Below are 218,000 nucleotides of genomic sequence, written 5' to 3'. Positions count from 1 at the left end.
CAAACCGAGCGGCCACAAGCACCGACCCTGAGGAACCCATACCAGTCAACCCAAGCTACTCAGACATATTGAATTACTATAAGGGGGTCCGAATCAAATACCCTCCACCCCACAACAGCCTAAATCAGCACGAAGCAACCTCTTGGACGAGGCTGCAAACAGGAACATATCCAAGCCTAAACACACTAAGCAAGATGTTTCCCACCCACTATAGAGACATTTGCCCCTGGTGCGGCGCCAATACCACCTTATATCAAATTACATGGGAATGCGTTCAGAATCAACAATTCCTTCAAATAAAAGACCCGAGTGCGGAGCAGTCGGAGAGGGTGCTCTCCAGCAGCGACCCGAAAGTCCACCACGGACTAGTAAGGCACGCTCGCCGAGTAGCCACCTTCAGGGGTGCCCTGGAATAGGGGCGTCGACCCTGCGCAGATGGGGAAGAAGACCGTGAAGATGGTCGACCACATCTGCCACCGCTAATTTCAACCCCATTAGAGCAAATAAAGTTTTCCTCCTCCTCCTCCTCAAGTCGCAGCTGGTGATAGAAATCTTCGAGCATTTGTCTATAAAAACGCTCGCGTAGATTTCGCGGTATGCTCATGCGCTTTCAGTGCAACGCACTGCGTGACACCTGCCTGTCAGGCCGAGCAGGAGAGCGCCAAGGGACGAAACACCAAATTGTTCATTTGGCACTGTAAATACGTATGTCTCTATTACAGTGTGCATGTATATACACTTCGACGACGGCAATGATGCCACCGCTTGCAACAGTCGGCCAATTTAAAGAACGTGTCACAACGTTCGCTTTCCATGTGTACAATCTAACACGGCGAGTCTCTTTTTTCATGCGGGAGCAGGCTTCTGGATCTAAAAACAGTGATATCGCGAGCGCAACAGAACAAACGGGCGGTAGTGCGCATGAGGTTAAAATCGTTGTCCGCAAGATATGGGCTATAAATAACGGCTAAAACACTTTACAGATGGGTGTCAATTTAAGGCGTGCAGTGCATTTAAAGCGTACTTTCAGCGAGAACTTCAGGCAGCGTGAAAAATGATACCTAAGCATGCATAAATTACACAAAACAATTATGTACGTCCCCAGATGAGTAGAAAGTGGTCGCGAACCGCTACCTTACCTGTCTATGTGAATGACAGGTGCAGCCTCTGAGCTTCTATACAATCCCTATTCGGTATTGTAATGGGTACAAGACAGAGTTATTACGCGGAAATATAAGGAACAGCTGGGGATAACCAAAAAAGCTGAGATGTACCATTGAAGCTCTCATGCTACGCACACATCCAATTAACAGGAAGCCGCCATTGCACATTTCGACTACCGGAAATAGGTGGCGCTTAGAGCCTTAGAATTACAGTTGAATTAAAGAATGTTGAAACAGTTTTTCGTTTAAAACATTCTACGTGATGCTTATTTTCATTGCCAGTTTTCGTTTTCGTCCCTTGTCAAGAGAATTGCCAACAAAAAGCACAATTTACAAACTGTTTATTATCACGAATAGCGGCGAGAACCGAAACCGAAACCAGGCCGGCGACGCGCTCGTTGCGGGTAAAATTTTATTAACCTTGATTAATGCCTCGATGATAGTGCGCCGAAGCCAGCACATGCGTACAAAGGCGATGGATGCTACATTCATGAGAACAATATCTCGACCTCGGTCAATGCTGCATAACATAAGCTTGCAGCAGTAGTTTTCACACATTTTTTACACATGGTACGCTCTGCGACGCATTTCAAACTGTGCCACTACGCACATATGCCAACATTTCGTCACAATTTCTTCAAAGCGGCATTTAGTTCATCGAGTACACCGACAAAGCATGCGTGGAAACGCTTTCGAGCACCTGTCTCAGCAAGCGCCGCCGCCCTCCGCCCCCCCCCCCTTTTTTTTCTATACCGCCGCTAAATAATGCACGTATGAGTTAACCTCTACATACAAATCACTCGTGGCGTGTCCCTTATTCACTACGAATTAAATGTCGGTGCTGTAAACTTACGTACGTACAGTGCTATACATCGCGGCTAGTCGCGTCGCAATCCCGTGTTTCTTTAGGTTTAACGCCCGTTCAATACCTATGTAGAATCCAAGAATCGGTTTGCTCTGGCGCAGTCGTGCTCTTTGCACACCACAAACGCGCCGCGCACACACACACACAACTAGATTGCGCAAAACGCGCTGTTCCACCTTGCATCGCTTCGTTCGTGGTCGTGCTGTCTGCGCACGCCAAAACGCGATGTTCCACCTTCGTTCGTGGTCGTGCTATTTGCGCATACACATTCGTCACACGCGCAACTAAATTGCTCTTTGCACACACCAAGCGCGTCACACACACACAACTTTAATTGCCGTAAAACGTGCTGTTCCACCTTGTATCGCTTCGTTCGTGGTCGTGCTGCTAGCGTGCAGGCACAATGAACCGCCTACTCTGCTACTCCGGCGAGTTGGCACAAACAATACTACCACGCACTATCTGCGCTATGGTATATTTCTATGGGCCCCGCGCGCGCGCATGGGCACTAGGGCGTTTCAGGAGCTAGGTGCGTTTTTTACAAGACACCTAGGGACCTACGCCCCCCTAGGGCGAAAAGTTACCTAGATGTATAGTTCCCGTTGGTGCCGAGGGGGCGGCACTGCAGTCGTCCGGCTGCCCAGGCGAGCGAATGTAAATGTGCGGCCCGCCAAGAGGAGGCATCGTCTGCAAGGAGCCCTCTCCCCTTTATGCCGGGACTGCGGCGCGACCGAAACGTTAGAACACTTGTGCGAGTGCCCGACATTATCGAACGCGCGTGCGGCCCTCGCAAAAGTCTACCGTGCACACAACCTTCCCTGTGCAACGGTAGACAATCTGCTGCACCCCATGGGCTGCATTTCAAGCCAGAAGCCCCTCTTCCGAGCGATTCTGGTGTTCGCCGAGGACATCACCCTAGCCGATCGCCTCTGAGCCCCCTCCCCACACCTACGGTGGTTCGACCGCTGCTGCTGCTTCCCTGTCTCTTCCACCACTCTTTTCCACCCCTTCCCCCTGTGCAGCGCGGTTGAGGTGTCCTCATCTGAGAGACAGTTACTGCGCTGCACTTTACCTCAGTTTCTTCCTTCCCAAACAAGAATCTCTCTCCAGTGAATCCCTCTCCATTTGGGCGGTCTCCACGCCTCTTGTCAGCCAATTAGATACGACAAGCCGCTCAGTGTAGGTAATGTTATTCGTTTTTCAAGCAAACAAATGTGACCTCATATGAGCGAGGAGAGCGCTTGATTGGTCTGTTCATACAACCCTTCGGGTCACCGCCCGGTGTTTGCGTGGGTGATTACGCAAATTTACCGTCAGAAAATTGGAATAGAAACATATCGGAATAGTTTTACGTTATAGGGCCCATGTTTTCCGAAGTGTTAAAGTATTTCTGTGACAATAGCTACGTGTTTTCGTGGTTTCCTGTCCAACTGCTTTTGTATAAATCAAGTGCAATTTTAACAAATAATTATGTTCTATCTACTTAGTAACAGCCAACTTACGTACAGTAATCTCATTGACTACATCCGATTACCAAGATTTCATCGCCAGGCCTCGCCACTTACAGGTTTTTGAGACTTTCTTCGCAAATTAAAATTATAATTGAACTTATATCGCGAACAGCGTGCTGTATTCTGTCACTATATATCACAATAATTTCATTTGCATCAACGGCTCACAGCACATCTTGGCCATTTAAGTCAATGATTGAAGACATATTATCACAACAAATGCAGCCGCATGAGTGGAAGACGAAGTAAGTGCGAGTGAAGAGTACGGAGGAAGAGAAAAAGGACATTCTTGGCCTCATCTGAGGCTCGCCTTGAAGCCTATTAACTTAACCCAATTTCGTCCACATTGCAACAGTGTCTAACTTTCCATGGGGATTTACTGAACAAATAATGCCTGCCTAGTAGGATGATCCAACCTGGAAGAGTAGAATAGTGGTATCTGTAACGAGCAATACTTAAAGGGACCCTGAAACAATTTTGACGATTTTCTACAAACGTACTGAGTCGTTAGAGTAGGTCCTTCTGGTGATTAATTGACACATCTAAGTGCTTCGCGTAAAGCGTGTAAGTTATTATAAGGATTTAAAAATGCACATCGCTGCCGATCACAGCGCACTGCTCGGCGGCATTTTAAGCCGCCCCTACCCATATGACGGAAATCATCCATATGACGTCAGTGGGGCGAGCTATCCGATTGGCTGACCAGGGCACGTGATCGATAATTTTTCCAACTTTATGAATATTAACTTTTTTTTATAAAAAGAAAGCAACATAAAGATAATGCACACGAACAATTTTCAGTACACTTGAGCACTTCCGGCACACAGCAAGTGTCGTCTGCTTTTGTTAAAACGTACTTCATTTCGACGAGAGCTCCGCGGTCAGAGTCGGTCTGTCTTTTCGCGAGCACTATGATTGGACTTTGTTGCCTTGTGGACTGCAAACGTAGCGACTGCCAATATGTCAAGCTGCGACATCTTGTCCCTCTGCAAAGCAGTATACGAGTGAACTGGCTACTGCGCATCGGATTGCCGCTATCCGATCGGCGCCAGGATTTGCGCGTTTGTGGCCGTCACTTTACACCGGAAGATTACTAACGCAATAGCGTTTCGCGATTCCGGTATTAGGGCAAACGCCAGCGCAAGGGGACAGGGTCTGGCCGCTTGACTGTGCCGCAACAGGATGAGCCATGGAATGAGCAGAAGCGCAAATGTGAGGAGGAGGAGGAAAAGTTTTATTTGCTCTAATTGGTTAGCAATTAGCGGTGGCAGATGTGGTCAGCCGTCTTCACGGTCTTCTCCAGTGGTCTGCACGGTGCAGACACCTGGTGGCACAGAGCTCAAACATACACAGTAGCAGTAACGAAGTGTATTCTCCTTTGCTGCTGATGTGTATTTTTCGCAGGAGTGTAATCATTAACACGTTGTTTTTATAAATGTTTCAAAGGTTTTACGCTTGGTCAGAGCAATATTAGTGCTTTGTTTGGCTGGTTAAGCGCTGCGCCAACAAGTGGCTGGACATTGCAGACCGATCAGGCCGTTCACGTACGTCTACGCTAAAGTTCCTTCATCAGCTTGAGTTTATGCCTCCAGTCATTTGCCGAAATGACCGGTTTGCCTTCGGTTACCGGAATACCAGAGACGTTCGGCGCTGTGACAGAATGCTAGCAACGCACGCTGCTTCGATAGCTTTCGCTTGGGGTCGACGGCCAAGCGGCTAGCAGAGAAGTTTCACGCGGGCGGGGGCGGGCTCCAAAACAACCGGAAGTGGACGATGTGACGTGGCATCGTGACGCAGAGCCAGTGAAGACAGAGAGAGATTCTTGTTTGGGAAGGAAGAAACATGTGGTAAAGTGCAGCGCAGTAACTGTCTCTCAGATGAGGACACCTCAACCGCGCTGCACAGGGGGGATGGGCTAGAAAAGAGTGGTGGAAGAGACAGGGAAGCAGCAGCAGCGGTCGAAACACCGTAGGTGTGGGGAGGGGGCTCAGAGGCGATCGGCTAGGGCGATGTCCTCGGAGAACACCAGAATCGCTCGGAAGAGGCGCTTCTGGCTTGAAATGCAGCCCGTGGGGTGCAGCAGATTGTCTACCGTTGCACTGGTAAGGTTGTGTGTACGGCAGACTTTTGCGAGGGCCGCGCGCGCGTTCGATAAAGTCGGGCACTCGCACAGGTGTCCTAATGTTTCGGTCGCGCCGCAGTCCCGGCAGAAAGGGGAGAGGGCTCCTTGCAGACGATGCCTCCTCTCGGCGGGCCATACAGAACCGGTCCGCAAGGCGAGGAGGAAGGCGCGCTCGCGCCTAGTGAAGCCGGCCTCCGGGAGATGGCGTGGCGGGCGTCCGCGCGCTAAAACCCCTGAAACTTCGTAAAGTAGTGCCACTCTCTTCCTCCGCCTTCACTCCTCCTCGTTTCTCCTCTCTTTCACGCTCCCTCCTCGACCATGGCACCGCCTACTTTCTCGAGCGCAGCAGACGACCTTTCGCAGAGTGAATGCACGCTTAGCAAGGTAGTGCTCTTTAGGCGTTCACGTTGGCTTTCCAGCTCCGCGTAACTTCGTGTACAGCATAGAATCTTTAGTCGGATGCTTATACAAATTCGGTAACGGCAGCTTTTGTTTCATTTTTGATAACTATTTCTTAAAAAAAGTATCTGAAGGAGTGTTAACGCTGTGCGTTGACGACTGCGAATGTATCGCGTGCCCTACAGTTAGGTACGCAACATTTGTCAAGGGCGTGTCGCAAGATATTGTTGCGAATGGTTGTAAATAACACGTTTACCATCGAATGAGAACCTCTTGGCTTCCAGCAAGCCCTCAGCCTAAAGAATCCGCGCCGCCCTTACCATGTGAATTCGCGGCGCGTATCAGCTATGACGTACAAAGGCTGCCGGAGATCACTGCTCTGGAGGCTCGAAAGTGTATTACAAGTACAGTGCCGCCAACGTGCGTGCTTGCCAATCTAAGCGCGCGCAAAGCCTCAGAGGTGGGCGCTGGTGCTATTATGTTTCTTGTGTCTCAACGCCGACAGAAATACCGCGGCCGATCATCGAGTCGGGACTGTGCGTACACAAGAAAATAAAATGAGTTTTTAGCATTCGTGCGCGAAGCGCGAGCGCGATAACAATGCTTGACCCATTCTCAAACAAGACTACTGTGGCCTTCAGTAATTTTTTGAGGTTAATGACTTATCACGAATAACACTTCATCGAGCGTTGGTTCGTCCGTTTACTAAGTGACGTACTTGTCGCGAACCGAGTTGCACTGAGGTGCATGCATTGAGGACGGTTGAACTCCCTTCGAAGTAACATTTGCGAGATATGACTTTATTAGTGAAGTCATGATCGCGCAAAGAATCCCCTCGCCATGACGCCGCCGAAATTGCCGCAAGTGAAATGGTTTTATCCATAGGTTAAAATGATATGAAACGGCATTCGAGTTGCAAGTTAACAGTTTATTTTCACATAGATGCATTACAGATTTGCCTTTGCAGTCACAAGTCCGTGTGTACCATTTATTGTCTCATTGCGTAAATAAACGCACCAGCCTAAGAGTCCTACAGCAAGCGCGTCTCAATAAGGCATAGTGACTGTAGAAACTAATAGTAGAATAGACGAGCAAGCGAACGACTATATGAGCACGCGAACTAACGAGCGAGCAAACGACTGAACGAGCGTGCGAACGAACGAGCAAACAACTAAGCACGAACGACGACTAAATCAGCCAGGGAACGGGCGGGCGACCGCACGTTTTCTTTGCGAGTGCTGCACCGCCGCATCTTCAGCTTCGCACACTTTAAAGCTCACGCGAATTAGCACATACGTCTCAATTACCTATGATGCGGTCGCTCGACGACGAACGCACCGCGTAACACTGTTTCGGGAAAGCACGCACGCTTTTCATCGGTGCCTCTGTATCGCAAATCCACCGGGCGACCGCCAACGAGGAACACGAACAAATGTGGCAAACAAAGCTAGTCTGTCTAAAGAAGGCTAGTAAGTAACCACAAAAGGCAGAGAGTTGCTCTCCTGAGGCGCTTTCATGATCGAGACTGAAATTTTATCAAAAGGACTGCGCTGAATCTTACAAATTTCGTAATCACGTTATCGCACGCAACCTCGCGTGCCCGCTAACTCAAGCCGGTTGGCGTTCAAAACGATCAAGCGCACCAAATATGACTAACACGACCACGTAGTGCGCATATAAGCAAAGCAGACGTTGCGTAAAAATCATGTTAAAGCGTGCGTACAAATGACAATATGCACAGTGAACTGTGCAATATCTACTACGTTATTGCCCGCAGCACAATACGCAAGCCTGGCACATACAATACTCTGAGAGAGTCACAACTTATATCACATAGTCGCGCGGAGGAAGTTGGTCGGAAGTTCTCCCTCCCGATTCGGTGAAGCCATGTCTTTCTTCTTAACCCGTTGCGCTTACCGGACGGTATCGCGAAAATATTCTTGCCTTTGCTAAAACTATATTGGCATCCAAACGCGCAGCAGGTCATGGTAACAGAAAATGACGTGAAGCGACGTCGCAGTTGCCACAAAACATCCTTCAAGGCGCTCACAAGATCAAAACAACACAGAATAGGAACGGAAAGAATGCCGCCGACAAGCGCCGCTTCTCGAGCAAAGATGGTACTGAAGCGCGACTGTAAACAAACAAAGCCGGCGCAAGGGGCCACGTGATGCTATTAGGCCAATAGCGACGCGGTGTCGGCTTCGGCCAGAGCGCTGGAGGAGGAGGCGGCATTCTTCAAAGCGTGGCACTACTTTACGAAGTTTAAGGGGCTTTACCGCGCGCAACTCGGCCGTCTGGGTGGCGCTGCGCGAGCTCGCGGCGGATTCTCACCAGCGTGGTGTCGAACGCGCTTATCCGTTTCGTGACTTGGGTGATCGGGTCGTGTGCGCGTCGTGCGAGTTTGTCGACGGCCTCATTCCCGGCGACGCCGACATGCGAAGGCACCCACTGTAGGCGAAGATCGAGTCCCCGCTGCTGCAAAGCGTGGAGCCTGCACGCGACACGCTGGGCGAGCAACGGGGCACGTTCCTCAAGGAGCAGCTGCTGTAGGGCGGGCGTCGAGTCGGTGAGTATCGCCGCACGAGAGATGTGAGGCGATTGCTCGAGCACGTCCGGGGCCAGATGAATGCCTACGAGCTCAGCGATGGTGGAGGATGCTCGGCAAGGCAGGCGGCACTGGTTCTCAATGCCGAGACTCGGGGCGATGCAGGCAGCAGCCGCGGAGCCATCCTCGAGGACCGAGCCGTCCGTGTAAAAGTGCGCTCTCCCCGCCAGGTCCTCTTGTATCCTCGCTGCAGCCTCCTGCACGATGGCGCAGAGAGGCGTGCGGTGCTTGGAGCGGGCGCCTGGCAGTTCGGGACACACGTCCAGGGGCATTGCGAGACTCGGAGGCGGCCAGGCTGGTGGTGGAGCCGACGGATCAGCCACGATGTGAAGACAGAGCTTAGCCGCGATCGCTCGGCGAACGAGTTGAGGAGGAAAAGCATGGCTAGGGAGGAGGGTAACTTCTAATCGCTTGTAGCTCCATTAATACGTAACGCTTCACTTAAATTGGAGTGCGAATGTTCTCCTTAAAGGGACACTAAAGTGAAAAGTGATTTCTTCTGCATCAGTAAATCACCGTTCTACAACACCAAAAACACCACCCTTACAACGATAAGACGTTTGGTAAGCCAGAAAAAGCGAAAGAACGAAATAAAGGTGGCGACGCCTACTTAAGTTCCCGCACCTGGGGGCTGTGACGTCATGGATTTTGATGGCATCTTCTAGGGCCTACTAATTATATGTAGCGGTACAGATTGACTACATTGTGTTCTAGAGGAACCAAATATTAAACATGCCAAGCTTCGGGAACCTTTATTCAGCCAAAGCGGCCCAAATGCGAAAACAAACTTTGGAATCCCTGACGTCACGCTGACGTACCGGCGTTGGCGTTTCGGCGCGAAATTCAGATACTGATACTTGGACCTTCATTTTCTCATCTAATATTCAAACTATTTTCTTGAAATGACTGCCTGCAGGGTTCTCAAACAACGCTTTATTAGTCTACACTGATTTATTGTTTCCCTTTAGTGTCCCTTTAAGCTGTACCATACGCGTCTACAAAATTTGTCCGAACCGTTTCAGGGGCCCTTTAAAGAATTCCAGAACCAGTAGTTTACATAGTCCAGCAAACTTACACATATAAGTAGCAACTGACTGTTGAAAAGTACAAGTCATGCACAATCGAAGACCAGCTCAATGACTAGGAGAAAAAATGTAAGCAGTAGGGAACAAGCCTGATAGTCATACATCAATTCAATATGATTAATCCTGTCATGATTTTAAAACGTATACAAATCTGACAGACAAAAACAGTACGTATAACAAAATATTAAAAGTAAGAACACAATATAAATTTGTCATGAGAGTGTGAAATATTACAGTGACAGCAAAATTATGAAACAGCAAAATTAGGTGACCGAGACTGCAGCAACATTTTTTTGTGTGCAGTTGATTATTCCTAGCATTGCACAGAACACTAAATTTCCCATACACAACTCAAATCATAATTTTACGCTGCTGTTTACAAGGTATCTAATTCACTTAAAATTGCAGCAAGTAATCCTGGCCACAGAAACCTATTTCTTTCAACACTACGTGCAGTGGCTACATTAGGGTAATGTGAAATATGCATTCAAAGCAGAATAATTTTGTAGAGAACTTGAACAACCATAAATACAAAAGGGCAGCCAGATAAATGTATAAAAGTAGGGAGCTCGTGAGTATATTCTTACGTGTGGAAAGACACAGACGAAAGGGGCTATTTACAGCCTATTTACACTGGAGACAGAGAGCCAGGCCGATACTCGCTCGTGGCAAGGGCACAGACCCACTTCGTCATCGTTCTCGCGGCAGCTTGCCTTACGAGCATTTCACGGATAATATCGTAATACTACCACCCCGGCGGCAAAAGCGCCGTCATGGTGCTGTTAAATATCCAAGGCGCGTGGAAAGGTGTAGGGCTTGAGTCGGGCGACGTGGACAATGTGACTGGTTGTCACCGCGGAGGACGTAGTGGGCGTGGCTAGAACAATTTCATAGGTGACATCGGTCACTTGGTGGAGCACACGATACGGGCCTGTGTAACAGGAAAGCAGTTTTTCACAAAGTCCAACTTTACGCGATGGTGACCAAAGCAACACGAGGGTGCCGAGCGCAAAATGGACATCACGGTGACGGAGGTCGTAGCGTTGCTTCTGTTTGTCTTGAGAGACTTGTAGACGAGCGCGCGCAACTTGGCGAGCCTGGTCAGCATGGGCGATTGCATCACGGGCATAAGCGCTAGTTGAAAATGTGGTGGAAGGAAGCACAGTGTCCAGTGGTAGCGTCGGTTCTCGGCCATGCAATAGGTAAAACGGGGGAAAAGCCAGCACTTCCGAGACGGGAAGAGTTGTACGCAAAGATAATGTAAGGCAGAGCCATGTCCCAGTCACGGTGGTCGTCTGAAACGTATTTGGATGGCATGTCTGTAAGGGTGCGGTTCAAACGCTCAGTGAGGCCGTTCGTTTGAGTGTGGTAGGAGGTGGTAAATTTATGCTGTATTGAGCACGCACGCATGGTGTCGTCAATGACTTTGGCCATAAACGTACGGCCATGGTCTGTTAGCAATTGACACGGAGCACCATGCATCAAAATGATATCATGCAGGAGGAAATCCGCAACATCAGTTGCGCAGCTGGTCGCAAGAGCGCGGGTTACGGCGTAGCGAGTCGCGTAGTCCACCGCGACTGCAACCCACTAGTTTCTTGATGAAGATTCCGAAAATGAGCCGAGAAGGTCCAAGCCGACACGATGGAAGGGCTCGGCAGGGATGGCAAGCAGCTGCGGGTAACCAGCGGGGAGCTGGGAAGGCTTCTTGCGTCGTTGGCAAAGTTCACAAGCGGCGACGCAACGTTGTACGGAACGGCCAAGGCCCGGCCAGAAAAAACGGCGACGTCCACGGTCATAGGTTCGAGATATGCCGAGGTGGTCTGCCGTTGGTGCGTCGTGAAGCCCTTCTAGAACGGTGGAGCGGAGGTGTTTAAGTATTACTAGTAGGAACTAAGAGCCGTCCGGATGAAGGTTAAGACTGTACAGAGTACCGTCGCGGAGGACGAAGAGGCGTAGAGTAGCATCGGCCGGAGAGTGTTCAAAAGGGTCGATGAGTGCTCTGATGTAGGCGTCACGACGTTAATCGTCAGCGAAATGAAGCAGCTGTGATACAGAGAATATACTCAAGCAGCACTGGTTATATATGAGGAGTCAGAGTCATCAACAGGGTAACCCGACAAGCTGTCAGCGTCTTGGTCCAGGCGGCCAGACTTGTAAACCGCGGAACATGAAAATTCTTGCAGCCTCAAAGCCCATCGACAAAGGCGGCCTGTAGGATCTTTTAGCGATGAGACCCAGCAGAGAGCATGATGGTCAGTGACTGCGGAAAAAGGGCGACCGTAAAGGTAAGGACGGAACTTCGCAACCACTCATACAACAGCAAGGCATTCTCGTTCCGTAATGGAATAGTTGCACTCCGAAGGTGTTAGGAGGCGGCTCGCATAAGCAATAACGCGATCTTGGCCGCGCTGACGCTGGGCTAAGACGGCACCTACGCCATGACTGTTGGCATCTGTACGCAATTCTGTAGGGGTATCAGGGTCAAAGTGGGGGAGAATGGGTGGTGACGAGAGAAGAGTTACGAGCAGACAGAAGGCGGCGGCTTCCGAAGTACCCCACGAGAATTTTACGCCTTTCTTCGAAAGATAAGTGAGGGGTTTAGCAATTGCCGGAAAAATCTTGAACAAAACGACAGAAGTACGAGCATAGCCCTAAAAAACTTCGAATGTCTGCGGCTGTCTTCGGAACCGAAAAGTCTCGGACAGCGCGAGTTTTCTTGGGATCAGGCTGTACTCCGCAAGGGTCAACAAGATGGTCCAGAAGAGTAATTTGGCGGTGGCCAAAGCGACAATCGGAAGAGGCTAGTCGCAGCTTCGCATTTCGAAATACATCAAGTATAGTAGTTAGACGCTCAACGTGAGTGTCGAACGTTGGCGAGAAGATGACGACGTTGTCGACGTAGTAGAGGCACGTGGAACATTTGAAATCTTAGAGCAAGGAGTCCATCATACGCACGAAGGTGGCAGGGGCGTTGCATAATCTGAACGGCATTACTTTAATTTGGTATAGGCCACCAGGTGAGATAAACGTGGTTTTTTCTCTGTCCATATTGTCACCAGCAATCTGCCAGTATCCAGAACGAAGATCAATAGAAGAGAAATAGCTGGAGCACTGCAGGCAGTCAAGGGCGTCGTCTATACGTGAGAAAGGGTAGATGTCTTTCTTAGTAATGTTGTTCAGATGACGGCAGTCTACACAGAAGTGCGACGTGCGGTCCTTCTTCTTAACCAACACCACAGGTTATGCGCAGCGGCTCAAAGAAAGCTCAATGATGTTTTATCTAGCATATTGTTCACCTCACTTTGAATTATTCGGCGTTCCGACGCAGAAACTCGATACGGTCGTCGGTGAATAGATGTAGCATCGCCAGTAAGAATCCGATGCTTGACCGTGAGCGTCTGGCATAAAGGGCGATCGTCTAAGTCAAAAACATCTGGGTAGGACATAATACTTGGCAAAGGTCTTCAGTCTACGCAGGGGACAGGTCCGTCGCAACCATTTTCTTAATGTTGGGATCGGCGCCCGACGCTAGGGCGGGGGGCCTGCTGAGCTCGCAAGAGCCATCGGTCGATAACGCTGCCACGTGATGGTCGCCGAGACAATCAACGTTGGCTAGGCAAAACCTTGCGGTAGAATTTGCTTTGCCAATCTAAAGTTAAAGACATGCATGCGAGTGCGGTTCGCAGTAATAGTAAGTATACTGTGAGGCACGGTGACGTCAAACTCTAGTGGAATGTTGGGCAGAGGAGCGTCGAGGTACTCGCCATTAGGAACTGGTGGGGAAGACAACAGTTCAATATAGGTTCTTGACTTTGGCGGCAGGCGAACAAAGCCGGTGGGGCATAAGCGACACTGGGGTGCGTAAGAAGGTTCTGCGAGAATCGGTAACTCAAGGCGAAGGGTACTGGCAAAGCAGTCAATAAGAGCAGAATGCGTGGTGAGAAAATCGAGGCCGAGAATTAGGTGGGGGGGGGGGGCAATGAGCAATCGCGGTGAAGAGCACAGGAGTGTAACGGCCGGCGGTGCTGACACGTGGCGTACACATGATAGGCACATTACCACCATCCAGCTTGCTCAGTCATCGTCGGAAGGCAGCACTCATAACAGAAAGATGTGCTCCTGTATCGATGAGTGCCGTGACCGGATAGCCGTCAACGTCAACGTCAAGAAGGTTTTGGTTCGTTGTAGGTGACGTGAGCAGAGGATTTGAAGGCAGGGTCGACAACGTAGCTTCACCTCCAGAAGCTGCAGTGCCTAGTTTTCCGGCTGGATCCGGGAGGCGATAGGCGGCAAAGAGAAGCGATGGGGTTGGGGCGAACGAGTCTGATGGCGTCTGCGTGAGGGCGAGCGGCTGTGCGAAGGTTCAGAGCAGGAGCATCAGCGGCAGTGGGTTCATGGCGGGTAGTATAGAAAACAGAAGGTCCAAAGGTGTGGGAATAAGCGCGGCGTATGTCCGAGGAGGTTGTGGCCATCGGTTGCGGCAGTGACGAGCGTCGTGGCCGATGCGACCGCAGTGGAAGCAGATCGCCCTGCCATCAGGGGTACGCCATTCGGACGGGTTGCGGCGAGATTTGGCAGGAAAAGACTGCCGGGGACGGTGAGGGCCGCTAGAGAACTGGGGAACGCTGGGTTGAGAAGTTGAACACACGGAGTTACGACCCGTGTTCTCAAATTCCAGTCTGATGACGGCTTGAATCATCGCAATTGGGGTTGCTGGTGGATCGGGAGGCGTCGATGAGAAAGCTGGCGAACAGGCGGCTTCGAGTTCCCGGCGAACAATAAGGGTTATGTCATCACAGGTGCTAGTCTGACGCGGTCGGCCCTCACATGTCGACGTAGCAGCAATGTTGGGTAGCCGCGTGATGTGCATGGTGTGGGATACGGCGGCTCTTCGCTTGATCAAGGCGACGACATTCTTTTATGATGGCGTTGATAGTCGAGACGTTGCCGAAAACAAGCAAATTGAAAGCATCGTCGGCGATGCCTTTTAGCACATGCGCCACTTTATCTGCTTCAGACATATAGCATCGTCAGCTTTGCGGCATAGAGCCAAGACGTCGAGTATAAGTGAAATATATGGCTCTGTAGGTGTCTAAACACGAGACGCAAGAGCCTTTCTCGCGGCACCCATGCCCCAAATGAGGTCGTCGAACAGCTCTCGTAGCTTTTCTTTGAACCTGTTCTGATTATCTCGTCGTCATGCGTTTGGTGCCACACGCGTGGGGTGCCGCCGAGGTAAAAGATAACACTGGCGAGAATAATGGTTGGGTCCCACCTGTTATTAGCGCTGGCATATTCATAAAGCTTGATCCATTCGTCAACATCCTGTCCCTTCAGGCCAGAGAACACACCAGCGTCACGATGTTGGGCAACCATGACGACTGGAGCAGTCGGACAAGCTGTAGCCGTTGCAGAGGCGGTCTCGTTACCGGGAGACATGGTGACAAGCTCGATGTACCGACCACTTCGGAGTTCCGTGGTGAGGACGAGCACCGCTAACCTCCACCAGAATGTTACGTGTGGAAAGACACAGACGAAAGAGGCTAATTACAGGCTATTTACATAGGAGCCAGAGAGCCAGGCCGACACTAGCTCGCGCGAAGGGCACAGACCCACTCTATCATTCTTGCCACGGCTCGTCTTATGAGCATCTCGCGGATAATATATATCGTAATAATATTGAAAACCACTGCTCAGATGTTTATTACTATTCATGAGCATGTTAGACTAGCATGCAGTGTTGAATGAGGCTTTGTGTTTCATCTGCATCACGATACCAAGACTCTTCAAGGTTTCAAAAGTGAGATTTACCAAGGGTCATCAAAATATGCCTCCATATTGTGCATATTTTGTGCACACAACAAAAAGGACGTTACCTGCGGCACTTTGCTTATACTGGGAGCAGTGAATAGCAGCAGCCTATATCGTGTATATTGCTTTATCGTGTTTGCTATTCTGTACGTGCATTTTTGTATGTGTTTGATATTTTGCAGTGTGTTTTGACGCATGTTGCGCTCATGATGTGTGCTGCGCGTGCTGTCTGGTGTCAAAGGTCTAGTCAGGTGGCTTTTAGTGCCGCCTTTTGCCTTGGCACCAAGACAAACCGCTCTTGAGCATTCTTTTGTCAGTAAACAAATAAACAAACAATATATAGACCGTTTTATTGAGGGCGCCACCACTTTGCGATTGCAGTGCCGTTTATCATGCGGCGCCATGCTGGTACGCGGGATCGCGCTGGAGGGTACACGGCGAACGTGCTGTTGACAATGAGTGGCAAGTTTTCACGCTTTCCTAAGAGTTGTCAACAAGCTTCTTGGATTGGAAAACTTCTTAGCATGTTGTCACTAATCTTTTAGCTTCGCTATAGCCGCAATATCGAACGGCGACGGGCCTAGAGGTGCTCCCGCAGCTCTCCCTGCGATCGAAAGAGGAGGCGTCAAGTCTGAACACTGTGGATGCGTAACATATACATGTTACGTGCTATCGTTGTATGCCTAGCCTTGAACTCTATTAAGGTATCACTCAGGCGACAACAATCAGAAAATGACAGACGCCGCAGCCGGTCTGTGAACGCCGCGGCCGGTTTGTGTGCGTGAAGGGGTTTCCTTGGTTTTTCGCGTAACAGAATGATGTTTCCTCGTATAGTGAAATTCCAGTCCGAGTGCTATCAAGTCTGTAGGCTGTGTGCAAGTCGTAGTTACCAATTTTTCTACGTATTTTAGCTGGAGAAATTAAATTATTTCAGTCAATTCCTTGCGTCACATGGAAGTCCTGGTATACGTAGTTCGAAAATCTTTTTGACGAAACAACGCCCGCCGCCGAATTTTCTTCTACACAGGCTCGTCTACGGTATCGTGTTCAAATGGACAAAGTAAATTAAATAATGTTACACTAAGAGACACTTTGACTGAGTACACGTATGCCAACACTGTTTGAGCCACATTTTTCAGACTGCCGAAACCTGGACAAAAGTTGCACATTCCTCTGTTTTAGAGCAAACCTGCGTCGGCAAAGAAAGAAATGAGACAAAGCCTTTTCCACAAAACCGTGGCATGTAGGGAATTCTCGCTAAAGGTCAGCTTTCCCTAAAGCAGTTTGCTTTAGGCGTTTGACACTGCACTTCGAGTTGAGGAGACTAGTTTCATTGGCGCGAAACGAATACTCACAGGCTTGCGTGAGCCTGACTAGTGGCGGTGATGGCACTTTCAGAGGAGTTAGGCCATTCTGGGCATGGCCGTAACTCTACTGCCCCGTTCCCCGTGGCGTGGTTAAGATTTTGCGGCGAATGGACGTGCTTTTCGGGGCTCCGTGGCGGCGACGAAATCACAAGTTTTTGTGCTTGCGTTGAGCTTGCTTCTGTTTTTGACTTGCTGATTTTTTTGGCCTTGAAAAAGTAATCGGGTGGTTTTCTTTTTCTTTCTTTTTTGTCTCTTATTTCGTGCACGCGGGTGTGTTTTGTGTGCATTTGGGTTTGCAGGATGGTTAAAGCGTCCTTTCGCGCCACGTGCTTCAACACGTGCAGCCAGGTGGGACTTTGAGTGTTTGTAGCCTTTAAATGGTAGCTTGGAGGCGGCAAGACTAATAGCTATTAGTGGTTTTACTCTGCCTGTTTTGGTAGGAAAGTGAGAGCGTGGCCGCATTGTTGAGCGCGTGCGAGAGTGTGTCATACCTACTGTCTCCGCGGCATTGATTGCTTTTGAAACAGTGGTGAGATTTGCTTTGCGACATTTTGAGGATTTGGATCCTGTGCTTATCGGTTTTTGCTAAAAGGCACGTGCTTTGCAATATTATAGTATTATAGTATTTTCATCAGAAAAAGCCACGCAATACATGGCAAGAAAGCCGGGAAAGCAGGCAGTGCGTGGGGGGTCCCTCAAGGCAGATGAGGGTACGGATGAGAATGAAGAGGGAATCGAGTTAACCGGCACACACTTTGATGTCGATACTAGGCTGCAGAAAATGGAGGCTTTCCAGGAAGAGCTTGACAAACAGGTGGGAGTGCTCAAAAATGAGCTAAATAGGGAACGTGATGCACGGAAGGTAGTTGAAAAAAGACTTGAAACAGCCGAGGAAAAGCTGAACAGGGAAGCCATTGTGAACGAGAATGTGCATGACAATGGGAACGCAGTCCCACGACGTGGCAGGAGAGGGAGTACTAGCAAACAACGTAGAATGCGTGCAACATGGTGAAGGGTGAGCTGGAAAAGTGGCACCTACCTTGAGGCCTACACGGGAAAAAAGCAGGAGCACAGGGGACAATGCCCCTTGTACAGTCCGAATCACGCGGAAAAGGACAAAGGGAAGCACAGGCAGGTAGGAGAGAATGAACGGGTGATTATCGCCGGCGACTCAAACCTGGCTAAGTGCTCAGAAGCAATTGCGGAGAGGCTGAAAGACGATTACAGAGAGGTGGTAGAGACATTTCCAGGGCTGACATCGGGTTCTGTCATGGAGCGAGCAAATGAAAAGCTCACGGGAAATGCGCACGCGTGTGCAACGTTTTCATAGTAGCAGGTGGGCTAAACGACGTCCTAAACAGGAAAGGGACAGAACTAGCCCAGCGCTTGCCGAAGGGGGTGGACGACTTGAGCGAGCTATCCCCTCAGGTGCAGATCGTGGTGTGCACGGTGCCGGAGGTGCCTGTACGTGACAGGCACGTACAAAGAGCCGTAGTGGCTGCTAATGAGGCGATAGGGAAAATGTGCCGAGAGAAAGGCTTCGAGATTGTCGAAGTAAACAGGGAAGTGAGAAGGTGTGGTGGCTTTAAACGAGACGGGATCCACTTCAATTACAGGCTGGCACGAGAAGTGGGCTGGCGACTTGGTGGTCGCGCTGTTGCTTTTTTTAGGGGGCCCACGGACGCTCCGGAGGCCAGAGTAGGTAGTACTGAAGAAAGTCCTCTAGGGGAACCTCAGAAGCGCATCGCCGTCGATAACAGAAAAAGGAGGAAAGCAAGAAAGAGAGCTCGCCATGCAATAGGCTACATAAACATGCAGGGCGGCAGGAAAAGGAAGAGTGGGCAGAGATTGAAGAGCAGTAAAATAGAGAAAAAATAGGGGTTTATGCTGCTACGGAAACGCATCTTAGAGACTCGGAAGAACTGCAGGTGATTGAGAATTATGTTTGGAAAGGGTGCAACAGAACTGAGTCGGAAAGAAAGGGAGGGGGAGTCGGAATGCTCGTGCATCCGGGACCCAAATGGAAAAGAGTAAATTCACAATGTCAAGAGCATCTTTGGTTATCAGGTAAAATGATTGTGAAAAAAACTTGGCTGGGCGTTACGTATTTATGGACCGGAAACAATTGCACAGAGAAGAATAAAGAGTTAGTGGAATGCATAAGCGCTGATATTAAGGGTTTCAGGAATGGTGCTGTAATTATCCTATTAGGTGACGTGAATGCCTACATACAGGATTTAGATGGCTATACCGACAATAACGGGAAGTGAATGGTAGATCTTTGTGAGCAACATAACCTCGTTATCGTGAACACAGGGCCTAAGTGTGAAGGGCAGATCACGTGGGAAGTGGGAAACCGGCAATCAACCATTGATTACTGTCTGATGACAGAAGGAATTCATGATAAGTTGAGAGAAATGGTCATTGATGAGGAAGGATATAGCAGCATAGGGAGTGATGATAAACGCATCACCCGCCGTGGTTGCTCAGTGTTGGGCTGCTGAGCACGAGGTCGCGGGATCGAATCCCGGCCACGGCGGCCGCATTTCGATGGGGGCGAAATGCGAAAACACCCGTGTACTTAGATTTAGGTGCAGGTTAAAGAACCCCAGGTGGTCTAAATTTCCGGAGTCCTCCACTACGGCGTGCCTCATAATCAGAAAGTGGTTTTGGCACGTAAAACCCCATATATATATATATATATATATATATATATATATATATGATAAACGCATCATTTTGGAAATGGGATATGAAATGGGAAATGGGATACGAGCGATTGCCGAGAGTGATAACACGGGAGTGTTGCATGCGCCGGCTGGACGCGTAAAAGATAACACGGAGGAGCTCTAGAACATGACATTTACAAATTCTGAGCGACTGAAAACAGGCTTTGCACCCACGAGTCTGACTTGAGTGCGAGTAGAAGGCATTCTGCGAGCGTGTAACATGGTCTGGCTGAGCCTGTGTTGTGGCCACCTTTTTGTACTTGACGTACCATCGTGTCGAATGAGGCCAAGTTGTTTTGGAAAGGCGCAGTCACCCGTGTATTTGTGCACTTAAAGTGCAGGAAATAATGCCCGGGAAAGGAGGGGTGCTTGAAAATCGGATGTTCAGATTTTATGGCATTGTTTGGGAGAAGTCTTTGTTGCGAAATGTATGTAAAAGTGAATTTATCTGTGATGCGGCTCACTCACCACTTACGCACGTTTCGCCTCAACGCGAAATACTCCTGTTAGGTCAATATACCAAAATGATACATGCTTGTAATTTACTTCCTTTCAGCTGATGGCATCCGGTGGAGCATCGTACGGCAGCAACTGCTGCTTACCTGGTGCCACAACTTTGGATGAATGCAGAAGAAGCCCGGAACGAGCATTTATATAGAGCAAAATAAACATTTCATCATTTCAGAAGACGTCTTTCGTTTTGTTTATGAAATTGCACCTGACAGATTCGGTGCAGTCTTGTAAAGGTCAATCGCAATAATTTCTACTTAATAATGAAACGATTCCACGCCGAGGCCACGCGAGGTTCAGCAGGAGCGAAAAAAAAAATGAAAATGAATGACGCGCCGAGCAGCGGAGCCGGCGCGGCGTGTACCAACTGGTGTTCAAAACGCGCGCGCCCAAAACCGAAACTGGAAAGAGTCAACAACATCCGCTTGGTGTGCTACAATCAATTCGGCCGCTGGGCTCCATGGGAGTGTCCGCTCTTGTTGAAATTTCTTTCTCTATGCTTGTGTCATAAAGGGATTGAACAAGAGCGGACACTCGGCGAAAATTGGAAACAGAAAACACGTCGCGCTATTGGCGGCGAGGAGTTACGGAGTCGCCCTCCATGGGAAGCGCCTCGCTGGCGTAGTATGAGGGATCACGTGGCGCGCTCCTCATAGGTTTTGCTGTCAGCGCTCACTGAAAACACCACGCGCGAGCTCTCCCGGACATTTCTGTAAGTACTTCCGAAACGAGAGAAGTTTCTTACTGCCTAAATAATAATCTTTGGCAAACTGAAAGCACACAATCGTTTACAGCCGCGATCTCTTTACCGAATACGTACAGTGAACGCCACTGCGCGCGGTCGCCGCGATGGAGTCTCCCGAACCGGCTTCTTGCGTGAAAGGTAGGTAAACGCTGAGAGCAAACTATGTGAAATATGTTCTTATAGTGTTTGTATAACTAAATGGAGCGTAATAGAATGAAGCCTCAATGCAGCGATCGCGCAGATTCGCCGCGACCGACTGCTCGTCTGCATGCTTGTCCGCGCACTGTTTCGCTTTCTCCGCGCGCGCGTTTTCGCACCGTGCCATGAGCTTAAGGCCGCAGAAGAGCATTTGACAGTATACAAGCAACCATTGTTGCGTGGGCGCTATCAAAGCTGTTCAAAAATAATTTCATTGTAGAGACTTGACGCCTATCTGTGATGTGCCGTCGCGACGATTCAATCTTTTTTTTTCTTCTAAATTCTTTGACCTTTCAATACTATTTCTCTAGTTGCGTCGCACTGTATGTTTATCGGCGTTCTCAGCGCGCAATTTCCCGCTGCTCCTTTTTTGTAATCCAGTGCATTAATTCATAACACAAACATGACCATATGCCATGCTTTCTTTAAATGTGCTTCTTGCCGCTGCCTTTCCACTCCACTGAACTTGCCAGTATCTATAATATCACAAGTTCATAGACTAAACCGTCATGACATTAGTCGGGCGGCGGACTCGCGCGAGCATCTCAGTGCGCGTTTTCAGAACGTCGCGGACCGGGCGCCGTAGCAGAAATCTTCCTCGCGTCTTGGCTTGCTGCATACCCGAGTTGTAGCCGATGACTGTTTACCGGTTTTATGTTTAACGAACCAAGCTTCACCCAGCTTGTCCTGCGGCTACGTGCGAATAAGGCTGACACCGGCCTCCTTTACGTGCGTCCGGCCCTGCGGCACCGAGCAGTAGCCTACCATGTCGCGCGCCTTCAAAGGCAGCCACTACCTATTGTAGTGCTTTCAAGCGTTGTAAAGGAGACACTCGAAGCCGGAAAATTTCGCCACTAAATGAAAACCGCAGCGTACGAGGGAATTTAAGCTCGTTTTCAGCTGGCTTCGGCGCGCCCAAAGCAGCCGACGCGGCCGCTATGTCCACGTGATCCCTCCTAGCACGTCACGCCGACGGTAGCGCCAGCTTTTCCAGTGGTGGTGCTCGAGGCCAATACTTTTAACATCGACGAATTGGGGCCGCGAGCATAGAGAAAAAGAAGAATGTGAAATGAGATTAACACAAATTGTTTTATTTTTTTTATTTCCCGGAAAAATTAAAAATATCTGCGTATAAATTAAGTTAAACTTTGCGGCTTACTTTCGTTGCCTAGCGACAGGCGAACTGGCGAATGACGAGCCAAATGTTTACGTCATTCGTCAGACTCACCGCCGAAGCGAGAGAGAGCGGTCGCGCATCTGAGCGTTGGACTGTTCGGGCACCCGTCTGCCTGTTTTTCTATTTTGGTATTTAGCCTGGTTTGGTGGCCTCCCGGTGAATTATTGCGTTCATTCGGAACTTCGACAAGGCAGCACTGCACTATTGGACTACGGCAAGGTGAGAAACTTTGTTCGACAGTCTTCGACGCACTTCAAGCAATTAGGCTTACTGCCCGGCACATAGGCTAGACTTGTGACGCAGTTAAAGAAAACCGGGGTGGCCGTCGTGGAGCAGGTAATTTGAATTAAAGAATCGCACTGGGGGATGTTTGCGACGCTTCCTATAAGCCCCAATATTGCTTTAACTAATTTCGGTAGTTTTTGGCCACGCTAGTCGCACAGGGTGCTGTGACGCAGTTTCGCGTGTACTAAATTTTACTGTCGCAAGTTTTGGCGCTTTCTCTGACTGCCAACACTATTGAAACTAATTGCATAGCTTTTGGGGCTACCTTTCGAGCGCAGTGGGCGCGCCTGGCGCTGTGACTCGGTTAGCGAAAAACAGCTCGGCCGTGGTGCGCGGTTTCGCGCTTTAATGTACTGACAAGTTCATGACGCTTTTGTTTCTCTGACGCCCAACATTGTTGAAAATTATTTCCATACTTTTATGTTATGAGGCCCGCTCGCTGCACCTGTTGTGACGCAGCGAAAAGCAGCTCTGCCGTGGTGGCAGTTTTGCGCGTACTGAATCTTATTCCGACAAATTTTTCGCAATTTTTATGTCCCCGCAACAATTTAAGCCTTCTTTCGGTACCCACGCTTGTCGAAAACGCGACGTGCAATCGTCAAGAGTGATAACACGGGAGTGCGTTACTTGCGCCTTGTCAAGAATGGCGAGTTGCGCAACAAGATTGCCACCTTGCCACCCGATTACGACAAGGGGTGCAAGACGCGCACCTCTCCGTCGCTGCAGCTGGGAGGCGTTCAAAGAAGCGGCCTTTGCGCTGGAACCCGCTTCCTTCCTCCAGCGCCATCGACATTGTGACGGGACGAGTTCGTTGTGTGGACAATGATTCCAGAGTTCCCCAACGCGGAGCTGATTTGACACGCCTGGTCAAGCTGCCGTGGGGACGACGTATTTTTGGGCTTCTCACGGTTCGGAGTGGTACGGAACAATGAGCGACGCTCGATCGGCAACGATATTTTCCCGGAACGGCACCCCGTGCGGTTGCCTCTGTGTACAGAGCGTGGTTGCCTTTGTGTACGTAAACTGATCTTCAGAGCAGCTGCGAGTTGGTGATGTGAAAACGAAGAGTCGCCGCGTCGTAGGACCGGCGGATCGAGTGTATAAAAACTGTGGTTGTGCGAATGCTGAGGACACACTTCTCTTGAGCAGTCATGTTAGACTGAGTCACTTCTCTCATGCAGTCATGTTGAACTGTTACTCTTTTTCTCAAGCAGTCATGTTAGACTGATTTAATTTCTGTAAATAAACCCTTTTCCTCGTTCTCGATGAGAAGCAGTTCTTCACTTCATCAACGATCTCAGCGTAAATAAGTTGGACGACGGCATGGGCCAGCTACCTCCGAATTCATGCCGTACTCCAATCTTGGCAAAGGACCACGGACGATGGGATTGAGCCCCCAATCCTGACAGCCTGCAGAATGCGCAAGAGATAAGCCAAGGAGCTCAAATGCCAGGAACTAGTAACTCGAAAATTCTGTCTTCTGAACGGCACCCACGCCTTTTGTCTTGAGTGCGAGTAGAAGGAATTCTGCGAGCGTCCAGCATGCTCTGATTGAGATCCTGTGTTGTGGCCACCTGTGTGTATTCGTGGCGTACTATCGCGTCGGTTGTAGCCAAGTTCGCGAAACGCGCCGTTGCCCGCGCATTCATGCTATTAAAGTGCAGGTAATAAGTATTGGGAAGAAGGGAATGTTTGGAATTAGAATGTGTTTGTGGTATGTACGGTATTGCTTGGGATGAGTCGGGTATTTTCTACTCCGTGTGTGTAAATACGAACTGCTTTTGTTCGTAATGCCGCCCACTCACCACTTTCGCACGATTCGTCTCTACAGGCATTATTCTTAGATGTTAATACCAAAATAACGCTTGTAATTTTTTCAGCTCACACCGTCTGGTGGAGCTTCCTGCGGAAACTACTGCTGCTTACCTGGTGCCACAACGCTGGACGAATGCACAAAGCCCGCGACGAGCATTTACAAAGAATAAAATAAACGTTAATGTTTCCACATTTCCCAAGGTATCTTGCGTCTTTATGAAATTGCACGTGTGACATATTCAATGGAGGCTTGTGAAGATCGTTCGCAATAAATTTTACTTAATAAAATAATTTGCAAATAAATAAATATAAATAAAAAATATGTAAATATTTACTGCAAATGCAAAAAAAAACAAAAAAAAAAACAAAAGAACGGAGCCGGCGTGACGCGCACCAGCTAGAATTCAAAACGCGCGCGCACAAAACAGAAACAGGAAGTGTGATTCAGGTTTTAACATCCACGGCTTGGTGCGCTGCAGTCAATTCGGCCGCTGGGCTCTATGGGAGTGTCCGATCTTGTATTTCTTTCTCTATGCTTGTATAAAGCTGCTGCCGCTTGTAAAGCCGTGTATCCGTGGCTATTCGCTGGTGAGCGCTTGACTAGCGGCGCACGAGGGCGTATCTACTTTGTATTTTAGACGCTTTTTCTCGGAAAAACCAACGAGGCAAAGCTGAGCACCGAACAAATGCTTGATTAAGAGGTTATTTGAGGTGCCCTCCAACGTTGTAATTCATATGTTTGCGATTCAAGCAATAATTAGGTTCATTAATTATTTGCAATTATTTAATGAATACTTCGTGATGCGAAAATGCTGGATTTAGGTAAACACCCCTACGGCTACTATGGAGTCTGTGCAATGTCTCAGAGCTCTTAATTTTTTAAAAATCTTTGTATTAGTTAACCGGGACACTCGGTATATGAACAGGGTCCTCCATTCTTCACTACCACCCTTATAAAAATGAACCATGAGTTTCTGTAGAGGACGTGATGTGTTCCTAAGGTGACATCAGACATGCATAAGAAATGCATCGTCTAATGTTTTTTGGCATCACAAGTACATCAGAGACTCAAATGACAATGCACCTTAAGATTTCTGATGAGAGGAGTATACAGCTTTTTTGTGTTATTGCTAATGTCAAAGTACATCACGTATGAATGTGTACGATGCCAAGTCGTGAAAAATTCTTTGTAATGCGATAGCATTAAATGGCTCATGAGCCGGAAAATCCGGCATTGTCGGCTTGAGCACTCGATGTACAAAGAGGTTACAAACTCTCAACCTTTCATGGGAGTTAAACCCACTACCTTTGGCGGTAATTAAGGCTACGAACCTACGACCTTTGGTGTTGATTAAGATACCGTTAATTAAGACAGTTATTGAAGATATAGTTAATTAATGCACTCGAACGCACGTACCACCCTTAGTGGAAGTCGAAGCATGTTAATTAATATGTTAATTAATGTGCACCTGATTATTATGCCGTTAATTAAGACACTCGTACCCACGACCTTTGGTGTTAATGAAGGCGCTTTTAATTAAGGCGTAGTTAAGATACAGTTATTTGAGGCACTCGAACCCACGACCTTTGTTAATGATGACGATGCTAATTAAGGCGCAGTTAATTACGACCTAGGAATTAAGTCACTCGAACTCATTACCTTGTGTGGGAATCGAACCCACGAACATTGTTGTTAATGAAGGCGATATTAACTGAGGTAATGTTAATTAATATATAGCCAATTAAGACACTCGAACCCACGATCTTCGGTGTTAATGAATGCGGTGTTAATTGAGCACAGTTAAGATACAGTTATTTGAGGCACTCGAACCCACGACTTTTGTTAATGATGATGGTGCGAATTAATGCACTGTTAATTAAGATCTAACAGTCAAGTCACTCGCACCCAGTACCTTGGGTGGGAATCGAACCCACGACCTTTGTTGTTAATGAAGGCGATGTTAATTAAGGTACTGTTAATTAATATAGTCACTTAAGGCACTCGATCCCACGGCCTTAGTTGGTATACTTTATGTTAATTAAGGCATATTTAATTAATATATTGGTAATGAAAACACTCGAACCCATGATCTTGTGGAGGAGTTGTGCCCACGAACGTTGTCGCTAATGAAGGCGATGCTAATTAATGTACAGCTAATTAAGATATAGTTGATGAAAGCACTCGAACCCATGACTATTGGTGGGAGTCGAACTCATGACCATTGGTGTTAATGAAGACGATGTTAAGTAAGGTACCGTTAATTAGGATACAGTTAATTAAGACACTCGGACCCTTGGCCTTTGCTGGGAGTGGTTTTGATTCATCGTTGGGGGCAGTCTAAGAGACAAAAATGAAGAAAACGATATAACACAGCGTGAGCGCCGAGTACTCTGGAAACGCTTCCGATATATCAGGGCTAGGCACAAAACAACGACGTCATTTTCTTTCCATTTTAAAGAGCACTGTAAGATTGTGTTACTCAGTTATCACATTTGGTAAACAGTGCCAAACTATAGCGTATGCCTTGTTCTGGGCAGTTTGATTACTCTGATGTGTTACTAGTCTTTAAGTGGCAAACCGACAATTCTGCAGATTGACATGATCATGACATGGAAAACTGCGCGTAAAAAATTATGGGGTTTTACGTGCCAAAACCACTTTCTGATTATGAGGCACGCCGTAGTGGAGGACTCCGGAAATTTCGACCACCTGGGATTCTTAACGTGCACCTAAATATAAGTACACGGGTGTTTTCGCATTTCGCCCCCATTGAAATGCGGCCGCCGAAGCCGTGATTCGATCCCGCGACCTCGAGCTCAGCAGCCCAACACCACCATAGCCACTGAGCAACCACGACGGGGAAAAAAAGAAAAGAAAAAGAAACTGCGCGTAAGCGGCAGCGTCTATTTGCTGGAACGCACTGTAGTACTTGGTTGCACGCACATCGTACGCCAGCGCACACTTCTAGCATATACCACATAGGACAAATGCACGCTGCCGAGACACGTCGGTTTTTCGAGGAATCTTCGTGGGTAGCACGATCAACACAGAAGGCACGAGCGACAGGAGTGCAACCCGCGCACGTTAAACACGCCAACACGAAAGCAAGATACGGACGACAGGGGTGTAAGCTGCGCCACACGAGCAGATTTGATGATTTCCGACTGACACTGTTGCAACGGGCACTAAAACATCGCACACTGCACATGTGTCGCTCGGAGATCGCGTCAACGATGTCTGAGGCTATATAGTTGATGTGAACGACAGCAGGAAGTTATTTAAATTGAAGTGACGGCGCAGGTAGCACGGGGAGCAGCGAAATGCGTAATTCACGGTTTTTATGAGACGTAACTGAAGTGAAAATCGTTCGAATAGAGTCACCGCAACGGCTTTCTATAGGGTTAACATTTTTAGATCTCGAAGGCCATGCTTTTGCTGGCTGCAGATAGCCGAAGCGATTCAAATTGAAAATGCGTTATAGAATTTCTACGCCAAGCTATAGCTTACAATATAGACTTATCTTTGGTTCTCTTTGTCTTGCAACAGCTATGCGCAATTAGGCAGCCGCACAAATTCTCAGATGACGCTAGCCGAGACATTGGCTGCCCCCAACCGACTTGTTCGTGGCGCCACCTACCGTCCCGTTTCCTTTCCTATCCAATCCAATCCAATCAGTCTGTCGCTCTGTTTTCGAGTCGGTCGGGTGTGCGAGCTGCAACGATGTGCTTGTTAAATCGTGTGTTTTTGTGTTTGCTGTTACCAAATGTGACTTAGTTCGCGTGCGCATAAGCGCCACAGACAGCTTGTGTCTCGCTGCAAACTCGCCGTGTGCGTGGCGCGCCAGCGAAATGTGGACCAACGATGTTCATGCTGTCGAGTGCTTTCCCTTTGTCTCTGGTTGTCGTGAAAAGTTGGGTGGACGTCGCGAAGAAATAATGCGTGTTGTTAGCGTGCCACTGCTCGTCCACTATGCACCGGTATGTCTGCTGGGAGTAGCATCGAAGCACTGGCAACTTGGAGGGCGCTTTTCGACCGCGTCGGGCCGTTCAAAAGGTGAGTAACCGTGCTTGCTAACTACACACGTGTTGTGCGTGCTTCTCGTGTGGGCATAGGGTGCCTTGCGAACGTAGGAAAGAGAACTCCCACGACAACAGTGAAACCTATGCCGATGCTTGCTGGGTGTCAGAGTTTAGTTGCGCGAATTAATTGCCATAATGCAGAATTGAAAATCTTGATAAGCGTTTTCTTCTGATGAGAAAGATTACGTTCAGAAATAATCGTGTTCATCATGCGCGCTTGTGCGTGAGCTCCCGTTTTTCTGCTAAAGTCGCATGAAAACGACTCATCTACCTCTTGACCGATTCTTACTGCTATGACGTTTCCTCGCTTATAAATGATTCGACGTTGTAGATAATATCTGCTTACAAGGTTTTCGATTTACGAGCAGTATTGGGGAAAAAAAATGGGTAGTTCTGAACTTAGTGTCACACATTACTTCCCCCCTCTTCTTTGGCTTCTGGATTGGATTGGCGCGGCTCGCTACGTGCTTGCGCGCGCTTTTCCGAGCGCAGATTGGTGTGCGCCTGGTTTCTGCACTAGGCTGTTATGCGATCGCTTTTTTGAGCGCAGATTGATGTGAGCCTGGTTTCTGCACTAGGCTTTTGCACGATCGCCTGCTTTTTGCACTTGGCTTTCAAAAGGCGAAGTGAGCGTCGCTTACTGCGGAAGTGCAGCGCCGCGGGCCTACCGTGTATGGAGGCGCGCAGCAATGCCGGGAAACATTCATACAAAAGCAAAGGGTCAGAAAAAGTGCGCTTTATTTTCCGTTACTTTGTCACACTGGGTAGCGCCGTGCGATCGCTTCTAATAGACGCAGAAACGAGTCCTTGCAGCGCATGTGCCCATTAATCGATGCCCACCATAGCCATATCAGGTGCGACTCGAGGAGCTGTGGAGTCACCCTGTAGCCGGAAGAGACGAGGTGGCGCTTCACCTTCTGCCAGTAGCTTTCGATTTTTTGGGTGTGAGCGCCCGTGATTGGGTCTACAAAGTTCATGCTGTGGTTAACAGCCTCCCATTGCAAATTCAGTCTTGCTCCGTTAGCCCCCACTAAGTTCGGGATGCAGTTGTATGCGGCCCATTCATCACTGTGGATGGTGGTTCCCGGTTCCACGTTGGCTGCAATAATGGGGCCTAGCGTCGCCGCGTCTCGTCGGTCGACCTTGAATAGTCGGAGCTCCCCGGTGGTCACGCAGATCATGCCGAATACCCACGGTCCACGATCTGCAATGCCACCGTAATTTTGGCGGCTCGGCGGAACGTTGTCGCCCGTCATCAGGCGGCCTCGATTGTATTTTCGCTTGCCGCGAAGGAGGCATTCATCAATTTGCACAATCCTCCCGGGGCCACCGAGTGGGGGTCGCGCCAGCAGCTCGTCCCGCACGACCTCACGAGCGTAGTTCCTCCAGTCGGCGATGACATGGTCCGACAGATGAAGCAAGTCGCCGGTCATCTCCTTCATGAGCCACGTGCCTATGTTTTTGCTCACGCAGTACGTGAGCCAAATCACTTGCCGCCTGGAGACGTGGACGTTCGGGCGGCCGAGGCGGTCCGTGTTGGCGAAGTAACTTCCCTCACCTCTCTGCCCGTGCAGTGCAGCGGTACCGTGTAACTGCGACAGCTGCTTTCGGCACCTGTTGCACCGGAAGGCAGCCCGGCGTCCATTCTGAGTCTTCCTATACAATGTGACGACTTCGCCTTCGCAGGTTGGTTGGTCCGGGTTGAACGCCAGGTCCTTGCAGGTGCCCCAGTACTCTGACGACGCCACTCGACCTGGTCTGGAGTTGGGGCGCGGTGGGCGGACAGCGCTTGAAGCCGGAGCAAGCCGAAGCGATCGTACGAACTCTTCCTCCGCAGCTGCATCGCTGATAATTTGACAGATGGTGACAATATTGGGGTCAATTCTCGTGGCGGCCATGACAACGAGTGCAGCGAGAGACGCGGCTCGTCTTTTGTAGCCCCGGGATCCGTTACAGCAGAACCCTCTGTTAAGGACGGCTCACCCAGGAACGTTGAGGTAGCGTGGACCTGGCGGTCTGGAGCTTCAGGAACAGGCAGGGGCCCAGGCGCAGATGCGAGACGACATATTTTCAAGCTTCTTCGATCACGCAGAGCGACACGCAGTCTAGCTTGCTCAAACGTTGAAGCTCGTTGGCGGGGGCGTGTTTTATATAGCCTGGAACGCCCTCGCTCAGGAGAAGGAGAGAGGGCGAACGCTCTCCACACTTGCGGCCCCCGCTCGGTACACAGGAGAAAGCTCAACGGATTTTTTAACCGCGCTTGGGCCAGCACAGGCAAAGGCACTGACATGCACACACGCACACACACACACGCGCGCACCGTCGTGTACCCTGCCGAGGAGGAGGAGAAGGAACGAAAGCACACACGAAGCTTAACGTTCGCGCTGGCTGAGAGGAAAGAGTACTGGCGAGCCTATGTAGACATCGGGACGTGGCGAGCGCGTGGGGAAGGAGACGAGAATGCGCGCACAAAGGCTAACGGCTCTTCGCCGTTGCGGATTTTCAACGAATGTTGGCAGCTCTGCGAATTTAAAACGCATGGGCTTTCGTCGTGGTTTTAGCAGCGCGACGCAATTGTGCACTACACAGGCCATTCGTAACACCTGTGGTGCGCGCATGGCTTCAGCTCTGAGTCGACAAGCTTTGAGCCGACAAGGGGCTTTCCAAATCCCCATGCACGCGTTCTGCAAGACAAGCGCAGTTTATTTAGTTGCTTTCAGCTAGTAAAATTTGAGAATCACGTTTCCTGTGTTCTTATGATATTACATATATGAACATCCAGGAGGTCCAAGAACATGTTAGAGCAGAACAAGAACGGCTCCAAGGAGCGGCTGATGTCGCGGACATCGGAACAGAAGTTTTCCATGTCTTCGACGTTAAAAATCGTTATTTCTAATAATTCTCATACGTTATAATGTATATTTATTCAGGTTTCATATCAGAGCTTTCCACGGAAGTTCGTTACGCTGCCCTTGTGCTGAAGCCATGCGCGCACCACAGGTGTTACGAATGGCCTGTGTAGTGCACAATTGCGTCCATACACGGTAGGCCCGCGGCGCTGCACTTCCGCAGTAAGCGACGCTCACTTCGCCTTTTGAAAGCCAAGTGCAAAAAGCAGGCGATCGTGCAAAAGCCTAGTGCAGAAACCAGGCTCACATCAATCTGCGCTCAAAAAAGCGATCGCATAACAGCCTAGTGCAGAAACCAGGCGCACACCAATCTGCGCTCGGAAAAGCGCGCGCAAGCACGTAGCGAGCCGCGCCAATCCAATCCAGAAGCCAAAGAAGAGGGGGGAAGTAATGTGTGACACTAAGTTCAGAACTACCAAAAAATGTAAGCAGTCACAACGTGCTACTAGTACAGGTTTGTTTTGAAGGGGTGTTGCCATAACTTCGACGTAAGGAAACATTACAAGGGATAGTTACTTAAAGTTATGAAAGAAACTCTAGAATCGTTATGTAAACAAACATTCATGTAATGCGCTGCTGCTCCTGCGTGTGAAATTTTGCCTTGTTGAAGGGGTCCCTGTTATCGTGACATTCATCAGTAACTTTGACTTTGTGCTCTGTGGCCACCCTGCACCAGTGCAGGCATTGTTTTCATGACTGTTTTTACATGCTCCTTGCATGTGTTCACTATGTGATAGTCTTACTGTGCCACAGCTATAAGTTAACACAGAATTCTCTTTGTAGTGGTGAAGCCGTGACCCACAACAGTGTCCACATAACCCGTGGCCATGGCTGCAGCAACACGGCGTGTAATCTGGATGGATATGTCAGGTATGCTTTAAGTGTACGTGTTCACAAAAGTAGGATCTCGGTATCATTAGTGGATAAGTGTATTGACATATTACTTAATGCATCTTGCTAAATAGGCTAAATATTTCTGCAACATCATTCCACTTGCTGCTTATTTGTGTTTGTAGATATTATGCACACATTATCTTGTTCTGTTAAAACTACACGTCGCATGTCCTGACGTTTAGTATTTTTCTCGCATCAATTGCTTGGCTGCAAGTCCATTTTATTTTTGCCTATTACACAGTATGTTTCTTTTTATGTTGGTTTTATTTGTTTGGAACTGTTTCTTATGCTGTAGCCCATATTTCCCTGTTTTCCTTTCTGCTTATGATACACGCATGTGCTGTTTTTGTCCATGTAAGAATTCGAAGTGTAGTGTGTCATATATGTCACAGGTCTAAGCACGCAGTGTGCCTACCATTGTTTAACATTGATATTTACAATCATGTCTGTCTTGTTCTCAGAATAACTGTCACTGGCAAATACACATTTGATGAACTAAAATTTCTTGAAATGAAATAGGAAGGCCAGTATTCATTGTGCTGCAGTTACTTAAGTAGTGAGGTGTTTTCTCGTAAGCTTTCTATTTTTCTCTCACTTTCTTCGTATTCTTTTCTTTGCAAGCTGCCCTTATTTATGCTGGTAGGCATTGTAGCAGTTGTGTGTTTACTGCAGCAATGTCACAGCTAGTTTGCACACATTACAGGATGCCAACAGATACCCATCACTGTTTTTGTGCATTTCTGAGAACCAGCTGTGTCCACTCGGCGAAACTTGTAGTGTCCATTTGAATTTACCAATCAGTTCATGTAACATTTCAGGACAAAATTTACGCAGTGAGAGAAGTGAGACTATGCAACATGACCTTGGCTAACAACTGACTGTTTAAGTTGTTGGAAGGACTAACAAAAATAGCACTGCATGTGCACTTGTGTTGTGCACCAGTTAATTTGAGAGGGATGGCAGAGGTTTAATTCAAAGGCATAAAATCATGGTAAATGGTGTCTGCATAAAAAGAAGTAAATAGGCACAGACTAATTTCTATCCCTTGTAATCTACAAAGGATGCCCTTCTTCATGCATTGATAATGGGGGCTGGCTCACACTTATTGTTATTTATGTGGTGCGCCTGACTGATTTCTCTTGCCAATTTTCAGCCATGGGTGAAAACAGATAAACAATCCTAATCTGGCCTGAAGCCCCATTGCAGATATGTGTGGCCAAGTCGGACGAGCATACTGGTCTTTTGAATGAAATATGGTGATCTCACAGGTACATATTTAGGCACCAGCCAGTCTGCGCTATGTACATTTGACCACATGTGAAAGGAATACAGCATAGTGCCTCTGACACGCACTGGACAAATTTGGTGCTACCTTTAACCAAGCAAGCCTCGCTTGCCTCCTTGCATTTCTCGATTCAATTTTCAATTCAATCAGTTCATGTAACTTTTCAGGACAAAATTTGCGCAGCGAGGGAAGGGAGACCATACAACATGACTGTTGTGCATATGCTGCCTAATTTATTTTTGCTGAAAATATACGTGCATTGCAGTCCACAAGTGAATTGACAAAGGCACCCAGGCATTCGAGGCTTGCTTAGTTAAAAATACCCAAAATTTGTCTCGTATCTTTCAGGGTTAATGTAGGCTACTCTTTTGATCACGTGCATATTTGGTCCAATGTACATCGGGCACGCTGACTAGCCGGTGCCTCAGCATGCGCCTAGGAGAGCACCATAATTCACTCAAAGGACCAGTGTGCTCGTCTTATTTGACCATGCATTGACACGACAAGCTGTGCACTGGATTTAGCTTGTTTATCTGTTTCGTTCGCCTATGGCAACCGACTGATACAACAAAATCAGTGAAGAATACCACAGCCAAAAATGGGACGTGTGTCAGTTGACGCTCATTATGATTGCATGACAAAGAGGAATACTCTCTAATGACGTGGCATAGCAACCACCATGCTTATTTATTAAATTATTTTTATGCAAGCTTGTTTGTCATGCTTCTACGCATTTGTTTTTCAACTTGTGCCCTCCCTCTGAAAGCAGTGCTCGGGTGTAAATGATAAAAAACCCCAGACATGGTGTGGTGTATTTCTTGAATGGGATATATGCCATCATTCAGGAGGCCAACACATGCATGACATAGTAGGCTTGGAATGTATGAGAACTGTGCCCGTAGCTGATGCAAATATTCTATAACGACTGGCACTTGGATGTCTCTGGGATGCATTGGGTTGCCCATACACAAACACTCCTACGCTCATTTCCATGCCAAGTAATTAGTGAGAATTTCTCATTCACGCTAGCAATCCACAGACACTGCTGTCCTTTGTCAAGTGGAAACCGATATAGCTGAAGTAGTTCACGACATGTACACACGCCACAGCTGATCCATGTTGCACATTTGTTCAGCCAAGAGCAATTTATGCTTACTGTAGTTACTGCTGCACCCAAAGGCCACACAGTGGTTCCTCAACTTTGTGTGAACCGACACCACATAAATTTTTCGCAGAACTAGCTATAACGTCTCCAGACCGTTCTGCAGCAAGTGATACAGCGTGTATTTCTGTGGTTGATTGCCAAATTTTGTTAATTATCTGTCCTTTCTACCATGCAGGGTACACATGCACTAACTTCAAGATGACGACACTCCATCTCAAGAACAGCCTCTCCTCAGTGATAAGTAGCGAGATTAAATGAAAGGGAGATATCACATCCGTAACCAGGCTGATACTGTGTTTTCCTTTCATTTAACCTTCTTCTGCATTTAAGGAAGCATTGATATGCCCAATAAATGTTTTTGTTAAATTTCTTTCGTTGAGTAATGTCTAACATGCAGCATATGTAGGGCCCATGTACATGTCAGAAGTGCTGCATCTTCACTGGACATACATGCATACAGGCTGCATATATATAGCACCAAAGATAGTCACGCACAGGTAACATATTTAAATAAGGTCTGACTGCCATTGGGACACATGAGAAAATGTTACCACACGTGGTGGCCAATTTTGTTATAGGAGTAATACGAGCACCGGCAGTCTAATGTATAAGCTCATTAGAGATTCGCTAGGAAGACGTGAGAAAGTCACAAGAAAACTGCTTTGGAGCGCACATTAGGAAGACATCTCATGCTCACAAGAAAAGCACTCGTCAAGAGTTCTACAGAAAGACGGTGGCCAATATGTTATAGAATGACATTAGGAATACATCAGAAAATTCCAAAGAAACTCGTCAGAAAGTCTAATGGCTGTGATGTCAAAACTCGTCAGACTTTCATGTGAAACTCGTCTCATATTTTCATAAGGGCACTATCACGTGTAGGCACGCTTCGGCACGCGCGAAAGCATTAGGAACGCCGTTCGGGTACATGGGGAAGCGTGGTGACGCACAGAGATTTTGTCGACCGCTGATGCTAGCAGCTTGCCGACGCGTGGCGAAGTGTCGCCGGCGTGCACCAATGAGAGACGAAGATGCATCGCCGGCGTCGACCAATCGGAGACTGTGAGGCCTTCAGCTGCTATACCTATGATGGCCGCCGTTGCGAAAAATGCCGGCACCAACGATCGTCCGAGTTTCTTGGACGCACGACGCACGCGACAGTGTTCCCGAAAGACAGTGTTGTGATACCAGGCCGACAACGAAACGACTGACAACTGTGGGTTGCGGCAAGGCGACGTGGATCCGAAACGACCGCAAATGACGCCGACAAATCCAACCTGCCCACTGGGTTCCGCCGGTTTCGGTGTGATAGTCTTCTAAAACAGCCAACCGAATGACAATTGCCGCAACGTCTGTGCTTGCTGTATGTGTTTTTTATGGTGCTCGAAATGAATGGAAATGTGCTTCTGAACTCCGCAGTCTGGAGAATCAGCACACGCCTACCGCCAATGTTTACGTTCCGCGTGGGCATAGCACGTGCATCGAGTTCGTAACTGGCGAGTCAACGAGCCCAGCTGAGAAACTCTGTCGAAGGAAATGAATTTTAAGTTCCGTTTGGCACTACAGCAATTTAAAATATGGCCCTCGTGACTTGATGTGGTGTGTGCTGTGGTGAATGAACCGCGTGTAACTTCGAGTGGTGAACCTCGACGTGTTTCGTGTGGTCTCGGGTGACACAAGTTTAACGGGCGAGCTCTGCGCTGCTTCCAGTGGCAACGATAACTTTCGAAAGCGAAATACACTAGTAGCCAAACAATGGGATGTAAGTACGTCATCAGTCATGCCGTCCGTTTCAGCTGAGAGTGCGCTCTTTTACTGGGCATGTTCACTGAGCACTGGGCATGAATACAGTTCAGGACAAGATCACTCTACTCCTTCACTCACTCCTTTCAAGTGGATGCGTCTTATGGCCTAGTTGGGGATAAATCGCTCGTGCAGCACTCAAGAACGTTGACGCACCGATAGAAACGTCACACATCACTGTCATGTTTAGTCTGTGTGTCCTTATACTTGAGCACTGGAAAAAGAAATTATGTGCACCGTGTGCAATGCATAGAAGGACTTGCATCATGTAAGACCTATGCCTGCAGCCGCGTATACCAAGATTGCTTCGCTGCCTGCTTGAGAAGGAGCACGTACTGAGCCAATGAAACTGTAATCGGATTCTTATCTCTTTTTTTTTTGTTTGTGGAAAGAGCACATGACGTGTGTGCATAGCGGAGAAGGTGAAAAGGTTTCATCAGTGCTTTGTGCAGTCGGTATGCTTAAACTTCCCAAATCTCTTCAGCTTCCATAAAAATATTTTTTGGCTGTGGTACTATGAACTGCAGTCAGGAAAAAGATCTAAAAATCAAGTTCCTAATGCATTTTGGCAGAATCTGTTTAACAAGTTAACACTTCCACTGCAACATTATGGAGAAGTACAGCATACGCGCTTGAAATACATTTCGTAAAGGCGTACGATTGGACCTATAATAACGAACTTCGTATAGTAGCAGTGCAAAAAGTTCTGTCATGAGCATCAGCCACAACAAAACTGACGCGTCTCCAACCTTCTTCCTCGGAGGCAGCCCTATAAAGACGGTTCGGGCCCTTCCCATTATGGGTGCAACGTTCAGCCCTTTTCTCGACTTTTCTGCATATGTCACCTACACTCTATCGAAGGATCGTCGCATTGTTGGGTTTGTATCCCGTGTCTCCCTTCCAGGTGGATCTGAGCTTTTCCGAGCACTCTACACTTCTATCATTCTGCCATAGCTTGTGTACTGCTCATAAGTATAGTCCCTGTAAAAACTCACGCTGACAGACTTGATTTTGTTTAACGCAGGGAAACATGCACCCATCTACTTCCATCTTTTCGGTCGTCGCAAGCTCGTGCCAGCCTACGAAAATCGCCTCAAAGCCCTCAAGTGCCACACCCTGCAATGCCAGCGCAACATTGCGCTAGTCTGTCTATTCTGCAGGTTGCTTGACGGTTTTCAGGACCGCCACTCATCTTTGTTCTTTAGTCCCTCTGAACAAGCGGTCAGCACAACCTGAGCTCCATCACGTCTCTACGGCCTGACATCGCAACTCCATGCTTATATCTCGCATACAGAGCTTTCTCTCTCCCCGCCCTGCCATTCGGACTCCCCTTTCCTGCGTCCGCACTGAATTGGCACTCCTGCGTGTTGTGCACCCGTCGACTGTGTGCGTGCGTGCCGTGCCCTGCGACTGAGCAAGTGTGTGTGTGTGTGTGTGTGTGTGTGTGTGTGTGTGTGTGTGTGTGTGTGTGTGTGTGTGTGTGTGTGTGTGTGCGTGTGTGCGTGTGTGTGCGCGTGTGTGCGTGTACCCTGGCAGATTCCTGCTCTAGGTGGCTGGCTATCAGAACCTCTAGCCTACAGGCATGAGCCTTTTATTTTTCAGTCTTGTGAGCTGTGTAGAGTGCCATGTTACGACAAAGATTATTGTTATTATTATATTGTTATTATTATTATCACTACGACTAGACTGATTGTGCTGAAGCCAGCATGACACGTAATTCAATATACTTCTGGAGCTTCGTGATGCTCCCACTCTTCCAAAGAGAGCGCCAAGAATGTATGCCTTCTTGAAGAAAATGGTCATGTTGTGTCGAACACTGCTGATGGCCTTGCAGAACATTAATGCTCTCTATATGGTGTAAAAGATGCTTCAAGTAACCTTCCTTCTCAGTATGGCACGGTATGTACGCTATCAGTCAATGAAGACCTTGTTTTCAAGTGTATGAAGCGCCTCAAACCGTCCATCTCTTGTGGTGCTGATTGTATTCCTTCCGCAGTGCTTAACCCTTTCAGACGCTGTCTACACAATTGTGTACAGCAAGATAGTGCATCAACAGCAAAAGCGCCGATGAAAGTAATGATATTTAAAATGTGTCGCCTACATCTGGAAGCACTTATTATTGGAACTGTGCTGCACTTTTGAATAATGTGCGGAATGCTCTAGCAAAATAAGTGGGCTGGTAGACGGATGGGTATTTTTACTCTGTGTCGGTATGTTGTTTGTATTGGGTTCACTCTTTCATTGTTTTTCACAATTTCATGCACCAGGCATAAATTTCAATTCGCTGGATAAGGGCTTTTCAAGCTTTTCAAAACGTCCTCAAATTTGATGTACTTGTAGCGAGTTTTCGCATTGACTCGATGGTCTGTGTACTTAAAAAACTCACTAAACAATCGCAAACGCTTAATCTTGTCTACAGCTCTAAACTTTCTATGATTCTGAAGATGTTAGAGATTGGATGAAAGCAAGTATTTAACCAACGGGTTAAAGTGGTGTCTGAAAGTGTTAAGACGTAGAGAAGCATACTTGTTCCCTGTTCGCACAAGAATCTTCAATTGTTCCCTAAAGTCTAATACGTTTTCTGGAACTTCCCGTGAACACATCGGGTGCTAGACGTGCAGTTACTAACTGACAGCCAATATCTATCCACTGCAGTGCGTCAAAAGTATTCGGATCGGTATTACAATGCTTGATTTCTTTTAGTGCTAAGAACACTTTAGAAAATCAACAGCATCGCTTTCTGTGCCGACGACGTAAAACTATTTGAGACTGTCAACACTGTTCACCACTGCAACAACCCTCCAAAAGACATTTTTTCACTCTCAAACTGGTGCAGAAGGAATTAGCTACCCCTAAATGCTTCCAATACTATGACATTAGGTTATATGCAGAAAACAAACCATCTGCAATTTTCATACAGCCTTCGGGATGCTCCACTAGCTGCACAGGGTCGATGAAATGAAAGATCTTGGTGCTTACTTAGACTAAATGCTAAGATTCTCTTTGTACAGGTATCACAACGTGCCCTTCAGGCTATTGGGATTGTATGTCGCAACTTGCATGATTTCAACTCACCTGTTCTGTTTCTGAAATTGCATTCTGCTGTGTGCCTTTCCCTACTAGAGTATGCCTCTGTAGGAGGGGGCGCAACGTGCAAATCTAATTCTGACCTCATTGAACACGTCCAAAATATGTTGGTATCAATCTTCAAGCACCACGTTTGCCATTTTCGTGACCACAGTTCAGCCCTCTCAAATATACTTCAACTCGCACCTCTAGAATCAAGACTTAATTAATCAGACCTTTTGTTCCTGTGTAAGGTGGTCCATAGCATTATACATTCCTCAGAGCTTCTTGATCATATGCATATGCAGCAGTATACCAGGCAGCATTCCTCATTCTTTGCCTGGCCTTGTTGCAAGACTGTGCAATATAAGGCTCGACTGCAAAAACATGCAAAAAGAATTGTGCCTGTATTGACATACTTCAGAGTTAATTTCCTGTGTTTTGTGCATCTGTAAATAATCATGTATGGTTAACTCCCTTTTACCCTTCGTTTTCTTTTACCCTATTTGTTTCTCTGTCTCGCATTGTTTTGTCTACCACATTCATATTTTCTGGCCATTTTGTCTCACATATTGCTTTTTTAAGTGCACAAGTACCGAGGCTCTCTAGCTGTTCGTAGGCACTGTAATATCGGTTTGATTGATTGATTATTGATGCAGTATGAAACTGTGCTTTTTAGGTATGTACTAGTATATAATTTCAGTTCAGTAGCTTTTGTGCAATTGAAAAAGGCATGAATTAAGAAAGCCCAATAAAGTGCTATGTGCCTGATCATATGCATTGTGCTGTTAATTTCTTTTAAGTTTTAATAACAGTGTTGTACAGTACAATAATACGCTACAGCAATTATTGCGTGCCTCATAGAACGATTTGAATGCGTTTCTCAGTCAATGCATAATATGAGGCTGAAAACAATAAATTGGTAATTTTTGTGTGCTGACTTGAAGTGTATAAATTGTGAAAACAACGTGTTATATATATATATATATATATATATATAGAATATGGCCTTTACACAGTGAAAAATTTTCTTACAATACACTCAGGAAGAGGACCTTCGTGTTGAAACAATGAACGACAATCTTATGGGCATCATTAGGAGTGTGCAATAGAAGTCGGCGGTAACTACATTAGACAGGATGCCAGTAAGCTATCGCAGGAGACGAAAGATCTGATCAAGAAACGCCAATGTATGAAAGCCTCTAACCGTACAGCTAGAATAGAACTGGCAGAGCTTTCGAAGTTAATCAACAAGCGTAAGACAGCTGACATAAGGAAGTATAATATGCATAGAATTGAACATGCTCTCAGGAACGGAGGAAGCCCAAAAACAGTGAAGAAGAAACTAGGAATTGGCAAGAATCAGATGCATGCGTTAAGAGACAAAGCCGGCAATATCATTACTAATATGGATGAGATAGTTCAAGTGGCTGTGGAGTTCTATAGAGATTTATACAGTACCAGTGGCACCCACGACGATAATGGAAGAGAAAATAGTCTAGACGAATTCGAAATCTGAAAGATAACGCCGGAAGAAGTAAAGAAAGCCTTGGGAGATATGCACAGAGAGAAGGCAGCTGGGGAGGATCACGTAACAGCAGATTTGTTGAAGGATGGTGGACAGATTGTTCCAGAGAAACTGGCCACCCTGTATACGCAATGCCTCATGTCCTCAAGCGTACCGGAATCTTGGAAGAACGCTAACATAATCCTAATCCATAAGAAAGGGGACGCCAAAGACTTGAAAAATTATAGACCGATCAGCTTACTGTCCGTTGCCTAAAAACTATTTACTAAGGTAATCGCAAATAGAATCAGGAGCACCTTAGACTTCTGTCAAGCAAAGAACCAGGCAGGATTCCGTAAAGGCTACTCAACAATATATCATATTCACACTATCAACCAGGTGATAGAGAAATGTGCCGAATATAACCGACCCTTATATATAGCTTTCATTGATTACGAGAAAGCGTTCGATTCTGTCGAAACCTTAGCAGTCATGGAGGCATTACGGAATCAGGGTGTAGACGAGCCGTATGTAGAAATACTGAAAGATATATATAGCGGCTCCACAGCCACCGTAGTCCTCCATAAAGCAAGCAACAAAATCACAATAAAAAAAGGTGTCAGGCAGGGAGATGCAATATCTCCTATGCTATTCACAGCGTGCTTACAGGAGGTATTCAGAGACCTGGATTGGGAAGAATTGGGGATAAAAGTTAATGGAGAATACATTAGTAACTTGCGATTCGCTGATGATATTGCCTTGCTTAGTAACTCAGGGGAGCAATTGCAATGCATGCTCACTGACCTGGAGAGGCAAAGCAGAAGAGTGGGTCTAAAAATTAATCTGCAGAAAACTAAAGTAATGCTTAACAGTGTCGGTAGAGAACAGCAATTTAGAATAGGCAGCGATGCACTGGAAGTCGTAAGGGAATACGTCTACTTAGGGCAGGTAGTGACGGCGGATCCGGATCATGAGACGGAAATAATCAGAAGAATAAGAATGGGCTGCGGTGCGTTTGGCAGGCATTCTCAGATAATTAACAGCAGGTTGCCATTATCCCTCAAGAGAAAAGTATATAATAGCTGTGTCTTACCAGTACTCATCTACGGGGCAGAAACCTGGAGGCTTACGAAAAGGGTTCTACTCAATTTGAGGACGACGCAACGAGCTATGGACAGAAGAATGATAGGTGTAACGTTAAGGGATAAGAAAAGAGCAGATTGGGTGAGGGAACAAACGCGAGGTAATGACATCTTAGTTGTAATCAAGAAAAAGAAATGGGCATGGGCAGGACATGTAATGAGGATGGAAGATAACCGATGGTCATTAAGGGTTACGGACTGGATCCCAAGGGAAGGGAAGCGTAGCAGGGGGCGGCAGAAAGTTAGGTGGGCGGATGAGATTAAGAAGTTTGCAGGCACGGCATGGCCACAATTAGTACATGACCGGGGTTGTTGGAGAAGTATGGGAGAGGCCTTTGTTCTGCAGTGGGTGCAACCAGGCTGATGATGATGATGACACTCAATGTGAAGACCCCCCAATACGGTATTGATTCTTCAAAAAACTTGGAATATTAAATGGGCAAGATTTGGCGGAGTCATGAATCGAGTGGAGATAAGCTACGAATTACGCAAATTTTAGCTATTCTAGATTTTTTTTCTGGGCCGGTATTTTATAGCGATGCCTTTTCTGATTATATGCTTTTTCAGGCTTTTCGCGATGGACCAGTGGTCAGAGCGATGGTCTGCCCACATTATCAACGGGGTCAGGTGGCCGTGTGTGGAGGATGATAAGGATAGCATAGAATAACAAATGAGGCGTCGCTACAAAATAGCAGCCCTGAGTGCTACAGGCGTTCCAATTCATCTTTGCTGATTTTCTCAGAACCCACTTTTTCGTGTTTCTTTTATGCACCAGCAAGCATAATCGTATTGACACGCATACTTCTTTATCGGTGTCCGATGACCGTATTTCCGCGGCTAACAAATGTTAAACGTTATCGCTCGGCGCAGGATGCACCTGCACGTATGGGAAGTTTCTCGATTGTTATCGATAATTCTGTCGGTTGTCTGTTGTCGACGAGCCTTGTATGATCTGATTGTATACGCGTCACGAATTGTGTAATAGTTTCTGGAAAGCGCACGGGCAGTGGTGAATACGCTGGAACTTTCGGCGACTGATATATTTAAGCCGACGCACTTGACCAACAGATGAGATTTTGGACGGCCGCCGACTTTCCTCACCGCTATCCTTGCGAATGAGCGTTGTTTTTGCTGGGCGCAAGTTCACCTAATAAAGAGGTCAATTTGTAACCCCGCGTTTTGGCTCTGCATCATTTTTCACCATCGCTACTACGTAACAATATTTCTAACACAGATTTTTCAGTGATACCTTGCACGCCTTATTATTACATGGTCGGCTGCGCAATGAGCTACCAAAAACGAAATCATACAGCAGCTTTTGATATGATATGGCATGGTCGTGCAGGTGTTTGCACAGCTACCTTGCAGACAGATGACGCGCGAGCGCTGATGTCGATATTTTGTGCACTGTTGTTACTTCAAATGTAAAAAGAAACTGTTGCAGCAGGCGTACATTCAATAATCAAACGTGTTTTTCCGTTCTAAGAGAGCATACAAATCATTGACTTATTCTTTCAAGCTTACTTTACAGCAGGCTATTGCAGACGGTTGCAGACAAAATAATCCAGCCACAATGCGCCGCAGCCCAGGGGCCCAATCTTATAACAGTTCGGAATACGAACCATTCACTTCGCCGCTTACGTCACTAAATGTGCCACTCCCGAGCCGGTCGTGGAAGAAGGGGAGGATGCGACCAATAGATGAGAGGGTGCCACCTCTGAGTTGTACGTCATTATATGACGAGATAATCGCGGAATTGCAGTATGTTTCTGCTTGCTAAATAAATGTAAATATATAAATTACATATTATACGCCAAGTTCTGAATTATAAACGTGTGGTGCCGGACCTTAACTCTATGCAGAAGTAATCGAATAATTTCATTATTTTTATTCTCATTCGACAGGCGGTATCGCAAGCGTAAATGAGTTGACAGCGCGAGGTCGTCTGCTACCAGGAGCCCGCACGATGAACGCAACAGGTACGCACTGCCAGCACTGGATTAAAAAGTGGGCGGGGGGGGGGGGCTGTCTAAGGGGGCAGCAGCCCAGGGCCTCACCTCGGACAGTAGAAGGGGGCCCATTTATTCTAACGTGCTTAGTATATGGAACCATGGGCAACGGAATTTCGAGAGACATGTTTGAAGCGAGAAAACCAGAACGAGCAGACGGGGCCCCCGTCTAATGTAACATCATGCGTTTAGCCTGATCATTTGGGGAGAGCTTGTCGAGCTGCAAAAACAGGAATCCCCCGCCACCCCGACGGGGCCCTCTTTCTTACGAAGCGAGGTGCCTTTACGTGGAAGAGCTTTCGTGGTTTCCTGTCATTCCGTGTGTCGAGTGCTGTCTGGAGAGGAAGGGCAAGGGGGAAACACATAAAACATGTAATGTGGGATGAGGACCTAAATCTATTTTGCCCCTCGTCATCACCACGCCACCCTCCACCTCTCAAATAGCTCCGCCGCTGTACTTCTCATAGAAAGGATGTGCTGCAGTACCGAGGAGTGCATCCCATTCGACTTTTTCTTTTCCCGCGGTAGTAATTTGGCCAAGGGAGGAAGAGTCCGATAGCAGATGATGAGTTTGATGGCAGAGTCTAGGCAGGACAGGAAAGAAGACGTTACACGTGCTTTTGTCCGCGTGCCGTGGGGCATGGAATGTTGACTGTTCTGGCTAGGGTTGTGGAAGATTGAAGGGGGAAGTCGGAGAGCTGGACACAAAGGCCTGTCTGCAGGGCTCATTCCTGCCTAGTGGCTGCGCACCCTCGCGCGTGCTCGACGGAATAAATTGGTCAGACTGGCCGCCGAACTTTCCAGAAAGAAGTAGAAAAAGATAACTCAGAGGTGACGGAGGGCGCGTAAATTCTCCCGCGCGAGGAGTCGTCCTCTCCCCTTCGTTCTCGCGCTTGGCTACGACGGGGCGAAAGAGAAATGGAGAACCTCCCAGAACAGACGACTGCTCCTAGCCAATAGGAAGACGAGACCGGAACGGGAGAAGTGAGTTTGCACGGAGAAGGAGGGAATTTGAACAAGGACCTCTATGCGTATGTGAACGCCTGCTTTGGCGCTAGTAACAGACAGACGCGGCGCGCGTCTATGAAAGCAAGTTGATCGCGGACTCCGATTCAGCCCCGAGCCGCCGGTTAAGCTTGCATAAGCCCGCCCGCTGAGGAGCTCCCGGGGACGCACCACTCTCGGCCAGCCACGGACCATCCAGGCAGCGTGCGGCAGTCATCAGGGCGGCCACCGTTGGACACCTGTGGTCGCGTCGGACTGACGAAGTGCCCGGTGAATAATTGGTATCCTTTCATGCGAAAATGCTCGGTCGGAAGCAGAAGCATGAAAGTGGTGCGTCTAAAGGAAAGGCGAATTTAGAAAGAGAAGAGCGTGAAAAGAAGCAAAGGTGACAAAGTACCTACTGAATGCAACTTCCGCGGAGCAGTATGATCGCTCTACCATGTCAAACTCCTAATAGTACCAACTGTGCTTCTGTGGAGGACTTGCCAACTCCATCACCAAGGTTTCCTGGCAAGAAGCAAGGTTTGACTCATCTTGCTTGTCTGGATCCTGTGAAAACGGTGCCATCCTCGGTCGTCCATATTTCTGAGCAACCGACGCTAATCGAGCCCTGTCCTGTTGCTGAGTCAGCAACGTCTATGCTACTCCACAGAGCTCCAGGTGTCCAGTCCGCCACGCCCGATTTCTACTGCCGATCAACAGGTGCTAAACCTCCCCGATGAGCCTCCGTCTACTGACGAGTGCCAGGAAACTGCACTCCAAGAACCGACTCACTTGTTTCCTGTTAGTTTGGCTTCAAATAATCATGTTCCTGTCCACAAAGTCTGCCTCGAGAGGATGAATGAGACTGCTTCTCGTTGCGGCAACAGAGAAGTATACAGACACCCCCGCAGCAAGAGGTACGTTGCGAGATTCTTCGAAGTGACCCTGCTAAGGGGCCGGACGTTATTACTGACAGCTTTCAGAGTGTATGCCTTGAGAAAGGGCCATTGTAATTTCAAAATCGGGCAGAAAATTTTCCGTGTTCGGAAAGGCTATATAAAACTCAGAAATGCTAAATGTCACCTCATCTTTTCTTGCGAAAGGCTGTAAATGGGGAGGCGTACGAGCGACACTGGTTAATGTACTCGGAGTCAGAACGTTGCGTTTACTGTTTCATGTGCAAACCATTTTCGATTTCAGGCAATCCCAGTGCTTTCTTCACGCATGGCTTTTCTGATTGGAAAAGAGCAGAAGAAAAGGTTTGCGTGCATGAAAATACCGTCGAGCACCGGAACTACGTGGCAGCATGGCTCGCCCGCTGTCTCTCGAGTAGCACAATTGACACGGAGCTAGTTAAGCTTCTTGACACTGAGACCGCTTACTGGACAGAGGTGTTGAAGTGCGTAGTTTCTGTAGTTAAGCTACCTGAGCGCAACCTAGCGTTTAGGGGCAGTGAGGAGATCTTCGGTTCACCGAGAAATGGCAATTATATGGGAGTACTTGAGGCCATTGCCAAGTTTGATCTCTTTCAAGAGGAGCACATCAAGCGCTACGGAAAGAAAGGAAAAGGTCCACCATCGTATCTGTCAAAAACCATTTCTGATGAATTAATCGAGCATATGGCAAAGGCTGCCAAGGAACGTCTCGTTGACGAATTGAAACGCGTAAAATACTTCTCTTTAACGGTTGATTCGACTCCAGACCTTCCTCACGTTGATGAGCTGTCAGTTGTGCGATTCTATACAAATGCGAAAGTGAACGAACGCTTTCTTGGATTTGTTCCAATTGAATCGCATACCGGCTTGTATCTTTTCGATAGCGTGATGTCCCTCTTAACGGCCAATGGCATCTCAATTGATGATTGTACGGACCAAGCTTATGATAATGCGAGTAATATGCCAGAAAAAAAACAAAGCACTGCAAGCTCAAATCAAACACCTGAACGAATGGCAGTCTGCGTCCCGTGTGCTGGTCATTCACTGAACTTAGTTGGCGCGTGTAACGTTGACAGTTGCCTTGAGGCAGTCAAATTTGTCGCTGTACTTCAGAGACTCTATGCGCTTTTTGCTGTCTCATCTAAGCGATGGAGGTATCTTTTGGACAGCATGGGCGGAACTGGCCAGCAGCTTGTTTTGAAAAGTCTCTCTGAGACGAGGTGGTCAAGATACGCTGAATCGTGTAAGGCCATTCTGAAAAATTTCAATGCAGTCTTGTGTTGCTTTGAAGCTATATCAAAGAAAGAGGAAGAAAACGGTGACACTAGGAAAGAAGCGCACTCTCTCCAAGAAAATGACAAAACTTAGATTACATTCATGGCAATTTTCTGGAATGAAATCCTGGAGCACTTTGACAAAACGAGCGTAGCACTTCAGAAACCAGGCCTAGACATTTCAACTGTTGTATACCTGCTGAGCCCTCTAGAAGGCTTTGTTAATTCTTTGTGACCTCTCTTTAATACCTTCGAAGAGAGAGCAGGCATGCTAAGATAACAATCAATGTTATCATGATGAGGGCAAACGCATCGTTTTGAGTAAGTACCCGGACGGAAAAAGCGATAGTGCGTTACAAGGTAGAAGAAAGTTCTTGACTTTCTGTCCACAAATATTAGCTAGACGTTGCACATCACTTTGCTTGTTAGCTAGCAACACAATGTCGTCTTCATAAAATAAACCTGGGAACTGCTGCTCTACAACTGTACCCGCCTGTTTGTATAAGAAATTAAACTCAATATTACTTCCTTCTAGCCCTCTTTCCATCATCACCATGTACATCATAAACAGCAGTGGGGATATAGGGCAGCCCTGCCTCAGCCACTTGCTGATATCAACTTTCTCCGCGCTCCTCATCCCTTCCCATTCAACACAAAAGGTATTTTTAGGTAAATCTCTCAAAGCTGTAGACAAACGTCGCCCGAGCCTTCCCCTTTCAGAATATCTCATAAAATGTTGCGGTCGACGTTGTCATAGGCTCCTGTAATGTCTAAAAAGGCCACATATAACGATCTGCTTTCTACTTTCGGTATTACAATGCACTGAGTACGAACAAATAAGTTCCTATCTAAATGCCTGGCTATTCTGAAGCCATTCTGAAGTTCTCTCAAAATGCCCTTATTCTCTGCCCATGCTTGAAGCTTTAATTTGATTGCCTGCATGGCTAGCCTGTATATTAGCGATGTAATGGCCGACGGTCTATACGAGTGAATTCTATCTTTCTCCCCCTTACCTTTAAAAATTAAATTCATTCTAATTTATCGCCGACTGTCTGGTATTAGCCAATCTTTTAAAAATTTACCGCTGGTTTCAAAAGAGCTTCCTTACTCTTTGGACCTAGTTTGGTCCCGCGGCACCACCTCTTGACCCCGCTAGCACTGAGTTGCAGTGTGCGCCGCACTCGCAGCAGCACATTGTTGCTGCTTCTGGACCAACGGAATGCTCTTTGGCGCGTGTTCGGGCGCGCCGTGCTTCAGTGCGATTAACATTTCGCTGGAGCTCCTCGGTCAGCGTTCTCACAACGCACGAGAGTATGTTTGCGCGACGTGAGGTTTCTGCTTCGCTGCAGAAAACTCTCGCTGGCAGGTACTATTCTAGCCTCCCTACCATGCCTACCACCTGTGAGAAAGCATGACAGCGGGGTCTACATGGCTCTGTTACAAGTTGTTCCAGCAAGCAAAACTGTATTACCTGACATCTTAGAATTCAGCGGTTTCTGTGCACCAGCCTCTGCCATTGGAAGATGAAACACCTAGGCATTTTTCGCCAACTGGCGTTCAGAGTCTCACGCAAAGACTGTTTATGTGCTGTTATGTAGAGTTAATGCGAGCATAATCTTTTTCAGAAAAGTTACTGAAACGAAGAAGTCACTATATTTATGTGTAATTATTGGTGACGGTGAACATTCGCGGGGGTATCCCAATTATTGACATTGCATGAAAATGCGCCAAGCTTGTAGGCGGAAAACACTTTTAAATGTTTTGTCTTTGGCATGCGCTCGTGGCGTAATGGCAGGAGCATCGGGCTGCTGTGCAAAGGGTCTTCTGCTCTAGTCTTGTCTTTCTGCAATATTATATATATATATATATATATATATATATATATATATATATATATATATATATATATATATATATATATATATATATATAAATATACGCGTGTGTGTGTGTGTGATACACATAAAAATATTCGGAACATCACGGCGACCAGTGGTCCCGGTATCACCTACCGGCCCACTTTATTGGGGCGCACACTCCGGAATTGGTCCACACAAGTAGCTGGAAGCATACCCGACGCGGAGAAGTGGCGCGTGACGTCGCTAAAAATGTCGTTGTCTTTAGCAAAGTTCATTGATGACTCAGATAGACAAAAACTAAATGTTCCAAAGATGTGAGCCTCCCTCCCCACATCTGAGGTTCTCTCCAATTTTCGGTGAGTGACGGTTCTCTGCTGCTTTCTACCATTTACGAGAGCCATTGTAAGCTATCACGACGCTGTCCTTGTTGCTGTGTGGCGTATTTCAGGTGATGTTTTGTGCTCCATGCATTTACCGTGAATCCCCAGACTTGGTAAGTTGCTGCTGGGTACTTGCGCGCTGCATGCGGGGATCTGCGGCTTGAAGCGACAGCTGTCACTTCACGTCTCCGCTCATGGGGAGACTGTCTCTTTTGAGAAGGTCACGCGGGCTCTCGCGCATGAATGTTTAGCTGTTTCAGCGGTGGGTGTCAGTGCAATGCTGTGCACACATGATCATCTGGTCGGTATGTATGAACTGTGCTTGTTTGGGACGTCGAAACCTTGGCCGGGCAATGTAAAAATTAATTCTGCTCGATTCTATTCCCTTATCATGCACTGACCGATCCCAGTAAGAACGTAGGCAAAGTGCATCTCGGGCCACTGACGAAGCGCCAAAACAAAATGAATTAAAATTACCACAGTATACAGGATGTAGGGAGGGTCATTTGAAAGTACTATAAAAACAAGTAATTGTTCGCTGGCATTCCCCTCCTTCTCCCACTGTAAAAGGTGCTCGCAGTACATGACAGGGCCCTCAGTTTTCAGCGCTGACCAGGCATCTAGTCGTATTTGGGACAACGCAGAGACCATGGCCAGGTAAACTGCTGTCGCCGTGATCACAGGTGGACCGTGCACGACTCGCTCTCATATCCGGCAGTGGTCGGCGTCGCAGTGGGCGGTTGCGCCTGCTTGGCAAAGATTGGGCCGCCGTGGAGCTTACTGGCGAAGCTCCCCACGGACGGGCCCAAGCGTCTCGTCTCGCCAAAGACATCGGCCTTTCCACCTCCATTGCCGCGATGTCCGTCGGGTTGCGAGGATTTGCAGTTTCGTGGTCCCGCGATGCAGCTCACGACCAGGTCTTTCACGACGACTAGGGGCCGCTCGATGAAGATAGACGCTCCAAGAGCCACGAAGAAAGAAAGGACGAAAGTGCCCATGGCATTGTAGAACTGCGCAAGATAAAAACGGGAACGCACCTAAGTGCTATACCGTGCTAAATATTGCGGCACGGGATCTATAAATGCACAACGGTGCAGGAGTGGGAGATAGGGAAGCTAGACTGGGAAGGTTTGGGAGGGAAAAAGATAAACAAGATAAACAGACAAAAAGGAGAGAGAGGGACCACTCGCTCCCTGCACATTCAATGTCCCACATTGCATATACAATTATTCGCCCGAAAGGTGAAACATTGATTGCGATATGAATTTAGTAGACTGATATACGATGCAGGTATAGTAGTTTTATCGGCTCTATAAACTTGTAAACATTCGCTTACTAACTCAATTAACAAGCATTGCCTCACGCGCACTAGCAAACATGAACACATCTCTCTAGATGACCGTGGAAACTCACTGTCAAAACGCTGGAGTGGGGAAGCGCGGCAGCAGTGAGCGAATTGACCTTCCTGCGACCTCTGACTTCAACGCGAACTAAGCGGCAAAATACAGCAGGCACGAAGCCAGCAGCACTCGGCGTACTGTATCCCCATCGCAGACCGCTTTCAAGACCGCACGGCCGCGCGCTATGGCCCTTGCACTTCATACGCAACATCATGGCGACACCGATGCCAACAAAAATGCGCCTGGAGTGTCCTAAAGTTACTATGGCAATAAAAACGAAACACCTTCCTTATAGCCTCACAAAGCCGCAGTGCATCCGTTTGAATGTCTTCTTAAAATACGAGATGCGTTTACCGTTTACTGTGACTTAAGCAAGCAACATATTCGGTGCAAGCTCGCCTAACTCTGTTCGCCTAAATTGTGCAAACATTTGGCATCGATGAAATGTCTCCAAACCTAAATTTCAAGTAACGCGATGGTGAGTTACTCCCGACTTTCACTAAAGTTCTCACCGAGCGCTTGCTTAACGTCTCTGGAGACTGCGAAGGAAGCGCGGAAGCCTCACCATGGGCAGAAACCAGATGAGGATGCGCTCTCGGATGGTCCAGAGACGGAACCAGACAATTGGCACGTGCAGCACGTACACCGGGTACGACAGCCGGCTCAGGGGCACCAGCAGAGGACTACACAGCACGCTGTTGACCAAGCCTGCGCCCAGAGCAGGAGGTGAAAAGAATACGCCCGAGTGGTAATTCATATCTATATCAGATCTATCAGAAAAAGTAGTACTTTCACTTTTCTCAGAACATCCCTGTGGGAACACAGCGTAAAGAAGGCGAAAACACAGACCCGGGCAAGCGCAGAGTAAGAACTAGCGAGTCAAAAATTTTGCACAGCAATGCAACCAAAAAATCTTAATAGATTATGCTTCATACGCACTCAACAAACCGTGGGCAGGAAAGAAAATACCGTCCTTTTTTTTTCTTCTTTAGAAGAGACGCCATGCAGATGCCAAGACATAACTTCGTTTAGCCCCAAAAGAGGGTTTGCATCTACAGATCTTCACGTGCGGAGAAAAATGCACTTATGTATGTCAAATGTATGCAATTACAGATTGCACAATTAACATTAGATAGAATAAAGGCCACAAGGTTATATTGCACTCAACGCTCAATGGAGCTGGTATTTCACCAAAACGTGGCGGTAACACTATGTGATGGGTTCCATGAAAAAAAAATTTGCCACGTGGTGTATTATTGGTCGTTGACACAATGGCATGTGAACAGCTTTGAATGGTCATGGCTTCCATTGTTACTTTATCGTGCGCTGGTTCCCTCGAACTGTGTCGTGCAACGACAAATGTAGGCTACACTCTTATGAATTTATGACGTCGTATACGCAAATATTTTTGCAAGAAAAGGCTCAGTGTGGCACGAATTGAAGTTCTGCGCAAACATAGAAATAATTGAAACTGCCGCTGCATTACGATACAATCTTTGTGCGTTTTTACTGCGGGTGCAAAGTGTAGACTGAGAAGCAAAGTGTGAAATGAACTTTCACCTTCATAGCGACTGCTGTCTCTCCTGCTGCTCCTGCCTCAATTTAGATCTTTTAGGCGCTCTAACATATGCAGTTTTCAGAACTTCGATATATGTTTTTGGTGAAGAGTGTTTACTTCGCGTTTCAATTTTATGTAAACTTAGCAGCCTTTGGGAAGCTTTCTGAAGCCTTTCAACACCTCAATAAAAGCTCTGTTTCCTAGAGTCACTGAAAGTAAACTTTCTCAAATGCAAGAAATTTAGTTCAGATCGGTCGGGCGGTTTTCTCATGAAAGCATTTGTGTCTTTTTCATGTGCTTGAATATAGAATTCGGATTTCGCGCCGAGTGAAAGATTTCTTTAAGTGTACGCTGCACAGCTTTGATTTGCGTATTTTGAGCATTGCTGCCTCAAAGAAACTCGCAATGTATTTGAGAGCATGTGAATAAATGACAGATACACAAGTCGTTGCTGATACAGCCGAATTTCGCTGTCGACCTTACAATGTAATTTCTGGTGCATTAAAACTCGTGCGCTTTACCGACCTGTAAAGTTGACATTAGTGTGCGAAAGGTCTTAGTGCAACTTTATTTGCATCACCTGCCGCGGTGGCTTAGTGGCTATGGTGTTGCGCTACTAAGCACTAGTGTTCCTGTATATGCTCCCGCAGGAAGCAGAGTTGGGCATAACTTTTCCGGTGCCGCTCGCATCGCTATTCGCCGAGCGCGCTCACGTGATTCAAAATGACGCCAAATGATCAACTGCGTGCTCCGAAGCCAGCTTTATGGAAACGGCGCCCACTCATTTCTGTCAGTCACATCGAAACTGCAATCAGCGGAGCGTCGAACATGCGTCGCAACGATCGGCTCCGGGTTGCAGGTACGGTATTCGAGGATATAATAACGTTAATGACTTTGGTGAAGTGCTACGAAGCAGATCATTTTAACACTTGTATTCAAGTATGACGGGTTGCAGCCCACCAAACTGCGCAAATCGCTTGGAAGGTGGCAAAGCTTCTTACGCGGTGCCGTGCGGACGGACGAGACCGGCCGGCTCCGAAAGCGACCAGGATATGCGAGGTCCGTTCTCCTTGTTTACAGAGGCGAGTTCGGCTTGTTTACACTAAAGTGGCATTTATTGCGAATAACACTCCTGTACACGCTGAAATGCGTACGCCTGGCATGAGAGGTTGTTCACTTGTGCAATTTTCGGTGTATAGGTGCAGTACGAAACAGATGCGCTACAAAGAAAGGAGGACACGTCTGTGTCACGCTGCACATATACGCCAAGAATGTTAACTTGCCAACTCGCTCAATTCGCTTTGTTGCTTTTACGATTGTTCTGACTATGCGGCTCCAGAAAAGTGTGTTCAGAACACAGTAAACGCTAGCAGGTTCAATTTGCCCGCTGCACCCTGGCTTTTCTCTGCTCCGTTTAGCTTTTAATTTTTTCTCGGCATTCTGATTTTTCATGTAAAGTCGATTGATGTGCACGTGTTCATTGTTTTCTAGAATGCGAGAACACAGTGCGCTCCCGCTTATGAGACAGCTGCGATAGCTTCAGCATTTACCGCCCGCAGTATGTTGATTGCTCGATCAGCCTTGGTCAACGTCAGGAATTTGAACTTATTTTCGTACGTTTAATAAACGCTGTGTTATGGTAAATTAACCGGAGGAGTATGAAGAGATAAAGAAAAATGTGCTGTCATATTACAGTCTGCAATGTGTGAATAATTACTAATACTTATTTATTAATTACTTATTATTTTGTCACCTTATGTGATTAGTCCAATAAAAATAACCTGTTGTTACTCTTAACTCGTTGTCTTTCACAGTGGCTTTGAATTCTGCCCCCCCCCCCCAAGGCTCCATGAACCAGCACGCATCCCCTGCTGCCACCATCCATTGCTCATCCATTCCCTAGTACGAAATCAATTTGGTCTAGAAGCTCGTGTATCTTGAATCTTTTTCCACTTGCAGATTTGCTACTACCAAGCAGCTGTTAAGTTTGCGGTGTGAATCGTAAACATAAGCTTTGCATAAGATGTGCGCACGTGAACATTTGAAATGCGTTTAAGTTTACGTATCCGCACCTCATACATCGAAAACGTGCAGCTGCTGCGAGCGACGTTAATGATGAATGACGGTCAACGGTCACTGACATAATTGCAGGCACGATAGAGTTCTGTTGGCGACATTCATTATTCCTCTCGTTTCGGCAACCAAGATGTGCTCACATAATTGTCTACCACACGTGTGTGAAGTTTTCTTTAAACACCCTTTAAAACATTTTTTGCCTTCCGCCTCCGCGAGAAAACTTCATATGCATGCTGAAAAACATTGTACCGCTTTTTGTTGCAAGGTAATGCGCGTTTGCACGTGAACTTTTGAGCTGTTTGAGCCACGGGCGTAGTCACGATTTTATTTCGAGGGATCGAGGGGGGTGCTATTTTCTATATGTAAATTCGTGCGTGTGTTTGTATATCTGCGTGTAATGTACACATAAACTAAAAATTTTGGGGGGTTGGCACCTCTCGAGCTACGCCAATCGTTGGAGGTTAACCTGCATTAAAAAGTTTAATCTTGCTCAGCCCTTGCGAACAATTGCCGCATGTAGGTCGCGAGCAGCAAACAAAAAATGAAATGGCACACCGCACGGCATTTGCCTCCTGCGCGCGCGAGGAGTGGCTCCACTGCAGAGCTGGATCATAAACCGGACCTATGGGCAACTCTGCTCCCTGCGGGAGCATATACAAGGACACGAGGTCACGCGATCAAATTCCGGCCGCGGCGGCTGCACGTCGATGCAGACACTCCGTGCATTCGGGCACGTTCAAGAACCCCTGACGGTGAAAATTAATTCTGTGTACCCAACTATGGCCTGCCTCATAATCAAATCGTGCTTTCAGCACGTAAAACACTTCAGTTCAATGCAATTATGGCCATCAATGCAGCCCATGATGAGGTTCTTAACGGCGATGGCAGGCTTAGCAAACACCTCGGGACGGAATCTGTTATTCCCGCGTTTACTGTGGAAGCAGACGTCCGCGAAATGTAAATCCTTCTAATTTAGGCAATGTAAGATGAACAGACCACCATAGGTGGTGAGGCACCAGCTTGGAGGGCGATCAGACGAAGCCACAACGGAACTGAAGGAGAATGGTGACGTCAGTATACGGAATAAACGGAATAGAAGAGTGGTTCGAGTTTGCAGATGTTCATCGCCCGTTAAAATCCTCTAATATCTCGTTGAATGTGAGCTATGAGATCATATACATTGCTGCACCTACGAAATATTACTTGATCACTTCTTAGCACCCACGTGCTTGTTCGTCCGAGAATAGGGCTCAAGCTTGATGAACGCAGCCATTGACTGCAGTTCATGTACATATGCACACACAAAAAAAGGTGGGGACGAAGTCTGCGTCGAACGACACAGTATGCGATACACCCGTCCTGACGTGCCTCGCAGTAACCCTTGTGCGACAGCGTTCGACACGCGCTGCATGCGCCTGTCTTTAGCGCATGCTCCTTGACACTGAGTGAAAGAGTATAAACTCCAGACGTGTACTTTTCACTATCCCTCTCTATATGTGACGTTCTAGCCGTTTACATTAAGGTCATGTGTCTTCCAAGCGCATCATTTCCGTTTATAGTACCCACCGTGGTTGCTTCATCATCATCGTCATCAGCCTGGTTACGCCCACTGCAGGGCAAAGGCCTCTCCCATATTTCTCCAACAACCCCGGTCATGTACTAATTGTGGCCATGCCGTCCCTGTAAACTTCCTAATCTCATCCGCCCACCTAACTTTCTGCCGCACCTGCTACGCTTCCTTTCCCTTTGTATCCATTCCGTAACCCTTAATGACCATCGGTTATGTTCCCTCCTCATTACATGTCCTGCCCATGCCCATTTCTTTTTCTTGATTTCAAGTAAGATGTCATTAACTCGCGTTTGTTCCCTCACCCAATCTGCTCTTTTCTTATCCCTTAACGTTACACCTATCGTTCTTCTTTCCGTAGCTCGTTGCGTCGTCCTCAGTGGCCATGGTATTGCTCGTTGCGTGGTTGCTTAGTGGCCAAGGTATTGGGCTGCTAAGCATGAGGTCACGGGATAGAATCCAGACCACGGCGGCTGTGTTTCGATGGAGGGGAAAGCACCCGTGTACTGGAATTTAGGTGCACCTTAAAGAACCACAGGTCGTCGAAATTTCAAAGGTCTCCCACTACGGCGTGCCTCACAATCAGATCGTGATTTTGGCACGCAAAACCCCATAGTTTATTTTTTTTTCGTTTATAGAACGACATGGGTTAGAAGGATGAATGAATTAATGTGTGGTGTTTAGTGGTGCAAGGGCTAGGTATGGCCAAATTTAGAGCGCCATGCCAGTGTTAATGAGTTCGCAGTGGAGAGATGGGTTGTATGAAATCGATGTGACGTGGCCGAAAGGGGGGCCTAAAAATGGTCGCTGTAGATTGCGTAAAATTTACGTCTAATTCGATTATGGCAATGACGTGTACTATGAGAATTACGATGCGCTGCGAAAGACTGGAGCGATACACAAAATACGTCAGATGCTAGCATTGGCTAGAGCACTACTGCCTCACCAGAACCCTTGAAACATTTGCGTAGCACATGCCACCAGGCATGTGCTACGCAAAACTGCTGTCACAACGGCATCCTCTGGAAAGAGGATGCGCTACGAATTTAATGGGCTCATAACATTTAGGAGAACTTCATTCAAGAAAGGGAGGACTGATTCGGTCTTAAGAAACGGTGCTTTACCAAGGAACATAGGCTCATGAAGAAGGACACAACAGCGGTATGGAAGAGGAAAATGTGTCTTCCTCGCTTTTTCGGCTTCCCGACACTTCAGGAAGACGTGAAAGACGGTCATCCTGCCATCACATCTACCACAGGTTGGACGCTCGTTACAAGTCAACAGAAAGTTATGAGGACAAAATGTGTGTCCTATTTTGAGTCAGTGAATGGGACATCTTCGTGTTTTCGTAGTTGCGGGCCAGAAACCTAACTTCAGCTTAATCACGTAAATCACGTGAATCCCGCTCGTTTCAGTATCCCACAAGCATTGACAATGGCTTCGCAGTTTGTTTCGTAGGAAAGGCTTCATGTCTGCGTCAGGGGCAGCAGCAGAATGAATACCTTGCGATGCTATTGATTTGGCGATTTCGTCATCAGGCACATTACCCTCGATTCCTCTAAGGCTACGAGCGCAGCATATTACTACATGTATATGAGATAAATAAACGTTGCACTGGAGTGAGTAAAGTAAATAAAAATAGAATTTGTATGATTTTGTAAAGGCGTTAATGCTTTTACAATACTTAACAAGTCTGTGAATGTTATTGCTCTCTGAAGTTTTAATTTATTTACGTGTTTTACTGCAGACAGTACAATATAGGCTTTTGCAGTAAATATACTTGGTAGAGGGTTCAGTATGTCAGATTGAGAAAAAGAACAACAAGCAGCAGCGTAAGATACGCCAGCGTATGACTTTGATGCGTCTGTGTAGAATTCGGAGCAAGAGTACTTCGATCGAAGTTCCCGGAAATGCATTGCGATTGTGTGCTCAGGAGCATGCTTTGTGACCTTTCTAAAGGATACATCACATTCTATCACCTGCCACTCCCAGGGCGGTAATAGTTGGCTGGAGACATTAAGCGATATTCGAGAATTTGGACATCTATTGCTTCTCTTAGTTCTCTCACACGCAGTGAGAAAGGAAGCCTCATAGAGGGTCTATTACGAAAAAGTGTTGCACGCGTCAAGTCGCTAACGGCTGTGGAACACGGATGTTCCTGATTAGAGTGCACTTTGAGAAAATAGGTGAAGCTGATGTATGTTCTCTGAAAATGGAGTGACCACTCATCTGACTCTACGTATAGACTTTCAACAGGGCTTGTTCTAAATGCGCCAGTGGCCCGGCGGATGCCCAGATGGTGGAAGGGATCTAGCCTCTTTAGCGCACTCCGCGCGGCATAGTGATTTACCACCACACCACAGTCCAACCGTGATTGAATTAGGCTCCTGTAAAGATTCAATAAACACTCCTTGTCGCTACCCAATGTTGTGTGGGTTAGGAGTTTAAGTAATTTCATTGTTTTTGGACATTCTTCTTTGATATATTTTATGTGTAAAATGAGAGTAAGCCTGGAGTCAAGTGCAGCACGTAGAAATGTGTGCTCTTTGTTGACAGGTATTTATCGTCCACATGGTTCTACAAAGGGATCCTGAAGAGGCCTCTTCTTTTTTGTAAAGAGAACTCAAGAATTTTTGTGGGGTTGATTTTGAATCCATTTTTGGCTGCCCATTTGGGCACATTGTTTAAGCCCTGCTGTACCTGTCTCACGCACTGTAAGGTTGCAGGATTTGAAACCTATTTGTATGTGGTCTACGTAGACGGAAAAAAAATAGCTGGTGGTAATGATGTACGAAGCGTGTTGATCTTAACCACAAAGAGTGTGCAAGTTAGTACGCCTGCCTGGGGAACCCCAGTTTTCGGTATGAACGTACGCGACATTGCATTACCTATTTTTACACGGAATGTACGGTTGTGTAGATGGCTTTATATAGTGTTTAACATATTGCCGCCGGCTATTAGGATAGGTGCTGCAGGCTTCCGTAACGCCAAGTTGTATCGTACGCGTTTTCCATATCAAGAAACACGGATAAGAAAGATTGTGTATATACGGAGGCATCGCGAATATTTGCTTCGATGCGCTCGGGATGGTCGGTTGCAGATCGTCCTCTAAAACCACACTGCTCCTTAAAGGAACTACTCCTTTACCGGCCCACGCGCAGAGCCATGCCACCAAAGAGCTACACAGGAGCCCGGGAGTACGAGGAAATCGGCCTGTACACCCAAGACGGAAACGCAATCCCCAAAGTAAACAAGATCAAAATCCTCTCAATGATCATTGAGGCCAACGGAGCTAACGGCGAAACCGTGAGGAAGATCGATGGCAAAGTCACCAGCGCCACGAGGCTCATAAACAGAATAACCAATAGACACGCGGGCATCGAGGAAGGAAGCGTCATTCGACTGATCCACTCATTCGTTGTCAGCCACATCGCCTATGTAGCCGCCTACCACAACTGGTACGTCGCGGAAAAGAACAAGATCAACACGCTCATAAGGAAAACGTACAAGATAGCCCTGGGCCTCCCGGAATCGGCGAGCACCGAGCTCCCGGCTCAGCTGGGCATATACAGCACCCTAGAAGAAATAGCCGAAGCACAATTCATCTCGCAGATCGAACGCCTGTCGACCACCACGACGGGAAGCTACATTACGAACACGCTCGGCATACCGTACCCCAACCAGCACGGCCAGAAAATGCAAATCCCCAACAAAATCAGAGAGACCATTACGGTGGCAACCATCCCAAGAAAGTGCACCCCGATTACAACCGAGGTAGAAGAAAGGCAAGAGCCGAGGCTCTGCTCCGTTCATTCGGCAGGGAGAGAAACACGCGCTTTGTCAACGCAGCCGAATATGCGAACGGCCAAAAATACACCGTCGTAGTCATAGACGCAGAGTCAAAAATCAGAACCACATTCAGTCTATGCACCAAACACTCGGAAATAGCGGAGGAAGTAGCGATTGCGCTGGCCCTCACAGAACAGGAATGCGAAGTCGTACTAAGTGACTCGCAAACGGCAGTAAAGAATTATGCCAAAGGTCGAATTTTCAAGGAAGCCCTGTCCATTCTGGCCAAAGCGGGCAGATCGAAACCCGCGAGCTCGAGGATCATATGGTTCCCCGCGCACGTCACCACCGAAGGCGACGCGCTCCCGAACTTAAACGAGACGACGCACCAGATGGCGCGAGGCATGACCCGACCACCGACCAGGGCAACACCTCTCGCACGATAGCGAACGCTTCTCGAGCAGAACGGGACAGGCTCACCAGATACAACGACATAACCAGTGCATATTTGAACGCCAGAAGGATATACCCACCGTCGAATCCCAAATTGAACAGGAGGCAGGCTGTCGCCTGGCGACAACTCCAGACGAACACCTTGCCTAATCCATTCCGTCTGAAACACATCTTCCCAGATAAGCATCAGGACGACACGTGCAAATTGTGCCAGGAAGGACCAGCAACACTCAAACACATGCTGTGGGAGTGCAATGTAGTTATAGGAGGGATGGCAGTTACTCCGGAGACCCTGTAGTCGAGGTGGGCCGCCGCTCTGCGCAGCTCAGACCTCGGAATCCAGATGTGGACAGTCCAGCAAGCCCATCAGGCGGCGTTGAGGCAGGACCTTGACGTTCCCCCGTGGGAGACCTGAGGCCGGGTTGCGTTAAACTTGCCGGACGTACAAGAAAGTGGTATCCATCCATCCATCCATATGGATCAAAAATTTTGTGTTACTCCAGGAAGTGTAAAAGGCGAAGGTCTATCATTTCGTTTCAAAAAGTTTGCAAATACAGCTTGTGAGAGTGATTGGGCGGTAACTTGTTACTAATGTGGGGTCTCGCCTTGTTTCAGAATCGGGATGACAAGGGCTTCTTTCCCTGATGTAGGAAGGTACTCGGCAGTCCACATAGCATTGAAAAGTGCGAGCAGCAATATTTGAGTAGCTTTGGAGAGGTGTTTAATTATGCCGTACATGATCCTGTCAGGTCCAGGTGCAAAGCTCTGACATGCAGTCAGGGACGCTCTCAACTCGGCAGTGCTAAAAGGCAGGTTATAGGGTTCGTTCTGTCTGCATTTACGGTCGATGGCCTCGCGTTCTGCTATTTGTTTGTGTTTTAGGAATTCCTCGGAATAATGATTAGAACTAGAAACACGCCCAAAATGTTCCCCAAGAGCGTCAGCTTGGTCTTCTAAGCTATTCCCTACATCATTCACAAGGAGCAACGGATGAATTACTTTTCCTTTTGGCCTTCTCCGCCCGACCTTTACCTAAGTCGCTTGAGTATACGAATTTATGCCTGAGAAAAAAACGCTGCCAGCTTGCCCTCTTTGCCTGTCGTCCCGTCCTTCTTCCCTGGGATTCAACCTGTTTAAATTCTGTTAGATTTTCGGCCGTAGGACATTCACGTAGTTTGCTCCAAGCTTTATTTTGTCTCCTCCGTGCCTCTCTACAATTATCATTCCACGAGTGTTGAATGGGGTGGTACTTGTTTCAGCAAAGAACTTTTCAGTGGCGTCTATGACAAAAGCGGCAAAGTATGAAACAGCATGATCTATACTATAATTATGTATAAAATGTTGTGTTAAATAGGTGGATTCCTTAAAACATTCCCATTCAGCTGAGGCCAGTTTCCAGCGCGGGTCATGCGGAGGGAAGTCATATTGGCTTACTAAGTTCAGCGTTACTGGGAAGTGATCACTTCTGAATGGATTTTTGATTACACCCCATCCTAAATCAGGTAAAATAGAAGCGGAGCAGATCACAGGGCTATCAACGAGTGGGAATTATGATGTGGATTATACTACGGTGGTTCTTTCTTATTGAAAAGCACGCACCCGAGATCAAAAGGAAATTTTCAATGAGTCGAGCTGTCGCGTCGCATTGTGAGTCTGCCCACATTGTGTTATTAGATTTAAAATCTCCAAGGAGTATGTAAGGCTCGGGAAGCTCATCAATGAGGTTATAAAATTCTGTTTTCTCGAGATGATGGTTCGTGGGTATATAAATGGAACACACAGGGACCAATTTAATAAAACCAATGGCCCTAACCGACACTGCTTGAAGGGTCGTCTGAAGTGCGACGTGTCAGTAAAGGCCGATCCACACGATGGACCAAATTGCTCTTCAGGACCGCGGTCCGCGCATCACGTGATAAGACTTCACCATTTCGTGCATACGGCCGTCGGCCCGCGCGAGACCGTGGCCCTCGCGGTCCAGCAAATCCCCGAGGCTTTTCCCGCTTCAGTTTTGACGGCGGACCGCATGCAAACCGCAGCGATTTTGGCTTAGCCAACGAATGTTGTCCGGCAACAGAGCGTCTTCAGCCAAATCCCATCTAGTTTTCGGCTCAGCAAAAGCCAGTCAAGCCAGTCGTTTCATGTCCGCCGTTCCACCTACACGTGCGTGCAGCAGATATGTTTTTTTTTTTAAACACCGTGTCCTGTTGGAGTGACGAGGAGGTTTTTATTTTGTATCCCTCGTGGAGCAGTACCCGGCTTTGTGGGTTTGGAGCCGGAATAATAACAATGATAACACTCTGGCCGAGAGTGTAGCTGGTTGGGCTCCTCTCCCGTCTGCTATGGCGATCCGCCATGTGGATGTGCTCTGCGCCGGACCTGACGGCGGCGGGCCGTGACGTCGCATCACTGACCGATCGGCCCGCAGACTTTGTCCGTCGTGTGGATCGGTCTTAAGCTACTGACTTGTCGGCTACCATGGCTACACCGCCGTAGGTGTTAGCCTCGTCGCTGTATTTTCGGAAGATGCTGTCATTTCGAAGAAAATTGATGTTCGTAGGTTTCAGATGTGTTTCTTGAACACACTGGAACTTCGGATTGCGTTTGTGTAGTAGTTCTATAATGTCGTCGAGGTTATTAATAAGTCCTCTGACATTCCATTGTGGCATTTTTGTTCGTGTTATAATAAATAGGTTTTGTGCTGCCTGTTTAGGAGACGAGGATTAGTTCACTGGCCCTTTCCAGACGCCGGGACACAAGGTTTTTTTTTTGTCTGTGATCGCGAGAGTCTCGCCGCTCCTAGGCTCTGGCGGCGCCGTCTTGCTGGCGGTTGGGTACATCGCCTCTTGCGAGGCGCTGCTCCGAGGCGCTGCTCCGAGCGCTGCGCTTGACGTGAAAGCCTTGACACGTCGGACGAGATCTTTGAGGCTACCGGCCCGGAGGTCGATGGTCCCTTCTGCTGGGGCGGCGGAACAGCGCTAGCTGTAGCCGCCGGGGGGATGGGGGGGCGTCGCCGCCAGATCATTGTGTGTGGGCCGCGCTGCCGCCACAAGGCGTAGTGTCGCCGGCCCCTAAAGCGTCACATCGGCAGAGCTGTTCTTGGGCAGGTATGAAACCCGCCTGTGTGCCGCGTTAAATGATATATTCTCTCTTACTTTGATTGTTACTATTTCTTCTTTTTTCCCATGATGAACAGGACCACGAGTACGTGGCGTGCTCCCCGTCGCAGTTCACACAGCGGAGAGAGTTTTAGCATGACTCAGAGAGGTGGTCATTAGCACTGCAATTCGCACAAGTCTAAAAGCCTCAGCAGTTCTGTGAACTGTGGCCGAATAGCTGGCACTTAAGATGAAGCTTTAGCTCGGGTGCTCCTATCTAAATACATGTAAAAGGAGAATTCGTTTTTCTCGGCAACCACTGCACCAAATTTGATGAGGTTTGCTGCATTTAAATGAGCAACTTAAAACCTCGTGACGGATGGTTTCGAATTTTATGTTTCGGGAGTCATTCTTTATTAAAAATTTGCCAAATCAAACATTTTCAGAAAGTGGAACTAGCAAGTTTACGGCTCTCTAACTCAGCAATTAAAGATGATACAAGAATTCTCTGAATTGCATCTAGTAGCACATCTAAAGTGTACAAAATTCATAAATTACATATGCATCTCAAAACATTTAATAATATGGACATACAGTTTTTGCAAAACCTCTGTACACAACGTAGCAAATTCACGTGAGATATAAAATGACCTATCGAATTTGTCCGCTTTCAATTATCTAATGGAAGCCGTTTACAGAATCGCGATATCTGTTTTTAGTGCACAGCTATGAACTTGTAAAGTTCTGCGTCAATTCTTTTTCAAACTTTTGTACATTGAAAATTGTTGCAACAAAATTCCAGCACGAAAACGAAATTCCGCTGCCAACATTCACTAGAATTTACCTTTATCTCTGAAATGCAGCAAGTTTTTTTTTTAAATCTGTCAGGGGGTTATCTCAGAAAGCTTTTATGGTTTTAGATGTATTTGAGTAGACTGCGTTGGAGTTGGGCGCGAGCTAAAGCTTCCTCTTAAAACATCGCAGAGGATTTGGGATGTACCGTCTGACTCGGATCTTCACATACCCTGTCTCCATAGTGTCGGGCAGGTTGTTTGAGCCAAATGTAAATATTAGGTGCTTGGTATCGATTTCTTTTCCGTTACGCCTCATTTTAATTCTTTTGACATTGATCAAGTTCTGAGCATTCCAAACCTCTAGAAGTTCGGCTTCAGACAATTCTATCAGATCTGCGCCGCAGACAACGCCACGGGTAGTATTCATGGTAAGGTGTAGGGTCACTGTTACATGAACACCCCCCCCCCCCCAAAAAAAAAAGAAATACAAGACTGGGCAATTTTTCATGTTTCTAATCGCGGAGCTCAAGAAGTAGAGCAGCGCTTCCGATTTTCGGTGCTTTCTAACGAGGACCGGTTACGAAAATTGGAGAGAATAGTAGGAAAAGGGCGAATACCGATTTCGACCGGGTGGGTCAGCCAGGGGGTGCGGTGTACGTGAAGCTGAGGTCAAAGAGGTGTGTTGCCCCCGCCAAGGGGGCGTAACGGTCCAAACACCCGACATTGAATCAACCCCCGGGATCCCCTTTTCCCCGGACACGGCTGAGCCGCGCATATAAACGCGGCAGGGTCCAACTCTCGTGTACTCGGGTACGTGGTGTCGCAGCACACCAAACGCCTGCTGACGCAGAGGCCCCTGCGAGGAGCTAGAAGCTGATGCAGTGCACTACATTGTATAATTCATGTAAACACAGCTAGTGAAAAGCTATTACAAAGGTTTTGCTTAGCGTTTGCTGCCAAACGTAAACGCGTTACGTACCTAAATAAATACCATTGTCATCACCGCGCATGCTCTCAACCTTATTTTGATTCTGTTGTTTAAGTACGTTATGATAACGTACATTATTTGAGTAGTTTAAGGCTCATAATGTTTACCAATGCTAAGAAATAGCGTTGTCAAACATGGCGGCACCCATGGATCCCGCTTCAGCGTCAATTCTCGTTATGGCTACGCTCTCACTTGCGTTGATCGGCAGTAAGTATTGAAATGACCTTTCCCTTTCTCTAAACTCACCTTAAACGTCAATTATGAGCACATATCGCGCCCAATTTCTCAGATCGTTTGGTGATTCCGGCCCTCGTAGCCTAATGAGACGCGCCCGCATAGCAACAACAGGATGGTTGCTAATGGATTGTCTTGGCCTGGATACGTTGGCACGAGTCACCAAACGGCGCCCCGTTTTATTACGTTTTGCTTGCGTTTGTGTTCCCTTACGGTAAAGGCCTTGAAAAGACGCGCAACATAACGTCCTGCAAAGGTGTTTACGTTTAACGTACGTGAGGCGACAAACGCTATTCTAAAGCTGTGTATTGTCACGTAGTAGTGACGGTAAAGAGCACAGTAGCAAGACTGCGAATCAAGAAACTAAGTTTTATTGGACGAACCTATGCCCACAAAAACATGCTACACTCTAAGGACAACGATAGCGGCGAATAATGTCGCCGATCGTCGAAATATGATCCGCGTAATCTACGGGTCAAGCGCGTCGGCTTTACACATGAGTCATCGAAGGTGCCAGAGTAATCACTGGTGCACCCGTGTTTTCCATAAACTACTATGCAATTCGCGTAGGTCATAAGATCAAATTACACAAGCTTCTGCGACAGCCTAAAACGGATAGAACCATCGATAGCATTAGAGAAATTTACGATACATGCAGGAGTATCCTGCGCTGAGGAATAAGGCTTAACATATGTTAGTAAGTGAAAAGCGGTCACCAGAAAATCATAAACAAGTACACGTGTCACTATAATTCACCTCGGTTAGAGCATCGCAAGCGTACTGCGAAGACGCGGGATGGTTCTCCACCTGCGGGAAGTTGTTTTTTCATTCACTTTCGTTGCCATTAATTTATTATTTCTTTAATTCAATTAGTAAGTACAAATAATTTCCTCTACGTTTTTCTTGGTGTCTGTTTCTTGGCTTGTCATGATAGTATTCATAAAAATCGGGCCCCACCGTTAACCCCCTTTCTTATAATTCACCTAGGCATGTAGGAATATCAGAAAATATATTTCGGCATCACAATTTTTAACGATTCTGCAATCCACTTAATTTTTAATAGCATGGGATAGCGGTAACACTTGAATCACGTGTCGCTTCAGCGAGCAATGCTGAGGAGGGTTTCTTCTGGCTTCATTTTCCTTCTTTCGGCTGATATTCTATCCCGTTCAATTACGTGATTGATGACGACGTTGTTCACCTTGTCATTAACGACAAATTACCGACAGACGCATTAAGCTTGATGTCCGCACCTCCACTGTCAGAGATGCAGGCGAACACAAGCCATCCGATACAGAGCGCCCATACGAGGCGGTGGCAGGATGCGTAGGCAGCTGCGATCCAGGGCGCAGGCAGCGTGTCCCCGTCGCCCCACTGCTTGGGGCAGAACAGCACGGTGGCTCCCGCTAGGAGCACCGCGATCCACGTGACTCCCTGGCACACCTGCGTTACCGGAATGAACCAAAGGTGACCAGGATGGCGACGTATATTAATATATGGGAAAAATATTGATCAGAAGAAATGAAGCAGTGAGAGCGTTGCTATGTACAGGAATGAGTACGTAGGAAGTACTCATTTTCGTAGTGCCGAAAGTCCTTGAGTTTGTGGTGCTTCGGGTCGGAGATAAAGAAACGACAACCTCATATGTGTGGCAGTGATAATTTTTAGAGTAAGGTAACATTACCGACACTTATGAAATAACACTGCTGACAAAATAACCAAGACCCGTGCCAGCACTACTCCTGATTGGTGGGCAGCGCCCGTTCTCCTATTTTATTGATTTGATGTGTTGTACCATATTGTGCCTACAGCTATTGTAGACATTTCCCCTAATGACTCCTCCTTCGCCTGCCCGAACAACTACTCCTACGCGTATCTTTCACAACTGCGCACACTCCTCGAGAAATTCGAGAGCAGTCCCCCGTACGATTAGTGACCGTCGCATAGTGCATCAAAAGTTTTAGACAGAAAATTTAACTGCATTAAAGCAGAGACGGAATGGCAACTCCGCAGCTGGGAATGATTCCAAACTCATCCAACATTTTCAAGCGAGCGCGTGTGAAACGATACTGCCGTTCGGGAAAATGCGATGGGAATGGAATGAGAGCCCAAGATTCCGGAATGAATTTGGAATGCAATGAGCACATAGACCAGGAGCGCTAAACGTGCATAATAAACGAGACTACAAAAGCGGTAAAGTCAGATTCGGCCAATACCTTACATTTCTCAGTTCTAACTGAATACCCTTTCTTAGAGTATCGATTTAGAAGTGACTGCTTCTACCGCGGTAACTACAAACAAAACAATATTTTACACCTATGAAGTACAGGGAACGTTTCTCCGTTACAAGGTTTAAGTGCTTTTGAAGACAGCAGCTTCAAGTTGCCCAGCATTATTCAATTTAGCAACAGCACGCACGGTTTACGAAACGAGGATGGAGGGCCAAAACGATGTCGCACATGGTTGCACCCTACGGCAGTCTACAGTGATTTCTAACACGCGCCATGCGACACGCTGTCTACGATCCACAAATCGCGATAACAGGCGCTCACAGAGGTAGGGCTTCAAAAAAATTATACCGGGTAAAACGGGCCTGTAAATATGAGACAAGTACGATCGTTCTGCAAAGCACAACAGCGCGTTTCGATTTTTAAGATGACAAAATAATAGTATGTGCGCGAAGAAATAGCAACATTATGCTAAGGATTCCAATATATGCTTTGTGATGAGGTACGCAAGCGCAAGTAGCAAATAATTATTGAGAAAGAGTTTCATTTATTGCAATTGGAGGAATGTAATGGGTGAGCTGACGAAGTCCAGGAATGTTAAAGGTTCGACTCGCACCATCCCGCTGAGATAAAAAAAAAATGAAATTGAAAGAGATTTCACTCTCCGGAATGGAATGGAATGGAAGCTAGGCTCCATTCTGCAACTCTGCTGTAAAACGCCTTTTGACGCTCGCATGTACAATTAGGGCGCATGAAGTGTAAAGAAAAAATTCAAGAAACACGGCTAGTTTAGGCCTAGCCTGCTCACGGTTAATAGGCCCAGTCAGTGTGTCAGAACGGAACGAAAACAAAAACGAAAAAGGAAAAAAATAATTTTTCTTGTGGCACGAAAACGTAACCAATACGTTAATGATCATTTTGTTTCGTAGTTAAACTGGAATATTTTTATAGGTTTTCAGTTCAAGGCGAAAGTCGGCAATTCGATACGACCGACGTCAAGCAAAGCCAGCATTAGCGCGTATCTCTGGTAGGGATAGAACGAGTGATAGCCGGTCGAGCGCTCCACTAATAATCCAAGCCTGCTACTCGGTGCACTAGCAAATCGGCACCGTAGCAAAACCCAGCGCTTGCTCGCTGAAGAGCTTTTCGTTTAGTTCTGTACGTGCGCAACGCTTTGCGACCGAAGTTTATTCATTCGTTTCAGTTCGTTTTATGGGAACAGTGGTGTCGCATTTCGGCGAGTACACTCGATGACGTGCTGCATCTGTTTTCATGTAACATTGCCTTGACTAAAAGCACTGAGCATGATCACAGAATTCATAATTCACACATGGAGAAAAATATATGCTATGTTTTTATCGTTACTTTACTTCGAGAACCTTGCATGCGAACCAAAACCGTTATTAACCGTTATAGAGAATTTTTTTTTCATTCCGGGGCAGAACCGGAACGGAACTTTTTTACAGCGAAGCTGTATATGGCTAGCCGATGCGTCCTTCTGTCTGTTGTCTGTATGCCGAAAACTCCTCCGGCGCAACCCCATGCGCATGCAGGTGAGAAAAAAAATGCGTAGGTCTAAATAGAACCCGTATCAGATATTAAGCTGATGAGGACAGATACTACACTTTCACCCGCGTCGGCCACGTCTACGTTCGCACCGCGCTCTCTTTGTCGGCGTTCCAAGCGCTTGGGTATCTCCTTTCTTTCCGCTCTCCCGTGGGTGGGGTGGTCCCTTGAGCGTGCTGCCCGTCAGGACAATGACGCGGAAAGAAATGCGAACCGTCCTTGTCGCCCCGATGCCGCAAACTTGGAATGTTTCCTCTGAGCAGCGGCCAGATTTCAGAGGGAGTTTGTGGGGAACCAATTTTGTGTGGCCTGTGTTGTGTCTGGCCGCTTGTGGTTATCGAGTGACCCCGCAACCATTACTGCAACGCGGAACTTTTACCAACGCACAATCGCCTTGGCTACGCTGACGCAGTGTGTGCCCTCGGAGTGCGCTGCGGTGCGCGTCTCTTCTACGTGCCGGAACTCGTGTTGCCGCATTTGGCAACAACACATGCGCTAGTATACCCTCAGTTTCTCATCATCTTTCGAGGCTCAACACCATGGAGAAGTCACTAGTCACGCCTTCCATTTATGTGCATAGACCGTTTGATGCACGGCAATAGATAGTTCGCCATTAAGAGGAAGCTTTAGCTCGGGCCCAACTCCGACGCAACCTATTCGAATACATGTACAACGCAAAAATGTTTTTCTGAGATTACCCCTAGACCAATTTTAATGAAATTAGATGCATTTGAAAGAAAAAGTTAAATTATAGTGACTCTTGGAAGCGGAACTTTGATGCAGTGCTTGAATTTTGTTTAATACATTTAAAAATTGTGGAAGTTTGAAAAGAAATTTAAGCACCAGGTTCACAATTTAATAGCTATGCATCAAGAACAGAGATTGCGCTTGTGTAAATCGCGTCTATTAGATCATTGAAAGCAGAAAAATTCAATATGTCCTTTCATATCTGGCCCCTGTCCCTGTCTGGCCCCTTTTATTATAGGTAGAATTAGGGTAGCTGTGGAACCTCTGTAGACATTTTACACGGTATTTACGTAAGCTGTCTGTACTCCTTGATTACCTAATGCCTCTGACTGCTGGTATCTCTATACTGAATCAATTGCCTTTTCGTTATTTATGAAAGCCATATAGAGAGGAATATTGAGCTCTGTGGATTCCGCGATTACATGATTAATGACTTCGATGTGATTCATTGTAGTGTATCCCTTCCTGAATCCAGCCTGTTCCCTTGATTGACTAAAGTTCAGTGTTGCCCTTATTCTATTGCAGATTATTTTGGAAAATATTTTGTATAATACTGAGAGTTAGCTAATTGGCATATAATTTTTGAATTATTTAACGCCTCCCTTTTTGTGGATTAGTATTATGTTTGCATTCTTCCAGTTTTCTGGGACCATTGAAGCCGATCGACACTTCATGTATTGAGCCGATAGTTTTCCAAGCATTATGTCTCCTCCATCATTGATTAAATTGACTGTAATTCCATCTTCTTCTGCCCCTTTTACTCGTTTCATGTCTTTCAAGGCCCTCATGCGCTAGTAATAGGAGGAGTTTTTGTATCCTGTTCATTACTGTTTCTAATGGAGGTATCCTGACTCCACTGGGTACTGTACAGGTCAGTATAGAATTCTTCCGCTTCCTTTACTATATCTTCGAGATTGCTGGGGATATTACTCTGCTTATCTTTCAGCGCATACATCTTGGCTTGTCCTATGGCAAGTTAAGTTTCTCTCTCACTGATTTCAGGCTGCGTCCAATTTTTACGGTTTGTTCAGTCTTTCTCACGTTATAGTTTCGAATATCACCTATTTTCGCTTTATTGGTCAGTTTTGATAGTTCCGCGAATTCTATCTTATCTCTTGAGTTGGACACTTTCTTTCTTGATCGTTTCTTTATTAGTTCCTCGGTTACTTGGGAGAGCTTGTCTACTGGTTGCCTTGGCGTCTTTCCTCCCACTTCAATTGCTGGCTCTGTAGCCGGACTACTAACGGTTTCATTCATTGCCTCTATGTTATCTTCATCTCTATGTTCTAGGGCTGCATATTAGTTTGCAAGTACCAGCCTGAATTCGTTTGCTTTTAGTCTTACTGCCTCTAGGTTGATCTGTTTCCTCTTGACCAATTTTACTCTTTCCCTCTTCAAATTGAGCTGAATCCTAGCCCTCACTAGCCTATGATCACTGCGTTTTACCCTACCTATCTCTTCTACATCCTGCACTATGCTGCGATCGGCAGAGAGTATGAAATCAATTTCATTTCTTGTATCTCCATTAGAACTTTTCCAGGTCCACTTTCTGGTGCTACACTTCCTGAAAAAAATCTTCGAAGCTTATTCCTTCCTGCGAACTCAACAGCATCTCTCCTCTAGCTTTGCTCGAATCAATGTCGTAGTTGCTAATTGGTTGTTCACCAGCCTGCTGTTCGCGTAACTTTGCATTGAAATCGCCCATTACTGCATGATACTGAGTTTGCACATTTCTTATCGTTAATTAAACACCTTCATAAAACTGATCTACTTCATCATCATCGTGACTGGATGTTGGAGCGTAGGCTCGTACTACCTTTAATATATACCTCTTATTAAGTTTGATTACGACTGCTGCTACCCTCTGGTTAATGCTGCAGAATTCGTGAATGTTGCCCGTTATGTCCTTATGGATTAGGAGTCTTACCCCGTATTGCTTCTTATCAGGGAGACCTCTATAGCAGACGACATGGCCGTTACTTAGCAAATGTAAGCGTCACCAGTTCTTGAAATCTCACTAACGCCGATAATATCCCAAACAATGCCTGATAATTATTTAAAGAGTCCCGCTAAGCTAGCCTCACTCGAGAGGGTTCGTTTGCTAAACGTTGCAAGGGTCAGTTTCCATTGGCGGCCTGTCAGGACCCATAGCTTCTTAGCACCCTCTGCTGCGTCACAGGTCTGACCGCCGCCTTGGTCATGTGCTCCGCAGCTACTGGGGACTCAGGGTCATGGGTTGATTTTAGGAATCATTCAGCTGTCAAAAGGATACTGTGGCGATGACTCGTGAGCTCCACAGGGTATTGTGCATATTCGACTTGATGCGGTCCAAATGATATACTCAGGTCTCTTTTCTTCTCTGCCACGCTCCTTCTATGTATGCACACGCTCTGAACCAGCCCCGACGTGGTGTGTCGGACAGCAGGAGCCACTGCGGCCACACCAGCAGTAGCAGCAGCAGTGGGAAAGTCGAAGGAAAAGGCAAAGAAAGCTTTGCTCTAAAAGCTTCGCTTTAATAATGAAGACGGGGCCAGTGACGCATGCGTCACGCTACCCTCAAGGTCCGCTATGGAAGAATGCAGGGAAGGAATCTCGCTTGCGGAGGTTATACGATGCATGTTGATAGAGGGTCTCGCTTTGCAGTGGAGCTCGCCACCTGAAATGATGGGTTCGTGGCACTGAAATATTTCTGTCTCAGCTAATAATGAGCCAATTTGAACACTTCTTGCGGCAGAACGTTCCCGAGAGGACACGTAACAACTTCGAGCATACAATCGTGTATAATCAAGCGTATAAAATTTACTATGGAGCCTGGTGAGGGGATCGTTAAGCTTCCTCTCTCTTGCAACACGACAGGGATATCTCTGGATATTTAGTGCCTCTGCCGGCGCAGAGTGGCGGTAGTACTTTTCGCGCATTCTAGGGCGTTATCACGTAAAACCATTCCAAACTTTTCTATTCCAATTCTGCTATCAGCCCTCCACGATTGGTCAAAAATACTTTCGCCCACCCCCACTTCACCTGTCTGTAACGCTACGTCACAAAAACCGCGATACCTCCCCATCTGATATGATGTGCACACATTGATTATGCATGATCTAACAGAAAAAATAAAAACTGTTATTTCTGATTCGACACCTTTTCATCATTAGCCCTCGGCTATTGGTAAAATGTTTTCGGGCTGCACCCACTTCACCTGCTTCTCACGCGACGTCAAAAAACCGCGAAATCTCACCGCGTCAAAGTGACGTGTACGCGATAAACATGCATTAATATGCCGAACAAAACTGAATTCTCTTCGGAACAGCCGCAGGCTGCCCCGTTCCGAAAGGAATAAGAGATGGCTGCCGCCGATAGCTCAGACGCTGGCTACTCGCACCTGCCGGAGAGCATGGGTGTATTTGCGTATAATAAAGCTTCTTGCGTGGCCGTGTAACGTTTTCGAGCGCTTTCGGCACGTTTACCCCTCATTCTGCCCACTCTTCTTTGCTGAGGGTCCGTTTTAGCGTCATTCTTGAGCTTCCGTTGCATGTCGCCGCGATTTTCGGCCAGCCACGGCAAGCTTAGCAAGGAAAAGCCGACCAATCGTAGACGCCGGCACCACCCTCTTCATCTGGTTATCGACTTTCAGTGTAGGGGCTCGGCCCCATCGAATCCCTCTCCAATTTAGCGTTCTCCTCGCCTCTTGTTAGCCCATTAGATACGACAAGCCGCTCAGTGTAGGCAATGTTATTCGTTTTTTAAGCAAACAAAAGTGACCTCCTATAAACGAGGAGAGCGTTTGATTGGTCTGTTGAGACAAACCTGCGGGTGACGACCCGGTGCTTTTGTTGGTGGTTACGCAAATTTGACGTCAGGAGATTGGAATAGGAGCACATTGGAATAGTTTTACGTTATAGGGCCCCTAGTGTATGTAATCTAACACGAACATTAAGGGAAAAATTTTATAGCGCGAATGCTTTTGAAGAACATTGATCTCGGTACCAGACCATCGCCTTGCGAATAGCGCAGGGGCTACTAATCAGGCAGTGTAACCCTTGCCCTGCCATGTCTTCACGCGTGAGGCTGCATCAACATATGACGCTGTTCGTATACACGATGTAATGTGACCAGGCAAGCTCTGTTATGGCAGTCTACCTGACATGTTTTGATCTCTGGAATAGGAAATCATGTTTAACGCAGCATAAATCAATAAGCATATCTAACAGTGTTTTAGGAAACGGGACGTAGTGCGCACTTCAGTTCTGCCTTTTGCTTGGGCACCAATGTCAGCAGTTTCTTGCCTCTTTCAGTAGGGTTTCATGGAGCTTCTCATACGGGATGTTGTAAAGTTCGCGTCAAGCCGCGGTGCGCAATGATCATGGCTGACTGGAAGCGGGAAAATTATTCCTCACAATATATATATATATATATATATATATATATATATATATATATATATATATATATATATATATATATATATATATATATATATAGCGGCACCGCAATGGCATAGTATGCTGTCACAAGCGGCGACGGCCGAAGTAGACGGATGAGGGCTACAAAGAGTAATAGAGCAGTTGTCGATTGCTATTTTCCTGGAATAACGTGCACACCTGCACAGAAAACGCATATTTACTGTTACTACATTGTTTAACTTGCGTTGACAGAGAGAGCTGCTGTACTCTGTATGTGCTACTACGTTTTACTGATGTCAGCTGTTTAGGCTTACGCGGACGTGAGATGCTTTATTCAGCTTGGTGCGCCGAGTCTTGGTCAAATAAGAAACCTTGTTGGCCATCGCACTTACATTACGTGATGAAGGGCTGTCGTTATTGCCTGCGTGGAACTCCAGTACAGCCATTAAGTCAGAGCAGGAAAGTTGCGCAATAGACAGATTTTTATGAATTTCGTCCGTCTGCCAATCAGGATCGTGGCTCCTTACTGCATTATTCTTTCTGTAGCAAATTTTCCAGAGCGCATTTGATATAAAACAATGTGTTATTTCAGGTTCTCTAGGTGCTGCCATTCTGCAGTTTTCGTAGTAGGACAGGAAAGAAAAAGAATTTGGGACGGCGAAACTAGTTAAGCGTGTTGAGTCTACCCGAACTATATTTAAACATACGCGCAGGCGTACTGACTCGCTTATTTGCCGAAATCTGTAATGAGCATAAGTATGTTCCGACTGCAAAGCCCGAAATAGTTTCAAAAGAACACTGTGGAGCAAGTGCATTATGTGCTTGAGCGCCCCCATAACGATAATAAAGTCTTAATGTGCATTTAAAAGAAGACGTGGTATATTATGGAAACACCCTTGCACAACATATGATTGTCACAGCGGCTCAACCATTTCAGCGCAACATTTAACTCTAGAAATGTTAGCACGAAATTGCTTGGTGCTGACGCGCGAATTGGCAGTGTTCGCGCTTCCGCGCTCAAGCTCGTGTAGGTCTATAGTAGTACAAAACACGAGCAGTTACAGTTGGCGGATGGTCTGTGGTAAGTGATGGCAGCTTGCCTCGCGCGTATACGCAATGTGGAGCGGTAGAGACCGAGGAGGATGTCTTTGGCGGCAAGCATATCTGGCCTTGCTTGAGTTGCTGGCAACCAAGCGGTGCCTTTGAAAAGAGACTGAGGACCGAATCCTGAAGCCTTCATTACCTCAAACGACTTCCATAGGCGAGTTCCCCTTGATGCTTTGTAAACTCAGATGGCGATTGCGAGGCTCCAACAGGTTCCGAAAGCTTCTTTCACTCATCTTTACCAGGAAAGCTTTTGGTTAAGGTGAAGGGTGGAATTCACACGTGCGTCCCAGAGGTCGGGAAAGGAAGGCTTTACGTGACCCAAAAAATTCGGCCAACCTTCGTATATTTTGGATACATGTCAATGTGCATGCTTAGGTTTATTTCGCACTTCGCACGTCTTGACTTCGAAGAAAACATGCTGACGGTTGGGGAATTTATGTTTCAGGCAACAACGTATTGTTTGTTGTCGTCTGCTGCGACGAAGGTCTCGGAGTATTCCACTAGCAGGAACACGGCATTAAGTGCCTACTTGCTTTTCGTAATTTTACTTTCTATTCCTAAGTGTTCCGCATTCCGAGCAGAGGAATGTCTCCTGGCGCATCCCGTAAACAATTCAGTCGTGAATGCAAAAAATAACCTAGAATATAGTAATAAACTTTGCGAAACTCCTTGGCATAGCCATAAATTGCAGTCGGTAACTTAACGCGAAAACATCAGTTATTTACACGGGCAGGAATCATGCACGGGTTCGTTTTCTCCTGATCTCTGCGTTGAAACAGTGGCATCCAATGAGGAACACGGCATAAAGACTGCGTGCCTGCGTAAAACATATATACCTGCTTTATTCCAGCCACATATCTATATTTTTTATAGGCAATGTTCCTACGAAGACGGCGTTTGATAGCACTACTTTGGAACAAAATTGTCAGCCCTTATCCCTTCGCACTGGCTCAATGTTTAGGTTCAACAAAACACGCGAGTTCGTCTCACAGGTAATGAAACGCGCAGGGATTTTGGAACTCCGTTCCAGTACCTATTCCATGTAGGGCCTTCACGTTCCCCTTTACACCTCCTGTTTTTGGGTCGAAATCATCAAAGGTAAGCACACAAAGACGTTGCGTATATTCCTGCTTTTCGTCTTGCATTTCGTTTTTTTTTTCGCGGGGTAAAACTTGCCATAGATGAGCACGAGGTAGCAAGCTCCATTGTGCCTGTTTGCGGACGCGAGCACACATCACTACACTAAGAAACATTTCCAGTGCTCGAACACAAAAAAATCGCTTTAGAAGGCAAAAACTGCGTCAGGTGTAAGAGTTCCGACATGCCCAGTTTGGAACATTAGGTACTAAGAATGTTGCACATTCTTCTGTGATAAAGCCGTCACTGGCACACCGAAAACCATTCGAGTTGTCAACACAATCCTGGCTCATCAAACCTATTGCCCAAAATGAAATTCACCGACACAATGTGACAAAGAACGATTTGGCATCATAATAAATAAATACATACCCATCCCAATTCAAAGCGTGGTTTCTTCGTGAGAAACGCATAGGCAATGATCATACCCAAGCAGAAAGGACCAAAGTGTGTGTACGGTCTGAAATATATTTGCTCAAGCACCTCCTTTGCAAACCTGCGCAGATGAAAAATAATGACCAAATTACACTCAAGTCCAGATGACACTTCATGTACTGAACCCTATCTTAGGCCACGTAAAAATTACTTAGACTAAACCACTGCCTGGTCAAAGCCAAAGCTGTGCCCACCGGTCTTTCCGAATGGTGGCGACGACTGCTGGTAATGTCCACGTAAGAGCTTGGGCGCCTGCCAACAAGTGCGCGAGCAGAATCATCTTTCATCTCACAAGGGCTGTAATCTACGCTTGAAGTTTAAGCTCAGAATTATACGCTTGCAAAAAATATTTAAAACTTTTTCGAATTGCTAGCTACCCGAATTAGCCTTGTAATTTATAAACAGGTAATGACACCTAAATTCTACAAACCGTACACCCAGTGAATAGCAAACGAGTGAGTGCACTATCAATTTAAGCGGACTGACATAGATAGGGTAAACAGAGCCAAATGTTAGGCAAAGTAAACTTAATATTTTGCAATAAAAAGATAACCAATCACTTTAGTGTACTTATAGGACTTGTACTTCTTTGCAACAGTTTCACAAGCGTGACGAAATGAGGAGGAACGTTTCGTTACGGGCAAGCATGCATGTGTTCATTCGCGCTAAACTTGCTGGAGCACATCTGTCTGTCCGTAAATAGTATTGGGGCTTCACATCGCTCTAGTACGATCAGTAGTAGAATATTCATTGTTAGTACTCCACAGTGTGTCCCTTTCAGCTGAAAACAATTTGCACCTACTGGTTGCAAGAAGTCTTCTATTTAGTCTAAACTTCCGAAGTTCCGTACTATATTAAAAATATTGAAAACATTTTCGAATTGCTAGCTACCCGAAGCACACAGGTCATGGCCGAAGCGCGAGTGTATGCAGTCACTCCGTTGAGGCTGAAGGGGACGTTGCGGTATTTTTTACGATATTTGCTCAGCATAAGTGTCGCAAGCTATTCGAAGTGTTACCACTAAGAAATAAATGTAATATACATTCACAACTGCTCCAGTACAAATTAATCGTTCTCGTTTTTTTAAACAATGATGAACCACTGCATTCATGGATTTATACAGACCCACGACTTTTTGTAACATCGAGGGAATGAAGAAAAAGCGTGAAGTTTCAGCAATCGTTGCGATATAATTAGTGTTGTTTCAGATCCACAACCAACACATGCCGGCCCAAAAGAAGTGCACCCAGATGACTCATGCAACAAAGACAACCGAGTGTGTGCTTATGCTATACCGAGTTTAATAGTACACAGCGCATGTGTGAGCTTATACGTGATTTCGGGAGCGCCGAGGTTTAGTGCGGCAAGTCATGCTTCCAAAGAGGTGAGTAATTTTCACAGCTTCAATCTCTTCTTCAGGCGCTCTGTAATGTTGAGGCAAAATATGCACTGAGTGAAATAATCGGGAAATTTACAGAGTGTTCACACGTTGCGAAAACCACCGCGGTCATGAAATTGTACTTTAATGGCTCCCTTGTCATACCGGCATATTTTGAAATGAACTCCTGACCTAACTGTCAGGACATGCACACGAAAGGGAGAAGAATATATCAGTCCGCTGTTCAGCAGCGAGGTTAAAAACGTACAGCGAAAATACCCAGCGACACATCTGCGGCCTGCTTTGTTAACAAATCGATACATCAATTGTATATATTGTGGTTGCCTGGAAGTTCATTGTATATCGGGAAATTCAGTGTATAAGCTTGCTTCACTTTTGTCACCTTGATAGGGCCTGCACAAAGCACTTTCCCTTTAAAATTCGTCGTACGAACTCTGCCTCGCATTCGTGTGAAACGGTGGATGAAGACATAGTCCACGTGTTGCTTTACTGCCCCCTATATGCCCAGCAAAGACAACTGCGCTTTAAGCTTAGGTCATTGGGCTATGATCCTTGGTCACTTGGGACTATACATGGACCATGGCTACGTAGTGGCGTTCAAAGGAGAGCTTTCAGTGAAGTGAAATACTCTTTTCTGTAAGCGTTGACATGTGCTCGAAATAATACACGCCATTTCATGCAGGGATTCGCCCGCGTTGCTGATGTTTTCTCTTTTTTTTTCACTCTTCTATGTTTTGTATGTTTTAGTATTCACGCGTGATAAAATATCCTCTTTATTAATTTTCCTTTATACATTTTAAAGCAAGTTTGCCCTTTTTGCGAAGAAACGAAACGGAGTACAGCCGGAGGCGTACTCCTTCCAAGCTCGCCTGTAAGGGCCCATCTAACTCTACCTTTACCGACTTTGCGCGTAATAACGTGGAAGCCGGTATTTGTGGTCCGAAGGTGTTGAGGTACTCAACACACTTGTTGGGCATCCTTGTTCGACCTTCATTGGTCTCTTATAACTATTCACGGCACACGAATAAAATTGGGAAAGCAGCCTTTGTACTCACGTTGAATCCCCTGCGACAAACAGCGCTGTCGGCGTATAGTTGTGGACCAGAGTCTGGCACGCAACCACTATGCTGCTTGTGATCACCAAGAAAAGCATAGCGGTCACCGAAAGGTAAAAATTTCTGGAAGGAGAGAGGCAGTGACAAAGTAAGGTTTATAGAACTTATCTCTTTTGTAAGGATTTCACGAGTGAGACGAAATGAGGAGGAACGTTTCTCAACGGGAAACTGCGTGTGCGGTAATTCGTGGCAAACGCTGAAGTCCATAATTGCACATTGAAAGCGCGAAGGAAAACAAAAGAATGAAACAGCGATCAGCAGTCTGCAGCGCCAGCCACCGAGTTCGAAGGCAGCCTTTCAAATTAATTGGCCACGGCTTCCCATGCAGCTTCCGGCAAGGAATCTTTTGGTTCCCGCACGTAGCATACCACTTTTTGGCATTATGAGGCAGCATAACAGTCGGACGGATATACTTTTTTAAGATTCGTTATTGAATCCAGGGCATTTTCTCGAAATTGTTTGCTGGCTACACTCTCAATAGCTACCACGACAAGACAGTTAACGCAGATGAATAACCACAAAAAATGGATCTGGGGCCGTATAACGTGAAACTATGTCAATATATTTTTATTCTGATATATATATATATATATATATATATATATATATATATATATATATATATATATATATATATATATATATATATATATATATATATGGTTTTTACATATATAGTAGGTTTTTGACCAATCGCGGAGGGCTGAATGCAGAATTGCAGTAGAAAAGTTTGGAATGGCTTTACGTTATAGCGGCCTTGCTTAGCAATCGGGCTGTAGCAAACCTCACCTTCGCAGCTCACCTGAACAATAAAATCGCGAAGCCAATGAAGAAGATGTGGAGTTGTGTGTCTACGGATATGTACCAGTAGGGCACAAGACACTGCAATAAAAATAGGTTTCGTTGTCAACACAGCAAAGCAGAAACACATTTTACGGACCAGATAAGGAACCATAAAATGGGAAGTTTTATATTTAATTATGGCGCACAAGAGCTGTTACTGAATGCAGTGTCGCCAACGTGACTTTTGGTATATTACAAATTCGATATGCTAGAAGAGGGTATGACCTTGTATAGTGAACGCTGTAATATTTCTTGATTAAATGAGCTGAAATGAAGTCAATCGCTTTTTTCATACGTAGAAGAGATAAATGTTAGAGGTGCAAATATTATTACTTGTTCCCTTTAAAAACAAGTTACAAACAACTTAAATTCTTGTATGGGGGCATTAGGAAACTGTTCTGTGGAAATTTGGGTGGTATTTTTCTTTTGTAGTTGATTCTTAATCAAAACCAGACTCTTACCAGTTCGTCATGTCTGAGGAAATTTTGAACATTGAGGAGCAGAAGCCACCAGTTCTTGTTGCATTTTTTAATCTCAGCATCAATGTACTCGTTCCACAAAGGTCCCTCACCAAAGTGTCGTATCAGCGTGAGCATGAATATTCCCATACAAGCCATCGGAATCAGCCTGAAAAACGTGTAGCAGCGTTTATAATGTGTGGAAGAACATTTTGAACATTTGTTAAACAAGAGAGTAAGAAAAGGCGCCTTCATTTATTAAGGCTCAGGGTACGTCACTCAGTTCACACGCTATAGGTGCCAGTCGGCACTCGGCTATAGAAGAAGAACGGCTATAGTTCACGGTGTTACCAACTCTAAGAACTTTCCTGCACACATATGGAGCCCTCGCCCATTTGTTCTTTCCCCAGAACCACTAGTTTGTTTTCTGAAGAACTGTAGAGATTTTCAGAGGGTTTCTATTGAGCCAGCCGAAAAGTCGTTAATTCGCTTTCGGGTGATCCCAGCACTGGAGGACATTGTGTTGCTCCCCGGTACAAGAGAAATACGTTTAGTCAGCTGCTGCTTGTGGGTTGTTTGCCGTTTATTCTCTGGCATTTGCTTATTGAGCTTTTTATTCTATGTGTAAGGTTATACATACTGTGGGTCCCGGCTAACGTTAGCTAAGCCTTGCATCAAGAAAAAAATATACTAAATAGACACGGTGCACGAATAAATTATAAACTTACTGCGTTCGCTTGTCAGCGTTTCGACAACGCAAGATCGTAGGCCTTAAAGTAGTAGCTCGCACGGTGCTTTTTTTCGTTGAACCGCTTGGCTAACATTAGCTGGGACCCCCTATATCCTTACAACACGCTTACACTGGCAAGCCTATGCGAAGTGAATTCATGTATAAAAGAAAACGCGGCTCTACAGTAACACGTATCTTTGTTTACAGTGACATAGCTACCTACGATAACACATGGACCTCATGTGCAGCACAACATATTCAATAATATGTCATAAATAAATACGCTTTCTATCTGACCTCGTATGATCCTACAAAATTATTGGATTGGTGATGTGAGCAGCTACCGATCCTCACAATTGGCGTGACTCGCTGATAGCCGTTATGTTGTGAAATTGCTGCTGCCTGCTCGAACTATCTTACCATTTATCTCGACCAGCGCCACAAGTTGTAATTTCGGGAGTGGCATCAAATTATAGTGCTCTTTCGGTATGTCACACCCCTCTCTTGCCAAGTCTCTACTTGTTCTTCGGTGCTAGTGTTAAATTGAATGGCTGCATACACCAATGGCTGCATTACCAGCGCCTATTTCTGTATGGGGACCTAGCCTATACATGCTCACTCAAACATTAACAGAATTACAAATATGCGTTATACGGCGAAATTTTGACTTTAGACTTTGGGGAGCAAGAATAGTTTGATTATCTGCACATTAGTTCAATACGCAAAAATATTTTGTTTTATTCGTGGTCTAACAAAATTATGATTTCGGTTGATGGCATACGTAGAACCATAACGCAATTTTATATGACGCATTTTTAATTATGCTTTAATCAGTTGGTGTGCGTCTGATAATCACGGAATGAAACCGTATATGCTCCAGTGTGACAAATAATTATTGATAGCATCGTTGGTTATCAATTCTAGCGTCACTTCAAAACGTGCGCACAAAGCTATCTTAAAAACGGCGGCGTACTGGGGCAGTCGTAATAGACCGTACGCGCGTTCACGTGGGCTCCAAAACGGGCGAAGTTGAAGAGCACGCTTGTTGAATTGCCATTTGCAGGATTCCTCTGCTATAGTCGCGAGAGTGTTACACTAAGTCGTCCGCATCAGAACTCTGCTCGTCGTCACCGTTAAGTGAGTCCGATGACATTGTGCAAGTCGTTATCTCTGCCATAATGGATGCAGCGAACCATCTTGACTTAGGGCCCTGCAGAGCCAACGGTCGAAAATTGACAGTGCTGCTAAATGACATTAAGAGGAAGCTTTAGCTCGAGTGCTCCTATCTAAATACATGTAAAAGGAGAATTCGTTTTTCTCGGCAACCACTGCACCAAATTTGACGAGGTTTGTTGCATTTAAAAGAAAAATTTAAAATCTAGTGACCGTTCGTTTCGAATTTTTGAGTTAGGTCGTCAATTTTGCTATTAAAAATTGGCAAAAATCCAAAATTTTCAAGAAACGAAACTATCAAGTTTACAACTTCGTAACTCAACCACTAAAAATGATAATACAATTCTGTGAATTGCATCTAATAGTACATCTAAAGCGGACAAAATTGATATGTTACACATGAATATAAAAAAAGTTTAATCATAGGGAAATACAACGTTTGCAAAACCGTTGTAACCAACGGACCTAATTGACGTAAGATGTAGAATGACATATTGAATTTGTCCGCTTTGAATGATCTAATGGATGCCGTTTACAGAACCGGAATACCAGTTCTGGATGCCGAGCTATGAATTTGTAAACTTCGTGCTTCTATTTTTTTCAAACGGTCAAATATTTGAAAATCGTTTTAAGAAAATTCAAGCCCTAAACCGGAATTCCGCTTCCAACAGTCACTAGAATTTCACTTTCTCTTTCAAATGCAACAAATTTCATCAAAATCGGTCCAGGGGTTATCTCATAAAAACGTTTTTGCGTTTTACATGTATTTGAATAGGCCGCGTCGGAGTTGGGCCCGAGCTAAAGCTTCCTCTTAAAGTAAAGAGGTGGGCATTGAGCACCACAAAATAAAATTAGGGCAGAGAAAGCAACAAAAATAATTAAAAACAACAAAATGACACAAGTAAACTCAGTTGCTTGTCACTCGTGTCCATTATTCCGACCGTTGTTACCCACTTTTGTTGGGCTCCAGCGGGGTGGCGCAGTGTCTTGTTATGTCGGTGTGTTCAGACTTCTGCGACACACGGTGCAATTTTGCGTGCCATCTTTCGTACGACGCGTGTGCTCGTCCTACTTGCCGCGTACGAAGATTGAGTAGACATCGGATGACCGTGCGAGTGAGCGAGTGGGTGAGAACCACATACAGGCGCTGCCCAGATCCGGCGTCCCTGTATGTGCGCTCGGATGATTTCGTATCCTCGTCACGGAGTACAAGGCAAACTTTTTTCCACGATGTTGCTTCGTTTTACTCGAACATTGTCACTAAAAGCAAGTCACCATGAGCAACAATATGGCCCCTTTCGCCAGAAACCCTGACAGCCCCAATTTCTTAACATATCTGTCCCCAAAATATCGAGATAAATACATAACTCCACATGGAGGTTAGTAAAGTGAGCGTGACAAAGTCCGGCGATTGCGTCGTTAGCTCACCTCCACCACCGCACGGCGAGGTAGAACAAAACTTGACCCAGGCCAGCCGACCTCATCTGCTTATATATTGCGTACAGGAGAAAGAAACCACTGGAAAGACGAAAAAATTCAAAGAAGAGTTATGCGTAAGAAGCACGGCTAACGTTTGGCCATAAAGCCACAACAGCACTTTCCGCCATTTAGTTGTTTGTACAGATTAAAATTACGCTGGAGAAAGCATCCGGTAGTTCTTATAATTTCAACTATAAAAAAAATCGCAAAAGGAGCAAGTCGGTAGCTAACTAGCGACTTTATTGAGATGTAGTTCTAAATTTTGAATGGCGGGCCGCTTAGGGCCATAAGCAGCATGTATATGATAGTACATGCCGCTGTTAACCATGGTGACTGGATTCTGGATTTAAAGTAAGCAGGAATGCGGCATGCATGCTATACTGCAAAGTCAGAAAAGAATAACGCCCGTATCCTAGAACGTCCCTCCTCTCAACCCTCGACCTCGACTCACGAAAGTTCAAGGCAGCGCCGCCACTCGTAAGTAGTGCACTTCCTTGACACTTCGGATCAATTCTTGATAATCGTAGCGTCTTTTTTGAATCCAGGGGTGGCGCTGTGTTCAGCTCGGTGAAGAGCAGGGAGAACATTGAGTAGGGGATCCTTTGAGAATACGGGTGTTTTGGGTGTTCGGGTCTTTTGACATGGCGGACGCTGGAAAGAGCACTTCAGCAATTTGCCTTCAGGCGAAAGCCTTAAGGGACTCATGGTTCGAGAAATCTTTTGACCGGTGTTATCGAAAAATTGACCGTCCAGCGTTACGGCACCGAAATTGATGGCACCACCCGCGGCCATCAATGGGACTCGAGCCCACGACCTTTTTTTGGGTTGAACCCTTGACCAATGGTGGGAGTAAAACCCATGACCCTTGGTGTTAATTAAGGCAAAGGTAATTCGAACCCTCCACCTTTAAAGCTCAATGACAACAAATGGATGGCGCCACACTGACAGTCGAACGCGCGACTTTTGGGGTTAATTAGGGGGAAGTTAATTAAGACAGAGTTAATTAAGACACTGAAACCCACCACCTTTGCTGGGAAAAACAAGTAATAGAAAGTAACAATACACGTATTCCAATGAGAATGTCAAGTAACTTAATTAATGTGTCGTGAGCGCGCAGGTTTTCACCTTCATCCTTTTTTGGCGCATGCTAAAGCGCATACATGCGGCCAACAACGCGTTATTTCCGTTTCTATAGTCTGTGCAATACGCAGCAGCCCTAGTTACCTGATAAAAAAGAATGTGTCCACCGCCAACCAAGCGTTGTTGAATGGCTGCGTGTTGTACTGCACCACCAGTTTCTTGGCTATCTTAGCGCCGGCTGGATGGAAAGAAGGAAATATAGGACAGAAGGGGGCATACTGCGTTAAACTGTAGTGAAGATGGGTACCTCATTTCAGAGTTGGTATGTGGAAATTTCGCGGCCTACGTCGTAAAGGGAATATTGTCGTAATTGACACATGTCCCCTGATATTGTGTGACACACTGAGCAAAAGACGACGAATTCTGGCGAATTGTGTTATGTGCGCAGAGGATAATGTGCACCGCAAAACTGCCTGAGCTAAGCCAGCTTAATCATGCACGGTCTGAAGCATTCCCCCTTCCTTCTGAATTTACATGGTTACGTTTCCGTATCTCATTACAAGTAGAAGCGAGAAGAAATGGCTGTCACCGCCCAAATTTGGTAAAGGGACATGCATGTCTTTTTTCCTTTTATTTAAGTACATTTGAAGAGGTAGCGCTCAACTGAAAAAGCACACATAACGTCGACCAAAACTGGCCTTCACGACATAGGATTTAATGTTTCTGTGTCATCTACGTGTTTCTAATTCAATGAAGCTGCTCAACTCTAATCGTTTAATTACTACTCAAAGGCGGCATGCCAACTATATTTTGCTCTTGCTTGAATTCCGCTAGCTCGTGTCGTTGTGCGCAAGTTTTTACAGCTAAAACCGTATTCCAACAAACTTTTCGATACAGCGCATTTCTCACTGCAATGTTGAGACATAGCGAGAGTGACTGGGAAGAGCGAGGAGGCGCTATTTCCAGCAACCCTTCAGGTGGCACGGCTCAGCTCCTCGGCGAAGGGAAAGGAGACCTAAAAAGGAAAAATCAGTGGGAGAACGTTCCACAGAACCATAATATGGGGAACGTTCTGCAAGTTCCTGCTGTCTTCAAAAAGTTATTGCTCAGTTTTTCAAAAGCAAGTACTTGACATAGCAACAAGCCTTTAAATCTAGCTAGCTCCACTGATAGACATGTCGTCAGGTAGAACGCGGGCAACTGTCAATATTCCAACACTATACTGTAGAATTTACTGAAACAGTTTGGCCGCTGTAGTGGCTAAAACTTGTGTTCCAATGTCCACTCCACAGGTCTCTTCTCGCATTCGCTTTTGCTAACGTAAAATTGAGTACACATAAGCTGCTTGTGTTTTCGTGAGTCATCTTACCTGGAATTTCACCTTATGAGTTCATTATATGCAATAATAAAATGCAGAGCCGTCCTTAAGAACGGCCGGACGCGGATTTTAAAATGTTGTCCTCCAACATGGCAACGATGTCAAGCTTTTCCATACTGCCCCTCCCCCTCCTTCTCTCAGAAAATGGGGTACTATACGTGTAGAGCCCGAGCACGTGTCCGTCGATAAGTGTCAAGGCTCACAATACACAGATGTGTCGTTGTAGGCGTAATGGTGCACCCAGACTATCCACATGATGCTCAGCGCCCTGAGGCCGTGGAACACCTGCAGCCGCCTCGTCTCATCGTCCGCTGGCTCCTTGACGACGAATATCTTGCGCGCCGTTTCGTATGCCGACAGTGCGGTGAGTCGTTCGAAGAGGGGGCCTGAAATATCAGTGCAGCATCAGTGCCACCGAGCTATAAACGGCGTCGCTTTTCCCGTGTCAAATATTATCGTATGTTCACATTGGAATGCTGATTTAAAGGAATACCATATAAACAATGCTGACAATGGTATCAGTAAGAGGTCGTTTAGCTTGCAGGACGCTGAGGTTTTGTACATTGATGTGTGATTAGTAGCAAGTTTTTCATTTGCTTGTTTTTCTTTTTTTTTCGTATAGCCTGGCGCATGCGTGTTCTTCGTTCATATCATCATCATCAGCCGCAGCAGCAGCAGCAGCCTACTTGATGTCCACTGCAGGGCGAAGGCCTCTCCCTGCGATCTCCAATTACCCCTGTTCTGCGTTTATGTATGCATTATAAATTTTTCCAATAAAATTGCCGTTGAGAGTCAGCGCCCATTTTGAATCTTTCACCTTGCGTAGTCCTTATTGCCTTGTTTCTAGTCATTAAAGGAACTGACAACCAATTTTCATAGCACCCACTTCCTTTAGTGCAATGAAAAGCTTACCGGCCAGAGCGTGTCATCATGAAGTAGTAACGCGGAGAATGCCATGCAGCAATTTAAAATTTTTCGATCTGCAGTGTGGACGAAGTCATTCACTGGAAGCATACTGAGAACTGGGATAGGTGAGCGTGACAGCCATTATAGGCCGGCACTAGTTAGAGGCAGACGATAGGTGCGGCAGTAGGTGTGAGAAGGTATTATTTTGCTTATCCAGTCAATGTTCTTGGGATTCATGTTTTCCAAAGTGTTCAAGTATTTCTGTGAGAATAGCTGCGTGTTTTTATGGTTTCCTGTCCAACTGCTTTGATATTTGACTAGTCGCAACGATACCAACCGCATCGAAAACGAAATGACGCGTTTACACGAGATACGTGATTCGTGTTGCTGTAGCCAAGCGAGCGCTTCTGATTTCCGATGACGTCTCTCGAAGACCTGAGTGAGCTGGAAAAAAGGATTTTAGCTCGCATGTTTGCCCGGGATTTAGATCCTTACGAAGTAGCACCCGAACGTCATGCTTCGATGAACGAAAGCGGCAGCGGAAGCGACGATTCCAACTTTCACGATACGTCACCGTCCCCTCCGTAAGCAGCACGCCTGGAGAATGCCGATTGGTAAATGCTCACACACACTAGGCCGACCCGACACCAATTTCGGTCTGCCGACTGTTCTCGATCACGTTTTTTGCTTCGTGTCGGCGCCTCTGTCAGACTGTACCGACGCGGACAATCTGCCGACGGTCGGCGGAGAGCTCGGCGTCGGTACAGTGTGACAGAGGCGCCGTCACGAAGTTAAGAAAAAAACGCGCCCATTTACGGCACAACTCGTCGTTGTATCACAGGGAGATCATAAAACTCTGGGTACTTGCAAACTCGTGCTATGCTCGCGCGCGTACAACCGCATGTGCGCCGCCATGCATGTGGGATGACGGGAGCGCGCGCTCGTTAGCGTGGACTTCCTTTACTTCGTAATACGTATAGAATAAAGTGCAAGTGTCTAATAATATACTAACTGCAATTTCAAGCAGTAATTATACTGTGCCCAATGAGAGCCGACTTACATACAGTAATCTCTTGATCGCATTTCGAAGTACCATGATTTCACCGCCAGGACTCGCCACTTACTAGTTTTTCTGACTTTATTTGCCAATTAAAAATTACATTTTCTATTTAAATCCCGAACAATGTGCTAGATTCTTACCACTATAAATCATGGCCATTTCATTTCCATCAATGTCTCGCAACACATTCTGGCAAGTTGTCAGCCTCTTAATGCATAAAGGAATATCGTTTACCTTCTTTTTTGCTTGGTCCAACTTTGGCCAATGAAATGCCTGTTTTTTTTGTGCCTTCATATGAACCTAATCAGTGCTTTCTTATGTGCACTGATTTTAGCCTAGTTATATGACCATACTTTGTGTTTACGTTAGTGCACATATGTGACGACTTTGTGTTGCTGTGTTTCTGAGTTGACTTTCAGTTATAATGTGAGATTAGTGTACTTATGTGACTGGAGTTTGTGCTTTCTTATGATTAAATATTTTTTGCTATGATTTAATAATTTTCAAAATCCCGATGTGAAAAGTAATAGCCGGCGCCAATTAAAGGCGATAACATCTCCTAAATGCCATATTATAATAATAGAAAAATAAAACCGTTTACTTCAGGGTGTCCAGAGCCCGTATTCACAGGACTGCTCTCACGTAAGCGTCGCCAGTAATTGGTCATAGCGCAGGAATTTATCACTCGTTGTCGCGCCGACTGCTGCCACGATGGGCGGGGTTCCAGCAAATGAGAAAGGCGCGTTTGCCTAAGAGAAGCTTCGTGAATATTGGCCGTGCTGTCTCATTATCGACTATATTTCTATTCTGAACACTGAAATCTAGAAATGATATCGTAGACGTTCTTCAAGTTCAATTTCGTGCATATGGTGGAAGTCATACGTATTACATTCCCGCTTTTTTTACAACAAGGGTTACCCGCCGTGGTTGCTCAGTGGCTATGGTGCTGGGCTGCTGGGCACGAGGTCTCGGGATCGAATCCCGGCCCCGACGGCCGCATGTCGATGGAGGCGAAAACACCCGTGTACTTAGCCTTAGGTGCACGTTAAAGAACTCCAGGTGGTCGAAATTTCCGGAGTCCTCCACTACGGCGTGCCTCATAATCAGGAAGTGGTTTTGGCACGTAAAAACCTACAATTTTTAATAACGAATGTTCAGCGCCTTTTGTTTTCATTTTCCCAAAATTGGGGTACTTCCGATTTTTTGTTCTTTTCTTTTAAACGAAAATGCCACACATTATTACAAATTGTTCATTTTTACGGTTCGTTACTACACGATATCATAATTAATGACACATTAAACTAAAAAGGAGTCGTGAAATAACTCTCCGTCGTAGAAATATATTCATACGAAAAGAGGTAGGCACTTTCATTGTCATCATCATTATTTATGTCTGCTTGCAGTGAAAATGCCCCTCGCAGTGATCTCGGCCGAAGCCATTCCGTGCCACTAACTCCTTAATGTCATAACGCTAATTCATTGCTGCCTTTGGCGACGTTTTCCTTTTCTATAGAACCCATTCCGCTCGCTTGATAAACCATCAGTTATCTGTTACATCTATTACTTCACCATCTCGACCGCCAGCAAGACATTGCCCTAATGCATACATTCTTCCTTCTGTCTCGTTAAGTTACTGTTCACTATTTTCTCCTAAAATTTCCTCTAAGATGAAATGGTGAACAACATATGGTCTTCATTTTGACTCTTCGGTAAAAATAATTTACCCGTTATTTTTTAACGTGCACTCACTGAAACTGGGCTACGTTTGTCAGGAGCGCTTACACTGCATGCATGCCGCGTTCAGCAGATCGCTGATTTATAGCTGAAGTAGTATCTTGGGGGATCAATTGTTTTCAGTGCCATCTTGAAGGAACATTGGCGGTAATCTTTTTGACTCGTCGTTCAACCTTATAGCGGCGATCGTGAATCGCGTTGTGCAATAATGGACAGACGTGGCAAAAAATTACAGATGCGTTTGATCTCCGCGAATTCTTGCCCCGTCTCGAATTTGACATCGTGGAACATGAGTGCAATTCATTATTTCTATATTTTAAAGCTGCAGAATTGGCACACAACACGGCACACTTGAAGAACGACGCGAATTTCCAGCTGTCGGGTTCTCCATCATGGCACGCGAATTTTCTGTTCGCATCCTAAATTGTGTTCGTGCGCATTTATTTGACAAATACAGAAGTACTGCTGGTAAAAAGCTTTAACGTTTTTATAATGTTCAAATCTCTAAAAGCCACTTAACAATTACTAGCATTTGTTATCCTTTACATCACACCTGAACGCGCCAGCCATATGGACTGCGCAAGTTTGCACTGATGTATCGCACTTCGCATTATGTTCCACATCGCATGTCACGGACGCAATCTTCTTCGATGGTGACGCTGTTCGATAATGTTCTGGTGGCGACGTACGACGGTGACACGGCACCCATCGAGAACGGGGCGTGGTCGTCATAATGAATTCATGCAACATTTATTTTCTATCAGTGACTTACGGCGAAACCATTTTCATATGACTTTAAATACTCGCCGATTGATAAAACTGATTGGAAAAGCCGTAACGTTTACAAATGTATACATGCATCCAGCTTTTCAGGACACGAGGGTTTAGTTCGTGAGAGTGCCATTACGTGACGTAATGACCTCAAACGTTTCAAACTTCCCGCGGCGACCCGGTGACGACGTCAACAAAACAAAAAATAAAATAAATAAAACCTTTCTCTGCTCATTGAACATCGCCACAATGCTTGTCCTGTCGGCGTTATCAGTGTTCTTGATAAAGCGTAGCCGCTCGTCGCCTGGAAATTATCGTCCTAAGAGCGTTTAGTCGCGACGAGCGATGATTGATTCCGGGCTTTTGATGCGGTTGTTTCTTTTCCTTCTTTTTCTTCTCCTTTTCTTTTTGATGCTATGGAGTAAACAAGCCAGGGTAACCGTCAGAAGCACCCGTGGCAGCCTTTCTTCAGTCGGCTAACATTGTTAACGTCCGAACATCGCACAGCGTCTACGAGAGACGCCGTAGTGGATGGTTCTTGATTTTGACCTATCAATTTTGTCAAGGTGCCCCCAATTATTTCCCTAGCGGCTTTGCTATCCGCACTCGTGGGCTACCACAGCAGCTCCAAATCGAGATGCTTAAGTATTACGACATACATATGCATATGTTGGTTCCACACCTGTACGCAAGAGTCATGACACAAGAATTAACTGTCTCTGTGTCGTCGTTCGTTAGGATGTTGTGGCCCATGCTGCTCGCTATATTACCTCACATTTACTGGCCACCGGGCCAGGTACACCCTTGGGTATGACACGTATAGTACTTGCAGTTAGTTCCCAAGATAGTCTCCTGTCTCGATTATCGACGTGCGTGAAGGAAAACCGCTATATATAATTATTGTGCAGTAATATATGCGGCATTTGTATGTTCTCCATATTATCTACCATGTTGCGGTTCCGCCTTCATAATATAGCCGCAATGTAGACTAGGAGGTATCGAACGTTATAAGGGTTACCCACATACTCAAAGACTTCACGCACAACTCCTAACACTTGTATTAAACAGTTGTGCGACTGGCAAGGGCATCCTTACCGAGTGTTACATAATAAATTAGGGGTTCTTTAACGTGCGCCCAAACCCAAGTCCACGAGTGTTTATTTATTTATTTATTTATTTATTTATTTATTTATTTATTTATTGGAATACCCTCAGGGCCCAAAAGGCGTTACAGAGGGCGTGGGTACACTGTGTTTATAGAATTGTAGTAACAGAAACAATATTGTTATATATGAAATAAGATAGAAAACTAATAATTACCTGAGCAGGTTATTCTAACAAAGGTCAATATTAGAGGCCTTCAATGACAGTACCGTAAGCAACGCAACTGTGCATGTATAACAGGAAACGTAATTAAGAAATAGCAGCACAGGGTAACCTGAGAAGTGTTCAAGGACGCCGGCCTCGAATAACTGTGCATCTTCAATGCTGGCGATGGTGCTGGGAAGGTGGCTCCATTCTGAACTAATCTTGGGTATAAATGAATCCTGAAACAGGTTAGTATGGGAAAAAGGAATGAAGACTTTATACTGGTGATCAGTGTGGGATGACAAATACGATGGTTGCGATAAACGTTCGCGTTTCAATGACTGGTTCAAGAAAAAAAAATTTGTGGAAGAGATAAAGACGTGATATTTTTCTTCTTAAGAGCAAGTTCGGAAACCCAAGTTTACATTACGTCAGTGAAACACTGGCAGCACGAAAATAGTTTGATAGCATAATGTGAGCTCAACGATTCTGAACAGATTCAATTGCGTCTGCAAGGTTACGCATACCCAGATCCCAGGCAGCAGAGCATGCTCGAGTTTAGATCTAATTGTGTTTGATATAGTAAGAGTTTTAAATGGCTTCATGCTTCAGAAAAATTGCGGCGTAAGTATCCTAGTGCACTATTAGCATTGTTAATTATACAATTAGGGGAGTATTCCATGAGAGGTAATTCGTTATGTGCACACCAAGATACTTATAGGAGGCTACGTGCTCTAGTAATGTGCCATCAGTTTTATAAATAACGAGTTCAGCGGGGTTACAATGGCGACAAAATGTCATACTGTTACATTTATTAGTATTGAGAGTCATGAACCATTTTCAACACCAGTTAGAACGACGCAGTTAGAACGAGAAGTCAGACTGGAGGACAGAGTAGTCAGATTCGTTAGGTATTTCGCGGTAAGCCACACAGTCCTCAGCAAATAATTTTATATTGGAAGTAACTGTGTCAGGAAGGTCATTTACATATATTAGGAAAAGCAGAGGGCCCAAAGCGGGCCCCTTTGCAACATCTGAACCTACTTTACAAAAATCTGATTCACAGACGTTGGTTGTTACGTATTGTGAGCGATTAGTAAAAAAAACAGTCAATCCATTTTAAGATTTTAGGGTCAATATTTAGAATGCTCAATTTGTAAAGAAATAATTGGTGGGGAACTTCATCAAGCGCTTTCGCAGAGTCTAGAAAGACGCTGTCAACAACTCAGCCTGTGTCTAAAACTGATGCTATGCAATTGGTAAATGACAAAAGTTGTGTATTGCAGGAATACTACTTACAAACACCGTGCTGAGATTCGCTAAAAAGAGTTGTTTTCCAAAAATCGCACAAGATCAGAATAGATGGCATGTTCGAGAAGTTTACAGGAGGTGCTTGTTAAAGAAATTCCCTGTAATTGAGAGGTGACTGGGGGTAATTAATTTAAAACAGGAACCACCTTCCCGACTTTGCAATCGTCTGGAATTTCGTCTGGAGCACTGTAGCGACAGTGCGAAAAGCTGCGACAGAAAGAGGGATGAGTATGCTTCAGTATTTTTTTAGAATCTTTGAGTTGACGTTATCCACGGCACAGCTGGATGAGAATTTCAATCCGCAAATTACCTTGGCAATGCCAAAAAAATCAAAGATTACAGGACTCCATGGGAACAAATTCGTAATCGTGAAGTGATGGTAGTACAAAAGGAGGGCGCTCTGAAAATGTTTTCGCGAACACTTCACTTACCACATGGCAACAGTCCTCTCTGCGTATGCCTTCGTTATCGAAATTTGTAACACATATCACGTTCTTTTCCTGGGTTTAAGGCTATTCCAAAACCTTGATGGGTTGATAGCCAACAGGGAAGGGAGTGTATCATTAAAGATAACATTTCTGGCCTCTCTGACAGTGGCGCGAAAAGTTTTAAACCTATCACTACAGTTGCGCCAACGTGCGGGGCTGTTTCCTCGTTTTGCTAGATGAAACTGTCTTTTCTTCTTTTTTAGTAGTTTTTTAATATTGTGGTAATCCAAGGCAAGCACTGTTTTTCGGAAATTATATATGTTGGTACATATTCATTAATCAGTGATACGAATTTGTTTTTGAAAAGCTTCCAGTTATGTTCAATAGTGGGATAAAAAAACAGGTATACAATTGTCCAAAACAATTCAAGTTCTTTATTAATTGAGATATATACTGCTTTCGTGTAGTTGCGTATTGATTTAGGGGCACTTGTTTTCATTGGGGCAGGGGCTGCTATAAAAGAATGAATGAAAGAGTGGTCTCTTAGGCCGGGACACCAACTTAGTGAATCAACAATGTTTGGAAACTGCGACATAAAGATGAAGGAGTGCGCTTCAGTATTTTTTTAGGATCTTTCAATTGACATTACCAGCTCCATGGTTGGATGACAATTTCAATCCGCGAATTGACTTTGCAATGCCTGAAAAATCGATAATTACAGGACTAAATCGATTGTGTTAGCTGATGTTGGGCCAATTCTAGTTGGTTGTGAAACGAGCTGTGTGAGATTAAAATCTAGACATAACCTCAAACAGGATCGCTATAACGTAAAACTATTCCAAACCTTTCTATTCCAATTCTGCTATCAGCCCTCCACGATTGGTGAAAACCTTTCCGACCACCGCCACTTCACCTGTCTGTAACGCCACGTCACAAAAACCGCGATACCTCCCCATCTGATATGATGTGCACGCATTGATTATGCATGATCTAACAGAAAAAATAAAAACAGTTATTTCTGATTCGACACCTTTTCACCATTAGCCCTCGGCTATTGGTAAAAAGTTTTCGGGCTGCACCCACTTCACCTGCTTCTCACGCGACGTCACAAAACCGCGAAAACTCACCGCGTCAAAGTGACGTGTACGCATTAAAGATGCATTAATACGCCAAACAAAACTGAATTTTCTTCTGAATAGCCTCAGGCTGCCCCATTCCGAAAGGAATAAAAGATGGCTGCCAACGATCGCTCAGGCGCTGGCTACTCGCACGTGCCGGAGAGCATGGGTGTATTTGCACATAATAAATTTTCTTGCGTGGCCGTGTAACGTTTTCGAGAACTTTCGGTACGTTTACCACCTCATTCTGCCAACTCTTTTTTGTTGCGTCTACCTTTTAGCGTCATTCTTCAGCTTCCGTTGCATGCCGCCGCGATTTTCGACCAGCCACCGCAAGCTAAGCAAGGGAAAGCCGACCAATCGCAGACACCGGCACCACCCTCTTCATCCGATTATCGATTTTCTGTGCACTGGCTCTGCCCCATCAAATCCCTCTCCACTTGAGCGTTCTCCTCACCTCTTGTCAGCCAATTAGATAGGACAAGCCGCTCAGTGTAGGCAATGTTATTCGTTTTTCAAGCAAACAAAAGTGACCTCCTATGAACGAGGAGAGCGTTTGATTGGTCTCTTGAGACAAACCTGCGGGTGACCACCCGGTGCTTGCGTTGGTGGTTACGCAAATCTGACGTCAGGATATTGGAATAGGAGCATATTGGAATAGTTTTACGTTATAGGGCCCCAGGCTGCGCTTTCGGGTGATGATACAGCAACAACGGGGCAAGAGTTGAGCCAATCTATTTAAGGGAAATTGAAATCACCTGAAGTAGTAAGGGAACACGGGGAAAACCTTATAGTAGGTTGTTTATTACGTCGTGCATATGTTCACAAAAACCTGAAGTTGCACTTCGGGGGCGGTAACAAGCACAAAGTATCATATTCTGATGATTCACTCGGATACTAACACAAACGAGCTCAAATGGTGTGTATTGAGCAGAACTAAACTGGAAACAAGATTGTCTCCCGCAGCAATCAGTACCCCGCCACCAGATCTGACATTTTGATTATAGCGGTGAATGGCGCATCGTTTGTCACAGTTAAACAGCTCATCAAGCGCAATCGCACTCCCCACCAACCGAAATACAGATTCCGTGGCCTGGATTCGATCCCGCGGCGTCGTGATTAGCAGCCGAACCTAATAAAAACTAAGCAACTATGGCGGTTAGGGAATGCTGACAGCTTGAGGAAGGTGACAGTCGGCACGTGAGACAATTTGTTGCCATGCTCTTTGGACGAGAATTCGAACCAGCCTTCGAAGAATGATACCGTAGAGTGCACTGTATTTAATGTGATGGAGCCCGAGTCCAATTTTCCAGACCCGAATCTCTCTGTAACGACTGACGACAAGGCATCTCGTGTATACGTATACTCGTCTGAGAGCTACCGGGAGCTGGCGCCGGCCACAAGACCTACGTGCGTGACCTCTCTTCAATACTTGCCGACCTTCTCATCTTATTTCGCACTATCGGGTTTCAGCTGAACTGCTGCAAGAGCCAATTTATTTGTGCGAAAGTTTGCCCACCCAGTCAACGTTGTGTTTTTTTTTTATTTTCCGTCATCATTTATATTTAAGATAATGCTTTCCTGAGATTTAAAGCAGTTTCACCTTTCGCGAAATGCCCGCATACTCGTCGGCCTCTGTTCATACTTTGGAGCATCTTTTAATAGACGTTGAAACCATAGCACAGCCCATTGAGCTCACTGCTCAAAAAGTCACTTTATTTTCCTGAGGTCTTGTGCAAGCTTCTGCCTTCTTGCCGTTCATCAACTTCCTGGTTTTCCTGTCACTTGTATCCCATTTTGACGGCTACTACCCCACGGAAGTTTACAATGATGCAATGGTCATGGGATTGAAACCGCTTAAATAAATTCTATCGTGGACACGACAGCCACTTTTGCTCACGGCGAATGAAAATATTGCATGAATGAGCAGCATTCTTAAGCATAAAAATTCATAGTCCAAAAATTAGGCTTATCCCACGCACTGTGCGAATCGCTGTAAGTGAAGCTTTTTTCCTTGTTTGTTTTCATTGACGTTAATTAGCGATAATGCTTCCTGCGAACGCATGATTTCTTCAGCGTACAGTGCAATACGAGAGCAGTGAGTTGATGGCAAATGTTACCTTGTGTGCACTATACTGCTCTTGGTCTGCGTAGTGCACTAAATACAGCGAGCCGTATTTGCTTGAGGCTTTGTTATGCGCCATTGTTTGTAACCTGAGAGAGGGCTGAGCATCGTCTTGCTTCACATGGCTCATCGCATCGAGGCAGACGTGTTGGCTGAATTATGGTGCTCTATGTGCCAAAACACTTTCTGGTTATGAGGCACCTACGCAGTGGCGCACTCCGGATTAACTTTGATACCCTGGTGTTCTTTAACGTGCTCCGAAATCAAAGTGCACGACCGTTTTTGCATTTCTCTCCCGTCGATATCTGGCCGCTACAGCAGGGATCGAACCCGTGCCCTAGAGCAATGCCATAGCCGTCAAGCTACTGCGGTGGACACATAAGTGCTGATTTGACGTTTGACCACTTCAGAAGTGTCACCTATACTCTACGGTAATTAATTGCGGCTTTGCGTCTTCACGCCTCTCGTCAGCTGTTCACATTTTTATGTTCAAAGTTTTTATAAATACCACGAACGTACAGTACCGTGTCTTCAGTTTGCCCGCAACCACTGTAGTGTCTATAGCACTAGAGTTTCGTCATTTTCTCACGTCGTCTTTTCCCTGTCCTGTCCTTGCCCCGTGTACGAGAAGTGCGGGCGAAGAATGGCAAGGGTGTTATTCACTCGTTTCGCGAATACCCCAGTTCTACCTATTCACCGCCTCTTCTCCCTGCCCCCGCTCTACCATTCTATCTGCCTCTCTTCAGGACTTGCACGTTAGGATAAGGGTAAGAGCTGCAGTTTCTGCAGTGCTTCTTGCGGGAGGTCACGGATAATTACAGCTGTAAAGAACCTAATGTAACGACACCCAGGGAGCTCCAGAGGGCACTATGCGCATGTGACGCGATGTAAACTTCCAAAATAGTTTATCGCGTCACCTTTCCTCTTTTCCACGCCCCTTCCATGTATATTCATTCTCTGAACCCCCCTCCGACACGGAGTGCAAGACAGCAAACAGCACCAGTGGAAAAGTCGATGGAAGAAGCAAAGAAAGCTTAGCTTTAAAAAAGTTCGTTATTTGTTGGCGTACAGTGGCGGGTCGTCGTGGCGTCAACACCTCCTTTGCAGAATTTTTAAGCAGCGAAAGCCAACTGGACGACCTGCGCATTAGCCGTTCAGCCTTCAGGAACAACCTTATCCTGTTTCGAAGACGCTAATGCTCTATCCAGTTTACTACAGACCTACAAGACTGGTTCTTCTTTAGCAAGTGCATAATTAGCGCCCTCCAGAGCTGTACTGTGAAGCTACTTCCTTTTTACTACACTGCATTATTGAGGAACTTGTTTTCGAATTATGTTCTCCAATAATGTTGTATTCTTGCTATCATGTTCGTACGTGATCCACAAAGAGTACTAAGGCACCCTCCAATGAAATGCTTTCAATTTTTGCATGGTTACGCCCACTGTGACGCAAATGAAGGTAACTTGAACTAATTTTCTCAGAAATAAACGCTGAATGAAGGACTGATGTCATCCTGAACAACATCACAAGCACCTCAATAATTCTCAAGCTTGCTTATTTGTTTTGTTCTTTTTGGGGGGGAGGGGGGGTGGGGGCATGTGTTCTTGTACCGTAGAAACGTCCCTCGGACGTCTCTCATATGCTCGTTTTCATTCTGAAGCACCCAATGCAAACTGTCATAACCGCAATTCCATGATGTCATGGTGGCAGGCCACCATGGCGAGTCATGCAAGTATGACCACGCTGGTTAATTTAGGCCGGCATATACTATTCTGTGCGTCATACTTCGCCACATTCGTGTTTCAAAAATGCCAGAGCTCGAAAAGGCCGTCCAACTCAGTGGGCCCCTTTCATCTGTCTATTTTCGCAAAGTGTGTGTCTATCGCGGTGGCTACCAAATACGCCCTACGCTTTGCTATCACTCAAGCCTTTCTGGCGACCTGAGCAACTGAAGTCGCAGGCTTTCTTCAACGTGGCCTTGACGTTCAATATGGCTCTCCTCAAGTACTTTTCGCGGACTTCGCTCACCGCTTTCTCTCCAGTCCCATCTCACACTACGCACTCGTGCTAGACACAACACAAACATGCAGTAACCTTAATGAAGTATCAATTACGCGCTAGTTGGCGTGATGTCGATATACATTTCCGCTGATCACCGGGATAGGAGCGTCGTCGTGTCTTAGGCGACATTATCGGTCTACAGCCTCGCTCAACAACAACACCGCTCGTTATTCACCCCATAATTTTTTTTTAGAAAGGACGACTGTTTTTTTTTATTTCTCGCCTCTCATTATACACAAGGCAACCGCCACCATGACATATTTCTTTTTCGACAACAGCGACATACAACGGCGGACAGACATACTTCTTAAAGCGGTTTAATTTTATTTTTCACCGCAAAGCCACAAGCGCATGGAGCGCCGCACGTATACTGCTGCTGCGTACTGCTGCGTCGCTACCTTTCCTCTAGTAATATGGCCGCCGGCGGCTTCACGGGCTTCGGAAGGCGGCGGCTAGGACTGGCACTGGAGACGTTTAAGTATATAGCTTCCTTGCATAAGAAACGACAGCGTGGTTGCTAATATAGTGGTGGCTTGGTTATGTTTGGTACGAGGCCCAAGACGGCACCCTGTCTTCTAACGCGTTCTTAGTTTGCGTTCGCGTCTTTGTCGTGAAGGGACGCGCACCATAACATGCTGGAATGCTGCTTGCGTTGAGTGTATGTAAGGCGAGAAACGTTTTTTTTTCTAAACTGCCTGTTCTCTAACTTCTGCAGTAAACCGATGTTTGTAGTATTCCCGCAATAGCAAGAATCACGAGTACAGGCTGTTTCACATGGCGCGATTTTCAGTCAGCGACACAGTGAATTCCGACGCTCAGCTATCGCCGCGACGTCGTGGCCACTCCGCGACTGGAATCCAACAAGTTGGTCGCACCATCAGCTGAGCCGCAGCGATCGGCGCGATGCGGGAGAGGCAGTCTGTGTGACGAAACAAAGCGCCGTCAAAATAGGCGCTTTCCTTTTTTACCGCGCGTTAGTTGCTCTGTGGAGCAATGTCGCGCGCCAGGGGTGCTATGCAGGATGCGTCGAGTTTATCGTTCAACCGAGTTTTACCCGAGTTTGCTCGACGGCAGTCAGTGAACGGAGATAGCGTGAAACGCGCGAAGGCTGCAGGCAAAAAAATATGTAGACAACAAGCTGCGTATGACAACATGGGCGCACCCTGCGCGGCACGCTGCTTCTACGTTTCAAGCGCAGACGGCTGCACAACGAAACGCGCCAGCGCGGCGTATTGTTATCAACGGATTATCGCAACTTAGCAATACCGTTACTGCCCCGCTGTCTGTCTGCACACTTGCCGTAAGCCGCTTGCCACGCCTTTTCCGGGCGCGTCAAGGGCGTGCTTCTTCTTTCGAGAACTATCTTTCTATCCTAAATCGAATGCGAACAGGGTACATGCGGCGCATTCTTGCACCTGCGCTTTCGCTCAAACGAATACGTTAAAATACAACAATTAAAATAACAAACATTTTTATTTCTTTAAGTGGTTGTTTTTCGTTTTAAATGCTAGAAATTTCTGATGACAAACGGTGATCGACCAAATTATTAAATTTTGCACTTCTTGCCGCGAGTGGCGACAGTGAGGCGAAAGCTTAGAAGCGGATACATTGAAGCGGGTCGCACGCACGAGGCAATTCATACGGTGAGAAGTCGCCTAGGGGCGCTACAGTGCTATTCTCAATAATGTCAGTGATCACCACTCTTTCTCTATTAGGGGAATGGAAACGCAGCGTCGTGATGCGGCTGTTCGTCGCAGGCGCCTTAAGGCCCCCGCTTTACCAACTAAAAACGATGCACTAGTCATAAATACGAGAGTAGCGGCTGTCGCTGTAAAATGGCGGTCCGTAGTGATGCAGTTTAGTGAAAATGTACCAGTTTATCTTTGTGCGCGAAGCCTCGGCGATGTATTGCGAAGAAGTGCGTGCTTCCCATCGACACAATTCATCGCTTGTCATCGCTTGCCCACAGAAAGTGTCTCTGAGCGCATGTACGCAGTATTTGAGTGTTTTGTGCGCACCAAGGGGCTTGCGGATTACTTTTGCTGGAGCCAGCAGCGATCGCAGAAGGATATCGTAACGACACCGCAGCAATCGCATTTTGGCAGGTGAGGGCTCTTGTGTGCGGTTATGAAATGAGACTTCGAACTGAGGAAGGTGTTGGAACTGTTGAGGGCGCACTGTTTGTGATGAAGAAATGCCATTGCACTGGGTCTAGAAGAGCGAGCGATTCTCGGACGCTGATCGCGTTTACGACGTTGTGGCTCCGATACATCACCGATGACAGAGCAGTCATCTCAAACGACTGCTGCGATACGCACTCCTCAGCATCGTCGTCACCCTCGGCGCATCGACGCCGTTAAGCAGCTACAGTGACGTGCCGATAATTATTTACTGTGCGCTACGCGCCACAATGCAGGCCATGAAACCGTGTTGTGTGGCCATCTCAGCCCGAGATGTATGCATAAGCCAGCGACAGTCAACGCTTTGTTTTTGATAGTGGTGCTCAGTACATCACCGATGACAGTGCGTTGTGCGCGTTTTATGTTGGCGGTCAAGATTGTTGATGCCTCTCAGCTCGACACCGCGTCGCTGTTGCCGGAAGTTGGGCGTGGCCCAACTGTAGTGGGTGCGCGCACACGAGTGACATGCCTCGCGCGGGGCGTGACCTCTGGTTTTGATTGACAGGCGAACTCGTGCTAAACTCGTACATCGCGAAACCCCCTCCGAGTTCAACTCGGGAACATGGCGGCGGCAGCAGCAGCCTGTTTCATTGCATCCAGCGGCAGCAAGCGTCAGTATGACCGTCCGGACCCGTTCACCTACATGACCGCCGTGGAGTTTCAGCGTCATTTTGGCCTGTCGAAGACGTCAGTGCGCTGTCTGTGTGACGAGCTAGGCGAAGACTCTCGTCTGCGGAGACAGCGTGGCGGGCTTCATTCGCTCACCGTCGAAGAGCAAGTCCTCTGCGCCCTCCATTTCTACGGGACTGGGAGTTTTCAGGGAAGCGTCGGCGCCGAGCGCTACATTGGACGTCATAAAACTACTGTGAGCCTCTGTGTCATAGATGTCTGATGCGCATATTGACGCGGCAGTGCGGAAGCGGTGGCTGGCTTTCCCGAAGACTGCGGCTGAGCGGGCATTTATAAAAGAACGCTTCTTACTTCGCGGAAACATTACGAACGTAGTCGGGTGTGTCGACGGAACGTTCGTAGGAATTAAGGTGCCTTCAATGTCAGCGTTACTGTGATTAGCATTGAAGCAATGGCTACACGAACCATATTGCCAAATTTGTCACTTCTGTGTAGCCGACTTAAATTTTGTGTTACCGACATCACACATGCGGCAGCCTATATATGATACTGACTTTTTCGCTGGTTGCTGACGTTTTACCGATTGTTCTACTTGTCTATCAGGGTGCCTTCCAAATGGCTCACTTTTTGGGAAAAGAGGTTAATGAAGTATAACTAGATAAATGGATATCACAAATTGTGTGAAATACCCTGTGAATGCTAATCTCATAAAGAACTTGGGATATTTATGAGATTACTTAGTAAAAGTTACTCAGTATGCATAATGCTGAACTTTGGTCATGCGTCATCTATCGACCACACCATGAAACAGCAAGGCATTGCACAATTGCAGTGCAAGATGCGAATGTCGCGCCAAGCCGGTTGTGCCTATGCATGTATGGAAAATGAAAATGCATTAAGAATCTTAGTGTGCTGGCTTGCATGAAGAAAATACTTCACAGTGTTTGCTGTGTTCACTGTTGGTGCATGTGCCAGTGGTTCAGTGTAATTTCTTTTGGAGGGGGGCAGCGTTATTCTGTATGAACAAATCATATATTTTCCTCTAATAATGGGGCTCTAATTCGTCAACAGTAGAACAATGGAGATCTAATGCTCTGTAGAACTCGGTGTGCGTGAAGATGTGAACCACCAAGGCAAAATAACATATCGGGAGAAAAGTGGTGCAGATGCCAATGAAAAGTTGGTCTTTAACCTGTCATGATACAAACAAAGATTGCAGAGCGAATAGACCTTTTTTACAGCTTTAGACCAATGATTACACAAACTGTGACATGCTCAAACGTGTAAAAGCTTGCCGCAATGCCAAAGTAGGATGAGCGATATGCAGCATATTTTGGCATTGAACATGTCTTGTAAATGCTATTTTTATTGTAAGCCTCGCTGTCACGCCTTTCCCTCCGGCACTCCTTTACTGAAACGCAGCACTGTCTTTCTATTGGTGTCATGATGTGGATGGTAACGGCAGCAGTAAGGCTGGTTAATGCTTGCCCCTTTGATTCCTGTGAGTTTAGTGGTACAGAATATGGCACGTGCATACACCTGTGCAGCAAAATTTTATGCTTGTGGTGATTTGTTGGAGAGCTAATTCTTGTTGGGACATTTCAAAGACGTGTGCCATTTTGGCTTAATAACTAGATCATTGTTGAGGTTGAAGACTCATTGTATTGGTATAAAAGCTTGAAGCTGAATTGCACAACAATTCGACGGGACACAAAGAAGAGAAATACACACAGCAGAACACTCTGCTGTGTGTATTACTCTTCTTTGTGTGACGTCGAATTGTGGCGCGATCCAACTTCAAATAGAGCATTGGGCCTCTTTGGTGCAGGACCGAGGAAGAGAAATACACACAGCAGAACGCTCTGCTGTGTGTATTACTCTTCTTTGTGTGCCATCGAATTGTCGCGCGATCCAACTTCAAATAGAGCATTGGGCCTCTTTGGTGCAGGACCGAGGAAGTGTGAGCTATTCGACACCATGCCGGTGCCTTGCCACACAATTATGGAAGTCTGAGTGTTTGCAAACAAAGCTTTGCAATCAAATCCACCTGCTCATGTAATACAAGCACTGATTGAAAGAACCGTCACACAAAAATAATGGTGAAATGAATGGCCTTTGAAAATTTGTATGTTGACACTAATGACATAATAGGTGTAACAGCGAACTCGACAATTCTACTGGACAGAGCACTTTGTTTCCTATGTGAAGCAGAAGCTTCCATCACATGCTGTGCAGATAACCAAGCTCAGTTTGTTTTAACGTGGTACACAACATTCACTGTAATGTGTTTTTGCTTCTAAAGTGCCAAACACCACCTCTTTTTCAAGGATGTCATGGGAATATTTGACGAGAACTGTTTACAGCCCCTCATAATGGAAGTGTGGCCAGCCAGCTTTGCTGGAGTGCCTTTATAGATTTCTGTTCCTGATCACTGTGTGCTATCAAGTTGCTAAAGGCTATGCAACCAGTGTAAGGCATTACGTTATTCTATAGTCTGATACGGCTTTAGGAGGCCGCAGAACCTGCACTTTAATGGCAGGTGAACACAAGCCTGCACCAATGGGCACACACTCTACACTGACATCGTGCCGCTGGACGCACTAATACCCGCTCACTGGAGAGGGACTATTTCTTTAGACATGGAGGCAATCGGCTGCTGCGCTTTGGTCATCTGGGCGGGGCCTCTCCTGTCTTGTGAAGTTGTATCCGACGAGAGGATGCCACTTTTCATACAACACAAAAGGACAAAGTGTACAATTATTTGGCCTATGAAATGGATACATCACAAGTGAGCTACGCATGGGCTTAAGCTGTGTGAAAATTAGTACATGCAAATATATGACATTGTTAAAGAATATGTGGTATCGAACATGCATGTAATGGCACGTTTATATCGGGGAGTGTTGCATTCATGTGCACAGTCTATAGGTGATAGCATTATTAAGGTCATGCCGTTTCCTGTCTTTTCATTGTGAAATACACAGACCGTTCATATTGTGGCTAATCAACACCCACTGCATTCTTGCACATAGAAAGAACAAACAGCACAATGACGTATATGCTGCATTAGTGTCTTTTTCATTTACACGGACCAATAGTGGCACAGGTTGTCTCACGTGTTTGCCCATTTTGAAGAGGCATCAAGTGCATGTTACAAGTGTGCCAATATGCACAGCACAATGTTTACTGCAATAATTTTATTCATGCTCTTGAATAATAAACAAAATAATAAACTGAAAGCTCCTTTGTAAGGTGTGTTCTGGGGGTTCGACTGGAAAGCAGTGAAGGCACTGATCCTACTGTTGCAGAGCTACTGTTGCCACACTCAAGAGCATGTGCCTGGCGCTCGCCTACTGCCACCAGGCCGTTGAATGCCTCCAGCAGCAGAATGTTTTGCTGCAAAAAAAGTGGATTGTTGGAATGAATCAATCACATATAAACCATTATTTACAAATAAAAATGCTCATTGCACTATTGGTACTAACTGCCCTTAACTGTGGAAGCCTTTAGTGTATGCATAATAAAACAATTTGTCGGGATAACATTGCTTTATTTTTCATAACAGGTTTTTTTCAGAGCCAATTGTAATGTTTATTAGTGTGCCAACAACTGAGGTGTCCTCGCACCTTCACGAGTCTCTACTGTCAGCACCACAAACCTATTTTTGTTCACTGCAAAATCAATGGCGCTCCCTACAATCCCTTCTTATGCGAGCTGATTGCATCCTATGCCTACAAACATCATATTTTTGTCCCATTATGCAATTTTCTACCATCCTCAGCTGCAGTTCTCTCTCCTTGACATCCATTCTCTCATGCTTATGTAATCACCTGCTATAAATTGGCAACAAGTGATTGAAGACGTGCATTGCCTGCCCACCAATTCCATTTTTTTTTTCTTAATCTCAACTAGCATATCAGTTGCCACGGTTTACTACGCCACTGTCTTCCTGCCTTAATGCTATCTCCAACAATTTTTGTTACTTCGCTTTCTGCACAGTCCTCGACTTCTCAAGTTTCTTTGTTAACCTCCAGGTTTATGTTCCATATTGGATAACCGGTAGAATCCAACGATTCTAAACATTTTTCAAGGATATCGGTAACGTGGCGATCACGATTCGGAAATGCCTCCCATGTGCTGTTCAACCCATTAAATTTTTGCATAAGTTTCCTGCTTTATATCAGTGCCTGCTATTGATATTTCACTTGGACAAAGATACTCTTTCATAGATTCTGCGAGCTGAATGTCGCTGATGAATTTCTGTTATACCACTAAGTTAGTGAAGGTTACCTTTATATTTTCCATATTTTCGCGGGCCCACGTACATGTAACAGCACGAGCACTCATTGGCTCTCAATGCCTTTTTTAAACTGCTGGACATTCAGTTCATTACTACGAAAGTGAGTTAATCCGTGCACTATTATTATGCTAAATATGAAACAGTAGAAATATACTTATCTGCAGTTTGTCGATGGCTCCTTCACTGTGTCGTTTGCGAGAACCATGGTCGGCACCACCTCTTTGTCGCATCGTAGCTATATCGACTGTCTTCCTTTTGCACGCACTGTGCAATATTCGTGACGCTCGCAGTCACGCAGAGTGGAGGAACTCAGCGCACTCACATAAGCAGCACCGGATAAGTTGTTTGTTCAGGATTGTGCCGTGAACAGTAGGTACGCGTTGCGATCTGTAAAATCGCCTAAGGTATTGGCAGTCTTTCGGGGTGCACGGAAAGATTGCTCATGGAGCAACAGAACTATCCAAGAAATAGTGTTCATCGTCGAGCCTGATCACTACGTCGCGCACTGCAAGCTCGTAGTACGAGTTTGTTTACACTGGGCATCGCCGATGCTTAGCCGCCATGCTCGCCCGATGAATGTATGTGATGACGCCACCACAGCGTTCCCTCGTGGTATAATGCGAAGCGTACTAAATTACAAATTAGTCGAATATACATTCAGTGTACATCTTGTAAGCTTTAAAATGCTGGTAAACGACGTTAAACTAACTAATAATATTGTACTAAATGCATTTGTTTTATAACTCGCTTGTGCGTGTAATGCACTCGGTGGAACGACAAACAAGTGAAAGAAGGCGCGACCATGCACCGACGGTACGATAACGTGATCCACAGTTTGTCGACCGCCCAGAAGGCAACGCCCAAGGAATGATAGCCAGCCAGAGTGAATCTAGATTAACCAATGAAACTGGAGGCTTGTCGAAAGATAAACTGTGTCTCGGTACCATTCGTGCTTTCATCTTGGGGTGTCGCCAGAGCTCGTGAAGATCCCGAGTTTCGTCAAACTCGACGCATCCTGCATAGCACCCCAGTTTTAGTTATGTTTTGATAGGGCGTACCCACCAGCGCCTGCACCTTGAGGTTGTTGCACATGGCTCAATTGGGGCAAAAAAATGTCGTTCTGCCGCGCACGTCGCAGAGCAATTTTCGCTGACAGCTTTCACATGCGTTTGCAGCAGCGCGATTTCTGCCGCAGCGATGCGCAAGGTTGCCCCCTGCCCACGAAGTATCCATGCCTGCATCAATAAATAAAAACAACATGGAAACTGGTCAAATAATCGAATTTTCGTATTAATACTGAATAATCGAATAAGTGCGCCATTTTTTAATGTTTAAAAGCGTTGAGACTTTACGACAGATTGCAGATGCAGTGAGTGAGACGTTGCATAACTCCGCAAATATAAGCTTGCGGCTTGTGCGGCGTTGGTGGGGTCGCCCCGTTTAGTGCAATTTATTTTCGTTTTTACTATTGAAGCCACTTCCTGGAGAAATATTTGCTTTTCCAAAAGAACAAGCTATTATGGAGTGTGCATTATTAAGCAGTTGGCACAATTTGTAGCGATGAAGAGGTTGACGAAGGCGCCCATCAACTGGGTACGTGCCTTATGTTGAGGCGGCGTCTACTCCCGACCTGGATAACGCACCGCTTCTCCTTTTAAACGAATTGTGTAAGGGGAAGAAAAAAAAGATGTTTATGAAGCTCCTAAGCCGCAGGCGCTGGTGGGTGCGCCCTATTAGAACATAAAACTGGCGAGCGGCATTGCTCCACAGAACTACCAACGGGTGGTAAAACAGGAACGCACCTAAATCGGAAGGTGTTTTGTTTCGTCCCACATTGCCCCTCCCCCATCGCGCCGATCGCTGCGAGTCGGCGACGGCGCGACCAACTTGTTGGAATCCAGTCGCGGAGAGCCCACGACGTCGCGGCGGTCGCTGAGCGATGGAATTCGCTGCGTCGCTGAAGGAAAATCGAGCCCATGTGAAACAGCCTTACGGCAACCGTAACCGCAAGCGTCACGTTATGGTCGTAACTTGTCGTGACAGCGTAGTTGTAATTCACAGACCCTGCCACTAAGGAATACGGGGTCAGGTATGGCCGATGAATAAGTAATTGCCAAGACTGGTTTTCAGTGACCGTTTATAACCAAGGACGGCGGATGCATATACTACCTCAAAGGACGGATGCTGAGCAGTGACACCAATCATTTACTCGCCATATCACAGATATACAGAGGAATTCAACCGATTTCATCAACTCTAGCTTGCATTCGCTCAACTCTAAACTGCCACTTCGCCTGCAACCCGGACTGCAGCTTTTCCTCGCTTTCTCCCCCGCTCGTTTCCAAATGAACTGAGACATTTTCTACTGATGCTTGCCCCTGCGTGTTTTCAATAAATGAGAGAATCCAATCCTTCATTCCTAAATAGCTGCAGAAAATAGCGTCTTTTCATCTCCATAACCACCTGTCACGCGTAGGTTAACGCCTGGTACGTTTGCTTGAGCGAGCGGAAGGAACACACGAACGCAAGGTGCAGCACACACAACATTCATTCAATATGGACTCTTAAGAACAGGAAAACACGGTAACATTCGACTTATCGCACACGGCATGCGTCCTCCCTTCCTAAGCTTACCGCGCACACTACCGCGTTTACAAACGTCTGTGCGGCGATTGTCTATTCACTGTAGTAGGAGCGCTTACGGTACCGGTACTGTTCGACGCGAGTATCGGTGTCCCCCCGGTCTGTGGTCTGTCGATGCGATCTGGTCGTCGTTAGTCGTTGTTAGTGTCCGGCGTCACCGATGCCCCAGCCGACGTGACGACGGCACGGTCACTGAGGGGCTGTCGCGCTCCGGCAGAGCGGGGCTCGTGCCGGCTGGCGCTCCCGGTGCGCGCCGGCCCAGCTTGGTTCTCCGGACGGGATGGTGACTGGCTGTAGCCAGCCTCCGCGCGTCTGCGTTCAGCGGCAGCAACGCTGACGTGTCCTAGCAGGCAGGTCCGGGCCAACGGTGGTTCCAGGGACGTCGGACATCTGCTCGCCGAGCCTGGTACTCGGGCGGGACGTCGATGTGCCGCCTAAGATCTGGGGCAGGACCCAGACAGGCGATCTCCGGCCGTCTTCTCTTGGAACGCTGCGCCCGGTCACCACGTCCTTCCCTGCGCGCGCCCCTTCTCCAAGATGGCGGCTCCATGCGCTCGCTCCACTCCTTCTTCATCGTCTTCTTTCTTTCTTTGTGCTTGTCACTCCTGACAATGGCCCCCTTGTTTTCCGAGTTTTCGCTCCGCGAAAACTTCCCTCACTGCTCGTCACCTCTTGGGTTTACACGGACACTGCACTTCACTTCCCTACACCACATATAACTTCACTTCACCGCTTCGTTCACCCATCACTGCACTTCACCGCACTTCACTGCACCCACCACATATAACTTAACTTCGTCGTTTCTTCATTCACACATCACTACGCTTCACCGCGCATCATGCAAATTTCTGCCGAGTCTTAACATTACATCAATGTCAACGCCAGCCCCATTCACAAGGCATTGTATTCCGCGAGTGTTTGAGGAAGACTCCTCAGAAGCTCTAAACACTATATGTATGCGCAGCATGCTGTTCTCAAGCATGATTGTATACCTCTTTAGTGTTATTAACAAAAACGAACATGAGCAGTAAAGTCAGTAATCTCATTCGTGGCACGTTCACTCACGTAGTCCGCGAACTCCAGCCTACCGGTTCTTCTCTGACATGGATACAGCCAGGCAGGAAGCTGTGCACTGGTCCGGACTCTCACCACCAGCGCCTCATCAAGACATGACCTCGGGCAGAATGATTTGGATGACACCACAAGTTGGGGCGGGACCCAGCCCTGCATGCCGAAAGCTTGTCGAAGTTGTCGAACACAGCGATGATGCGTCCATTGCTGTTCAATTCTTGAGTCCGTCTTTTCTCAAATACCCTCGGTTTAGACATCATGCTTGTTATCTTCGCCTTCTGAGGCGTAATTTCTGTTGCTGGGATGTCTGTTTGGTAGGTGCTTTCAGCAACCAACTCTGTAATGACCATTCCGGAGTCCTTTTGAAATGGTTGCTCACTAACAGGCGTAGTCCCTAGAGGTACCTTTGATACCAATCCTTTTGATGTGGTTCTCTGGCATATGTCGCAAGATCGCACAAACCGTTAATTGTCACTTTGCATGCACGGCCAAAAGAATCCTTCTGATACTCTGCTGGTCGTCTTTCTTACTCCTTGATGGCGAGCCATTATAGTGTCATGCGCTAACTCGAGGACTGCTCTTCGTAAACTCACTGGCACTACTAGCTGTCGCGTTTCTCTTCCATCGTGAGTTCTGGCTATACGGTAAAGTAATTCTCCGACCTACGTGTGCTCCCGATTCAGTTTGCAATTCCTGCGGATCGCCCCCTCGCAACGCTTGACTGTCCGCAGCATTCGACTCAGCTTAAGAAGCGCCATTCAGAGAGACCACGCACACCACCGTGAGTTTCTTCTTCACGCAAGTACTAATCCTGAAACTTGCAAGGTGACGGCCGTGCCCAGCTAAGCCTACTCGCGATCGCCGAGCCCTGCTGCCTGAGGCTCCGCTCCTCGCGCCTCGTGCCTCGAGATCCACGTGCACGCCGGGCCGCCCGACAACGGCTTTTTAAAATGTTTTTTCCCTCTTCAAACGCAGCGGCAACCTAGCATTATGGAAGTTGACCGAACGAACTCCATAACAGGAATCACAAATAATGAAGCAGAAATGAACGACACGGAGCCGACGTTCGACAGCAACAGCGGAAAAACACTACGCCAGACAGGACCATGGGTGATGCTACTAGCGCGACAACAGAAGAAGAAAGAATCCATCGCAACTTCGAAGACGCAGAAGGAGTTCTCATGCGAACTCAGCACGGGACAGAACACGAATGATGGAAAACGGCAAGCCCCTCAAAAGCCATGGGGCCATAACAACGCAAGCAAGCCACGGCCTCGCTTGCCAACGACCCCACCGCTACCAGAAAACCATTACAAGATTGTTTACAGACCTAAAGCCGGTGTGAAAGTGTCAAACTGGAAAGACGGAGTGATAGCATGAGGATTAGCCCAAGCATGCGGAGTCGCACCCCAGGAGCTCTACGCCAAGGTGATCATACAGACACAGTGGCAACAAAACTTAATTCTGGCAAGTACCGAAGAAGAGGATTGCGCACTTAAACTAGCAGAAATAACAAGCATCGATATAGGACACGCAACATACGAAGTCACACCTTACCTCAAGCCAATTCCGGGCACTGTACGTGGCGTTGTTCACGGAATAGAGGAAGGCACCACCGACAAGCAGCTAGTAGATCTACTAGCAACAACCAACAAGTGCAAAATCCTATACGCTAGAATGCTGGGAAGATCGACGTTGGCAGTGATCACCTTCGAGGGCCCGCACGTTCCGTTCTACGTTAAAGTTGGATGTACGCTTACCCGCTGCAGACCCTACCGAAAGTCAGTGCAGTACTGCAGATCTTGCGGGGACATAGGACACAGACAAGACGGCTGCCCTAATCCAAACGATGAACTATGTGACAACTGCGGAGAAAACAACGCTGATCCAAATAACCACCAATGCGAACCGAAATGTAAGCTCTGCGGAATGCCCCATGAAACGGCGGGTAGAGACTGTCTAAGGAAGCTGAAACCAGCCCCGCCACCGTTGAGAGTCAGGGAGCGGTTAAGATCGAGACAGAGACGCTTCTGGTACCAGGCCAGCATGGTACCTAACAACGACAACGAGCACATGATGACCATGTCACCATCGCCACAGTCACCGAATGAGGCCGAGCAGACAAAAAGATCCAGATCCAAGTGGGGATCGCGATCAAGGGAAAGACAACAGAGCGTTCCCCGGACAACGGCAATGGGCGTGGAACACGACAACACACAGCGCAAGGTAAGCTGGGCCAACGTCGTCAGAGGGAACATTCATACGTCGAAAGAAAATAATGGCGTTCAAACCACAAGACACTCGAGGTACGAAGACACGATAATGATTCTCCGAAAACAGAACGATGAATTGAAGCGAGAGCTAGAACAGCAAAAGAAGAAGACACAAGAGAAGGAAGCCAGCACACAAAAACAGCTCGAGTACCTGATGCGAGAAATAGAACAACTACGGAGAGAACAGACCCAGCAATCGCAAACACCCCTACCGCGGCCTTCATCCCCACCCCCACCACCATCACCAACAGAGTCATCAACAACAAGTCAACAAGTCAACAGACCAGAGCCATCCACACTGTCGAACCAAGCGGTGATAACCCAGAACGACCTCAAGACACTTGAAGACCGCATCAACGCCAACGTGACCATCATGATGGAAACCACACTGTCCACAGTAACGCAGGTTATGCAAAACACGGTAACACAGATGATACAGACTGGCTTCCAATCTCTCAAGAATGAAATAGAGAACCAGATTCAGGCTCTACAGACCAAAATGACACAATCCGGAGAAAGTTTCAGTTAACGCATTCACATGCTAGAAGAAAGAGATAATGCTCGCAAGAAACCTAAGTACCTTGCGCGAGAAGCCAAGATGATGCAGACCCTAAGCGAACAAGATGGCGAGGCAATCTAAAGAGGAATATGACTACAAGCAACACCCGCGGCTCAAAATTTGGCAATGGAACTGTCATTCTATTCGAAGTAAGAGAAGCAACCTTGTACAATTCTGCAAGCAGTTTGACCCAGACATTATAGCCTTGCAAGAAACCGAAGCAGAAGACTTCAAGGTCAGTGGTTACCTCACTCACGTCACTGACGGTAAAACGAGGACAGCAATCCTGACCAAGAAAGCCATCAACGCTCAACGACACGACATCCAACACCGCATCGAACACAGCCTCGTCGAAATCGTACCCGAGAAAAAACAGCAGCAAAGCCTCTTTGTGTTAAACGTGTACAGCCCACCAAAGGACCACCTAAAGGATCTAGACAAGCTTATGAGAGAGGTGAAGAAGCTGAGCAAGGGTAACGGGCTGATAGTCGTTGGAGATTTTAATGCTCCCCATGTGGCCTGGGGTTATGCGGCCTCAAAGAAAAAAGGAGAAGACGTGCACAACGTAGCCCAACAACACCTCCTCACGCTACTCAACGACCCACACACACCCACGCGCATCGGCAACAGTGTATCTAGAAACACCAGCCCCGACCTCACATTCGTACACGGACTCAAACAGTATGAGTGGAGCTGCATGGACGAGAATCTTGGTAGCGACCATTTTATAGTGCAAACGATCATTCCGCACCACAAAGCAACGATGAAGATAGGAAAAGCCAAGATCACGGACTGGCAGGCCTTTCGCAAAGATGAGAGTGCCATTAATGCGACGATAGACGACATAACAATATGGATCAGAGGAGTCGTGGAAAGAGCCGAGAAGCATACGAGGACAATCCAACTGTCGCAAATTACCCCCGTGGTCGACCCGCACTTACTCCACCTGTGGGAGGCGCGGAGGGGTCTCGCCAAACGCTGGCAACGTAACAAGTGCAACCGGAAACTCAAAATTCGAATCTCTAAGCTGATCAAGGAAACGCAAGAGTACTCTGAACAACTTGAAAGAAAGAACTGGCGCGAAACATGCAACAAGCTTCAAGGTACCTTAAGCAGCAAGCGCACATGGGCGGTGCTCAAGACTCTCCTATCAAAGAAGGAGAACAAGAACGCCACAAAACAGAAAATGCAGCGACTCATACACAACCACCCGGGGAAAGAGGAAGACATTATCAGAGAAGTGAAGGAGAAGTTCCTCGGTACTGAGCGAAACATAACTGTAGATTCGCACTTCGACGAGTATCGAGGCAAGCCAAATATGGAACTGGATCGGCCCTTCACAGAAGCAGAAATCGAGAGGGCCTTGAGCAAGCTCACCCGCAACACGGCGCCGGGGTACGACAGAATAAACAACAAGACACTCCGGAACCTTGACGGACCCTCTGTAGACGCGCTCTTAAAATACATCAACGAGTGCTGGCAACAAGGTAAAGTACCACCGGAATGGAAACATGCCGAGGTAACCATGATACCTAAACCCAACAAGCCCATCAGCGTGCAGAACCTTCGACCTATATCCCTAACCTCGTGTGCTGGAAAACTCTACGAGCACATGGTGTACAACCGCATGATCGACTATCTCGAAGACAACGAACATGTCCCAAGCACTATGTTCGGGTTTCGAGCTCACCTGTCCGCGCAAGACGTGTTGCTGCGAATCAAGGAAAAAGTCATCGACAAGCTGGACACGCACAGCAAAAGAGCCATCCTCGCACTTGACGTGAAAGGGGCTTTCGACAACGTGTCACACGAAGCCATACTGCAGCACCTCAACGTATATAACTACGGTGAAAAAGTATATAATTACATCAAAGCTTTTCTGAAAGAACGTACAGCCACAGTGGGGATAGGCAACTTACGCTCTGAGAAATTCGACATACCGCGAAAGGGAACGCCACAAGGCTCCGTCATTTCGCCGATGCTATTCAATCTGGCGATGAGCACACTACCCAAGCAACTGAAGCAAATAGAAGGGATTGGTCACGCAATATATGCTGACGACCTCACCATCTGGACTACGGGAGGGTCGACAGGTCAACAGCAAGACGCTCTGCAAGAAGCGGTTGACACTACGGAAAAGTACCTGGAAGCATGTGGACTGACCTGCGCACCTGAAAAATCGGAGCTCTTGGTGCTAAGGAAGCGCACAAGAGGCCGACAACCGCAGCAGATACCAGACCCGGTAGTAAAGGTGGGAGGCATCATGATTCCGCAGGTTACGACGCTCCGCATCCTCGGACTCCTGATTCAAAAGGACGGGGCCGGGGGAGCAGAGTCGGAAAAAATTCAAAGAACAGTGCAACAAATAACCCACCTTATCAAATGAGTGACGAGCAAAAGCCACGGACTCAAGGAAGAAGACTGCACGAAAACGATACAAGCGCTGCTCACGAGCATCGTCACGTACGGGACCCCATACGTTGACAAGAAGAACAGTCAACGAGACAAAGTAAACGCCCTCATCAGAAAATCATACAAAATTGCCTTGGGTCTGTCCCCCTCTACGTCCACAGCGAAACTACTCAAAATGGGAGTCCACAACACGTGGGAAGAGCTCGTGGAGGCGCACAACGTCAACCAACTGGAGAGACTAAAGCTGACAAGGACGGGAAGAGCCCTGCTGCAAGATCTGGGCTACCAAGTCGAGGATGAAAGGCACCTACCTCAGCGTATCCCACACGAGATCAGAGACAAGCTACACATAAATACCATTCCCAGAAACATGCATCCCGAGTACGACAAGGAAAGGAGACAGGCGAGAACACAGGCGCTCAAGCGCATACTCGAACGCACCAACAGCAAAGAAGAAAACGTTAGATATACAGATGCAGCTGCGTACAGTACCAACGACCGATTCGCAATCAGCGTGGTCGACGAGAAGGGCGAACAACTTACAGCCACATCCATACGTGCCAAGGACGCGAGCACAGCGGAAGAGGTGGGCATAGCCCTGGCCATCGCAACGTGCAAGAAGGCCATGGTTACCGTGACGACGGACTCACAAGAAGCATGCCGAAGGTATATGAACGGAAGGATTGGAAAGGCAGCGCTTCAGGTCTTGAACACCACCAAGATAGAAGCAGCACAAATCCTCTGGACACCGGGGCACGAGTCTCTCACGGGGAACCAGGCGGCGCACGCCGCGGCTCGAGATCATGCACGCCGAGCCATCTCCGACGCGCAGAGAACGCGTACCGACGACTGTGAAGAGGATGAAGAACGCATATCCAAGAAGTACTCGGATATCTTGGCGCACTACAGGAAGCAGAGGCGTCGCTACCCGCCCGCGCATAAGACGATGAGTAGGGACCAAGCGGTAACCTGGAGAAGACTACAGGCTGGAACGTACCCACACGGAACACTGCTGCACGCCGTGTACCCGGGCATCTACGGGCGAGACTGCAAGTTCTGCCCGCCGGACACGCCGAACACCTTGCGCCATATGGAGCTGGAGTGCAGAAATAACCGCGAAGTACCACCGTCATCATCGCCACCAAGCGATAACAACCAGGAAGAAGCGGATATGGAGGAAGAATCGAAAGACCAGTGGGAGGCTCTGCTGGTGACGCAAGACCTTGACAGCCAGCTGCGGTTGGTGAACAGGGCTCGGGCGGCGGCAGCGAGCCATGGCTACATGGACTGAGGAGGCCACCCACCTTTGGGCTCAAGAAGCCTGGTCTCAAAATAAAGTTTATTTCTCTCTCTCTCTCTCTCAAACTTATGTACGACCCGGCTCTTCTTATTCCGAATCCATTTCCCTAACATTTCAAAATAATGTCGCAGCGTACTGTCCGCTTCTTGCCTTTTCTTCATTTCTTTCGCAGTTATATCGATGCCGGTGCCTGAAGTATTCTTTACACCGACATCTTTCCTATCCTGGTTCCTTGTGCTTTTCTCTACTGACAATATGCTAGCTTCTCCGGAATACGGATCCGAACTTCTTCCGTTGTCTCTGCCACCGGCTTCGGTGGATTCATGCTCCGTCCTACTTGTAATCGGGATATTAGGAAAACTCCAGAGGGGATCTGGATCATCCATTCTTCTGACTCCTGGCACATTCCCAAGAATGACGTCATAAAGCGGTTCTTCGACGCACCGGGCTTCAATCCAACCGCAATAATAAGGCGTCAAAAGCAACACACGAGCCATAGGCATTCGCCTTACTGTACCATCCGCCAATCGAACTGGCCTTTCTGTCCCGGCGATATCTCTTTCCGGCACCATGGATTGTCTTACCAGAACAATGCTGGACCGAGTGTCTCTGAGTACAGACACTTTTCGTCCCTGCAGCATTTCCACTACTACTGGCATAGAGGTCTCCGGGTCTTCCGACGACGGAACCGTCATGACAGCACTTGCCTTGTCGCTGGACTCCTGTTCCATTTGCGTCCTCTCACCATAAATGTGACTTTTGCTTGCAACAACACATGCAGTCTTATTTTCTGAATTAGCTTGAAAGGTTTGTATTGTATGTCCCTGCCGTCCGCATCCCTCGCACTTCAACGTCGCACTGCGAGTGCGACCCAAGGGACAATTCATAGCCCGATGCCCTATCTTGTCACACATAAAACATTTGATTGTACTCCGAGTATTTTCTCTCTCATCTGGTATCTTCTTATCTTCTTTCCCCTTTCCCAAGTGCCTTTGGCCTTGGGCTTCTAAATACCGGTCGGCGTGTTCAGATAGTTCAGCCACCCTCCTCAAGTTGCGCTCTTTCAGGAATATTGCCACGCCCTGATGACATGATCCTAGGAACTGTTCTGCAATCATGTTGTCCATCAAGTGTTCGAATGTCTTCTCTATGTTAGCCATCTCCAACCAACGATCAAAGTAGTTGGAGATTCGTGCGGCAAATTGCTGACCCGTTTCATTTTCTTGTGGCTTGGAGTTTCGGAATTTAACCCTGAAATCTTCGGCCGTTAGTCTGAAACGTTGTAGGAGAGCCTTCTTCACCTTGTCGTAATCTAGTGCGTCAGTCGCTGACATCCGGCTGTACACGGCCAACGCTTCCCCCACGAGACACGTACTCAATCCCGTCGCCCAGTCACTCTTCGGCCAGCCTTGTCCAGTTGCTATTCGCTCAAAACGTTGTATATAGGCATCTAGATCATCTCGCCTTTCGTCAAAGGGGGCGATTAACCTCTGGGGACACACTGTCGCTATCCTCTGAGGTACCACATCTGAGTTCCCATTTCCTGCCTCTTCTCCACTGTTACTCATGCGCAGCTGCTATTTCTTTTCTATAAGCTCTTTTTCCAAAATCAAATTCCTATATGCACGCTCGTCCGCATCCTTGGCTCTCTCCTCAGCTGCCTTCGCTCTCTCCTCATCTTCCTTCGCAGCCTCTCGCGCCTCTGCGCGTTCTTCTCTTAATCGCTTCTGTTCCTCGTGATACAGTGCTATTATGACCTCAGCCGACATACCCGCGGCACTCCCAGCCATCATCAAACGTTCTAGGTCCATTCCGCTGCTCAAGACACACCGAGGCACGTGACGAAGTTCAAGGGATCCTGGCAAGCTCGCCAATGTTGTCACGCGGAGGGTAACGCCTGGTACGCTTGCTTGAGCGAGCGGAAGGAACACACGAACGCAAGGTGCAGCACACACAACATTCATTCAATATGGACTCTTAAGAACAGGAAAACACGGTAACATTCGACTTATCGCACACGGCATGCGTCCTCCCTTCCTAAGCTTACCCCGCACACTACCGCGTTTACAAACGTCTGTGCGGCGATTGTCTATTCACTGTAGTAGGAGCGCTTATGGTACCGGTACTGTTCGACGCGAGTATCGGTGTCCCCCCGGTCTGTGGTCTGTCGATGCGATCTGGTCGTCGTTAGTCGTTGTTAGTGTCCGGCGTCACCGATGCCCCAGCCGACGTGACGACGGCACGGTCACTGAGGGGCTGTCGCGCTCCGGCAGAGCGGGGCTCGTGCCGGCTGGCGCTCCCGGTGCGCGCCGGCCCAGCTTAGTTCTCCGGACGGGATGGTGACTGGCTGTAGCCAGCCTCCGCGCGTCTGCGTTCAGCGGCAGCAACGCTGACGTGTCCTAGCAGGCAGATCCGGGCCAGCGGTGGTTCCAGGGACGTCGGACATCTGCTCGGCGAGCCTGGTACTCGGGCGGGACGTCGATGTGCCGCCTAAGATCTGGGGCAGGACCCAGACAGGCGATCTCTGGCCGTCTTCTCTTGGAAGGCTGTGCCCGGTCACCACGTCCTTCCCTGCGCGCGCCCCTTCTCCAAGATGGCGGCTCCATGCGCTCGCTCCACTCCTTCTTCATCGTCTTCTTTCTTTCTTTGTGCTTGTCACTCCTGACACCACCTTGTCTGTCACCTGGACTCTCCCATCCAAAACGATGTTGCTGTGTTGCGAATGGCTGAGTGTCGCATATACAACTTTCTAAGAATGGTCAGCACCGTGGCGTGAAATTTTCCATGGGGGACGAGACAGTACAGATTGTTTTCTCAGCCATTTCCACACTCAGCGCTCTGCTCCGTAGGCTACTATTAACCGCTAGGACTATGTACAGAATGAAAGAAACCTAGCTGGAATGGTCCTGGGCAGCTCTTTTTGGATTAGTGATGCGTCGGTTTAACATACAGATGTCTTAAGCCTGAATGACAGCGATATAGGCGAGGTGAGTTATGGTAGCTTGTGGATTTGGACTAACGAGGCTCTTCACGCAGCACTTCCGCCTTATACGTATTTGCGAAGCGGTGTGGAGGGCAGGATGGTAACACGCCATTCTGAAATGAAACATTCGGAATAACACTTTGGTTGATGGTTGGACAGACGCCAAGGGCCCACCATACGAACCACCTTAACGTTTGCAAAGGGGGAACTAATATGAAACGTTGTCAAGCGGATAGGCTTTTAATTATCATAAGGATATCTTTAGTGAAATTCCTTATAGTGAGGTGAAAGCCGACTAATAAGCATTTAAATTTTCTTTGTTATTAAGACCTCCGGTAATATAAGGTTGCTCTCTTTTACAGCTTCCAAAATTAAAAAGTAAGTTATAAACAATTAATTCTGTCGGTAAATGTGGAAATGCACAGGCAACAATGTTCCCAGTTCATTTCCGAGCATTCACTCAATTAAGATGTAGCACCTCTCTACAGTCAAGTTGTAGCGATGCGTAGATCAAGGCAGCTCCACAAAAGGGAGTCACGAATATAACTATATAACGGGAGGGGGGGGGAGTAAGCTTGCGCTTACAAAAAAACGAAACATAAAAACACAACGATGGCTACGCGCAAAGTAGAGCTTCCTCTGAATCTGTTCTAGGGATCAAGGCATCGATCGGTTCATCAGATTGGAATGCTCATCCATTGCAGTGCAATCTCGAGTCCTCAAATCCGATGGAGAATGTACGCCAGTATTCGTTTCACGCGCGAAATCTGATAAGATAACGCTATTTTGTTATTGAATCCGTGACAACATGGTGGATATTAAAAACATGCAGGCGCGTCTTGAGCTCAGCGATAAATTTGGAACCGTGGTTGGACGCTAAAAAAAGGCCCATCTCCTTTATCCCCCCCCCCCTCGAAAAAAAAACAGTGTACAGTTGCTTTTAATATTAGCTGAAGCATAGGCCCCTAAAAAGGCCCTAAGGCATAGGCCCTAAAAGAAGGCATAGGCCCTAAATAATGGGCGCCTAAGACTGCCCAGTAGCGCCGACATACCGAAAATTCCAGAGTTCAACACTTTCCAAATACTGGTATTTATCAAACCAGCATTTCGTGCTTCAATGTAGCCCTGTAGTCCAGGGGTCAGCTCCACCACGGGTACTGCATCGCAGCTTACACTTCATGTCAGCAATAATTGTTAGAAAAGCACAGTATTTTTTCTTGAGATCTTAACCTTAGAAAGCCTAAATATATGCAGCAAATACTTATCTTAATATTTCAGTACTTTTCGTTCTAACGTACATATTCGCGCTGATCCATATTTTATAATGTCCTGAAAATGTATTCAATGCTTTTCCCCAGGCAGCTGTTTTTATTCCTGATGTTGCCAGGAAACTGAGCCTGATGCCACCAACGCTCAGAAATCTGATCGGTAGCGCGAACAATGTTCTCGCCAAGATTGTGTGATGTACCGTAGCGCTGAGGTGCTTCTTGTATAATGTACAAGAATCGGTTATAAAGGCAGGCATGCACGGCTGGGCACACGCGCTTTAGCTCATGAAGCTGATTTGCGCCAAGATAACATGTGCGAGCTTTCGCACTGAATTTACTAGAAGCCTACAGCACCATCAATATGCCGGCTGTTTTTACTTGTACCAAAAAAAACTAACAATCCAATACAAGTATTGGTGACATCATTTTATCATTCGAGTGTTCACATTGGTAACCTCGGGATGCGGAGTAAATTGAGAAGTTATGTTATCAATTAACAAAGATACGGTAATTAAATTTTCAATAATTGTTTTTAGGTGGCTAAAAAATAGCAGTCTCAAGCCCGTCCTCGGGATTATCTAGCCGAGCCTAAGAAATGTTGATTAAACACGCTTCTGTAAGAGCCATGGCAACATCGATTTTCCAACTAAGCGCTCTTGGAAAGCGTAACTGACGCATAAAAAGTACATCTGCAATGTCACAGAAAGAACAGCGCTCGAAGACGGGACTTGTTAGCAAGGTAAAACCACACACACACTGCGCTAACAATTTGGAGCGCTGTTCTTTCTGTGATAATGAGCCAACTAACCCGCCTGACAATCCTCGTAAACCTATGAAGTCAACCTGATCACACCTAGCCTTTTGTGATGCGTTCAATAGTATAAGCTCCATGTGGCCAGTCCGCTTTCGCTTTGTATTCACGATGGTTTTTAGAAAGCAAGCAGTTTAAAATTTTAGTGACAACATTGCAACGAACGTGCGCCACCGAGACCTTGCTTGGTCACAGAAGCGATGCATCACGCAATTATGGCGTAGATTTAGCGCGTCACTGGCATCAAGGCAATGCGCTGCCGACGAGGGACAGAAGCTAACGAAGGTGAACAGCTTCATAGCTAGCTGCTCAGGGAGCAGTGCCGATGATATTGATGGCTGAGGCAGTCCTTCTTTTCTCCTTTAATCTTTCTATTTTATTTTATTCTTTACAGCGAAGTCGCTTAGAGGAAGCTTTAACTCGGGCCCAACTCCGACGCGGCCTATAAAAATAAATGTAAAACACATAAATGTTTTTCTGAAATAACCATTGGACGAATTTTAATGAAATTCGTTGCATTTGAGAGGGAAATGTAGATTCTGGTGACTGTTGGAAGCGGAATTGCTATTTAGGGCTTCAATAGTGCTAAAAGAATTCTCAAATATTTGAAAGTGCGACAGAAATAGAAACACCTCTGCATCAAAATAGATATCATGGTTCTCTAAACGGCATCCATTAGATAATTCAAAGTGGACAAATTCCATATGTCAATTCATATCTTACATAAATTTGTCACGTTGTGTACAAGGGTTTTGCAAAAGCTGTATTTCCAATTACGAAACATTTTCAGGGTAATGTGTAATATATTAATTTTGTCCGTTTTAGATGTGCTGTTAGATGCAATGCACAGAATTCTGATGTAATTTTTTATTGCCGACTTCATAGTCTAGTTTTCTGAAAATGTGCGATTCTTGCTAATTTATAATAAAGAAATGATGGCATAAACCAAACATTCGAAAGGAACAGTCACTACATTTTAATTTATTCTTTTCAATGCGACATACATCGTCAAATTTCGTGCAGTTATTGCCGAGGGAAACGAAATCTCCTTTTACATATATTTAGATGGGAGCATCCGAGCTAAAGATTCCTCTTAGGGGCTACATCCCCCACTATCGTGTCCGCGTGTAGAACAACATCCCGAAGGTAGTCAAATGCCGAGCCGAGCCGCGGCGCAGGTGCATTTCGCTACTAAGACAGCTTACACAGCTTCGCTGGTCATAGTTCTTCAAAGAGTGGAAGGGAACTGCGTTTTCTTTTTTTTGCATTGATTTTTCTTTTAGAAAGACATAATGCTATAAATCCAGTGTCATTCGTTCTTGCCTCGTAGGTTTAAATATGGGTTTAAATGAACTCTACATCCCATTAATCCGCAAGAGTAGGTGCAAGCGGGGAAATTCTTGCTGGCCCGCTCGCTGACGCAGGCACACACACGCGCACGCGCGTTCGCACACACTCACACAAACGCAAACACAGATCTACGACAAATGCCCACCCGCATTCATATTTATACGCCCCCACGCATATACGTGTGTTTATGCTCGCACACGCATACACACACTCGTGCGAACGCATATTCAAATGCTAAGACCCAAACACGCGCGCACACGCAAATACAAGTACACACGCAGGCATGCTCAAAGTTTGTACACCCATATATACTCCCTCTCCTTTCCTGTTGCCTAACAGAAACATGCGCGTGCAAACAGACTGAATGACACTAGCTCTGCAGTTACCGTTCGAAACTCTAGCTATTATATATCACTTTATATACGATATAAACTTCACGCTTCTTCAAGTCAATGTGCCCTCTGCTGAAAGCATGCAATACCATTTGCGTCTGTCGTGTGAAATAACCACCCATCCCAAATCAAAACGTGCTTTAGCGCACCACCAGTGTTCTGACTAAGTGCCCTATAATGCACATGTTGTTACAAGGGACTACCCTCTTGGTGCATACAGCTGAAACTCTTTGATACTCGGCTATTATATAGAAATGGCATTGTTTAAAAGTTTGCCCATATAGTTACGCCTGTGTATTGCCGTGAAGTTCCACAGGATGGCGAAGGTGCAATATACAGAATTCCTGAGTGTGTCTATGCTATAATGCACGATAGTATTTTTTCTGCGACACAAATACATGCGCATGCGTGTTGTTATGTTGTCGAAGGAAGAAAATTTGATAATAAAAGTGATGACTTCACAAATCAGCAACTCACTGCTACGTTTTAGGAAGTAAACAAAGAAAATAGAATATTTCAAGAACCCTCCTGGAAAAAAAAACCTAAAAGCAAATTTTGAGTTTTCTGTTTCGGCTATCCAGTGGGAAACTGTCCGGCTCAGCTCTACGCGGCGTTAAAAAAATGTGTCACGCAGCACGTCATCGAACCGCTGCCAGCATGGCGCCAAACGATTGGTGCGAGCGATTAATATAGATACCATGTCAACTTTCATGACTGTGTTCCGAAAATCGCTTTGGGGGACAGTGTAACGCCATGTGTAAAGAGTCGAGATAGCCATAAATGGAAAGCTGAGTCTCCGGACTATATACGCTGCAGAGGATATTACGAAAGACGTCGTAGTTTTATCACTACTGTCCTTCTTGTCTCCAAAATCTACTACAAATTTTCGTCGTTTCCATAGGCTTCCATGTTGAATATTTAACCGCACTGTGAGCAAAATTTTTGCCTGCCGCAGCGTGATCACGGCATTTGGCTCGTTTGGATTGTCTTCGAGAACATGTCTGTCACCTGACTTCTTCAATAATCGACCTGAAACTTTTGTTATTCATGATAATCCGCTTGTTCCATTGAAAACACGCTAGCTTCGTACCGGGGCCGCTTGGGGCGCTGGTTGGTACTTGTCCAGGTGGTACTTGTACTTAATTCAGCGGCAGCAGTGGAAAAATAAACATGTCCGCAATAGGAATTAGTAAGAGGCGATTGGAGGATTGGCGGAATAAAAGTAGGGAAACGACAAAAAACGGAGGCGTACAAAACCACAGTTCGCAATAGGGGATAAGAAAATTTGGGTGTGGTATTTCATAGTGTTTTTTTTTCTTTTTTATTGTTTAACCTAGGTAGGACATTAGGCAGTATAATAACAAGAGCTTGGGGGCGGAACCCACCGCCCCGTTCCAAAGGGGACGCTAATAACAACCATCCATCCATCCATTTAGAAAAGCTGGATATGTTTACACATTTTGTAAATAAGCGGTGCTTTTTGCCGTGCGCCATTGTAATGCCCGCACAAATATGCCTGTTTGAAATGTTTTTGTCAAATGTAATGTTGGCATCGTTCGGAGTAAAATTTAAAACAAATTAACCTGAGGTTAATGTAGCACAAGTATCCTAGCATGTATAACAGGACAACTGAAGATGCAGTTTGATGCACAGCAGCGAACAAATGTTTGAAGACCACTGTACAAGCAAAACAAAAAAATGAGTAACTTCTAGCAACGCTAACTAACGTGGAATTGCTTCAATACCATGCATTGGTCGAACAACTTCTCGTACAGTTTATCAATTGGTTTTAGCCTGCACACCGGGACAACGAAATAAAATAATTACAGCAGTATTGGACTCAAAATTTTTGCTCGTGAGTGTGCATTTTCTCTGGAAACTTCAAATACACCATTACTGCTTTCAGGCCTAACGAGCAATAACTAAAGCAGGCAGTGAGTGCCGGTTACTCATAAAATAAGAGAATGTGCACCTTTATCAGAGTTATCTTTATAGAGTAGCGGAAGGCAGAGCGATAAAAAAGATGCTGCGTGGGCTGTACACTTCCAAATGCTGTAATAACCACGCCACTTTCGATTCAGTTAGCACAGCAGATTGTAGGAACACCGCTACGCCACGAAGTATTTATGGCTGCAACAACCAATTATCTTTAATTTTGCGTGATGTGAACGTGTCGCCGAAAGTGACAAGAAAATTATGGAGGCAGAACTGACTATGTATCTTCTCATTACTTAGCCTTTGCGTTATTTTTGAAGTGAAAGCCATTGCCATAAATTTTGTTCCATAATCTGGGACAAAGCTGCCTTCGTACCATATCTGTACCAACTTACTGCAATCTGTTTGAATCGTTAGAGCTCGTTTTCTTTCAGGAACCTTACCGTGACTTTTCTTGTACCTTGGCGACGCCATCAGAAACTTCCCAAGCACTTGCGCCGCCGTAGAACAAAGCACGGGTAAGCTTATGCACACCAGTACGGCTCTGAAAACAAGGTAGGTTCTTTGTTAATTCGGCTGTTTGCCAACAAATATTTTGATTGAGAAGCAGGTATGTATGGTGGATCCGTTCTCATACTTCATATTAGATTGTGAACGACACTGTGCAGGAGAAACATTACGTGGGCGTCTCCTAAAGTTAGCTGATTTTCATTAGCTATATGGTTGTTCCGTCTATATGGAAACTCAGAACCGGTTGCGTCTGTATATTCTTTTTTGAACGTTATTGGGTTATTATTTAACTGCTTGTCCTAGCGCCTGGTGTGAAAGAAAGACCCGTACAAAAAAATTCTTGAGAAGACATTGAAATATTGTTGGTCAATGTTGAGTTTTTTATTGAGGAATTATTGAGAGTATGTTGGAGAATTGTTGGGTTGAGTGTTGAGCACTCTTGAATATTGGCCACTGAAATCGAATTGAAACACCATTGGGTACCTCAATGTTGAATAATTGTTAAGTTACCATTGAAAGTCCATTGTGCTTAGACAGCCCGTTGTGTTCGTTTTGTTGAATGGTTGTTGAGTTACCATTGATACTGCATTGAACTAACGTTGTGGTAGTTCTGTTGACCTGTTGTTGAGTTATTATTGCTACAGCATTGAAAAGCATATCGTGCCACAGTTGAGATGCCATTGAGATTCCAGAAGTCGCCATTGAAATATGATTGACGTTTCGTTGGGCTAGAGTATTTTTATTCATATATTGAAATTGCTTCGCTGTTCACACTTGCATGCCCCGGTGCCTGCTCATAACTTTCCCAAACACAAACAAAATAAAAAGAGAGACTGATCAACTTGAAGTACCTTTATTTACACTAAAGACGTGTGCACGTGAAACATTATTACAGTACATAAGGCACCACTACATCGAAGCTGGAGACACAGGCTAGTACCTACAGCACTCTAGCAGTGTAAATACATTTGAAAAAACCTATACACATGAATCCAATCAAAACGATCATTGTGCTCTTTACTTTCGACTGAAGTTTATGACTAGAAGGCAAAGCGACTCAAAAGGCAGGGCTTAAGCATACCGTTGCAACAACCAACTTTGAACACATGAACACTTGGAGCTGCTTGCATGTGAATACACAAAAGACATCTGAATATGTTACATTAAAATGTTGCGCACACTAACACATCACAGGAAGAGCTACGGCTGACTGTGAGAAGGCAAAATAACCAACTTGAAACGAATGACTTCACGTAAATATATACAACCTTTAGCACGCGTCTTTCACCGTGATTAAAATTTAATGAAGTACCAAAGTAGACTTGCCTGAGCTTTGTTTTCGAGATATATATTTTTTCATGTTGCCCAATTATTTTATAAAATAACATCACCCAACTTAGCTATTATTTGACGAGACATCATTTAGAAAGTTGTCGGGCATGATGAACACCTGAATCGTGTTTCTGACAAGCCAGGATTGCTTTCTTCAGAAATAAACTTGTAAATCTTTTGTGTAATGAAAGCAGCTTATCCCCTGGTACAAGTCAAGAACAAACAGTACGCCGTTTGATTATGTTAATTTGGGGTACAGAGGAGTTCGTCAGTGGCATTTCCTCAATTTAGTGAGCTCATTTTCAGGTAATATTTCTTGACTTGCACAAAGCTATTTAAAGCACTTTTTGGGGCCTTTTTTCCTATACCCAGCAACTAAGTGCTACCTCAGTCAATAAAGAGATAAGGAAAGGCTAATACCTTGAACGATAAGAGAAAAAATAATTTAGCACAGAAAATTGGTAGTAACACATGGCTAACACAATTCCAAACAGCCAAATAAATGGTCACCCGCACTTTCAGTATCAAGCACCCCAGAAATAGTCTTACAGTATGAGAAAAGGTTCCAATGACTAGACAGCCCGATTGCTGAGACAGTGAAAAACGCAAATAAACCATATACGAAACACCAATTACCTCAATTTGACAGATAAAATGTTATTAAAATAGCACCAGAATTCTGCTGCATAAAATATATAAAGGTAGCATAAAAATTGGGGCAAAGCAGTAACTGAAAGACAGAGGGAGCTACAGCGCACCCATGTTGAAAAAGATTACAAGGAAAATGATATATATGCATATTTAAGTTTAAAATTTTCGCTCCAACATATAGAAAAAGAACGCATGCACTTAAAGCATAAAAAGGTTCATGTGCCTGGAGAATGCAGCGCAGTACAAAGAAGCGTCATGAGAACCGAAAAGTAGATCTTACTACGAATGCTTGCAACCTACAATCAGGCATGTGCCATGTCATGCCTTGAATGGATGAAATTCATAAATCTTACACACAAAGGAAGTTACCATCACTCTTATTGGCTTCCTTAGACTCCCTGAAATTGAACTAGAAAAATGTACTCAGTGTCAAAAACAAAGAGAAGATAATACCCTATAGCGTTCTTCCTGAAATGAACAGCGCAAATAACTTCATGTATCGATTCTTTGGACACTTCGCCAATTCGGTGTACATTTATATTTCACAACCACCCAAACAGAGACGAGAAGGATGAATTAAGGTAGGAACACACATGAACGCTGACTCAAGTAGAAGTTTATTCGTGAAGACGAAGATTTTAAACACACTGGCCAACTTCACAAAGAAAAAGCCATGGATGCGCAGCATACACAGCCCGGCACAACAATAAAGGACCGAAATACGTCCTGTAGAATAAACATGTGCGCCAAAAACTAACAAAAACATGAAAACCGAAAGCTTTCTCCTGTAAGCGATAGTAACGAGAAGTACTGTAGCAACTCTTTCCCACTAAGGGTCACAGAAATCTTGTTTATGAATATTTCTTCGTGATCAATAAATAATGCTTCCGTAAGTCTTTTTGTGTTCTGGTCTCTGTGATGAAAGAATCGTTCTTTCTGCTCTTTACCGCAACACCAGAGGAGTTCCAGAAGCAATACTTATTGATCACAAACGAAACAATTGCGTAACCAAGTTATCTGTTGCCCTTAGTGGGAAAAAGTTGCCCTCAAAAGAGTATTTCCCGTTGGGTAGTATCACTTATCGGACAAATCTTTCGCTTTTTCAACAGATTTGACCGATAGTTCTCGTTTTTCACGCACGTTTATTCTACATGACATGGCTTTTTCATATTTTTTTCTTGTCGCACGTGGCTGTTTCTGCCACGCACGCACGGATTTTTACCTTTGCCAAGTTGACCAGTGTGTTTAATACCTTTGTCATCAAAAGCAAACATTTAGTAGAGCTTGCGCTCGTGTGTGCTCCTACCTATTTCGTCGTCCGCCTCTGTTCGTGCTGCTGTTTACAGTACCCACGTATCACTTGGTTAGGCTGGTAAACATTCTCACAAACAAAAGTAAATGCCTCCCCTCAAAAGGTAGCCCATCCTTTACTACTAAACGCCAGAGCAAATCGAAAGTAAACCTTCACAGCGTCCATGCAGCAACTGGTACACCACAGAGTAACACAAAAATAGTTGAAAATCCCACTTGATGCGAGCTTGCTAGTGAATCAGCCACATATCAACGGCTGTCTCTTGCACGACGCCAAGGTGCTTTTGGCGTAGAACACTTTAGCGTCTGGGAATTTACTGCATACGTAACCTGTGAGAAGGGAATGTTGACAGAAAATGAGATTGCGCGGATTAAGAATCTGCCACGCACTGCACATAACTACGCACGAAATAGAAGTACACACTATACTGACAAGTAAAAATTTGGGACTCTTTACGAGTGCCATCGAGAAAAGGAAGGAATGGTTTGCTACGGTAAATGTTAGCTGAAACACGCACAGCGATGTTTCACAGTGGGGAAAATATTCCCGGCTCTCTCGCAGAACCAAAGACCACGCGACAGTGCATAACCCATACCAAAAGGATATCGAATCTTTTGGTAGAAGTCCAGTAGAAGGGATGACCTAAACATACGCCGAGAGCGATGCGAGCGTGAGCGTGCCTGTACGAGTGAGAACATGTACCGCTTCTTTGAAGCTAGCCGCGCTCCGGCGTGGCTCCGATCATCCCGCGCGATTTGTGTGCACAACGTCGCGTACACGCCCTTGCGTTGCGCGGTAGCGTCCGCGCAGTGAGCTAGCTTCATGCACGCGTCATTCTTCACCGCGCAAACGGTGCTCGAGTGAGACGCTTAGCTCGAGGCGACAACGCGCCGATTGGCGCTCCTTTCGCTTCTGGAAACAACCCATATTCGGATCGGTCCAACTCAAAGAGGCCGCAGAGAACGGTGGCATGTTTCTGTTATCGCTTATTAAAATTGTACAGTACGTCTTCAACGGCAAACCGCCGCGCAAGATAAAGATGCTTACTGCGGTAGTTTTGGCGGTGATAGACGATAAGGTGAGCCCGTCGGCGGCTGTGTTCTTTGACCACGTCACCACACCTCTGTTCATTTGCGCTGTGTATCCATGTACAGTCACCGCGCGGAAGCTGTGACTAATCGGTTGGCCGTTCTCCGAAAATCGCAGAGAGGCGAAATATATTTCGCGGTGCGCCGCATCATTAGACGCAACCTAAATCGAGGCGCGCTTAACCGCTACGGCACAAGAGGTGATCACACTAACCGTATGGTATACGATGAGCCACTACGGAAAAAAAAATTCTGATGTTCCACGTGCCAAACCAACGATCTGATTATGAGGCACGTCGTAGTTGGGGGCTCCGTATTAATTTTGACTTCCTGGAAATTTTTACGTGCATACAATGCACAATGCACGAGCGTTTATGCATTCCGCTCCTTTGGAATGCGGCCGCTGCAGGGATCGTATCCACGACCTCGATCCCCAAATTGCCACGGAGGCCGCCATAATTACGAAATGCGTAAGCGTGAAGTGCAACACTGCCTTCCGGTACGAGTGTGGTACAAACGTAGCACAGCTGCACACGTGCTGCACGATTATTTGTCGCGGTTCTCCTAAACTCGTAGTGCCTGCCTAAATACCTTGAAAGGCAGCGCGCCTCTCACCTATCAGAACGCGATAACAAGCGCTTAGACGGCATACGTGAGCCCCCATGAAAAATTACGTGGCAACTGTACAAAATTATCACTGCGCAGAGAAGCCGATCCTTATGTTCCAATTGTGTTCTCTCATACAAATGAAGGAAACGTTATTCGACAGGAACAAATGAAGCAATGCAATTTTACGCACATGGGGCGCCGCTGCCTCTTCGCCTACCATTGTTTCTGTTTCAAACAAAGTGACGGCGGCAGCGAGAGTTAGTATCGCGCGCATTTGCTCCGGGGCATGCAGTTTGCTTCAAGAAGGTGAACGGTGTGCTTAACATGTCACGCTCGTCAATGTCAAAATAGAAAAGAAGGCTAGGTGACCAAGAAAACGAGATTACTTACCTATCTTCAGAAGTGCGGCTGCGACTGCTTCGGGGTGCCTTCTCTCCAACAGGCATCATGGCCTCTGCCGCGCAACTCATCAAAACCGTCAGGCTCGCACATCAGTAGAAGACTAGTTGTTGGGTGAGCCAACCACTTCACCGGATAAACGTCCCACTTATCGTCGTTAAAGCATTCCACTAAAATGTGCGTCATGATGTCCGAAAGGAAAATACTTTCATCAAGAAGCACGAGGCGCGAACCACCGCACAACTGCAACCGAATAACTGAGTCCGAAAGCCGTTCACAGCTTCACATGGTTTCACTATCGTATTCAGTTATAAAAACCTTTCAAACACAAAATAACGGCACTTAAGAACCACTAATTCATTAGCAATAATTTTTTATCAACTAACCTTCATAAATTATTAAGAACTACCTAATTTATAGCGTAAACAATAAATACTACGACCAAAAAATGCGACTACGAAACTAGCGGTAACCATGTGTACTGTTGCAAAAGTGGGCACAAAACGAAGCTCGGTTGCACCCGTTTGCGCGCACACATACACACCCGAACGCTACCTTAACGTTTGTCGCGCCACCTAGAAATAAAAATTACTACTAGTTTTTTTTTTATTTTTACAAAAATAAAGCTTCTAAAACAGTTTGTAGCGTTTTTGCAGATGACAAGGTGACAAGTAAGGTACAATAAGAGTCCGTTACCTGTATTTCTTTCATTTCCCTTTGGTGTTCTTAACTGAACATACGAGACCTGCAGGCTTGGGAGAGGACGACCGTTCGGCGAGGCTCAAATAAATCGCGTGCTGCTTGCAAAGCGAGAAACGGGAGCAGCCGCAGATACAGCGATTAGCTGTGATGCTGTTGCTAAATCTGAAGCTCTTTGAAGTCAATGGTTATAGCGGCTGCGCGCTGCGATCTCAAAGCGCGTTCATTCTTTGATCTCTAGTACCACGAACATTGGACAAAAACTATATTTGCTTTACGGACAGAGGGTACGTCGCAGGAAATTCGAAGACCTCACCCGTGTATGTTTGTAGCGTGTGCGCGCTTGCATCCTACGGTTCCCACAGTGCGTCCGATGCTCGAAGGTAGCGTCGTCGCCTATCGGCACCTGTCTTATCGCCGGCCGCGCTGCCGCCGTGTCTACTTTTGGGGAACTCCACATGCGCGTAGTCACCGTGTTGGCAAGTGAATTTCGCATTCTTCTGCTCCCCAAAACGTGCTCATTTCGGATCGTACCAATGGTTATGTCATCTAGTGTATGTTAAAACGACGATGGCATTTGTACTCCGGCGAAGAAATAAATCGTTATGAACTTGGGCGGTCATGAATCTAGTCTAACGTTGCAGTTTTTACGTAGCGAAAATGGCTACGAAAGTGGGGCGGTCCCGGAGATAGGAGCTTCAAAGCGCCAGCTGTAGCGACAGCACCAGGAAGTGGCACGCGGTGCACACGCCAAGCATTTCAGAGCTCACTGGCTTTCGAATGAGAGGAGTATGCGCGCGCTCGTGGCCTATTGGTTAGAGTACCGGGCTCGACGGCCGACGTTCGATTCCACCCCATCGGTCACACATAATTTTCTATTAATGAAAGCGAGGCAAAAGAAGAACCTACCTGCCACAAAGTGACAGGAATGAGGTTGGAACGCATTGCAAAACATGTTTAGAATGTCTTCATATGCGATTTCTAATTATCGTATACTGGACTCAACTGCTACACAACAAAATAACAACAAGAAAAATCAACACAAATTACCCAATAAATTGTTTATTGAGAACCCTCAACGGTAATATTATTGTGCAAGGGTTGAGTGAACTCAATTGCTCTTGAAAATTTGTTGAAGTCAGTTGTTTCAACAATTCCCCGACAATATATCAATGGTTAATCAACACTCATTTTTGTACAGGGAACCACTACACTGTAAAAAATTGCGTTTTTTTTACGGCAGATATGTCGTAAAATATGCCAAATCTATACCGTAAATTAGATAGCAGTGACACCACTGTTAAAAAGCTTCGACAGCCTGGAGAGGGACGAAGAGAGAGGAGTTTAGAGAGAAGAAGGATGAGCTGCGCGGATGCTCATTGGCGCGCCGGCCGTTCACGGCGCGCGAAACGCGCATGCGCAAAGGCATTAGCGCGCGCTGTAGAAGGCAAGACGCACGCTACAGCAACTTCGGCCGTCCCGACGCCGCAGCTTTGGAGCCAAGTGGAAATCGTACAAGTGCACACAAAGAAGAACGGTTGGTCGCCTTGTAAGTGCAGGTAGGTCGAGTCATTATGCACGGGTCAGTGGTGTTCTGCGAAGCGTATGCGATCTTGTTTGAGTGTTGAGCTAGCAGTTGAGCTTGCCAAGTCTGCGGTGTCGCCTGCGGAACGCTTCCGCACCACTCTTCGGCTTCGCCATGTTTGCTTTCTCCCGCTTTTGATTTAAACGGGTTTGGCACATTCATTGACTTGCGCACGTGGTAGTGCTGTTGCAAATTGTTTGCTATCCAGTCTGAGCACTACACGTGATGCAGTGCTCTTCGTCACTTTTGCATGCTTTCGTGAGCCCGCTGCCGCCTTTGTTTTGAGCGTTGTGGCCTTGTTCGCAGATCGCGGCGCGGCGGCGGGAGCGGGCGTTGCAGCGCCATTGGGGAAGTCGAGGTGGTTCACGTTGCGGCTTCCTCAACTATGTTTCTCTTCTCCGCCCGTCACCGCAAGAACTCTGGACGTTCTCTCTGTGGTGTCCTCGTATGCCACTGACTGTGTGCGACGCATTTGCAGCCATGTCTCATTGTAAGACAGGTTGATTTGATTTGAGGACACACCGCTTTCTCCCTGCATAATCGCAGCAGGTACGTCCATTCAACGTATATTTGGCATTTCGTTGGCTATAGATGGTGCCAAAAAGCTTCAATATTTATTGGATAAAGAAGTTATAATGTAGCAGCCGTATAGCCCCGAGTGTTTTGATGATTTACCTTAACGAATTACATGAGGCACTTGCAGTTATGGGCTGACCTATTACACTGCCATGCTACAGAAAGCAGGCCGTAGTGATGATTTCACCGTTGTACAGGCCTCTTTTATTTACGGAACGGCAGACCAATAAAATTTGGTGTGCACAGTCTAGTTATTGAGAAAAGAAGTCAATATAATGCGAAATGAACGTTAAGACGGTGTAATAAACTAAAGTATGTAACTTTTGTTCTCTGTTTTATACGAAGTATAGTGATCGGAAAATTAGGGCTAGTTATTGTTATAGACTGGCGCATTTTTGGAAATATCTAACGCAAGCACCTAGTTCGAAATATTAGGCTGGAAATGTTGATGCCAAGTACATCAGCACTGCATATGGTTCTACAACTGAGACCTCCATATACAAGGGTTTACAAACCAATATGGAATGTTGGTATACTTGAAGCCGATATTTCAAGGCAAGTGTTTTAAACCGCATGCTCTCTCTCTTGAATTTTACAAATATTGACTTACAATAAATATTCACTGGGACCATTTCTATAATTTCCACATCAGCCGTGAAACCTGTGATGAAAAATATAACTAATGACTTCCTGTGAATATCCTATGCTGACAGTATGTTAGTGTCTCTTTATGTTAACGACAGAGCTTACTACACAACAGCGAAAATTAATATTTAGTACTCGGTTTTCTCAGGACAGTTCAGCAACAAAATGCAGCCAATATGTGTTATTATTCCCTTTAAACAGTGATCTTCGTGTGCACCAAGTAGGGAAGTATGAGCATGCTATATAGTTAATTTGACTGAAAACAAGTGAAAGAGCATACATTTGATCACTGAGCCTGTTTTTTTTTTTTTGCTCTATGCAAAATTTTTGTTGCTGAATTGCAGTTTTAATGTTCTTCCACATATTGTATTTAGCAGTTTCATGGGTTACGCAGTCTGCCAACTACATGGACATATCCTTAATATTCAGTTCATTTCCGGGTTGCTTTCTGTTATTCAGTATGCTGCCAGAGAGCCAGTATCTGCATTTTTATGTGCCAGCAGTCTTCACAAGTAACTGTATAGCAATGGCTTGTAAACCGCTAACTGTATGCAAATGAGTCATAGTCAAGTATTAAAAAAATTGGGTCAGATTTGTCGCAAATTTATGTCTTTGAATGGGTATGCATATGGTAGACGCTCTTTTTGTTCGAGGATGCCTATAGTTTCACTTCTCTTTATTTAAATACTCTTGAAACTTTGCCCAAAATAGTTTTCAAAAGCCATTTATAGTTTCTTTCCTGCAACACTATTTTGTGGTTTAAAGAAAACTAAAGACCTGCTGGTTTAGGAACAAGTGGCACACAAGACTCAGTGAAAATTAGAAAGTGCCCTAGAACGTAACTTTTGGAATGCATATACTCTGCATACGACTGGTAAAGAACAGTTGATGCAGCAGTCAGCCCTATCATGTAAAAGTGACAAGTACTCTTTTCATTTTGTTTAGGTGATGACATCTGGATGCCTGAAGAGTACCTGTTGCTTGTTGATGGCCATGTTGTGGCAGCAGCAAAGATGTTCAAGCAAGCATTCCGCATGCTGTTTGCAGCTTACTGCTGCTTCCACATTTGTTATGCAGAGAAGGCGTCATGCACACTTGAATTCATACAAAGGTATATTTGATTTTCTGTTTATACTTGTATTTGTTTTACATCATGCGCATTAATAGCATATATTATACTGGCCTTAAAAGAACGAAACTGTATACAAGCACCTTTAACAGTGCTGTGGATATTGTAAATTCAGTGTCCTAGCTTGATAAAAGAAATTGACGGTCGTTGGCAGCACGAACCAGCAGACATTGCTTCTGTGTAATCAAAAATAACACTGACGATTTGAAGCTTAGTCCACTTTTTTCAGCTTCATAGTACACGTCTGTAAAGCTGAAAAATGTTGAGGCCTAAGTTTCAAATTACACAAAAGTAATGCGCTCCGGTTCCTGCTGCGAGCTACCATCAATTATTGGAGTTATTTGGAAGGTCAAGCTGCTCCCATATTTATAGCAGCGAGATTTATATTCAGTTTGCAAGCCCCCAAGGTAATAAGCAGGTCTAAAATATCCATAGGTAAAATGTGTTCACATTAAAGAATAAAAGCACTTTAGAGATTTGTTGCATCTAAAAGCAAAACCCATCTGTCGCTTTTTTCTATGATGAAAGTCAGTCATAAAAGTCAGTCAGACCTCCCACGTGCACCTTACACCAGATGCACCTGTATGATAAAAGTCAAAAGTCACCTCTCCTGGGTGTTAGGTGGAGAAACGGTGCACGAAAATCGGGGACAAGACGAGAAGTACACAGCAGGCGTTGTCGGTTACTAGATTTTTTTTGCGCTGTTTCCTATTCAACTTTCTCATAAAACAACTTGTCCAACTTTGAATCCTTTCGTAGGCTGGTGCTCTTTAAAACAAAAAAAAATGTATTATTTGTATGTCATGCTTGAAATCAGCGTGAGCTGTGGCATTAAAAATATTCCAGATTATCCGAATCATTTCTTTATTGCCGTTATATATAGACTTTATTGCAATTTTGCCTGCCTTCTCATTGATGGGGGGGGGGGCGGCATTTAGGGCATTTTCGGCATAAACCCAGACCGTGGACGGAAGGGCAAAAAAGGAAATGTGGCGGTCAGCAAGAAAGTTCTTGCTTTGGTGCAGCGCATCACTGAGTGTGAATGGAATGTCCAGGTAAGTCTGCCCCATATACCTGCCTTCTCTGTTTTGTGCTTTGAAAATATGTTATAAGTCATTCTACCTTTCATAAAATGCAAACCATTCTTTTCAAGAGCACTCACATTCTGTGTAAGCACCTCTTTATAGCATTTGGAAGCCCACTGAGTCATTTTTTTTTACTTTGCCCCACAGCATGGACTAGTTGACCACACGCAGGGATACTTTTTCGTCTGCCAAGCAGCCCAGAACCTTACAATGCGAACTACATAAATGGTTCCCTTTCACCAAGTCATCTACACAAGAAATAATTTTAAAGCTACGTGAAGTGCAATAAAGTATTTTGAAATATTTATTGTTCATTATAAAACATCACTGGATGTTTCCCAGTGTAAAGTTTTCATTCTGTATCAGTGGTGCTTCAAAACGTGAGCTGGCCATTACAATAAGTTAAGCTCCTCGCTTACTTTATTTGTATTTGATCCGTTGACAGGGCTGATATTTTGTAGCGATGCCTTTTCTGATTCTGTATTTTTGTGCTTGGCCATTGGTCAGAGCGACGGTGTGCCCTCATTATCAATAATATCAGACAGCCATTTGTGGTTGATTATAAGAATAGCAAAGAATAAGGCATCGCTACAAAATAGTGGCCAGGAGTATGGTGCCCCTAATTACCTGCAAATTACTGGCAGCTGTCTCAGTATATTGCATATTTTCTCTGATGCGGTATTTGCACTGCATTGGTGCTTAGTTGTGTTGCAGCCTATTTCAGCTTCAGTCAGTAAGTGCGATATATCTTGTTGCAGGAAGGGGAGAGTTCCGCATCCCGACTACCCTGACTAGAACATTCAGATTTGGAACAGTCAGACCGCGTCAAACAAACGATTAAAAGTACAGCATGCGAATATATTGTTTTTAAGGGACAGTATGTTCAATATTGAAATTAAAGATGCAGTTGTGCAGCGTCTAGCTTCATTTTCGCCGGCGGAATTGATGCCGTAACGGTGGTATTTAATAGCAAAGTAAAACAACTGACGAGTGATTTTCAGCATGAACTGTAAAATTTACTGGCGGTACCAGTAAAAAAAATTACGGGTGTGCGTTATTTTTACTGGAAAGGTGTGAATTTCACGAGCAAGGCCCGTGACTAAGAATAACTGAGATCCGTAATTTTTACGGGAACAAGTTGGCAGCAAAACTGACGGTCGAATTCCCGTAAAAACAACGGACAATTTTTTACAGTCTAGGTACGTCGATCGTGCGCGCTTGTCCAGCAGTATATTACCCATCGTGGTTGCTTAGTGGCTATGGTGTTGGGCTGCTAAGCACGAGGTCGCGGGATTGAATCACGGCACCAGCGGCCGCAGTTCGATGGGGTCGAAGTATTAAAAAACCCGTGTACTTACATTTAGGGGCAAGTTAAAGAACCCCAGGTACCTCAATTTATTCCGGAGCCCCCGCTGCGGCGTACCTCCTAATCAGATCGTGGTTTTGGCACATAGAGCCCCATAATCTCCTGTCCAGCGGTATAGCGGATATTTATTTTCAAGAATGCAAGGCTCGTTATAGCATGTTTTATCACACTAAGGGACAAAACATGAAATATTCCTTACCTCAGTAAGGAAGCCTTCATTGTGGTGACGCCACCTTATGTCGCTCTGAAAGCTTCCTTACTGAGGGACCCTCGGTGAAGGCTTCCTTGATGCTTCCTCCGCGTAAGGAAGCTCCGAAGCTACCTTCATGCGTCCTCACGCCGCTCCTGGCCCTGAACGAGCTCTTCACCTCACTGCTTAGCTGCGTGGCTTTTGTTTGCGCATGCGCGCTGTCATTCACCTGCGGAGAAGCGCGAGCACGGTACGTCTTGCCAGGCATATTCGTTTCAGTCACGCGTGCGGCATGAAAGCGTTGCTAGGCGCTGCACGACGCAGGCGTGCCAGCGCTGAAGGAGCACATCCAGTTTTGCACTTTAATGCGCTACTTTTTTGAACTTTAGCAAACCAAACTAGGAGAAAGCGTCCACGCATCTCTATATTAGCTCTTCAATTTAAAAATTGTGCGACGATGCAACACTTCTTTATTGAATAATGGATTTAGCGTAAATCATTTAAGCTATAATCTCGGACGCAGGCATGCGGCAACCCCTCCTTACGTCAGGGCGGGTGAAGGGAGCTTTTAGAGTACGCTTGCTTCCTTCATCGGTCCTTCGCAGTAAGGAGGCCTCACGTAAGGTTAGGAAGCGCTCGAAGGAAAGGAACGTTTCATTATTTGGGCCTAAGTTGTAATTTTTTATTCCGAAGGCAATACTCTCTTGCTATTTCAGTGCTGTCTACCTGGCTGGGTCTGTGCCTGACTAGACTAGGGCATCATAAGTATAAGCCAGGAGACCTACCATTGCAGAGGTACCAACACATGAAAGAAACGGAGAGGAGAATATTCAACTTCGTCAGAAGCTCCTCAAAAGAAAAGAAGGATTGGTAGGTAATTCACTGTAACGTAACCAGTCTTGCATCAACAAATACGTAAATCTATACAGCCAGAATAGTTTCGTCCCAAAGAATATAACATCAGTAAATACTATTTGATATCTCGTGTAGAACACAACTCTTGAACGTACATGCTAGTGGCTCAGAAATAAATTAATTAGGCAGGCAGCGCAACGCGGATTGATATTTCACGCTACAGGGCCTCCGCGCATGCGTGTTACAACCTCAGCGTTGACTAACGGACGTTTCAGGCATAGAATGTAACAGAATTCTTTCAAAAGAAACGAATTGGTGAGAATTACTAAAGCGATGTATGTCCCGCAACAGGGGGGGGGGGGGGTAGGAGCAATACTTACCGGCACACTCCTGGCACGGTGCATGGTCACACTCTCTGTGAAGTCGTGAAATGACAAGTACAGTGCATCAATGTTATATTTATTTCACTACTGTTTTCGTACAGTTTTACTAATGTTGAATGTTGCTAATGTTGAAAGGGCAAATACACAGTCAGAGAGGTGCGAATTAGTTACCAGCGCCCGCCGGTGCTCGTGCATGATTTACTTTCCAGCTTCCCTTATAGAGGTTGCTAGAGGGCACTGGGTGCGGTTCGGCCACAAACCCCGCGCTCGAAATGATTCTGTCCTCACCTGTGCATGTCCTATCTTTCTAATAGTGTCGCGTGGAAACGGCTAGACGACGTCTTTGGGTGACCTGAGGCAATTGAGGATTTCTGACGAAAGCGTCTGGAAGATCACGCAGCAAACATCATCTGTGCCAGCGAGAAAAACAGAAGTGGATCCTGCTTCTGCTCAGATTATTCAAGATGCCACTGCTAACGAGCAGCAACCAGAATCGAAGGACTTCAAGAGGGGGTGTAGACATCCCAAAAAACTTCACCCTTTGGAAACGTGTCGCCGTGTCGCGCCTTCTGCGAAAAAAACGTTGCAAGAGCGGCTATGTTTCCCAAAGAAGCAGGGGATCTGCCTACAATGCTGCTCATCTAAGAACCACGTGCCGTGGCAATGTCAGACAGTTGTGATATGCCTCATATGCGACAGTGCCAACAACGCAACAGCGCTTCGTCCAGCATCGCCATCCTCAGAGTCGTCAAGGGCTAGTGGGTCTGAGGACAGTACCCCACAACTCAGAAAGAAGTCACATCTAGGCATACTGGAGTGGCAAACGATGACAACGGCACAAAGTCCTGTGCTAAAATCTGCTTCATGGAGGTGACCCATGAGACTCAGCCTGAGAATACACTCAGAGCGTAAGCGATTCTTGACGACCAGAGTAATCGCTCTTTCGTAAGGCCAGAACGTCTCAAGAATTTCAAAGTGAATGGGACGCCTACGCAATACACGCTCCGCACTTGCTCTGGCAGTACTGAAGTAGTTGGAAGAGTCACTCAGGGCTTTTTCGTGCAGAGCGTGTCAGCGAAGTCAAGTTCCCTTTTCCGCCTCTCCTCGAGTGCAAGGCAACTTCCGAAAACAGAGGTGAAGTTCCAACACCTGACGCTGCACGGCACTACCCGCACTTGAAGGCTGTAGGAAATCGCATTCCGCCTCTTAATGAGGCTTCAACACTGCTCCTTCTTGGCTGAGACATCCTAAGAGCTCAGAAGGTTCGTCAGACAATCCACGGACCCCACGATGCAACGTATGCTCAGAAGCTCGACCTTGTATGGGCCATTGTCAGTGACGTGTGCGTGGGTCGTACGGGGAAACCCCGCAGCGTCAATGTGTTCAAGACCCATGTGCTGAACACGGGACGAGCATCTGTTTTCGAGCAATGCTCAACGCATTTTTTTGTGAAGGAGGCGCAGATTCTCTACGCTGGGATAAGGTCCCAAAGGATTTACGGTTGGCAACAACATTGGATGACACCGTGGCCCCGAATCTTTTCCAAGCAACTCAACTTGACAACCAGCATGCTCTCTCCATGGAAGACAAGACATTCTTCAAAATAATGAATAGTGAATTCAAGCAAGACAATATAAACAATTTTGTCGCTCCTCTGCCCTTTCGCACACCGAGAGGTCGACTTCCGAACAAGAGAGAACAAGCTCTATCTTGTCGGCTCTCGCTACGGCGTACCCTGCGAAAAAATCCAGAAACGAGGTAACGTTTCGTGAACTTCATGAACGAGCTCTTCATCAAGGGTCATGCAAAGGAAGCTCCACCACTTCACGTGGACAAAGAATGCTGGTACCTGCCTATATTCGGCGTCCACCACCCCCAGAAGCCTGTTCAAATCTGAGTCGTATTGGACTACAGCGCTCACCACGAAGGGGTATCTCTGAACAGCATTCTCCTGACCAGCCCTGACGGGACGAACAACCTTGGGGAGATTTTGATACGCTTCCGGCAAGAACCACTGGCGATTACAGCAGACGTCCAGCAAAAGCTCATCAGTTTCATGGTTCGCGAGGGCCATCAGAACTACATGAGGTTCCTCTGGTTTAAGAGCAATGGTATATCCAGAAAAATCATACAGTGCCGAATGAATGGTCACGTTTTCGGCAACTGCACATCGCCAGCTGTTTCAACGTATGACCTTCGACGGACTGCCCAACAAGCTGCCCCACGTTTTGGTGAAGATGCCAGGAAGTTCATTGAAAGAGATTTCTACGTCTATGATGCGCTTAAGTTTCTTCCGAGCGAAGAAGACGCCATTAGTATGCTGCAAAGAACACAGAAAATGATTGCAACAGCTAACAAAGGGCTGCACAACACAGCTTCGAATTTGCAGAATGTGTTGAATGCATTTTCTCCAGACGACATCGGTCAGGAACTGAAGAACCTCAAATTCGGCACAGACGCGTCGCTTACGTAGAGAAGTCTCGGTCTACAGTGGGTCATATGCGACGACAGCTTCGTCTCTAGGGCTCCTCTTCAAGACAGGCCATATACGCGGCAAGGAGTGCTGCCGACCGTCAACAGCCTTTACGACCCACTAGGTTTGTGGCTCCAACAAGGGTTAAAGGCAACTACCTCCTTCGTGACCTCGTGACGAAGAGTTACGACAGGGACACGTTGCTTTCGGACGAAAAGTAGCGGAGCTGGGACGAGTGGAATAACTTTCTCCAGAGGCTGCATCACCTTCACGTGCGAAGAACGTAAGCGCCAGCCTAGACGTATGAAGCTGAAAGTAGAACCATTCATATATTTTCACACGCGTCAACAAGGGCCGTCGCAGTGGTGGCATATCTACGCGTGAGTGACAAGGAAAAAAACAAACCACGTCGGATTTGTCATGGGAAAGGCCAAGCGTGCTTCATAACCAGGGCACACCATCCCAAGGTTTGAGTTGTGTGCAGCAGTGCTTGCTGGAGAAATGGCCGATTCAATACTACGAAAATTGGACTTGCAGCCGAAGTCACTCACGTTCTGCATGGATAGCAAAGTGCTTTGGGTTACACATAAAACGAAACAAGAAGGTTCTAGGTATACGAGGCCAACAGGGTGCAGCGGGTTCGTAGCTGCACGTAACCTGAACAACGTTCACGCAGAGGAATATCCAGCAGACCACGCCACTAGAACGATTCCAGCGGCACAACTTGAGAGCTTGAACTGGTTCTCCGGACCTAAGTCTGATCCAGGTTGCCCATCTCGCAAAGAACGTGTCACAAGAAGAGGTAGCTCCCGTTAGGGCTCTCTCCGAAGCCAGGCTCGTCATCATTCGTGCAGCACAGCAGCACGCATTTTTTGAAGAGATATTCTGTCTTCAGAGAGGAGAGCAAGTTCACAAGACAAGCTTGCTTCAAAGGCTTGACCCATTCTTAGACGCCAATGGCTTGATTCACGTCGGCGGCCGCTGGAACCGAAGCGATCTTCCGGACTATGAGAAACACCCACTTTTAATGCCGGGTCGGCACCATGTGGCGACGCTTCTCATATGCCAACACCATGAATGCGTGCTACACCAGGGCCGGCACTTCACAGAAGAGCCGCACGACTGCTGGGTCATGGATCGTCGGAGGGAAAAGGCGCATCTCATTCGTGCTGCAAGCATGCATTTCATGCAAGAAGCTGCGAGGGCGCTTTCACGACCATAAGATCGCTGACCTTCCGGCAGACCGAATCAGCACAGATACTCCTTTCACGAATGTTGGAATCGACGTTTTTGGTCTCTGGATCATTGGCTCTCGCCGAACGAGAGGTGGTGCTGCAAACAGCAAGCGCTGGGTAGTTATGTTCACTTGCTTAAGCATTCACGTCGTGCACATTGTGCTGATGGAATCAATGGACACGTCGAGTTTCATTAATGCCTTCTCAAGGAGGTTAAAAAAAATTGGAGGACGCTTAAGCTTCGCCTTCAAGAGTGGAACGCGACAGCGTTCCCATCGACCCGCCAAGGGGTGTAAAACAGTGCGCTACGGCGCAGGGATCACTTACGAGGCGCCCCGCATCGGACTTTGCGCCCACCTATCACACGGAGAGCGTCGAGCAACGCAGCGCTCGGCGCGGCAACGAAACGTGCGCCTGAGCAAACGGAACGAACCAAAGAACTCGGTGTCTCGGAGGGGGAAACGATCTACGCCAGCCAAACGTCGTGATCGGCACGGGCAGAGAGATAGATAGATAGTCATCTAATGAAAGGAACGGCGGTTGATGCTGCAACCCGCGTGGGAGCACGGCGAAGCGTCGTCAGGGGAGAGGGAACCGGACCGCGCACAGTGCCAATGCGCGTATGGCGCGCCACCTGTCGGGGCAGCGCCGTACATTGAGAGGAGGGGGTCTTCTGTGTTTGCCGCAAGATGGCTCTGCGTGTGTGGTAAGCGTAGAAGAAATGCAGCGGAAACGTACTTCGCTATCGTGTAAATGCGACTTCTGTAAGTTACAGGCTCATAGTTACCGAGATACACCGCTGTATCACTTTCTGCGGCAAGTTTTTAAGGCAACACCGCGTTCACTGGACGCGCGTTTGTACCTCTTTCAAGCATCGAACTCGTGGCTGAGTGGTAGCGTCTCCGTCTCACACTCCGGAGACCCTGGTTCGATTCCCACCCAGCCCATCTTGGAAGTTGCTTTTTATTTATGAAGTGCCTGCCGTGACTTATCGCTCACGGTCAACGCCGCCGACGCCGACACCGACGCCGACGACACCGGCTTTTCTGTGACACGAGCTCCTTAACGCTGTCGCGTTAAAACTGCTGGAGTGGAAGCTCCCGTAGCCTCTTACTAGGAAAGGTGAAGCCAATGCTTGCCCCTCCTTCATCTGAAATAGAGCCTGGTCGGGCGATCTCCACTTAAAGATTAAGTGATTTGACTCTGTTATTGTAATGCTAGGGTTTTTACAAAATAAAAACAATGAAACCTGGTTGTTCTTAACGAAAATAATTACTTCTGAATATTGTTCTTCCCAATACAATATGCCACGACATTCAGATTTCACACTAAAACCAGTATTACAGAGACACACGTTGATAAGTATCTGGTAAAGTAAGGCATCATTAGACAAAGGATTAACTCGTGAAAAGTGTGCGAAATGCGCTTCTTCGCCATATTTTATTGTTTTTTTATAGTTGTATTTTGCCCCTCCAGTGTGGCTTTACCTTCGGTACCTTGTTTTCACTCCAGCAGTTTTTCTTTAGGTAGTGACTACAGTGACGGGGCCCGGCACTTTAACATCTGTACTACAGTGACAGGGCCCGGTACTTTTAACATATGCACTACAGTGACGGGGCCCGGCACTTTAACATCTGTACTACAGTGACGGGGCCCGGTACTTTAGCATACACACTACAGTGACAGGGCCCGGCGCTTTAACCTCTGCCCTGCAGTGACGGGGCCCGTCTCCTTAACCACAGATGGGACCGGCAACGTCAACACTGTAGCGACCAACGTTACTAGACTAGCTTGGTAGCGACGTAAATGGCCGCACTTCTTTCAAACATTCTATGCAAACAACTTCGAGCACTTCACGGCAGGCAGTGAACTTTATTAAGGTCCTGAGGAGCGACTCCGAAACCCCCTCATGGGGTAGGGGGCCGCCGCGAGCCGTTCCGACGTTGGGACGGGCAGGCCGTGCCTGACCATCTCCTCCCACTCTTCTTCCGTGGTGAGATGACCGTGCTCCCGTAACGGGGGACACCACCAGAGCATGTGTTCTAAAGTGCGGAATGGATCTCCGCAATCCGGACACCTGCCCCGCACGGATGCGGCGTTAGGTTGCCCCCTGTGATCCACCACGGCCGCCGCGAACCGGTCGGACGAACCGTATTGGGCGACGTCGACGAGCGCGACCGATCGTGGATCGTCGGCGACGGATCCGAGAAGTGCGGCCGCTCGGGCCCGGCGTGTGCGTATACATTGCGTTGCGGGTGCACGTTGCGCGGTAACGGCGATACCGTGACGGCCTCCCGCGACCACGCGTCGAGCACGTACCGCCTTTCCCTGACGGGTTAAAGTCCAGTGCCTCCGGGATCCGCCTCCCCGCAGGCGAGGAAGCGAGCCTGACAACCTTCTGTGACCCAACTTCAACGAACGTGTTGTGGACCCCCAGCTGCATGAGCTTCTCGGTGCTGGCGCCTATGGGGATGCCGAGCACTTCACGGACCGCGGTATTTTATTCCAGTACTGTCCACAACACCACGTGAATTTCACGATGTCAGCAACTTCCGTGCAGTAACGGAATACATTGATTGCACACATACGGATCGAACGACCGCAATGGGTACTTGTCCACGAATGTACAATCGTTTGCGTATGCACTGTAACACCTATGATGATTATAATAAAGAAAGAAAGTTCACTCTAATGGAAGGGGAACGGTAAAAACACATTAAAAAAGGCACGGCACATGTTCCTGCTTGTGTAGCACCAGACAATGAATATTCTACTGAATTAAAAAGAAGAAGCAGCGGGTAATTGCTCGCTTAGAAGACCGATAAACATGCAGTTCGATGAAATTTGAGAAATAATGATATTGAAGCTTCCAAGGCTTTAGAAGAAAAGAAAAAGAAAATTAAGACTGAATCATCGCGACGGAACATCACAAGTCGCTGTAGGCGTCGAAGACCCTAGCTATAACGAAATTATTTTTGAACAGCTCCAATAGTGTCCATGCAACAATGGTTGCTTGAGTACTGTCAAATACTCATATGCTGCGGCATAAAGCTCACGGCACGGTGCGAAAACGTGCTCGGAGCGAAAGCGAAACATTGCGCGAGGACATGCATGCAGACGCGAAGTCGGTCACCGCGAACCCGTGCGATCGCTGCATTGCAGCTTCATTCTGTTATGCTACATTTAGTTACACATACAGCCATCCCACTATAAGAACATATTTCACATAATTTTCTCAGCGATTGCTTACGTTTCACACGAACCGGTTTGGTGGAATCGATCGCGGCGACCGCTCGCAGTGTCCCAGCTTACTGTACGTAGTAGGCGAAGAGATAGCGTTTGTAAACCATTCTGTGCATTCTGTGTAAACCATTTAGCGCCGACGCATGTGAGGCGCTTCCGACAGATGGCGACTCCGTAAGTCGTCTTCGCCATAAAGTTTCCTACACGAATTTTTGTAGGAAACTCTGTGGTCCTCGCTCCCAATACCGACATCGTTATAGTGACGGCCACGTCGGTGTAGTGTTGTTAAAGCGACGGGCCCCGTCACCGTAGTGTGGATGTTAAAGTACCGGGCCCCGTCACTGAAGTGCAGATGTTAAAGAGCCGGGCCCCGTCACTGTAGTCACTACCTTTTCTTTAACCTCCTTGGGCCTTCCGAATTTTCCTCGCAGTGCGAGGCCCCATCTAGCTAATAGGCTCTGGCTGCGGGACCAATTTTATCGGAGCGTGCAGAGAACTACGAATCACCACAGAGGGCATTGATCGCTCACAAATAGGCAAGTTCCTAAGCGGACACGATTATTGATTATTGATTATATGAAATTGATTATATATATTGATTATATGAAATGATTATTGTTGTGCCTGTGCCTGGAGTGGGGAATGCCACTCCGGAGACATGCAGTTGTCACGTCTCATCGTTCAAGTTAAGGCGGCTCAGTTGTGGTACCCGGCGGCCCTTCAGAATGGCGGATGCCACACAAGCTTCATGCAGTTGTCACGCCTTATCGCTTGCTTCAAGGCCGGTCGCTTGAAGATAGCAACGTCGTCTCTGCTGACCGTCACGAAGAGCCGATCAAGGCCGTTATGGTCAGTCGTTCACTCCGCGACAAAACTCCCGTGACGGATGAAGCAATTATGGGAAATGAGCCAGCGGCATTGTCAAATCGGGTATTGTATGTCCACGCCGAAGTTGAGGTAAGTGCATGGCTACGATTCTTCACACCTGTGAGCAGCCCAACTTGGCACAACCCTGTCGGAGACGGAGTCAGCGTACCATCCCCGTTCCCCTGTTTGCGCCAGTGATGTGCATGTGTTCCGACAAAACTCCCGTCGCAGGGAATGGGCAACAAACCTATGGATTGGTGGGACCTGCGGTCGTCTCTTTCCTGGCACCGGATTGCTGGAAGCGACGGAACAATGACGACGTAGGGATAAAAAACGGATCCATACGCCTGTGAAGAGGAGAGAGGGAGACGCTCGGAAACAGTGTGTCGCTCGGACATGCAAAGACGCTACCATAGTGTGCCCCGATAATTGGAGTCGTACTGTAAAACTCTATAATGTACTTTTTAAAGGCGAAGCTTTCTTTGCCTCTTCCCTCAACATTCCCATTGATGCTGCTACTGCGGGCTGCTGTCGTGCATAAACGCGTTGGGGGTGGGGGGTTAGAGCGAGTATATAGATGACAGCGTGGTGTAGGAGAGAAAAGGCGACGGGAGAAACTCGTTTTCACCCCACCACGTTGAATGTGCACAATACCCTCTGGAGCTCCCTTGCTGTCTCCACATTAGCCGCTTGACAGCTTTAATTATGCGTGACTCCCCTCAGAAGCATTGCAGCAACTGCAGCGCTTCCCTTTCTACTAATGGGTGAGGCCAGAGGGGACGCAGGTAAAACTGCGTCACGTTTCTGAAAATAAACGCCATGCAAATACGTCAAGCGGGCAACTTATGCAGGACGGGCAGCAGCCGAGCCGCATTATTTAAAGCGCACCGCAGGGTCCAGGAGACACTGCGGAAGCGGTCGACTGTCAAATCAACACTTCTGTAGGCGCCGCGTTAGCTTTGTGGCTATGACATTGCTAGAGGTTGTGGATTTGATCGCAATAGTGGCAGCCACATTTCAACGGGGCGAAATAGAAAACGCACGTGCACTTATATCTCGGGACACATTAAAGAACATGGTGTCAAAATTAATTTGTAGTCCGCCTCTACAGCTTGCCTCATAATCCGAGTGTGGTTTTGGAATGTACAGCCCTATAATCCAATTCAAGTTTAATAGTTCTGCCACGATGGGATGCCTCATGTGAGGAAATGACAACGCGCAACCCTCTCTGAAGTTATAAACTATGGTGCACAACAACGCCTCAATCAAACACCTCTCCTTGTGTGTTCTGTGTACTACGCAGACAAACAGCAGTGGTGCACGCAAGGTAACGTTTAACATCAACTCACCAATCTCGTGTTAGCCTAAACGTCGAGGAAATTAAGCTCTAGCTGTCAGCATCACCGCTAATTATCGTCAATGAAAGCATCCAGCACGGAAAGCTTCCCTTACATCGATTCCCACAGTGCGAGGGATCTGCATAATTTCTTTTATTATAATTCATTTTTTGTTATTCTCTTAGATGTCACTCGTAACTCTTTCTCCTGGCACCTGGCACGGCACCATCCATGGAAACTTTGTTGGCCGCGCGGACCCCCGACTTCACAACAATATTCAATCCACCGAACGCCTCCCATATGGGCGGTGCGTGGGAGCGGCTGATCGGCATAGCACACCGCATCCTTGACTTAATGCTCATGCAGTCACGTCATCAACGGCTCACGCGTTACATTCTTGCAATCATTTTAGCAGAATTTGCGGCCACCATTATTGCCAGGCCCATAACTCCCACTTCGTCGTACCCCGAACGTTCCACCATCATGACTACGTGCGAAATGTTTCACTTAAAAACACGGAAGCGCATCTATAACAACTGGGCAATTAGACACAAGTAATCTCTACAAACGGCATTGGGGTCTAGTGCAAAACCTGGCTGATGAGTTCTGGAAGCGCTGGCGCACAACGTATGCCACTGCTTTGCAGAAAGAACTACTGCTTGCAAAAATGGCAAGCACCAAAGCGCGACCCAACAGAAGGCGACGTTGTTCTACTCAGAGATAAAGAAGCAACCCGCAACGACTGGTCCGTCGGAGTGATTACATGAAGCCTGCCAAGCACGGAGGGAAGGGTGCACAATGTCGAACTGAAAACAGATAAAGACGGTGGGGTGGTGAGTGCATTCTTCGGACCAACAACAGAAGTTGAGCGTTTGCTGTACCCGTGATATACTAATGGTGTCTAACAACGAAGGCCACCAGACGGGGAGTGTTCTGTGCGCATCGCGAACGCGCGGCTGGACTTTTCTTTTAAGAAGGAAGCGAGCCTTCATTACTTTTATTGCTTTCTGTTTCACTGACCCCCGCTGTGCGCAAGAGAACAGACCCGCTCCCTTCGTTCCGTTCCTGGAAGTGACCCAGTGATAACGCTTTGAGGTGTCGGGTGATATTTCCCGCGCATGGGGAACGGCAACGGGAATGGAAACTCGGGTTCGAAAAACGCAGGACGGGCAGACTCGCCCCGCCAGCCTATAGGGACAGCACCATCTTTTACGGGTTGAAAAACTTAACGTTGCTTTTCTGACCTTATTAGTGCAAAAAAGAGTTTATTTTAAATGTTCAACTGCGTTCGACCCGTTATCTAGCTGGACAGAGGGCGTTTTGATCCCGTGCAGTGCGATCCGTGAGGCCAGTACAGTCAGTACATGGGATCGCTTGCTAGTACTGCATCCAATGAAAACACCTATTAGTAATATCGCTTCTAGTTTTGGTGTCGTGTAACCCACATGTCTTACTTTGGTATCGTAGTGTGGAGGAAGGAACCAATTACTCGATCATGCTTATGTCACGCGCATATGCGGTGACCTTGTCGTCGTGCTGCGCACGACACAACTTATGCTAAGTCTAGCCTCTCGCTCGGCGTTCAGGCACTCGTAGCTCGGTACGTATGTCAATGCGAGCGGAAGTGGTCGCATTCGAGACAGCGCACTCAACCATAGTAGGCATAATCGATGCGCCTAACGTAAAAGCATTTCAATCTGTTGACGTCAAATTTACGTAACCACTGTAGCAGGCATCAGGTGGTAAACCACCGCCTTGATTGAAAAGCCCAATCAAACGCGCTTCTCGTTTATAGAATGTCACTTTATTTAGCTTTCAGAGCGAATAGCATTGCCTGCATTGAGGAGTTTTTCTTATCTAATTAGCTGAGAAAAGGCGAGGAGCACGCTCAAGCGGAGAGTGTTTCGATGGGGCCGAGCCAGAGCAGTGAAAGTAGATAACCAAATGAGGAATGCGTTGCCGGCGTCTACGATTGGTTCGCTTCCGTTTACTTAGCTTGGGGTGACTGGTCTAAAATTGGGGTCGCGTGCAACGGAAGATTAAAAATGTCGCTAAAACGGATCGTAAGCATAGCAGAGTTGGTAAAGTGATGTCGTATACGTGCCGAAAGGGCTCGATAATGTTATGCAGCCACAAAAAATCTTTAATTTTACGTAAATAAACCCATGCTCCTCGGCAGCTTCGAGTGGCCAGTGCCACAGCAATCGGTGGTTCCCTTCGGAACGGGGCAGTGCCTGGCTACTCAGAACAGCATTATATTTCGTTCGGCACATTAATACGTCTTTAACTCGTACACGTCACCTCGACGCGGTGAGTATTCTTGGTTTTGTGCAATCGTGTGACAGACAAGCAAGGTGGGCGTGGCGCGAAAAAGTTTCACCAGCAGCAATTGGTAAAACAACGCCTTTTTCGCTAGTGGCGAAAAAAGAATTGAATGAGAAATTATTATTTTTCTTTCGTTCGGTCGGATCATGCATAACCAGTGTGCACATTTGATATCAGACGGGGCGTTTTCGCGGTTTTCGTGTCGTCGCGTAACAGACAGGCGCAGTGGGTGACGGCTCGAAAATTTCTTGACCAATCGTTGAGTATTGACAGCAGAATTGCACTAGAAAAGTTTGTAATAGCTTTGCGTTATATCACCCCATCTTACTGAAACGTATGCTCATAAGGGGTTATAGGGCTTAATTTATTAACCTAATTTAACTAAATTCTGGGGTTTAACGTGCCGGAGCCACGGTCGAATTATGAGGCACACCGTAGAGTATGGAACTCCGTATTAATTTTACCACCTTGGGTTCTTTAACCTGCACCGAACGCAGGAGTTCTTGAATTTCGCCCCAATATGCAGCCAGGGCAGCCGGTATTCGATCCCGCGCCCTCGATCTTAGCACCACAGCCTCAAATTCACTACGCCACCACAGCGGTTACTTATAAGCCTCAAAAGTGTGTCCTTTATTGCGGATGTTAGACAGTTGCTAGGCTATTAAAGCCCCGTGTTTGATATATAGTGTCCAGAAATGGTGGGAGGAGACTCGGGCAGCAGGATAAAGGGATGGCAGTTGGCGGCCGTCGTCTGTGTTCGTGGTGGGTCTACTACGAATAGGGAGCGAGCACGATTTCAAGATTAGACCGTACGACGCCCCCTAGCTGTATCATGTTAACCACGTAAGCTCTGTCAGGCGCGAATAAACGTCACCTGTGCACTTGGCTACTTAGTTCTTGAATTCTGATGCCACGCATACACCCTCAGCAGCAGGCACAAGATGTTTCACGTACTCCACTGTGGCAGCGTCCCCAATACAACCTACTCCATTTTTTTAGGAATTCCAGAGTCCTTCAGCAACAGCCATACATACATTATTCGGCAGAAAAAAATTGTGTCCTCTTACATGAAAATCTTGTCTTTCAGAGCCAGGTTGGCGGCCGAGTCTTGAGAGCAGTCGCTTACAATCGCGTCCCAGTGTATTCCTCTGAAAACTGAAAAAGAAAATACTCTTATCAGCATATTAAGCCGACACTTGAGGCAATGTAATAGGCAATGCAACAGGCATAGCGGGTTTCAGAATCCCGGCTCTGCTCGCACTGCGTCGAAAGAGTGCGCGCGCAGCTATATTTCGCGTCAGAAACGTGCTTCGGCCCAAAGCCGATATGAAGTAACGGTTTTATTTTTCATGAGCATGTTTACGTGCTGCAAGAAACGCTTCATGGGAGAAAATAAAAGCGAACTAAACAGATCGGGAAGCAATCCACGTGTAGAGAAATGGCAAAACCGATGCGTTCTAAAAGTGCCGAATTGGCAATAGAGACGTCTGCGCAAGAAAAAAATATCCGCTCAGAACCTTGTCTAGAATTTGTCTGAATGATGCGTAAGCATTTCGTAGTACTGACGTGGTGTTTCGTGGTAGTATGCTGGTGTGTTTCGCATAATTGCAATAACGATCGCGAATGAACCGCGAAACAGAAAAGCACGGTTGCAACACTGAACTGCTAAGTGAGACCTGCACGAGACGACGTAGAAGAGGCGAGCAGTGGTGTTACAGACAGCCTGCAGCGGATGTAGACGTGGGATGAAATGACGAGGGAGATGTAGTAAATGGAGGAAATACATGCAACATTCATTAGGTACACTGTACCAGTGGCGTAGCCACAAATCTCGTTTGGGGGGGGGGGCAGGGGGGGCGGGTTCACGTTTCACCTAGGCCTCCTCCTTATAGAATTTGTCGAGGGCTCAAACACATGAATAAAGACTGCGTTGCCATTTGCAAAGATGCTGCCAACGAAATCTTGAACGCTACGCACTGTCAATACAAGTAAAATATGTATTTCTTCACAAATGGATATGCTCGAATGTGTCAAACGTTGTGCCCAAAGTAACTGATATCAACGCTTCCATGTTTTCTCTATATTTAATAAGAAAATATCACACGAACTTTAGAACAATATCAGCTTGAAACAAGCAAAGCAGTGCATGCCGCTGATAGAAAAAATGTGAAGGCCATGAAATGAATAAGCTGAGGACAAATATTTTGATGAAACTTTGTCATTTAAGAACTTTGTTTACATATTTATAGATATGCAACGGCCAGGTAAAATCTCAATAACGCTGTCCCTTGTTACAATGTATTGCGCAGGAGCAGATGTCACCAGTCGTATATTTTGAGTAATTGGACAGAAATTATACTCGCAGCAGCGAGCACATATAAGAAGCATGAGCTCGGCAAAATATGCGAGGGTGAGTAAAATGGAAGTGAGCCAATGCGAATATATGACAAATGGGGTGCTTTATTTAAATGTGGTCTCCGCGAGCATTTATACATTTGTCGCAGTGACTAATGAGTCACGTGATTCCCGTCAAATAAAGCTTTGGTTGCTGCTTCAAAACTTCTGTTACAGACTTGAACATTGACTTGAACTTCATCGTCCAACACGAATCTGGTTCCATTGAGCTGTTTTTTCAATCGCCAGAAAATGTGGAAGTCTCAAGGCGACAGGTCCGGGCTGTATGGCAGATGTTGCAGCTTTTCCCACTTGAACTTTGCCAGTTTTGTGTTAAACAAATCAGCGACGTGGAGACGGGCAGTGCTATGGAGCAAGATTACTTCATTCCTGAATTTTCCACATGGTTTGTTTTTGATTGCGACACGCAGCCGATCCGGCGTTTTACAATGTCGGAAACGATTGATAGTCTCTCCAGCTTTAGCGAATTCCCTCAGTAATGACTTCTGGCGATTTCAAAAGAACTTGACCGCACCTTCCCGGCAGACATGACGGCCTTTTCTTTCTTCGGGGGTGATGAATTCAAATGTTTCCACTGTAAGCTTTGCCGTCGTGTTTCAGGCTCATAGTAGTGACAACATGATTCGTCCCCGGTCAAAACTGTAGAGAAGTCGTCACTCCCATTGTGATACCGGATAAGATGAGTCAAGGCAACGTCGAACCTCTCCGTCTTCTGGCGGCGGTTCAATACGTTGGGCATCCATCGCACACACAAGAGCTGATAACCGAGAGGTTTATGAATTATGGTGGGACATGAACCGTTACTGATGTTCACAAACCCTCCCAATTCATCGACGCTTATCCTCTGATCTTGTCTGGTCAGCTCATCAACCTTTGCAATTGTGTTGGGAGTGATTGCACGGTGGCTTTGGCCGGGCTTAGACCGTATTAGCAACTTACACGTCCTTCTTTGAACCATTTTCTCCAACGCTTCACAGGGGCCAATGCACTGCAATGTTCAGCGTACACGGCAGCCATACGGCCACTAATTTCTTCTTGGGAAACATCTTCAGCTGCCAGAAACCTCGCGACACCATGCTGTTACACTTTTGTGGTGTCTATTATGATAGGCAACCATGTTCAACCCAGTTTATGAGAGTATTAAAGAACCTTTATCCTCACACCTGCGTGTCACTTTCGTAAATGAGAGATGTCTGTGTGCTACGTGCATGCCTCTAAGATAATGAACCGAACAATTATCGCGTGGAGTGGGTTGACTCAATTTTATTTCACTCGACTTCGTGCATTAGAAATGCTAAGATACAATGGAATATGCAAATGCAAAGATACAACTTGATAAAAGGGAAAACAAGTGTAACTGGAAACAAAGTTCACTGCACGTATACACAAAACCTTGCAACAAGATATTTCAATATACCTATAAGTCTCCAATAATTAAATCTACGTATCTAAGAAAAAGTGCATCAAACAAGGCAAATAAACATGTTGGGCAACAGCAGATTCACAGATCACAGCACCTACTCCGTCCTCTCACCCTGATGTATCGCGCGCGACAGGAGGCGACGTGCTTCCTCCCCACTTCTCTCCCTTGCGCACACAAGACCGAGCCACCATCGTCGGCTCACCCATGCCACCCTCCTCCCCCTACTCTTTCACTCGCACATACAGCATGCGACGCGCGGTCACGATGTTATAGCCCTTAGACTTTATATGGAGCATGAGGGCAACGGCCATGGCAGGAATGCGCCTGGAGTGCACATATAATTGCTATCGCAATAATATAACAAGAGTATCCGGCAACTGAAGCGTCCAGTAGCAAATTACTTCCAGCAAAAGTAGAAGTAACAATGTAATAACTTTTAATGCGAGTAATAACTTAATAACTTAGTAATGTAATAACTTTTAATAACTAAGTAATAACTTTTGCCATGCGATAATTTGCGGCACCGGAACAATGTCTTTTTTCTTTGGGTGGGGGCACGGAAACAAAAACGCAAAGCAAAAAATGTTGGCAATAATCGAATGCATAGTTTGGGCACCTAATATGGCTACCGAAGGAATATCGAAGAAAACGTGAGACGCCATGTCCAGAGAGAACCGTACGCATACTGCTCGATATCGTACATCGACAGGAGAAAATTTTCTGGAGAGGCTGCTTTCTAGCGAACGCGTTGCAACGCGTCGAGTCCCCGCTGTGATGGCGGCTAGCGACCCTTGTTTCTTTTTCTGGTCTGCTAGCCAGAAACTGTCCAGGGGCTCTATAACGTAAAACTATAGCAATATATTTTTATTCCACTCTGCTCACGTCAAAATTGCGTAACCGCCGACGAAAGCACCGGGCGGTCACCTGCAGGGTTGTCTGAACAGGCCAATAAAACGCTCTCCTCGTTCATAGGAGGTCACTTTTGTTTGCTTGAAATACGAATAACATTGCCTACACTGAGCAGCTTGTCTTATCTAATTGGCTGACAAGAGGCGAGGAGCCCACTCATGGGGAGAGGGTTCGATGGGGCCGAGCCACGGCACTGAAAGTCGGTAACCGGATGAAGAAGGTGGTGCCAGCGTCAGCGATTGGTCCGCTTCCTCTTATTTAGCTTGCGGTTGTTGGTCGAAAATCGCAGCGACATGCAACGGAAGCTTACGAATGACGCTAAAACGGACCCTCAGCAAAGAAGAGTTGGCATAACGAGGTCGTAAACGTGCCAAAAGTGCTCAAAAACGTTACACGGCCACGCAAGAAGATTTATTATACGCAAATAAACCCATGCTCTTCGGCAGGTGCGAGTAGCCAGTGCCTCAGCTATTGGCGGCTGCCATCTTTTCTTCCTTTCGGAACGGGGCAGCCTGCGGCTATTCGGAAGAAAATTCAGTTTCGTTCGGCATATTAATGCATCTTCAACGTGTACACGTCACTTTGACGCGGTGAGTTTTCGCGGTTTTGTGACGTCGGGTGACAGGCAGGTGAAGTGGGTAGCCCTAAACCTTTTTACCAAAAGCCGAGGTGCAACGGCGAAATGGCATGGAATCATAAACAACCATTTTTCTTTTGTTCTTTACAGTCATGCATAATGAGTGTGTTCACATCATATGAGATGGGGTGCTATCGCGGTTTTCATGACGTCGCGTGACAGACAGGCAACGTGAGGGTGGTTCAAAAAAAGCTTTTGGCCAATGGCGGAGAGCTGATTGCCGAATCGGAATAGAAAAGTTTGCAATAGCTTTACGTCATAGCGCCCCAAAACTCTTCCAGACGAAAATCTACTCGGCCAGAGAAAAACGAACGCGCATCGAAGTGCCCCCAACGGTGGTCGAGGCAACACGAGAAAAGCGCATGTGCCCTGGCTGGCTCCGGCAGCCCGCGGGTAACTAGAACAAAAAAAAAATATGGAGAGGCTGAATGTGTCGTCGTGAGAATATAAGTCAAAGTAGAAAAATGAATAAGAACGTAGTTAGCTTTGCTGGATTTAGTGTCTTGACATGGATGCTTTGGCGAAAATGAAAAAATGTGTTGATATTTTTTTTTGCCATGACGGCATGAATGAACCACCACAACGCTTCATCTCATTAGACCTTGCTGCATGCATAGCCAATTTGTTTGATAGTGTCTTGATTTGGCTGTCTAGTTGTATGGTCCAATCTACGACTTTAGACACTTCAATGCACCTTTGGCGTCAAACGTTTATAACGACGTTAAACCCACAAAGTTCTGGAATTGAAAACCTAAAGCACGACCTTGCAAATGTCAATGCACCTCGCGCCTAAAAAGTTAATGGGAACGTTATACCCGTGAAGTTTCGGAATTGAAATTCACGCGCGCCGTAGATTCCGCCGCTTCCGCGAGATGCAGCGAAGAGCCCGCTTGCAATCAAAACGCCCTTGAAACTTTGTGCTCGGATGGGGCTGCTTGCATTATGTGACTCCCGGTGCATGGGCGTTGCAGCGAAATCCAGCCCCATTTCGCAATGTTCGTGCTGAAATGTCTTTTCGAGCGTAAAAAAACATTCTCAACGAAATCTTGCATGATTTCCAGTGCCGGGGGTTGTTTTGGTCGGTGGTGCATGACAGCACGAAAAATCTTCAGTGGGGGGGGGGCTCAAGCCCCATAAGCCCCCACCCCCTGGCTACGCCCCTGTACTGAACCATTTTGAACCGGGATCAACCATGCTCCGGCGGCGGCTACGTGTGGCGTGGCGGCATGACCAATATCTGCGACAGCGGCAATCTGCGACAGCGGCCGAGTGCGGCATGTGCTGAGAGCTCCGTGAGCGCTGTGTTCTCGCCGCTTCGTTGGCGTTGAGCGAGAGGCAGCACGCAGGGGAATTAGCTCGGTGCTGCAGGCGTTATGCTGAAATCGATCGTCCTACTGGACGCACGGAGACATGGTTTTTCCATTCTATAAAGATAGAATTGTTTGCGCATTTAAAAGCATCAGATTTTAGTGTGCCCTTACTATCAATGAATTCGCAAGTGCAGTTGAACAACAGCTGTTGCGTAGAGGATGTGTTCGAATAGGTCTCCTTCTGCAGCTACGCAGCACTGAGTCAGCTTTATCACATCTTATCTGGCTTTCTTGATGAGCGACACTGGAATTCTAAGACAAACATGCGTTATCCTTCGCTTGAGCTCACCTGACGTTCGTCTCGATCATGTGAGCACGATATGTCCCATAACGTCAAAGAAAGAAATCTAGTGGAGAGAGATCAGGTGACCTAGCCGGACAATATACAGGCCCATGCCTTCCAATCTATTGCGCATGAAAAGTCGCATCCAGCCAGTTTCGTGCTCGGCTGCTGCTGTGTGCGGGTGCCCCATCTTGCTGATGCCAAAGAAATGAAAGAAGGACTTCTCGGAGAAACTTATCCACCACTCCTTCAAGGGTTTGGTCCACATAACGCTGTCCAGTCAGTGTGTGATTGAAGAAGATGAGACCGATTATAGCACTGGCGTAAATTATGAACCACACATTGAACGACCACTGGTACTGGTGCCGAGCGCGCTTTACCCAGTGTTGATCGGAGCAACTGCAAAGTGTGCATTATGCAAGCTTACCTCGCCGTTTGTGCAAAAATTGGCTTCAAATGTGCACATGATGCTGCTCAAAAAGTTCGTTTACTCATTGGATTTTGCGCGGAACAAATTCGGGAATTCTAGATGATTCCCCAAGTCGTAGGCGTATATACCGGGGAGGGGGAAGCAAAGGGGCAGTTGACCCGCCTTCCCCGCTACTCTCAGAACCTGCGAGGGGGGGGGGGGAGTAGGTCATTTGCCCCTCACTTTTGAAACCGGAGAATATAAGCGCCGAGAGTTCCAACCAATTAAGATCACTCGGGTCTACAGAAAGCGGTTTGCAGCACTGATAATGGAGGTCTGGCCGCTCCATCAGCTGCACGTGGAGTCTCGGCCACATCGGTTCTTCAGTGCACTCACCACTGGCATTTATATATCACGCAGAGTCTACTCGGTAAAAGTTCGTAAGTTTCCCCACCTCAAGTCTTGATCTAGACATAGATTAGGGCTACTTGGTCTGTCAATATTGCAATTTAACCTCACTAGTTCAATTGAGGTTACCAAAACTTTCAAGAGTGATTTTACTTATTTGATCGTGAAAGATGTTCTCGCGGTGAAACTGAGGCAGCACGAAGTGTTCGTTTCCCACTGCCGATGGTCTTCATCACATCAGCGTTGTGACAGCGAGTGCTCGTGGTCATCGAGTGAGATGTCCTTTCATTTGCCTGTACGTGCGTGACACCAAGCTTGTCATAGGTGCATCTACCGGTTCTGGCGGAGGTGTGCCCCTTCCCCCAATGCTAATTGAAAAGGAATAGTAGGCCATTATCCGCCCCCCATCCTACTACGCACACACACTTGTGAAAGTGGGCACTGTCGGCTTCACACTGCCCAAATACAACAAAACAACTGCTGAGGCCAAGCTTTCTCTCAGAATTGGGCTCACATTTGTACGATTTATTTATTACGTATCCCCTGCTTTCGGGCCTCGCCTCGAAGCGCTGTAGCAGATGACACGCTACTTCGTACTTTGCGGTGCGAGACGCCTGCAGGCCGTGCCTTACAAACCTGTGTTGCTGAGAAAGCTATCGCTAGGCTGTCCAAAACAAGTTTATTCTACCATCACTTGCATTGTGCCGTGTTTGTTGGGGCCGTCGAACATAACCGTATTTGAAAACAGAAAATAAAATTTGGTTGTATCATTTACCGGTATTTTATCAGTGTTGGATTTTACCGATTTTCACTCTAGATTTTGTGACTTCTTTGTCTGTTTATAGCAAAGTTAGCTATTTAGCAATCAGTGACTTTTTTAGTGACGTGAATGAACAGCTGACAATACCTTAACGGTTTATAAAGAAATATTGCTTGGAAAATGACCTTCAAGAACGCGCTTTGATATTCCAAAGCTACATGGAAGTGGCCCAACCTCGCTGTACGATGCATAGGCTCCGTGACCACGATCAACCAAAGGTTGCCTTTACATTGACAGCCTTCAGATTGTGATGCTGTTTTACAGCACAGCGGGGCCGTATAACGTAAAGCTATTCCAATATATTTTTATTCCATTCTCCTGACGTCAAGTTTGCGTAACCGCCGACGTAAGCATCGGGCGGTCACCAGCAGGGTTTTGTGAACAAACCAATCAAATGCTCGCCTCGTTCATAGGAGGTCAGTTCGCCTCGGACAGCCGACCGAGAAGGTCACGTTTGGAGCTCCGTCCGCGTTTCAGTATATTTTCGATACTTAGTTATTTCTTTTAGAAGTTTTTTATTCTATTTAATTACGTAGTGAGATCCACTTCCCGCGGGATGTAGCGCCGTTTTAGCGCACCCTTAATGGGTGACCCTGCAGCGGAAGAGGATTTGTTCTTCGCGCCCAGCAGCACTCCTGGCCGCTCGAGGAACATGGAATTCCTCTTCACAGCAACCCCGCGGCTCGTGCCAGAGCCCCGGCATCCCAAGGATGATGGTCCGTCAACGCGGCCTGCGACCATCAAACGCAAGCGAGCTGCGCCCACCAAGAAGCGTGGCTCAAACCGTGCAGGGCGACGTCCACGCACCGGCACAGCCACCTCTCCCGCCAGTCGCAAAACGAAGCGCCGCAAGATGGCTCTTCCAGCTGAAGCGGCATCCCCCCCTGCGGACCCGCCACGTGCAAATTCCAGCCGAAGCACGTCACCCACTGGCGAGCTCACAAAGCTTCAGGGCCTCCTGAAGACCCCTCTCCGCTGCTCCCCACTTCAAGCGCAGCCGGGGGTTTCGGAGAAAGTCACGGCCAGCGGAGGAAGCCTGCCAGAAAGCGAGGCGACGTCATCGTCGTCCCCCTCCTCCTCGTCGTCTCCCTCATCCTCACCTGACAGCCGGGACTACCTTCCCTCCTCCCCAGAGCAGTCGCCTCCTACACTGCCCCCCTCCTCGGAGGCAAGCGTGGCCCTCGACGACTTGGAGGGCGGGAGATCAAGAGAGGAGGACCCCGCTCCTCCGGGGAACAGCCGGCCAAGCTGTGTACTCGGCCCCCTCCTTCCCCTGACAGAGGACGCCTTCCCTTGCCTTCCTCCTCCCGGCCCACCTCCAGCCCCTCACCGGGCGCCGCGAGACTTTGAGCTTGTACGCTATTCGGGTAAACGGGAGCGGTTTGGGCGGATTACCGGATGGTCCGGGCGTCAACGTGAGCGGTGAAGCCGCCTGGTGTTGTAGAGCTCAACCAGACGAACGCAGAGCTAAAACTGCAGTAACTCACGATATCCTGCTTCGCCACCGGTGCAAATTTTTTGGAGCGGCGTAATTGTGAACACGATTACGCCACTGTCGAAAATTTACGCCAGCAGCTAAGCAGAATATAGTTATTTGCTCTGTGTTTGTGTGGTTGAGCTTTGCGCCACCAGCTGGCGCCACCGATCTGGCCGCTCAGGTTGGCGCCCCCGCTAAACCGGAATACCGCCCGCGCTTGCCCGGATACCGGACACGCTAAACGTCTCTAAATGTCACCACCGGCGAAGACGGGCGAGAGAGATAAACCGGCCCCGGCGACCCCCTCTCCCAAGGCGCAGCCGAGCATGCCGGCTGCATCGAGGGCATCGACGGGTGCCACGCCCCCCTCCCGAAAGCGAAACCGCCGACGCGGCCGCCGCCGTACCTCGCGATCGGAGGCCGCTCTCGCGCTCATCCGGGAGCCCTGCGACACCGTGCTGTTTCGCCCCGTGGGCCAACGGAACTTCCGTTCATCAACGAATGAGGCCATCGCGGCACAGCTCTCGAAGGTGGCTGGCGCGCACCGCGTCCGCGTAAACTTTCGACTGAATGTTGTAGCGGTTGATGCGCTGCCTGACTCACGACTGGCACCCCTCCTCGCGGTGGCGGACATCTGCGATGTCCCTGTGCGCGCCGCAGCAGCCCCAAAGGACTCGTGCACCGGTGTCCTTTTCGGCGTCGATACGTCCCTCGACCCTGACACTGTGCGCACGAACATTGACTCTGCGGTGCCCGTTCTCGGCTGCTATCGCGCGGGGCCCAACTTTGTCGTGCGCTTCTCGGGCAGCACACAACCAAAGGAGATTGCGCTCTTCAAGATGCGTCGGCCCGTCAACCCCAGGCGCCGCCGCCCCACACAGTGTCGCTTATGTGGAGCCTTCGGCCACGTCAGCGAGGCCTGCGTGTCGGCGCGCCGCTGCCTGAGGTGTGGTGGCAACCACTCGATGGCTGACTGCACTGCGAAGAGCGCGAAGTGCCTCCACTGTGGTGGCCGACACAGCGCGACCGAGCCTCGCTGCCCTGACTGGCAGCGGGAACGCCGCATCGCAGAGACGGTGGCATCGTCGATCGAGCCGATCACGCGCCACCAGGCTGCCGCCATCGTCCGTGCCGCCGAGAAGACAGCGCCGAGAGGCCCTCAACCCCTCGCCGCCCCTCGAGCTCCATCGCGCGTCGACGCCAGCCGCACGTTCGCCGATGTCGCGAACAACCGTCCGGCGAGGCCGCCTGTCGCAGGCAACACGTCGACCCCCTCGCCGGCGGTCACCGTGGCTCCCGCTGACCCGCGCGACGCCGTGATCGCGCTGCTCGCTGCCGCACTGAAGTGCGCCACGGAACTCTTGCCGCACGATTCGCCTGCCCGTACGCTGTGTGCCGCTGCTCTCGCCGCCCACGGGGCACTGACCAACCATGGCAGTTAGAGCTCAGGGTGCTCCTCGGCCGCGCATTCTGCAGTGGAACTGCAATTCCCTGCGCTGCCGGCACTCGGAGCTCGTCGAGCATCTGCCTCTGCGCGACTACGATGTCCTCGCCTTCCAGGAGACGTATGTGCGTGCAGAGGAGGTCTCGCTGCCTGGTTACGCCGGCTACAGCAGTGCCAGTGAGTGCGCCTTGGCACACTGTACTTCTGCGCCTTGCCACGACAGCGCCCATCCGCAGAAGCGCCCCCGCGTTGCGCTGTACATCCGCGCCACCCTCCCGCACGTCCTCATCGACACAAGTCAGCTGTGCAGTGCTGTGGTGGAGTGCGTGGCCGCTACCGTGCGCGTCTGCGGCGCCGACACCTCTGTGGCATCTGTTTACATGCGCCCAGGTCGCGGTCGCAACGGCCACCAGCAGAACAATTTCACTTACCTCACGCGCCTGATTGCCTCGCTTTCGGCAGACTGTGTCGTCTGTGGAGACTTTAACACTAACCACCGTAGCTGGGGAGGTGATCACAGTGATCTGCGAGGTAAAGCGCTCCTTTCCACCGCGTCAACGCTGGGCCTGTCCATCCTAAACAGCGGGAGGCCCACGTTTGTGCGCCGCGGCGTACAAACCTCGCCGATCGATCTGGCACTTGTCTCGGAGCGCTGCTCATATTTCTGACAACGCGCACCGGACACTGCCGGATCGGATCACTTCCCTATCACCCTATCACCCACCTCCCCCAGCCGCGGAGTCGTTCGCGTGTGCGTTGTGGTTCGGTGGACACTCCTCCGCGATTTGTGTCATGAGTGGTCGCGCGACGCCGATTTTTTCGCGCACATAGCGGAGTCTGCTAGACGCGCGTCGACGAGTGTGGTTGTGCCGGCCGGCACTCCCTGCCCGGACATTAAGCTGCTGAACATTCGCGCCGCCCGCCGCCGTGCCCAGCGCCGCGCCATCCGCACGAGTGCCGCGTCTGACTGGACTACTCATAACAGACTGGACGCTGTGTGCCGACGGCATGCCAGGCAGCTGCGCCGCCGCAGCTGGGCTAGACTCTGCGCGTCACTCGCTCACCCGCAAAACCAGCACCGTGGCTGGCGCATCATGCGCTCCATGGTGAACCCGAGGACCCCACGATGGCCAGTCCTCGGCATCGCTGTTGCCCGCGGCATCACGGAGTTGGCGCTCGCCGAGCTTCTAGCGGACTCTTTCGCTGCCGCCAACGCATCAACAGCACCCGGCGTCCCTGCGGCTGCATTGCGGGCGCTCTATACGGCTGTGTTCGTGGGAGGGGGAGATCGCGCGCATACCGCGCGGGCGATTGACAGCCTGTGCAGCGACGACTTCACCTTCCACGAGCAGCAGCGCGTCCTGCACCGCAGGCGACGCCGCACCGCCCCCAGAGCAGACGGCATCACACATCAGATGCTAGGCAACCTCGACGACGCCCAGCGGCAGCACCTCCTAGACGCCTACAACGCCGTCTTCCGTGAGGGCTCCCTGCCGGAGTTGTGGCGCTCTGCTGTCGTGGTGCCGGTTCTGAAGCGCGGCAAACCCTCACGCGAGCTCGCCTCATACAGGCCGGTCTCGCTAACATCTGTGCCGGGAAAGACCATGGAGGCGATGGCACTGCACAGACTCCAGTGGATTGCGCACGCCCGCGGTGCCTTTCCGCCAGAACAGTGCGGTTTCCGAGCACAGCGCTCCACTGCAGACTGCCTCGCCGTTGTTGTCGGCACGCAGGAGCAGGCCAGGCGCGCCGGAGAGGCCGCGTTCCTTCTCCTCCTCGACGTGCGCAGCGCTTTTGACACTCTCCCGCACGAATCCGTCATCTGTGCTGTGCGAGCCCTCGGTGTTGCGGGCAACCTGCTTGCCTACGTGCGGGCTTTCCTTGCCGAAAGGAAGTTCGCCGTCCGCGTCGGCAGGGCCACCAGCTCGCCTCGGCCAGTGACCACCGGTGTGCCTCAGGGTAGTGTGTTGAGCCCATTTCTGTTTAACCTCACCCTCGCTCCCATCATCGAGTGCATACCGAAAGCTGGCCGCTTCCCTGTGCGCGCTGTTGTGTACGCGGACGACGTCGCACTCTACGTCCGGGGGCCGATGTCCGCCATCACCGAGATGCGACGCGGACTACAGGCGGCCCTGGATTCCGTCGCCGGCTTCCTCCGTGCCATCGGCCTGGAGCTGTCATCGACCAAGAGTGAGCGATAATGGTGCACCCTCGCGCTGCCGCACGCCGCCACACCGGCCGTGTGGTCATCGATGGTGTGCCACTGAGCTGGGAACCGACGGTGTGCTACCTTGGTCTGACTATCGGCCATCGCCTCACCTGGGTCGCGGAAGTGAAACGCCTACGCGCCGCCTCTCTCCCTGTGGAACGTGCGGTTCGCCGCCTCCTCGCGCGCGGGCAGGGCTGCGCCCCTTCCTTCGCCGTCAGTGTTTATGGAGCGATGGCGCTATCGCGGGTTTTCTACGTGCTGCCGCTCTGTCATGCGCGCGACTCCCTGTGGCGCGCCGTTCACCGCGACCATCGCAGGGTGCTTCGTGAGTGCCACGGCCTCCCCCGCATGTCGCGAGTGGCAGAGACGCTCGCCGAAACTGGCGCCTGGCCCCCTTCACTAGAGAGTTTTAGTATTGGGGACGCAAGGCGTTGGGGCCCCAAGCGCTTGGGTGCGTTTGAGTACGCAAGCACAAACGTGTTATAGGTTAGCGGCCCCAAACGCAAACCGCAATGAGGTCGCATGCGCTCGCAGCACCACCAACGTCTGATCGTTGCTGCGTTGTCATGTTATAAAATATGAAATGAAGCATATGAAGTAAAGTACATTAAACTCTTTTTATTAGAAGCAGTTAATAGAGAGGTTTACAGGGTCCGGTAATCGGGTAAACGCAGGCTGGGGCGTTGGGGCGGAGCCATGAACTAGAACGGCCTGCATGGTGCTGCCACCTGGTGGCACAAAGCTCAAACAGACAAAAACAGCTAATATTGCAGTAACCAAGTGTATTTTACTTTGCTGCGGGTATAAATTTTTGGCAGCAACACAATTAAGCCAGTGCCGATAATTTACACCAGCAGCGAAGTAGAATAGACTTGGTTACAGCAATATTAGCTGCTTTTGTCGATTTGAGCTTTGCGCCGCCAGGTGGATGCACCAAGCAGAACGCTCCCGTTTATGGCTCCGCCCCAACACCCCAACTGCGTTTATCCGAATACCATACACGCTAAACCTCTCTAATACACATAAAAACGACGTCTGTCGACACTTGGCGAAAGATTTATTAGATTATCTACCCGCTAGCTACTCGTAAGTTCTCCTACACCGCAAGAGTCACGTGGGTAACGTGACCTCTTAGGGGTAGCGATGTTTTCGGCCGCTCCAACAACCCAAGGACGCAAGTAGACGTAGCGGTCTGCGCACGCGCAGTAACGTCGCCCCTAGTTCTTGCGTACGCAAGCCGCTTGCGTCCCCAGCACTAAAACTCCCTACTGACGGCTGATCTCCGCGCGCTCGGCCATATTGAGCGCCTCTCTAGAGCCCCCGGCACGGGCCCCATCCTGTCGCTCATACGGGATCTCCCTGCATCACGTGTGGGCAAGATGCTGCAGCTGTTTACGAACATTGTGGCTGATCCGCCGGATCCACCACCAGCCTGGCCGCCACCGAGCCTCGCAGTGCCCCTGGACGTGTGTCTCGAACTACCAGGCGTCTGCTCCAAGCAACGCACGCCTCTATGTGCCATCGTGCAGGAGGCTGCAGCGAGGATACAGGACCCAAGTAACCACGGATATCCGGGCGACGTCCGACGGACGTCCTTTCTGGATATTCGGGATGTCCGTGGGATATCCATGAATGTCCGACGTACGTCCGAGGGACGTCCCTGGGAAATCCAAAGGTAATTGCTTTGGCATCCGTAGTACGTCCGACGCGGACATCCAGCATGGACATTCAGGGGACGTTCAGGATATATATATATATATATATATATATGTATATATAAATATATATATTCATATATATATATTTATTCATATATATATATGTGTGTGTGCGTGTGTGTGTGTGTGTGTGTGTGTCTTCCCGGGGATATTCCAGATATACACATGCCTTGAAGCGACAATAGTGGCCGGGACACATTCAAGCACCGGACCATTATATATATTACATTGGTCTAATGCTTGAATGCATTCTTGTTTTAAATAAACGAGAAATGAACTTACACCAACTTCCAAATACAATTAAACGTTTATTGTCACCTTATACATATACATAAAAAGACCAATAAGCAGATATATGCGTACTGTTCAAAGAACAAATAAATACACGGATAAAGAAGAAAACTTGCAATTTCAATAGCCCAACAACAAGGTAGAGAACAGCAGAACAAAAATACTTATTGCCCACCCTGCTTTGACATTTGAGTTTGCAGCATGGAATAAAAAGAAAGAGCAAAAACACATCAATTAGCATTATTAAGCAGCGAAAGCAACAGAAATGACATGAAGGAATTAATCTTGACTACATCACTTCACTAGCACTCTGCGACACGGGCACAAAAAATGACATTAACTGGCTAATGCCTTAAACTTGTCATTCGCGGGGTGCCACACGGACATGCTTAATGGTATTGCAGCTTAAATGTTATTCGCGACGTAGTGCGTTCTCGTAAGTCAACTTGCCGTCAAATGCGTACTCTCGTTCCCAATGTCTCCACATTCTGACGTGGCTAAACGAACTATTACTGAAGAACAATCAATATATTCTTCACTTTCTTTAAACAATAGCTCTTTCTCGTGGCGTAGTGCGTTCTTACAATTATTAAAACTCACTTGGCCATTGAATGCATACTCTCGTTTACAATGTCCCCGCCGTGGCCGTAGTGACCATATTCTCACGATATTAAACAAACTCGTAGATAAAAACAACTAATATATTCTTCACTTTTTTAAAAGGAGCTTTTTATTTTTCGTAGAGATCAGCAGGCGATCTTGCCGCTACTGACGGCTACAGCTCTGATCATGAGCGCATTAGCCAGGAGAAGCTGTTTGCCAGGAGAATCAAAGGGCGCCGATGAAGAGTCCGCGGTAGCTAAAGCAAACGTAGACTCCGGGGTCCTGCTTACCAGAAAACCCGCATTGACTTGTGCGTACACCTCTCCTAAGGGATCCTGTTCCGTTCTCACAGCGAAGTGAACCATCCGAAGCGTCACGTAGAGTATATCCATCAGGGAAGCAAGGCACATTGTCCTTAGTGCGCGTAGTGTCACAACCACCGTCCTGAACTTCCGATGTCGCCTCGGTGCAGCGACCAGCATCACAAGGCGTGCAAATGTTTGCAGGGACAGCCCGAACGCACATGTTAATGCATGCGTGCGGGGTATGCGCGCCACTGCACAGTTCTAGAGTTGCGAATTCTCGAGCTGTTGACTGCTGGCTGCCGGTGCGAGATCCGAAGTCCTCGAATATCGTCTTTGTTTCCAGCGACGCTCTTTTTCGCGCGTGCGGCTTCTCCCGCAGTCTAGGCATCCTGGCACCTGTGAAGAAAACACATTTCAATACCCAAACGAATTAAAAAAGAAATCGATGTAGCTGTCATACCTTGGTAGCTGAGTAGGAGACTTCGGCAGGCACGGAAGGTGACAAACGCTGCTCCGCTGCCCTTAAAACGATCGCAGAATGAAAAATGGCGTGGCGACGATGGCTAGAGCTTGGATTGGATTGGATGACTGCAGCGTTCTGCTTTGCCAAGGTTGTAACACTTCCACGTGCGTCTACGCAAACATAAATAGGTTTTTAAAATATTCTATTATTACACAGTGAAATATTTACTTATTCTGGGAATATTTGGTATCTGATTTTCGAGTTTTTAGTTTCTGCTAAAGCTGTCGGCGCCAGAAAAACATAGCCTTTGAGATTACTGTCAATGCATGGCGGCTCTGACGCATTATAGCTTTCGTAATCGCTTTCAACGCACGCAGCCACCAAAAGCGTAGCCTTTGAGATTTGTTTTTGTTACCTATAATGATATTATTGTATGCACAATTGAACACTGCAGACAACTTCCTGTTTTAAGAAACCAGCCAAAAACAGGCGCACACAGGAAACATACGAGAAGACAGGAAAGAGGCTGGAAGAGTCCTGTCTTGTGTATGTTTCCTGTGTCCGTCTTTTTTTTTTGCTGTTTTTTTTCTTAATACAATGCACCAACTAGCCCAACAACGTGTTTTACTTCCTGTTTCAATGATAAACCTGAACCTACATGTTCGGAGGTCAGGACCAAAACTCTATGATCAGGAACTTTTCATAATGAGGGATAACTTGAGTGCTTGGCTCTAGGTCGAATAAGTGGCTTCAAATGGGCGCTTATATATTCTGCTAGTCATCCACAAGCATTTTTTTAAAGCAAACTACAAATTGTTTGTATGACCCACCGATAGAAAAAAAAAATCGTATTTTAATACTGCGATGTTAAAGTGGGCAGAATTGATATCAAGTTGGAAATATATTTATATTGCTTTGAAAAAAGAATGAACTGTGTCCGATAGAGAACAAAAATAAACAAATATAATATGAACAAACTAAAATTTCCGGCAATATATTTATGCTAGTTTATATATAACTCACTAGTGTATATCCTGGGCATGCCTATTTATGGACAGCCAGCGGACGTTCAAAATGGGATGTCCCATGGACATCCCGGTGGGATGTCCTTCGGACATCCAAACAGGATATGGACTTCTCCTGTACGTCCCACGGACGTCCGTGTTGGATATCCGGATGGATGGACGTTGGGACTTATGGTGGACGTCCCACGGATATCCGTGGTTACTTGGGGACGACCTGGCAGGGAGAGCGCACCTGTACACGGATGGCTCGGTACTTGAGGACGGCTCCGCGACTGCTGCCTACTTCGCCCCGAGCCTCGCCCTCGAAAGCCAGTGCCGCCTGCCCTGCCGAGCCAACTCCACCATCGCTGAGCTCGCGGGCATACATCTGGCTGCGGACGCGCTCGAGCAATCGCCGCACATCGCTCGCGCGGCGATTCTCACAGACTCGAGACCCGCACTGCAGCAGCTTCTCCTCGAGGAGCGCGCCCCACTGCTCGCCCAGCGTGTTGCGTGCAGACTCCATGCCTTGCAGCAGCGAGGACTGGATCTACGGCTGCAGTGGGTGCCTTCGCACGTTGGCGTCGCCGGGAATGAGGCCGTCGACAAGCTTGCGCGACGCGCACACGATCAGAACACGCCGATTACGCAGCGGGTCAGCGACTTCGACACCGCGCCGCTCAGGATCCGCCGAGAGCTCGCCCTGCGCCATCCTGACGACCGCGTTGCGCGGGGACGCCCGCCACGCCATCTCCCGGAGGCCGGCTTCACTAGGCGCGAGCGCGCCTTCCTCCTCGCCTTGCGGACCGGTTCCGTCTGGCCCGCCGAGAGGAGGCATCGCCTCCAAGGAGCCCTCTCCCCTTTCTGCCGGGACTGCGGCGCGACCGAAACGTTGGAACATTTGCTGTGTGAGTGCCCGACTTTTTCGAATGCGCGCGCGGCCCTCGCAAAAGTCTACCATACGCACAAACATCCCTGTGCAACGGTGGACAATCTGCTGCACCCCTCAGGCTGCATCTCGAGCCAGAAGCGCCTCTTCCGAGCGATTCTGGTGTTCGCCGAGGACATCGCCCTGGCCGATCGCCTCTGAGCCCCCTCCTCACGCTTACGGTGTTTCGACCGCTGCTGCTGCTTCCCTGTCCCTTTAACCACTCTTTTCTACCCCATCCCCCCGGTGCAGTGCGGTTGAGGTGTCCTCATCTGAGAGACAGTTACTGCACTGCACCTTAACCCAATTATTTCCTTCCCCAACAAGAGCCTCTCTCTCTCATAGGAGGTCACTTTTGTTTGCTTGACAAACGAATAACATTGCCCGCCCTGAGCGGCTTGTCTTATTTAATTGGTTCACAAGAGGCGAGGAGCACGCTCAAGTGTAGAGGGATTCGATGGGACCGAGCCACTGCACTGAATATTGATAACCGGATGAAGAGGGTGGTGCCGGCGTCTGCGATTGGTCCGCTTTCTCTTACTTAGCTTGCGGTGGCTCGTCGACATTCGCGGCGGCATGCAACGGATGCTGAAGAATGACGCTAAAAGGGATAATCAGCAAAGAAGAGTTGGCATAATGAGGTCATAAACGTGCCGAAAGTGCTCGAAAACGTTATGCGGCCACGCAAAAAGTTTTATAACACGCAAATAAACCCATGCTCTCCGGCAGGAGCGAGTAGCCAGTGCCGGAGCGATCGGCGGCAGCCATCTTTTATTCCTTTCGGAACGGGGCAACCTGCGGCTATTCAGAGAAAAAATCAGTTTTGTTGAGCATAATAATGAATGTTTAACGTGTACGCGTCACTTGGACGCGGTAAGTTTTTGCGATTTTGTGACGTCGCATGAGAGGCAGGTGAAGTGGGTGGATCCCGAAAACTTTTGACCAATAGCCGAGGGCTAATCGCAAAAAGGCGTCGAATCGGAAATAACTATTTTTGTTTTGTCGGTCAAACTATGCATAATCAGTGTGTACACGTCATATCAGATGGGGAGCTATCGCGGTTTTCGTGACGTCGCGTAACAGACAGGTGAAGTGGGAGTGGTCCAAAAAAGTTTTTGACCAATCGCGGTGGGCTGATTGCAGAATTGGAATAGAAAAAGTTTTGAATAGTTTTACGTTATAGCGCCTGTGGTCACCGCAGCCTTGACATTGTGGTCACAAAATTAAAGTTTATTTATTATTTACAAAATTTCTTGTATATACATATAATTGGCAATTACAACACCTACACCTGTATGTGAACAAACAGCTTTTAAATGTTGCGAGTTCAGCGGCGTCCCCAAATCCATTTGTAGACGCTTGGCAAGCATGTCAGAGAACTAATTTACCAAGCCAAGTGGAATAAATTTTCTATTTAAATTCAGAACACAGCATATGAATAAGACAGTGATAGCGTAAAAGCGTAAATATCGGAAGGGCTTAGCTCGTTCACGTGTGAATGAACAAATCGCTTCCGTTTCTCACGCCTTTCGGACCAATCAGCACTTCACGGCGGCTTTAAGCTATATATCAAGGGCGAAAATATGGTATTTAAATTGTATAAAGCTCGTGTAATTGTCATTGCCATGTTAAAAACACATGGCCAAGCGCGTTCCACTGAATCTACTTCTGCTACCACGAATGTCGACAAGCACACGAATTTTAGGGACAATATTGCAGACTAAATGCGTTTTTATACTAAAGCTACGTTGCTTGTGTTCTTTTGAATCGTGCTCTGTTTGTAAGCTTCCAATCTGAAGATAATAAAAATTTGAAGCTGTCATAATCCATTATGTAAATATTAGAGATAGCACGATCGAATATCGTCTTTTTCAAATACGAATCGAATACGAATAGCAAGTATCGAATATTGAATAGACAAGCGCAAACGCATATATTTACAGCAAGAATATTTGTTTCAGTATAATTAGGAACATGCTTGCACTTAATAGATAGTCAACTATCACGCACAATTAGGTTCGTTTTAAACACACGATCACAACAGTCATGATAAGACCTGCATGAATCGCCGCTTGACATCTTTAAGCCTTGTGGCAAACAAGCCTTCCAAGAAATGCTTTGCAGAAGGCTTGAAATCCGGGCCAGTTGGTACATACATTAGGGAAAAAACCAGTCAAAAAACACAAAGGACAAGAGGAGAGGCTCACACCACAACGACTGGACTATCAACTGAGCTTTATTAGAAAAGGCGTAGTCCCATCAAAGCCAGCAGAGCATGCGAAACCACATCATCGCTAATCACAGAGCATGAAAAGACAAGATATCGCATCTATCGTGACCAACCTAGAAATGCAAATTCTTTTTCAAGTAAGCGCGCCGGGGTTGTACGTTGTGGTGTGAACCACTCCTCTTGTTCTTTGTGTTTTTTGACTGGCTTTTCCTTAAACCCTTCCAAGTTGACACTAACCAACTTTTCAAAAACGCATAACAAGTAGTTGTTGAAAAAATATCAGAAGTCATGGAAAAAGAAAATAAAACGCTAGGGAAGTATTTGTGTTCCCTAGAAATAATACAGAGCATTTTACAAGAAGAAACATCATTGGTTCCTACGTACGAGATAAAACCCCTACATGACTAGGGTGCAAGAAAGACTAATCGTTAAGCCTTGAGTACAATATAGCCGATTGTCAAGTACTGGACGAAAAGAAGGGGAGCCGAGGGGCCTGGTTTTGTAAGAACACTCGAACGTATTTGTTAGTCAAAACCATATGAAAACAAGAGATAATGAAGAAACGGAAAGCATAGGATAAATTATTTGTAGTTTCTAATTGAAGTGCAAACATGAGAAGCTAATGGGAAATGAAGGACAACTCAACTTGGGGGGGGAGGGGGGGTGACGGTGAGAGCCGCATCCATAATCTCTGCATTACGCGCACGTTGCTCTACAAATTGTGCTACGGCGACGACGGCAGTCCTTGCGTCCATGCTCTCTTGGGTATTTATGAATGCATACAAGATCTAACCCAAGAAGTGTTAACCAGCGCAAAACATCCACCGCATAAAAAAACTAAACCATGGGGTTTTACCTGCCAGAAGCACGATCTGACTATGAGGCACGCTGTAGCGTCCGAGGACTCTGACGATTTGGGTCACCTGGGGTTCATTAACGTGCACCTAAGTCTAAGTACACGTATGTTTTCGCCTACATCGAAATGCGGCCACCATGGCCCAAGATTTGACCCCACGACCTCGTGCTTCGCAGCCCAACACCGTAGGCACTAAGCAACAACTGCGGGTCCCGCAAAACCGAAAACAGAGCTTATATTACCGATATGGTTTCTGCATTGCGTCAAAAACCGTGTCCCTGTTTTACTTAGGATGATTATAATTTGCGATAGTTTGTTCAGCAGGTGGAGAACAGTAACCCGATTTGAACAGTCCGTTGTTGCGAAATATTTGGTGAATTTCGATATTCGAAAATACCGAATAGTTCAATATCGAATACGAATAAAATGTCACATCCAACTACACATGTTCGAAACTTTGATGTTCTTTGATATTCTGATTCTTTGATGCTTTCATTCGAAACATTGATGTTCTGTAGCAAATACATTAATAAAAATAAAGCTAACGCTCTCTATACTCTGTTGGTAAATTCATCGCTTTCTTTCAGCTGCACGAACATTAGACCAACGGGACACGTCTAGGTAAATTATCTACTTAACGTTAGCTTATATTAGTGTGTTTCAAAATACCTACATTCTTAATATCCACTTCACAGTTATAGCGAGAGTTTTAGTGACTTTTCTTGTCTCACTTCAGTGATGCGCTTCCTAAAACATTGGCAGCACTAGACTGTAATGGTTAATAATGTGCAACCTAAACCTTGATCTGTCGTGACAAAGATCAATTTCACTGACGCATTTTTCAGCCTATTTTATTGCAATGGCGATTGGGTGATCCGGAAGGCAGGCGTATTTTACAGGATGAGTGCCACCTGGGCCCGCTCTGAGTATGCCTTCTCCGCCCAGTCGTCAACGTGAACTTCCGTATAGCCTCCAATGAATATTTTTCAAGAAATCAGCATGTCACTAAGACATTCAATAAAAGAACTTGATGTCGTATATCGGTCTATTCCCGCTAAAGCGGCATCTGCCCAACTTCCCTCCGAGCCGGAAGGTGCCGGGTTGGAGGGAGGTTAGGTAGATGCCGCTAAACTGACCTCCGCTCCCCTTGGAAACAGCCCTCCATGTCGGGCTTTGTGGTAAAACGTACGAAAAGCGAACATGTACTACAGAGAAGTCAAATGGGAACTTATATTATATGCAGTGTAGTGAAGCTGCCGTTGTTGGCATTGGGTGTCAACGCGGACAGAGTAGCGGAGGCAGAGCGATCCAGGATGGAACGGTCTGCGAAGATCAGTTTCCAATATATATATATATATATACATATATATATATATATATATATATATATATATATATATATATATATATATATATATATATATATATATATATATATAGGAAAGGAGATTTATTGAGTTCGCAGATGCACCGAGCAGTCCCCGAGCTCGAGCCTCTGCTGCGCGCTTGATGCTGCCGACGCTGCTGACTCTGTGCGCACGTTCGTTATCTTCCTTACAATGGCCCCACGGAAATAAAGGAGCCTTCCTGGCGACTTAGTTTCCTGGAAGGACGGTAGCATGGTGATACGGCTTGAGACGCTGAACGTGAACGACTTCGCGGTTACGACGTCGCATGTCGGATGGCGGCGTTAGCGGCTCAACCAGGTAATTAACGGGCGATATTCCCTCGAGAACGCGGTATGGCCCGTCGTACTTCGAAAGGAGTTTTGAAGCGAGCCCATGCGTGCGGTGTGGCACTAACAAGCAGACGAGAGTGCCCGGGAGAAAAGTCGCGAAGTCGAGTTCAGGCCATCGTGAACGGCTTTTTGACGGTTCTGGTCGTCCGAGGTGAATCGGCGAGCCAGCTGGCGACATTCCTCGGCGTGTCTGGCGGCTTCCGAGATCCGCAGGCATTCGCACTGGTGCGGCGAGTTGTGCAGAATGGTGTCGATTGTGTGCGAGGGATGACGGCCGTAAAGAAGGCAAAACGGTGAGAATCCGGTAGTGGCCTTAGTAGGGTGTTATAGGCGTAGGTGACAAATGGAAGAACTAGGCCCCAGTTAGAGTGATCAAGTGGGAAATACGTGGCGAGCATGTCACCAAGAGTTCGATTAAAGCGTTCCGTGGTACCGTTAGTCTGTGGGTGATAAGCAGTGCATTTACGATGAACAATAGCGCATTCAGCAAGCAGTTGTTCGATGACTTCAGATAAGAAGGCGCAGCCTCTGTCGCTTAAAGGTTCACGTGGACCTCCATGACGAAGAAGAAAACGGCGAAGTATGAAATTGGTGGCCTCCTGCGCTGTAGCATTTGGTAGAGCAGCAGTCTCCGCATAACGGGTTAAGTAGTCTACCGCAACGATTATCTACCTGTTGCCGGTAGGAGTCAACGGAAGTAGCCCGTAGAGATCTATGCCTACGCAATCAAAGGGTCGGAATGGGCATTGTAAAGGCTGTAGTTCACCCGCGGAGTTGTGCGGTGGCGCTTTGCGGCGTTGGCACTCATGACAAGAGCGGACGAACTTTCGGACGAAATTGTACATTCCCCGCCAGTAATTACGGTGTCGAAGTCTTTCGTAGGTCTTGAAGACTCCCGCGTGGCCACACTGAGGGTCGACGTGGAAAGAGGAGCAGAGCTCTGATCGCAAGATTCTAGGAATGATGAGTAACCAGGTGCGTCCCTCTGGGGCATAGTTGCGTCGATATAGTAGCTGGTCTGGAATCGCAAAATGAGTAACTTGACACCGAAGCGTACGTGACGCCGGAACTTACGACGTATCCGAGAGAAGGTCGATCAGAGATGCAGTCCAGGGATCATTACGCTGTGCAGCAGGGATAGTGTCAACGTCCAGAGAGGATAATGTGCACTCGCAGGAGGAGTCGTGACTCGCATTCGAGGGAAGCGGTGATCGGGATAGCGCGTCAGCGTCGGAGTGCTTTCGCCCGGAACGGCAAACCACGCGGATGTCATTCTTGGATTCGCAATGCCCAGCGGGCAAGGCGGCCCGATGGATCTTTGAGCGTCGACAGCCAACATAGTGCGTGGTGGTCGGTCACTACGTCAAACAATCGGCCGTATAAATATGGGCGAAGCTTGCCAAGCGCCCACACAATGGCCAAACACTCCTTTTCTGTAATGCTGTAATTGGCCTCCGCCTTGGTTAACGTGCGACTCGCGTATGCCATGACGTATTCTGTGTGGCCAGGCTGACGCTGTGCCAACACCGCGCCAAGGCCTACACCGCTTGCATCGTTATGGATTTAGGTTGGCGCTTGAGGGTCAAAATGGCGAAGAATGGGTGGCATTGTGAGAAGACGCCACAAGGTTGTGAAGGCGTCGTCAAAAGCTGGAGACCATGTTGAGAGATCTCTAGTGCCACCAAGGAGCCGCGTGAGAGGCGATATAATTGACGCAAAGTTTCGAACGAACCTCCGGAGGTAAGAGCAGAGGCCGATAAAACTGCGCAGCTCTTTGACACGACATGGCCTAAAATTGTGCGCTGACGAACAGCAAATGGGCACTTCTTTAGATTAAGTTGCAACCCGGCGTTGGTCGAACAAGGGAGTACGTGCTGGAGGCGGAGCAGGTGCGTTGCGATATCAGGGGCGAACACCACAATGTCGTCAAGATAGCAAAGACAGATTTTCCATTTGAGGCCACGCAGAACATTATCCATCATTCTTCCGAACGTTGCAGGTGTGCGTTGCAAAGTCAGAAAGGCATGACCATGAATTCATACAAACCGTCTGGTGTAACAAAGGCAGTTTTCGGGTGATCGGCCTCTGCCATTGGAGCCTTCCAGTAGCCTGATCGCAAATCCAGCGAAGAACTCGGCTCCCTGCAAACAGTCCAGAGCATCATCGATTCGTGGTAATGGGCAGACGTCCTTCAGCGTGATCGTGTTCAACCGTCTAAAGTCAACACAGAAGCGGATGGAACCGTCTTATTTTGTGACGAGGATCACGGGAGAGGCCCATGGGCTTTGGGAAGGTTGATTGACGCCTCGACGGAGCATGTCATCGACCTGGTCTGCAATGACGCGACGTTCCGTAGCGGACACGCGATATGGCCTTTGTCGCAGCGGTGAGTGAGAGCCAGCGTCGATGTAATGCTCGACCGTCGATGCACGACCAAGAAATGGTTGCGCAACGTCGAAAGAACGGCGAAAGTTCTGAAGGATTGCGAGCAGTTGAGATCGCTGCGAATGCATCAGATCTTCGGCGATGAATGGGCTGAACACACCAGCCCATGTTGAGGCGGGTATGGAGAGGGCAGTCAGTTCATGGACGGCAGTAGAAGGCACTTCGTCGAGGACAGAGACAATTCGTGTTGAATCGACCGACTCGACGTAACCAAGGCATTCGCGGCGGTGCAGTGATAGCTGCGATGAAAGATGATTGTAAATGGGCATGGTGGTGACACCGGCGGCAAGGTCAAGAGCTGCAAAGAGCAAAGGAAGCACTTTTCGGGTAACAAAGAGCTGAGGGGGCATGAAGAAGACCATCCCGTTGTATATGGTACTACAGAAGACTGGTACGAATGCTGAAGAGCACGGGGGAATACAGGTGTCTTCTTTCACGACAATTTTAGCGGCAGGATGAGCATCGACGGAGGCCAGGTCAGCAAGGTGGAAAAGTTCAATCTCAGCCCGAGTGCAATTGATGATGACATTATAACATGAGAGAAAATCCCATCCTAGAATAACGGCATGGGAGCACCATGAAAGAACTATGAATTCAATTGTGTACAAAACGTCCTGTATGATCACACGGGCAGTACAAGCAGCGGTAGGGCGAATAGGTTGAGCACTCGCCGCTCGAAGCGACAATCCAGACAGAGACGTCGTCACTTTACGAAGATAACGGCACAACCTGGCATCCATAACTGAAATAGTGGCACCGGTATCGATAAGGGTGACTGTAGCGACATCTTCGGTAAACATATAAATGACATTGGCAGGTAAAGGAGGAAGACTTCGGCATGTCGACACTTGCGCAGTTCTTGCCTCAGGAATTGCGTCGTCTAGTTTTCCTCTTCGTTAGAGACGGGTCGTCGACGCATAGAGGAAAGCGATCGGCGACGCGGAGAGGGTGATCGGAGGTGTTTGAACCGACGACGGCGATCAGTCTGGGAGCGAGCGGGTGGTGGGTTCAAGGGCCCGTAAGGTGCACTTGAATCAGGTGGCACATAGGGCGCTCGGCGATCGTCATCGAACGCCTGATCGGCGGCGGCAGAACCTTGGGACATGGCCGGGATACCTACATGCGAAGCATATAGGGCGATTGTCCAGCGTACGCCACGGGTTAGCGACAGCAGTGGTGGACCAGGGGATGGGAGGGGGAGGGCGGTGCACAGGCTGCTGGAAGCGACGCACGGGCACAGTGCGAGGGGCCATTGCAGCAACCGTAGCATAATTGACTGGTGTAGTCACGACACCCTGCTGGTGAACAGCTGGCAGCGCTTCCGCGACCTCTTATGGGCCACGTTCCGGAGATGAGACGGCAAAGTGCTGGTAGACTCCTAAGTGACGGACATCAGAGATAGCTGTCGTGCGACTTCTTCGCGCCCAAACTCCTTGATTTGGGTTTTCAGGGAGGTTTGTTCTGGGCTGGTGGTCAGGCTGCAGAGTGACGCCGCATCAAGTGTGGTATGTCGCCTTGTTAGAGCTCGCTACTTGCGTAATTCATCATAGCTCTGGCACAAGCTGATGACGTCGCCGACATTGCGCGTGTATTTGGCCAGAAGCATTTGGGACGCGTCATCATCAATTGCCTTCATGACGTGCTTGATCTTTTCCGCTTCCGTCATGGCAGCGTTCACGCGTCTGCACAAATCGAGAATGCCTTCTATATAGCTGGTGAATGTCTCACACGTGTCCTGTGCATGCGTAAGGAAACGCTGCTCGGCTCGGAGTTTCTTGACGGCCGGTCGGTCAAATACTTCTGTAATAGGCGTCTTGAACGCCGACCACGTTCGGATGTCTTTTCATGATTTCTGAACCAGAGACTGGCCACGCCGGCGATAGAATTGTACGTAAGCCAGTTTGTCCGAGTAATTCCATTTCTTGTGAACGCTCACCCGTTCGTAGGACGATAGCCACTCTTCAACGTCGTTGTCGTCGGTTCCGCTGAAGATAGGAGGCTCCCGCTGGTGAACGGTGCCAGCGCAAGGGATGGGTGGCGATGGAAGGGTCTGCTGGTCGGCGTTCGGCATGGCGCAGGGTAGCGTCCGAGAATGGAGTTCCAGGATGGTAGAATGGAACGTTACCCCGCACGGCTCCACCACTTATAAAGGAGATTTATAGGGGTTCATAGCGACCGCCGGTTCAAAGCTGCACTGAGCAGTTCTCGAGCTCGAGCCTCTGCTACGCGCTTGATGCTGCCGATGCTGCTGACTCTGTGCGCACGTGCGTTATCTTCCTTATATATATATATATATATATATATATATATATATATATATATATATATATATATATACAGAGAGAGAGGGAGAGAAATATTACATGCCCCCCTTCACTCGAAATATAGTTGGTACGCCACTGCCGCAAATCCTTTCCTTCCAAACACTGGTGCAGGTTAACATTGTACGGGCGAAAGGCCCAGTCACATTCATCATCATCAGCCTGGTTACGCCGACTGTAAGGTAAAGGCCTGTCCCATACTTCTCCAACCATCCCGGTCATGTACTAAATGTGGCAATGTCGTCCCAGCAAACTTCTTTATTTCATCCACCCACCTAACTTTCTCCCGCCCCCTGCTACGCTTCCCTTCCCTTGGAATCCAGTCCGTAACCCTTAATGACCATCGGCTGTCTTCCCTCCTCATTACATGTTCTGCCCATGCCTATTTCTTTTTCTTGATTTCAACTAAGATTTCATTACCTGGCGTTTCTTCCCTCGCCCAATCTGCTCTTTTCTTACCCCTTAACGTTACACCCATCATTCTTCTTACCATAGCTCGTTGCGTCATCCTCAGTTTAGGTAGAACCCTTTTCGTAAGCCTCCAGGATTTTGCCCCGTAGGTGAATACTGGTAAAACACAGCTGTTATACACTTTTCTCTTGAGGGATAATGGCAACCTGCTGTTCATGATCTGAGAATGCCTGCCAAAGGCACCCCAGCCCATTCTAAATCTTCTGATTATTTCAGTATCATGATCCGGATCCGTGGTCACTATCTACCCTAAGTAGATGTATTCCCTTACCACTTCTAGTGTCTCACTACCTATCGTAAACTGTTGTTCTCTTCCGAGATTGTAAAACATTAGTTTAGTTTTCTGCAGATTAATTTTTAGACCCACCCTTCTGCTTTGCCACTCCAGGTCAGTGAGCATGCATTGCAGTTGGTCCCATGAGTTACTAAGCAAGGCACTATCATCAGCGAATCATAAGTCACTAAGGTATTCTCCAATAACTCTAATCCCCAATTCCTCCCAATCCCGGTCTCTGAATACCTCCTCTAAACACAGTGTGAATAGCATTGGAGAGATCGTATCTCCCTGCCTGACGGCTTTTTTATTCGGTTTTTGTTGCTTTCTTCATGGAGGACTACGGTGGCTGTGTAGGCGCTATAGATATATTTCAGTATTATTACATACGGCTCGTCTACACCCTGACTCTGTAATGTCTCCATGACTGCTTAGGTTTCGACTGAATCAAACGCTTTCTCGTAATCAACGAAAGCTATATATAATGGCTGGTTATATTGCGCACTGCTGCGTACTGACACTGCTGAGTGTTTTGTGAGGCCGTCAGTCGAGCACGGGCAAGCTGGCGTGCATGGTCGGCGAGGGCGTTGGCGTCGCGCGCATACTCGCTTGTTGAGATCGCAGCAGGAGGAAGTGCCGTGTCTAGGGGCAAGGTAGGTTCGCGACCATACAGTAGATAAAATGGAGAAAATTCGGTGGTGTCGTGCCGGGAAGAATTGCACGCCAATGTTACGTAAGGAAGGGCAATGTCCCGGTCGTGCTGGTCTTTGGAAACGTACTTGGACAGCATATCGGTAAGAGTACGGTTTTACTGCTCTGTCAGGCCATTGGTTTGAGGATGGTATGAGGTAGTCAGTTTGTGTTGAATGGAGCAGGAACGCACAATGTGAGCGATAACTTTCGAGAGGAAGTTTCGACCACGGTCAGTAAGCAGCTATCGCGGGGCGCCATGAAGTAAGATAATGTCACGCAAGGGAAAGTCCGCGACGTCAGTGGCGCAACTGGTAGGGAGAGCCCGCGTGATAGCGTAGTTGCGACGGCTACCCATCTGTTCCCAGAGGATGACGTGGGAAAGGGACCGAGCAGGTCTAATCCAACACGAAAGAACGGTTCCACAGGGGCGGTGATCGGCTGGAGATGACCGGCAGGTAGCACCTGAGATGTTTTCCGACGCTGGCAGGGATCACAGGCAGCAATATAGCGTCGAACGGAGCGAGCGAGACCAGGCCAATAGAAGCGGCGGCGGACGCGGTCGTACGGGCGGGTTACCCCAAGATGTCCTGCAGTGGGTGCGTCGTGCATCTCAAAGAGCACAGTCTGTCGTAGCTGTTTTGGCACGCCAAGAAGAAGATCAGAGCCGTCAGGGAGGAAGTTCCTTCGATACAGAATGCCGCCCTGGAGGAGATATCGGCGAACGGATGCGTCGGTAGGTGTAGAGCGCAGACGCTCGATAAGTGCTCGCAGCGATAGGTCTCGGTACTGCTCATCGGCGATGTTAGCGAAGGCAGACACAGAGAAAATGCCGTTGGCGGTACTACTGTCGGCGTCGCCAGGCTCGTCGACCGGGTAGCGACACAGGCAGTCAGCGTCCTTATGTAGTCGGCCAGATTTATCGGTGTCAGTATACGAATATTCTTGGAGGCGTAAGGCCCAGCGACCAAGTCTTCCTGTAGGATCTTTTAGTGAGTATAACCAGCAAAGCGCGTGATGGTCTGTGACAACGGAAAAGGATCGGCCATATAAGTATGGGCAGAATTTCGCAACCACCCAAACTAGGGCCAGACACTCATGCTCAGTGATGGAATAGTTGCGCTCCGCGGGTTAGAGGATCCTGCTGGCGTAAGCGATAACACGGTCGTCGCCACGCTGGCGTTGTGCCAGTACTGCGCCAATTCCGTGACCACTGGCATCAGTACGGACTTCGGTAGGCGCAGAAGGATCGAAATGGGCCAGAACTGGAGGCGTTGCGAGAATGTCGATTAGATGTGAGAATGCAGAGGCCTCGTTATCGCCCCACTGGAAAGGGGCGTCTTTTTTCAATAGCTCGGTTAGTGGTCGTGCTATGGCGGCGAAATTTGTCACGAAACGGCGGAAGTACGAACAAAGGCCGATAAAGCTGCGCACATCCTTGACACACTTCGCAACAGGGAAGTGCGCAAAAGTATGGATCTTGCCTTGCTCCGGTTGCACTCCGTTCGAGTCAACGAGATGTCCAAGGACCGTTATCTGGCGACGGCCGAATTGACACTTCGATGCGTTGAGTTCCAGACCTGCTCGACGAAAAACATCCAGGACTGCTGAGAGGCGCTCGAGGTGCGTAGCGAACGTTGGGCAGAATACGATAACGTCGTCGAAGTAGCACAGGCATGTGGACCATTTGAAACCGTGAAGAAGGGAGTCCATCATGCGTTCAAAAGTGGCAGGGTCGTTACATAGACCGAACGGCATCACTTTGAATTGATAAAGACCATCGGCTGTTACCAAAGCAGTCTTCTCGCGGTCGAGATCGTCCATGGCAATCTGCCAGTAGCCGGAGCGAAGGTCAATAGAGGAGAAATAGCGAGCACAATGGCGGCAGTCAAGGGCGTCATCAATCCGAGGTAGGGGATACACGTCCTTTTTGGTAACCCTGTTAAGGTGCCGATAGTCCACGCAAAAGTGCCATGAGCCATTCTTCTTTTTGACCAGTACAATAGGTGACGCCTATGGACTATATTATGACTCAATAATGTTCTTGGCAAGCATTTTGCGAACTTCGGCGTGAATAACTTGACGCTCAGCCAGTGATACTCGATACGGGCGGCGATGAATAGGAGGGGCATCGCCGGTATTAATGCGATGTTTAACAGCTGTAGTTGGGCCAAAGGACGATCGTTAACGTCAAAATTATCGTGGTAGGAAAACAGAACCCGGTAGAGCTCACGAGCGTGCTCGGACGGCAAGTCGGGCGCAATGGTACTGCGATGGTAGAGGAGTATCGGATGCAGTGTCGTCTACTGCAATGGATGCTACTGAGTGATAATCGAATGAGCAAAGCTGGGCCAGAGACATCCCGCGTGGCAGCACTTGTATCGTCAAGCCAAAGTTCACCACTGGAAGGCAGATGCAATTCGCCGTAATAGATAAAACTGTATGAGGTACGGTGATCCCGTGTGTAAGGAGGACGTCTTGCATAGGAGCCGCGATGTAGTGACCGTCGGGGACTGGTGGGGATGACACTAGGTCAACGGAGGTCAGTGCCGAAGGTGGCAAGCGAACGAAGTCGACGGAACTGAGGCGACTGGGGTGTGGTTCAGCAGGATCCAGAACAGGCAGGTCAAGGCGGAGAGTACTAGCGGAACAATCGATGAAAGCAGAATGTGCGAAGAGGAATTCTAAGCCGAGGATGATGTCGTGGGGAGAGTGGGCGATGACTGTGAATAGCACGATTGTTGAGCGATCGGCGAAGGAGACGTGGGCGATGTACATGCCAATTACGGGGGCTGTTCCGCTATCGGCGACACGGACAACAGGCGTCGTGGCGGGCGTGATAATTTTCTTGAGCCGGTTACGAAGGTGACCGTAGGGGTTGCCGAACAGTCTTAAGTGAATCCCAACTGGTGAGCTCATCTTCGTGCGTGTGATACCAAACTCTAGGTGTGCCACCGAGGTAAAAGACTACGTTGGCGAGCATAATAGTAGGGTCCCACCAGTTATTGCGGCGAACGTGTTCACACAGGCTGATCCAGGTATCGACGACTTCCCCATCTTTGCCCGAGAATACGCCAGGATCACGGAGAGCGGGGAGAGTGATGTAGGTCGTCGAAGTGGCAGCAGGTGTCGGAGCCGGCGGAGTAGGGTTGTCGTTGCCGGGAGCCATGAAGGGAGGCTCGACGTACCGTCCACTGCGAAGCTCCGTGACGAGGTACAGGGAATGTCCACCTCCACCAGATCTGTTACGCGGGAAGACGCAGACAAAAAGCTATGTACAAGTATACATACAAGAAAATACGCTGTGCTTGGCCAAGAGGCAACAGCCCGTGCTAGCTTCGAATCGTCGTCGTCTTCACCCTGCTCGCCTTTTCGTAATCGCACATATTGTTCCGTTGCAATATTACCGGCTTTTTCTCTTAACGCATGCATCTGCTTCTTGCCTATTCGTAGTTTCTTCTTCACTGCTTTTAGGCTTCCTCCCTTTCTTGGGCGCATGTTCAATTCTATCCATCTTATACTTGCTTATGTCAGCTGCCTTACGTTTGATGATTAACTTCGAAAGTTCTGCCAGTTCTATTCTAGCTGTAGGGTTAGAGGCTTTCATACATTGGCGTTTCTTGATCATATCTTTCGTCTCCTGCGATAGCTTACTGGTATCCTGTCTAACGGAGTTGCCACCGACTTATATTGCAGACTCCTTAATGATGCCCACAGGTTTGTCGTTCATTGCTTCAACACTAAGGTTTTCTTCCTGAGTTAAAGCCGAATACCTGTTCTGTAGCTTGATCCGGAGTTCCTCTATTTGCCTTCTTACCGCTAACTCATTGATCGGCTTCTTATGTACCAGTTTCTTCCGTTCCCTCCTCAAGTCTAGGCTCATTCGAATTCTTACCTTCCTATGGTCACTGCAGCGCGTCTTGCTGAGCACGTCCACATCTTGTATGAGGCCAGGGTTAGCGCAGAGTATAAAGTTTATTTCATTTCTAGTCTCGTCATTCGGGCTCCTCCACGTCCACTTTCGGCTATCCCGCTTGCGTAACAAGGTATTCATTATTCACAAATTATTTTGTTCTGCAAACTCTACTAATAACTCTACTCTGCTATTCCTAGAGCCTATGCTACATTCCCCCATTGACTTGTCTCCAGCCAGCTTTTTGCCTACCCTGGCACTGAAGTAGCCCATCAGTATAGTGTATTTTGTTTTGACTTTATTCATCGCCAATTCCACGTCTTCATAGAAGCTTTCGACTTCCTGGTCATCATGACTGGATATAGGGGCATAGACTTGTACCACCTTCAATTTGTACCTCTTATTAAGTTTCACAACAAGACCTGCCACCCTCTCGTTAATGCTATAGATTTCCTTATGTGACCAGCTATATTCTTATTAATCAGGAATCCGATTTGGAGGAGTCATATTAGGTTCGCACAAATGGATAACTTGGAAATTGCGACCTGGGCGGCCATGTCGCGCACGATGGAATGAGAATTTGCGGCCATAAATGCTAAAACATCCGTGCATATTGGCTAGGCTCAACGATGAGGTCTTCCGCTTCTGTTTCTGGAAGCTTCTAGTTTGTATGAGGTTCTCGTAATTTCTCATGATAGTCGATGGATTTCATCTACCGCCGCACTTCCATGACTCATGTATATTTGCAGCCCTCCTCTTGTTGTCATTTGCAGCTCCGAAGGCAAGGATTATGTTTATCTTCTGCTCGCTATACCTTTGCACTGATGTTGTCAGCTCGCTTTTCTGGTGATAGGTCTTATGGCGAAAAAATGAAAAAAAAAACATCCGACCACTTTATCTGCAGCTATCATAGCTGCACAGCTGATAGCTGGCAGCTATCGCAGCTTGTTTTCAACTAACACCAAACGTGACGTGTTACTTCGGCCGGAGCGCGGCAGATAAGGAAGTAGCTCGTTCACGGTGTTTTTTTTATTTCCTTTATTTCGTTCTGGCTATCTCAGATGGAGCTTGTTCGAGGGCATTGTTTTATGTTCAAGGGGAGTGCAGTAGCGCGATTAAAAGACGGGACAAAAGAGGACACATAGGGACACACAAAGCGCTAGCTTCTGTTTTATGATGCGAGTAGAAGCGCCGTCACGTGGTATTTTTCAGATTTCACGGGTTTAATTAGCTAATAGAGCAATTTAGAACGCAATTAGTACGTCGCTGAAGATGCCGCACTTGGATGTCCCTTGGCTGTGCCTACAGATGCCTCATTGGCACTTTGATATATAGGATAGTACGTCTCGAGTTATATAATTAATTACAATTACCTAAATCTCAGTAAGAAAAATGTTACTGGCAGCTACTTCAGTGTAGCGGAAACAATATGCCCTAGGTTTTCTTCGGGTAACGTGATTGGACTTTTTCTGAGCGCATGGTAGTTAACTGGGACACCTTGTATATATTTATGGCATCTGCGTGTAGGTGACCATCTTTTCATCCCTTATAAATATCGTAAATTATTAGGAGAGCTTTTATGAGTCTTTTGCATTGCTTACTAGAAAGAGAGGGAAATACTAAGCCACATATCATTCGCCTGCATTTAACACGCTGTTGATGACAGACTCTTCCGAATGGGTTAACGAATTTTGCAGGTTTTTTTCAGTTTCAAGAAAGCACGCAAATCAATTTGAAGTGCGGTGAGCATACATCAACATATTCATTCTCTAGGCATAGGCTGTCCAAACCTTCAGAAACAATTTTTAATTGGCTAGTTCCTCCTCGTTAAAAATATAATAAGTGTTGTCTTGTGTGTACATTTAAGTACATCGTTTATCTGCTTGGTGCTTACAGTGGAAATTCAAAAGAATTAAAAAGCGAGAGAATGTGGATGAGGTAGCCGCCGCTAGTGCTTGTAATGCGCTTGTCCTTCTATTGTCAGGACTGGCACAAATAACACGAAAGTATGAATTAAAACACGTGCACGTCCGCACCCACAATGATGCAACATGGTATTAGGCACAATGAAATTTTAGGTGAAAAGGTCGAGGCAAGTAAAAAAAAACCTGAAGTGATATGGGTGACAAAACTCTGGTAATGACATGGTACATGTGTGTTTGTTGGGGGGGGGGGGGTTCTGCACCCTCCGGATAACTCCGGAGGGCGCTCGGGCCCCGGAGCCCCCCTGTAGTCGGCGCCTATGGGGTTGGTCAAAGAATGCTGAGTCTGGCCGACGTAAATCCTCGCGCGTGGTAATGGTGTCGCATACACGACCTCCATTTTATATTTGTCAAAGGCCCTTTCATGCTTCTTTTGGCAACTGTGCTTTTCGTGTTGGTGCCCAAATGCGTGAGCATACTTTTCTGAGTTTCTCGGGGGCACAAAGAGCCACCGGCGCAGTGTACCTAACCGTCATGTCCTTAAGAGCGTGAGATCTTGCGAATATAAGGCACTACTATTGAACTAAACTTTGAACGCTGCGTCGTATTTGTATCCCTTCTTGTGCCATGTTTGAATTTTCGCGCTAAAGAAATCGTGACACCTGCTAATACAAATGGCTTTGACAATCAGATACGCAGACTTCTGGCTACTGGCTTCCCTTTGTCGGTCTTAACAGTGGTTGCCGAGGCCGTTCTTCAAAAATTGTGGAATGTGGCATGTGCTGGTATGCTGTTGGTATGGACGCGGTACGTGCTAGTATTCGTGTGCTCGAGTGGAGTAGCGAGACTGCAGCTGCATGTTTTTAGGTCTGTCATTCCGCATAGAGTCGTAACATTCTGTGCACATTCCTTGGCAAAAGTGTGTGATAGCCGGTACTTATAAAAATCATGTAGCTTCATTAAATCGAGCTTTTCAAAACTACCGCACTGAGGAAAAACCACAAGCCATTTTAGAAGTATAGCGCGTAATTTATTTTTGGAGCACAAAAAAGTCCTTCAAATTTGTTTCAGAAGTTGTACTTCAGACGAGACAGCAGTAGTTAATGTGACTGGTATAACGAGTTGTATAATGATATATTAGGCTTCGTGGGCAAATATTTCACTGCGTAATGCTGACCAAACAGCTGGGATAGTTTCCTTACTACGAAGCTTATGTGAGCGTCCCAAAAAAGCCTTCATCAAAACCAAAAAAATTCAACGACGATTACGATACTATCTAATGCGAAATTTGAGCACAGCTCTATGGGTGTTTTCATTTTTCAATACAATGGCTGCAGTGTTAAAAAACTGCTAATTTCAATAAAATCAATAAAAACTTTCAGTACCGTAAATTTTCTGTGAATGCTCTGTGACAGAAACCTCCTAAAGTAAAAAATTGAAACTGTCTGCTCTTCTTGATCTCCAGCCTATAAATCGAGTCAAAACTAAAATGTAACTGCTCTAAGTTATTGTAAGCGTATTAAAAAAAACTATAAAATAAAATTTTAGAGCTCTTTTTGTTTTCATACGCGCCGCTTTTTGTATATACCAAAAATGACACGCTATTTGCGGTACTACTTTGAGGCCCCGTGCCACAGTCGAGATGGTTGCTCTTCGTGTATACGCATTTCGGCACTGTTCTGATTCCTATTTCACCAATCGTAAGAAGTGGGTAGTTTTCTTTTAAAGTACATTACAAAATGTGCACGACGTATTCGTTTACCCAATATTTCACGCGAGTTCATGACATAGAACTGTTCTACAATGTAGCCGGCAAAGAAAATTGAGCCTTACAGTGACAAAATTTAGCAGCTATATACCCGCTCTGACATTTCAGTGTACGTTGCGCTTTGTGACGCAATGTGTGATCTAGGTAATAAGTTTATCTTTAGTGTTTTGTTATAGCACATGTAAGTGCTATCCAGTGGGCTTGACAATTGTATTATTGTCTATTCTTGCCTATCTTAATGTACTTGTTTTTGCTGTGGCTGCGAGAAAAAAGAAACATGCGTGAGTTGACAACAAAACTCACTCAGCGACGTTAGCTGTTAGCTCCGATCAAGCGTTTAGTTTATTGAAGTGACCGGAAAGTGCTGCTTTTTTTCTGTTGTGCAAAAGTTTATTTGTTTTGAGGCTGGCATATGAACCCGCCGCATATGATGGCACATGGCAACCAATATTGATTTTTTTTGCTTCGTTAGCTACGGTTGGAGTGTTTTAGTGCGTTACCCGTAGGGGAAGGAGTTTTCCTGGCCACTGACAACGTCGTTTCATTTAGAAAATAGTGAGTGAGAACGGTGGACTGCGTGGTTTGGATTGCTATCGGTGCATTTTAAAAGCTCAGCACAGGAGGTGCCACTATCCCAGCCGCGAAGATATGCTGTCATCACACCCGTGGCCACAAGGAATCCTTCCCATGTAGTCTGCTAGCCACACTTCCTGACTCTGACAAAGAATAACTAAATGTATGAATGATGGACTGCTAGAATGATAAACAAACGCTCAAAATTCGCATCAATTGAACTGCAGCAATACATATAGTAAAAATGTAAAAACGGCTGCATATGTGTCATTGTTTCACCTAAGTAATACTATATAGTAACGTAACGTATCCACCGCTTTAAATTGTCAAGACTGTTTTCCACCTTGGGCCATTCTGCTTAACATTGTTACAAAATAGCTGACGTGTGATTTGTTTGTGAGGTACACAAGGTGCGCTTGAAGGGTCGTGTTGGTGTTTTATATAGTAAATGCGGTAAAAATCTGGTACTGAAGTAAATTCCGATTTTTTACCCGTTTTTCCTGTTCAATGTATTGTAGACGAGACGTAGAGAAGACAACACACGGGAGTTCGGATTACTAGAGGCTCCCGAAGAATATAGTTTTGTATTTGATGCCCTGAACTCTTGCGCGGCATTTAAAAAGCTGATATAGAGGTGGTACAGAACACGCCCTGATAGCACTAGCGTCCATAGAGAAAGAGATGTTGTGGTATACTCTACGGGCTCCTCCATCCAAACAGTAACCCGCCGTGGTTGCTCAGTGGCTATGGTGTTGGGCTGCTGAGCACGAGGTCGCGGGATCGAATCCCGGCCACGGCGGCCGCATTTCGATGGGGGCGAAATGCGAAAACACCCGTGTGCTTAGATTTAGGTGCACGTTAAAGAACCCCAGGTGGTCAAAATTTCCGGAGTCCTCCACTACGGCGTGCCTCATAATCAGAAAGTGGTTTTGGCACGTAAAACCCCAAATATTATTATCCAAACAGTAAAGACAGCATGTTTACGCACTCTGTGGAAGTCTACGCACCCAGCGTGGCTGCGCGTCGCGCAGACTCCGTGACCTCGCGGATCCCGTCATGCCTGTCTTTTTGTCGACTGCTACTTGCTTTCACCGCACCTAGCCTGCGTTACGCGGAAGCAAACTTCCCTTTCAGTATTAAATTGGAATCGCACGAAAGAGCGAGCTTCGCGTTCATGCAGAGGATATACCGTATTATTTCTCTTCTATTATTGTAGCAGTTATTTTACACACCAGGCGAACTTTTGCCATCGCCTTCACCGTCGGCGTCGCCATCGCTGTGATGTTCTGTACAGAGTCCAAAGGTGATAACACCATCGTCGCGCCTCGTATGCTGAGTGTGCCAGTGAAAGCGCATTAAGGAAGCCGATGATGGCGGGTCAATCTGGCTCACACGAAGGAAATAAGCGGAAAGCCAACGCGCCATCTTCCGTCGCGCGAAAAACCGTGGGGCGGTGGAAGGGATGTAGACGGGAGGGGGCGGCGTTCCGCTCAGGCAGCAACAGCTGATTCCGCGACCAGGCCCAAGAAGAACTGACGATCGCGGCTCAATCACGGGAGCGATATATGGAGGAAAGAGAGGGAACACTGCACAAGGGCCAGGAGCGTGGCTTCAACTCCAGCCTCGCGCAGTTGCGCGTGCCGTATCTTGAATGGGTCTGCAGATGGTTCATATGTTTCTGCGCGTTGTTTTCTCACCACACTTGCTTTGAAGCGATAAATCTCACAAAGGTCACCTCGAACACTGCTGCTGCTGCGCTAGCTCGCACCAGCGCTCTGACAACGAGTGTCCGCGGTCATTGAATGTAATGTGTTCATGTTTGCTTGTGCACGCTGACGCCATGTTTGTTAAGTCAGTTTGTAAGCCAACGTTTGCAAGTTTCTGCTGCCGATAAAACTACTATCTTTACTTTGCATAGCTGTCTGCTAGTTTGCAATCGCAGTCGATTCTTCACCTTTCGTGCGAAACTACGACTTCGTTTACTTTGAAAAATAAAAAAAGTGCATGAAGCATAAAGCACAATTCCGCGTATTGATATGAATTGCATAAAGAAGTCGACTTTAATTGAGCGACAGATAGGAATGTTCTTGTTCTTAATTAAAACAATTCACTATGACAAGAAACAAGAATGGTGGCGGCAAACGCTACACAGTGAATCACTCTCTGACCAATTACGGGCAGTCCAGAACGTCCGTGATGTGGCTGAAGGGCTCGGCCTGACCGTCCCAACGTGGGAGTGGCCCACGTCAACCTAGGGTTGACCTTCAGGACCCAATGAAGTTCTTCATACCATACCATACCATAACTTCATAAGTGTTCCATTTGAAGAATATGAACGAATTCCGAAATTGAGGCCAAGAAGTAACGAAGTAATTGCATCACTTCTTACTGATAGGCTTCAATTCCGCAATTTCAACGTGTGTCCTCAACTCCGTAGTGACATTAGAAGAGCTATAAGATAGGAAGTCATGAGATAATGTGCATATTCGTTTTTTAATATCTCATCATAACGGGCTGCTTGGTTTAAAGATTTCACCCATAGCTGAACAGACGGCATGTTAATATGGGAATCATTAGGTGACAGTGTCACGTAGCAGTCATCATCATCAGCAGCAGCACCACCAGCAGCAGCAGCAGCCTAGTTACGCCAACTGCAGGGCAAAGGCCTCTCCCATACTTCTCCAACTACCCCGGTCATGTACTAATTGTGGCCATGTTGTCCCTGCAAACGTCCTAATGTCATCCGCCCACCTAACTTTCTGCCGCCCCCTGCTACGCTTCCCTTCCCTTGGAATCCAGTCCGTAACCCTTAATGACCATCGGTTATCTCCCTCCTTATTACATGTCCGGCCCATGCCCATTTCTTTTTCTTGATTTCAACTAAGATGTCATTTACCCGCGTTTGTTGCCTCACCCAATCTGCTCTTTTCTTATCCCTTAACGTTACACCGATCATTCTTCTTTCCATAGCTCGTTGCGTCGTCCTCAATTTCAGCAGAACCCTTTTCGTAAGCCTCCAGGTTTCTGCCCCATATGTGAGTACTGCTAACACACAGCTGTTATACACTTTCCTTTTGAGGGATAGTGGCAACCTGCTGTTCATGATTTGAGAATGCCTGCCAAACGTATCCCAGCCCATTCTTATTCTTCTGGTTATTTCAGTCTCATGATCCGGATCCGTGGTCACTACCTGCCCTAAGTAGATATATTCCCTTACCACTTCCAGTGCCTCGCTACCTATCGTAAACTGCTGTTCTCTTCCGAGACTGTCTCACGTAGCAGTAACGGTGAACAAAGAAGCAAAAATAGGAATGACGAAACTAGCGTTTAATTGGCCGAACTTGCGCCATCAAAGAAAGGCTACGCTGAAAGAGCGGTGACAGTGGCGAACACAGTTGGCGATAGTCGAAAATCTGCTCAGTGGGTAAAGGGGTCAAGCGCGTCGGCTTTGATAGATCAGGCAACGAAGGTTGCACAGTAATCGCTGCGGCCCACGTGCGTTCCAGAAAGTTGTACACTATTCGCGTCGCGCATACATGAAATCAAATTACACAAGGTTCGGTGACGAGAGCGGATAGAACTATCGACAGCATCCGAGAAACTTCCGAAACACGCAGGAGCGTCCTGCGCATTGCGATAACATTTGTTAGTACCCGCCGTGGTTGCTCAGTGGCTATGGTGTTAGGCTGCTGAGCACAAGGTCGCGGGATCGAATCCCGGCCACGGCGGCCGCATTTCGATGGGGGCGAAATGCGAAAACACCCGTGTACTTAGATTTAGGTGCACGTTAAAGAACCCCAGGTGGTCGAAATTTCCGGAGTCCTCCACTACGGCGTGCCTCATAATCAGAAAGTGGTTTTGGCACGTAAAACCCCATAATTTAATTTTTTTTTTTAACATTTGTTAGTGGTGAAAACCGGTCACCCTGAAAAGATAAAGTACACGTGTCAATGCCCCTGTCAAGAAGCATCGTCCCGATTCTACTAACAGGAGAACGAAAAACAAAACGGACACTTATTAAACAAAACTAACCAAACAATAAAGAAGCGGAGTGCAAATTAACACAATAAAAATTCAAAGTCTAAAGTTCTGCCATGCAAAGTCCCAAAGTTCGTTAGCGCTGGTAGCACGGCTTAAGTCGCACAACATGGACTATTTCAGGTCGTGAGTGGCACCGCTGTGACAGCAAAATTCCATCTGGTACGACCTCGCAGTGGAGTGCACCAATGTGCCGGATGATCTTGTAGGGTCCGAAACACCGACGGAATAGTTTCTCACTGAGCCCTCGTTGGCGTATCGGGATCCAAACCCGATGCGCCTACGAGAACTGTGATTGTAGTGTCGGCTGTCTGTCCTCTGCTGGTTCTTGATGCGCAGGCAGGTGAGCTGTCGGGCTTCTTCGGCGTGCTGGAGATTGGTGGCAACATCAACATTTTTTTCTTCGATGACGTGCCACAGCATGGTGTCGGGTTCTTTCCGTAAACCAGCTGGAACGGCGTGATCTGCGTGGTTTCTTGCACCGCCATGCTATAAGCAAAGGTTACGTATGGTAGAACGGCATCCAACGTCTTGTGTTCGACGTTGACGTACTTTCCTAGCATGTCGGTGAAAGTCTTGTTCAGCCGCTCCGTAAGACCTTTCGTCTGCGGGTGGCTGGCAGTTGTCCTCCTGTGGCTTGTCTGGCTGTATTAGCCCCGAGAACGAACACGAGCGGCGCTGCGAGCGCCGCTCGCGTGACGTCAGGGCACGGACTCGCGCCTGTCGTCTGCTACAGTTCGGGCGTTGTTCGGGCGCTTTCTGCGGTGTTTTCGCTTGTTCGCCTTCGTTCTCTCTGCTTGTATACTTATGGTGGTCGTCTCAAATATATTTTTACGACGTCTTCCTTTGCGAACATTTATTCAAAGAGCTAATTTCTTAGACAACAATGCAGCTCTCGAAGGCAACGCTACAGTGCCAGCCGAAGCGACGCAGACCAGCCCATTGCGGGTTTTTCATACGCGGATAGACAATCTCAAGAGCATAGCCTATAGGAATCCAGTTATGATACCATACCTGGCGCGGTTCAACAAGTATGTCACAAAGCTGGCTATATATGACTTCTACAGCAGTTACGTTGATTTTATTCCGCTAAAACAGGTTTGCTCACGACGAGTAGTTCATGGTATAATATCAAATTTTTGCATTTCCTCACAGAAACGCTCGGCAGTAGCACGGGGACTTAACTAATACTGGAGCTTAGATTCTACACGCCTCACTTGCTTCTTTAACTGCTTGTCAACATTAGGCGGTTCTTCATGTGTTCATTTTTTTAAGCGGCGGAAACTTGAAGTAAAGTTAATGAAGGCTTACAGCTATTTACAGAGTACAAATAGGAATGTACCAATATATATTCCCTTTTCCATGCTACACGTTCAACTCACCTCTTTAGAGCGCGTTTGTTAATGATTAATAATGTATGTTATGTTCCTCTTTTTTTGTCTATGTTACCTAGTGTATATCATTTATTTATTTCAATGCCGCAGTGTGTTTTGCATTGTTATTGTGGAAATATTTCACTGTTATTTCATATATTGTATAACTGCAATGTTTTATGGCCACTATATAAATGTAATTTATATGGCGCTTGATGTGTTACCCCATGCAGCCATATTGTACCTAAGGGGGTGAGGTTACCTCAAGCCGCGTCTGTGCGACTTTTTTCCCTCATCCACCTCCACTTACCACTCCTCTGTACATGTGTGTGTGTAAATGGAAATTATTAAATCAAATCAAACTCACTTGAGAAATTTACTGGTGCTTGCTGCTTGAGGAATATACATGACGAATCTGTTTGGCGAACTGACACAGGCTGCTCGGCCCAATTTTTTTAGTGAAGTATGCCTGCTGGACCGCATCGCTGCAGCCAGAAAGAAGTCGAAGCGTCAATGATTAGTAGTGTGGGACATATTGAAGATATCGAAATTCCCCCGGTGGAGGGTCAGAAATCAAGTGAAAGTATAAGCAAGGCTTGTGGTGCTTTCTTTATGAATGTTTGCGATTGGATTGGAGCAAACTTAATTTGCCTGCAAGATTCTCTTTTATGTACCAACGAAGCGAATAATTATGCGTTTGTATAATTGAATAACGCTGGATCGAGACATGGTGAGACAGAAGGTGCTTGAATTTTCCTTTTGTATACAGGAAATCTAAACTGCGGTGTAGTAGCTCGAGAATACTTTAGCCATTCCAGTTGGCGCTGTAAAAAACATGCTTTATGGTTTTATTTCGAAGTTGTAGTGAACTGATGGGTTTCGCGAACATAGCGTGCCTCGCCATACGGACAGTCGATTGCTACCGTTACGTGATCAGGGGTGTGCCATATTGTCGATAAAGGCTACTGAGGGCCACTATGAAACATTTCATCACTTTCAATTGAGTGGCTCTCGATCTTAACAACGAAACTTTTCTCTCAGGTGATTGCTACTATGGTGTTTGTGAATTAACTATGTAAATACTCTACATGACGCGCCGCCGTGTTAGCAGCCATGAGCAATTCGTTTTTATGGAGGCCTGTTTCAGAGGGGGATGAAAGTAGCAGCAAACTTTTTCATAAGAAATGCGCGCCTAACTATATTTCTACGCATTAATGAATGGCCATATTTGAATAGAACAACACACCAGAGTAATAGGAATCGTGATGAGAGCTTCGCTGGGCAGTGTCTTTCTAAAATCAGATAACATGTTGACGCCATTTACCAAATTTTTCTTCCACGTAACATGCAATGCATCTCATAGCTAAATACTAAAGGAATGTTAAATGTTTAGCGAAGCATCATACACAACTTCGCGCGTTGAATTTGCAGATATTCTTTTCTAGTCAAAATTTACCGATAGACACGGCGCATATATGCATTGCAAAACCTAGTAGACCCCTTTAACGCTACTTAGCTTGCGATATCCAAGCCGCAAAGTTTCTCGACTCACACGCTTTTGAAGAAGAAACTGTGGTTAAGGTATGGCAGCTGAAAGAAGTCGACGTATTCTTCAATACGTACGGCTCGAGCCACCCATACCCCAAGCATACACGAAGGGAACGAGCGCGCGCGGCAGCCGAGCGAGCTGGAGCGAGCGGCGTCCTGGCCGTGACGTCACTCGTGAGAGGGCGCCACTCCTAATTCTCGGGGCTAATTGCAGAATTGCTCGGCTGAGCTCTGCTGTACACGCCATTTCTCTGTCAGTGAGGACAACTCTAGGGGCACCATGTCACAGCAGGATGTTCTCGACAAAGAATTTCGCCACTTCTACTGCACTACCTTTCGGCAGAGCTTTCGTTTCAGCGAAGCGTGTGGTACACAAGGCATGTTGGTCTGTTGCAACGACGATCCACTTGTTTCCAGATGTTCACACCAGAAAGGTTCCCAAGAAATCCATCCCAATATGCTGAAACGGTCGGAAAGGTGGCTCGATCGGCTGTAGTAATGCCGCTGGCCTGGTTGGCGGTCTCTTGCGTCGTTAGCAGTCACGGCAAGTCTGGACGTAACGGGCGAAATCGGTGGTCAGGCGCGGCCAGTAATACTTGTATTCTTGCAAGTGTACGCGAAAACTCGAGGTGCCTGGCTGTCCGATTGTCGTGCAGGGCGTGCAAGACCTCTGACCGGAAAGCTGCAGGCACAACAAGGAGACGGTTTGCACGGGCTGGGGAATAGTTCTTCACCCGGACGTCATTTCGCACTAAGAACGAAGACAACCCGCCCCTAAATATCCTCGGAACAAAGTCGGTCTTGCTTTCCAAGTACTCAGCAAGGCTTCTTAGTGAGGGGTCCGCTTGCTGCTGCTCGGCGAAGTTGTCTGGGCTTATTGTTACTAAAAAAGGCGTCGTCGTCTTGGTCATCATTAGGCGGCGGGTCCAGCGGAGCGCGAGACTGGCAGTCGGTATCAGTGTTTTTGTCAGGACTTGTTAATTACAGTGATGTCATATTCTTGCAGTTTGAGGCTCCACCGTATTTGGCGTCCTGAAGGGTCCTTTAAGGTCACTAGCAAACACAAGGAGTGATGGTCTCTTACGACTTTGAATGATCTGCCATATAGGTGAGGGCAACATTTTGCTGTTGCCGATATGATGGCGATACATTCATTTTCGGTTGTAGAATAACTGTCTGCCGCTTTTGACAGCGACCAGCTAGCGTGAGCTATCACCCATTCACGTCAAGCTTTTCTCAGGACTAGGACGGCGCGGTGGCCTAGGCTACTGGTGTCAGTGTGGATTTCCGTATCGGCGTCTTTGTCAAAGTGCGCAAGTACCTGCGGTGACTGCGTGCGTCATTTGAATTCTTGAAGTGCGTCAGCCTGCGGCGTTCCGCACTTGAACTCGACATCACATTTAGTTAGCTGTGTCGGCGGCTCAGCGTTGCGCGAAAAGTCATTGACAAAGCGCCTTTAAGTAGGCGCACATGCCAAGGAATCTACGCACTGCCTTTTTGTCGACACGCTGCTGGAATTTGGCGGTGGCAGCTGTCTTCTGTGGGTCGGGGCGTACTCCAGACTTACTCATAACGTGTCCCAGGAACAGCAGCTCTTCGTAAGCAAAGTGACACTTCTCTGGTTTCAAAGTGAGTCCGGAAGACTAGAATGTCTTTAGTACTGTTTGAAAGTGCCTCAAGCGCTCCTCTAAACTTGCAGAAAAACCGTAGACGTAATCCAAGTAGACGAGGCAGGTCTGCCGTTGCAACCCAGATAACACCGTGTCCATCACGCACTCTAACGTTGCAGGCGCCGAGCACACTCCGCATGGCATGACCTTGAACTCATAGAGGCCGTCTGGCGTGATGAAGGCAGTCTTTTCGCGATCCTGCTCGTCGACTTCTATTTGCCAGTAGCCAGTTATGAAATCCATCGGCGAGAAGTATTTAGCGTTGGAGAGCCAATCCACTGCGTCGTCTATTCGTGGAAGGTGGTATACGCTTTTCATCATAATGTTACTCAGTCGACGTTAATCGACGCAGAAACGTAGGGTTCCCTTCTTTACCAAGACTACGGGGGATGCCCACGTATTTTTCGACGGCTCTATGACGTCGTCGCGTCACATTTCGTCGACTTGTGGCCTAATAGCTTCACGTTCTCGCGTCGAAACTCGGTAAGGGCTCTGGCGGAGTGGTCGAGTGGTCGAGCTGCCCGGGCAGGGCCACTGTATGAGCGGCGCTGCGGCGACGGGTAGCGGCCTGGTGACGGTAAACTGGGCGGTCGTCGAGGACTCCACTATAACGGCGAGATAGTCGGCGATATCATGAGGGCATTCACCTTTCTGAGGGTGCGGTGCGTTGACGGGGAATCCTCGCGGTCACGTCTCGCAGCAAGGACATCGGCGTTAGATGTGGCCGGCTTCTGCGCAGGGATAGCAGAGTGGGTGGTGGTCAGGGGCTCGCCAAACGTTAGCCTTCCTTGGAATGTCGCGCAGGGCGAGGGTCGGCGTAATGGCTGCGGCGGTAGTGGTGAACGACAAAACTGTGGCATTACCGGACCCTGGCGCAGGCGCGGAGGGGGAATGCGACGGTCTATGACGGCGTACGTAATTGCTTCCGGCTGAGGCTGCGGCGATTGAGGTAGTCCGAGTGATTGTTGGAACTCTTCGCGTACGACGTCGGCAATCGAAGCCACTTCAGGCTGTGATTATGGGACCAGTTTCGGAAGCCCCACCCACACGACCGCTCTAATAGTCTCGCGCAGATCGTCGGTGGCCAGCGACTGCACTGCGGCGTAGTTAACATGTTGAGATCGTGCAGCGGTTGAATTGCCGGTTCCGTATTTCCAGTGTCTTCTCGATCCTGGTGGCCTCGCGAAGAAACTCTTCGGCGGTCTTCGGTGGGCCTCATACCATTCCGGCGAAAAGTTCGTCCTTCACACAACGCATGAGTAGGCAGACTTTCTTCTCCTCGGACATTTCCGGATCGGCGTGTCGGAATAGAAGGTTCATCTCCTCCGTGAAGGTCGCAATGGTCTCAATGGGGGGCTGCACTCGGGTTTCTACTAGAGCTTGGGCTCCTTCTCTGGGTACGACGCATGTGAATGTCTGCAGGAAGCCGCTTCGGAACAGGTCCCAGGTCATTAAGGTGACTTCTCTATTCTCGAACCGCGTCCTGGCGGCGTCTTCCAATGCGAAAAAGAGATGTCACTGCTTGTCGCCGGATTCCCAGTTATTGAAGGTCGCAGTTCGTTCACAGGTCTCCACCCAGGTTTGTGGGTCTTCAAATGATGATCCACGGAAGGACGGCGGCTGCCTGGGCTGCTGCAGGACGGTAGGGGGCACTGGGGCTGCCATTGGAGCTTACTAGGCGACGATCTTCCTGGTCATTTCGGGAAAAACTCCGTGCTGAAGGGGCACTCCTCGCATCCTGCGGCTATCTCGCTGGTTCTTGGCGACGTTGGTGTTGTCTGCCGCGTTCGGTCTTGGGACACGGCTTTGTGGGGCCGCTCGGTACATGAACACACTAGCTCCTCCATCAGATGTCATGTATTAGTGACAGTAAAGAACACAGTAGCAATACTGTGAATGCTGAAACTAACTTTTATTGGGCGAACATGTGCCCAGAAAAACAGGCTACATATAAAACACAACGATAGCAGCGAAGACAATCGGCGATCGAGGAAGATCTGCTCAGTGGGTCAAGCGCGTGGGCTTTTGTCCATCAGTCATCGAAGGTTCCCGAGTAATCGCTGGTGCCCACGTGTCTTCCAGAAAGTTCTAGACCATTCGCGCCGCGTATACTTGCAATCAGACTACACAACGTACGTTGACAACAGACAGTGGATAGAACCATCAATAACATTCGAGAAACTTCGGATACATGCAGGCGCGTCCTGCGCTGTGCCATAACTTTCTTTAGGTGGTGAAGATCGCTCACGCGGAAAAGATAAAGTACACGTGTGACACGCACACAAACGAAACCAACAAAACTAGACATATAGTGGGGGGGTGTTAGTTAGACTTGAGGCAGCACCGGTGAAGCACAACCTGGGATCTTTTTCGTTCTTTTTCTTCATTTACTGTTCTTGCTTTAAGGTTAGGCAATAGTTATTCTTAATGTGTATCGTTGATATCCTTAACTGCACCTAAGAAAGAAAACCACAGACTCTTCAATTAACCTGATGTTCACACATCCTCTAGCTTAGTGCATATTGGCAATAATGAAGCTTGTCAGTGCAATGTTCTGTATATTCTTTCACATTTTTCAAAGAGCGACCACCAACATGGAGTTGTGCCTGTGTTGTGCGTTTTGTACGTGTTGTGTGCATGTGCATGCGTGCGTGTGTAGGGTGGGCGTACATTTTGCCCCATCGTGAGTGCTGGTTGTGTCAAATTGTATACGGTGCTACTGACTGGTCCCATACTGATATTTTGCAGTTACGTGAAACGAAAAAGTCGTCTGGCTGGTAGAAACATTATTTGGCAGTGTCCTCCCACACGGTATTCAGATACGCACATATTGCAAGGTTTTCTTGACCAGTCTTCCACAAAAAAGCCTTGTGCTCAAATGATTCGCTGCTCTCTGTACAATCATGCTACTGCCTTGTGTGTATTAAAGCACCACTGTTGTTTTTCAGGTCAGTCGCAGCAGGACACCCTGAGAGAGGAACCAAGGTCCCGCGCCCAAGCAAGCAGCACTGCCTTGCGCCAAAAGTTGTGTCCATAAGCAGATGTCTTCGCGATTGAGTTTTAAAGTAAAAGCCTTCAAGAACGTAATGCCGAGGCCACTTTAAAGGGAAGGTGAAGAGTCTCTCGAATTCAATAAGACGCTCATATACGGATGCGGGAACCTTATAAACCATGTAGGTAAAATTTGTGGGTTTTTTTTCAATTAGGAACGACGTAATCGTCGGTTGAAATTGCGCTGTAGCTCCGCCCACCTCTGAGTGAGCGAGGGGAGCGGAGACCGGAAACCGCGGTTTTGTGACGTCAACTCTGCTTCGTTCCTTCGCAGCGTCCGCGACCCTGCCTGACCGCGCTTGTTTCTGTGTGCGTGCCATCGTAATCTGCTTCGATCGACCCTGCATTCCTTTGTTGGTGCGTCTGCGTGTATGTAGAGTGGTAGTCAACGTGCGTGGTAGTCAACGTGAGTGGTAATCACCGTGAGTGGTAGTCAACGTGAGTGGTAGTCAACAGATGAAGGTCACTACACGTACTGCATGAACCGGGAAGCTTTTCACGCGTTTAAACAGTCTTTATAAATTGCCGACAGCTTTGAACAGCGCACAAATGCCGACGATCGCATCCCCGCTTATGTTCCACGAGGAGGCATGCAGGAACACAACACTACAGTTGTTTGACCGGACACGAGCTCACTAGATCGGCGAAAGATCGGCGAGATCACTAGATCGCTTTGCAAAAAACATACTCACCAAAGAGCACTTCCAACACGAGGAGATCCCAAGACTGCTTTCGTTCGCGTCGAAAGCACTGCTCGCACCAGCATCGTTTGCTTCTTCGAGAGGTCGGCTCTTCGCAATCGGCTCGTACATGTAGGGAGTAACGCCGAAGTCCTCAGAAAAACGCAGTCTCTCTAAATTTTCTATTACCGTCTCAGAAAAACAGCACCAAACTACCTGGCACCGCGCTTCATGTGTAGCGGCAGCGGTCGGCAGCGGCAGAGTTGACGTCACGAGGCGCACCGACCAATCACAGGCGGAAACGAGACGCGCGAGCTGGGCGTGTCCGCTGCTGCACTTTTCGTCGAAATAAAATATATTTGCGCTTTCTTTCGCTCAATTTCGATACGATATTCGAATTCGGAGGGTTGAAAACCATTATGTACAGATGTTCACTCATTTTTTCTGGAAAACCTCTCAGCTTCCCTTTAAGTCTTTTTTTCTTCAGCACCTTTATGGTTTCATAAGCTGTTTTTTTGCACTGTATTAAGAAGTTCGCTGCTTCTGTTTTGTTTTCATGTGGCTTATTTTGCCGTCAGTGTTTCTAGACTTAAAATGAATCACGCTTCTATTTTTTGTACGAAACAAACTGTAGCCTGGCTCTTCTTTGTAGCATCGCTAACCCCAGTGTTAGTGCTGCGAACTCCTTTTTGTGACGCATTGCTCCATGAAATATCTGGTTCTTCGGTTTACAGAAAAAAAAGAGAAATTTGCAATGGTGGCTAAGCGGCTATGGAGTTGCGCTGCTAAGCACGAGGTCGCGGCACCGCATCCCGACCGCGGCGGCCGCGTTTTGATGGGGGCAAAATGCAAAAATTCCCTGGTCCAGTGCATTCGGGACACGTTAAAGGGAAACAAGGATGATTTCACGATTTCCACGGAAGTTGATGAAATTCGCTGGGTACGTTCCTCTGAACACTTTTGTCATGTTCTCAAAAAATGAGGTTCGAGAGTTGCACAAATTTTTTACAAGTGAATTCAATTAAGTGCCTTGACTATCCTACCTTGCCTCCTCCTCACTTACAATCCACATTGTGTATGACATCATGAGTGTTGCATACAGAGCATCCAGGATTATGCAGATGACAGTAACGAGAGCATCGAAGAATCGATGATCGTGAGTTGGTGCATGGCATGAGAACTGGCTGTCGCGAGAAGTTGTGTTCCCTGTAGACGCAGGCTACACGAACTTCAGTCTTCGCCATCCGCACACACAGTGAGCCGATGCCGATACCATTAAGCCGAGGTTAAGCCTATATGTCACAGTCACGTAGCGCATGCGTCTGCTGCTGGCGGGCCTGAGCGACTGACATGAAGCTAATTAAGCCATTAGGATGAAGAAAATTAGTCCTGCAGTTAAGTTTTGACCATACGGATTTGAAATAAATCATTCCTCATTTCACACAGTACACACACAAGAAGCGAGAAGCGACGACAAGGAGCAATGTCAACATCGTTACGTTGCCATTTTCGACGGAAAGTCGCCCGCCGCAGTCACCGTGACTTCCCTTAAGTTCGACTAGAAACATAGGTGTATTTTTAGGTATTGTTATGCAGACTCATTATTTAGCTTCAGCCATGCACTGCTTGCCTTGTATCCCAAATCGGTAGTAAGCGTAGGCTCGTCGATACAGCCGCGTAAACAATGGCGTAGTTCAGCTGAAAACGGCGTCTATACTGGCATCGGCGTTTCCGCGAGAAAACTACGCGTTCTCGCGAAGTCCTCATTCATGTCCATATTACGGAACATATTTTGTCATGACGAGAATACGAAGAATGATAAGTAGGCAGCATAACAAAGCTCCCGTACTATTTACGGTCTCCCGCTCGCAGTTTTTCAAGGTGTGTGGCCCCTCATATCAGCGTGATTCCGAGTTACGCAACAGTACTTACATGCACAAAACCTGCCTGCTTTGATATGTTCTGGCATTATTTGATGTCACCGATGAGTGGCTATAGCATTTTATCTCAAGCGAATGAGGAATGGTCGCTGTACCTGCCCATGTAATCAAATGCACCGTTCGGTTCTTCGGACTGTTAGCGGCGTTCTAGCGGTGTACAAACGCAGAAAGTCATGCTCCAAATCTTACAGTGAGCATGCGAAGCGCCTCCCCGAGAACCTAAAATAGCAATGAGCACGTATAACATCAATGGTTAGAGCTACCCTTAGTCTTTATATTGGAGCACAATATGCAGCGCATGGGCGCTGGCCCTCGTGGTGGCGGGTCGAATGCGAACGTTGATTCATGACTGTTGAATTCGTCAGAATCATAACTGTCAATATTGGAGAAATCCGAAGAGCTGGTGTAGCTGACATATTGTCACTGGAAGGTCCGGCGCGGTCACGATTACGTCGAGCGTCCGCTCTATGCTGCCAGCGGGTGAGACCGGCATGGTGGGCTCGGTGGCCTTGCCTAGGTGCGGTCCACTAACCCGCTGCTCTTTTTCATGCAGGTTTTGACGTCAGTTATTTTGCCGACGCTGTCGCCTCTTCTTGCGAAATCGAGCGTCAGTTTGGAACAATCGCACCCGTGCTTCGATGACGTGAAACATTGGATATTGGAACCAACAGAGATTCAACCCGTATGGCGACGCCGCCAGTGAAAGAATGGATCCTCGACGAAACGCCGCTGGCCCTGTTGCCATCGTCAACCACCATCCAGCTGCCTATAAAAGAGGAGCGACTAGCCCCTGGCGCTTTCTGGGCTCGGTGAAATTGCCAAAATGCAGTCCACTATAACCCGCTGCTGTTCTTCATGCAGGTCTGTGAATCAAGGTCTCTTTACCCTACGAAAACCAATAATTATTTTGTTGTGCAGCTACCAATCCTGCAGTGCTGCTTGTGTGTTGTTTCTGGGTGCCTTTGTGTTATCAGATGCTTTTTGTTACTCTCTGGGAATATTGAAAGCAATCCCGGTCCGGATTACGCCGCATTACTTGTCGAAATGAAGAAGGTAACCGCTGGTCAAGATATGAATATTACTGAGACCTCAAAAATAAATACATGGCTACGACTGCATCTCTAGAGACTCTAAGTGAAAGACTGACGCACCTGGAGGGCAATTACTAAAGTGTTTTATCCGTGCAAGCCGATATGCAATCTATACGGGCAGACAGTGAACGAACGACGCAGATGGTTCATAAACTGGATGCCCATGTAGATGATGCTGAGAACTAGTCAAGGCGAAATAATTTGATTTTTTTATGCCCTCCCTCATCCATCAGCATCAGAGCCATCAAACTAATCGCAATAAATTATTTTACGCCACTGCTCGGATCATCTGAAAGTACCGCTTCACCCTAAGGAAATAGAGCAATCGCATCGAATTGGCCGGTATTCCCCTGATCGCAAGCCCCCAATGATAGTTAAGTTTGTATTCTTTAAAACAAAGGAAGCTGTCCTTTCTAATGGCCGCAATCTTAAAAGCACTGACTTCAGCATTTCTGAAGATTTTTTGCCGGCTGTTAAGAGTGCCCGTGAACACCTTGTCGCCTTCGCAAAAGCTAAGTCTGTGCCGTTTTCCATATGTTTTAAAACGCTATTCATAGGTTCCAAGTGCTACGTACATGATGACGCTTCGCAGACGATTAAGCAAGCACAGCAGCCACTTCGTAACTAAAAAATATATCGACGTTCCCAAACAGCAGTTGTATCGCGCACTTCTATCTCAGTAATCTTTACTAACATACGAAGCTTCATTGCAAAACGCGAACACGTGTCTAATATTGTATTAACATCTAAAAGCAACGGGCTGGTACTCGCGGAAACCTGGCTTAGTGACCATATTCCAGGCTCGTAGGTGCTGGCTGGTTTACCGAATTTAACTTGTTTCAGAAGGATCGCACAACCACACACGGAGGAGGCGTGCTTATAGCTGTCAGTCAAGAGTTATCGTGTTCTGTTAGCGTAACATCCGACTTGGAAATCCTTTTCATTCATTGTCACGCCGCTCCCCAATCAGTTCTCTTGGGCGTTGGCTGTAAACCCCCTCGCAGTAGCCTAGGTATTGCCTGTCAACCTAGCAATGTACTCTGCAGAATAACTTTTCAGTACCCCAAAGCTGACCTTCTCCTCTTCGGAGACTTTAACTTTCCAGATATCGATTGGCACAAGATGGCTCCGTCTTTAATAAATCAAACAGAAGCAAGAAATTTTCTTGATGTTTGTTTTCATTTTAACCTCGCACAACCTGTACCTGAACCAACACGCGTCACACAAGACACAGCTATCGTATTAGACCTAATACTAACAAGCCGACCAGACAGTTTATCGTCAATTACCTATCTGAAAGAAATTAGCGACCATAAGGTTATTCACGCTTCCTTTCACTTTGCGCAACTTCCACGCCAGAAACTTGAAAAGACAATACATCTTTTTTACAAAGGCAACTACGAGGCATCAGCATCATCATCAACGAAGACTGCGAACAATGAGGCTGACGCCTACTGATGCAGAGCCACATAGCAACAAAAGGGCCACTTGCGCGCGAGAACAATCGATGATGGCACTATGACGTGACAGGAAGTCCCACCCGAGGATGAGATCATGAGAACGGGATCGCAAAGCAAAAAACTCGATGTGAAAAACGTCTCGGATGACGCGATAATCTGTACGACTTCTTTATTTCATTCCAGACAACCTTTAACAAACACGATGTCCATACTAACTGGCAAAGTTCAAAGAAAAAATAAATGATCTAGCTGACAGGCTCATCCCAAAGATAATGTTTAGAATGCAACTTCAGAAGCCACGGATCACGATTTCTTTGAAGATATTTGGTAATTACAAAAAAACGTTTCTACCCTGCAGCAAACGGCAGGACAAACACAGGCGCCTGGGATAAATACTACGCAGCGGAACACGCAGAATTATCAGCTATTCGGGAGGCAAAGCAGCCTTTCTTTCACGAAGATCAACCAAAAATTCTGGTCACTAATCCAAGAAATTTCTGGCAGGTGATCAATCCTCGGCACATAAGCAGTATTGCGTGAGTCAACGAGAACGGTGAAACGGTCGACGATACTGAATGTGCTAATCTTTTTAATACAGCTTTCGCGTCAGTCTTCTCCTATGAACCTAGCTTGTCATTTCCCTCTACAGTTAACAATTCAACTAGCGTCATGCCATCAGTAACCTTCTTTGCCGATGGTATTTTGTCTCTAATTGACAATCTTAAACTAACATCCCCAGGCGGAGTAGGTAACAAAAACTCAAAAGCGTTAAAAAATACTAACGACATCAGTGCTGCTTATTTATGCTTGTTCTCGCAGTCACTCTCAACTGGCATCATTCCACATGACTGGAAGGTGGGGAGGATTGTTCCCATCTACAAATCAGGTGACAAGAACTCTCCACTTAACTATCGCCCCATCTCACTAACAAACATACCTTGCAAAATCATGGAACACGTCATTTATACAGAAACTATGAAATTTTTAGACGCAGGAAGCTTTTTTCATTTTTCACAGCACCGATTTAGCAAGAGATTTTTCTGCGAAACACAACTCGCAGTTTTCCTTCATGATCTTCACACTAATCTAGACACTATCTAACAGACAGAAGCAGTTTTCCTAGACTTCACCAAAGCATTCGGTAAGGTACCACATCAACGACTATTACTAAAACTATCTGTGGCGAACGTGCAACCTGATATATTGCGATGGATTGAAGCTTTCTTTAGTAACCGCTCACAGTTTGTCCTTATTAGCAACAGCCCCTCTGTTTCCATACCGGTAACTTCTGGGGTTCCACAATAATCTGTCCTCGGGCCTCTCCTCTTTTTAATATATAATAACGACTTACCTTTGCATGTATCCTGCAATATTCGCTTGTTTGCAGATGACTGCGTCGTTTACCAAACAATTACTTGTATTTCTGACCAAATCTTCCTTCAGGAGGATATTAACCGCTTGCAACTATGGTGCGATTGCTGGTTAATGACGCTTATCCCAAATAAATCTAAAGTAGTGGTATTCTCCCGCCTACGTAACCGACTAGCTTACCCATTCACAATAAATAAGGTAGACGTAGAAACTGCGCAGTCTTACAAATACTTTAGTCTTACCCTTACTAATTATTTGACTTGGAGTACACATATTACTAACGTCGTTCATCGTTTAATAAATCTCTTGGTTTTTTTTAAAACGAAACCTAAAGCCAGCGCCCAAGCATGTAAAAGTGCAAGCCTACAAAAGCATAATCAGACCTAAACTCGAATATGCATGTGCCATACGAAGCCCTCATTACACGCATTTAATCCACACACTTGAATCAGTCCAAAACCATGCCATAAGGTTCATCCATTCAACGTATTCCTATGATGTCAGCGTGTCATAATTGAAAAAAGAATCCGAATTGCTTAAACTCGCTAATCGTCGTCGCATCTCAACTCTAGTTCTTTTTCACAAGTTTTATCGCACTTCACTTAATCACCCACCATACATTATTCCCGGTGCCTGTATATGACATCGCAATTGGCACACATACAAGTTGGCCGCCCTCGCACTCATACTGTCACCTTTTCAGGCTAATTCTTCTTTCGCGCAGAAGCAGATTGGAACAACCTGCTCCCCGAAATTGCCGCCATAATCTGTGAATCTACATTCATAGAGAAACTAACAAACCATTTTTCAGAATAAAAAAAATTACGGGTTATGCTATCTATGTGTGTACTAAATACAATTATTTACCTAATTTTCACGTGTCTTGTATTTAAATCTTGGGCTTTGTTATGCTCACACTGATGTAAATATAAACATATGCACGCCCAACCCTTATGTAATACCCCTCACGGGCTTTTAAGCTAATAAAATGAAAATGAAAACTTCTTAACCACATCCGTCCACCTAATTTTCTGCCGCCCCCTGCTACGCTTCCATTCTCCTGGAATCCAATCCGTAACCCTTAATGACTACCGGTTATTTTCGCTCCTCATTACATGCCCATTTTTTTCTTGATTTCAACTAAGATGTCATTAACTCGTGTTTGTTCCCTCACTTATTCTGCTCTCTTATCTCCCCCCCTACCCCTTAACCTTACACCCATCATTCTTCTTTCCATAGCTCGTTGCGTCGTCCTCAAAATAAGTAGAGGCCTTTTTCGTAAGCCTCCAGGTTTCTACACCGTAGGTGTGTACTGGTAAGACACTGTTCTTATACACTTTTCTCGTGAGGGATAATGGTAACCTGCTGTTCATGATTTGATAATGCCTGCCAACCGCACGCCAGCCCATTCTTATTCTTCTGCTTATTTCAGTCTCATGATCCGGATCCGTGGTCACTACCTGCCCTAAGTAGATGTATCTCCTTGCCACTTCCAATGTCTCGCTACCTATCGCAAACTGCTGTGCTGTTCCCAGACTGTGAAACATTAATTTAGTTTTCTGCACATTAATCTTTAAGCCCACCCTTCTGCTTTGCCTGTCGAGGTCGGTGAGCATGCATTGCACTTGGTCCCATGAGTTACTAAGCAAGGCAATATCATCAGCGAATCGCAAGTTACTAAGGCATTATCCATTAGCTCTTATCCCCAGTTCATCTCAACCCAGGTGTCTGAAGATCTCCTCTAAACACGCTGTGAATAATATTGGAGAGATCGTATCTCCCTACCAAACGCCCCTCTTTAGTGGAATTTTGTTGCTTTCTTTATGGAGGACTACGGTGGCTGTGGAGCCGCTATATATATTTCAGTATTTTTACATACGGCTGGTCTACACCCTGATTCCGTAATGCCTCTATGACTGCTGAGATTTCGACTGAATCAAACGCTTTCTCATAATCAATGAAAGCTACATATAAGGATTGGTTATATATGTGTCCCTAATCTAAGTGCACGTGCGTTTTCTATTTCGCCTCCGCTGAAATGCGGCTGCCGCGGTGGGAATCAAATGCACGACCTCTGGCAATGCCATAGCCGCAAATCTACCGCGGTGGGCACAGAAGTGTTGATTTGACGGGCGACCGTTTCCGTAGTGTGTCCTGGACCCTGCGGTGCGCATTAATTAATCCGGTTCTCCTTCTGCACGCCCTACGTAAGTTGCCCGCTTAACATATTTGCATGGCGTTTATTTTTCAGAAATAGCATACCTGCACCGTGCCGTACCTTGAACTCAAGGTTATCCTGTTTCTCCGCAACCACTGTCGTATATTAGTATGGTTTCCCTGCCTTCTCACGTCACTTCCTCCCCTCTCTTTGAATGGCAACTGCCACCTCCTCCCTCTACTTGTTTTCCTCTTCTCTGTAAAGTTTTATCTGCATCCCCTGTGGCCTCGCAGGTTAGTAGAAAGGAAAGCGCTGCTGAAGGTAGTCACGGGTAATTACAGCTGTCAAGAGGCTAAAGTGGCGACGACCCGGAAGCTCCAGAGGGCGTTGTGCACATTGACGCGGGGATCGCTATGGGGTATCAGAAAATTTGGTTGTGGGAGTTCATCGTGTTTTTTTTTCTTCTTCTTTTTTCTTGTTTAACCTAGGTAGGACATTAGGCAGTATAAAAGCAAGAGCTTGGTGGCGCAACCCACAGCCCCGTTCCAAAGAGAACGCTCATAACCCGTTTGAACCATACCATCCGGTATGGTCCAAACGCGTTCTTCGTGTCTCTTTTGTTCTCTGCCACACTCCTCCCATGTATATACACGCTCTGAATTAGCCCCCGACGCGGTGTGCCGGACAGCAGGAGCCACAACCGCAGCAACATTAGAAGTAGGAAAGTCGAAAGAAAAGGCAAAGAAAGCTTCGCTTTAAGTGTTGACCATATTTAATAGCAGCACAAGAAAACTGAGTAAAGTAAAAACGGACACACACGTGTCCTACGCGTCACCTTTGTGCTTTTTGAATATTTCCAGCTTTCACCATACAGCCTGCGTATTGTTGTGAGTCCAGCTGCCGATTTACATGATATTTATTATTTTACATCGATTCTGTGACGCGCGATGAAAAACCCAAACAGGACAGAAGTTCACATGAAAAGGGACGTTAGAAGGGATTAACATTGGTCGAACAAGGAATGTCGGCTCCATTCAACGTTTCTACAAAGAAAATTCTCTTCGTGAGGGTGGCAAGTGCCCTCACAAGGGAGAAATTATCTTTCAAGTTGCTTGCTTCAGCGGCATTCCTGATTCGCCCATTATTCATCACGATAGAAAATTGTGTTTACAGATCAAACTTAAGTACAGTGGAAGAAAAATATGTGAATTAACAGAATGATATAAACAGAAAACAGAACTTTTTCTCTGGCTCGAAATGAACAATTGTTTTACACATACATTTTCTGCAAAATAAAACAGAAAATATTAATAAGGTAACCGAAATCTGAAACAGAAAACAGAACTTTTTCTGTCAGACAAAACAGATAACTGTCATTAGGATCAAAATTTCTGTTAATGTAAAAGAGAAAGAACTTGATAAATAACAGGAAAGGCGAAAATAGAAAACAGAGCATTGCAGAAATTTTCTGACAAGCCAACTTCCAGAAGATTTCATATTTTGAAATATATTATTCCGTGTGGCGCGGACAGTCCGTCTCTTGTGGCACGTTGCAAACGCAGCGAAGCGTGGTGCGACTGCCTCGCTAATCTAGAGATCACGTGAGCGAGCGCTTTGGTGACGCGTGGGCGCGATTCACAAACGCCGCCGACGACAGACCTCGCACAGCTTCTGGCCACTATACCTCGCAGAAGACTGGCTCTGGCGACACTTCTTATTCATCGTCGCCGCACTACGCTTTTCTTCTAAATATTTCGCCACACCCTCCTCCACATTGCGCCTCGCGCTTTCTTCGCTCTCGCCGTTTGTTTTCATCCTTCGCTGCACTCCGCGTTCGCTTTCATCTTTCGCTGTGCTCGTTCGCTCGGTTGCGCCGCCATGGCCGCCACAGACGCGTCTCTCGCCGCGGGAATGGGTGCCTAAAAGCTGCGCTCTAAAACAACGCCTAGAAATTTGAATTACGTCACAAGTTCTATTTTCGACGATTATGCAAGTTTTTTTTAATCTATGTTGGCATTTCTATATTTGATGTGGAATAATCCAGCTTAAAATCCTTTTCTATATTTTAAGCCATTTTTGCTTGACTGCGTATTTTGTCCTGCGTGAAATTCGAAGTTTGAACGAACTCTACTCAGTTTGTAGATGCATACAAGACAGTATATGGTCGCTATCATAAATTATATGTTGTTCCCGCGTTAGTCTACACTATATCACTCACTTTATTATTGAACAGCCAAGGGTTCTAACCTTCTTGTCTCAGGAACGCCGAGGAAACTTAGGCGCAACATTATGGGTCCCATCTTAAAGTAAATTAAAGTAGTCATGCGCCAAAACCATATGCTCTGATCATGAGGAACGCCGTAGAGAGGGCCTCAGGATTAATTTTGACAACGTGACATTGTGTCACGTGCCGCTAATGCACCGTACAAGTGCGTTTTTCATTTAGTCCCCATTTAAATGTAGCCGTCGCGGCCGGGCTTTGATCCCACGACCTCGGACTTGCTAGCGCAATGTCATAGCCGCTAAACCATCGCGGCGGGTAGCGATCTGCACATAGCGCCTTCAACATAGTGTTTTATTTAGACAGATATAGCAGGAAAGTCGTTCCAATTACAGGTGTTCACACAGGCCGGTCGATTCGAAGAAGCGTAGTAGTGCTTGCATGACCTTCCAATGCGATGGTAAAGGAATACTGAACAAGAGCTTTGCCGCCAAGATTTTTAGCCCAAATGAAAGCTCGGGTGCCTAAATTCGTCGACACATTCTTGTTTTCAGGGACAAACTAGTGAGAAATAATGAATTCATATTATTTTTTGCATGATACCGCATCTATCGGCTGCGCCATAATTTAGAGGAAGTGACGTTTGTGTAACGTTTTCTGTGCCGGATGCTGGCGTGCCAGCAATTGCTCGCGTCTCTTCACTGCATGGACGACGCCGGACGGCAGTGAACGACGTCTCAACAGCGCAGCTGCTCGCGGCCGCGTACTTGTTTCTGCAAGCGGAGCTTGTGCCCAAGTCTTCGATATCGCCGTTTGTGTTGTGTGCTGAATGTGATAAGTGAAGCATCGGGCCCATCGCAGGAGGATGCTTCCACGCTTCTGCGCGCAAGAACGTCGGGCGAGGCAAGCCGTGTCAAACCTCCTCGGCGTAGCCGAAGCTTCGAGGGATATGGATTCAGGCTGCGCGCCCATTGCAGCCAACATGGGAGCACATAGCAAAGCACGCGAACGTCAGGCAAGCGCCGGCTGCCCGCCTCTGTTGCTGCCATAGAGATTCGCACAATAATTACGAGAGCAAATTCTGCCGCTAATATCTACGGCAGTTGCAATGACAGCGGTTCAGCCAGCATGGGGAATTATGGCAAGTCATACGTTCATTTGCCTAAACCTCGTCCGTCTGGCTTCAAACGGCTTTGTGACTTTGTACAACGGTCATTTTCAACAAAGTACTGAGTAATAAATAAGAACCCCAATATTCCATTACGCCACAAACTCGTGCATCGACAAGCAACATAAAACGACCTCATGAATTTATCGCGGGCAAGCCCATGCCTCGAGAAGCTTGTCACGTAGCGATTTGGCCACCTCGGCTAGTGAAATCGTCAATATTAGTAGCACTTGTGCGTGTTCGTAGCGTCTTCTGCACTTCAAAAACTATAGATGGCTCTCAAATTTATGACAATTAAAGTATAAAAAGCGTAACAAACATATCCACAAGAACTTATGAATCCAGAAGCACGAAGATCAGGCCAATCCGTGTGCTTCCCGTTATTTCCATAGTGGCTGAACAATTGCAGCACCAGAGAAAACTATGGTTGCTACTGCTGCTGCTGCAAGCCTGCCCACATGACATCACGGCGGCCGGCGCGCCGCCCCGCGCGTGCTGCCGTGCAGCCGCCGCGCGCTCACAATCCTTCAAAAATACTGCCATCCATTAAAAAAAATATATGTGAAATCAACACTGCGTATCGGAACAGCCGCGTCTTCCGAGTCGAATTTCGATGCTTCCGTCATTTTTACATGTCTTTGTTCGGTACCTTTAAGTCCGGTCGATGTTGTCTAATTCTTTTTTTCGACAGAGGCTGGTCGTCCAATTGGTTGAGCACGACGGAAAGTGTTTGTCTCTGCACACTGTACTGTGGGCACTGGCAGTAAACATGAATTGTTTCCTCGTCGCCGCAGTCCCCACAAGCTGCGGTGTCGGCCATCCCGAATAGGGATGGCCGACACAAAATGGCCTTGGTGGAAGTTGAAGGCTTAAGAATAAATGCAGGGTCTTTTCATTGCCCTGTTTTCAATCCATGTACTTACTGCACCTCCGTGCAGGGTAGCAAGCAGGAAACTCGCATCTAGTTAACCTCCTAGCCTTCCCTCTGTCTCTCTCTCTTTCTCTTTGTTTAGACTACACAGACTTTTTCATATAAAAAGTTATGAATATGGCAGACGTACGGTTCCCGCAAAGGCGTTCGTTGCCTATGCGTACATATTTTGCGTATAACGTAAGTTTCAGAAGACTAAAGAATAAAAAAATTGTTAACTTGTTATTCATTTCCTATGGTAGTTGTTTAGGTAGTAACGTCGGAGGCAGTCACATTTTATTCCCCCCCCCCATTTTTAAAGAATGTTTGAATATCACGCCTACTTTGAGATATTCACCATCGACTTTCAACGCTCTATCCAGGCGATATTGCAACCAAGCGCGTCTTGTCTTTTCGTGAAATGAAAGCGACCCGTTACGAAGTGCGCCACGAAGTTTTGAATGATAGCATGTCGCGACAGATGCTGATATACCACGTGGTGGGAGCTGCTTGCCAGGCACGACGCCCCATATTACTAGCTGCCGCAACTGGTCGCGACGTTTAGAGGGGCGTTTCCATTGGATATAATAGCCAGACCTTCCGTTTCCGCACTGCCGACGCGCTTGGTTTCTATATTTCCTGGATTGAGCTATGTTATTCGATGATGAAAATCTCAAAGAAGGTGCAATTTTGAAGATTAAAGAAATTGGCCGGCAGTAAGATGTGACTTCCTCTCTCGCGTAAAGCTCTTTGCCGTACCGTTTTTGGCGATTGTTTCTACGTCCTCCTTGGAGCACACCGAAGGCATGCACAGCCCAGTCCTCGCAGTCGTCGTGTAGAAAGTCCCAGCTTCCTTGGCAAACTCTCGCATCACCTGTGTGAATCGTATGTGAACATCACGCACGTGCAGCAAGCGCAGGAGATGGGGACGTGGGCGGGCCACAGGACACAACGTATCAGCGCAAATATTTCCACTCGCTGTATAGTACGTACATTTTTTTAAGTCTATACAAAAAAAGAAGAAAACAGGGTATTTGTGACGCATTTATGAGGAGAAAGTTTTTGCGGGTCACATAAAGATCAAGTGCTTTTTTCTTCGTTCATTTCGTTTTCACAATGATTAAGGAGAACGTACGATCAATAAAAAGAAACTCTGCAGCTTTTGCTGATTCTCCGGATTTGAACTTATCTACAACGACAGCAGCAGGCTTGACGCAGCGGACGTCAGCTTCTCAAGAACAACTTTATTTTTGCGCATGCAGACAACATCGCATTCGCCAGCTACCGTAATGCTTGTGGTGAACTTCAAAATACATATACAGGCTATGCTAATTTCAGTTTCTGTGAACCGCAAATTCCCATACAAGTTATCGAGCGCGTGTGTTGCGAGATAGCTCATTGGTAAGCGTGTTTGAACCCCCCCCCCCAATCTGCACACATCCGGGACATGAATTTAATCCCTAGTGGTGCTGGTGTGGTGTACAAAGTTCGGGTTATCATCGTAATGAAGGCCAAGCTTAGGACGTGAAATATGGTCATAACTGCGACGGACGGACGCAGGGAAGCCAGTTTCGTGCTCTAAACTACTGTCGCAATAAGGCCAAAAGCCGCATACCAACGGCGCCGGCTGGCTTTTTCCATTTCTTTCCACACCGCATGTACAAAGTGACAATGTAAATTACTGACAACGCTATGACAAATCCCACGCGCAACGCCTAGAATATTGCGGCGCACGCGGCCTCTCGTATACTAGGAAGCACTCGAGTAGCGGAAGCGAGGCTGACCGAGTTTTCCGGGAAGAGGGTCAAGTTGATGGCCGCGAAGTGTTTGGTGACAACGCGTGGCTTGGGCGGTAGCGGCGGCCTCGATTTCACCATGCAGTACTGGCCTCGGAACAAGAGGGAGCCATCCTCCGAAGAGGCATCAGGAACAGCCACGCTTAGACACTCTTCGTAGTCGCCGAAATCGGTGAGCGATCCGTCCAGCAGACCCGGAGCCAGCTTTCCCGATGCGTCGATCACTGCGTTCATTGCCCAATAATAGGATTTCATAACACTGTCACAGTAATGTCGGCAAGGGCAATTGTAGGATGCGCACATTAACCGCAATGTTCTGTCAATATATTGTCCTAGGGAAATATAGATCACAAGATATGACCACTCAACTACGCAAAGAAAAACAGTGGACATTTTGGTTGGTCTTGCAGGGAAAGATTCTTGTTCACAAGACAGAAACGTCTTCTGTGATTGATATTTCACGAGAGAGTGACTTTGCGAAAATATATAATTTTTAACCAGGAGATAAACTTTAAAATGTTCTCAATAGAAGAAATAAATGGCTTTCATACACTTACCCATAACTTCAAGCTCCTACATGCTGTCATTTGTAGCATTAATACAAATGTAAATAGCCTGTCTTTATTATTGACTGAATACAAATTTCAATACGATATAATCGCCGTAACAGAAAGTGGCCAAAACCAAATGAGCACATTAACATAACTAGATATAAGGTGGTCTCGGGTCGCGCCCTGGCAACATAGAAGAGGGGGTGGGCTGATATACATAAAAAATAACTTGAATATAAATTGTTTCCCCAGTGAACGATCAGATAGGGCAGGAACATGGCATGGCATTTATTGAACTAGCCAATGGAATAAATATAGGAGTAATGTAGGGGCCCCCTTTTCTAGTATAAGCACATTTCTTGATTGCATGGAAACCGTTGTTGAACAGCTATCGCTGAAGAGCAAGAATTCTATTCTATGTGGTGACTAGTTTAGATCTGCTTGGAAGCACCAATTATGGTTATAAAACACTTGGTCTTACAGATTTTCTAATGTCATTACACACCCTACTCGCGTTAATAACAATTCTGCCACACTTATTGATTACATTTTGCGCAATTTCAGCTCGGACGATGCAAATTCCCCAGTAATAGATACCGACATAGGCGATCACTTTTCTATTTTTTTTGTTGACGACCTTCTTATCTAGTGCAGTGAAATCTGCGTACCGCTCGGTTATCTGTTTTTACAACTTGCTGCCTGACAACTTCACTGCAGTCGGAGATATGATTCTTTGTGACAGTGACGTAAGCTACAAGCATGCTTGCTTCGACAAGGCTCATTCGCAATCTATATTAACCACGCCCTTCTCTAAAACGAAAAAAATGAACATCCGGTTCAGCTGTGGTAACACAAAACAGTTTAGAACGTTCTAGCAAAAAAGACTACTTGTACAAACAGCAAAGGCAAAACTG

The 218,000-nt window shown here is 47.1% G+C and overlaps 3 protein-coding genes and 2 long non-coding RNA genes across 6 annotated transcripts; 3 read left to right on the top strand and 2 right to left on the bottom strand.

The window, feature by feature from the left end:
• The first annotated feature begins 28,108 nt into the window (after positions 1-28,108).
• On the top strand, positions 28,109-35,090 carry LOC139053403 (uncharacterized). Its single transcript, XR_011510455.1, has 3 exons — positions 28,109-28,447; positions 32,166-32,252; positions 34,902-35,090. It is a non-coding gene; the product is annotated as an uncharacterized lncRNA (long non-coding RNA).
• Positions 35,091-49,474: 14,384 nt separating this feature from the next.
• LOC139053406 (nose resistant to fluoxetine protein 6-like) lies at positions 49,475-132,882 on the bottom strand. 2 transcript variants are annotated; one of them, XM_070530423.1, is made up of 12 exons: positions 132,766-132,882; positions 126,293-126,393; positions 87,124-87,306; positions 85,687-85,780; positions 84,412-84,501; positions 81,084-81,249; positions 80,582-80,661; positions 79,720-79,842; positions 77,203-77,326; positions 66,899-67,088; positions 51,654-51,796; positions 49,475-50,698 (listed from the first exon to the last, which is right to left on the bottom strand). In XM_070530423.1, exons 2-12 carry the CDS (start codon positions 126,321-126,323, stop codon positions 50,366-50,368), a joined length of 1,557 nt encoding a protein of 518 aa, XP_070386524.1. In that variant the 5' UTR covers positions 126,324-126,393; positions 132,766-132,882; the 3' UTR covers positions 49,475-50,365. The 2 variants fall into 2 exon arrangements, with proteins under 2 accessions (XP_070386524.1, XP_070386525.1); XM_070530424.1 differs by lacking the exon at positions 87,124-87,306.
• Positions 132,883-134,293: 1,411 nt separating this feature from the next.
• On the top strand, positions 134,294-137,739 carry LOC139053405 (uncharacterized). The gene is made up of 5 exons (XM_070530422.1): positions 134,294-134,583; positions 136,201-136,366; positions 137,144-137,147; positions 137,323-137,439; positions 137,617-137,739. The coding sequence occupies exons 2-5, from the start codon at positions 136,215-136,217 to the stop codon at positions 137,692-137,694; spliced, it is 351 nt and encodes a 116-aa protein (XP_070386523.1). The 5' UTR covers positions 134,294-134,583; positions 136,201-136,214; the 3' UTR covers positions 137,695-137,739.
• A 23,261-nt stretch (positions 137,740-161,000) lies between these two features.
• Positions 161,001-161,843, top strand: LOC139053404 (uncharacterized). The gene has a single exon (XM_070530421.1). The coding sequence runs from the start codon at positions 161,001-161,003 to the stop codon at positions 161,841-161,843; it is 843 nt and encodes a 280-aa protein (XP_070386522.1).
• Positions 161,844-167,553: 5,710 nt separating this feature from the next.
• On the bottom strand, positions 167,554-169,767 carry LOC139053407 (uncharacterized). The gene is made up of 2 exons (XR_011510456.1): positions 168,925-169,767; positions 167,554-168,860 (listed from the first exon to the last, which is right to left on the bottom strand). It is a non-coding gene; the product is annotated as an uncharacterized lncRNA (long non-coding RNA).
• Between the last annotated feature and the right edge of the window lie 48,233 nt (positions 169,768-218,000).

Source organism: Dermacentor albipictus, unplaced genomic scaffold (assembly GCF_038994185.2).
Source record: "Dermacentor albipictus isolate Rhodes 1998 colony unplaced genomic scaffold, USDA_Dalb.pri_finalv2 scaffold_112, whole genome shotgun sequence".
Lineage (NCBI taxonomy): Eukaryota > Metazoa > Arthropoda > Arachnida > Ixodida > Ixodidae > Dermacentor > Dermacentor albipictus.
The sequence above is the reverse complement of the archived record's forward strand: the minus strand, read 5'-3'. Positions and strand labels throughout refer to the sequence as shown.

What these genes read in the sequence shown, in the direction of transcription:
- LOC139053406 (XM_070530423.1), bottom strand. Translation starts at nt 126,323, where the DNA reads ATGGCGTCGCCAAGGTACAAGAAAAGTCACG. An exon ending in TCCTCAGACATGACGAACTG is followed by an intron (nt 80,662 to 81,083) that starts GTAAGAGTCTGG and finishes TTTTTATTGCAG; the next exon opens with TGTCTTGTGCCCTACTGGTA. An exon ending in TTCGCGATTTTATTGTTCAG is followed by an intron (nt 79,843 to 80,581) that starts GTGAGCTGCGAA and finishes CTCTCCTTCCAG; the next exon opens with AAATTTTTACCTTTCGGTGA.
- LOC139053405 (XM_070530422.1), top strand. Translation starts at nt 136,215, where the DNA reads ATGCCTGAAGAGTACCTGTTGCTTGTTGATGGCCATGTTGTGGCAGCA. An exon ending in AGTGTGAATGGAATGTCCAG is followed by an intron (nt 137,440 to 137,616) that starts GTAAGTCTGCCC and finishes TTTGCCCCACAG; the next exon opens with CATGGACTAGTTGACCACAC.
- LOC139053404 (XM_070530421.1), top strand. Translation starts at nt 161,001, where the DNA reads ATGGGTGACCCTGCAGCGGAAGAGGATTTGTTCTTCGCGCCCAGCAGC.